Raw genomic sequence first — 250,685 nt, 5'->3', positions numbered from 1 at the left:
TTAATGACGTTACAAGCCACATGTACCATAGACAATAAGAGAGAGCATCAGAAACAAATGTCTTTATGCATGGTATTCAGTTATCTCTCACTTTCCTACCCACGTTAATAGACTGAATCAAAGCTGAATTACTGATGGTCTATTGATGCAAGAATAATAATGCTTCTTTAACACACTAGTGATTCATTAGGCAGGGGAGGATGGCTTTTATTTTGTGCAATGGTTGATTTTCAACAGATTCATATGACTTGTGTAATTCAACTCATAATTGTATTAATAGAGAATGAATGACTGCCAACATCATGTGCATCCACACTCCTCTCATCTACAATCCTCTGTTCTGTGACATACAGATTTCTACTGTCATCTTCTCAGATTGCAATAAATGTTTTTGTCTCCAACATAGAGTACTGTATATTAAAATATATTACTAATACTGCTGAATATAATTGAAGGCTGATTGTTTAATTACATGGCCCCTATCAGTGGCATGCAATCTATAAATCCTGATAAAAAAAAAAATCAGGACATTCTAAGACTAATAAAAAAAAAAAATCAAGTGAAGTCAGCTAAAACACAAGCCTCTTAGAACATAAGCATTAAGCAATTCAGCCGAGTTCATACTCTTAAGAGGTTAGATGTGACAAAAGGCAGATGTACTGCAAAAACAAATTTGTAGTCATAACAAGGCCCAATCAAGGGGTTTATGGCTCCCCATAAGCGCTGCGGCTCCAGGTAGTGATTAAGCGTGACTCTTCTGGCTCGGATGAGGGAGGAGGGCTGTCCGATCCGCCGGAGGGTATCGTTAATGAAAGCTGTAAAGGCTGCACCGCCCTGATGTGGCACACCTGAAGTCTGCAGCGTGCACAAGAGATTTAATGAGCGCCAAAAGAATACAATATTCTATGGAGAACAAAAAGGGGATCGATTTTTTTGTGTGTGTTTTCTATTTTTACTGTTCGTTAATATTTCAACTTCTTTTTCAACGTGTTTGAAAATGCTTCTTTGAATAATTATTGTATGAATGTTACGATCTTTTATATTTTTACATGTAATACGATGAAAGATTGGTGCAAATCCTGAACATAATAAAGCAAGTTGACTGAATGTACTCTTGGTTGTATTTGTTACAGACCTGTACAGGCTCATTAATCAAACCCCAGTACATTGTTATATGTGGCATCCTGTGAATATACTCAAGGAATGTAAATTTGCAGCCTGCATCTTGCCATATTAGGAAGCATACACAAAGGTTTATATTTCACTAAAGAACTGCAAATATGCAGGTTACATTCAACATTGGTTAGTTAATAAACATTGTTATGGAAAGGCTTTATAGTCACATTGTTGCATTATAATTATGCTATACATGTAATCTCAAAGTGTCAAAGAGTCAGCCCAGGACTCACTTACTGTGTAGGTTAAGGCTTGATTGATTAAGTCATCACTTAAGTGCAGAGAACAGCCTTGAAGCCAAGGTCTCACTACATGCATTTGGAAGGAATGTAAAGGAAAGCAGAGTAAGGGAAACTGAAATCTTTGGTGTCATGGATTCAGCATGCACTGAAATTGATGTTTAAAAATGTATAAGGAAATATTACTGAATATCACGTTCAGAGCATACTAAACTTGTGATGACCTGAAGTTCATTTGAATGCCTCCTGACTTTTTTGGTCTCCTTTACTGAATTTGAATGCCTCCCCCGCCACCCCCACACACACATACACACACTTTTATTTAATACTTAGGCCTACAGTACATGCAACAACCCATACAACTCGTAAATTTATTCACAGCTTGGAGATGGAACTGCATAGAAACCATATGACCTGCATAGCTGTGGATGCTGAGCTGAAACAGGACACCCCCGTGGGAATGGGTCATGGGCAGTCTGCTGTGCAGGCGACAGACGGGACCATGGGAGAAGCAGAGCAACTGTAGGGCCTTCATGCCAAATTCATTAATTGCATCATTTACTCTACAACGATCTGATACAGGTTGTGTAATGTACTTTGTGTAGCATAACCTGCTTACATGCTTAAAGTCCTGCTGTTTGTAATCTGCCTAAACCCTTGAAGTGAGACCTTTTTTGTGGAAAAGTAAAACATGGCCTTGAAATTTTATTAGCATGTTAGCCTGACACGCAACAGGTTAGCAAAATAACAACCTGTAAAACAGTTGCTGAGCGGGGCTCCCCCGGCTCTCATCTGGAAGCACTTGTGCTCACAAAAGAAGACGCACTGCTGTCACGGTGACGACAGCCAAGGATGTCCGTGCAAAGGAAGCCTTTCGCAGGAAAAAAAAGAAGATCTTCAGTGTCAGATAATCTTCCAAAACAAGCCTCCTGGAAGCGATTATGCATTAAAGGAAGACCCGCACAAGCAAGAGGAAGGGCTCCCATTCCAAAAGCGATTGGTCTTTCGTGTAAATTATCATTAACGGCCCAATATAATCCCGATGAGATCGGTAAAATTGCTTCCTCTTCGTACATCCCATTACATCCATCTGAGAAATGGCATGCCAGTTCTGAAAACAAGGAAATCCTGCTCTCTGCTTTTCATTTAAACAGCAAATGGCACATCTCGCAAAACATCTGTGAGACATACTGAAATGTGGACATGTCAGTTCATTTTTTTTTTTAAATGACAGGGAATGCCTGAAATGATACTAGAACTCTGGCTTCACTGCAATTTGCTCTTTGTGCGACAGCTTGCACTGAGGGAGATGGATAGTCCATTGAGATGGAGGTAGTAGGCCACCAAGGAACTCTCCCAGGCTCCACTAAACCAGCTGCAGCACAAACAGCACATGTACAATGGACACCCCAGTGAGCTCTGCCTGTGCTAGAACCTTGCTTTATTCTTGCTATATACCACAAATTGATCCCATATATAACATATACAATATACGTTTATACAGAATAGAAATAGTGGACAGTGATCTTTTTCTGATTACTACTGTATTAAACAGATGGAAATATATCTTGAGGGTTTTTTTCCAGTATTCCTTTAAACGGCAACATCAATCCAAACAAAGTCTTTCATGACAAATGAATGAATAAAATCATAAATTACTACAGTGCATAATGGAGTAAAAACAGAAGGTCGCCCAACTTATCAGCTTGGTAACGTGAATCTAAACATCACTTCATGTACTGTAAAAAAGCAGCATTTTTCAGATTATTACAGATGGATGGTGAAGCACTAGGGATTTTATTTGGCTCTGATCTCATGGCAGAAATACACTCAGGTACCAGTGTTACGTGCTTACTGTATAGCAGCATGATAATTCAAACATGACAGCAGTTTCATGGCCCTGACGTGCTACGCGGCAATATTAAGTCAAATGTATGGAAAAGAGTGGATGCATGTGTAACGCATTAAAGCTTTCCCATAATGGAAGCACAGGGAGGCAGGAACGCCCTTTATCACTGAGTAGGCTGTGATTATTCAAAATCGTTCCTGAGCAGATTCAATGAGGTTTTGGGCTTCAGAAAAAAAAAATACTGAGGGGTTGGTCAAAAGGCCTCGAGTTATAGTAAATCATTCTGGAACTGTTACACATGACACACACGGGCAGCATTTCCCAACTGTATGCGAAACACGCAAGTGGCTAATAGCTACAAAATGTGTTGAAAAAGGTATAACTCCCTCACGTCTCAAAGACTCTCCCGTCTGGATGTCAATGGCAAAGAGGGTTCTTTTCTTGGAGGACCTTCTGGTTGTGATGTCCCTGTCCAACTTTGTCCTAAGTTTACAACTGGAGTGAAATTTTAAAACAGCTCCTTACACTTATTATGCATTTCCTCAGTTCTCATGACAGCTTCACCACAAAAGGGGATCATTAAGCCTGAGTTCTCATTTATCTAATTAGATTGATTTTTATGCTCACCCTAAAAAGTCAAAACAAGCGTTTTTAGGTTGTCCCTCTATCCTTATACAGTCTCACCACAAAAAAATTGAATTTTTGTACTTTTTTGTATAGAATTGACACAAAATTATCATGTCTGTTCTTCATAACTTTATTGCAAAATCAGCAATTTGCAACATCAAAGGTCAAGTTCACAGAAACATCTGGTAGGTTCGTGTTGTTTCTGGTATCAGTAACCTCAACTGTCTGTGAATTGACTTCAGACAAATGTTGTGCTGTTCTCACTGAACTACTATTGATTCTCATGCCATACTGTGAAAGGTCAAGGCCACAAATTCCAACCAGAATCTCAGCTACCTGTACATGGATTGTGTACCTTGTCCATAAATATTCTCCTCATTCTTGCCCAGACAATTTTGGTGCTCAGATTAATGTTGAACTTACAGAAGCTCCAGAAACATTTCCAACTAAAAGGTTTTCTTTATTTCATCCCAGAATGACTGATTTATCCTGTCATTTTTGTTCACATTACCATTATTATTTAATGATATTAACTGAAACTCTTGTCAAAAAGAGACAAACTTGTGGAGAAGTAGCATGTGGCATAATGCATTTACTGTAGAGAATGTCACTGAGCCAGTGTACATCATGAGTGAAACATAAGCTATGAAATACTTCTACCTGACTGAAAGAGAACAGCAGTCCATAGAGAAAATGCTGGGTTTTCTATGTCAAAACTTGAAATCTATGACTACACTTAATTCAAATTATGATTTTCTGTTATATACAAGAGCCCTCGTTTCTGCTTAATATTCATGAAGACCCTGTTATTTGTTTGTTATGCGTCTGAATGCATTGTGATATTAGCTGGTGAAAGAGGTTTGGGTTGGTTTGGTGCCAAGCGATCCTACAGAAACCCCAACAGAAAATCCCCCAGACGCCGCTGTTTATCAAGGCTCTGACCACTGGAGTCACATAAAGCCCTGACGTGCCCTCTTTAGTGTCTGCACTTTACAAGATCAACACACATGCACGCACACACACAGGCACACTCACACGCACACATAACCCACACACACACACACACACAGGCAGGTAAACATGTACGCACATTCCCACACACATGCAAAACATACACAAACACGTATACACACCCACACACATGCACACTTATGCACACACACACATACAGATAGAAAAAACAACACTAGAAGCTCAGCTGGCATGGCTTTGTAGAGGCTTATAAAAGTTGTCCAACACAAATCTATGAACAACCAAACCAATTTAGTTGAGCAGTTCCTAAACAGTACAAAGCTGCCCAGGATTAGAATTTTGCTGGTTATTTTAAGATCCCTCTCATTTTTAATACCACTAAAGCACCCACATGCTTATTCAAGAAAGGCACTGTTTTTCAAATACATCAGCAGATATTTGATTTTAGTAACAGCAGCTAAGACAATGATCCCCAACAGCTGTCTGCATATTATCTAGGATCTATAAATTCCCAAGTCACTGGGAATGAAAGTGTGCTCATATTTTTTGACTAAGCCCAATTACAACCAACTTACTTTAGATCTGTTTTAAATTTAGCCACTTCTTGTGACACCGTTATCAGATAAAATGAAATTTCTGCCTATTTTGCAGTCAAGGGAAAAGGTAAAAAAAAAAGAAAGAAAGAAAGAAACAAGCATAATTCCAAGTAAAACAAATGTTTGTTTCCTTTTAGGAGACTCGTCAAATCATGTTTGCAAAACAGAGAGGCCCTATTCCCACCAGTGGGTCAAAACCTAATCCAGTAAAAATATCGTTATTTTGCATTGCTATATCATTTATTCTTTCATTTCTTTATTTGGAGTAGGCTATTTATTTGACAGGAACAATGTACATTTGTCAACATTTCAGCAGAAGGCTTCAGCAGTCTTGCACCATATTTAGCTGTAGAGCTAAAATTCCATCTGCAGCCCCTGGGCTGGCAGGAACAGCAGGACAAAGAAACCAAGCATATAGAGTTACAAAACTACAAAGGCGTAAAACGGAAAGAGCACACACAAACCGGGGTGTAAGATGGTCATGTGTGAGTGTGCGTAAGTACAGTGCGAAAGAACTAGGCTATATAAGAAAAGGGAAATAGCCACATGATCAGACAGACACCTTTTTCTTCCCTGTCACTCCTTCTCATTAGACCATCGCAGAGAAAACAAGAGCTTGTTAGACATGGAATCTAACCCAAGTCTCTGATACTTGACAAATAGTACTAAATGAAATGTAATCTGACTCTGTTTAGATGGTTTTGAAAGTTTTTTGGAAAATGACATAAATTATTCAGTCAAAATTTTCACAATGGAGGTCTCCATTACAGACATTTCTCACTGTATGTCCACAGTCAGGATCAACTATAAGGCTATATTCAATATTTAAAACAACAGTATTTTTCATGACAGCATAAAATTCCTCACTGTATGTAAGAATGTCAGTAAATCAACGGAGATTAAACAGGTTCTGTTCTTCCCTTTGTATCACAGTTGCTTACATGGGAGCTATTGGATTTTCACAGTCATGAGACAAACTAGATGAAAAAGGAAAATGCCAGTATTTTCTCTTCAAGTGGTCTCCATACAACTTAACCATTGTAAGCTTCTTTAGATGCAGTAAGAATTCAGGCCTCATCTTAAAAATGGCAGCACCATAAAAAGATCAGTGATGACGCCCACCCCTTTCTTTTCCTCCGAACTCACTATTGTATTGTTGTCAGGTTTGTGAGGTTAACTGCATTCTCCAGGAAGTGGTCAAAAACTCCTGGTAAAAGATTCCAGAGTTGCATTCCTCTTGATAACCCTGGTGACGAGTGGGTCAGAATGCAGGGGACACAAGGGGCCCTAATTGGCTTTTCACACTTCACTCTCATTGGTAAGCTGTTACAACCTGTCACCTTTTGTTGCATTAACACATACTTCTGTGTGGGTTCAGGAAGAGCATCTTCAAAGAACAGGTTTCATTAGTCCACAAGATGCTCTCCCAGGCACCACTGCACTTTAGAGAGAGTAACCAGCTCCACAGAATTAAGCCAGCTCATTTAGGGCTGCCATTTAAAACAAACCTCAGCACTGAGTCCTTCCACCTCAAGGTAAGCACATCTTCAATTTCCTTCAATACTACTGCTACTACTTTCCTTTACTGCCTCTCAGAGGGAATAGTTACCATGAGGTGTTCAAAGGTGGTCAATACATAACAAATTTAAGAAGAAAACACGGACCATTAAGATTTAATTTTTCATGAGAAAGCTCTCATTACCACTGTGCTCCCGTACAAAACACGTCCAAAATTTCCTTTCTGGACAAGCATTGACAATTTCTCAGGAGTGTAGGGATGTATCTCACACAGGACTTTAATCTAAGATGCTCAGTCATTTTATTTGTATTAATGCTTCAGAACATAAGCTGACCTTTCTGCCTTAAACCAGCTGAAATGCGTTTGAACATCAGAGAGCACAAAACAGGTTCCTTAAATCAAGGGCGGGATCGAGCTGTTGTAAACAGAAGCGGCCGTTGCGTTATTCTGTCTTTCTTCAGATGAAACCCATCGCGTAACCACAGAGGGCTTCGGACAAACAAATGGGGAGATTTTGTGAGAAACACACACGGCACATTTCACCACAGTGCCTTTGAAGCATCTTTCACGTGAATACTTTCCACTTTCACAACTAGTAAACATCGCTTTCCTCACCATGTTTGTTTCTTTTCATTTTTCATGATGCGTACGGTGTCCTGTTTCTTTGTTCCCGCTGAAAAAGATGGATATGTATTGCCCTACGAGGGACAGATAAACAGATCTGACGTGTGCTACAGTACGTTTATATATAGACTGATGTTCACAGGCTCCATCCCCAGTGTAGACCAATTATCATGGAATTCAGAAAGCAAAAGCTTAACCCAAACACTCAAAGAGCAACTAGATATGCAGTACCCAAAAATAGCCTGACCTTAAACATAATCCATTATTGAAATGAAAGAGCAGTCTCATTGGTAGTTGTCAGTGCAAGGGGGCCAGTTATTAAACAGCAAAGGATTGGACAGGACAATGTCTCCTTCCAGGAATGCATTTCAGCACATTGTGAATTTAGCTAAAACTGGGAGTAACACAACAGCATCATGAATTTTAAATTTTAAATTGTATGGGACAGAATTAAAGAACTGTTAGGACAAGTATGGAATATAAATCATTTAAATATCACATGTTCCATTTTTCATTCATTTTTTGGGGGGGGGGGGGGGGTTACTGTTTTTGTTATGTTTTCTTGTGAAATACCAGATAATCAGATGATGACTCTGGAAAACTGTACTGAGCATTAATCATGTACAGTCACCACACCCAAATAATACTTGGAACCACTGCTCATTGTTAAGGAATGAATGTTTTCACATGGATGTCACGACTAACGTTTTTACCCATAATTATTATTTACAAAGTTTTTTACTTTCAGCCAAATAGATTTTTTGAACATTTTAAAGTCTGTTCCACACCCTCACTCAGACATCTGGCTCCCCTTTTAAAAGTCAAGTTGAGCTTAGTCTTGGAGAAAAAACATGTTCTGGAATACAAGGGCAGCCCTAAAACCCCATATTTTCAATACTTTGCACCCCGAACTAGTATTTACTTGTTTACTTGCACGTCACATTGAAAGCACTCAGCTTTTATTAAAGGTGGCATGCTTAACAATGGTAGTCAATTAAACGAAAAGGAGAGGCTTTATTGTTTGAAACGTGGTTCGAAATGTGCAAATAATTCTGTTGTTCCCATGCCCTTGTCAATAATCAATTTGCCATAAAAGAGAAAGAATGAGGAGAATTAAAGAGGTCCACTCACGCAGGACCCGTCTGCTTCTGGGCCCAACTCTTCCTTAGCTACTGTAAACTTAAATCACTTCTTATTTGGTTCTCTTCACTAAGTGTTCTTTGATGTTCCTACAGCAGCTACAATTTAAACAATAAACTCAAACAACCTGCAGAACCATTGCCATCTGGTAGCAGAAAAAGGCATAAAAATGAAAAATCTCTTTTTTGCTGTTTCACTTGAAAGTTGAAAGGCGTCACACAGGGAGAGGCTAAACTGTGAGGCACTCATCACTGAAAGACAGGAAATGGACACGAGACAAACATTGGTTTCCTTAGGGACAGGGTTCATCTGCTCCAATATGTGTCACAGGATGACGGTGGAGAGATTAAGGGCCCTGCATTTACATGAGTTTCATCCTGTTTTCTGTGTACTGTAGTGCTTCAAAGCATTCAGTTTGTGTCTGTATTAGTCTGACAAACAGGCAAAAATTGGGTCATTTTTTTAATAACATTTATCTCTTCCTCATGGATCATCCATCGTTCACAAATATTAGCTCCAGTTAATATTTAGTTCCAACATTCCATGGCTAAGTCCAAAATCATCCACACACAGATCAGTCCTAGTTCACTGCATAGCGCAATAGTATTGTATATCATCACTTGGAAGCACCACTACTTGGACATCTACCATATCAGTCCTTTACAGAAGTAACAATTACATATCTGTAAATGATCTCCAGCTAACAACAAGCCAGCTAGTAAACCAGACAGCTATCATAGACAGCAAACAGTTATTAGTCTTTTACAAAGGTTTATAATATATTTCTGTAATATCATTTGCATTGACTTTATCTTTATTGTCTAGTTAAACTGTCCGTACTTTAACTCTTTCCCAATCTCCTCTGACATAACACACTGTGCTGTTCAATGACAGTGAATTGTAAAATGCATGCATTGAGGCCACATGAGTCCATATTAATATTTATGCCCCCTACTAGGTACTAGGACAGCCTGTAAGATGGCTAACAAACAGAGCAGGGGGGCTTCAATACAACTGTAATGGCCCCCCTACCTGAACTACCTGAAACTACCAGTTTAACCTAACATCGCATTTTATTTTTGATCTGACACAGTAGTATTTGTGGATTTCAGTAATTGCTGAACTTGTCTTAATGTGTAACAAGAAGATTTAATAAGTAAATTAGAATTAATTACTTAAATCAGAGCTCAAGGTTCAGAACAATGGAGTCATAGTCATTCACCTGAATGCCCCCTTAGGCCCAGGTCAAATCTAACTGCATTTCCTGCTTATTTTTGAAAAACAACTAAGAAAATATCACGGTTTCCCATTCTGAACATCAGTTTCATTAACTTATGTATCTGCCGTACTTCTAACAGCATGTAAATACTGAATAAGTATAGCCCATTTTTTCAAGATTAAGAACAAAACATTGTAGAGGTTAGAATGAATCTGGGCCTTTGTCTGCAGGTGGTGAATTGACACATGCACAGCACATGGCTACCTAGCAACCTTGCATTCAGTTTTAATTCAATGGATTTTCTCCATGTCAGGATATTAATATCTCTTCCCATGAGTTTTAAGTGCTCCTTTTGTGCCAGTTTTGTCATTTTCTCAGACAAATTCTCTTACAGACTCAAAATTAATGACTCAGCTGACATTATTGCACAAATATTTACTTAGAAGAAAATATCACAAAGTAAGTTATGGTAGTGGATACATGTTCGGACAAGCTTTTATATACAAGCTCAACAGCAGCATATTACTTTATTGGCTTTAATCATAGGAAAAGCGCACACTGCAGACAGGCAAGAACCTTTTGTACTTTATATGCATATGCTTTCCACTGCATATACAGAAGCACATAGGCTATGCTCTGATCTGCCCTCCTCAGATTCATTCCTTTAGTCAGACAGTTTCTGACAATGAAAATATCAATAACATAGCTATTTCACAGATAGCTGACAAATAGCTGCAGGGTGCCTTCTTGGAGCACAGAAGAAAAAGCTCCATAAATCACATATTTCCAGGTAACTACAAATGAAAATGAATGATAAGGAATTGTGATTATTTCAAAATATTTGCTTTCATTAACTCAATCAAATGCTACTTGAACTTTTTTCCCTTTAAGCTGAGGGGGGAAAGGAAGTGGGGATTTTATGTAGGTTTTCTGCAGTTATGAGTAACAACTTAATAGATCAATGTTTATGACCACTCATTTAAGAAATGAAAGGCAGGCCAGTTCAGTCCAGAAGTTTCTCTTCAAGCGGTGCACTGTGCATTCTCTTTCCCCGGGGGAACAGATCATTAGATACAACGTAAACTTTTGAAGTGTTGAGTGCAAGAAAAGGCCAGGTGTCTAAAACGGTAAATCCTGAGCTTAAATACAAACACAAAAAGTGAAAGACTGGCTGACCTCTCCACAAAGATTACCACTCTCAGCAGTAATGTCTTCTGTTTTGCTCCTTCTGCGGTCGTCCAGCGTATTTTATCTGAAATACCACGGCACACGCAGACTTTAATTGAAGTAATTCTTTGATCTTTTGTCTAAATGATAAACTGCTACCCATTAGTTGAATAAAATATGACTAACTAAATACTACAATTCCAGTATGTCTCTCTAATCTGTTCTGATGTTACTGCTAGTTTTTATCATGCTCAGAATTTTTTATTCCCCTCTTCTATGTTTGAAACATCTTTTAAGATATTGGACAAATGGTTTCACTTTAGACTTTTAGAGTTTTCAAGAGGGAAAGCAGAGAGGAAATTACTTCAGCTGAGTGTGATGGAAAGGGACTTTCTCTATTCGAGACTGGCACAAGTCTGTGAATTACATACTTTGTGCATACCACAGGAATATCAACAATTCCTCTAGTTTACAGCTCCCTCTGATGATCACTGGAAGCCTGACAAAAAGAAACAGCCTCTTTTTTTCCCACCCTGCGTCCAAGTGACAGCTGACTGGCTGGGACCTAATTGCTCTCAAGTGAGGTCAGCAGGAGGCATTTATCTAAGAACACTGAATAACAACAGGGTGAAGATGCACAGACAGATCCTGCCTGGGTTAGCACTTGATCCATGGGAACAATTGCAGGACCAGAAGAGCCTAACCTCAGCTATTGAGGAGCCCTGCATTCAGACACCTTTTCTAAAATCCAGCATTTCAGGGGAAAAGAATATCGGTGCTCACCACTGTCATCTTTTTCTTCAGCTGTAAGTTTATTTTTTCTCTCAGCTTTATTCAGAAAATGCTCTGTGTTCTCAGTCTGTTTTGCTGTACTGCATGATAGAGAGCTGCCAGATTGTACTGGTTATTTGAAATGTTCTGCCAGTGCGAACATGTGTGAATGAAGCTGCTACTGACAGAGAGTGAGGTCTGTATGTGTACAGAAGATAGACAGGAGCTACCTGGTATATAGCCTGTCTATATGATTGAATCAGAAAAAGCCTGGATAGACACAAACACGTAAGTGATTCTATATACATGACTATGAGGTGAGAATATGACAGGGGATAAAAAAGCTAAAGCAGACATTTCTTGCCTAAATTAACATCGCTGTTAAGTCCAGCTCTTCTTCATTCAGAAAAGTGTCTGGACACCAAAATGAGCAATTTAGTTAAAGCTGCAGGGATTGAAACTGTGGAAAAAAAGGGGTTGGCAGCTTTTGAAGACTGTTTGTTTTGTTGCACGAGCGTGATGGCCACTCTCGTGACAACAGTGTGATGCCGCAGTCTTGGTAAAAGCACCGGGGACCTGCTCTGTCTCCCGCAGCTTTCCCGCTCGCCGGACCGCCGTCCCACACAGCGAGGATGCGTCCATCACTGGACAGTCGTCTCCCACACCGCGTGCCGACAGCGTAGACGACAAGCGGGGATTAAAAACAGACTGCGCCTCCGAGCCCAGTCAAGGTTGAGTCACAGACAGTGCAACAACAAGTTTCACCATTTCGTCCCAGAAGACCTCCTCGAGCGAGAGAAAGGCCAGGTCACGGACCTAGCAGCAAAAGACTGCTCTTTTTTATTTTTTTTAAGTTGATTTTTTTTCAGCATGTTGCTCGTGAACACCCTTTGCATTGCATTATAATGCGCATATGGATGCTGAAATGGAACCTGCCAAATTTGCTCTCTGGACTGTACTTGCACATGATCTTTCTAGTGGGCAGTGTGTGTTTAGCTTGCAGTGATAGGACTCCAGAGCAACTGGCTGCAATTATGAACTGTTCCAAACATGAACGGCACACCAGAAATTATGACTATATGGAGGGAGGGGATGTACGAATCAGACAGCTTTTCAGCAGGACGCAGTGGTTTCTCACCATCGACGAGTACGGCAATATCAACGGGACGCAAGATCCAACAAACTGCTACAGTAAGTGCCCTTATTTTATTCAAATATTCATGAGGAGCTTGTGCAATTATACATTGGGCTTGATTTGTTCAATTTGGTTTTTCACAGTCTAATATAAATATACTGTATAAATACCATGTAGACAGTAGTGTTCATTGGAGGTATTAGAAAATGCTCATCTTCAGGTAAACCTGGAAAATCTAACACACAAATGTATAAAAAAAATGCAGTAACATTTAAAGTGATGTATCAATACTGTCCATTTCCCTTGATATGTAAACCTAGAAAATCAAATGATTTCAATCGATATCAAGGGAAAAGTCATTGATCAACTGATATCATGGAAAAACATCAGTCATTCAGCCTCTTGCATGTGTAGTTTTTATGCAGCTTTGTTGCTGTCATGTGTTGAATTGATGGGGCAGTTCAAAGAAAGTATGAGCCCTGACATCATTGGTTACTTTGCTGGCTTTTGAAGTAATCATGACTCCTTGGAATATAACAATAAAAGTAACACATGGGATTTCTTCCCACTGTGTTGTTATTGCACAATGTTCCCGTCAGTGCAATCAGACAGTTAATAAATGGGTCATGCGTTTCAGTTAAAAGAGCACAGACGTGCTAAATGACAGCAATAAAAGAAAACAGGTGTCCGGCTTGGCGAGGCAAACTTTCACATTCTAAACAAAGACCCTAATCAAGTAAACAAATATGCTGCCTATTAGAGGCTCCTATTAAATCACGTCTGAGTGTATTTGCTCAGGTCGGCGCAAGTCGTTCTGAAGAAAGCTTTGGTGACAGCTTCTCAGCGCATGAAACATTAAGATTAGTGGTGCCACTTTCCTAGATAGGAACCACGTTCGAAGACATAGTACAGTAGTAACTCCATTCAGTTGCTTATCCTTGGATTGATTTAGATTGATGTAAGTCTGTGGTGGTCTGGACTGTGTCTTGAACACCTAGTCAGTATAGCACCTGTTATTTCCATAGAGCTACATTCTTCTTGGCTGTGGGAAAGGGCAATCTTAAGGTTGAACTTTCTAACCATATCAAGATGTTGAACATTTGAATCACACATATATCTTCGTGTTGTTGGTTTTGGCAGTATATGTAAAAAATAAGGCAACAATACAAGCCTGTTTCAGTATGTCTGTGTCCCGGCCTACTCCGATGTTCTATTACATAGCAAATCAAGTAAATGAAAAAATTACAGTCAGTGAAATACTGTAGAGCACAGCATACAAAGCATGTTCAACCCATAGATTAAACTGAGCCACTCAATGGGGGTGGGGGGAGGGGGGCTTTCCTGTTTGTCCCTAATTTGTGGAACAAATCTGAGCAAGTTCCAGGCTACAACTTTGTTACTTACACAACAGTACAAATTGTGCCGTCATCCAAGATAAACAAAAACTGTTCTGTAAAAAATGAGGGAAAAAATGTAATACTAGTCCCTATGGAGCTAGCGTATTTGCCCTAAGCCTCTTAAATGGGACGTATAACACACATGTGTATGTTTACCCCACAGCCATAATAATACAAGGTAAAACATCAACCTAATCACTGGCCATTAACCTTTGAAAGGTCCCAGTGTATGTGCTTTTCAGTACTAACGTTGAACAGGTTAGTTATACCTGTGGGTTAAATTATAGGGAGGTAAAGTTATATCCATAGGTTAAAATGGTCTTAAAACGAGCTTTAAAACATGCAACAGACCCATGTCTTCTCCATAAATTACTTTCACATTTCCATTGACCTCACCACAGTGCCTTGGGATGGACTACGCTAAGTTTTCTAACCGGTATTACACAATTCAGCTCCATGCTAAGTGGAAACAGCACTGCAATCACAAAGCGAGGACTTAAAAACAAAGATAGACAAACCGCACAAAGGACTTAAAGACGGCCATCGTCCTCTTGTATCTCACTAAGTGTCTGCCCTGAAGAATGTTGGCGTGACAGAGAGCGTCTCTTGTGTAGACGGAAAAGAGGCTTGCGTAACAAATGGCGTGTGGCGTGGAGAAGTGGAGCAACTGATACACCCAAATGTGTCTGACAATTGCACGCACAACATACACGGAAATATAGAGGGGGCCTTTGAAGGGACCAGCGTGAAGTATAAATTCATCTAATAAATCTTCCATTCATATTTTGCTGGCTATGCGCACAAGCCCCAAATAGTCCACTGCACGCATAAACATTTGAAAACAAAGGGGACAAACAACATGAGGCAAATACTCAGCAGGGCCTGCTCATGCTGTCATAATGTCATCATTCCCCTTTATAAGTAAAAACTAATTCCTTAGCAATGTATTGTGCTTTCCCATCATATTGTTTCAAAATTGTTTTGCTTGCACCATAAAAAATGTTACAAAGGAAAAAAAGTGCATCATTCAGGGCACTGTGAGAACATAGGAACGCCTCTGTATGCCTCTATATTAAAACTGCTGATAGCGTGTGGCAGTGTTTGTGTGTGCATGCGAATGCGTGCGAGTGTGTGTGTGTGTGTGTCATTCATACGTGGGTATGTGCATGCGTGTGCGTGCATGCATGTGCGCGGGCGTGCGTGGGTGTCTTTGCATGCGTGTGGGCCCCGCATATGTGGGTGTGCATACATACTGTATGTGCATGCATGTGCGTGTGTGTGGTACCATAGCCATGCCTTTTGTCACCTGCTTTGTGGACTTCAGCAGCTGGAGATTCACCTTTAAACCTTAAGCCATATAGAACTGGCATGCCTAAAATCCAGCAACAGAACCAGAAGAATTAGTAAGCAGCGCTAACAGCAGAATATATTTACAGGGTAGGTGTCAGCCATACTGGTTGGAAGGTTGTCCAAATTACAATGTTAAAACAATTTGACAATTTTTGGCCATGTAATGCTTTCGCTAATGGATTGTATTTTAATCCGCAGTTAAAAAGTCAGACTTAATAAACATTTCAAACTACTAACACGTGCAACTTTATGAGCGGCACGGCTGCGGAGATTGCAGAGTAAATAACCAACACAAAAAGGACGTCTACAACAAACACAGCATAAGGTAAAGTCAACAGCATCTAACCAAAGCCAGGGGTGAATTCTAGACAGCCATTCATAATTTGGACTCATTCTGTCATTGCCCCCCTAAGTATCACATCTCCATATTTACACAAACAGTGCGTTTTCTGTCAAAGTTGATGTATTATCTGGAAAATATCCACACATGCCATGGATTTGATTACAGACTGTGTAGTCTTCAGTGCATAGGCTTAAACAGGGCTTTGCATGCAAACCTACACTCCGCAGTCAGCTCACTATTTGGCTATTACCAGTGTCCTGTAAACAACGTCTGGGGCCAATAGCTTTCTTCTGATTTTTATCAAAAAGCTGTTTCGTAACTAATCTATATGTTGCCTCTACATGTTATTTGTTTCCGAAAATAACCACAAATGCCACAAAATCATTTATGCTGAGAGGATCGGAGACAAAATATCTCGATGAAAATCACAATGGGTCTCACCCTCACCCAAGGAAATATTTAATGTCCTTGAGCATTACCCATGTTGAATTATACAATCAACTGACAAATATAAGGACAGCTTGTTCCCAACAGGAGTTAAAGAGCACATGAAATAGGCCGTTGAGAATCCATGCACAGTGCACAGACGTGGAACGTTATGTAATGCAATATTCTGTAAATGAAGAAAAATTAACAATTTGTTCCTGTTTGTTGCGCACCAAGCCGCTCGGAAACCCTTAAACGCCCCACAGCCTCAGTCACATGAAATAAAGAGGTTTTCACCGGGACGTGCAAAGTGGATTAGACTTCCGCGGGTGCTGCTCTCCCGTTCCTGGCCGACAAGTATCAGTTGCTCCTCAGAGGTCTTCAACGGACATCCTTAACAAGAGCCAAATCAAAGCAAGGTGGATTCCGACTCTATCCAAGGAGGACAGAATTAAGGATCACCCACAAATTAGTTTGCTTAGCCAGAGGCTGGGCCAAAACGCTGAGGTAAATTTGTTCAAGCTGGGGAAAGCCGTGCGGAGCTGCCCCCACAAAGCAGAGTGGAGTTAACATTTGTAACCCACATGTGCGCGCCAGTGTCTCCCTATATCCGCTAAACAGTTGCAGTCACTGTAACATGAAACAGTGATAAAGGAGATGTTGTGTGACACTGGTGAGAGGTGCACCTCAGAGGCATCCATCACTAGCTTTAGCAGCACGCAACCTTGTGAGAAATGCTAACAGGTAAAACTCATAGCCATCCTTCATGTCCTTTAAAGAGTGACTGAATAGCAGCAGGACGTTGGTGTGAAGCATACATATGGGTAAATCTAAAACCACAAGAAGGCTCCATTAACGTCATATTGTACATGATCGATTTTAGCATCATGTATTAGTTTAAACAACACATATAGTAGACATACTCATATATATATTTTAGATAAACTTAGTAATATTTTTTCATTATGTATCTATTGAATAAAATAAATAGACGCAGCTATGACACATGACAGATCCTAATTGCTGTTAAAAGTTAAAATGGGAATGAAACATGAAAGTTCTTATGAGATCAGGGAAACAATCTCCTGAGCTCAGGAGTGCAAAGGAACACATGTCTTTGATAGAGAGATGGAACTGAAACATCTCAATACACGAGTATATCAAATACCGCTGAGACTGTCCAGCGCAGAATCACTTAAAAAGAAACATGAACACATCACGAGAGCCAACAATTAAGCTGAAGTGTAGACATCAAAGACAGCTCCCTCGACCGCCTGTTTAAATGCATCTCTCACCATGCTTCATAAAGAGGTGGCTATTTGGAGGGTAAGGCCTGCGACTAAACAGAGGCAGAGCCAACAGCTTCAGGGGGAACGAGAGAAAAAAAAAGGGGGGGGGGGGCTGGACGGGGGCTGGCTTGTAAAATGCCACAGACATTAGTCTTCCGGAGAGGCCATTCCCCGAACGCTCGCAGACCTCTAGCATGCTAAACCAATTTAATCCCCAATACTCTGCAAGCACATGTGCCACTTACTCACAGAGCATGATGGGACAGAGCAGCAAGTCTCGCACTTCACCGCACACGCTGACCCAGGACTGCGACGAGGTTGTCCCATCGAGGCATCGTGCCTGGTAAAAGCGTCCTCACGTTACTTGCTTTTTGGGTCAATTAGTGGTGTTTCCAGCTCTACAGGAACTCAAGCGCTGTACCCTCTGTACAGCTAAATTATGCTGCTTTGTCATACTCCAAATTTAGTGTATTATGAATTACTGGTTTAATGCAACCGGGCTCAAATGTCTTTTAATCAGATTAATACTGGGATTAGGGTGACACTTGCACCACAGTGCCAATTCAAGGTCATGCATGTTTGTAGTGTGTGTCTGAGCTAACAAGGTGTTACCTTACTCTGATCTGAAGTTCCCAGTGCCTCAAGCCCACCCATCAGGCAAAAGGACTGAGTGCAGTTTTGCATTAAACTGACAGCCTTTCACACACCTGATCAGCACATTCTTTGTTCTTTCAATTAAAAGACTATTTTTTTCCTTTTTATAGAATGACCCAAGGTGGCCTTTAGCCTCACCAAAGGCTCTCTGAATTGTACTGACACATAACCAGCAGTATGTATTCATTTCTAAATTCTAGATCGAACATTTAGAATCATCAGAATGGTGACATCTACGTTGTATTTCATGTTACAGTATTTTAACAGCATTAACAAGGCTCCTTTTCATCTTTTGTAGTCAAAACAGAAACAAAGTTATGCCATATTGGCATACCATCCCACCAAAATACAGTTACCTCATAGTAGCATTCCAGGGTATCTCTCAGAAATACAGTTACCACATATTAGTGTTCCATCTCACAGAAAAAGTTACCTCATACTGGTATTCCAGAGTATCTCACAGTAATACACTTAGCCCATATCTGATTACCCAGGGCATCTCACAGAAATGATGACCTCATACAACAGTTGTATAACAAACCAGGGAATCACATTGATGCTTCAGCATTGATAGATTGTTCATTTCAGCCTGTCGTGTGTATTGTAATGAGGTTAATATCAGTTTAATTAATACATTCTAAAGGTAACCATTCCAGAGTTCTTTTTGAGAAAGAGGTTGTATCCAAAGAGGAATACATCATCTCAGTGAAGAATAATCAGTTATAGTTGTCAAGATGATTAACTGGTCAAAGCAAAGGAATATTCAATAGGGAGAACTTCCTTAGAAAATTTAGGGTAAATTGTACAGATTATAGTTCATTTACATCAATAAAAGGGACATGTTCCCTTCTTTGTGACAGGTTATAATGGCTTGTATAATAGATGCTTGTGATAATTTGTCTTGTTTTTTGTTGACAATAAAGGTTTCACCATGTATGTAATGCCATACAAATGTATAGTTTGGACACAATTTTAATATAATGGAACCTTCATTTACGTTAAACCATTTTTGAGGAAATCAAGTCTTTGATGTCGGAAAATAGGTGACGATCTTAGATAATCAAGCTGTCACTGTGTGACTAGAAGTGTATTGTTCGAAGAGAGTGTAAATTTTCTTTGAATTACAGGGCTGTAGCAATTTTATTAGTGTTGTAGTCTTTGCAACTTTTGTTTTGTGAGAATAATACATACCATCTGATATTGTTCATGTACAACAAGCCAGTAAATTAGAGAATGATTTGTTTGTCTTTTTCCTATAAAACAAAATTACCCTTTACGCTGGTAATGAAACATGTCTGTATTGCTAAATGCTTTGTTTAAGTTGATTCAGTTGCATGGTCATTGCACTGATCACAGAACAGCTTTACAGAAGTAAAGGAAATATAGGTATAAAGGTGTCACCTTTGTCAAAATGTCAATCATAAATGATTTCTGGATTGACGTGTTCCGCGCCATTTCTTAATTGACAGCATGTGAGCATGAAAAGAACAATCGTAGGGTTTTACTCGAAAATTCATAAACAGTTCATATGAAAGTAATTTCACTCAGACAGCTTGTGGTTTTGCCTAAAATGCTATATATGCGTGTGTGTGTGGGTGTGTGGGTGTGTGTGTGTGTGTGTGTGTGTGTGTGTGTGTGTGTGTGTGTGTGTGTGTGTGAGAGATGTAAGAACAGACGACGAGCATTACTTTTTAAACATGTGAGCCAAAACAGAACAGAAAAAGGCTGAATGCATGCTTCGAGTCTTCAGCACAGACCCACAAGATCTGATTCCTGAAGGCTATGCAGTGTCTCTTCCTCAGATGTGACAGCGGGGTAGAGACTGAGACAGACAGTTGGGCAGAGTGTGAGGTATGCCTTTCAGTTTCACAGGATTTCAGACTAATAGGATCAGAAAGACTAATAGAGCAATGATGCAACACAGTTCTCCGACACTAAATTCAGCTTGATTTTCTTTAGATGAGGAAGCTGGACTGAAATGACCCACATATTCATGATGATTCATGATGCCTCGCTCAGCATTTCATGACTTTCGCAAGTTGTGCTTGTATTTCTGAGCTCGTATCATGAATGTGCAATGAGTGGTCAGTGGGAATGCAGAGTGGTTCATTATCAGATGTTTACAGATTAGCCTGACACTGGAGTCTTACTTTATCACCGATGGTCACCAAAGGTTCTCTATGATAAGCGTGGCAATCTGAACTGGGAAGATGATTGGTTTTGATAAACAGAAATAAAATGTACCAGATTTTAAATACTTTTTCTTACTTTTTCTCAACTTTTCATACTCCAATATGTTTGTATAATTCAATAATACAGTTTAAATAAGCATTCCCTTTAGGGTTTTTTTTTTTATTAGAAAGGCCAAAATAAAACAGAGCACTGGAGTTTTGAGAAAGTTTTTTCTTTTAATCTCCAGTTTGAAATTCTATCTCCACCGCAAGTCAAAACATCACTGAATGACTGACTTCGGACTCAAAACTTTGGAGGAAGCCACAAAAAAATGCTCTGAAGCAAAATGAATTCATACAAGAGCCACCAAAGAGGGAAATAAAGAACATTTGCTTTGTAAGGAGGGGATGCCTGGTCTGGCCTCGAGAGCAGCAGGACATTTTTTTTTGAAAGATTGAAAAAGGAGATGAGTTCAGAGTGCCAAGCTTTTTATGACTACAAACATTTAAGGGAAGCTTGATGAATCACACAGTTGCACAACTTAATCTCTAACCGCTTCGCCAAAGAACATGACACTAAAGGAAACTTTATGGAAGTAACAGTCATAGCTCATCATTAACGTCCGTACTATTGTTATTATTACTGTAAATTAATAGCGTCGTGGTTCCCTGTCGCGAGGATGAATTCCCCGAAGGCTTCGCATCCTGGTCTGTCCAAACGATCGCGGTACACGGCACGTCAGGCTGAAAGTGTGCGTGTTTGGAAATAAATTGTCGGGCCGACCCGTGCGCCCGGCGCCTCTCCGTGTACGCACTTGAGGTCCGGCCCGAGATCCGGGACATAGCGTGCAAAGCAGATGGGAAGGGGGCAGCCTTTTCCTCCGCCCTCGGGGAGCGCTCCTTAATCTGCTCTCCATATGTGCAGTCGCATGAGCTGCGGTTTCGGCAGTGGCCACCCAAACCATTTAACAACTTTAGAACGAAACCAGAGGCACCGCAGAAAAGATTCACGGCAACAGCCCCATCCTGTTTGGGTTTTTTTTTTCCTTTTTCACCTCTAATGAAGATAGTTGCTAAGCAAGGGCCTGGTGTCTGATATTGTGATTTATTGCAGGTATTCTCGAAATCCGGACAGTCTCTGAAGGGGGTGTGCTGGCCATTAAAGGGGTGAAAAGCCAGTATTACATATCTATGAACAGGACTGGCGTTCTGCAAGGGAAGGTAAATACCACATAGCATGTGACAAACTTCAATTGTGAAATGACTGACACAGACACACCTACACACTGTAAAGCTATCACCCTGTGACTCCTTTCAAGGCCATACAGTGTAACGGCATCTCTGTCTTTCATTGCAGAAGACCTACAACGAAAACTGCAACTTCAAGGAGGTTTTCCTAGAAAACTACTTCAACGCTTACTCCTCCGCAAAATGGACTAAACAGAATGGCAAAGAAATGTTCATTGCGCTGTCACAGAAAGGCCGGCCACTGAGGGGCAGAAAGACCCGGAAGGAGAACATATCATCTCACTTCATACCCATGAAATGCAAAGAAGAAGAGAGGCGCATGGACTGAAGCCATGGGGGTTGCCCGAAACAGTGAATCGGGTACATGGCCACGCCTCTTCCAGTTCCTACAACAGGCACAGTTGATACACAGTTCAGTCACACTTAGTTCAAACACTGCCTGTTAACTGCTGACAAACAGGTACCCAATCTGATCATTCGTTATTAGCAATATTTTTGATGGCTAGTAAACAGGTACAAAGCGACCCAATGGCATGAACCATTATTAACGGCATGAAATTTGTTTAGAAACTATTATTGTAGGATCAGTTCTCAGAGTTGTTGTTTTGAATTAATGCTGTATTAAACTCACATAATAATGTCTTGTTAATTACCTCGTTATTACCTTAACAAAACGTTTGATACCTGTTTACTGCCTGCTTACCATCTGTTCATTTATTAATTTCAAAATAACACATACAGTGAATAATTAAAACTAAGTGAGGCCAATCAATCTACATTCAATCTGCCCTAACATGGAGAAAAACATTTATTCAGAAGTTGAGAGGAAGCTGTTTGTTCTATCATCACATTTAAAACTACAATGAGCTGGGTAACAGTCATAGCCAGAGAACAGTACTGGTATGGGGAAAAGTGCGTCAATGAATTTAGGAGATTTATAAATATTGTAAATAAACAAATGACAAGTCACACTATTTGGCATATCCACACTTACAAGGTGGAAATCAAATAGACTTTTCTTCAAACAAATCTAATAAAATGTCATTGTTAAAGTCTGATGTTTTTTTTTTTTGATAAGTTTTGAAAATATTCTTGTCATTTTTAGTCTTTTTTTATAAAATATTAACAACTGTAACATATGAATGAATGCAAATAATATTTCTATTCAAATACAGAGTGTGTGAGAGCAATATTTAAAATTTGTGATCATATTCCTTCTTGTACTATGGAGTTTTTCATACAGCAGATCACAATGAGCACCAGAGAGGGGGGTACAGTAAGGCATTGACAATCATTTCTTCTCAATGACACCATCCTCATCATCACTATGAGGATCACTATTATATATACATTATGTTTTTAACTGTAAAAACACCAAAACATACAACAATCCTCTTTTCAATCAAAAAGGTTTTTAACATAAAGACAGGCACTGAGTTGTATAAGGCAGTATGAAATGAGGAAAAAGTGGATAAATCACATTAGTGAAATTCATGCATTCAGCAAACATGTTAATGTACGTTTACATACCTTTTGAGAGAACACTAAGTAATATTCCACAAAATCTCAGAAAAAAAATTGATGCTGGGGGTACAGCAGTCAGTTTAGAGTAACTACTGAAACATTGAATTTATAAGCTATATTTACTGAGTCACAAATTTTGTTTCTCTTAAAATTATCCACATACATGAAACAAAATACTAAATAAGACCTAATGCTGTTCTTAAATGCACAGAACATTTGCCCTCTTGTCCATTTTAAATTAGTCATGACTGTGTTCAATACTTTATTTAATTTAGCAGACATTTAAACAACATGCCATGTTTAGAAATTTCCATGAAATAGTTTGAAGTTGCTGACATGATTTCCAAATTAAAATGGAGTGTTAACACGATTTGTCTTGCCTAAACCTTCTCCTTTAAACTTGTAAAAGTTTAAACTTTAAAACTTTTTTTTAACTTTAAACTTTACGTTAAGCACGTAAACTGTCCAGAATGGTTTCCCTGGATCTCTCTCTGTTGATTACATTCCACAGTAGTACCCATTATAGACTCACAAGAAGGTATCAACATTATATTCACAAGGGCACAGCCATGCAAACATTTTTTATAAACTGAACTACAAGAAAAGATTCTCATTCTCAGCAAAACTGTTAATTCTACATGCATGGAAAAAAATCTTGTATCAAGCTTTTCACCCTGTGAAACTCCTCAGCTGAGTTCAGTCTGTACATTACATAACCGCCTTTCCTTCCAATTGTGTTAAGACTCATTTGTTATTCATCATTGTTGTATGTTATTTATATTAATTTATATAAAATCCAAGTTGAGTTTTGTGTTTGGCATGTCCTTAATTTGGTGTTTTGCTATGGTTATCTGCTGTTGCTCTCCTGCAGGCACGCTCATGCTAAAAAAGAAAAACAGAGAAAGACTAGTAGTACATCATAATTGTGTCACTGTTCTGCATTATGTACTATCAACAACTCCATCAAATAGTCCTCTGTTATTTAACAAAATATTACTTAATATCTTGCTGTCACACAGCAAACTTAAAATTAAACATAAACCTTAATGTGATTTATTCTGCAGATGTCCAACATGTATGGCAATACTACTGAGTGGTACTGGGAAAAATCTGACATACCATGCTATATATAACCATGCTATACTGCATTCGAAGCTTTGATTACTGGTCCACGGTGACATCTTTTACAGCTTTTTTTTTTTTAATCATCTGCTTTGACATGTGAAAGCAGTCATCTTGAGGACAGGTGTGAAGTAGACGATTTACACTCTGAATCCAAGACCCATTTAGCCTCTCAGTTTTATTGCAGCTGTCAAGGAAACAGTCCAGGAGATTTAGGAACGGAGTAGGTGTTTAGGAAGCAAATTTCTACTCATTAGCATGTTCAAAAGAGTGATCTACAGCACAGTCCTGTTTCATCTGGCAACTCAAAGAATGAACAGCCTTCGACTCGCACCCAGGTGCTAGCAGGAACCTGAAAGCTGTCAAACCTGGTACTCCGAATATCCAACCAGCCAAGTTGCTCCTTGATTCAAGACTGCCTAGACATATAAAAACACTACAAACTAAACTAAATCACACAATAGTATAAAATGTGATCAACACTGAAAATTAAGCCATTAATACAGTCAACCTGTTTAAAAACTGAGAGATGGTCAGATGTTAGGAATGGCTCCATGTTCTCATATGTTAATATTTTAGTGACCCAGGGGAAAATAAATGTACAGATATTATTGAATCTGTACTGCTTACATCACAAGCATGTCCCAACCATCGCTGCAGTAGTTAACCCTGTGAGAACCCCTTGGCAAGGCAGTACTTGGCCACTGGGAAGTTATGTTAACAAGTAATATCTCCAACCACCTGTAAGTAAGACATCATTGTAATAGTATTTTCCAATTCGTTTCACACCATCAAGCAACACATGAATGACATGATCTCATTTTAATACTTACAGGCTACTAAATGACTCATGGAGATTTGGTCTGCATTTTAAAGATAACTTGTTTTGCCTGTCCCAAAACACCAGTGATGATTGAGTTTTTCAAATATGACAACATAATAGAGATGAAGAATCTGATCTGTCTAATTCTGATAAGGTGGGCCAATGATCAGATTCTGGGATAAAGTCCTGCAGTCAACTAACAAAAAAGTCAGTACTTTTGAAATTATACTACTTTGCTCTAAACTTTATATGATATTGGGGGAAATTTGACACCTGTCATGTTCAGACACGCCACAGCAGAAACACTGGCAGCCTGCCACACACAAGGAGAGAGGGATCCAATGAGGGCTTTACCTTTCGCTGGGGTTCACATCTGGTTCCGAGAAAAATGACAGATAAAGAGACTAAAATTGAGAGCGCAAACCTCTGAATCAGTCTGACCAAAACAACGTCTGAGCAAGGTGAAGGCTATTGCCAAGTCACGCAAAGTTAGTCTTAGCAGATAATTTGTAACATGTCCGAAGTGTAAACACATCGTTTTTTTTTTTTTTTACTCAAGGCTGAGCGCATAGCCTCTCTGCAGTCTGAGGAGATGCTGCAGCAAGTGGAACACCAACGGAAGCCAGAGCGCTTTGATGAATACCGAGATTGTTTTATTGCCTTACCACAATGCACTCAGTAGCGTTCCAGTCATACTGTCTGGCTTGCCAATTAAAACGGACCACTTCTTAGCCCTGTCTCAAATTGCCAGATGAAATGATTTTGAGCATCATACTACATACACTCTCAAGACAGACCCCTGTGTCACAGCTTTGAAGTGCAACCAACCAGACATGATATAAACAGGCAGCAGCAAAGTATCTACCCCAAATCTAAAAGTTTGCATCCAGTAAGTCGCAGTACTAACAAATGTACTATAAAATCAATGAGACTCATCCAGCAGTGAAATATCTCTCCATAGTCACTTTCATTTAAAGTGTTCTATCACAGACAGCCAAACTAAATGCGTTGTTTTTTCTCATCAAACTGCAGAAGACAAGGCAGGTTGGGCCCAGAGCCGGATACCCCCAGGGTAAACCTGGTAGCTGATGGATGGGACACGAGTGTTTGCGAGTCTGGAGATCATCATCTCCCCTAGAATAAGCGTGTCCTTTATCCCGACACAGTTATACAGACACAGAGTATGCCATCTTTTGACTGATTCAGAGTTCTCCGAAAAACTGTCTGCCTGACACACATCCTAACACGTTTTCATTTACTTAATTCATCCCATATTGGAAAGGGGATCCTCCGCAATCCAAACAATGGTGGTGTACTGGAAAGAAACGACGTCTAACAGCATGACAGAAATGCAGCCAAACACATTTTGATTTTGCATATGAAGTGCTGATGCATTGTTGTGTCTGCACAGCAGCAGTTGCGAGATGTAAACTTTTTCAATGAACTAGTAGGCCTATTCTGAAAGGAGCAGTGTGCAGGACTTCTTTAAATTACCTGCGGTCAAATCTGACAAGCCTTTACAACCACTTCTCCTGTGATGGAAATGCAGACATTTGATATCTCAAAAATGCACACATGGTATTAGATAAGCACAAAAAATTAGAAACATTTGTATGTGCATGTGCATATATTTAAAAATTGAGCTACTATTCAATTTTCAAAGTGACCATTATTACCACCACTGTTGTACCACAATGTAACCCTTTCCTCTCTGAAAACTACTCAATTAATGTCTCTTTACAATATAAATATTAGGAGTGTATGTATAATAAAATAAACAAACAATTACTAATATAGTTAGGTTGGTGAGAGGTTGACCACTTCCCTAGTGGTTACCCTGTTGTTTCAAAATTTCAAAGGGAGCGGAACATATTTGAAAACATAGTGCAGATTCTGAATATGATTAATAGAAAGCATATATACCATGTTAATTTGCCTGCAGCTTTGTCTTGTGTCCTGCAGAGAAAAAGAACCTCTGGTCCAAAACGTACTAAAAACACATGCATTCATGACAGGTCTTTGGATCCAAGTAACGTAAGTGTTGAGCTTGTAAAACTGAACAGCCCTAACAGTTCTTAAAAAAAGCAACAGGTATATTACTAGTTACTAGGTTCGTATTCATGCCAATTGTGGCTTTTAATAACAGCAGTGTGGTAAGTCAGGAACAGAGTATACAATATGTACCCCTTGTCCTGAGTGTAACTTATGAGATGACTGACAGTCCTTCCCCCTTGGAAACACTGTCTTGAGAACGCTGTGCAGTTCTTTCACATCAGTATGACGGTTTCTGCTCAGAGACGAGAAACAGTGGTCACTGCATATCTTCAACAGTTTGTCACCACTATCTCCAATGAATGGAAAAAAGGAATCCGGGCCAGCTGAGAAGGAGCTAGATAGAGCGAGAAATGCTGTGACCTCAAATGTTCGCTGCACGCTACGACAGCAGGCCCTTCTAACATCATCCTAGAAGGATGGCCTGCGAGGAAAAAGGAAGAAATAACCGCACACTGGAAAAAGCCCACACGCTTAACTCTTCAGTCATGTATCCGTATCTTTTCAACATGTGGACATCTTCATTATCTAACAACACTTAGAAGAGAGTGAGTATAAAGCTACAGACCATTACTATGACAGCTTTTATATGCACTTTGCTTAATGTGCTGTTGTATTTTGAGGAGGCTACATGTGCGAATGCATATACACAATTAAAGAATTAATTATGGACTGCATGAAGTGTGTGGCTGTTTTGTTGACTGTCTAAGCTCAGTCCTCAACAAACCATACTGAGTGCAAGACATCTTGAAAGACAAGCCAGGGTGACCGTCAGGAAAAAAGACAATTTAGGGACCAAACCAAATCAAACAATGTAAGCTAATGTTCCACATCTTCTGCATCTTGTAATGTCTGTGTGTGGCTGAGAATGACTGAGTTTACGGCAGCATTTAACCAATGGATTTTGTAGTCAAGTCACCACACAAGCTTCAAGCTGCAGACATGGCAGTACATCAAAAACAGGGATATTTGGTTCTGATGTTGCCATGGAGATTTGGAACCAGCCTCTCCATATGTATCTGACATATGTTATGCAACACATCAAACCAGATCCTGATCAGATGGGAATTTTCTTTTAGGGGCTGTTGACCCATGTTACAAGTGTGATTTCATCATGATGAAGCTTTTCTTTTTCTTGTGTTCCAAAGAGCTGCAACCAAATTCGTGACTCTAAGAGTCAAGATCTTGTACGATCAAAAAGCAGTGAACATGGGTAATACACCATGAGGAAAGGATCTATAATATCATTTCTAAGTTGTGTTTTGAGGGGTTATCAACTTCACGTACCTTTATTAAATGATTCCATTATAATGTGCATTGCCTTGTTATGATTACTGCATATTCACTACCTTGTGCTGCAGTGAAAGTAAAAAAATGCACCCCTAATCTTATTATCCTTGGAGAAATACAAACTGTGCAATGGTGGTTGGCTTTGCCCTTTCATGCACAAACAACGAATTACCACAACTGGGCCTGACTTGACAGCTTACTTTTTGTCCGGTTTATTATAACAACAAAAACTAAATTGGCAGCCCCAAAGATGAATAGGACGAGACGTCTTCCCAAGCCACTACATGAGCGCAATTGCCCAATACCAGACGTCGGGGAAATTACCAGAGCAACACATCTGGACTGTATCCTGACGGGTCACATCATTCTGCAGTGATCGCATGTTACTCCTGACCACACACGGCAGCCCCGTCCTGCAGGCATCCCACAGTACTCTCCTCTCTCCTCTCAAGGCTTTTCTCCCCCCCCCCCCCCGGCATTACTGACCTTGAACACTCCCCTCCTTGTTTCATTATAAAAACAGAACATTGAGAATAAACCTGAACAAATTTGAACCCTGCGCACGGCAGCTTTTGGCCATTACGACCGAGGGATCTCTCTTGTTACATCAGATTTACATTGCGCTTTCTCACGACACAGTGTGACCTGGATACACGGTTTAGCTTTGGTGATTTCTGAGTGAGAATGCCACAGTGCGTTTTCTGAATTCAATAAACACAATCCCTATCTTCAAGGTTTCCCATTAACCTTAGCATGTCACACATTCTGTATATAGTATACTAGAACCAACAGATGTGATATTATTTCTACTATATGCATTAAAGATGATAAACCTTTTCCAACATTTTTAACAGACCTGAAACATTTTTTTCCAATCCTGCTTTTTGGTATGGTTTGATCTTCCGTGACCGTTTTCTCCTTTTCTCTGAATGGTAAAACTAAAACTGGGAAGTGTGAACATTTTTACTACAGAATCTTTTAAAAATGTCAAGTATGGATGTGGAATTTAGAAAAAAGCATGCCTTAAAACACAAAAGCATGATATTCATTTGGAAGCCTGGCCTTTATCATTCTAATTGCCTTGTTTTTGCACAGAAAAAATCAGTACAACAATATCTTAGCTGACCATCCCCTAGCCTTTGGAGATGCAACACATCAGGTATCAACAACAAGGTAATCATGTGAATATTACAGATGCCATATTATTGTGATATAGCATCTATGCATGACACAGACAAAATCATTCTCTAAGGTCATCTATAAAATCAGTGTCATACTGTCACCTCATTAAGAGTGACCTTAATGGAGAGATATTCATGTTCATGTTCTTATTCAAAGCCATGTCCCACTAACATCCACAGAAAATGGTTGAATATACTTACTACTCAGTGAGAGAAATACAAAATAATATCCTGCAATGTTAGCAGTTTTGTAAGGGTGCTGTTGTTCCCATTAATACTAATATCCTGCTGTGAGCCAATGTGTTTATCTAATGAGACAAGGTGCCACAGATGTAGGCTAATTAATACCAGATTGCTTTACCACCTGGCATAAGGTGGGCTCCGTCTCAAAAGAACAACTGCGGAATTAAAATCACAAATGCACGATCTGACACCATTGCAAGATCCAGGAAATGCTTAGTAGAATGCATGGCAAACTGCTGAAGCTAGGCATCTACATCTGAAATGCATATGAGCCATTTCCACAAACTTCATCTCTGCAAAAAGCACGTCAGCAGATCCCATTGCAGCTTTCATCTGGATTTTTAGTGTTTGAGAAAATGTGAGGTTAAATATCCTGCAGCCCCCATAATTTCATATCTTTTCCCTTGAGTGTCTGCTGAGGTAAACCAGTCATTGACTCAGTGATGGTTTGACTAGAGTCATCTTTCAATATTTAGATGATATATATACCATTCTGCATTGAATAATGTTAATGTTAGCCATCAAACTTCAACAAACCCTTCCAGAATGTCAGACTAGTAAAATACAGATCTCACAGACACGGCACCTCTTCAAAATCATAAGCTTTTTTAATAAAAAGGGAAAACGCTTTGATCACAAGACCTTTGCAAGACCCTGCAGTTCATAAATAAAAAACAAACTGTTGCAAAGATTTGGGAGCCCTTTTCTAAGAAGTTGAGCAGATCTTTACCTAGTACTTCAGTGAATGTATAGGCCGAATACGTGCATGTCTTCATTCATGAGAATGACAGAACCTTCTGTAACGTACCTTTCATCCCCCTTGAAAATTTGTCAACATTGAGACAAGTCCTCTAAGTACATGATCCAATGATCAGATCCTATCTCCTTGATTGGCCTTTGTGAGCAACATCTCAGAACAACATAAGAAGGATTTTGACATGTCAGGAAGTCAGGCTCTGGAAAAAGAACATGCGTCTGTCAAGCCTGGTAAGAAACAGACGACATCAGGTTCTCACAAAATTTCTACATGATTTAAACAGCTGTTTGTGGAAAACCATCAAGTATAAGATTTTACCAATGAAATAATTCAACTTAATCTTAAACTACGTTCAGTGCAAACACTGTATTCATAAGGATAAGCTATGAGCAAAAGACATATGTCCTACACATGTATTGCATGTTTGGAACGCAGGATTGCATGCAACCTAAGGACACCTGCAGTACACGTGTGATACACATGCAAGTCTGAATGAATTCATGTTTCTGTATTAAAACAATATATGAATTTAAGTATCTTTGGCATCTTTGGCTTAACATAACACAACAGGTCCATTTTATATCACACTTTCCACGTTTGGCTTTCAAAAATATGACTCAATATTAATAAGTCTATTTTAGTACATAGCCAACATTGGAAAAATCCTGTATGAAAGTAGATGTTATTTTGAACGGTTAACTCAACAGGGCTTCAATAGCCAGCATTTCCTGAGTTTACTTTAATTAATAAGAGAAACAAATTCATCTGTGATGACAGAAGCCAGTACTGTATAAATATAAATCATTTCTATTTACTGCAAGAATGATTTATTTTTCTTCGTTAAACTGAAGCATGCTAACATTTAAATATCATTATTTGTGCTGTTACAGTGGTACAACAACAAACCGCCAGCAAGCATAAATACCTAACAAACAGCAGACATGTCATTTAATAGTCATCAATGTATCACAGTACATTCAGGTGGTGCTATGATACAGATTAAATTATTACTGAGATCCACGTGAGAATAAATTTGGGCAAGCAAGAAACACAAATGCTTTTGATTAAATACCTGGAATGTCATTTGAAGATTTGCAAACTACACCAACATTCAAATAACCTTTAAAGTTCAAAGCACGCAAGATCAGAGTGCTCTGATATATGTTCCAATGGAACAGAACTTTGACTGGCAGTGTAGGTGGCTGGGATATGAGTCAAAATAAGAAGGTCTGTTTGGGAGTGATGTACAGATGGAAGCCATAAAATGATTTTATACAAGACAGTTTGTATAAATATGATTCTTAATGACAGACTGTTATCATTTTAATCAGGTTTGTTAATACAACCAGTGCTTTGTTTATGTCTCCAGATTCCACCAAAGCATACTATGAAGCTTAATCATTACTTGATCAAACATGTATTTTTCAAGGGATGCATGCAATATAGTTACAATATAACTTGATTCTATATTATGCCAGTCCTGCAATAAAATGTTTTCAAAACTCACCACTTCCTGGTAATGTAAATTAAAGGTTGGTCACAGAGTAAGATACTACATATTCCTCATTTTCTCTGCAACAAAAAAAAAAAAAAAATGAAGAAAAGAAAAATATGGGCCATCAGCAGTTATAGGGTGTGTGAATTTGTACACATCTCGTTTTTATAAAACAGAGGATTGGCAAAAACACGTAACCAATATCGACTCAAAAGCAGACTTTTTCCTGATTTTGACAGTTGCAGTCGTGTACAGGTGGCACCCCTGTGGCATTAAATGCGGATGGGAAAATGTTTCGGTGGAGAAAGAACATGGGATGACCATAAAAATGCAGCATGCAATTTTTAATACTTTAAAAAAATAATAAAAAAAATACTTTATATAAATATTTCTGTGAACAATTGCTTTGATCTGCGCAATGCTATTAAAAGTAAAATATATAACTTGAGAAAAATTAAGCAGAACAATAATACCCAATACATACTTACATTTTCTTTATCATTTCATCAGGGGTATGAATAAATACGTGGTAGGGTAGCACTCCACTAACCTTTACAAACTTGATGTTTCAATTTGTTTGACAGTTTGCCTCCTTACTATTTCCGGTTGTGATTCAGATGCTAGCTATATGTCTGGTACTTTATCCTTTGCTATGTTACCTAACAAGCTACCTTGTTTGGCCACCTCCTTTAATTAAGTTAATTAGCCACATGTAACTCAAGATATTAAGGCTGTAACTAGCAAACAGTAGTTAAAGCTAGTGCCTATCTAGGGACTTGTGTCGACTGCTGTGCAATTAACAGAAAAAATTACCGTCAGCTAACTACCTGGAGGGGGGTGTCAAAATTTAATCGCTGTATCTCCCTGTAGGAGAAGAATCGCTATAGGAATAGCTACGCAATTGCTAGGCAACCGAGAAAGACTCTGGTCTTCCGGTTAACATAGGAACTTCTTCAGGACATTTCCGGGATCACTTACTGAGTTGTAGTGCAGCCAGTCCAGTCTGCTATTTTCAGCACACCGTTTCAAACGCAGAATATTGGCACTATTCTATTCATCCTGTGCTTTGACGTAGCTAAAATTAAAATATATTGTGCATAAAGCCACGTAGTCGGATTTTTGGTGATACCAATCACAATCCGAATTGCACGTGGGCGGCGATTGGTCGTGTCGTTTGACAGTATGCTCTTGACAGACTGCTAGCTTGCCACTACTACTGAAGGATTTCTCTGTCTGCTATGACTACGAATTCAGCCGGTTTATCGAAATGCCTAGAGAAAGCGGAGCTTATCGGCTCCCCCGACAGCCTCGAAACAGCCCCGTGTGATTCATCTTCGAAAAATGAGCACGGGAAGCAGCCCCTCCAGGGCTTGAAATTAGCATCACACAAAGTGCTGGAAAGAGCACAGTTGACGGGCAGATTGAAATGTTCAAAATGTAACGGTTCAAGGATGTTCTATTGTTACACGTGTTTCTCTTTAGTAGGTGTGAGCCAACAGGAAATCCCCACAATCAAGGTTAGTATGAAAACGTTTGATGCGTTACCGATGTGTATGCACACAGCCCTGGTTACACTTGTAAGGCAATAGATTGCATCAGCAGGGTCAACGCATTCCACTTTCCAGAAATAACCAGGGTTTCTTGAATGAAATACGTTTTCATGTTTTGATGAGATGGATCTTCTTGTCCCCATCAATCCTCATTTGCCAACCTAATGAGAGCCTGTATCTGATTTTGAAATAATACAGAACGATGGCGATTCAGTGTCTTATTGGATGGTGGGCAGTGGATTTTAATCACGATCGGCCCTTAGATCGTTAGATCCAGGTTGCAGGAATAACTCCTAAGATTATTCGTTGGCACATTTATTTCAACGTTTCGCACATCCTTACCTGTATCGATCATTCAGCAAAACCTCTGTAGAAGTATAACATTTCGTGATGATAAACGAATGATAATTCTGTACGATCATCTTTACTGGCCTTTAGTAGCCTTGTTGAACTGAGTGTTTATAGTTTAGTGTAGTTGTTTTACAATATAACGAAATATTGTAGCTACATCTGAGGAGTGTTTATTGTGTACGTGTGTGCATCTCCTTTTTGAGCAACATGGCGCTAAATGAATTCGACACGTTTCCAGCTACCCATTAAAGTAGACATCATCAAGCATCCCAATGAAACTGACGGCAAGAGCACGGCGGTGCACGCCAAACTCATCGCACCGCATGATGTCACCATATACACCTACCCTTGTATCCCAGAGTATGAGGGAGAAAGACACAGAGTAAGTGCAGTTTTATGTTAATATATTGCGATTGACATACAAATGCCCACGTTGAACAACCAGTGCAAGAGCAACACCAAGTGTGTTTCCATGAGTTACCTTGATGATTTCCGAACCCACGGTTATTTTCATTTCTCTTGTTTCCGTTTAGGTTGCTTTAGTGTTCCCAGGTCCAGGATCATTGACGGTGGAAGAAATGTCAAAACGATTGATTGAGATTGAGCAGAAGTCGTCTCTCTCTTCCCAAGAAGAGCCATGCCCAAAGAGGGCAAAGCATGACAAAGAGGCCAAGAACACAGGGAGTCCAGAAGGCCCACTAAGAGACTGCCCCCTCCAGAGAGTTGTCTTTATCGACAGCACCTGGAATCAGACTAATAAAATAATCACAGATGAACGGCTACAAGGTAGTGACGTCTACTTTTCATAAAAATGCCTAACTCTGCTTCTTGGTTGTGTTCCATTGATGATCTGTAGGGTGTTGGGGTCTATCTTTCTTTTTTCTAATTAAAGTAAGCCTCTGTGCTGTTGAACCTCTGTGGCTTAGATTGTATCAGTACTTATTGGAACTAGTACACGGAACATGAATTTACACTTGGCGGACGCTCTTGCCCTGAAGCAACTGACAATGCTAAGGTACATAAGTGCATATATTGAGACCACATGAACAGCAATGTTTGAATAAAACTACAGACAATATCTGAACATGTCACAGTTCTATAATAGCCAGTGCAATACTGAATACACAATAAGTGCTACACTAATCAAGTATTTCAAAATGTAGTGTCAAATTTTAAGAATACCCTACAGTAACTGTTTGTCATTTCTTCCCAGCCTTGGTCCAGGTTGAGCTGAAAACGAGGAAGACATGTTTCTGGCGTCATCAAAAGGGATCCCCTGATACCTACCTGGCGACGATTGAGGCCATCTACTACTTCCTGAAAGACTATCATGAGCAGTGCCTGGCACAGGAGTACCAGGGTGAATATGATAACCTGCTCTTCTTCTACTCGTACCTGCACCAACTCATTAACAAAGCCAAGCACAGTGCTGGGAAACTCTGAAAGAGTGAACTCTCTATGGCCTTCCAGTCTGCGCCAGATAGAAGAGATTGTCATCTTCATCCATCAAGACCCAGTGATTCTCATGAATGGCTCCAAGAGACCAGGAAATAATTATGACAAAGACTCAATAAAGCAAGGGTAGAGACAGTTGTGAACATGGACATGATTGTTATCCATAATGAAATCGTTTTATTCTCTGTGATAATCTAATTTTCAGATGGATTATTAAAGTGATTTCCCCTGTCAGGAGATTTGTACTTGTGTGGGAAATGCTATGGACAGAGTACAGAGTGTATCTTGACTCTGTTACAGAGGGTGACATCACCCCCTGGGGTCTTTTTGTGAGTGCTTGTTCAGTCTCGCACACTTGTGGACCTGTCTTTTTTACATGAAGGGCTATAACTGTACTGGAAGGTGTGTGTCATGTGTTCAGGCCCACCTTATGGTGAGTGTAGTATACTCCACCAGATATGCATTATTCTAGGCCATTCCTTGGACATGGGGTGTTTGAGCATTTTTTTCTTCTCTGAAAATATTCTGGTAAATTATACATCCTTAAAAAGTTAATTAGTCAAATGGTAGGTGTCAAGTCATATGTAGGTATTCATGCTGCATTTCTTGTCTGCTTCATGAGCTTCATAAATGAGATCTGAGTGTTCCTTGATGAATTTGTAACTGCGGTAGAAAGAAATCAATACAGTTCACTCATTTTAAATACTTTTATTTACAAATCAGATAAGTGCATGCAGTTGGACAAATTATGCCATTTCATTAGATTTTGAGGAGATGCTGCAGAGTAATTGGTAATTTTTACAAAACCTTACATTCTAATCCTTTCATTTGATTTTTCCCGGAATAAATTAATTTAATCTGTACCAGGCTACAAGGTGAAAAATGAATGTGTCTGCTTTAATTAAAACTGCATAACTGAACATGCAGTCATAAATCAACATTTGATCAGGACACATTGATTCATGAAGTTATAATTGATATTAAATCTAGTAATAGGCATCTCTAATTTTACCCTGTAAGGTGTCACATGTTTTCTTGGCATCACCTAGGAGCATGGCCGTGTTTGGCTTGTAGAAAATAGGGTTGTCCACAGCAGCATAGCCCACTCCTAGTGTGCGCTTCATCACAATAACCTTGGGAAAGAGCCAGTCAAATATCCTGATTAATACAGGCTTGATGATCAAAAAGAAAAAAATATACAGTGCAATACTGAGTAAAACATAAGAAATCAGACTGTTTTTGTTTGTGTTTTTAAATCAACACTCATCAATAAAAACTCAGAGAAATGTGTCACAACGTTCTCCCTACAATATAGACCATCATCCTAATGTCTAATTAATGAAGAGCATTTTCAAAATGTTCACTGAGTTCAATTACATGGTTTTATAATCACAATTATATAACCAGTCAAATTTTACTTGACCTGTTTTTTTTTAAAAAAGCAGATTGTACAAGTAACACAAAAATGAATGTGAACAGATGAAACCTGACTTATGGACACTGGAAACTAGATCCAGTATTAGATAATATGAAATCAAAGCAGCATAGATACAGAAATATCCCATTAAAATGAGAGAGAATTTAATGTGAAAAGTAATGAGATATTGGGGAACAGGGGATAATGGGCTTACCTGTTTGGATTTCCAGACTTCCAGAACTGGCATGCCAGCAATAATGGAATTGGGGTCCTCTTGTGCTGCGGAGTTTACAGTGTCGTTTGCACCAATAACCAGCGCCAAGTCTGTTTCTGTGGGGCAAAATTCACACAAGTACGGAAAGTTACAGAAATATGCATATTTAGAAGACTTTGCCCTAGATCAGGTACAACTTTCTGAATGTTGGAAAATTTGTTGTGATGTCTATGACCATTTTAAAATAATGTAACAATGGTAAAACACTGTCTATCTGATTTAATTGTACAGTATATTGTAGTCAATACTATAATTATCACAGGCAGCACCAATGCACCTCCAAATTAACCTCCATAAATATGCAAATTTAGCTTTATTAATCAACTGTAGTTTCCCTACAGTTTTAAAATTGTTTTAAATGGGAAAATGAGCTCAGTTTAACCTGGGAAGTCCTCGTTGATCTCGTCCATCTCCAGCACAATATCGTAAGGCACTCCAGCCTCAGCTAGAAGCACGTTCAGCTGCCCTGGCATACGGCCAGCCACGGGGTGGATGCCGAATCTTGGACCAAAAATACATGGGCTTAGGTTTAACTGTACCAGTGCCTTTATTCAACAAACACACAATATTGTCTTTACTAGACTGTACCATTGTATTGTTGGCCAACGCTGCACTTCTACTGCTACGGAGAAGCAGGGAGGCAGTAGCAGCCCTACCTGACGGCCTTGCCTTGCTCTCGCAGCATCTTCACCATGTCAGCAATGGGATACTGAGCCTTCGCGGCACACAGACCCCAGCCTGTAACACACAGAGCAGCACTCACACACCTGATTGACACTGTAGCATCACTGAATCACACTAGCAGGAGATTCGCGCAGTCCCCAGCCAGTACCATACAGAACCCTCCTCAAAAACCTCAAACAAACTGCAGCATCATTTAAACATACCGCAGGAGCTGCACAGACCCCAGCATGTAGTAACACACAGAACACCATTCACATGCATAATGCACATCAAAAACATCATTTAAACACACAACAGGAGCTGCACACAGACCGCAGCCAGCAGTAACACACATAAAACAGCTGACATGCATGACACACACTGTAACCCTACCACATGCCAGTCAAATACAGGAATACACACAGACCACTGCCAGTTATAACACACTTCATGCACCTGATGCACACAACATGTGCTGCATTTGTTTTTTAAGCACAGCACAGGACTCCTCTTTCCCTGTTACTCATAAGGTGCTCAGTCCACAAATTAGCAACCTTCTATGTACACAGAAATGTCTACATTGTCATTGTCACAATGATAAAACAATAGTATATAACACATAGTGTCAGCTATGACCACCAACACAGATACCCTCAAGTGTACTTTTTTGGACATTGATCAGTGGTCCCTGATCATCCTTTACTAGACCAAGCTTGAATTATATGCCAGCTTTCTGCACAATGTATACAGGGTATTCTAGAAAGAAAAAACTGCATATTCACAGAATACCCAGAAGTATTACTGACACTGTATAAATCAGGAACAAAGGAAGCTGCTTTAGAAGACTGGCTACCATTTCCCTTGTGCGTTGATGTGGAGGAATTCTGGTGTTGTGTAAGCGTGCGTGCGAGTCGCCACCTTTTCCCTCTGTCTAGGTGACCTCTGCTGTCAGATTTCTGAGGAGGGTAAAGGGGGTCATTATTCCCTGCTGCGGGGGCGATAGATTAAATGCTTACGGAGATTCCTCTGGGACAGTAAAACCTCCCAACTTCTGACCTGCAGGCAACCATATCCTTCTCCCTTCTGTTTCTCTATTAGTCTTTATAATTGGCTTCTTGCGGTCGGCTAAGTGCTTTCCGTGATAATGCAGACAAACTGTGGGATTGCCTTTGCGACGCCTCTCCCCTCCCCACCTCCCCCCACTCAATAATTGATTCAACACTTTTGAACCGGCTCTGCTGTTTTTCAGCGCTGCTACAAACAAGAGTAAGAAAAACAAACGTGAGGCCGTGTGTTCTGCGCTGTGTCCTCAGGCTTAGCGTGCGCCAGATGACTTTCCATGTCTCCCCTCCGCGCTGCCAGCGCTCTCTGACTCCTGCCTCTCGCTGGAGAGGGGACCGAGAGTCGGCCTTCCCGTGGTAGCGGCTGTCCGAGGCCCGGCGCTGCCGAGAAGGATGCACACTCCTAGTCAGCGTGGCGTCGTGTGTAAACAACTTCCTGTGTAAACACCCTATCTGGCAGTCTTTGCCATCCGCTATGCCCAGTCCTGTCACTGAAAACAGTGTCTCTGCCTAACCAGTATGTTTCACCTCTCTGGGGTGGGGGGAGGGAAGAGTTTTCATAGAAAAACACTGCCATCTAGTGGTAGAGAGTGTCATTGTTAGACAATCATATTAATTTGGATAATCAAACTGTCAAGTACAGCTGGAATAAAGATGCCAAGTGCTACAGATTTACTGCAACAGCAGGGTGTTCCGGGGGTCAGGCCACTGTGCCTCATTTAAGCCTTAATATGTAATGATTTTATAATTGTAAAATGACCCAGAAGGCACATGTGGTGTGTACTGGGTTACAAGCACTCGACTGAACATGAGGGCTTCAATTACATCAACTGCTGCTGCTGAATGGGCTGAGAGATTGAATAAGAGTATCTGCTAATAAAATTATAGTAGTTTCATTTTTTTTTTAAATAAAAATTTTACAAATTGGTTATCCTAGATCTTGTTTCTGCACTGTTAGGCCAGCTTGCTATCTGCCCACTATACCCAGAATCTCATTGTTATTATCACCAACAAGAATTCAACACCCTTGTACACAGTGTTTATAGTTTTCATAATGCTTGTGATAGAAAGAAAGCTTATTCAGGCATGTGTATAGTAAAATTTTACTGCCTTGGCTCTAGCTGAAGGATAAACTTAGCACGGTAATTTAGCTAGTTTTAAAGTAATACAGCTTGTTACACAAGACTACGTCATTCAATATCTACAGACAGACTATTCAATTTAAAGTGCAAATTACTGAAACATATATAGCGAGCAACCTGGGATGAGACAAACTGTCTCTGAATAGTATATATAGTTATATATATATATATAGTTAAACAGGATTAACCTTAACCTTAATAACCTGTCATATTTGCAAACAGTTTACTAGACACTGAATTTTGAATAGTTAAAAAAATGCATTACTAAGTGTCACATATGACAGGCTACACTGAAAGCTCTGAAATATGGTTCCACATGCGCGTATTGAGATTGGCCACTTCATGCTTTTTCCCCTGCAGCGAATGGAAGGAATGAATGAGTGGAATGAATGCAACTCTCCAAATACTCTCGCACGCAAGCCAGCTGCTATTTTTCACACTGCAGGTCACACAGTGTATCACAGGGAAGGGGATGCTCAGTGGAAGGTAGGCGCTTTTCCACTGAAGTCATGAGAGCAACGCACAGGTGCCTGATGAAGAGTAGTGTGCCTGAGAGCAGTGAGAAGAGGAGCCTGGCTGACCAGCCCACCCCTATCCCCAGAAGAGTGGAAACCGATTTATTCAGCTGCTAGTAGCTCCCAGTCATTGTCATGGTTGATGCGGACCACACTGAATTTGTAAATTACACAAAAATGTGTGTGATAACTGCATGATTTTGCTGGGGAGGAAAAAAAAAAATGGAGTGGAGGATTATCTTTCCTGTTATGGTCTCATGACCATCTTAGCAAGGTCAGAGAGTAATTTCCCAGTTTTTCTCCCAATTGGCCCGGGTTTTCCTTTTTTTTATTCCCTCCGGAAAATTCACTGCACAATATGTACAGCACTTTGGGACGATCTTGATTATAAAAACAAGCACTACAACAAATTAAAATTGGATTGCTTTGACTAATGTAGTGCAGTCTCTCTTACCAGGCGTGATGATAATGCTGTTGGCCTCTTTGATCATCTCAATGGACTGATCCACATTGACCTCAGTGTGGGTTCCCACAATCTCCATGGGCTTCCCACCTCCCGTGGATGTTGTCCCGTACCCGCCCAGAATCACATTGGGCAGAGACCGGTTCATGGCCTGGTGAAAGCAAAAAGCAGCTGTCACACTCTATTATTATTGCATGATTTATTTGCTTAGCAGACAGCCATATCCAGAGCATCTAACACAGCTTACATGTAATCCACTCATACAGCTGGATATTCAAAGATGATCAAAGGGTACTATAGCAGTGCCCTTTCTCTTCTAGACAATATGGGTGAGTATGGGACATGAGGACATGTTCCTGTGGGTGGAAAGTCCCTGTGGCTGCAGGGACGTTCTGAGCGGCGGGACTGACTCACCACACACATGATGTAGGAGAGGATGGCACCAGAGGAGCCAATCAGAGCCCCAACGATGGTCATGAGGTTGTTGTCCAGCAGGAAGCCCTCAGCGCACAGAGCCCAGCCGGAGTAGCTGTTGAGCACCGTGATGACCACAGGCATGTCGGCGCCCCCAATGGCGGCGGTCAGAGTCACGCCCTGCGGACCACACACAGCGTTCACTAGGGTGCCCCCCGGGGGGGGTAGGAGCTAATTCTGCATACCGGATACCAAGCAGTTGCCCGTCCAAACACATAGCACCCTTTCACTGCCTCCAAACAAAGATCACTGCTTGAAGAAGTGCATAAAGCCTGCATATGTCTGACAGTACAGTGCAGAGGACAGGTCTCAATGGCGAACAGAGGCAAAAACAGAAATACACTAGTATAGTGTTAGTTCCCTTTATGAGCCTAGTGTCTCACGCCCTGCTTCTCAACTCTTACCATGATTGTGGAGAGACCAGAGACACCCAAAAGGCAGCCCATGCCGGTGGCGTAGCTGCTGCTCAACATGAAGGGCACCATGCCGCCCACCGAGGCAGCCATGAGGCCAGCGTTCAGCATGTGCCTGCCGGGCAGGAGCAGGGGGGTGGAGTCCAGGATGCCTGGAAGCAGGGAGAAACTCTCAGAATGGTCCGCATCACAGCAGAGCAAAGAAATGCAGCCAGAGGTAACCACATGTGCATCACTATGGAGACAGCGCATTCAGCATGCTAAGGAGTTCCAGTCACTCTTTTAATGAGCTATGTAGTCACAGATATGCAATGCTACTGAACAGACAGTCAGCTCTATGCGCTTCATATTGTAAGTTCCATCTCTACCATCACTGAATCTTTATGTTAGGATTTGCTGGATCTCTTTGAACATATTTGAAGTGGCGTGGTCTAAAACAAAACACCCTCAGCTAGCACAGCAATACAGACAGCACTGGAACCTCCTGTTACTCACTGTAACCTCGGACACAAGAACATCCAGATAACAGAAGAAACACTGCAGTACAATGTCTGATTATGATGCAGGATATCTGGGATGCAGTTTTGATTCAAAACTTGATTGAACCATGGAAAGACAGGTCACTAACTCTTAGACACACTGAGCGTACATAAGTACAATAACTTCGCTTTTTGGACACCGTCTGACTCACTTGGACGGGTAGTCAGATACAAGAGATGGGAATATCCATCCACGGGATGGGGAAATGAGAGGACTCCCAAGGAGGCATGCGAGTGCCCCCCCAAGGACCACCTTAAAGTGATCGGGGCGAGCGTGTATTGATAGCAGACGATGGTTTTGGCAGAGAGCGCTGCCGTGAGGCCTGCAGCAAATTATCCGCCCGGCGTGGAGGGCCAGCGGAGGAGGGCTGCCATCTCACTGCGGTTTCACCCCTCACTGTCACACCCCCACAAGGCAATTGAAGAGGACACAACAATCCGCGGAAAAGGGTGTCTTCTCCCACCAAAACTAACAGAGCCGAATTTGTTAGTTAAACCCAGCATCGCGATTATAATAATCAGTGTCAACCGAATGCCTCTGAGACATTCCAGAGATTCCTCTCCTCAGACAGTTTGTTGTTCTTTTTGTTCTAGAGTGTCCCTGAATCTACAGGAATGCCCTGTTCAGTCCAGGCTCCTAATCTCATAATATGTGCCTCTCTCTTCTGGGATTCTGCAAAAACAGCCCTTTCTAGTTAACAAGCCATTCGATTTCCAATTGACTAATAAAGAGTACAGGATTTCCAGGCAAATCCCAGCCATTCCTTTTGTTTGGCAGACCATAGATGACTCTTAGAGAGTTCAGGCCTTGATTCACATGGGTCTTTTTATAGGAGGCAGGAGACGATAAGATCTGAAAAAAATGAAGATATATGGTAATCAACAGAAGAGGCCTGTGGGTAAAGGGGCAGAGATGTACCTTGCAGCTTGCCGTAGGCCACCAGGGAGCCACTGAAAGTGACACCTCCGATGTAGGTGCCCAGGTAGGCCACGGTCTTCACCACGTTGGCGGCGGGGTGCATGTCCAGGTGGGGGTGCTCGATCATGAACTCGGCGATACAGGTCAGCACGGCCGCCAGCCCCACCAGGCTGTGGAAGGCAGCCACCAGCTGCGGCAGATCTGTGATCTCAATCCGCTTGGCAATGGTCAAGCCTGACCAACACAGCAACAACGGCAGGGGAAAGCAATCAAACCAGATCACATCAAACCAAAAGAAACCTTTCCCCTGGTTAAGTCTGCGAAAAGAACAGGTACAGTAAATATCATCCAAAAATGGATGTATTTCAATATAGGTATTTCCATATACTGCCTGATCCAGAAACATATGACCAATATAATGTACCTAATAAAAAGAAATGCCTGCATTTAATTACCAGTGAATATGTTTGGGCCTTCACGTCAAAACCAACATAAAGAGCTCAAGGCACGCTATACAACGTGCAGTTAAAATTGATGCAAATCTAATAAAATCTAAGAAAATGCAATGTAAAGCCACAGGATTAACAATCTGAAGACATCTGTAAACACATGGTGATTTCTGCCAGCTGCCAGCATTCGAGAGGGAATTAAACCCTCATTCATCATATTAAAACCACATCCATTTAGACGCAATGATTAACGTTAAAATATATTTGAGCAAATCTGAAGTCGTTTTTTTTTTTTTTTCTAGGAATCCAATTGGCATAAACACTGCAGAATGAACATCAAAGGTCTGAATCCTTATTGGCTGCGTTTTGTTTAACAGCTGAGGGATTCTGCTTTTAAAAGGGACATTAAGGTGGGGACTGATTTAACTTTATTTACTCCAAAAGGGTCTCTTTACTGATGCTTTTAATTTAATATAACCCCTATGAACATGAGTGTTACATGCAAGTTTACAGTGTGTCTACAGAACATAAAATACCCTGTGTTTGCATAACCATAACTGAGGGCCAGATTAATTACAATCTTCTACCCCAACTAATAACAGGATGTATTCAGTGGGCCTGACTTTGGGAAGAACATCCCTTTGAAAAATGTCAACCACTATTACAGCAAAATTTACCAGAAGTGCATAATCAGTGGGTGGGCCACTCTTAAGGTTGGCTTTTCGTTACATAATCCTGTTTAAAGCTGCTCATTTAAGAATACATGTTCATCATCCCTTTAGGTTTAATGCTGTAGTTCTATTGAACTTCAACAACTTGTCACATCAAGGACACTTGGAAGCCCCACCCCCTGACAAAGACACACAGGCGCATTTCGCTGATTGGCTGTTAAACCCACCTATCGTGCCTCCGGTGGCCATGGCCAGGGACATCTGAGACAGCAGCTCGGGAGAGGGCTTGAGGGCACCCAGGGTGGCGGCGAGGCCCCCCGCCACCCCGATCATGCCGAGGGCATTGCCCAGCCTGGAGGTGCCCTGCGCAGAGAGCCCAGCCAGCGCGCCCACACAGCACAGGCCGGAGCCCAGGTACATCATCTGCAAACACACGACCAGGTGACCACCCGCACCGGCACTGCCAACCACTGTAAACTCAAATCACATCCACACTGCAGGGCCTTCAAACCACATTACTGCATTCTCACCCAACGCTACACTGGCTTCACTGGTCTCCCTGGCTTTAAGTTTTATTACTGGCTGTGTAAGTTTTATTAAACATCAATATTTCATATTATATTTATATTACATAATATTATATGGGAATATTTTAGTGTTCACCTGTATTACTATTTCTTTCTAGAAAAATCACCAAGCTAAGCAAAGGTAATTAAAACAAGATGTGAGCTAAAACCAGCCTTTTACTGCATGCAACCTGATAATCCAGCCTTAGGGCTATAGTTTTTATTACTATTGTTATGCATTTCTTTACCACGGCCATCATATTCCTTCACACTCATTTAACAGATGTTGTAAAACACCTTAAAACATTTGAACCAGACTGTATGTACATAATTGCTGTTACTTCTAAGACAAACAAAATACTGAGTTATTTCCCCACCTGTTCGATGCTGTATCCACTGGCAAGAGAGGCTCCGTAGCCCCCGACAAAGACAACTCCAGGTATGCCGTACAGGTAGTTATACTCTGGAGGGTCCGTGGGACGCTTAAACATGTCAAGCATCCTCTGTGTGATGAGGAAGCCACCTGCAGGGGCACAAACACATGCAGGTTAATCACAGATTCACACAGTAATAAGAAATTTATGTGGAGCAAATGGAATTGTTGAATTATTCAAAGTTCTCAGCAGATGACCTTATCCAGAGAGACTTGCATAGCTTATATGTCATTCACTGATACAGATGGATGTTTACTGAAGCAATTCGAGTTAAGCACCTTAAGCACTGGCCCGTCTAGGAATCAAATCTGCACCCCTTTCGTGTTACGAGCCCTGCTCCTTACCACTGAGCCGCACTGCTGCCTATCATGAAATTATATACTGAAATGTCAGACAGAATCTATATTACTTTGACTATGATAAATGGTGCGACACACTCTGTTTAATGAAATCATTTCATAGAGCATAGACCTGTGAGGACAGCAGGGCTCAGGGAACCATGCAGACAGGTTTTTCGAGGCTGTGGGAGAGATTACAACCTGCAATGTTGATGGATGACACAAAGGCGGCTAGGAGGGCCAGGGTTTGAGGAAGCGTGGCGGGGGTGAGACCACCCCCCATCAGCACCAAGCCTCCCACTGCAGTCAGACCTGCGGAGAGAAACACAAGGAAACATAACGATATACAGTATAACAGCCAAACTTCAAACACACAGTATGTGTCTCTCTCTCCCTCTCACACCTCACACAAGATATATATACTGGGTCAAACACCTAGATACATAGTACACAGAATCAAACACACATGGCATCTCTCTCTCTATCACTCTCACTCTCTTGCTCTAACACACACACACATATTTCAATACACACCAACACACACTCAGATACAATGTCTTGCATACACTCAAGATACATACACCCTTAGATTCACAATACCTTCAAGACACACACATGCAGTGTTCTTCCTTGCTGCAGACAGACAGAGGGAACATATCTGTAGGACCATAGACAGAAGGAGACCCTGACCTGAAATGGCGTTGGTGACAGACATGAGAGGAGAGTGCAGGGCTGGAGTGACTCCCCACACAGTGTGGTATCCCACAATCCCCGCGAGACCGAACGTGGTGACCATCTGGGTGAAGGCGGCGTTGGGGGAGGCGATGCCCAGGCCTAGGACCCCGGAGAGGCCTGAGGAGAGAAAGAGGGGATGATGGCATTCCTTCGGCTGGCCCTCGCAGTCAGTAATCATGACAGAGTGGGGAACTGTGCCAGGCTGCGTGGGGGTTCGTTCCCTTACTGTGACAAATCCATGGGTTGGGGCAAAAGGGGGGGCTCATTTAGTCCACGTCTGGCGGGTTGATTGCAAGTGGTTTGCATATCTAATGAATTCTTTTCAGATACAAATATTTAATACTTTTCAAACTCTGTGTGGTGATAGTAAGAGATTAAGCAAAAGCATGCCATGGGTGTTCTGTTTTGCACCATGTTGTCTCTGACCTGCTGTGTAGACACTGGCTGAGGTCATGGTTCGCCTGAAAGGGGAGATCAGCGCAAGTTTCTCTGCTTCCATCTCAGCGACTGTCTTCTGTTTGGCTGGGGTAGGGGGTGGGGTGGTCTTTGGGAGGGGAGCGGGGAAAAGGTTCTTCCCTTCCTATAAAGAAAACAGGAAACAAAAGAAAATTGCTTCCAATTTTGCAAACCATAAATCTGTATTATTTGATAGGTGCTGGACACAACAAATAGCAGCTTCCCGTAAAATTGTAGCAATCTTTCCTTCTTTGCCTTTTTATATTTTATGTCAAAGTAAAATATAAGACACAGTATAAGACTGTACATGTGAAACAATAAAAAGGAAACTAATTAACACTAATACCTAGCTATACCAATGAGTAGAAACAGCCAGCCTGAACAGACTGGAAAGTGTTAAGAAATAATTCACAAAATGTGCAAAAAATACACTGCTAAATGTCAGAGGGATTTCTTACACTTTGTTGAAGAATTAGTTGATCATTATTTGTCTCCTGCAAGGAATCTCTTCTGCCTCTCGACAAACATGACTAACAAAGTCAAAAATTAAAAATATGTATAACTAGAAACAAACCCACACATTCCTTTCACTCATGTGTGGAACCAGCACGCTGCCAGTAACTCCGCTGTGTTTGAACAATGTCAGACAAATTTGGCGGTTTGGTCTGACACTGTGGGTCCAATTCATCAGAACCAAAAGAAATCAGTTCAGGTTGTGGAAAGGGCAGCTATGAGAGGAATGTCCACATTACAAACAGAGTTTTGGGGACAAGCAATCAAATCCTACCCTGCACATAGCTGACAATATCACCCTCTGGTGGCATGAAGCAGAATACCAACCTGCATGACCATGGTGCCCCGAATGACATGGTCGACCGTCCCATAGTCGAACTCGTCTTTGGGCTCGAAGTAGAAGTACTCCTTGTCAGGGCTGATGGCTTTGAGCAGCTTGAGAACATTGTTAGAGTACAGAGTGCTGGCCTGGGTGGGCATCCTGCTCGGGAGATCGGTGTACCCGATATGTGTCACCCCCTGAGAAAAACAGGGTGACAGGAACAAAAACAGCACTGAGCAAAAGGTCCAAAACAGCGCAGTCCCTCACTACCACGACCACCATTTCACCTTGTCACTCAGCATGACAATTTCTGCTGTCATTGATACGTCTGTTCCCCTCTGCAGGGATACTCAACTCTAGCCCACGGAGGCCTGTTCAACAGGATTTCAGTCTTCATGACCCATTAGCTTTCTTAGAACAGCGCTGGGGGGCTGATCAAGTCCAATAAAGATGGTAATGAACTGAATGGGGTCACGTATTCCCTGAGTGGAATGAGAGTCAGCAGCATCATTGCTGCACTCCCAGGCAGTTTTGGCACGATCTGCTGCATCTTAAAATGAGACAGATGGCTAAATATCAACTGTCCTGTAACCCACGAAGCCACACAGCGCAGGACTGAATTCTCACCTTGTGAACATGCAGCTCGCCAGGTTTAGTTGTCTCAATATTGCCCCCTGCTTCAGCTGCCAGGTCCACTACCACAGAGCCATCTCTCATGGACTCCACCATTTCTGTCTTGATGAGGATGGGGGCCCTCTTGCCTGTGAGGGAAAGGAGAGGGGGCAGCATAAGAGACTTGTTCTCAGCACAGCAGGAGCAGGAATGGGAGTTGCACATGTGGGCTACTGACCTGGGATCAGGGCAGTGCTGATGAGGATGTCCACGTCCTTGCACTGCTTGGCGAACAGCGCCATCTCCGCCTCGATGAACTCCTTGGACATCTCCTTGGCGTAACCGCCGACCCCTTCCCCGGACTCCGCCACGTCCACCTCCAGTGGTTCCGCCCCAAAGGACTTGAACTGCTCGAGGGCTGCCGGCCTGTCAGGGGGGACACCACAGTGCGCCATCAGGGGACGGGTCATGACCCCGCAGCAGAGCATCAGTGAAAGGGTCTTGACCCTACAGGAGTAAAACGACAGCATTCAGGTACCTGGTGTCGAACCCTCTCACTATGGCGCCCATCGACTTCGCTGCCCCAGCAGCAGCAAGGCCTGCCACTCCACCGCCAATCACCAGGACCTGCAAACAATGCACCACAACACGTTCCATGTCACACCCACACAACTGTAGCAAGCAGTAAGATTCTATCTACAGTCAAAATGAGTTTCGTGAGTGAGTTTTAGTGTGTTGTCAAAAGCAGACTGGAGAACCCTGAGTCCCTCTCACACATTTCCTTCCACATTTGAGGTCTACACTCCAGCCATTTCAGCATGCAATCTCAATGTTGTCCTGTGTAGCTGCTGGTACGTGTGTTCACACAGCTGTCTGACGGAAGAGATGGTACTGACAGCGCCCCTCGCAGTTCAGCTGAGGACTAGGACCCAGGCTGCTGGGCGGACAGCATGCTGTATACCTTGGCTGGCGGAACCTTCCCCGCAGCTGTGATCTGGCCAGTGAAAAATCTTCCAAAGTGATTGGCTGCCAGCACAACAGCCTTGTACCTAAATGACAAGAACACAAATGGAGAGCATCTCATTTACAGGCTAAATCGTTTCCACGTGAAACCGCGCAAACAATTTCACAGAGGTCTTCCGATACCACAAGATGACAGGGTCCTGACATAATTGTCTTAATTTTCATTCCTCTCACTGATCATTGCTCAAATTTGAGAGGCATTAGAAATTAAGGAGAGGACTTATGGCCAATAAAAAATATCTTTATAAATCACCCCCCCCCCCATGAAAACAGCCAAAATCCTGTCACTTCTTATGCACCTATCCAACTCTTCACCAGGCATATGAAAATCATTAATGTTGTCAGATCATGTAACCAAGTAGTACTGTCTCTGGCATTTGTAAATAAAAAAGTTAAAAAAAGTTAGATTTACATGTGGTTCACATATTGCTTTCCATTTTTTCCAAAAAGTCGGTACATTTTCAACACAATTTCATATCTGACAAAGTATGTAGTCACAGAGGTGGGTATATCTAAACAGAGTGCATTATCAAGAGGAACTTCAATAGGCAAAACATGAATACAGAAGTTTCGCAAGGGGGCTATAGAACGTGAAGTCCATGCAAGAGAATCTTTCCAATATTCATGGGTTTAGCTGAATTTCTTTTCATATTTGAAGTATCAGACAATCCCATTCAGACCTTTTCTTTCTGTGTGGGCTTTTCATATATACTATAAACATTTTCCATCAACATTTTCCCAGATAGTGAAAATCTGAAGGCAAGATCACAGTCAGAAGGCAAAAGTAAGTGATATTTATCCAAAATGGCTACAGTAGTGTTTCAATCAAAAGCTCAGCATGCCTAAATGCTAAGCATCGCACCCTGCAATGTTGGCCATGGAGCTCAGAGCGTCGTATCCCTGGGCGATGGTGACTCTGGGGACCTGGTCCATGGCCAGGACTGTGCACTGCTGTTTGGACAGCTTCTCCATTAGCTCTGGATTCTGGGCCGGGTAAATGAAGCTCACAAGAGTGGATTTTGGCTTCAGCAGCTCAGCTTCATGCAAGCCCAGGGCCTCATTGAATGTCGGCGCTCGTACCTGCGAAACACAGGACAGAGGTCAACGCATTTCCGGGCACTTTTTGAAACTGAATCACGGCTAGTTTCTTCAGCAGATTTTCATGAAAGGGCTTTCACACTTTTGGCAGGTACTTGCCTTCAGGACTAGGTCCGAAGCAAAAGCGCTCTTTACGTCAGCTATCTTGGCACCCGCCTCCTTGTACTGGTCATCGGAGAACTTGGACTCCTCGCCAGCTCCGCTCTCCACCTGCACGCTGAAGCCCTGCTTGACCAGCGCCTGCACTCCGGCCGGTGAAACCGCCACCCTCCGCTCATTTTTATAGATCTCCTTGGGGATACCAACCACGATGTCTTTATAGGGGACACCTGGGACACAAGTGCGGAGACCATGCCAGTGTCAGCGTCACTCGCGGTGATGTGAAGGACAGGACAACAGGGACGGCGTCCCTCAGAAACATGCTCACTTTCAGTCGTATCAGAGCCTTCAGTAAAATGAAAACCAAGTTTGAATTAGAGAGGAACTGAACAGAGAAGAGAGCCTGTTTTTAAAAGTCTGTTTTCCTTCCACCTGCTAAGAGGAGCCTCCTGCTTAAGGCAATGAGGGAAAAAAAGGGTATAAAGCAGATGATTTGTACACTAACGCAAGCAGAACTTTACAGGCCTCAGCCAGCCAGGGCTGAAATGTTCCAGCTAGAGTCCAGTTTCACATATCTCTCCTTAATTGGTGTGGTGACTTCCAAGTACAGCAAGACATTATTAGCAGCTGCTTGGCAGTGTGCCAGTCCCCTATCCCTGCACGGGCCTGCACTGCATGGCTGTTTGGCTCAGACGCTCAGCGTGAGCGCTACGTCATTAACGCACAAAGTCAGTAAACCACAGGCAAATATTGGACACGAAGAGTACGGAGGCTCAGACGGGCCCTGTGACATTGGGAGACCGCTCAGGTGACCTAGCTCAATCAGCTGAAGCGTGGAAAATGCTTATCACCTTTATCTGACCTCTCCTGGGTTTCACCGCAGGTAAACACTGATTTAGTGCCATTCGGCTTTACGAGGAGGACAACACCACTGCTTCCCATTAGCATTACCCACGGCCAAAGTCATAACACCCCCCTTCCTTAAACTTCTTTAATGATTTCCAGCCATACACAGAGGTAGATGGTCGTGACCTCTTCATAGCAACGAGATGCAAATAAAAAAAAGTCTCAAATAAACCATGTGTCGGCTCAAGAGCAGGAATGAAGAACAATCACAGTTCAAAGCTGTTCAAAGGGAGGCAAAGAGTGAAGCAGCAGAAGGCACGTCACATACCTTTGGAAGCTTGTTGATTCCACAGAACGGGGAAAGTCCTAAAGCACCTTTTCCCAGGCACCTTTTGCCGTGCCCCTTGTTGGAGCAAGGACACGGAGCAGCTGGAGGCGCAGCGGAGGAGGAGAGACATGGCTAGCGAGAGAGCCCCGTCGCTCTAGTCCAGGTGTCCTGAGGGCAGAGTCGCGTCAAAGTGAACACCTCCCGTCAGATGCCAAAGCACATCGTCCCCCCCAACACACAAAGAACTACACCGTCTAACCCTGTACACTCAAGGCTGCTGGGCCCAGGGACAACAGTGTGACATTACAGCTCTGTGGGGCAAACCCCCAGCCTGAGCAGCGTCGCGAGATCTGGAGATGTGACGGTGGCACAGGACTCTGTGCCAAGAAACATTACACTGTTTCAGAATGGAATACTCAGATAAATCATACGCACAAATAAAAAAAAAGCGTGCTGAAAAAAATCAACAAGCGTAACAGAACTAATAAAGCAACACTTTTAGGACTAGATTAACCCTTTACTGTCACACTTATGTGACCAGCAATGATGTGGTAACTGTGCCTTAAATATAATATTGTGTTTTACTGCAACAGGTAGACTACTTATTCTGTTCTTGTTGTTTATTCATTACCTCAGTTAAGCATCCAATTAAAATGTTATTTAATGCACATTTTCTTTATTTTTCGTTACTAAAGACACACTTCTTAAAAGAGCAAGGGTAAAAAGACATTTAAAGAAACTTTAGCCTAGGGCATTGCTTCATGTCTTGTCTGCTCCGTCCACTTTGAAACTGGAAACGCTGAGCAGCCCCTTTAAATGTTCTGCACGAGTGCAAGCGCAACGAAGCAGCCACAGAGAGCGAGACAAACTTTCTTTATAATCTCACTAACCTGGGTCGCGCTCCTCCTCTGCTTCCGTAAAATATTCTCACGTAAACGAGACTAATTTCTCATAGTTTTATGGTCACAATGACCTTCAGCGAGTCGAGGCGGGTGCCACTTCGGAGTTTCGATATCACAGCTTTATCTGCTATAAATAGACGACCACGTGATTCTTTGGTCATATAATGCTTGGTAAAAAAGGCACATGATACAGTGTACTTGTGTCGGACGAAACAGTAAGCTTAATTAAATTCAGACAGAAACTAATTTCCAACCGTTTTTAATGGCAGGTAAATAAAAGAATGCAGGTAATATTAAAAATCTGAAAAAGGAACACATAAAGACCTATTCTTAAAAGTCCTTTGAATGTGCGATGATTGGGGTAATGCTGTAGCTCCGATGAATAGGCTTGTAGCTATAGAAACAAATCAAAACTTTGACCCACCTGCTTATGCACCTGAACAGTATACCATGACCTACACGCTGAACTTTATGAAGAGCTGTTAGGTTGTGCCGAAAGCTGAAACCGTAACCTGCTGACAAATTTATTTTAGTCTTTTTTTACTCTGCAGTTAGAGATAGGGCTCAGCGTCTCCTAACAAGACCTGTGCATGGCAACAATGAGCACAATCAACCTTTGCTAATTTGCAGCTTGAGCGCCTCTCCTTTTTGACCGATTCTACACTTTTTGTGCGTGTCCCGCTATTGCCATCTCGCGGTCAAAATAATTCATGCAAAACCTGCAGCTTGTTGGACATGCAAGAGCTGCATTTCTCTATCCTGATCCAACCCAGACCCGCTATGAAGGTTTTCCTTTCAAACGAGGTCAGTTAATTACTTTTGAGTTGTGTATTAAATACGGGTCTGGATAAGAATAAGAATAAGAATAAGAATAAGAATGAGAAATACTTTATTAATCCCCGAAGGAAATTTGAGTGTCACAACTGCACCGTCCGGCATACATCAAAAACAACAAAAGAATAAATTGAATAAAATAAATAGAGGTATAAAATACAACAAATAGAAAGATGTTTGTGCAATTATGCGTTGTGCAGTACTTCTGTAGTTGTCATATAATAAATAAATGAGAATAATGAGATGGAGAAGTTATCATCCTTGTGCTATGATTATATGCATAGTATATAATGAATTATGAAACAAGAATAAACAAGAGTAAGGTTATTGCTATTATACAGTCTGAAAGTGCAGTAGAAAAAGTTATTGTTGTACAATGTGCAACATTGATAACTGTATAGTGCAAATCCTGACCAGATGGCTAGAGAACAGTTATTGTCCCATGTGCAAAGATCATGTGTGTGGGGGGGGAACAGCACAGGGCATCAGGTGCCAGTCAATCCCATGTTGCAGCAGAGAGGGGAAGAGCTGTATAGTTTGGATATTACATCTCTTCATAATTATCTGTTATGAATCATTTCAAAGGAATGTTTATGTTGCTAAAAATAAACACAGAAGTAAGAATAAGTGAGAAATATCACAATGAGTGTAACTGATGCTCCTTATACTGTATTTAGTAATAGCATGGTCCTGAAAGCCAGTAGTGGATAAAACTGTAAAGCTCAATAAGTGAAAGAGACACCCAGGTATAGGGCACAATTAGGAATATATGCAGTGAAAAGAGGTAAGTCTGTGTCATGAGGTTTTGGCAGCAGTCGGTCATGGTCTTGATCAGAGGCTGACAACCTGGCCCGGAGTAGGAGTCTGAATTTATCAGTATCATTGTTAAAGGGCCACACAAGTCATGATTTGTTTTCAGCTCAATCATTTATTGCATGGAGAACTGTCAAATGTATCTATCATCCATTCATATACTGATGTGCGTGTGTAATCTGTTCCATGGTACATTTGACATGAGGAGGAGTTGATGGAATTTTGCCAAGCATACATTGCAACTCTGCTGGTTTTGTGCTTTGGCAATGTCTCCCAACAGACAGCTCACTACCTACACTGATCTGTTCATCAGGACCCAAAGGACACATAAAAAGTAATTCAGTTCCAATATGGTTTGAAGATAAATACTTATGCTTATGCAGTCTCTGTGTTTCTCCTGTATATTGTAAATAGTGATTTCCTTCTTCTGTGTCAGTAACCCCTAAAAACAGTGACATGATATAAGCTGGAGCCACTGCAGGCTTCCTCTGCATGTCACTGGTTTCACAGTAATGCTCAGGGTTAGGAAACTATTTTTGAAGGAACACATAAAAATATAAGGTTTACCAATGGGACAGACCAGTGTAGTAAGTATGCCATTTGTCAACGACAATGGTGAGACAATGGTGCTTTGGTTGAACTGGCATGGATACCCTGAATAGTCCTTACATGCCCTCACATTTGTCCACACCGTAATAGCACCATATGTACTTCACAGGGCTTGTACATCACAGATACCATTAATCTAATTCATAATGAATGTTTTTTTTTCTTCCTTCACATGCATCTCAGTGGCCACACAAGACGGCTGAGGGGACACAAAAGCGAATGAAGAAAGCTTTCATTTTTAAATGACTGAGCCAAACACACTTACATACATTTAGCCATTTTCTCATTTTATAAAAAGTGGCATTTCCTGTATAAATATAAAAACCCATGCAAATATGTACAATCAATGATCAATTTGCAAAATACAAAAGCAGGGCACATCCCTTTTCGCGTATGAAACAGAGCGATTGTGTTTTATACATTCCTTACTTATAACATTCCTGCATGAAATGTTAAATGCTGACGTTCACTATGGGAAATCTACAAGTGATGCACATATTTAGACATTTTTAAAGGCTCATCACGACTGTATAAAACAGATTTTCTATTTTCTATTTTCAAAAATGTCAGATTATGTGATGCTCAGAACACAAAGTGAAGAATCTGTACAGAGCAGTTCCTACTCTAAGGTCACCTTTGATGGTCATGCCCACTTGGACATTTGACTTTAAAGGCATCTTGAATGAAAATGCCAGCCTTGAAAGGTCTGTCTTGAAGAGCATACATTTACATTAGTACAAAGAAATAGAGTTTCCTTTAATTGAAGGAAAAAGTAAAAGGCACATTATTTTCCCGCCATTTAGAGTAAAATGAGTCACGAGGCAGTACGCCAACTAATGTACAACGCTTGCCTGTTTCTCAGGAGCACTCAGTGTTGCATCTCATTAAACTGACAGCAATGATGAAGATACTGTATGTGCAAGTATTACATTGGAGGAAAACTGGCATCTCTTACCAAAAAAATAAAACTGGCATGAAATGAAAACAGTATTGGTAACGCATTCCTACGTAATTAGTATACATTGGCAAAAGCTGAGGTAACTGAAAAATGTACCTTTGAACATTAAAATGTTTCTGAGAAGGCAACCTGCTACGATATAACTTGTGCTTGATTGTAGACCTCTCATGAACTGAGTATTTCAAGAGTAAATTGCACAATCCCCTGCTTGTAATGTAAAAAAACAACAGGAACAGAAACACAATTGTCTCAAGTAGCATAAGGGAGGCATCATCCTCACAAGTCCAAAGGTAGCACTAAATGTCTTCAAGTGTCCAATATCGACATTCACTTAAAGCTGCAGCAGTGAGTGGGATAAAAACTTTTTTTGGTGATCAGGAGAAGGTGAAAAATGATGGCATAAAGGACTCCATATACAACCGCAGAGGGCTATAATGTATGAACCAATCTCTCCTTTGAGGCCAAAAAAAATTAGCCATCCAAGCAGCCTCATGATAAACATTTCTGGTTGATTTCTGTTGTGAATCTGTGAATCTAACACTACTTGACCCTATTCTAAAGTCATTTACAGGTAATTAGAAAATGTCTCCAATCAGGAGTATTGGTACTATACTATAATATAGGTATGTCTAAAAGAAACTTACTTGGAGGAGCAATCCTAGTGTGAATTCTCTTGCTGCACGGCTGCTCTAATATCTGTTCTGTTCCCTCCGGTCCTGTATAACTGACTGACTGTCCTGATTGACTGTTACTGAAGTCTCTGTGGTGCAGTTTGGCAGCCCCGTCTGGTCCCTCAGTCTCTGTGCTGCTGTGATTGGGATGGCTCTGTTTCCTCACGCTGTGACGCTGCGTTTGTGTTTGGTCTGAGTCTCTTCCTTCTGTCTGTGTGCTTCCGTGTTTGGCTCTGGTCAGCTCTCTCTGCTGCTGCAGTGCTATGTTAGCATTATGTCTGTACCTCCACATGTTGTGCTGCTGTTTTTTTTTGGGAATGGGTCCACTCCCTCAGTCTCTGTGCTGCTATACGTGGGTCTAGTGTTCTTCCTCAGCCCCTGTGCTGCCGTGTTTTAGATGGGCCCGTTCCCTGTCAGTCTTAGTGCTGCCGTGTCAGGGATGGCTCCGTTTCCTCAGTGTCTCTGCTGTTGGCCTGGGGCTCAGTGACTGCGGTGCTGGTCATGTCAATCCTCTTCTTCAGCAGGTTTTCAATCCAGCTGGTGCTGTTCTGCATCCTTCCAGCGGGGGGGGCAGTGCCGAGGCCAGCGACCCTCATGTTCTTGCCCGAGGTGATGAGCTCGCCGTAGCCCTCCTGGTGAGCGAAGGCGTATGCCGAGCGGCGGGAGCTGGTCCTGCGCACGCGCTTCAGGTTCTGACCCGGGGGTCGCTGCCTCCTGCTGGCTCGCTGTAAGAGGCGCACCTGAGGGGGCAGGCATAACAGAGCCGTGAAACTTCTCACTCCAAATGCCAGAGCGCTCACTGGCACAAAATGGCGCCTGTGTATCACCCATGTGAGTGTATGTTTGAGGTAGAACTTAATAACCATAATAGTTACAGTATTAAAGAGCAGGACTCGTAACTGAAAGGTTGCCGGTTTGATTTCCAGATGGGCCACTGCTGCTGCTTGGGCAAGTTGCTTAACCCAGAATTGCCTTAGTAAATATCCAGGTGTACAAATGGATAAAACTATAACATATGTAAGTTGCTAAATGGCAATAATAATAACAATGTAATGTAATACTAAATAAGAATATGTATGAAACATTGTCTGTGGTATATTAATTACTAAATTGCATTCTCCTGTTACAGCTTCTCTATTTACTGTAAAAATCTTACTGTCACAATGTCACTCAGGCCTCTAATTGTCTGTCTAGACATCTCTCTTCCCCATATTAACTTAACAATCAATATACAAATCCCATGATATTGTACTTGTATTCAAATAAAAACAGGTTTAGAAGTGAATGAAGCAAATGCTGTCTTTTCACTGTCTCACTGACATAAATAATCTTGGTTTCTTTATGTGTTGGGACATTTATAGCACTGCCTGCATGTGTATCTGCTCACGTCGTTATCAGGTTTACACCTCTCTGGGTCGCAAATGTGCCAGATATCGTCTCATAGCTGCTTGTCTGAGCTTGTACTATTGTTTTCTTTCCTAGGCTGTATACTCTCTGTTGCCGTCACTGTAAATGTGCTGACATTGGGGTCTGATCAGAAAAGCCGCAGGGCGCATCTCTGCAATTAACATGTGCATCTCCCCTGCCAGCATGCAGATACATCGGGGCACGTTCCACACCTTGTCCGTCAGGCTTGGGTAGAGATCCGCCCTCAGGAATCGGACGGCGACCACCGGCACCACACACACCACTGTGGTGAGGAGAATGACCAGCCACACGCTCTTCTGAGTCAAGCAGTTCCGCGCAGTGCCTGCAATTCCATAAGATACCTGCTGTTCGGACAGAACTGGAACCCAACACCTAACAAATAGTCCATCTCTGTTTAAATACTTGCTAAAGGATTTCAGCCATGACCGTGTGAGTGTGATTCTGTGACCCACAGACTCTCCACAACAGGTGGGGATTACCAGACAATTGATACTTTTATGATTTGGGGTCAGGGAATGGCAAAACTGAAGAATCATTGATACGGACTTACCAATGAAAGGGAAATGGCTTGGGAATATGCTGAAAATGCCATCACTGTGCATAGCAAATAGTATGGCGAAGTAAACAGCAAGGCTGCCCCATATATAGAAGTGATTCACAGCCGTCCAGTAATGTGTGTCCAGCCCAATCTAGAAGAAAATCACAGACACATGTTTACAAGGTGTAATTACCCTCCCCACACATCTTTACTGCAGGTGAGACTTTAGTGAAGTACTTACTGTTGGCCACAAGGGGGCGAATGAGCAATAACATCCATATGGAATACAGGGACATACAGTAAAGCATCTTTGATTTTTACAGTATGGCCTTCTAAATATATTCCAATTTTTTTTTGAAAACACAAAATAGAAACAATGAAATATTTGTAAAGATACAAATATTTGTAATCTATATTTATAATAATAATAGTATAATAATACTTTTTGCTCCTCCACTGTATTTCTCTCTACCTGCTTTGCAATGACTCCTAATATGACTTAGCAATTATAATAATTCTTAATGTCTATGCAGTATTTTTGATATTTGGACTTATCTAATTAAGAAACACAATTCTAACATCCCATGAAAGCGTTTAGGCACACATGCACCACACAATTTTGTGGTCATAAAAGATACTGAAATACAAGCTCCTTAGTGATTCAATGATTTTTAAGGAAAAAAGACTGAAAAACACATGGCAGTTTTCCCTTTATATTGTCCATGGAGAGGGCTGCCTGTACATATCTTCATAATCCACACCAGCTTTATTCATATGTCATCTCACGGTACTGGCTTTAATGTGACTAAATTATGAAATTATAGCAGAGCTATAATTTTCATAAAAGGTAATGGCAGTTTAGTAAGTATACACATTGAAGAGCCTTGAACATGTTTCACAGGGGTGAAATTTGCATTTTGCTCCGGAAGAATGTCAGACTGATGGCAGTTCATGACATTTACCTTTTCCGAAGCATGAATGATGAATGGGCTCTTAATTAAGAACTCCTTGGAACGTGTTAAGTTTCTTTTTCAGACTCCATATAAGCCTTCAAAGCACGTACAGATAGCTTTCCTAGAACATGAACAATTTTTATATATACTACCTATTTAAATTAATATTTCTTAAAATTTTAACTAAAAGCCAGGTGAACTCAGTTTCACTTTGTTCTTGTCTATCTGCAGTCCACAGAAGCTCTGTGAAACTTTTGCCTTTTGCCTATCAGTGCAAAGTTAGCACTCTGCTAACCTGGAGCAAAATCCTAATTTCATGAAGAGAGAATTTATCTCCATCACTCAGCATCTGCTTGAGTGTTTGGTGTCACATGTTTTGTGTTTATGTGATCAGGGAGAGTTTTAATGAATGAGTATAACAACACAATTTGCCTGTATAATTTACATCAGAGGGAGGGGAGGTGGAGTGATTCTGGGATTTCTGTGAGGGTTAGAATCTAAAGCAGGTTATGGTACCATGAAAGAATATGAAACCAGCTCATGTTCTTCGTCTAATAAAACAAATTTTTAGTTTTTTTTTCATTATAGATGCCAGTATTACCAGAGTAAAAGTACAAACAGCACAAACACATTACATTTCACGTAAACAGTGAAATTACTCTTAAAACGCAGCAGCGTCAGTAAGCATTTGTTGCCACTCTGCCATGGACCGCCTGTCAAGGAGAGACAGCAAACCCATGCAGCGAGAATACAAATGCCACCATCACTATGGATACGAGGCCCGTTTCAGCGGTCAGAAGCGTGGCTGCGGAATGGGTTCGGAGTGTCAACAATGCGTCACTGCGCCGCCACAATAGCGGAGAGACATTGTTCCAGGAGAACGTGATTTATCTCCGCTCGGCCGGGCTGCTCGCCTCGCTCTCCCCGCTCCGCGGAGCCGGGCTCCGGCGCCCTTACCTGAACGCTCACCACGATCACTAAGGACGTTGCTATGGTGACGGCGAAGGACTGCTGGTCGGAGATATGGGACCCGTCGTCCCTCACGGCGTAGGAGAAGGCCCCGTAGGGGATGAAGAAGAGCACGAAGGAGCTGTACATTCCCTGCAGCGTGCACAGGAAGAACTGCCGCTTGTTGAACAGCAGGTTGAGCTGGCCGGGCTCGTAGAGCTTCGGGTGCTGGAGGCTGTTCTGCTCGTTGACGTCCTTTTCGGAAGAGGCAGAGGTCGGGAGAGGCAGGAGAGGCGGGCGTGAGCGGCATGAGCAATATCTCGGGACGCTGCACGCTTGGCTGACTTCGCCCTCACGGACGCCGTCAATCAAAACGACCTTGCGTTACTTGTGTCTACTGGAATTCGAGGAGCTCAGTAAAACTATTGATCTACGCCGGGTACAAAAGATCTGTCAAGCTAGGAACTGGTGCGAGCACAAAATACTCGCGGGTGGTCAATATCAACTCGAAATGAATCAATAGGAGCTCTTACCTTGTCAAACATGCCCATAGCGAGAACTGGCAGAGAGGTGTAGACTATATTAAAGAGGGTAATAAACCATTGGTCATACACCGTCTGTAAGCAGAAAATCACATATAAGGAGGATTATGATTATGATTATCAACTCACCAATAAGACAATCTACCTGATTGATCTATTCAATTCAATAATGCAAAGGACTAGGAGCATAGATACACTTTAACCACATGACACTGTAATTCCTCTATTCTGAAACTCTATAGCTACCTCCTGTACAACATGTTACGTAATGTCCTCATCTGGGGATGCAGAGTTCAACAAAACAGAATAGACAGTGTAAGCCAGTAGCCCTTCAGTGAGGCCATGGTGGTAGCTCACCTGCGCTGAGAAGCCACAGAAGAAGCCAAACCAGAAGTGCACCAGGGTGAAGGCAAAGTTCTTGTAGAAGAAGTAACACAGGAAATTGCACATGCGGAAGTAGGACCAGCGGCCGTGCACCAGCAGGAGTCGCTGCAGGTAGCGGAATTGGGCGAAGGAGTAGTCCGAGGCCAGCACCGCCTGCATGCCCTCCTGACCGCTGATGCCCACGCCGATGTGCGCGGCTGTGGGGGGAGAGGGGACACCACGCTGAAGAACCAAAAACCCCCAAAATGTGTATAACAAAGAAGGAAACAGACAGAATAGCGCACACACTTACCATATTGGCTTGACAACAATACTGTTGTCGTATGTGTTCATTACATAAAAGTTTAACGATCTCAGTGCCTACCTCTAAGCTCGCTTTGATACTAACAAGCCCAGCGCTTGCACCCAACAGAAATGTAATTTCAATGCGAGTAACTACAAAAGACGATTACAGTTCACATCACTGGTCACTGTTCATCCCACCGACGCCTGACAGAAAACCCCTGTGGCGATGCAGGAGAGTGTGCAACACTCTGCGAGGCTGCTCTCCATTTCCACAGTGAACAAAAGCACAAACCGCCAAAGGCGCGTAAACTTCAATGGCAATGGAGTCGACAGGGACACTCTCGCGCGTGCGCACCTGCAGAGCGCTGGGAGGGGAGGGCCCTTTGCTGACTTCTGGGGGGGGGGGGCGCACGTCAGACGGATATCGACTCTGATTCCGCAAGCTCCAGGAGGGCCATGGGAGAGAAAGAGACGACTGGGGGGCGGTGGCCGGCAGCTTACTTTTAATCATGCTGACGTCGTTGGCGCCATCCCCGACGGCCAGGGTCACGGCTCCCCGGTACTTCTTCACCAGCTCCACCACCTGGGCCTTCTGCAGAGGAGTGACCCGGCAACAGATGACCGTCTTGCACAGGCACGCCACGTCCAGCAGCATGCGCTCCAGGTCCGCCTCCAGGGCGTGGGCCTGCGGGGACCACACAGCCGTCAGTGCCCCCCACAAAGCCCCCTCCACCAATCAGCATCCTCACAGGCCTGCCTGTACCAAACAGCTGAACCTGGGGCTTAACCACCAATGAGAACTGCTGCGCTGGAGCGGAGTTTCGCTTCACCTGAAGTGAACTTCTGTGAGCTGCTGAGACTCACCTCACATCAATTACTGCTACAGTAGCTGGTGTAAGCTGTAATGCACCATTTTATCATCATTATTTTTTAGTGGGGTACATTACATCCTCAGCTCAACAATAATAGCAAGCGTACAAAAATGAAGTGCAAAAATAATGCTTAGACAATGAGCTATTGTAGTTGTAGCGGATGCAGTCAGGAGCAGCGCAGAGCCCAAAGGGGGTTAGCAGGGCTTTCGAGCCTCAAAAGATGGCCACCTGTGGCATTGAGATCAGACGCCGAAGCTTCAATCAGTAAGCAGACAGAGATCAGGAGGCGTTAGGGGGGATTGAAGGAATTCCAGGCATTCGCACGGTAGTCATTAGCGAGACTCAAACAGCTGTGCCTCCTGTCCTACAAGATCCCTGCTGTGCCATCAGATACCTGCGCCTGCTGCTGACGCCCCGCCCTGCTGTGCACGGACCGCGTGAGCAGTTTGGAAGAAAGCGCACCCCGCGGGCATCCGCTGCTGCGGCGGGGTGTCACGGGGGTACCTGTGCGAGCGCAAGGGGGAGCTGGCTCTCCAGCACGGCAGTGCGTTTTAATGACAAGCCTGGAGAGCAGGGGACTCCCCGGGCAACAGCCCTGCTTACTCTCTGTCTCCTCATTAGCCACAGGGTCAAGAGAGTTCAAATACACCCACACCTGCACACATACGCACACACATGTACACAAACGTATGCACACGTACGTGTGTGTGTGCTTGTGTGTGTGTGTGTGTGTGTTGTACAAAAAGTAACGAGCTAAGCCTTCAAATGTATGCCCTTTAACATCCATAAACCCCCATTCATTCACGTGTCTGTGTCTTGACTGCAGTTTTGGAAATACAGACTTTAGACTGACACACGGGACAAACTGAAATCAAGCTTCACACCCTTGTAAAAATAGGTGTTCGAGAGCCCTTACCAAACTGTGCCCGTTAATGATTAATGCATACTCTGCAGTGAAGGTTTCTTCAAACACGGAGTCCCTCCCGTTCATTTCCAGCTTTTCTGCGTCCATGCTGCCGCCGGCCGCCTCTCGGCACGGCCCCAGGATCTGCTCCCTCGCCGCTCTGGAGGAGACATAGGGGTCAGAGGTCAGCACACACGCTCGCCAATGTCATCATCTGCTTAGCCCTCACTTTCATTTTTATTAGCTCTGCCGTTGCTTGTTATGCGTGTTTTGCGGGCAATCGCTTAATACCCCCTTGGTCTTGGAGCAGCTGTGCAGTTGTTTTAAGGGCTGTGCCCCGGAGATCACGAAAATCCATTAACGAGAAATGACTGTCACAGCAAGTCTGACTTCTGCCCATGCGGGTGAATTTCAATTTTCATGAATAGTGAGCAGGACCAGCTCAACGTGGTAATGTGTTTCCTTTGAGATCCATCGGGGAGAGAAAAACACATTTACACCACTATCAGTGAAGGGACACGAAGAGGCAGAAAAAGGCTCTACGGGTTATTGTTTATGAAATTATACGAGGGGATAGTATGCAATTTAAAATTAGTTCCTTTAAATTGGAATATAAGTATAAGATTTCAGAATAAGTTTCAATGTATTTGCAGGCAAGGGATGAGATCTGAAAAATAAGTTTAAACAAATTAGCAGGGAAGGGAAGCATTACATTTAAAATAGACTTCACCCATTTAGTATGAAGGTGGAGCCGTAGGATTTCAGAGCCTTACCACAAAGTGGAGCTGCAAGTATGATTGAAATAGAATCAGAAACGCAAGCAACACAAATTCATGACACCTGACTGCTCCGGCATTGATAAGAACATGCTTTCAGTATTTAATAATAGCTCAGATATTCAGTTGATGGACAGATCTAACCTCGGGATGAAATAAAAATCCAGACCTAAACTGGAAGAAGGACCTCAGCAATGATAAGAAAGGGTTTACCTTTAAAGACCCCAGATGTGTTCCATTTTACTGAATTTTTTCTTCACACTTCATAGGAACCCATTCATGGCTTAGTATAAATGCCTGATTGAACAGTAAATCATGTCCTGAGTATTAAAAAATCATAGCATCACATGGCGTGACCACTGCTGATGTCAGCATCTGAAGCTACCGCACTTCCTCATCACCGAAGTTGTGGTTTGCACCCATGAAGCAACTCAGTATATTGTAATACACCTCCAGCTGTGAATAGTCAGTAAAGGTCTAGTTACTTGGATACCAAAATGCGACCACAGGTCATGTGACCACACCATCTGCCATCAGAGGGTGGAGGAGCTCACCTGAGCTCCTGCTGGACCTCTAGCACCGAATGCCCTGAGATGATAAAGACCTCGTTCATGTCGTCCCGCAGCATGTTACAGGAATATCCAATATTCACGGCCGTCTCTGTAACAAATGAGAAATTGGTTACAAAAAGGTTGCTGGTCCGATTCCGAAACCTGGATAAGAGCTTCTCCTAAGGTAATGTGCTGTAATGCGACCACTGTGTTTGGCTTATTTCTTCTCATACATCTGTAGTTACCCAGTTTGTCTCCTGTGAGGACCCAGATCTTAATGTTGGCCAGAGTTAAGCAGGCAATGGTCTCCGCCACTCCTTCCTGCAGCTTATCCTCTATGGCTGTGGCACCCAACAGCTTGGGAGAGAGCAGGAGAGAGTGTGCAAGTGGTAAAAAAAAAAGAGGCGAACAGTTTACAGCTCCATATCCCTTTTCAGATTCCGGTGCATCTTAAACCCTACCTGCATGTCCCGCTCGATCTCCTCATAAAGCACCGCGAGGCAGTCCTCACGGTTATCGAGTGTAGTGCTGGCGAAATGAAGCTTCTTCATCCATTCATCGAAGAAATCCTCGTCGAGATCTTTGTAGGCCAGAGCCAGCGTCCTCAGCCCTTCTCCAGCAAACTCCTGTGGTAGGGAGCGGAAAACATTCACCACAAATAGACAAATGGCCCTTAAACCGTGATCGGAATTCCATGCACAAAATAAACCGGCGCATTATCCTCTGTCTCCAACCTTGCTGGCCATCCATCACTCCAGATGCTATCTTAAGCCCTTGAGAAAATGTGCCATGGGTTTATATATTCCATGTATACAGGAAAAGAACGGGGACACTTGCAGAAAAGGCTTTTTTGTTGCTAACAGCAATAAATGGATTTTTTACAGCGGCATGAATGAAACAAGTTTTTTCCTCATGCTAGATGCTAGAGGCTCTAGAGAGAGAATGGGAAATGATGGATTAACTGTCAAAATAATAATCAACATGTTATGGCTGTCATTAGCTCAAGTTTCAAGATATGTACGTTGAGCTGTGGGCAGAGGGTAGAATAATTACCTTTTTGATGAGCAGAAATATCAAAATATAAAATGAATCCAAAGACGGCACAGTCAGCATGCTCAGATTTATCCTGACTCTGGTGTCAGTGGATATGAGTGTTAGATATTACTATTGTAAATCAATCATTCTCAAATATCTTCAATAAATGTGGCTGACAATTTTCTGTTAACATGAGAATGTAATCAAAACACAACAGTTAATTAAACCCTTCAGTATTCCTAAAAATCAAATGCAGAAATACGATATCTGACACTGCTATTGGTCTTAATCTAAATCAGACTGTTGTATCCAATATTTAGTGTCTTAACTTCCTCTTTCAGCAACATATAGGGTATCACATTTCCATTCAGTTGGATTCATCCTTCAGGGGTCAAACAGAAGAAATAAGAGAACTGCAGTAGTGACCTACATTGAGATGTTCTGAGGTAGTGTACATCAGCTCCTCATTGGATGGGTCCAGCCTGTCAAATATAATGGTGTCCGCCCCCTTCGAGTATAGCTTGAGCCGTCCCTCTGGGGTCCTCACTGTATGAAACAAGACACAAAATGTTTCCTCCCATTTTACGACTTGGGCTGTGAGGCTGGGGCGTTTATACATAAAAAGCAGGCCTGCTGAATTGATTTGCTTTCAATGGTCATTAATCAATCCAAGACTACAGGTGACAACTTAGCCAGGGTTTCGCTACAACTTTTGTTAAGTTTGAGAAAATACAGCACAGCACTGACCAATGACACTCATTCTCTTGCGCACGTTGTTGAAATCCAAGATGGCCAGGAGCTGGTAGGTGACGGGCTTCCCCATTTCATACACGGTTATGGTCTCTGGCGTCCTGGCTCTGAAGATGAACCCAAAGTTGCGCGCGGCCGTGACGAGAGCACCCTCGTCAGGTGATTGCGCCTGGTACACCAGCTCCCCTGTGACAAAAATGAGAGCAAAGGGCCTTCTACAATAATCTAATCGAGATCAGTTAGAGAAGGTCATAGAACAAACGTGCCAACACCTCTGCATTAAAGAACCTCAGACTCACAGTGTATCCAGTCGATAAGTATCACCTTTGTACACACCTACCCCAGTTACCATCGGAGGCAGCAATGTTTTGAGAATATGCTCACGGCCCTTTCATTTCTGTTGATCTGCATCATAAATCCTGACAAGTGTGACTATAAATTCTGCACTGCATAAATTACACAGTACTTAAAGAGGAAAGGCATTTGAGTTACTGTGGTGCCTCTGGAAAACCAGGGCCCATCAACAGCTCAAGGGCAGACTGCATATCCCGTGCTTCAGCTAACCGCAAATTTACCAGTCTGACAATCGCTCAATAAAGGCAGAGACGTGTATATGAAGGAAGTGAAATAACACAGACCATTACAGCAGGCAGCAGCAGACGGCCCCTCCAGGCTCCAGTATTCCCTTTTTTGTCTATGTCACTGAGAGGTTCCAGGAGCCGGCCGCAGCGGCGTCTCACCTTCATTCTTCTCCTCAGGCATGACGGTGTGGCAGAGTGCCAGCAGGCGGAAGAACTCATGCACCGGGGCCTCCTCCAGCTTTATGGCCTCCACCAGGCTGCTGTCGTGGAAGCGGAACTTCCTGTCCCTCAGCAGGTTGAAGGAGAAGTCCACGCAAGGGGTTTTCTGCACAAATGTCAAGAGATTTTTTTCTCGTTTTTTCTTGACCATTCAGGATAGCGCAGCTAATAGAGAGCGTTTTTTTTCTGCAGACCTCAGGAAGACATTTCCCACCTTTCACCAATCACAAAGCACAGCTCATAAAGAGAATCTGAGCGGTTTTTCTGCAGCCTGTGGGGAAAGGCTTCACCCTTCATGAATCAGGGGGGCACATTTAACAAAGAGTGGATTTGAGCCATTCATTCACTCTTCAGCAGTGTGCCTGCACATGCTAGTGTCCCCACCTTCTCAATGGCATTCTGGGGAATGCTACTCCAGTAGTAGTAGCAGTAGCATCTCAGACATCATGGTTTAAGAATTCAATGAATCATGACAGGATGTCTACATATTTCTTGAAGGCATATGCATAACGGATACATTTTGAGTGGACTGTATAAAACAAGCTGTAGGGAATTGCTGCTTCATCTGTAATCGCTCACGCTTAATTCTTACCTCTGTAATTTCCACTTTATGGCCGAACTCATCATAGACATCACCTTAGTGGATAGAAAAAAAACTCATTTAGACCTGTTTACAGCTTTAACTATGCAGGTCACACAAACACATTTTCACATTAAATTTTAATCTTTTTAAAAGATTACTCTATCAAGGCTTCAATTTCCTCTGTGGTTATCCTGAGCCTTTGATGAGAAGCCCTTAGCTACGTACCATAAGTCTTCCCATTGATGGAGCACTTGTTGAAGGTCATGATGTTCTGGGTGAGGGTTCCGGTCTTGTCGGAGAAGATGTACTCCACCTGGCCGAGCTCCTCGTTCAGTGTGGTGGTGCGGGCCTCGGCAGGCGTGTCCCTCCGGCTGTAGTACATCCTCCGGTCCCAGTTGATGAAGTAGCTGTGGCCCAGGCGGATCACCTCCACACTTCCGCCCCAACAGGACGTAACACAGCAGGACACACAGCAAAGAGATGAGCAGTCACAGCATTCTCTCAATTTACTGTTAATGCACATACAGTGCTCCCAGCTGGATAGTGATACAAATGACTAATATACTAGACATATGATGCATGTTCTGTGATGCATTTGGCTGAAGTGTCGTTCAAACAGTCTTCAATGGTTCAATGGTTGGAAGACCTGAAGGTAAAAGAGAACTTCCATTTCTGTAGACAAAAAGGGCCTACAAGTCTTTTGATTGTAGCTGTTCTCACCTGACATAGAGGGAGATGGGGACCACCGTGTTGAGGATGATGATGTAAGACCAGAAGGTGAGGAACCCAGAAAACACCGAGTCACTCAGGACCTCGTCCCACTGCAGGTACACCCGGAAGGTTTTTCCCACCCTCTCCTCCCAGATGGAGTTCCCCACAGCCAGGATGATACCCATGCATGTCAGAAATCCAAAGATCTGTTAGCAAAAAAACAGATAAAACAATATCACCAACACAATGCCCACACTGACCTCATGATTAAACAGAATACTTTTAAATAAATCATGAGCAGCAAGGCACTGCAAACAGTTAAGAGCTGAAAGTCCAAGGTAAACTACAGACTCATACATGACTCTGTAGTACATGGCTCTGGGTGGGAGCACAAACTGGGCTTTTTACTTTGAGCACAACTCCAATCACTTCTCCTCCCTGACTCATGAAAACTTACATTGTTCATTACTACCAGCTCGTTCACATGCTCCGCTGCTTCATGACCAGTAATTATGGAACACAGTGAGCTTTGAACAAAGCATCAACCTACCCATAAAACTAAAGTGTTCATGAGTCTGTCAATGCTGGTTCTTTTAAACTTCGTTCTCCCACAGTTCTGCATCAGCTTGGTTTGGAGTCCTGATGGAAGAAAGGAACACAGGGCAGAGAATGCGGATGAGAGCAACCACAAGAGGCATAAATCACAGTCAAGTGTTTTCACACTCTTCGGTAAAAGGTTACATACAAACGAATAGACAGACACTGTAACAGACTTTTATGTTTTAGATTCAAATGTGTTCTGTGCAGGCAGAAGAAAATAAAATGAGTACAGGTCACTGCTCTAATAGACCAAATTAAAAAAGCAAATATCTACACTGGCCTCCTTTGAGTATAGACGAACCTGTTGATGAGGAGGCAGGTTAATTGTACATAGGAAGTAATTTATTGTGCTCATTAAAAAACGCTCACTGTCACATGGTGACTAAAGTACCTGCGAATATGACCAGGCCGAAGCACCACTCTGTGTTTCTGAGCACGCATCCACGCAGAAGCATCTTCTCGTTGTCCAGAGGATACTTGTTATCTTTCCAGAAGAGAGTCCCCGTGAACCGGTCCAATTTGTTATTTGGAGGCTCGCAGACAACCTCCCCTGAGGGATGCAATTATGCCAAACAAGGCTTAAGAAAAACCCTCACCTGCAATGTGCTCCTCCCCTGACTAACTGTGACATTCAGGCTGGACAAACAGAACAGCACCATGGAAGCGTTTCAATATTTGCCTTCTGCTTGGAAACAGAACATACCGAGAGGCGTGCAGCACAGCCTCAGAGTGTCTTCTCCCTCCCTCCCAAAACAAATCAAGATGTCAGTACAGTGAAATGTCAGCAGAGAGCCAGAGCCACAAGGGCGCTTTAGCTCAGCTTGGAGGGAAGAGTGGCAAATGTCAACAGATTCAATCTCCGAATCCAGGCGGACAGGGGGTGCTTTCGCGAGACTGCCATTACAAACGGCCTCTTCATCACAGCTGCTGAGGGAGTTGTTTGCTTGCCACTAAAAAACAGCTCCCATGCCAGAGACAAGGCACTCTTCAGACACGCTGTGGAGCTGAGGATTGAAATTTCTACTTTTCAAATGAAATTGAACGGTCCTCTCGGGCAATACCCTGACAAAAGATGACAAAAGAATCGCTGCTTGATTCTCATTGTCAAGATCACATCACCATTCATAGTTGAGTCAGGGAAAGAAAATTGGACATTCTCTGGGTACTGGAATAGCTACAGGTTTCAAAATTACTATTGGGTATTGAATTCTGATGAGAAAACTAAAAAGGTAGTTACCGTCAAATTCAGCCAGCTTGGTAATATCTGCTCCCAGCTCTGAAGTCACTGTTAAAGCCTGACGCACCTTCAGATTCGTCTCCCTGTTCAGAGAGATCAAACAATAGCCCCCAGAGTGACATGCTTATGATTTAAAAAGATTAAGATTTAAAGATTTTAAGATTAAGATTTAAAAAGAACCACACATGGTTCTGTGAGAAAGCATAACCCAGGGAAAGTGTTTGGTTACGCCAAAGATGTATAAATCTGCCATGTAATGGCCTTGAGCTGGTGCGTGCTCCAACTAGTTTCCCAAAGGGTCATTTTCAAACATATTGACATTTCCAGACTAACACAGCTGAGGATCAATTTAGGCATACATGAGAAATAAAAACTGAAGGGTAAATATTGATCTTTTTTTTCAGAGAACATATTCAGGCCCCCTTTAAGTCATTACATTATAGCAACGTACATAGTTTACATATCAGCCATTTACAGAGCTGGATATTTACCGAAGGACTTCATGGTTAAGTAACTTCCTCAAGTATGCAACAGCGGTGCCACAATCCGGGAAGGCTGATTGCAGGTGCTTACACCAATGCACAGACATATATACCTACAAGTAGGCCTGTTTAGGTTTGCCTCTACAAATGGTGCACAAGTGTTTTTACTGTAATTCTCTTACCCGTCCAGCTCTGCTGTCTCAATGTAACACAGTCCATAGGGTTCACTGCTAGAGAGGAGCAGGAGATCGGCCTGCAGAGACCACAGAGCCAGTTCACACACAGACATAAGGCACGATTTCAACTTCCTTCAAGTCCGCACTAACATTTACGCCAGAGCTCTCTCAAATACCACAACACTTCCCCTAGATCTTAAGCAATCTTCAGTTTCCCCCATCTTTAAAATTGATGGAGGACATATTTATTTCAGGTTTTTGTGGCAGGAGGTGGCACTTTACGGTTCTCTACCCCCAAACTGCATTACTGTCTCTGTCCCTGGCAGTGCTCTTGAGTCTACCAATCCCATATCTTGTGTCTTTCGCTAAAAAGACACCACACTGCATACCAGTGCTGGAAGGCTATGAAAAGAAAATTTCCCACAGTACAGTAAATTATTTGTAAAGCTGTAAGCAGACAGCCACCTTTATCCTGGGCAAGCTTGTGCTCATTTTATTCAACTGGATTTATTTTATATAAGCAAATCAGATAAATACCTTGGAACCTTCCAATTACAAGTCCAGTCCTTTAACTACTACGCCCCACTGTCGCCACAAATTACACAGCTGGCGCTGATGGCATTTTCTGGAGGCTATCATCATCACACTGCGTAATGTTTTTGCTGGCTGTAAATGAGTGGAGGCTCTGCCCACGAGTGCCTCGGTACCTCAAGTTGAGTGTTACTTACAGCGACAAACTGATTGTTCTCCAGCTTAATGACATCTCCCACTCGCACGTTCATCCATTTCTCACTCTCCAGCCTAAGACAGGATACATTCAGATCAATCCTGCTGCCGCAATAGCGGCTGTAAATCAGGCTTACAAAACAGCCTGCAAAACACTTTCAAAACTCTCTCTTCTCAGAGAAATCAGTTCTTCACCCCACTACAGTCTACATTGTGTTCTGTTCTTTTTTTAAAAATACTGCACCATATACTAACTTCTGGGGCATCACACTTCAACAGGTAATTCACTAATTACTATATATAAAAAGACAGAACTATACCATATCCACTGCTGCCTAGCCTTTCATTAAATTTTTATATTAATTTAGCTTGGCTGTACATCCCTAGTGCCAGTCATGTTGGTCAATTCACCAGAACCAGTACAATCCATGAGATTTAAATTCTGAACACTCTGCTCTACTGGAATTCAAACTTTTACATCACATTTTATTTAGTCATTTGAAGGACGCCCTTATTCAGAGCAACTTACACACAAATAGTACATAAGTGTACATAAGGCTACAACAGAAACAACAGAAGATGTTTTTAAAAAAGGTGTCATCACATCACATCACACAGCACTAAAATTTTGCCACAGTCTGAGTAAGATGTCTCAATAAGCAGTAAGATATAAATCAGTGCTATAATACCCCTAAAGTGCTTAGCAAAAAAGCAATACAAGCTTGTCAGCAGTTGCAAAGAATACAACAAACAATACACTAAATCAAGAAGAAAGAGGAAATCTCAGCACACTTACTTTCCCCTGATGAGTACCTGAGACTGGCGAGTATTGACTTGCTGATCGCTTTTATGACGGAACTGGAACCCAAGACAGTTCATTCAGAATGGGGAATAAGCGAGCCATCAGAAGCAGATGGGTGGGTTTAAAAACAAGGCTGCATCACTGTTCAAGTGTTCATGGCTTCCAGGCCAAACTGGGATTACTACTGGCTCAACATCACTTGCACACAGAATCACAGAACTGAAAAAATCACTTTTCACCATTAACCTGTCCATTATTATATTTAGTTCAGTTTCTGTCAAAAACTGAATTAAGCCAGAATATTTTTATTCTATGCATTATTGTATAGGTATAGACCAGAAGTTAAATATCTAAATGTTTAAAAATGTTTCAATACATTGCATGACACTAAATGCATTTAGCAGATGCTCTTATCCATAACCACTTCCAGCACAAGCGAACAGAGGTGTATCCATTAAAGTTATGCGAGCAACAGTGACAGCCCAGGTTGACAACATTCTTACACAAGAAACTGCATGCATAACACCATTCAAGCATCACCACAAGTTAACTTGTGCTAATCTGAAACTAGACAGGGTAGAAAATACAATATATTCCTTGAAACCACTACTTAGTTCCACAATTTATATTATTACTGAAAACAAACTTTAAGTGCCCCTACCCCTCCTTCCCAAAACACATAAAAGATTAATTGCTGGTAGGTTTAGTTGTGTCTTGTTCTTTGAACCCAAACAGAAGAGCAGCTGAATTAACAACAGGAAAGAAATAAACTGTGCTGCATCAACATGTCTGGGTCAAGTACATTATTTCTGAGGTAATTACTGTGCCAACAGCACGACACAATGCACAGGGTGTGAAAAGTCATTTGGCTGACAGGAAACAGAGACAGGCCTCTCTGTGTGAGCGCACGCCTGCTGAACTCACATAGTCGTCTGTGGCATCCTTCACAGCAGTGACTGTGAGCACTAACACCAAGGGCACGATGGTGGTGAACCAGGACAGAGAGGAGATCTCAGGAATCAGCTGCAGCACAAAATCAAGCGGAGGGGAAAAAAAAGAGAAGTTAAACGGGAAAATTCAGGCATCTCAGACGCGCGGCTCCGAAAACCAAATTTATCATAGCGGATCCCGCTGTAGCGTGAGACTCGGTCTCAGTGCAGCTCCGGGAGAAATGGCACGTATTCAAGTAAACTGAAATAAACTCCTGGTACCTCTCGAGACTTGGCCTTGCGCTGCGAAAATGAGAGAAGCCAAACAAGCACAGAGCATTCCCTGTCACAGGCATTTCGGAAAAACCAGTTTAAATTTGCAGTGCCGCAGACTTACCTGTAATATGAGAAGAAATAAGAAGTATGCATTGGCGACGCGCTGGAACTGCTCGAATAAATTAATGGGCAGGAAGGTGAAGATGTTGTATTTTGAGGTTTTGATGTGATTGGCCTGAAACAAGCAAAGCAATAAGGCAGAGCAATATTTACATCAAAGTCTGTACCGTAAAATGTATGCAGTGTCAAAATAAAGAAAGCACAATGGGATGTAGGCACTATCAACAAGACACACCGTAATCTTCCCTGACCTTTAAATTGTCACAGCAATGGTCATTTCTTCAATTCCTTTATGACGAGGACAGGATGATTAAACCTGCACACATTCCCTGTGAAAGATGAATGTCTGTGCTTTCACATTATTTATGAATCATTTGATCTCTGAGGCGCTGTATACCCCGGTGCTATTTGTGGCTGCTATCGGAAAGAGGGAAAAAACTGGCCGCCAAAGTAATACAATGACCTAGAAAGGAAAGCCGAAATCAGGTGAGCATGTCTCAGAAAGGACAATTAAATGGAATCAGTGGCCTACTTCCTACTTGCGTCAATCTTTTTTGTAGTCAAACATCGGAATAAAAGGTGTGGAAAGGTTCAGAGGCAGGGCTGAGTGCTCTTGTCAGTCCTAATTTAAGTGTTTGCTAATTGATTCTCTGTCCTTGCCATGCTCACATCAACAAATAAGCTTCTCAAAGAGGAGTCAAGCAGACACATGTCAGAGGACACCAGAGCAACAGTCTAGACAAAGCTTGTCTTGTATTTTAACCGATCCTTCAGCGTGCTTTCTAAACACGATGGACAGAGTAACACCTTTTAAAGAGTAAAGATGTTCCTGTTTCCTGTTACTCCGTGAAAGCGTTATGTGGAGGCAACCAAATCAAGCCCAAGGCAGTCTGTGTAATATTATTAAAATAGCTTCATCGAGCTGGTACAATTATTGGAAAATAATTAAAACAAATCCTTGCCAACTTGCTGCTACTTGCACTTTCATCAGGGTACAATCTGATTTATACAACATATAGTCTGCAAGGTCAATTAGCCCAATGAAAGTCAAACAGAATCCAATGAAAGAATCCAGATCTTAGTTGCTAACATTACATAGAAGAATTAATGATGGGATTAAAGGCCATACCCATAACCAAGTATCATATTTCTAGATGATTTTCCTCAGGCTCTTCTGAACAATGAGGTGAACATTTTTGCCTCCTTTTGCTGATATAGTATTATTCATAAACTCTTAATTCTAATTTAATTCAAGACAACACTCAATGGGAAATTGTAATTATATTATTATGCTATTAGTCTCTCACAGCAAATGTACCATGTGGCATAATATTATGTGACTAATGTGGCTAATATTCATTTTCCTTTTGGATACAGATACATTTTCACTTGACCATTTAGTCATTCTGGCAGAAAGTCATTTTGGTAAAAGGCAAAGGTAAGCCAATTTTCACACCAACAATGGTGGCAAAATGCCAGTACTACAATGTTGCCATTTCTAAGCGGCACCTCATTCACACCACCAGCCAGTACTACAAATAGTAAAAATAACTGTCAGTGTCATTATATTTTTCGGTACGACATGTCCATTTTAATTCAGTTGTTTTGCTGCCTATCACAGTGCGCTTTTAACACAGTTAGTCCACTACAGTCACAGGCTTGAGTTTGCTACTGTGACCTTCACTACTGGGTCTGAAAAACATACACCAAGTCTAGGTCTAATTAAATATTTGTAATCACAATCTTACACCTAAATGAATGATGTAAAAACTGCAGCCATTTTGCAGATACTGGGTCTAGCAGGAAAGTGGTTAACAGTTGAATTACATAACCCTTTCAATAATGTGTTCACCGCAGAGCATAAAAACTATAAATTACTAAATTACTAAACATGCAGTTCAATTAAATAATTGTCAATATCAAATAGCATCCTTCAGCTCGGAGTTTAATTGCTCCTATTAGACCATTAGATGCCAGCTGTGTGTTTTGTTGTTGTCAGACAGCAGAGGCCAGTCAGGTAAATGTAGAGCAGAGATGGAGTTATATCACCATGACAACAACGCGACTGAAAAAAAAAAAAAAAACAGATTCACATTTATTGTTGTTTTCAAGGCAAATGATCTAAACACGCGCAACGCGACTTCCACCGAGGTGCATCCATTAACATCATATCAACATCATCTGGTAGATAAATTTTGTTTAAATTTTGTCTAATAAGTCATCATCTCAGTAATGTGCAAGTATCTAACATGCACACAGTGGGCCTAATGATCTATAAAGACTAGCCAAATAAAGATAATATCAGTCATTTTATAGCCATTGGTTTCAAACCAATTCTCATAAATCAGAAGAGAAAATAATACACATATGCTTTAATTTATTTGGTTAACTGTCAACACTGCCAGTATATGGTTACAATGACATCATTACGGTGTGAGTTTTCCATTCCAGGAATGTTGTAGTCTGCTCAGATATCGGATCACCTATCATTTGGTAATATTAAAATGCAACTGCGGCCCACAACCAGGCTGGGTTCTGCTCTGGTCTTAGTGCACATACAGTACACTGCATGGTGAGCAGCACCCTCTCTTTGCAGTCAGAGATTTGGTCCAAGGTGTACATGCTTAATGACAGCCTTATGTTCATCAGGTGGCACAACACTGTCCATATTTCAGCAAGAAAGTCTCAGTTTAGCCATGCCACATTTTGGTTTCAAAATACATCTGCAATACAAAATATGTTAAGGTAAAACAACGTTATTAGATGTGACTGGCTCTGGTAAAACCTTTATCCTGCTTGTCCTCTTTGAAAAGGAGTGCTAGCTAACTAAGGAGTTAAACATCTATTTTTATTGTCACAGCTGTATTTCTTAGAATTGTGCTGAGGAAAGTGCTCTGCCTAAGACATAATTCTTTTTTCAAGTGCCACCTGACATTAACTTTGACTGACTGATTGAATGAATGTTCACTCAAAACAGCAGTTCACAAGATGACAATTTTCAGAAAGCTGAGGCAGATTTAGACCAATGGAAAAAATTATTGCGAATGCTCTATTTCATCACACTTCTGGCTGAATAGGTTTAGCTATAAACAGTCAGATTTCCTTAGACTTCCTTTCCTTCAGATGAAAGCATCTAAAATAAACTACAGCGATAACTCATGACTTCACAGCATTATGCAACAAGCTAGCATCATAATATCCAATAGAGTCACCATTATTACATCAAACAGGAAGTGAGGTAGCGTATCGCTAATCATCTCTTGGAATGAAGCCTGACACAATGTAGTTTAACAATGGTGTGTATACTGTATTGTTTTATTTTGCACTTTAACAATGCAACTTGCTGTATTCTAACAACAAAAGGCTGTTTTTTCCTTTTATAATAGTCTCACTTCAGGACATGTGGATGCATTTTCATCTTGTAATTGTGCAAAGTTTTATTCACCTCGCAGGAAGATCTCTCAGCAAACATGCATCACTCTGCACTGTGTCTTTCACTAGCGCCAGTCATGTGTCATTGCGCCCATATGGGTAACGGCGTGGAAAAAAGCACGCAAACTTACGGCGTATGGAAACTTGTCATTGTAGTCACGGTCGTTAGCTTTCACATGCCGTTCCTCCTCTGAAAGCAAAAGGAAGTTGAATGACCAACTGAGTTTACTGGAAAGGTTTGGAGAAGAAAACGACTTCAAATGCAGAGGACAGAAGCAATTTCTTTGTGTCAGTTTCCTTCTAAACTCCTAAAAAACAACAACATAAAAAGGACAAAAGGTGAAAGAGCTGTGACACAGGTTAGTAGTGTGAATGTGCAACATTGACCCCATGCCACATTCGGCCACAACTTTGCCTGCAACAATGAGTACTTGAAGTTATTTTACAACTGGCCACATAATTCATAGGAGCATAAAATATCTAAAGAAAAAGACCTTATGATATCTTGTGAATAATCATATGGTTGCAAAGGACATTCGCCCACTGCAAGGTCAATCCTTCACCCTTCGTTCCAGGTACTACATATAATGTAATGGGCCTTGAATTACAACCATATGTGATACCTCAGTTTCATATCATTAATTTTGACCTCAGTCAAGTTACAGCGCGTCTGACAGAATTATACAGTCTAATGAGAAAATAACAACTGGCGTCAAAAAAGGTTTCCAGATTTAAAAAAAAATACACATTTCTATTGCTACTGCCTTTTAGTATGACTTCCATTACTAACCCACAGTATTAATTTGCATTCCATTCAGAACTGCAAGCTGAGAGTCAGGACACAACATGAACGAACTCATTGCAAAATATTTCACGTGATTAGGACAGAGATAGTGATGTAAGAAGTCATGCAGCCACAGAGTGTGGATGGTAATTTTCCCCAAAATGCTGCGTCCAACAAATTTTTCTGACACGTCAAAGATTTCCGCAAACACACATTGTGATATATGACGCAATTTGTGAGGTACTGTGAGTGTTACAGTGCCCATCTCTGGTAGGGTAGCAATAAAAGATTGGCTTTACTCTAGCAAAAAAATAAAAAAAAACAATTGGACAGACAGTGTTAAAGCAGCATTGCACTTTCACACATGCATTGCAGGAGAGATTTAGGGGAATACATTTCAATGTGATGACCTCCAGATGTTTTCTCAAAAAAACACCTTCTCTTTAAGTGGAACTGATCACTCATCAATTTCCATTCACAGAAAAAATCTAAAACTTAATAGCTTCTTCAATGAAATGCCTTCAGAATGTAAAAACAGTCAGACATGAACAGTAACACAGCTGTATGTATCCCCAACAATTAGACAAAAATAACCAGTTTGAACAAACTTCACTACATGCTGCATAATGCTAAAAATGGCAAATACATATGTTATCCATATATAAAGGCTCTCTAGAGAAGAGCCTTTGTCTATGTGTGTGTGTATGTATGTGTGTGCATCTAAATTTTGCTGTTGCTGACATATGAAATGATCAACAGAATCCGCACATCTGTATAAAGATGTCAGTGTCTAAACCATTCTCCCAGAGGGTTCAACCCCATAAACCGTAAGAGTGCGTCTTCCGTACCCTTCACACCACCTCCCACCCCACCCCATCACTGTCCTGCACCTCCTTCTCCCAGCTCTACCTTGTCCAGGATCCTTACTGCGCGGCGACCAGCGTCCCCTCCAAGGCACTAACATCCACAGCCATTTCTCAGCCATTTCCTTTGGCACGGTCATCCTTGTGCAAGCAAGGTTGGAGGTCAGCTAGCGCCAGCGAAAGCCGCAGCCCGGGACAATGCGGTCATGAACACGGCTTCCCGAGAGAGACGCTGGCGTCGGGAGGGGAACCTGCCCCTTCATCTCCAGCCTCTGCCTGCTGCAGTGTCCCTCTGCAGCCGGGGCTGCACGGGGGAACAGAGTCACAAACGCGCAGCCCGCTCCACTCTCTGAGGCTTCGCGGCGTCTGCCGTTTCCGCCGCCCTCAGGCTGCATATTCCAGCGAGGGGTGTCAGTGAGTCAGGGAGCTGCTCTGGCATGCGGACAGTGTCTCTACTTGCCCTGTGCAGGAAGAGCCGGCCCCTCTTCCAGCTCCCAACTGGCGTCTGACTTTGATTCACATGCACTGTCTGCAGTGTCTCATCAGCTACATGTAAGCAGGCTTGGTGTTCCTGAGCACTGCCAGGTCTCCCCGAGGCATAATTTCAACTAAATTATTTTCCAAATGCAAAACATTAAGCACATGAAGGCACACATGCACAAACATACACACACACAACTTCACTCACAAAGGCACACTGAAACATGGTGCGCATTCAAACTCTCAAACACAAACACGCACACGCAAACTCTAACAGACCATCTCTCACACGCACACACACACACACACACACACACACACACACACACACACACACACACACACACACACACACACAAAGCAGTTATCATGTGAAAAATATAACATAGGCCCACATCCAAAAAAGCAAGTACTTTTTCAAAAATTGCTTCACATGGGGTCAAGTCTTTCTATGCCCTGTGAGATAAAGAACTCCCACATTTCCACAGAATTACCATCCCTGTTCTTCAGGAGTCCTCTACACAACCTTGTAAAGTGAGTAGCTGCTGAAACAGCCAGGATTATCACTGTATGACCTTTAAATCTGACAAAACAAATGCATTCAAAGAGACTGTGACTGCTTTTATCTGCACGTATCAACACTGATTTAGTATTCCAAAATATTATTATTATACTTTTATATATTATGGTGAGCGGAGCTTGCCTTACTTTTTTCCCTTTCCCACATTTACAGTTACACATTTTTAACAAATTTCATTTCTGAGTAACAACAGTAAACTAAACATTAACTGAAAGCAAGCACCAATAAACTGCATTCACTACGCTGACAGGTGATTTTTTAATTGATGAAAGACCTCCATGGATCACACCAACATTGCTCGCCAAAATCATGTTGAGAACTATATTTGCTCATTTCTGAATTAAGCGTGCCCTTTCAATGAGCTGCTGACTTTTAACTCAAGCATTCATGCCAGAGTAAAACCTCCAGACTGTCGATGCGCTTCAGCTCCTGGTGGCTCGTTCATGTGATCACACTGTAATGGCTTCACCCAGAGTGGATGGGGCTGCCAGGTACAGCACTCACACCTTTGGAGAGCCACCTCCACAGAGTCACAAAGATCAACAGAATTAAACATTAACCAGCACCAAGCCCGCATTAGAATTGTAAATTGAGAACAAAAAAAAAAAACCCTGGGCGTTCTGTGTTAATCTGTCTGGGTGGGAAATGTTTCAATAGCGGCAATTCATGAATGATTAATCCTGCATTTACCGGGAAAAATGGAAATGGATGTGACCACCTGAACAGCGAAAATCCTTCCCGTCAGTGAAATGCCCTCGCCCAAACCCCCGAATGCTGTGTTAAGCAACAACATGTGTGCAGCGTTGCTGGGGCACGTTCATCAAAAGTAGGAGTTTGGGTAATGAGAGAGAGTGGTGAGAAGCATGGTTGGCAAGTTTTATGGTGCATTTGTGTTGAAACGGGGAGACGCAGGCATAATGTACGCTGCCTGCTGGGAAACTCAAACTCTGCTTTAGCGTTCTCCTCCTGCAGTTAGCCCCATGAGGTAAGTCTTTCACAGAGTTAATTGGATCATTTGTTAGACCTGCCTTATCCTTTTTACAAGATCATACCCCCACAGTGAAATACAGCGCACAGTTTCCCATGGCAAAAGCACATCGCAAAATAGCAATCGATACAGTTTCATAGTTCCATGACTGCTGTCCATAACATTACTTATCTGTCGATGACTTACGTAAAAGATGTAGTTATATACTGCATACAATAAATACGTACTACTTATACATTGAATGTTACTGAAATGCTAAAATACCTCATAAAGAAAAATGAGGGTGATAGTTTATCTATTTGAAAAAATTGGTAATTTCATTTTGACAAAATTGAAACGTGAGCTTTCAAGTTGGAACTGAAGAGGTAATTAAATTCTTAATTTTTTAATGTAAAATTGTGACAAAGGTCATGAAAACAGGATTTTATTGGGAAACATTCCCACACTTTGAATATACAGAAAAGATCATGCAACCTACCCAGGGCCTCAAAGTGACAGCTCCATGTGTCCTGAGGCAGGGCTTGATTCTTAATTCCCCTCATTATGGGCATCACATTGAGAATTCACCCTGTGCGAATATACGCATTAAGTGTCAACTCTTCCTAAATAATGAATGACAGTTAAGCTCACGGAGCAAAGCAACAGGAGAATGGCCCTCCATTCAGTACACATACCCCCCCCCCCCCCCCCCCCGCTATCAAGTGCTGTAAGATTAATAATTAAAGGATCCTCAGTGTTCGTTTCAAGAATCCTATATTTACGCATTTGGTTACTCTGTACAAACAGAAGTTACACTGAGCATAAATATGCTAACAAGTAAAACCTTATTCATGACAAATTAACAAAATAAGCAGCACCGGCAGTCCTTTGACCACAGTTTTCGGTTTTATATTTGACGGCACCGTCTGTGTCATTGTTCCCAAAGAGACGTCTGTGTGGCTCCCTGGCTGACTCACAACAGAGATGCACTGACAGCAGATCTGGCTTAACCCTGTCAAAACGGGCTCCGTTAACGCCAAACTAAGCAAAACAAACGGCGGCCAAGCCAGCAGGTGCTGCGGCGAAACAATAAATGTTTACTGTCACATCTCGGCAGTAATCAGGTACTTCCCCGCGCCGGCAGGCCCCGCTCGCAGCGGTGGGCACGCTTCCCGCTGCGAGCCGCACACTCAGCCACACGCCTCCCTCTCTGCCTCATCTCCCACCTGCCCGCCATCCCGGGGAGGTGATTAGCGCCTTTCAGGTGCTCGTGCTAAAGAGCACAAAGGCAAGTTGGCCTGTAACTAACCCCACAAGGAGGATCCAAACAGAGCACAATCAGGGCGCCCATTCAGGTGCTTCAATGCGCTTTTCCGCTGGGGAGCGGCGGAGACGGAGATCCGGGGGCAGCGTTACCTGCTGGTTTCACCTGCATCGCCCCTCCGCGGCATTTAAACAGGCGGGAGAGAGAGAGAGAGTCGGGGAAGTCCAGCTGCCTTGTGCCGTCGAGCGAAAAAGGAAAAAAAAAAAGTGGACCGTGAATGCATGCTGCCTCCATACCTGGAGGCTGGTAACAGAATGATCCATGGTGGGGAAAGGGTCACTCAAGTGTCACGCTCTATCATTGGACAGGACCCATTACTGTCCCTGCCCTGAAAAACAATCTCACACACACACACACACACACACACACACACACACACACACACACACACACACAAACCCTAGTTTTACGGAAGAAAGATCAGTAAATAAGGTGCACTCGGCTATTACGCATTTCATAGAGCTATCACACTGTGATAGAAAGCAGCCGGTCTATTCTGATCCTGTCTGTCAGACTTAGGCATTGGACTGTATTTTTAGCTTTATGTGATTTTTATTTTAGCAACTAAAGACAAGCATAAGACAACAGGACTTCTTACATCAGGTATCTAAGCAACAAGACATTTCTATAAAGTACTTTAAAAACAGCTATCAAATTTTGACACGGGGGAAGTAAACTGCATTTAGGGTGCCTGTCCTAGATTGCATTGCAGAAATATCGATTTCAACATTTTAACATTGTTAAAAGACGCCAGCTTCCAGGAAACCAGTCTGAGAGGAGAAAGGTATCAAAGATGGAACATGATACGATTATCCAGTGTTCACTACAGTCTATAAGACAGACTCGATAAACCGCCTGATATTCATTTGACCTTATCTTAATTGCTGATTTATTTGCTTGTTTTGTGAAGTTTTTTTGCTTTTGCCGTATGCATTCCCTGGGTATGTTCAATACATCCATTTAAGGCTCAGCCTGCATTCTGCAAGACAAAGGCAGCAATTTGTTATCTCTGAGGGGTGTCCTGCATGAGAGACTAAGCTACTTCCACTTAACTCCAGGCCAGTATTTAAAGACTCATACACTGTGTATGAGGGATCCTATAGGCCATCCCCTTTTAAGACTTAGAAAGGTCTAATAGAGAAGTAGACGAGAAAGAGCAACTTCACCTGCATGACTGACCCCAGCATTCATCATGCAGTTTTCATAAGCAAATTAATAGGTGTACAGTTACATCAGTATTGAGGGTGACTCTATACATCATTCTTCTGCACATGAGTTGCTGTTACCACATTTATGAGTTATCATAAATATTCCCAGGTCTTCATAATTTACTCTGTCTCCTCCCAGGGCCTACGTTACACCTCCGGAAAATACGTTATGGAGAGGCAAGTGGATCCGCTGTTCTTACCAATGCAAGTGTCCTTCACACAAATCGTCATAGCATCAGGGGACCTCCGGCGGTGCCCAAGGGCTTGCCTGCACAAAGAAAACAAAAGCATCATAAGGCAAAGAATTTCAGTGTTTTTCATTTTTTATTTGTTTCATTTGCCATCTGTTGAGCCCTACAACAAAAACAGAATTATTCTAAATTCAGAATGTACCAGTACTCATTTTATAAGAGAAGACATCAATGCATAAGCACCAGACAACAAATAAATGCAAATATGCAACACCTTTAATGTACATTCAGAATCATTTGTAGATCTTGTTACAGTGTTAACAGAAACACAGAACATGCTGTGGTAACTTGAAAAAGATTTACAATCTTTGTTATCTTGACTGTATGAACTTGACTGAGATTCTGATTAAGTCCAAAAAATACAGAATTAACTAACATGAGAGAAAGTATTTGTCTTGGAAACTATAGGTTCCCAAATTGTGGATCAGAACTAAGAACTAAGTTCTGAGGGGGGTTAAGTAAGATCAGGGCACACATGGAAAAAAAAACATTATATCCCCTCTACACACCTACGCACTGAACAAATCACTAAACAAATACAATTATACTGATACTCGTTCTTTAAATATAATATTGGGCCATAGATCAGGCCCCATTTCATGGGAGTATATCACAAAAGAGCATTCCCTCATTAAGTCAGTCCTAGTCTTGGGAAGTTCAGGAGCATTACACAAAGCCTTCCCACTCTATAGCTGTTAGAACCAAAGACAAACCCCTTTTCTAAACATGGAGTCTGACAGATCATGTTTGAACGAACACAATCTAACAAGTGGATGGTCTCCTTAACCTGTACTGATCTTCACCAAACATGGAAAACATCTTCAGTGATTTTTTACCAACGCAGTACTCCAGCATCTTACTCTAATTCAACACCATAACCCTAATCATGCAACACTATGAAGACAAGACAAAGTGCAACATTAGATTCATCCCATGCAATAAATACCTCATTTTACAACATATTCAACATAGATAAAAACATAAAAAAAGATTGTTATTGTTCGAAGAGGGAGTAAGTGCAGCTGTGGTCACCAGAAAAATGACACTATCAACCACCGGGCTATGTCGTCTAATGGTTCTTAAGCGATGTGCTGAGCTCAGAGCTGAACACTGTTAATGTCTGCCTGCAGTCTACAGAAGGCCTTACAGTTCCCTTCCAAAGCTCTTTAATTAAAACCCAGAGGGCCCAGGAGCATGGCTCCTCCAGCAGGGAATTGTGCCGGCCCCGCTGATGTCAGCATCTAGTAAACAGCCCCACAAAATTAGAGTGCTCTCAGTTATTTTTTTTTTCCCCTCCCAAAGACTTACAGTCAGAACAGGGCCCAAGTGTATTGCACCAATTGCCACTCCCCTTACATTATCACACAATAACTCCGGCTCTCTGTATTTGCCTTCATTGGTGGCTTGTTTCTGAATGGAAAATAAAAAAAAAACAACCTTCGAGGGCATTTTCAAAGAATAACGTCCTAGTAAAGTAAACACGCGCACACCTGTTGTCAGTTTCCAGCATTATGGCAGATGTACAGCCTGTGGTGTACATGTATGGAAAGAGGGTGAGGTGGCACCATGGCACCAAGCCTTTAGCTTGTGACCATCACAGAGGCATCAAACCTCTGGGGGAAAGCTGTCACCTCCACCCGCATCCTGGATGCGAGTCCCAACCGCAAAGTTCAAAACAACAGCTGAACCACCATCGGAGCCTATAAACCTAATTCATATTTCACTTACACTCTTAAAGACTCTAAGTGAAAGTCTTTCAAGACCATGTCACATCCATTGGTTGTCAGATACCAAGGGTAATACCATGCATGCTGATACATATTTCAGTGAAATTTGTAACAGTGAAAACAGTCAACAATTGGGGGAAAGAGAGAATATACTCTTACATTATTTGTTTGTGCTGGAAATCTTTCTTCTGAAATACATATATGAACTAGTGGTGCAGCATTCAAATTTGTAAATGAAAAATTGTGAGTATTCTCCTCTTCTCAAATGTTTATCTTTAGCATAACAGACATGCTACGCCCTCCATTGAATTTACCCTTGTGCTTTGCAGATGCATAATATATTTCCACCCTTTGTTCTGATGCTTCATGGCTTGCCATGCATTGTTTCTGAGTGATAAAAGAAGGCTGTTCTTCCACAAAGAACACATACACCTATGAAACAAATGCACTTGCCAATGCACCATCAAATTGCACAGTAACCGCAGCGCATGGCTGGAGGTTCCTATTCCCAGGACACAGGGGGCATTAAATACTCCATATTGATAAGGAGGTGTGCATTATGTATGCCACATCATTTATCTCTGACATGTTTATAGTCTTCTGAGTGCCTATACTTTGCGCATGATGCAGACTCAGACCTTAAAATGATGATGCAAACGGACAAAAAATAAATTATGTAATACAAGCCCCCTTCGAGTAAAGAACGCTCAGAAGTTTTACACTGCCATTGCTGACAAATAATGTAGTACTCTGTGGCTTTCAAAATGAAAAAAAAAACACTGTTCAAAAGTACAAAATACAAATAATACGTCACATAATTACACACTGTGTACACTGCAGTACATCAACATAATCACTTTGTGATAAGGGAACAATACTGAACTAATGACATTACTCTTTATTTCTGAATACTCTATGTTAGCGTTATTGTTCTGTTATTGTTATTATTAATAGCAGTACACGTATCATTATTATTATTATTATTATTATTATTATTATATTAAGAGCATGTTTTCCTTCATTACCAGGATTTTAGTTGAGTAACGTTAATTGAGCAAGCTTTGCGACCAGGTTTAAGTTGACTGGCTGTGGCAGGTAACTTGTAACGAATGGAAATAACAGTCTCAGTAAGAAGAATACCTTATCATGGCAAAGCGACCAACATCTAACAAGAGCAGGTCTCTCAGCTTCACTTTTTATAAAAGGAGTGATGTGGAAAGACTTCCTTTACACCAGGTAAGAAAGTTCCCAAGATATTTTTTTTTACTCAAACATCTTAACTATCAAACGAGCTCCTTCTTGCTGTGCTGGCACGTTAACTCCGATATCATTAAAATCAGTCTAAATAATCATAAAGCATAACATATAATGACATTCAAGACAATTTGCTTCCACTTAAAAAATGTTATTTCTTTCATGGATGTCATTCCATTTGCTAAAGCCGTGACAGTCCCTTCAGTATAGCATCTAAAATATGAATACAATGTCACTCTCCACAAACTTGGCTTCATTGGTTCATGTATAGGCTACATCAGTACAATCGATGCCAGCTGAGAAACATATTAGATAGCCTACATCACGGAAATTAGTGGTGAAAACTTACAAGTGTAACTGTAGTTTGCAAATATCGTAACTGCATCAAAATAGAAATACAATATGTAGAATAAACATCAATATATGACACACTGTAGCGTAATACAATTGGTGCAAAATAACAGACGTTTGAAAATATTGCGCGTAAAATAGTTTTTATTCCATATACATGGTGTTATTGACGGTTGGTCGGGGCACACCATGATCGCTCTGATCGCATTGAAAATATGGACTAATGCTCAAGAAATAAATTTGATGTAGGCTGTTGACAACCGTTCAGACACAACCGTTCACATTTTCAGCATTACGGAGCAATTCGGAGTTGCATATTCTCGACGTGATAATGCAGAGAAATGCCTAACATAGAACGCATCGACCAGTGTGACTACAGACAGACCAACAATGATAACCTACGATTAACGAAACCGAAAATGCGATTTACTTACCGAAAACATTGCCCATTAAAGAGGGAATTCCATTTTATTGCGCGGGGTGGAACTAAGCGCTAGCACACAATGGGGCGCAGCGGTGGCAGGTTGTAGCATGAATCTTCCTTTTATCTCTCGCTAACTCGCTCCATTCAAACCCACTGTCGCAATCAGCTGAGTTTTGAACTGTCGATATCCTCCTAGGTGCAAGCTCAAGATAGCACCTTAAGATCTAAACATTGATTGACTTGATTGTAGGCCTGCTCTGCCATGTGGTCTGCGATTGCAAATGTCAATGATTGCAAATTTCTGATACATTTTTCATGTTTTTGTTGTTTCTCAGGGTAAATATAGTATTGCCTTTTGTCGTGATAAAATTAACAATACATGTAAACAAATTGAACACATCCGATTATCTTCTGGGATAAATGTACTGTTTGTTTCAAAATTTCCGTCCCACTTGCAGCAAACAGGGCACTTGGAATATCGTCTTGCAGCAGTAGGCTATAATTGAGTCTGCTTCTTTATTTTCTTTATTACCTCACCTACACATTAGCGTCCCAAAGCCCCAGCTCTGGAAAAGTTAAAGTAGACTAAATTCACCTTTATTTACTTGAACTGCAGTTTTTCCACACACCAAGTAAATATCAGATACAGCCAGCTGGCCATGGCTAACTAAACAACATTGAAGCTAACAGTGTTTTCAGCTGGCAGTTAGATACAACACTGGCTACTGTAAAAATGTGAGTTAATTTTATATACCAGTCCTCCAGCCTGTGTTGATGGGCGAAAGTATTCAAAATTCTGGATATAGCCTTAAGGTGGAAAAAGACTCAAAGCCCCTTAATGTCAGAGAACACCAGATCCAGCCCTTCCCAACGGTGGACTGTTTACTGACATCCCACTGAAATTCACTTTCAAATGCATGTAGCCAGGAAATCATCCACGGTTTCCATGGCAACCATTGCCAGTAGTGTGGTCTCATTTGATGAACCTTGAAACATGACAAAGAGCAAGTCTTATTTAGCTGAGTTTATCTGATATATCAGCATACTGTTTTCTGTTTACGTAAATCACTCGATTTAATATGGAAAAAAGCAGGCTTATCATACAGTGGTTTACTGGGATACTGCTATGAGAGACCATCTTCTGAATAATGTCAAGTCTGTGAGGATTACATTCTGTAACAGAAATACTTACTCATATAGCTGCAAGCAGTAATTTGACATGAGAAACAATGACCAAAAGCATTCCACCCCAATAAAATCACATTTTAAGGGGCCTGCATGGTGTGCATCTAATTTGGGTAGAATTTTATGAAAATGTAATTACAATATGGCAGAATTAGAACATCATAATCAGAAAAATGTGGCATAAAAATAATAATAGTATGGCTCCCAACCATAGGCTCTTGCTCCTCTGAAAACCAACATAATTCACCTTCTGCAACAGAATAAAATTTGATGAAAAGGAAATGAACAGCTCCAGTATGAAACTGTAGATTGGTTGTCGTATTTATAGGCCTGTGCAAATAGTTAAAGTACAACATAGGGAATCATAACAGCACAGGGGAAATAATGAAACCTTAGATGACTCTCACAAGAATTCTGAGATTTCCCTGGTTGTCATAGAAACAAAGCTTTTGTATAGCTATTCCCCCAAAGGTATTGAAATGTTGACATTAGGCCTACAAACACTATATTATGTAATATTATAGCTAATTTCCAAACGTTTGAGTTTTGTGTCGTAGTCATCAATAATATTGTCTGCAATTGTATAGGTTCATATTAATCGTGTTCCTTTTTATTGCTATTCGCGATTAATAGTATTGATTATTATTAATTACATGTTATCAAAATGTTGTTAAAAAGTTAAGAAATGTTTCAAAGTTAACACCGTGTAGCGTAATACCACGATAAAGAGTATTTTCCGTACAGCTGTAGATGAGATGGAAATCAGCTGCCTTTCACAGTTGAGAGGGTTCCACCTTGAGGGCAACCCCTGTTAGCACACCGCATCCTTAGGCCTATTTTTTAAACCGCAGGGGTGCTTGTAGCAAATGAACGATGTAACATAAATAATTATCAGAAAATGTTCCGGCCGTGCCAATGCATCATTGGCACAGTTCCGTAATTGTTACTTATTCATATGACAAATGATCTTACCCAGAGTCACAAGGAGTAGGCTACCATGAGGGCAAGATACAATTTTATTATGGAGTAAAGTTTGGGAAATGGCCTTTTTGTGTGTTTGTGCTGGAGGTCTGCCGGTGGGGACGGACGGGGGTAGGGGAATGGTGCATAATGTTAAGTGGGAAACTCCATATTTCATATATGTATAGGACCGTTTAATATGTAGCCTATACTCTGTTGTACAAACTACCGTTTATACGGGATCGAATGCCTTCAAAATTGGCATACAGTGGCGCTTTGGCATATAGGTCTAATTATAGCTAACGTTGCATGTCGGTCCCTGTTCTCTTGCACTGAACACTAACGCTCACAAAACACAGCTGTGTAATGGCTATGCCCATTAAATTAAATAAACAGCGTCGTTAGACTCTGTCCTTCAGTGTATGTGACATTTATCTTCACAGAATAACCCTTTATAAATTAACTGTGCTGTAAAATGACGAATGGCGAGAAATGTATCACAAAGAACACACGATGTCGCCAGCGGGTCGCGGATCTGGGATGATCAATTATGAAATTTTGAAATTATGTGTAACAGCTAGCAGTAGGTACTTTGACAGCAAGGGAATAAAAGACAGTTTACATTTTGCAGCTCCATTAATGCATAATCATATTGTAGCGTTCTATAACTAAATTTTACTTTTGTGCACCAAGTTAACTAACAAGCAAGCTCAACTGTTGGATAACAAACTTCATGGTCGCTTACTGTAAACGTTGCTTGTTAGCTAACAGCCAATGACAGTAAACACACCATTTCGGAACTGTTACTAGTCTACATATGTACACATAGAATATGACACAACAGACAACAATCTCGCCAGAAGTTAGTTAACTAGTCTTTTTTAAAATGTCAATGTCGAATTGCACAGTTTTTCTTAATCGCGTAAAAGAAAACTGCTGGCCAACTATAACAAGCTCGTGGTTTAGGAAATCCAAACAATATGATGTCCTACACAGATGTCTGTTACTAACACCGGATTCTGTCAAAAGTAAAACGTATGTCGAGGAACTAGGTTTGGGTAATTTCTTTAAAAAGCTTGAAACAGATGTGTGCGCTGCTCTTCTATTAAACGAGGAGCAAGCTTACAGTTGGCCAACATTATCTGCACAAAAAACACATGGCGCTCTGGTTTGTTTTGAGCCTATGGCTTATTGCATGTGCTGTGAGAAACAGAGGACCGGACGGAGCTGAAAGCTGAAATATTTGAATATTTGGTTACATCAATTAAATCTTTATGCTTTATCAAATGATTACTCGTGAATATAGAATGTCAGAATAATCAAAGATATTTTGCCGGCTTTCTGACTGGACAACGATGCCAGCTAGCCTAGCTTGCTAGCAAGCTTTATCAGTATGCTCTGTTGCTCAGTTTGCCCAGAAACCTTGGGTTGTTGAAAAAGTGCGATTAGCAAGTCAGATTGCTAAGTAGAAACCACAGATAGCTAGGAGTTAGCTAATTCGAAGCCGTAACAACTCGCTAGCTAGGTAATCGTCACATTGTAAATCCATAGAATCCGTTCAGCTAGTCAGCTGGATAGGTGCGCATGGATTGGCGTGAATTTACGTTACTTAATCACTGCAAATGTACTACAAACCTGAATAACAATGCTTTGCTAACGAGCTGCCTGTATAGAAAGTCTGTCTAGCTAAATTTGTTGTACATTATTTGCAGTTATGAAAAGCGTCTTTCGTAGCCAATTGCAACGATTTTAGCATGGGCTTAAACTTCGACCTAAGATCTCTGAACTCCATATGAACGTATTGAACAAACTTATTGATTACTGTACTCATTGGAGACAGCTTTTTATTGTCTCATCCATTTTAGTATTTTGTAGAGTCTGAATTCGAAGAGAGAATGCACCTGAAAGTCTTGCCATCGGACCTGGCTGACGTGGGAACACAGCGATGCAGACTGGGGCCAGGTTTAATGTCATCTCTGAATCTGAGGATTGGGTCCCCGGTTCTTATCACTGTCTCTGGAGGGGACTGTCTGTGTACAGCATGGCCAAGAAGTGACCTGGCAGAAGGCTTCCTACAGTTTGACACGAAATGCGCCACGACAGGCATGAAAACAAACACCTTCAAAGACCTGTCTGTCAGCCCAGGTCATATCAAGGCAGTACACTGTCCAAAACTCAAAAGTGTGAGAGTAAATGTAGTTGTTCAAAGTATGGACTTTAAGAAGCATTCATCTGCCAGTTTTATTCATGACCTTGTAAAGGATATGCTTCGAGGTGTGTATGTGTCAGAGCAACACATAGTCGATGTTAGCCATTTGAAAAATCAAGTGGAACTTATTGTAGTGCAGCATCTAGACTCAGGCAGCAGTGTAGCCGGTCTCATAACTGCCAAAACCAGCGTGGACATTGGAGAGATCCAAACACTTCACAACTACAGAAGTCAACTTCAAAAACCCTCCAGCATTTCGTTGGGAGGAATGGAGGATATCTACGCATCACTGAAGGAGATCCTTCATTTGCCACTCCTCTACCCAGGCACGCTGCATAAGTTGGGCCTCTCTTGTCCTAAAGGTGTGCTCCTTATCGGCCCCCCTGGGGTTGGCAAGACCATGCTGGTAAGAAGCGTGGTGAGAGAAGTTGGTGCCTCTTTGGTGACTGTTAATGGGCCAGTGATTCTGGGCTCGAGGCCTGGAGAGAGTGAGGAGAACCTGAGGAAGATGTTCCAGCAGGCAAGAGAGGCCTCCCAAGAGGGGCCCTGTGTCCTGTTCATCGACGAAATCGATTCCCTGTGCCCAAAACGTGCGGGCTCAACCAGCGCCCCTCAGAACAGGGTGGTGGCACAGCTTTTGACGCTGATGGATGGCATCGGCAGCGAAGGACGTTTCGTCATCGTCGGGGCCACCAACCAGCCAGACGTGCTGGATCCTGCCTTGAGAAGGCCAGGCAGATTTGACAGAGAGGTGAAATTGATCATTTTAACCTGACTACGTCAGTACCGTCGCTCTGTGCTGCTGTAACAGCATGAAATGCTAATTCCATGGCTTTGCTTTTCTTAAAATTATTTCTAGGTCATCATTGGAGTTCCTACACTTCGCCAGAGGAAATCCATCTTAGACTTGCTGAGCTCTAAGATGTCTCTCTGTGCCAGTGTGGATTTAGTTGCTTTAGCAGAAATGACCACGGGATACGTGGGAGCTGACCTGAGCGCCCTCTGCCGAGAAGCGGCTTTGCAAGCTATCCTGCACAGCTCCCAGGTAGCGTACACACTAAGGTAACAGACAAACCGAAGACAGCTGATACTGTCAGAATGGCCGCTGAATGGCAGAGTGGGCTGTCCTTACTGCAGTATAGCATGCTACCTGATTCCAACCTCCAAGAGACTGAGCTGTTGACCTGTGGTTTTGTTGAGGGTGTTGTCTGTTTGTTTTGAAGGATTCTCAGGATCACACAGTTGATATGAAGCATTTTCTTGAGGCTCTTAAGAAGGTTCAGCCCTCCTGCCTTAGAAGCAGTATTGGCCTGACTGATTTCAAACCAATTACCTGGGACCAAATAGGCGGTCTGGAAGATGTCAAACAAAAGCTCAAACAGGTATGGTAATAAGTTTAGTTATATCAACCCCTCAGGTGGTCAAAAAAAAAAAAAAAGATTAAAGACTGGACTGTAATGTTGAGCAAATAGACTCTCATTCAGGTGTACCTCTGTGTTGTAAAAGAGCATTGAGTGGCCCATGAAGTTCCCAGAAGCCTTTGTCAGGCTCGGTCTGCCCCGCCCACGCGGAGTCTTGCTCTATGGCCCCCCTGGTTGCGCCAAGACCACACTGGTGAAAGCGGCCGCCTGCTCCTCTCACTGTGCCTTCCTGTCAGTCAACGGAGCAGACCTCTTCTCGCCGTTCGTTGGGGACTCCGAAAAGGCACTGGCTCAGGTAAGCTGCTTTTTTTTTCTTTTCAAGCTTCTGCCGCTGTCAGAACTACAAGATCTCCCCCTCTCAAATTTGAACACCTTAAATGATGTGAATGGTGTGACAGTAGATTCACGTGGTCAAATGCTATTTGCATTTTGATTGGTTAGTTACTATATAACTCTCTGATTGTAAGGACGTGGTGCTTTGCTGTGATAATCCGAACAGTCAAGCAGAGAGTGGTTTGGTTACTTTCTCTGCAGCTGTTCCGTCAGGCTCGAGCCTGCGCCCCCTCCATCCTCTTCCTGGATGAGATCGACTCGATCCTGGGCTCCCGCTCAGACAGCAGGGCTCCCCACAGCGTACAGGCGCGGGTGCTGTCAGTGCTGCTGAACGAGCTGGACGGCGTTGGGCTGAAGACCCTGGAGAGGAGGGGGGCGGAGAGGGCAAGCCGTGAGTCTGAGGGATCCCATGAGTCCCACCAGGAGCAACAGGTGAGTGAACTCAATGTGCATAGTTGTGATCATGTGATACCCAGGGGCATTCAGAGGGCTATATGGTGTAGCAGCTAAGGAGCTAAGTTTATACTGCAAAAGTTGCAGGTTCAGTTCCAAATAGAACACTACTGTTGCATGTGTCCTGAATTGCTGGTTATATATCTAGCTGTATACATGGATGTCAGTTTAAAATGTGAACGACATGTTTCCCTAGGCGTCTCCTTAGCATGTAATTAACGATTTGATAATAACTTGAATGCCTTTGCCGAATGCTGAGATCCCAGTCCTACTTCCAACCATTGCGTTTCAGATGGAGTACCAGGAGGTATGCAACAAGGATGTGATGATTGTAGCCGCAACAAACAGACCCGATGCTTTAGACAGTGCTCTGCTAAGGCCCGGCAGATTGGACAAGATCATATATGTGCCACCACCTGACACAGAGGTACATATTCAGCAGGTCTGTAGGAAACCAAGTGCTTCACGCACATATGCCAGCAAATCCAGTTGCCGTTGCCAGCACTGTGGTTGTTTTTATTGTCCGTTTTGTGTTGAGGTTCCATAGTAAGCACGCATATTGGAGGTGCGTGAAGTTCATTTTAAATGGGAGTGACAGCAAAGAGAGGGGGTAGACATTCTGGTATGGATTACATTCCCTCTGATCTGGGTTTTCTCCACAGGCCCGGCTGGCTATTTTGAAGATCTGTACCAAGCAGATGCCTTTGGAGTCTGATGTTTCTCTGGAAGAGCTGGCGCAGCAAACACATCTGTTTTCTGGGGCTGACTTGGAAAATCTCTGCAAAGAGGTAAAAAAAAATCAATATTTTCCACTCAGCCCAGGGAGTCAAATTAAAATGTCCTGCTTTCTCAGGAACAATCATTCAACTGGTAATTACAAAGTATGGTTAGAATAGTAGTTTTTACGTTAATTGCATTTAGTAAGTGGTAACTGTCATACAGTCCCTGTTTTTGGCGTTAGCATTGTCACCTGCATTGTAATCATTACTTCTCTCTCACAATCAATATTGTTATTGCGATACATGTTGATGACATATGCATAAGGTGTCATTTGTGTCCTTGTCACTCTTTTTGTTAAAATTGCAAGTTCACGGTTACCTCACATGTAACCACGCCATCAGTCAGTGAGATGGTTTTGCCTATTTCTGAGCTCCAGTCCAACTGACATTGCCAGAAATTCCTTCAAAGCCTTGCTCCCAGTTACTTGTTCCCAACACCAACTTTTTAACCATCTTGTCTTTCTGGAACTAAGGCAGGTAAAGAGCTTCACAGCTGTGGTCATACTGTCCCTCTGGCCAATTTAGAAAACTAATTTTTCAGAACTTAAAGAAAGTTTGAATGAAGAGCTTCTGTTTTATCTCTGTTTCCATTTTTAGTAGTTAGAAATTTGTCTTGATGGCTTCCCTCTGTTGTTTTGTTGTTTAGGCTGCTCTCCTGACACTGCAGGAGGAAAGCATGGACGCCTCCAGCATAAAGCACAAGTACTTTTTGAAGTCACTGCAAAATATGAAACCTTCCCTTAAGGTCCAGCAAATAGAAAGTTATCAACATTTATTAACAAGCTGAAACCTGTCCATGACCTTCCTTCTGAGCCTCCAGGTGTTGTTTTTTCATCATGAAAGTATTTATTTTGATTAGAAGTATTGGATTATTCAACATGGTTGTATTGTTAGAAATAAATATATTTAAAAGATTTTTTTAAATAGATGTAACCTGTTTTAATGAAACTAAAATATGCTTTCTTAATGTGAAGATGGCTCGGTTTCATCAAAGACTAAAAGGAAGGACATTGAAAGGCTGGTCCTCTCTGTTCCTCTGTATGCACATTATTAGTGCAGGTAGGCATTATGTGCAGTCCAGTGTTTTGGTGATTTTTGGTGTTTTTCTTTCAGTAGCATGAGACCCAGGAAAATGACTAACTGCAGAAGTAATATAAATATATAGGTAATCATCATTTGACAATAGTGAATGTATTGCATACTGGTTGTGCTTATGTAAATATGGATAATCACATCAGGCTGTGGGAGATGTAAGGCCGCTGGAAGTTTGCTCAGAAACTGACATTTGGGACAAATGTCACTTCAACACAATGTAACACCTGACGTGTTTGATTTTGTAGGCTTATGTTTTAGGCTTTGATGGCGGTATGCGTGTACATCAAGTTTCACATTTAAGAATACAGGTGCACGAGACACAGCACTGTATCAATTTTTTTCTCACTGTGTTGTACATTTAGAGCTGTAGGGCTTTAGATTGTATTACCGTTTGACAGCCAAAATCCATCCAGACACTGGGCCTACTCTCATTGTGTCGTAGTTTGTTATGTTTGTGACAATAAGTATAATTCACTTCCTGAGTATAATGCTTGCCCTACCAACAGAATTCCACAGGCAACTGAAAAAGGTTCCTTTTCTCATATTTCAAGGCAAACATCACTTTCTCATTTTGATTACTCACACTACAAGAGGGGTGGTTTCTCAGGTGAACATAGGGGGAATATTGATCAGGTTTGTTCAGGTCCCTCCTGAGTGGTGTCACATTACATGTTATTCGCACTACATAGCTATTGTCCTCTGATTTCAAGTGTATCCGTGACATGCTGCCCCAAACTGTTGTAGTCAGAGATATGTACTGAACATATATGCGCTGAACCAAACATAACCCAGGTCTAATGCTGGATGCACTTTGAAACCGTACATGCAGTCTGTTTACCGCATATGTCTTACGACCATTGTGTATGTTGGGTCTGTATCCAGGTGAGAGTTAACACTGAAGGACACCAAGCCAGTTGAAACAAAGTAACTGTAATGCATAGTGTGCAGGGCGGCAGTGCAGCATAGTGGTTAAGGAGCAGGACTCGTAACCGAAAGGTTGCCGGTTCGATCCCCGCTGGGACACTGCTGCTGTACCCTTGGGCAAGGTACTTAACCCACAGTTGCCTCAGTAAATATCCAGCTGTGTAAATGGATAACATTGTAAAGAACTGTGACCTATGTAAGTTGCTTTGGATAAAAGCGTCTGCCAAATGAATAAATGTAAATGTAAAATAGTGTGAACAAGATGAAGTATCCTTAGATATGAGTCTTGTTACAACTAGTAAATACTGGATTTATCTAAAATGGCTGCCAAATCCAGTATGTTCTGAATGTTTTAGTTAAAATGAAGTCTCTGACTTGAGTATTAAAAAGCAGTCAGATTTGTTTTGCCATTTGTTTTGATAGGCTTGAAGATGTTGTAGCTGGAGTTGCTAGTCAGAACAGTTCAATTCCCTTTCAAGAGAAAGTAAATTATTACTGCTACATGAATATTTCAATCTCCAATACAAGCAAATCAACGCAGCTAGTGAGCCGCAGTGAGCTCGATTTTATCTCTGTGGGTGGTATCCTCGATACTGCACCATGTAATGTCTCAGTACTGTACAGGTTGAATAAAGTAGTCAGTTTGGGTGTTCAAGGACAGTTTATTTCAGAATGTTACATTAGTCACATCATTCACATTTTCAGTGACAATGAATATTCCAGTCATGAAACAGCCATATTTAGATTAGTATGAGGGCATGGAAGCCCAGTAAAGCCGTCATTATTGTGTCCCTATCAAATAACCTCTGTGGAAGAGTGTTTCACACACACGCTTTGTTACCAAATGAAGGGTACAGTAATACTACAAAACAGATTTCGCAATGACAAAAAAAGTCATTCAAGTTGGAGGAATGTGCAAATCAATGTGAATTTTTTCCAAGTCCTGTCTAGCTTACCCAGACAATTAAGCACTTCTCTGCAATTAAAAAACAAAACAGAAACACTATATGTCTGATGTTTACGGAAATACTGATCCAATTTTGATTAGTCACACTAACACCTCGTCTTTTACTTGACCTTCTGAAAAAATGCAACCTTTTGAGACCAGCCTTACAAATTCACATTGCTCAAATGAAATGCTTGAAAAATAATACTTCTGCACTCTGTCCTGCCTCTAAGAGGGAGAACACAATACTGCCACAGGTTCGTAGCTTGTAGCCATCCCTCTAGGATCAAATGAGTGACAGTGTTGCATTTTTTAAATCATTATTATTGGACCCATAGTATTAAGGGTCCAATTAATTTTAAATGTTTTTTTTTTTTTTTTTTTTACGGTGTGCATAATCAGTAATGTTCACATGTTTCTACAGGGCTAGTGTGTGTATGACACGTAGAGCCAATCATAGTGTTATATGTACACACAAAGTATCAGAACAGTGATAATGTCAGTGCAGAAGGGCATGAACACTTTTTTCCTTTTTATCTTTGTGTTAGTCTAGTTTGGTAAGCCACTGCAGAAGAAGAACATCCACACTTTAACCTGACAGAGAGAAAGGGGGAATTACAATGTGCCAGTTGTTACATATGATTACATTTTTTATTATTATTATTAACTGTTATACTGTCAGGATAAAAATAAAACACAGTGCCTTTAAAAAAAAAAAAAAAAAAAGACTAAGCCCTGACAGCTGAGGTTCTGAGCCCTTTCTGACCCATGGAAGCAAGGGCAGAAGATCAGTCCACAGCCTCCTTCCCCATGAAGGCCAATTATGACATGAGAACTATGGAGCTTGGAGTTCCAAAACACTCTGACCCCCTCTACAGAACAGATATGGTAGGCAATATGCTCAAAGAGTGGCAAAACGCCCACTGCCATATGGGTCCAAGGCAAAATAAAAACACAAAGATCAAAGTACATAGATAAGAAAATGAGTAAAACTGTACCATTCGCAGTCTTACCTGACTTACTAGCCCTGCAATAAATGATAAGCGAAAAGGAAATTATAATGCAAAAACAGATTAAAGTTCACATTTCCTATAAGCTTTCAGGATGTGAAGATGTTTATGAAAATATGTCCATGGAAATAAATGCTTATTTTTCTTCAATAAAAGCTTTGCGTATGCAGGGTTTGAGTCCCTCGGAGGGATCTCCAAATCATTTTTTTAACATGCATTCACCGATGCAAACAAGTTCCATGTCCTTTGGTCATCCTCCGAGTAGGATTTCTGTGACGTTTGCATGTAGTGTTCCTCCAGCTTGGCAGCAGCATGTTAAGGGAACGGCTCGCTTTGCGTAACCTTCGTTACCAGCTATCGTTTGTGAGGGGAGGAGGAGTGGGCCGCGTGTGAGGAGAGGGCTCGCGTTCAGGCGCTGGCGAGGGTGCAGTTTGTGCATGTGTTGGGGGACCTCTGTCTGTAGCACTGTAGCTGCACGGTGCACTTGTACAGCCCGTAGGTGTTCTGCAGCAGGTGCCGGGCCTTCGCCTGAACATCCTCCCATTTGCTGGCGCTGGACGGCACTGCACGCCGAAAACGGGAACAGAGTTTAGCAGCAGAACTGGATGTTCAACACGCCAAACAGTAGCTCCTCTCATCAGGAGTGCCACAGTGTCTGTCAGCGACTGAATATGGAAATTGCCTCTGAGCTTTTGTTTGCTCGACTTGTGCAGTATAGTCATGAGTGAATATCACTGCTGGTGTGTACTAAATGTTTTATGGTCAGACCAAACATTCCAAAGAATTTGACTAGCTGTCACACCTCTCGTTAATCTGTCAAACTAAAATAAATTTATGAGAGGTTCCCGGCGTCATGCAGAACCATATTTTCTATCGTTTCTATGGTTTGTTACCTCTGTTGGCCTTCCTGTTTTATCTCCGACTCAAAAGTGAAAACACCAACACCCAAGTGAAAAAGAGGCCCACTCACAGAGCTGAAGATGCACCAGCGCTGCAGTCTTGTCTGTTGTCAAAGCCCACACGTTCAGGTCGTCCACAGAGTGCACGTCCTCCAGTTTCAACAGGTCCTCTTTGATACGCTTCACATCCAAGTGTCTTGGAACCCCTAATGTTGGGGAAAATGATACGCCACTTTCATCAAAGAGCACCTGCAGCTGTTCTCTGGAAAAATTCATCAGTGGTTTGCCTTTCAGTTATCATTCATCATTTATAACAGTCTGGTACTTTAGGTTTCTTTAAGTCTTACAAATGGAAAGTTTTTTTAAACTGGAGTTTCAAATCTAAATTCTAAATGAACAGAAATGATTCATCCATTAAAGTGTCTTCACCAGTCTTTTGCTGTGACAGTATTATTTGCCTTGCTGCCATTGGGTAATTCCATGACACCTTTGGGTATTTCCCAATCGGATGGCAGTTTTGCTCAGTTCTGCTCACAGTGATTGCACGCACAAGCAGTTGCAGGCACCATTGGTCAAGCATATCATTTATGTCACCATCAGAGGATTCATTCAATGAACGTCAAGGTAGGCTGCAATGTCAACTGTACCGTCACATACGTGTGTTAAACTTCCTCTAATTACAGGAAATGCGTAGCCTTTTTGTGCCATCAACTTATTGCAATTAGCGCTACAAACTGTAGAAGCAAGCGAAAAAAAAAAAACCCTAAACACGCCACAATCAAGCTAAACACAGGCGGGAAATTTCCTAATGTTCCAAGACCAGTATCATGAAAGCACAGTTTAAACTCGTTCACACTACCCTAGTAACAGCATTTGTTCAGTTAACATTATTTTCACTTAATCACACTAGTGTGATTTATAGATGACAGACACAACTAATCAAATAATGTTCATGCATTCTCCACTAAAGCAAATTATGAGCTCAGTTCTGAAAAAAAAATCACTAAGAATCATTAATGCAACGGGTGCCTGATCAAGAGATATTTGTGTGGGGTTGGAGCCCAGCACAGATGATTTGCATGTATCAGCAGGTTTTGAATTTCATATTTTTAATTTTTTACATTACAAATAAATTAAGGAAATGGAGAAAAGAAGAACATACCTGTGGCAAATCAACTCTGAATGGTTCTAATGGTCCTTTTTTAAAGACACATTTCATTTTAAAGACACATTTCATAAGTGTTCCCTATAGAGCCTTTTCTCCATGAGGCTGCCATTATTACAAAGGCAACATACAGTATATAATATATCTGTGTACACCAATAACACTGCAGACAATGTACAAACTAAAATTACTATACCTATGCAGAGGTATATCAATGTAGGGTCATTTCAAAGGTGTAAAAAACTTCAATAATAGTCATCATTCCATACCTTTTATTAACACAAGACACTCAAAAATGGCTCTTTCTTTCTTGTCTTTTGTATGTTCCCCTCTTCCTCTCCTCTAACATCACTGTGGCTATTGTCCCTTGTTCCTAGAATGCCTCTGTCCCACAGCAATGGGGCAAATGCACCCTTACGGGTAACGTAGCTACATTCTGATCATTCTGATCAACAACACACAGCCACACCTTCCTCACACCTACAATTAAATTAACACTGTCCCATGGACCACCTGCTACTTCAGTTTAAGCAGGATCTTTGTGGCGTCACAAATACCACAGCTGAACTCGCACTACCTCTAGCTCTAACTTGTACTTGACCATTAAGCACCTCATTAGTCTTGCTTTGGTCTGTCCAACTGAACACTTCCGTGGGTTTTATTTTGTCATGGCCAAACCAAAACTTTCAGTTTTTTAATACCTAGCCCTTCAAGTCATTTAATGGTATACGGGCAAGTCTTGTGTGTCCTGTTCTTTCTCAGTGTCTTTTTGCACAAAGAAAAATACCAGAGAGGCAAAATGATACCTTCCGAACCATAAAGCCACAGGCAAAATTCTTACCTTCAAGGACAATGATTCCTGTGTCCCTTACAATTCTCACTGTTGTGAAAAGTACCAGGATGGAGAAGACATACGTGCATATGGGGTCAGCAATTTTGTATTCGGGCTGTGAAAGCAAAGATTTAAATGCAATTACTTCACAACTCAATTTAGCCGGTGTAAAAATGTTCTGTGTTATCAGGAATGTGCAGATCTTTACGATATTCCAATGATGCTGTTTGGAATTCTCAGTTCTGATTGTAGCCTAACTAGAGAGCAGGTATACTAAGATTTGGAGATACACTATATGGACAAAAGTATTCGGATGCCTGACCATTACATTTTAATGACATTGTATTCAAATACATATACTTTAATATGGAGTTGGTCCTCCTTTTGCAGCTATAACAGCTTCCACTCTTCTTGGAAGGCTTTCCACAAGATTTTGGAGTGTTTCTGGGGGAATTTGTGCTCATTCATTCTGTAGAGCATTTATGAGGTCAGGCACGGATGTTGGACGAGAACGCCTGGCTCGCAATCTCCGTTTCAGTTCATCCCAAAGATGCTCGATGGGGTTGAGGTCAGGGCTCTGTGCGGGCCAGTCAAGTTCTTCCACCCCGAACTCATCAAACCATGTCTTCATAGTCCTTGCTTTGTGCACTGGGGCACAGTCATGTTGGAATAGAAAAGGGCCTTCCCCAAACTGTTGCCACAAAGTTGGAAGCATAGCATTGTCCAAAATGTCTTGGTATGCTGAAACATTAAGATTGCCCTTTACTGGAGATAAGGGGCCTAGCCCAAACCCTGAAAAACATGTGTGGCCAAATACTTTTGTCTATATAGTGTATTTCTTATCTATGGCTGAAACCTGACCTCCTACATTCCTATAAGGAATGCTTCATTTTGTAAGCTCAAACTAAAATACTCTAAATATGCAAAAAATAAACAATTTACAATTACAATGTAAAATACACCATTCTCGTGTGTTTATCACAGTAATCACATTCCACACATGAGAAGAAAATAAACCTGTTATGAACAGAAAAGAATGACATGAAAAGCATAACAAAAACATGAAAATGAAGCAGTAATGCTGCGATATGCAATTCAAAAAAATATGTGAATTAAAGACATAATGGTAAATCACCCATGTTACTTTATAGCACTACTCATCAATGACTTTTAGGTAAGCTTTCGATTCAGTAAGTTTCTTAAAGTGGCCTTTTGTCAACCCTTCTGTCGACTAGAAGATCAGGATTCCCTGAAATGTTCTGCAGATCACAGATTAAGCAGAGGTGGACTGCACAGTGCAGCTGGTATACCTTGAAGCGGACGATGTAAGCCGCTATGAGCACGCCGATGCTCTGCACCAGATCCCCCAGGGCATGGATGAACGCGGCCCGGACCGCCAGGCTCCCGTGGGGCCTCTGGTGGCCGTGGGCCGGCTGTTGAGGGCCGTGCGAGTGGGAGTGAGAGTGGGAGTGGGAATGCAGGTGCCCTGACTGGTTAAGCAGGAAGCCCATTCTGTTAAAACAAAGAGCACAGCCCTTTTAATCCTGTAATCTCCATGCCAATTTTAATGGTTCTAGAGGAGGCCTGACAACAGGTCAACACTGAGCGAACATGAGCGAATTTAAAACAGTGAGACACTGCAGGCGTTAAAAATACTGCATGACTAACATGCATCTTTCATCTTGCGCAACTGCCAAAGGTCGCATGGTCAAACATTAGACACAGTATGCATTTGGACATCTCCAGTACTAAAGGAAAGCTGCCCATCTGATTACTTGTTAATGGAAATAAAAATGGAGAATACAAAGTATAAGAACTTCAGACCTTACAGTTATCAAACTTGACCAGCCTAGACCAATCTGTGATCACGCAACATAAAATGATATTTGCGCATTCAGGACACAGTGTGTGCGTGTCGATGGGGCTGGACTCACATTAGGTTCACGGCAACGCCCACCGCAGCGGTTATAAGCATGACATCTCCATTAATGTCAAAGTCCTGGTGGATGGTTCTTTGAACAGCCTCATTCAAGAGCACTCCAGTCAGAATGTAAATCAGCAGTACACTGATGGCTGCCGAGACCACCTCTGCAAATGAACACAGTAGAAGGATGAGGAGGGGGGGACACAAGCACATGACCAAAGATACTGCCAACCATCACATTACTGGGCCAAAAGTTTGCTAGCACTTCTTTGTTGTCTTAACATGAAAAAACAGCTTTAGTCAGCTTGTCTGGATCCATGCAACACTGCTATAGTTCCACTTCCAACATAGATTTGGATAAAAATACTATGAACTGTCAAAAAACAGATGGACTTCAAAGAAGGGTTTCTTTTTTTTATCTCCTGAATTACATCATGGGTCTTTGTATTTTAAAACCAGAAAGTAAATTCGTGTGTGAATAGCTGGAATGTTACACGAAAAGGGAAGCTCCATCAGAAATCCCCTTAAACCGTTTGCTGAAGAGCAATCATTGTTTACACGAGAACCTTCCTGAAAAATCAAACAACGTCAAAAAGGAAAATAAAATGGGAGAAATACCTACCAAGACGGTGTAATCCGAAAGTGAATCTTTTTGTGGGCGGTTTTGCAGACAGCCACAGCGCAAGCAAGGATACAACAATACCGACGAGATCCGTTAGCATGTGAAGCGCATCAGTCATAATCGCTAGGCTATTAGCGACATAACCACCTTGAGGCGAATTGTTGAAATTAGTTAATATAATACATATTCAAAAAACATACATGTTCTATAATCACACCAACAGTACAAGACATCTGACTATCAAACACATTTCCAATTTATTTAAACACTGCTGCTAAGGGGTGTCAAGTACCCAGTTGCTCCCTACAGATACTGCACCAGGTCATTCCGGTGCAAGATCGCAGAGTGACCAGCTCAGCTCTGGTTTTAGTGCCTTGGGTGAGTATTACCATTGTGGAAATTTCGTCAAGATTGTACAGAGACTCAGTTTTTTCATTCATTTCACTGGAAAAAAATCCAAAATGTAACACTAGTTTCACAGCTAACTGTTAATGTAACAAAGTGCTTCAATAATCAATTATATAAAGGACAACTGAGCCTTGGTTCCAGAGAGCCTCTGTGCCACAGCTTTTAAAGGTCAGTGGATTCCAAACAAATTTTCATGTTTCACTGAAAATAGGTTTCTAGAAACATGTTCACATCATAGCATAACACTGATCTCCTTCAGAACCTGTTCATGGTTTTCATTATCTGTAATACCCCATATTATTATTATGTGGCCCATAGGTCAGGTGCTCTCATATCTCTCGCACATCTGCTCTTCAGCTAATTTAACGTGCCTTGTGACTTGCTACAAAGTGACCTCTTCATTGTACAAGAAGGCAGTTAGCTTCAGTAGGTCACATTAGTGAACAACGGCGCGCACAGATATAAAAATGTCTTACCTACAAGTTCAGCAATCATAAAAACAAAATACAAAGCTGCAGCACAGCCGAGCTTTTTCATAACTCGACGTTGTTTCGTGTGTTCTTTTCTCTTTGTGCAATCCTCACAGTTGTCCAAATTGACCCCTGGGCTGCCCAGACTGGAAGACGAGCCCAAAAGCGAGTCGTCGTCATCTACAAGTGTGTTTACCGGTGCTCCATTAGCTTGAGCACCCGCCGAATAATCATCCATTTCTCCAGACACGACAACTTTTAATTTGTTGAATTTCGGGATGTCCTCCTCCATCAGTTCGTCGGAGAAATCGAAGCGTGCCGTGTCACTCAGATTCCAGTCAGCAGGCTCCTTCTTGAAGACAGACTTCATTCTCGTCAGAAAATTAGGACCCGACATGGTTAACTAGCTCTTAATACACTCACGATTAACTAGCTAGTTAAGTGATATTATCGATTCCAAGTGATTAGCTTGACTGAGTCCTGTGATGACAGGGTTGACATTAAAAACGTGCATAAAACATTACTTTGTCTTTCGCTTCAGAAGTCCTCTCTGCTGATACCATCTAAAAAAAGCAGAATCCATAATATTAAATTTCGACAGTGCATGACATTTCGATTAACTTCATTAGCTGTAGTCTGGCTGATAGCTGATGTACTGCCTGAAACCAACAGCTCACTAACCAAGCTGTGTTCGTAAACAAGACTACTAGATCGCCAGTCAGTGTGTTCGTGTTTTTTTTTTTTTTGGTGGGTATCTTGCTAGATAACTAGAAATTACAGTTCGCATAATAATTATGAAATTCCTCAACGCCACAGTGAACTACAGGTAACTTGAGTACGCAAGCTTGCTCACATTCCACACAAGGTATCTTCTTGTCTGCCTAACTTAGAGCTAGGCAGTAAGCAATGGTATAATTTTATAGCAGACATACGACCTCGCACGTTGCTTCCCAGCTATAGCTATCAAACTACTAACCAAATAGTTCTGCGACCATTGTGCACTCTCAGTTAGGTAACCTAGTTTGTGGTCACTTTACGCCGACCCAGGTACGCTATTAGGTAGGTAACGGTATCTTGCCATCCACTAGTTACGTCTCAAACATTGTGTGAATTGGCCGTTAGCTAGCCCAAACATTCAACTAGAAAGGTAGCCGAGTCTGCTAAATGACATCGCTAGTAAAGTCAATGCTGTTACCTAGCCAACATTAAACATAATAAATTAGTAAGGAGATCCGGTTCACGATGACAATTGAATTTTCAAGGAAAATTGTTGCTCACCGCGTTGATCTGCCAGAGTCAAGTTCTTTTTCTCGCAACCAAACGCATCTCGCAGGGAGTGAAATCAGACACAGTGACGTCTTGTTATTGCTGTAGCGATTGTGGATAACGTTAGTTAATGACAACGAAAACCAGCAGGCCGTATCGGAGCAGCGTAACTTAATCTCATACGAAGTGCTCTCCGATGAAACAAATCACAAAGACAGGAGTACGGCTATACCATTATTACTTCTATCTTAATTAGGCAGGCATGCGCATTTGGCAGCAAGCTACCCAGGGGGCAAAATTCAGAGAGAGAGCGCCACACAACTGATCCAGAATCAGCTATCCCAACCTTTGGCCACGGTATTTCCGCTCTGTGCAAGCACATAAATATAATCCAGAGTCAGCTACATCACACCGCTGCATCTTCAAAACAGGAAACCAACGAGCAGACAAGTTTGGTTGTACGCACATAGTCACATGAGTGGAATTAAAGTCACATGAGCATGTCATCAACGTGTTGTTCTTCCTGGATAGCTAAGGACTGTGAGTGGATGGTATGTGAACCTAGCTGGTTTCAGTTTGATATTTGCTCATATTTTCACATACGCATGTTGTAGATAGCTCTCTAGCTAAATCTGTAGGAGATTTAGTTTGTGCTGGAATACATGCCATTTTTATGAGCAGCTATAGCAACAGTATGTAGCTCGCTACCGTTAGACTAGCTGTGATTTTAATATTTACTGGGTTTTAAGATCAAGCTGACACCTAAACGAGCTAAGCTTCATTTAATAGTACCTGAAGCGAGAACTGTTGTTACCCGTGCGCAATTATTTAGCTACCGGTGGTAAAATATTGCGAATTGCTTCCATTTCTCTGCAGGAGCTTTCAATGATACTTTGTATGAATTAAGAGAGTAGTCTCCAATGGAGCAAGAGAGCAGAGAAGAGGAACAGGCCTCAACCTCGCAAAATAACCCTCCACAGATCGGCAGCCACAGAGGTACGTTGCCGTGAGTTTTTAAATTATTATCAATGAGTGAAGCATGACTGAACCCGCAATGATACAATTCGCTCTATGCGTGAATATTCAGACAAAAGTCATCAGTTTGTGATAAGCAAAATAACGCTTATGTTTGTCCCCTCTCTCTCTGTCTGATCCATTATCTGCAGAATTAATTGCTCCGGAGGACCTAGTCTTTGTGGATAAGCAGGCTGTTGAGAAGTTAAGTGATGGACTGATCTCTCATTACTTACCCGACCTACAGAACTCGAAGCGGGCCCTTCAGGAATTGACGTGAGCATCTTGCCTTTCTCATTAATACGTTTTTAAAAATATTATTCATTCGCTGTTTATGTACTTTATTGATGTTGACTTTTTGTGTTCTTTGGTTTGTAACTCTTGCCAGACAAAATCAGGGTATACTGCTTGATACACTGGAGCAAGAAATAACTAAATTCAGAGAGTGCAATTCACTGCTTGATATAAATTCACTGGTAAGTGTATCTGAATGTCTTTTTTTATACCTCTAAACCATAATGCATTCTACAAGAGGTTTTTTTTTCTAATCACTGTTTTTATTTAAGTTTACAGAGGCCAAGGTGTATCATACTAAACTGGTAAACATACGGAAAGAAATGATAATGCTTCATGAAAAAACAACAAAACTGAAGGTCTGTGATTTTTTTATTTTTTATTCATAAAAAATGGTGTGCCTCATCAGTGATTATACTTTGTACTTTCATTGATACATGTAATGCTGCATTTCAATTTTTGTTGGACTGAGAGATATAAAATGCACTTGTATGGATTTTAAACTCGGCTGAGAAAAGAAAAAAATGTTTTCTCATGGTTCACAGAAAAGGGCTTTAAAACTTCAACAGCAAAGACAAAAAGAAGCCCTGGAAAAAGAGCAGCAACGAGAGAAGGAGCTTGAAAGAGAGAGGCAGCTTATCGCAAAACCAGCCAAAAGGACATAGGCCCACCCTGTGGCAGCTGTGGTAACACTGTCATCCATATTGGTGGTACACATCCCAACAGACTGCCAAGGAACTGCCTGTAGTGTCAAAACTGGTGATGTGATTACACTTAGCAACGTGGGAAGAAGAGCACCACCATTGTCCTAACTTGAGAGTGTTCTTATATACAAGCCTAAAACCAGTGTTTTGGTGACTGACTGGGTGGGGTGTTAAAATGTATGGAAATTTCCTTCATGATGTCTTACTTTTCTTTCATTGTGAACATCTGAAGTGAGATGTCACTGCACCCTAATGAAACTGTAGCCTTAGAAGTCCTTTTCATTTTTCATTAACAAAAAGTATAAAAGTTCTGTTTACGAAACCAAGGTAAGTGCCATAGATGTGATATTTTAGCATTTTCTACAGTGCCAGATATGAAGCACATTGTAATATCAGTTATTTGTTGATGGTATTTCTTTTCACTCACATGTTCCTTTAACTTCTTTTAAAATATTGACCTCAATGATCTGTGGTTGAAGCTTAGAACAGCCAAGTCCTTGAATGAATCTCTAATTACCACCAGAACCAGTGGTATTTTAACACCTGTGGTTTTATTTCAACCCATGTTATAGCAAAAGATCACTGGCACTTCAGCACAAGATACTTTTCAATGGAAAGTATTTGAAGAAACTGAGAAACTGTTTAAAATTATTCCAGGGTTACCCTTTGTTGTACAAATGTTACGATTTATGTCCAGAATGTACTAATTGTATGATCTGTTATCGAGAATTTTAGTGGGTCCCATATTTTATGATTGAATAGATTGATCACTGGTGTTATTTGAGCACCTGTGTAAACCAAGTCTAATTTGTTTGGAATAGTGTTTCCATGTTAATAACATATTCCCAAAAATGTAACGGTGGATATTGCTATTTAGAGAGAATGAAAATGGAATAAAGATTTCTCAAATCAAGATCAGTGATACTGTGTCCAAATTGTTGAAAGTGTAAATTTATTTTTTTATGAAATTGTATGTTTATCCACTGAAGACATCCTTTATAAAAGCAAGGTGTGAAGGATTGCTCCCTGAAAAATCAGATGGTGATACATACTATTTTTGGCATGTTTTATTAGATCTTGAAATACATTTTAAAGTAAAATGCATTTTCTAAAGTTGTTTTATGCAAGAAGTTCACAATTATTTGCAAATGAACCAAAATGAGAACAGAATTGAAAACCAAGTGCAAAACCAAGTCAATGGTACAGAAAGCTGGTGGTATAGAGATTATACATGTTACTGTATCTTAGCAAACGTCTTTGGCTTTATTTTTCAATAGAACAACATTAAGTGCCCTCAGTGTGAATTACTGGAAGGACTAAAGTTCCATTCTCGATGAGCAAGTGCTTGTAAGTAACCCCTGAACCTACAATTTTTTCATTTAATTCTAGTCTCTATGCGTCTCTTACAGGTCGTTACAATGGAAGATTTCCTTGGATAAATGGCCCTGTTTGCTACACCAGCATGCACAAACAAAAACAATGCTATGAATGCTGAAAACTTCGTTTTCTGTGTTCTATGAGGCAGTAGAAAATTAAATGCAGTCTTTAGTCGTCATCAGTTTCTTATCAGTTATTTACGACTCATGTTGCATTACTAGATGCTTAATAGAAGTTGACTTTATGTTTTACTATATTGTAAACATTTATTTTATTATCGAACGTATTTTATGACGTCTGTGCTCGTCCACGTCAATAAAATTACAAGCGCTTTTGTACCCGTTCCACAAGTGTTAGGAGTAAATGGTTCGATTCGTTAACAGGAGGACGGAACAGGGATGAATAATGTCAACCGTCATGCCAGTTTGGACGTGATCCTCTAACCGTGCTTGAAGACTCTCCAACTCCTCTCCGTAAACAGAATTTTGGGTGTTGTTTAGCTCCGTAGTTAAACGCAAGACACCCGTCTCCGTTGAACTCGGTGGACTGTTTTCCCACATCTTTTTGGAATAGACCCAGTAGCGACATCTGATGGAGGAAAATTGCCGCTACAAATCACAAGGCATACAAGTCCCAATAGAGTCTGTCACGTTCGTGGAAGCAAAACGTTTCCATGTTACGTTCACTTCTGATATATCACAGTTTGTGTGGTTCTCGCAATACAACTGTGCATAGTATCAAATTTCTGCATAGGCAGGGTTCATAATGAGAACACTGAGCTTTTGGATATGAAATGTACTGGGAGTCAAATTTCAATAGATGGCAGCAGAGATCTACAGAAGATTCTTTGACATTTTCACATCCAAAATAATTATCTGTGACATTCGACTTTATTATTATTTATTTATTTATTTATTTTTGTTCTTCTCGTCTTCCCAAACACCATTAAACTTGACTTCATTCATGTATTGATATAACGTTTGAAAAGGACGAAGGAATCGACTAAACATAACCTGTACGTGGTAAGGTAAATACGTAATAATGGAGAAAACATACCATCTGCTCCGAACACCAATGCATTACATGGTGCTGTTGCTGGTCTCTGCTTTTTTATGTCAAATACAGATGCTTTGATAGAGATAGTCTATGACTATTATTAATGATGCTAAAGTGCAATATCCTGTTGTTATCTAATATTTTTAAACAATTTAAATGGGAGAAAGAGTTCTTTGATATTTTTGTTTTGGTCCCTTTGGTTTTTTAACAAACACAGAAATAATTTTTGTTTGTGTGCTCAAAGGCCCTTCAGAGAAAATAAGTGGCACTTACTTACTTGGCACTTAGTGCTTATTTCTATACTTACAAGAACTTAGAACTTTTCATCTTTCTTACTTACAAGAACGCCTAGTGGACAAGGCGTTGAAATTGTTACAGAAGTTCAAGGAGGGCAATGTTGTTTTCACTTCCCCAGCTTCCCAGTATGCCAGAAGGTCATACCCTTCTTGGGTGTGTGTGGATATGGATTTTGCACATAACCAGAATATCTCTGCTAGCATATACTTTCTTCCTTGTAAGGATTTTAAAAGTCTTATTTCCTTAACAAAGAATCCTACGTGCACTGTAATGTCAAAAGTGTGCAACTGAAAGTGTTAAGGTGTGCTGTACGCATTAGGCATAACAATTATGTAAAGATTTAAAACGAGACTGTTGACAACATGTAGGTCAAATTCCTTTCCTACCCAAAACACCATGTGTCTGCCCTACCTCCTGTTGCAGCTGTTCATAAACTCTCTATTTTGGTCCTTACTACAGACAGGAAAGGGAGCCAAAGCCAACATCGTTTACAACACCTCCCTGCCTGTATTGTTTGGGGCTGCAAAATACGCAGACTCCCTGTGGAAGGCAACGACGAGGCGGGATCTGAACGTGCGCCTCAGACACAACCTCGCTGAGGTCAGAATGGACGAGCGGGAGACCGTGTTTAAGAAGCTAGACAGCCCTGGGGAAATGGTGGTTTTCGAGGTCGGTGCACTTTCCTCCCCCCGCTCCCCGGCTTTCGTTTAAACTTGCCTCTTGATTTAGAATTTTGGCTGTCATGGAAAACACACCCCACGTTAAAACCGCAACCGACTCCACAGATATTTAGCTGCAAGTGCTGGAGGAGCGGGTAGCCTTCCTGTCTAAGTAAACAGTGAATCACCGTGGTGAAGCGGAGGAGGACTGCGGCTCCCTCTGGAACAGAAGGGGATCTTTAGAAACTAACCAGTACCCCATCCCATCAAAACAGGATATGGTCTCTGTCCCCAAATTACTAATTGCTGCATTTTTTCAGAATTTTCTTTCACTTAAACTTTGCCATCTGTTTGCCATAGTAATATTCCATGCAGTCTGTTCGCCCTGAAACACTGAAAAAATAAAAAGTGGAAATTTTTTTTTAGGGGTTTTCACTACAGTGGAACCAAATTAGGTCACAGTCTATTTTCGCTGTTAGAGAACTGTTATATAACTACTCAAAAACCCTCAGATACATAGAACTTGGTGAGCAAAAGGAAGTTATTGTGGAGTTGTAACAGAATATAGATAGCTGTCACAAAATACTCTCCTAATGATACAGTCAAGCAACGAGTGTCCCTAAGAAGAATGAAGATGCAAGTGACACAAATGACCTCATAACCTTGAATGGGTGGCTGACATATACTTTGAATAAACAGGACATTACCAAGCATGTTAGGACTGTGTGTTCCATTCTTCCAGCCAGTGTAATTACAGTAATGGTATATCTTACATAATGTTGCATAACACGGAAGAGATACGACAGTAAACCACAGCAGGTGAAAGTGTTTACCGTGAACAGTGAGCGCTATGTTAACTCCTGGCCTCACAATGCGTTGCGTTGATTGTGTTTCTATATATAGACTGATAAATGCACTTAAAAATCATAAAATCCAAGCTGTGGTTTAAGAGGGCTCCTTCCAGGCTCTGGTAACACTGTAAATATGGAAATAAACACAACAAAAGAGGAACATGAAAGCTGGTTTGAAGCAGTGAGTACTTGTGGTCAAAGAAAAAAAAAACTGATCCCTTGATTAAACCAGTGCCCAGCCCATGTTATTGCGTTATATAATGGAAAGCGGAGGAAAAAGTATCTTGTTGACGCTGAAAGAAAAAGTGCATAGATTTAGGTTTTTTCCGTAAACAGATGTTTTGTCTTCAGATCAACATTTACCTCAGTAGCCATAGAAGTGCTAGCGGTTTCGGTGAATGACTGGCTATCCAGTCCAGCTGACTTCATGTGTCTCAAGTGGAGGATCTCCAACTCCCCAGCCCTAAACTATATGGGAGAGAAAATGCCCTATGTCCTATGAGGATTTATTGTGTTGTTTATTCTAGTTGACTGAACCACAAGAGTTCTGAACAAGTTGTAGGCTGTTTAGCCTACTTTCAGGGCTGAAGGGGGGTGGGGAGGTGGAAGAACACAAGCATAACATTAACAGTTTCACTCCTATAAGTCCTTTTTGTGCTGGTTGGTGGTGCTATTGTCAATGGGCACATGGCAAACCCACAGTGTGTCTTGTTTCATTGAAGGAATTGAGCTGCGAGTGTCACTATTAGTGCTTTCTCGCATTTTGTGAAGATTACTCCGAAGGAGTAGCAATCATGCATTGGACAAGAAGCTTGGCAACTTTAGGTGTCATATCCTACTTGTTGTGAAAGGCACCACTATTATGTTGGGTAATTTTTGCTTTACAACGAAATGCTCCTGACGGAAGGCTTTCAAGGTGGACTATCTGAGCGTGAATGAAGATATTCCCCAAAAGAAAAAGCACCTCAGTGTGTTTGGTATCTTGGACTGTACTAATCTGCCTACAGTAAGGAGTGCTTCTGCAGTAGCTGAGTTAAGGGAGATATGGTATGGTAAGAATGGTAAGAAGCAGCTCGCTCAACTGCAGGGCAAACATGGACATGTTTTTTGGGAGGTGTGAGAAAAGTTACATAACTACTTATCATGGAAATTCTTGTGTGGTATTATTTCATATTGTATGTGCACTGGCTGTGGAGTTTGTAGGATGATTTATCAACACTATGTCTGAGTTGCCAAACTTAAAATTTTCCACCACAGACATGTATGTAGACACATGACTATTTTATCTCAGAGGTTGTAAATATAAGACAAGGTGTCGACAGATCATTTCTTCAGCGAAGGCTTACATTAGGACGTGACAGCGTTACTATTGCCTTTATTCCAAAATGATGGTCTGCCTTGATTCCATTTGCACAACATGATTAGGTGTAATTAGGTCCTTTGTTTTGTAATTCACTTTGGATAGAAGCATCTATCTGAATAACTAAATGTAAAATTTGTAGAAATTTCTTATAAATGTACATCAGGATGTCTTGTTTTGAGGATGGTGTGTGAGTTTCTGTGTGTGATAAAACAAAGCAAAGCACAGCAATAAACTTTCTCCAAGTTTATCATGCATCTGTTTCACCATTAATGCACACTGAAGTCCTCTCAGCAATTTCATTGAGTATATTATCTGAGTCTGACCTACAACTGAGACTGCCTGGCAAATAACTTCACTGTTTGAGTTTAGTCTCCCTCAACACCTGTGATGTATCTGTCCACTTCAAGTTCAAATACAATCAAAAGACAGTTTCCAATGTGATGCTAAAATTATTCTGAAATTGAACATCAGACTCCAAAACAGGAATATATTTCTAGTGATTTAGTCAATCCTGTGATTTCCTTGGAGTTCAATCATCATCACCTACCACAAATAATGACCCCTAATCACCAGCCTTTGGGTGACAAGCCTTACTCCTTATGTCTATGCTACTCTGCTGCCCATAACCATAAATCAAAATTCACCTGGCAAACCTGGTGAGTAGACTTGTTTCAAACATTGACTTCACTTAAAAAGCTGTAGGACTGTATTTTGTGAGTTTTTTCACAAATGAAACATAAAGTGGAAATGAGGTTGGCATGAAAAACATTAATGTAGAACACTGGCCAATTCGCTATTTAAAAAATAATGCTGTCATGTCCTTTAAAAAAAAAACTGCATGATGACCACAGTACAGAGATGGGGCATCCTCGGTTCCATATGGCTGAAGTCCCGCTAGTCAAAGAGCCACCTTTCAATTGTAAAATGGTTTTCACCTGGCACACTAAGAGAACTGTTGTGCCAAACACTTACCTGTTTCAAACACTGACTTCAATTAAAACGAAGTCCTGAGGTAGCATGAACTATAGTCTTCAAACCCTCCAAGACTGAGGTCACCCATGTCATAAAATGTATAAGACAGAGTATAAAGTGATATATGTTGATAAAGTGCATCAATGAAATTGACAGAGAGCATTACAGTTTTTCTACATGGCAGTGACATGAATGTAAGCTCAGAATTTAAGTAATCAAGCAGGGAGAAATGCCAGGGAGTGAATGCATTTTCAGTTAAATTGATTTCCTTCCTTATCCAATGATGTGTATAGGATTTTAAAATTCTCCAGGCAAAGCTAGCATTTTATTGCATCACCTGAGCAAAGACATTAAATGTGTTGAACTTGAGGAATGCATGTGATAGTTTCATAATGAGGTGTGGCCATGTGTAATCTTTTTAAAAAATGAGCCCATTTTCAAACAAAATGTATAATGATCTTATTGAATGATTTGAAATTAAGCTGCTGCTTAGTGCTTTATACATTGAAAAAGAATTTCCACAAAGTCAAGCATCAAGTAAATGGGTATGGATAATCAGTTTCCTGCCACAGTTTACAGCAGTTTAGTGTTTAATAGTACTATTAATTTAAATATACTATTCAATTATTTTGTGCCATACAAGGGCTGATTACCAACATGTTTCAAGTGAATTTAATCAATTGACTGATACCACTAAAAACAAAACACTCACACAACTCAAAGTACCACTCCAGCAAAGTTTGAAATTCTACTTATTGCCAGTTCTAACTGTTGTGAGTCACAAGGTGGTGCATTGAGATTATGCGCAGTATCACAAGGTGCCGCCTGTTGCCTGGGAGGTCGATAAGCTCAGGGCCTCCTCAGAGTACATGCCGAACTGTACAGTGTCAGGGTTTCAAAGAGACAGTGACACAAAGGCAAATCATTAAACAGTTTTGCAGACCATGGATGTAGTCTGCCAGCCATGGCATGGCAGCCATGTTTTAATATGAAGCAGTTTTTATACCACCTTCAATGTGTGCTTTTAAAGCAAGGATCACTTCAGTTCTTAAACCTTTACAGAAGCTTCAGTTAATTGTCAGGGATTAGATAACCAACCACTGACCTCCAAATGTGGAATTTTTCCATGTCAAAGATGCATGCACTTTAATGACTTTTATAAAACAACATCCATACTCTATTGTATACCGACACAAACAAAAAGCAGTCAGACCCACATGTCACAGGAGGTTCATTTTTATTGATAAGGCATCTAGCTGAAACCATCCTCTTAATTTTCCATTCTGCTCAATCTAGTGTCAGTTGGTGTCAAAGCAATAAATAATGAGGGTATAAAATTAAGCTAGCATAATAATGCCATTGGATAAATAAGTTACATTTAAACTCTTAGCTGACTATGTCTGACAAATTGAGCTGCCACATCAGCACATAGTAAAAGTAAAGTTGCTTTTCCTCCTGTGTATAAAATGCATGGTCCTCCTCAGCAGATCATCTGATCTGAAAACAAACACAAAAATGAGAGATTAGTGAAATATGCCTTTAGGTTTTATGCATCCAAGTAAATAAGACAAAGCCATCACTCCATTACTGGTGTGCTGGATTCATGTCAACAAGACTCCAGAAGTGCAGCTTTTGAGAAAGGTCGCTCTCTATAACCAAAATTGCATCTATAATCAAATCATTATCTATAACCAAAAGCTGCAAGGTTAAAGAGTAGCTACAGGAATGTAACATTACTGATCCAGACTTCATTAAGTGATTCCACTGTTAGGGTAGCTGATCAAATTCCATGGCAACATGATAAATGGTGCCATAAAACAGAAGACACAGATCTTTCAACATGAACTGTTTGCTGATAGGACATTCATTCTAGATCCAATACATTTGACATGTGAACCCTGTTTTCCATGTGGTTTATAGATGCATAGTTGAAAACAATCCACCAACTACACATTAGACCCACGTACATAATCTCATTGACCTTTTGAAACTTTGTATTCAGACATGTCAGAAGACCCATTTGCAGACACTGGTTTCATGGAAGCTTGGATTCATCATACAGAGTGATATTATGGCCATTTCACTGCAGTGTCAAATGGGTATTAATTTTTCCACTTCATATTTTACCCTCATACAATACTGTGCAATAACAAACAACCTCTTGCTTGTGCCATGATATCACATATGAATCAATAACTATCGGTTTGGACTTCTTACATTTAGAAAATTTAAATCTGAGAAATGCTGCTGCTAATCTCTAAGTGTATTTGAGTAACCCAAAAATGAATTCATGCACAGCTGACAAAGTCTTGATTAAAACGCCTTTAACTCCAAAATCGATGCAGTGGTAGACAATGTCACTGTCACAATCACCTTTGTTTACTGAAGCTGCTTCTGGATGATGTTCTGAACCTCTCCATAGACAGCATTATACAGTTGCTCCTTTGACTTGGTTCCATCTAGCTGCACTGTAAAAGGGAGATGGAAGTTATTAACCAAATTGTTAGAAGTCCAGAATGACAATGCACACTCCCTACAGGCACAGACAAGATGCTTACCAACATCAACCCCGCTCTCCTCCATGATCTTCTTGTGTTTCATGTACATCGGCCACACGTGGCCATCAAACAGGCCAGGCGGGTCTGGCACGGCATAGTTCCTTGAGCTGCAAGAGAGAATAGGGCTGCCTAAGATTTCAGGATTCAGGAACATCAGGATGTCTTAATATAATTTGATTGCCTTCAAACATGGGTGGCATCACCAATGCATTACACATTACCACAAAAGTAGGCTACGTGTACAGGACCTACTGAATCAAGACAAAATGTCATCTTACCACCTCCTCTTTTTGCATTCTTCGTATGGGATGGAAATAAAGTAGCGTTGGTCCAGTATGTCGATCAAAGGCCTGCAACAAAAAAAAATGCAAATATTGAGCAGTTAGTGATAAAGAGCAAAATAATTCAGATTTGTACCTGAGAATGCATGAAAGAAATAGCTTGTCTGCCAGCTGACAGGAGTTCTCTATAAAGAGCATGGACAGTTACCTGTAGGTGTAAAGCAGGAAGCCCTCCACAATAAGGATATGAATGCCCTCATCCTTCTGCTCAGGCTCCTGGGCCAGCTCCGTATCCAGGGTGTTGTTGATGCCATGGGATCTCTCAAACTTAACTGGATTCTCAATCCAAGCATAGATGGTACTCATCATAGCGTCCATGTCCAAAGCAGTAATCACTAAAGACCAGAAAAGGGGGAAAATTGAACAGCAAGGATGAGGATTTGAAATGAGCAGTGTTCCATCAGGTGTCTCAGTAAAAAAACAAGACATGCAGAACGCATTATGTAAGGTACCCAAGTCACATACGCACAGACAACCCTTTTAAAAAGATCCCAGCTTACCATCGTACTGCTTAAAGCCATCTTCACCAACTTCAATCTGATCTTGGGGCTGAAACATACACGGATGAGATACTCTTGTACAGTCCACAAGGCATGTGCCGTTAGGAGCTAGCTAAGGTTTTAACTCAGCTGACAGTGGACAGGGTGTCTAAACACAATGGTGTGTGGCGTAGAATAGGTACGTAAACCTACATTTCGGTATCCACCACCAATTCTATTCGCTCGTTTTATACGCTGCCAATATTCAAAGACAACTCACCTTGAAGAAGTCATCTTGATGAACGACACAGCAGTTCGGCAAATTCCTGATCAGTTTGTTGGTAAGGGTAGTTTTACCCCCGTTTGTCACCCTAGAGCCATTTAGAAAGAAAAAAAAAACGTCAGATATCTGTAGGAAAATGCTCCAGACTACTTTTCAAGACAGCTGTGCTGTAGCCTGAACGCCAACACAAGAAATAGCTAGCTACCGTTGATTAAAAAAAATGTCCACACGTGGCCAGGACAGCTCTCCCGTCGTTGGCTAGATTCCCATTGTATGGGAAGGCAAATTTGAGGAAATTCAACTTTCCATATGTAAATAACTACCAGTTTTATTTGCATCTTGCTAGCAATGCATCAACTTGTTAAGCTTCACCGCGAATGGAATCTCAGTTGTTCGTGGTTACATAACGGACCCCATTCGACTTGCCACCTGACCAAGGAGAGTGGCGATTCTTTTTGGTAACAATACTTGGCCATTCAATGACTTACCCGCCAATTCCGATAATGTACTTCATCTTTACACAAGGACTGCGAAGAAGCTCTTGAGAACGTAGACAAACCCGGATCGGCCGGCTCACTTCGAGAGCGCAATGATCGTACGGAAGAAAGCTTAAAAAGAGAAGGTTGCAAGAAATGTCAACTACTTGATTCTTCCATGGCGCAGACTGTGGTGAAAGGTGGACGATATCACGATGCTGCCTGTCTTCCACCGAAAGAGACTCGCACACTCGGTCGCACTTCTCCTCATGACTCCTGCTTACTCCCTCATTGGGTATTTAAACAGTGGCCTCCAGCGGAAACGAAATACTTCTATCCAATAGGAGTACGGAAAGAGAGTCCAACCTTCTTTTCCTCCTCCAGGTACTCCACCCATGTGCTGTACGCCTCACGTTTACTTTTTCAGATTCCCCCGCCTATGCAATACGGCACATTTTCCAGTGTTGGTATACATAGTTTCAACCCCTTGTCAAACGCTGTGGGAAAAATATTACTTTTAATATTTAAACATTAACATTAGTATTATTATTAGCGAGGAACGCTCGTTGAAATAAAAAATGGTGTTATAAATAGAATATAGAGGCTACATTTCTATAGAATATATAGGCTACATTTGGACAATATCTTTTTAAAATTTCTTTATAGGCTACCTTATGAAATAGCCAATTACAGGTAATATTTACACAGAGGCTATTAAGCTTAGTTGACAGTAAATCGTGGCGCCCATCCAGTTCATAATACAGAGCAGACAGATATAGAGCGTCGTTAGGCTGTAAAAAGTATATTATGTCGATCCCGTATGCTGTGTCTGTCTGCATTTATCTTGTCATTTCCTCTTTTTGTTTTGTTTGTTAGCATTTACTCCAAATCCTTGACACAGTTTTGTGGGGTTAAACCAGAATGATAGTCATAGCCTATGTTTATATGGCCCCCAAATCCCACAGTTATGAAGACTTAGGAACCCAGAAAGGCAATTATATAGCAAGTGCTTGTAAACCGCTGGCTATAACCTGAAACACTCTGGTTAACTTCCAAAGGAAGTAATTGCAACAGAACATCAGATGGTTAGCGACAAATTTGTGTTTCTGAGGCATTACAGTCTCGGCAAGAGAATCATGGCACAAACTGTGCAGACGCTAAAAATCAGATGTTACTTCCACTCCCGTGTACAGCCAGATGATGGAAATGTACGCGAATGAAACCATGCCTAATAATTCTTAGAACATTATTGCTATGCGACTCATATGACAGTCAGGAAAATTTCACGTTTAACCCGCATCGGCCCTGCGTCACGATCCATATATACAAGCACAATCAGCTCTTGGTTCCCTTATCTCGTAGCCTGACTTTTGTGCATAGGTTGTACCGCATGGGACCCGAGATGGTTCATTGTCTCCGCCTTTAGTGTTGTTCAAGTAGTGTATGAAATTTCAACAGACTTTTGAAATATTACGTGGCCACTGATCTCATGCCACAAGTATTCGTGCCACATTACACATAACGGGCTTTGCATCTCGGTAAAAGTGATCTGCTTCAGCACGTAGCATGGTCCATTTGATGCCACATCATCTGCGTAGCAACACCGCCCTGCGCAGTGATTCAGCTAAAAAAAAATCCAAAGGCTTTTTAATCCATTGTTGAATGCAATCGTTTTGCTTGTTTCAAATCAAGTAATACTGAATTATTCCTGTGAACAAGAAGAGGTCAGCTCCGTAGAGCAAAGTTTGGACAAGATGCTCCTATGTGGAATATTTAAGGGATGAATTAAATTCTCTTATTATTTGGTGGTACTTCTGGAACAGATACTATGAACTGTAACTTGACGAGCCCAGCAGCCTTCATTACAAATGCCGTATAGGCACAACCTGCAAGATGTGTGAAACTGAATCAGCTATAACTATGAGGTGATGTTTGTTCTTGTAAGTGTGATAGATATAACATTAAATCGCAAGATATTTTGGGGTCTGAAGACAAGAGAAGAAATAACCATCCCTTGCTCCATTTTGCAATTCGGTTGAGCCTTTCAGACCTCTTTCAAAACGTGTGTTACATTCTACCAAGTTATTGTGTGGAACTCTGGTTTTCATATAATTGTAATGTTTGAGGGGAAGTGTTGAAGGAATTTGACTTCAACCAGACCAGAGGGATGCAGGTTCAACTTCCAGGTGGGAAAGTACCGTTATACCCTGATCAAAGGTACCTGAGCTGGATCAGTAAATAAATATTTTTCTCTACAAATTGTTTATTAGCTATGTAAAATGTAAGTTATTAGAGTTGGTTTAGATTAGATTATTTACTGTAAAAACAAATAATGCAATGGCAACATTGACCACAATGTTTAACATTACGCAGATCTTCTCAGCATAAAATGATTAGGAACAGAAATCATTCTGCTTCATGACATATAGTTGTTGAGCTGTAATGTCTTACATTGATTTCTGAATAAGGCAAGAGCGTGGTGTGCTATGAAAAAATCGTGAAACAGGACTACATTTGATATGTGGTTCGCATTTAAAGTTAACCCATATTTTAAATATCATATAAATATCATATCACGTTATTTATTTATCATAGAATAAGCATACGATGGAATGCATTCACGCAGTCTCAAGTTTGTCATTTCACTTACTTTAGTTTACCCACACGTAGAAATGTGGAGTTGCTTAAATACTGTCACCTAGTGGGCAATACTGAGACCGGAATATAAATGTAGCAATCAGGGAAATGCGTGTGCATGTTGAGCATGACTGCCGAGTCATCAAACTTAATAATTTTGGTATCGAGGGGTCTCTTAATAATAATGGACTTATGTAAAGACTTACATGAACAAATAATCTATTTCCAATCTATACAGTCAAGACATGCTAGATGGCTAGTTGGTGTTACTAGTTGGTGTTGTAATTATGTAACACCATTTACAAGCGAATGCATAAGTAAATTGCGTTTGTATGAATGTTTTGTAATACGTTTCAAATACGTTATAGAAATCAAAAATCTGGATGAATAGGCTATATATTTCAACTCCATACACGGGACAGTCACATTTTATTATAAACTGCCACCCATTTTCTCAAGATAATACAAATTTTGGGTAGTTTGCACGCAGTGACGCGAACTCGGATGGCAGCACTATCGGAATTTCTTAGAAACTACCGTGTTTTTGCTACATCAAATCCCATCTGTCACTGCGGCTCGAGTGGGAGGAGCAGTAATTGACTGTACATAACTTCGGGGAAGTTGGCAGGTAAGTAGCTCGCCGACTAGCGAGATAACATAGCCTACAGTTTAATTTAATAGTTCCTCTTAAAACATGCTTGAAAAGTACACAAAACACAACGTAATATTGGGACACAGTTAGTCGAAAATAAAAAAGTCAATGAAAAGAGTCCAACACAACTCTAACTTCTATTTGACAGAGGGCTAGTTAGCGCCCGCTACAGAAACAGGTAGCGAACTCGCTCGCAACGTTGCAGTTGTGTCTTCCTGTTCAGTCTTGTTTCAGATATTCGTCTTTTAAATTCTAACAGCTCGGTATACACACCGATTTGAAACTTGAACAATCCCGAAGTAAGCAAGAGGCAGCTATTCCGCTGCTAATTAGATACAGCCACCCTGGCAATTCTACGCTGAGGTTGGAGGTGATATATGATCGGCGGCGGCGGGTAGCATTTATCTCCTGAAGTGTCACTTTAGACGAGTATCTCTTGTATTGGTGGTTGCATTTCTACCGGCTGTTTGCTTGGAAATGGCATGTACGTGGGCTGGAAATAATGACACGTTATGCGGCATAAAGGGGAAAAAAACATACTGATTAGGGAACCTGACGCGCAAGTGAATGAATTCTTTGTTGCAGTACTTTTAAAATATCACTTAACATAATAGGGAATTGTCGTCATAGCAATACGTAGTAAAAATATAGTAAAATTAGGTCACTTTATGAAACTAAAACGCGAGATCAGAGGACAAAAATGTCTGCTGCGAACGATTAATTCTGGCGTGAAAAAGTAGCGACAGCTGGTCACACCCTTTCAGCGAATGAGCCAAGATTCAGCAATAGGTTTCATGCATACAGTAACGCTGTTTGTGTCGTTATCTTGTAATATATTTTTTGTTTCTTTAATTACAAGTCATCTGACTGCTAAACTCCGCGGTGTGTTGTGGCAGTGAACTTCCTCAATTTGGGACCATGAATCTAGATAGCCTTGTAAACGCAGAAAGAATAATGCCATATTGCAGACAAATAACAGCTAGAAATGACAGTGAAATTATATTTTTAAAATATATTATTTTAAATGTCAAGAATTAGAACATAAAAAGACGATTTAAAATCTTTTTTGATCAGAGTTATCAATGTCTTTAAACAACAGAACACTCAACTGTCAAAACATACCCTCCATACTTATTGAGATTGGTCATTATGTAGAATATCCATTGGAAAGTTAAACCAAGAAAAGGTCTTATTTTCGTTCTTGAAACAATTTGATATGTTTTTACTGATACCTCCAACAGAAAGCTCTAGTGTGCAAGTGTGTTGCACAAGCTGAAGTCTATGGCCTAGATTTCCTGTTCTCGGGGCCTCTTTCTCTTGAAATGACAGACTGGGCTTCTTTTCAAACCACAGCCGCATGCCGCATAGAGTGGTGGCTGTCTGTCTGTGAAGAGTCTGAAATATTTAGGTGTAAATGTTTTTTTGTAATTCTGATGGCAAATCTATGCAGTAGAGCTGAATTACCATATCTGGCTAAATGCTTATGTAATCATTGTATTTTAACATGAAATCTAAAGGACACATTGGCTTGGGACACAATTCAGTTTTGCTCATTGTAACTTCTTGTAGGAACACAATTTCTTTTCAGACACATTTTGCATTTGCAGAGCAGGTCATTTATATTCTGATGATCATTTTATTAGTCTTCACTCAAATATAGTACCAGTGTTCCTTGTAGGTTGTTTTCCTGGACTGGCTGTTCACATTTGTTGCCACTCAGTGGTTAAATGCATAGTCAACAGTCAACTTGCAGCAAAATCGTATGTCAGGATTTTCTCAGTCTGTTTGGGGGGGGGGGGAGGCTAATGATACTCATCTGTACTCCCTTTTCCAATAAACAAAGTAAGTTTAACAACCTTTAGCAGCTGACATTAGGTATAATATCGGTTATTTTTTAGTCTGTTTTATATGCATAACATACTCCACATTGTTGACTATATGCATGCAGCTGTCACCTTACAGTAGATGTTTCCTACGCATAATCATCTCAATGAGTTTTACTCTTTCAATTTCATTTCTGTTTCTCAGTGAACCTGCAGTGTGTGACAGGTGAAAATACTGTGTCGGCCATTTTGATGCAGATTGAGTGCCTGAATTTGGCTAACAGTGTGTCTTTTGTTCATTCTGATTGTACTTAATGTCTCCTTTACTGAGGACAATCAAGAATCAACTTTTTTAGTAACAAGCCACAGTGATGGCCTTCTGAAAGAGAGGAATAATAGTGTAATAAATATTCTTCCATTTTTAATTGAATGTATGCTGGATGTGAAATTTGAGTTTTGAGAGAATTTCATAATACGGCTACAACTGTTGGTAAATGAGTGATCTTGGCAAAGAATTTGTCAGCTATGTGTTCTTTTGTGTAGTATTTCATTATTGGGGAAATTGCTCATTCCCAGAACTCAAAATGACTGCACAGTGTATTTATGTCAGGTGGAAATGTGTCCATGTTGAGTTTTTCTGAACAGCTATTGAGGGGAGCAGTGGATAGAGCTTCAGAATGTATAGAGAATAGTAGGTTTGATTTCTGAGCAGGGCACTGCTGTTGTACCCTAGAGGAAGGCATGTAACCTCAGTTGCTCCATTGGAATGTGATATGCATACATAAACATTCCATAATAAATGTGCTACAGAATAAAATTGAAAGTAAAAGAACTGTAGCCCAAACAATGTGTTCTGCTAAGCAAGTAACATTATGCAGATGTATTGATCTTGTGCTAACTTTTTCAGTCGTATCATTGTGTATTATTTTCAGATGAGTATGAGTGAATCGGAGCAACCACTTTTTTCACCGCGTCTACGTATTTGTTTCATATTCCAGGTTGTCGGGAGGCAGCTTGTCAGTGGTAGCCCAGCTACACAGCGTTTTGGCTGCCTGTTGGCACAGAGCCATTTGTGAGACAGGAGGACACCAATTTATTTTGTCCCTTGTCTGTAATAAGCCCCCAATATATGTTTGTGCTGTCGCCGTTGAGCCCAACAGGAAGACAAGTGCGGAAGTCTGTTTCGCTGCACGTTCAGCATGACTGAATTCTGGGTTTGCTTCAGCTGCTGCATTGCAGAACAACCACAACCTGTGAGTACACGTACAGATCTCGCTGAAACTGTGACAAGTGCTTATGTAATGCAGGCCATCTGTGTCAAGTCTGTACAGTGTTTCACTGTGTTGATTTGCATCTCGTTTGACAGTACAAAAAAAAATCAGGGAATAAGATGGTAGATACAGATTTATGTAACAATCCGATCCCGCTCAATTGCAGAAGAGGCGACGGCGAATAGACCGCTCTATGATTGGGGAGCCGACAAACTTCGTCCACACCACGCATGTGGGGTCGGGGGATATGAGCACGGGATTCTCAGCAGTAAGTATAAGATGCCCGTTCATATTTAAACAATCAGCATCTAATCCATTCATTTACTATGGAGTAACAAATTTGGTTTTGTAAATAGATATTTGCAGTGGTAAATAAATGTGTAATGGTGCTTTACCATTGCCTTTAACTTCATTATTGTGTATAAGAATGTCTGGTAATAATGGTGCTTAATTTATACTTATTTGTTACGTTGATGTCTTAAATCAGATTTCACATACGGCTACACTCTCAATTGATTACTTTTCACTTTTAATAATGAGGCATATTACCTGCCCTAGAAAAAAAGATGTTAAGGAATGTTTTTCTCTTGTAGGTGGAATCTATTCAGGCCAACATGAAATCTAAAGGTGGCTACGGGCATGGGGTATCTGACAATGTTCAGGAATGACTGGAAGAAAAGCTTGATTTTTGTAAGTATTCACTTTAATTGATACATTGTAATATTTTTAACAGAATATTGGTAAATATTAATGAAGCGTGAACTTGCTTAACATTATGTTTAAAGGAAATTGCAATATATCATGGCATGTATAGCTTATCTGTGAACTATTTTATTAAAGAATAGGCATGTATTTCTTTATTATAATAAGGGCTGCTCTGGTCAGATTGGGCCCATCCCTTCCTTTTTCATATCTATAAAGCTTATTATAAAAGTAGTTTTGGTGATGGGGGAGTGCCTGGTAAGGCTCCCATCTCTATAAGGACAGATCATTCCTGCACTTTTTCTATTCCTTAACTAGCCAAACTATCTAGGTAGCTACTTGCAAGTTGTGTTTAGAGCTGCATTGTCCTGTGTCGGTGGGTGTTTTTTTTTTTTTTTTTGTCCTCCAACCTGTTATTGAACCCACAGATTAATGTCTTAGGGCTGATCGTGGGAGACAGGTGGCTGTTGGGACCTGGTATGCCAGGCATTGGGGACAATGTGGCACCAGCACCTCAGCAGCTCTGCTGCTCTGGGCCTGACTGTTGAGCGCTGCTGGTGGATTGATTTTGGTCTTGAGTTGTCTGCCATAGACATTGGTCAGGGTAATAAAGCTACCTCAGCCTTGTCCATGTAAACATGTAGATTCAAAGGCCTGGTGTGACGTGCAGGGTGAGCACCCTGAGACATGCAGGCTATAGTCTGTTGTTCTATTCCTGCAATCACTTATGGACAGTGGCCATGCTTATGACACTATGAAACTTCTTGCTTCTGTATGACATGAGGGAGCAGCCAGACATCCTGTAGAATAGAGACTTCTTAAGAGCTTCTGAGAGCTTTGTGCCACTGCAGCCAGCCAAAACTGCCATAGGGACTTAAATATGGTGCTTGTTGTGCTTTCAGGGCTGTCTATAACAGCCCAGGCCTGAAACCAGGCGGGTAGAGAGTCGTGTTTGCTGTCAGTTAGTCTCTGTGTGTGTGCTTGGGGCAGGGGCTGTAGTTTGGGTACTGAGGGTGCGAGTGTCAGCCTTAGGCCCAGTCCTGCCTTTTATCAAAAGGTGCTGACACCCTGGGACATGAACCAAGAGCGTAGACTAACTGCATTCTGTCAGCCATTGTCTCCTGGGCGCAAGGTGTAGCAGCATCGTCTGGCCTGAATGCATGTTTAGTGTAAGCACATCTGATGAGTTATCTGTCTGCTTTGGAGAATGGGCCTGAAGAATGGCTTTGTCCAAAGGCTACAGGCCATTAAAACAACTTATAGTATTGCTCCTAGACCTTTTCCATCTGATGTTAGGGTTGGTTCCACCCAAAGTGTGGCAACATACCGGGCCACGTCAGAGGCATTCCACCTGACAACTGTACAGACTCAGGTCACAAGTCCATTTGTCCTTGCATTGAACAAACATGTCATTGGACATCAGGAACCCTAGTCTGATTAAAAAAGTAGCCCTTATAGCACCGTAGAGCAGAGTTTATGGATGTAGCCATGGATTTGTTACCTAATGTTTGCTGCGTTCATCTTGCTGTAATTCATGTCACTTCAGAATTCCAAGAGCCAGCATGGGAATAAATCCTTACAATGAGAAGATGGCCTTACTAGATTTGATATTACTGATTGCTGATATGAACTCAGAAGACATTATCCTAAAGTCTTCACATCAGGGCGTATCAGAGCAGCCCTCAGCCAGTGGAACCATCTTTATTACATCATAGTATTTTAAATGGGCTGCGTTTCTTGTATAAGCTACAACAACATATGTATCATGTCAGAAATTATTTTGAAATTTGTTTTATTTTTTTGAAATGACTGAAGGGAATAGTTGTCACAGTCTTTAATGACTAATGTATTTTCTCAGTCAGAAATGAATTCTGAGTACCATCTGTCCCTGAGTACCTCCTATCCCCCATGTGCTAGAATGAATGAATACACATTTTGTTATTCTTATTTTCCCCAGAGCCTATGAAGCTGTTGAAGACCTGTGGATATCACACTCCAGATGTTGGAAAGCATCTTTTTCACCACTTCATTCTGAAAAGCAAAGGAAATTGTTGAGATGTACAAAATACAATCACAGTTATTAAGATTTAAATAATTATGTAGTTATGAATGCGTATAGACGGTGTGTATGCTGTTGTTACACTGGAAGAAAGATAAAATATATTTTTAATGTGAGTAATTCTTAATGAGGTTGACATTCCAGACCTAATGTTACTTGCTGCACAGATGTTGTGTTTGGAAGTGTCTTATTTATTTTGCTTGATCATTGATGAGAGACTATCATATGGTGGCTGGGCCACCCTTAAGATTTTGAGGCACATTTTTAGTGGAACCTAAAGTTTACTTGCTTTTTAATGTACATTTATAAAGTAGATGAAAGTAGTAATATTGATTTATGTAGACAGATTCTGTAGAACAAACTTTCTTCATTCATAGGTTAAAGGGTCAAGGTTGTTTTACTCCATTTAGACTTACATTCAGGCCTCGTTTGTGAAAACTTTGTAATGTTTTGAATAATGTAGCCTACTGAACACAATGAAGTCTACTGAAGAACCAATGACTGCATTTCTGTATCTTTCTCAGGAATAAATGAATTATATTTTTCATGCACAATAAAACATAATTAAAAAAACGTATCTCATCTACATTCAAAGTTAGTTTTTCATACCAGCTTGATTTCAGATTTGGAAAAGGATGTCGAACAGCAAGTACTCTGAGTGTAAGCCCTTGTGCTGTCTTTGAAAACACCTGTGATTTTTTTTCCTAACCAAAACTTGATTTATATTTAATGATATCTATAAACCAACACGCTCACTACTCAGTATGTTAAAAATGAGGTCTAAGTTTGTTTGATGTAATCCCAACAGTTTGCTGATTCCGTAACGTTATAAAGCAGTGTTCACAGAAGAATATCATGCTTATTAAACTTTAATACCGAATTTAACGATACGCCAACATTACTTTTAAAAAGTATTGAGCGACCCTCAACATTTATCGTGCTTTAACTTTGGATATCTGTTGACTGAAGTGAAACCGCATATTCACGTGTGGCACCATCTCAATTCCTTTTTCATACGGGAAAAAAGCTGCATGTGATTTGAAGCCTCCAATGTCTTGTCAAGGTATAAGTTAACGTAATGGATCTGCTGAACGGAACAGGAAGTATAAAACTTTTTTCGCTTTAATAACAATGAAGCGATGACGCGAACTGGAATAAATAGAAACTAGCTATATAGCTAGTTAGCTAGCTAAGTCACTTGGCTAGGTAGGATAAGCATTTCTAGATAGCTGACGGTAACTGATGTTCGTGGACAGCGTTTAACCAGGACGTATACGAAACGGCTGCTGTCCCGGATTTACCGTTGCCATCATGGCACGAACACTCGTGTTTATTTTATGTTTCGTTTACATCTTTTCACTGGTAAGTTAGCTGGCTAGCTAGCCAGCTGTCCAACAAGAAGGGTCTGTTTCAAGTTAATTTATTACAAAAGTTCCCCATGGAACAATGCCAGCAATAGTGATCTGTGTATGACAAGTATTTTTGTTTAAGCACACCATGGTTACCACTAATACTGTAACAAGCAAGCTGTTTTAATTCTCATCCGTGTATCGGGAAATTCTGTTAGCAGGCTAGTTCTTTACATTGACGGCGTTATATGACAGCATCAAACCAGTCAGCTGGTACAGCACGGCTTTTGAAATCCGTGTTTATGGTCGATTATTGAAATCGGTACAACATTGTTTGCCTTTCAAGACTAACAATACCTGCATAAAATATCTGAAACTTTAAAAATAGAATACAATTATTCCAGCTGGAAGAAGGAATATGGACTTTTACATTTACAATATTCGTCTTTAATGTTATTTTAAAAATATTACCATAGCTGTTTTAATTTTTATATTTTACCCAAGTATACATTTTTAAGAATGCAGCTGAAGGTTTTATGTCGTATACTGCCTCGACTCAGACCACGAAGACATGTTTGATCGATCGAAACTATTTTCGCTTCCAGGTGAATTCCCAAGAAGCAGTTTTACACGTGTCAGATGGATCATCAAGTAAAGAGTACTGCCTTGTTTACAATTCTTCCTGGACTAATCTTTCAACCTCTCTCAGCAATGCTGTAAGTTGACACCAATATAAATTTAACTGATAGCTAATATTACCAGTGTATTGAATATTGAAAATATTATTGCTGTTACTGTGCCACACTATTTGTGTACACTAATTGATGACATTACAGATCCTAATGACAGTTGAATCATACCAATTAAATACAATTGTCAATGTCACTACCAGTCAGGGAAAACATACCCCTAATTTCTTGTGACTAATAACTTTTACTAAAAGTGAAATTTTCTAGAACCTCACTTTTGTTAAGGAAAGCTTTTCCTGAGTTGTTGTTCGTGTATGAATGTATGCATCTGAAGTAAAGCATAGTGTCCAGGAAAATACCAGCTTGTGTTGCATTGGGAAGATAAAAACTGAATCAAATCTCTTTACAGTATGTAATTTAATATTCTTACTGCCGCTTTTATTGATTGAATTTTTTTCATCGTGCTGTGTTAAAGTTGATGGATGTGTGCAAGTACACCGCATTGTGTTTTCTCCCAGACTTTTAGGAGGTAGGGATCGATTTAAAACTCTAATAGCTGTGATTGTTGGTTTGGAACCCATAGAAGGCCGTGAGAGGGTGTCTTGCCGAGCTGTTTGTGTGTGGTGTCTTTGCAGGTGGAGTACCAGTTGGTGAACATGACGTCGACCTTCCTCTGCAGTGCATCCGGTGTAGGGCCGACAGCACTGATAGGAAAAGCTGTGGTGGTGATGAATGGGGACTGTGATTTCAGCCAGAAAGCATTGATTGCCCAAGACCTCGGTGCCACAGTGATCCTCATTGCCAGCAAAACAACCATGGTAGAAGTTTAGATTTGTACTGTAATGCGTTTACTGTAGCTTTGGTGTTTATATAGGAAATTGTGTTCTTGAAGTGCTGCACTGCTGTCTGGCTGATGTCTCTGGACCAAGTTCTTGAGAGCCATACATTACATATTACATAGAATGTAGTGTATACAATGCTGTCTTATACAGTATTTGGCATACTATTTAGCATTGCATTATTAAGTGAATACACATTGTCATAGCAGTTTTTTTCATTAGCACTTGAAGCAAATGGACTTTTCTTAAGAGACAGGAGATTGAAGGTACCTGTATATACAAGGATTATATGCACCTTGAGTCTTGTGCATAGCTGTTGCACATAATCCTCATTAATGCTTTTAATATCCCAAATAGCCATGTCAACAATAGACACAACTATCACCATCATTTTTCAAGTCCAAAGAAAATAACTGAAGCTGAAAAGTTTGTGATAAGGAAGCAGTGGGATTGCAGCTATTTCTTGGGCTTTTTAGTTAACCCCATCAGCAAATGAGACCAACTATGGAAAAGTCAAGATTCCGCTGGCGCTCGTGAGATACAGGGACATACTGGACGCACAACAGGTGAAGTGTGTTCAAGGCTGACATACTGTTATAAATGGGCAGTTTAAAATTATCCAGTTTCTGCATCTTCAATTTAGTGGTTACGGTTTGTGACATTAATTCTTACTGTCCTCACAGACGTTTCCGGATGGTATGTCAGTGAGGCTGTACGCTCCCCCAGTGCCTGTGTTAGACATCAGCATCCTCATTATGTTGTTTCTCAGTGTCTTCACCGTTGCCATGGGTGCCTACTGGAGCGGGGTCTCTGAAAGGTGAAATAACCATGAGTTAAAATGTACATCAGTGGAAGCTTGATAACATAACTTTGGCTTGATGAAGGAGGCAGATATATTCTTGTTGATCATAGAGCCGACAAGGATACTTTGCTTGTAAATTTGTTACTGCAAGGAAGCAGTCTTTTGAAAAGGCAAGGCCTCTCCCTGACTTACTCTCTGACTGACTGGCTCACTGAGCAGCTCTCACAGTAATGGCGTCTTACCACTAGAGGTCGCAGCTGGTGAACAGTGTCTTTTCAGTTCCCATTGTGGGAAATGTAAATGAAATGCTGAGAAGGGGACATGTTCTGTCTTTCTCCAGGGACAGGTTGAGCGCTGGTCCTGCCGTGGTGGATAGCGGAGAGAAAGAGTCCAGCAGTGACTTGTCTCTTTACTCCCCGCTCAAAGTCGTTATCTTCGTGGCGCTGATGAGCGCAATGCTGGTGCTGATGTATTTCTTCTACAAGTGGCTGGGTGAGTATTCCCGTAGTTCTGTTGATCAGTCGGCAGTGGAGTTTGGTCATCGGTACATGTCAGTGTGCTGTGACCTCTTTTTGTTTTCAGTGTACGTCATCATTGTCGTGTTCTGTCTCGCCTCCGCGACGGCCCTACACAGCTGCCTGGAAGCAGTCATGGAGAGCATTGGCCTTGCAGCCTGCAAGTATGTGCAACCCTCGCATACACTCCACTGGCATTAAGTCAACATAATTGGCACTCCAATTATGTTGACTTAATAACGATCTACATTTGATTTAGTCAATTGCTAATTGATTAATGGGCTGAACAATTAGTCGCCAAATAATTCACTTCCCCAGATCATCAGTGTAAAAGAGAATTGGTTCTCAGTTGGTGCAACCTGGTAAAATGAAGGTTAGATAAATATGTGTGTTTCCCAAAAAGTACAATCTGTTCATCGTTACTAATTGGTCAGTGTCTGAAGATATTTTTTTTTTCTTCGATTCTGTTTAAAACTCTGCTAAAACTACAGATCTGAATCGGACAAGGGGGCATTTACATTCTTTCCCCATGTGCAGTTCCCTCGCTGATTCACTTTGCGGGCGAGGTGACCTTTCCGTGGCTGTCTTTGGACCCGTGTTTAGTGCAGACGTGTTGTTTTTTTCCAGCTTCTCCTGCCTGGGCAGAGCGTGCTCCGTGAGGTCACTGCTGCTGGCTGCCGTCTCTGTCTCTGTGGCTGTGGTCTGGGGGGTGTACAGGAATGAGGACAGGTACTGTGCCTGACAAACAAACGCAGTCCTGTTTCTCCCGCGCCGAGTGGGAGGGCTGTGGGCGTGTCAGCAGGAAATGAACCTCAGAAATTTTGTCTGGATGAGGTTTTATTTTTTTGGAAATTTGTACAGGTTTGAGAAAATATTATTATGTTTTGTAGGAGTGTTGATGTTAGCATTTTGTTTCTCGCTGTCTAAATGGTTGCTTACCAGTTCCTTGACTACTGTATTTGTTTTGAGTCCGTAGTCAGTAGGAGCAGCCATACAATGTCTATGGTTTTGCATTATCGTGGTGAATTAAGCATGCTTTGCTACACACAATGGGGTGAAAATATTCCGTTTTGCAATCCTCTTTTCATCTGAATTTAATTTCATTTTAGATGGATCTGGATTTTGCAGGATTTGCTGGGTATTGCATTCTGTTTGAACTTCATGAAGACCATAACTGTGTCCAATTTCAAGGTAAAACCTCACTGTCATGTGACCTCTGCCTCTTCCTTTACTTTCTGTGAACGAAATTTAAACAGGTTTTCCGTGTAACCTTTCATACACATTTTCACTCATTTCAGCAGCTGGCAAGTTCACATTGCTTTGTAAGAAATAAGAAACAAACGCTTGCCTAATTTTACAAATTATTTATCATAAATAAGTGTGTAATTCGAAGGACAAACTGTAGCGCAGCTGAATTCTATCTGGAGGCTATCTGTCAGCCTTGACCTTTGACCCCTTATGTGTCTCTCTGTCTGTCCCGCCTGTAGGTGTGCGTCATCCTGCTGAGCCTGCTGGTCCTCTATGACGTGTTCTTCGTCTTCATCACGCCTTTCTTTACTCCAGTGAGTCATGCTCGTTAGTGCGTCAGACATGAGGGTATTCATATTCTGTTTCAGCGCTTTAGCATTGAAGAGCACGTCCTTGTCTCTGCTGAGGCTGGCCTGGATTAAAGAATGAATCTGTGCCCTGCTCTCCCTTTTTTTTTAATCCCTGTGGGAATTTGGGGGCAAAGTGCTTTAGATGGCTGTTGGATGTTTGTTTTTCATTAATGTTGTGTCATCCGCTGCAGGACGGAGAGAGCATCATGGTTCAAGTTGCACTCGGCCCGGAGTCCTCGGGGGAGAAGGTAACCGCTCAGCACAGAGTTCACGCGTAAAAGTTGCCCTCTTCTTTGTGACGTGTGAGAAATGCAGTGACTTCACTAACAATGCTGACCTGTCTGTCAGGGATTTGCTGTGTTGGTATTGGATTTTTACTGAAAATCGTCTGACTTGGGTTTGATCCTAGAACGGAGGCAACATGGTGGAGGTGCCGGCTGAGCCCACAGCTCCCTATGAGAAAGTAAGGCCTGCATTTGAGCTCTCTTCTCAGGTGGTAGGAGTGGAGGCCGAGCCTCCCTTATGAAACTGGATGCTTTAATATTCATACTCACACCTCATGTGTCTGTTCGCCCCCCTCCATAGGCTCTCGAGCTGTCATGTGACCGTGCAGAGGGGGTACTGCTGGGGCTGTGGTATTTCCACCGTGGTAGTCATGTGATCAGCTCTTATACTATGGTTGTGAGAAAATGGTGACCTTCACCATCCTTGAGTCGTGATCAAAATGCCAAAGCATTGCATGGTCCTGAATGTAATCCGTGCCAGGAAAATGGATGTCAGTGGATTCTTTTCATAATATACAAGATTAGCTATGGTATATTTGTGATACTTATGTACAATAAGACTCTTAAACTCTCAAAGATTATTGAATGAAGGGAGATAATAGAAAATGAGGTGTTAGATGAAGTATATTGGTGATGTATTAAACTGACATGTCATAGATGAATACAGTGAGAAATACTGGGAGACTGAAAAAATGACAACAAAAATTATAACAACAATTCAAACAAATGCCAGATAATGTGTATTTTTAGTCATTTACATTTCCAAAATACAATTGGGACATAGGGTGCTAGATTCAGGTTCCTTAATCATTTAGTTCAATCCAATCCAATTTACCATGCACAAACCATAGTTTGCATTGTGTATTTCTCCTAGGTAGATCTAATATGAGATGGTGCAATACAGATGTAATATACAGCAGAAAGCCTTCCTTTGAAGTGATACATCAAAAATTCCAAACCAGACGTGATGATAGCAAAGAAAATCTCTCCTCACAGTACCAGGGGAAACCAGACCAGAGTTTAGGCTACTGTGCAAGATTTGTGTCTACACTGACAATATGCAACCCAAATTACTACCTTCACATAGCCAGCTGCAGGGATGCAAATCATGCAAATCATGCAAAAGCTCACAAGCTGAATTTTTTAATTGAAGTTTTCCATTCATTTGGTGCCTTAATTACGTGTGTTTTTTTCTCACACCATTAACAAGAAGTATTGTTTGCCTAAAGTCATACTGTTTTTTTTTCTGTTAAATTTCTGTTTATTTCTTTTCTGCGCAGCTGTTTTTTGAATTTCTGGCTTGAAAATGTGTTTCGGTCTCCTCCTGTTTTGACTGCCCTCTCTCAAGCGGAGCCGCATGTCTGTGTGATATTTTGCAGCTGCCTGTGGTTATGCGAGTGCCGAGGTTTTCGGCCTGGGCTCAGAACCTGTGTGGGATGCAGTTCTCCATTCTTGGATACGGGGACATAATTGTGCCAGGTGACTCCGCCTCCCAGACCCGAGGCCTTGGAGGCCCAGGGCATCGCTGCGCTGGAAATCTGACCTCTGCTTTTTTCTCTCTGTCTCTTTTTGTCGCTCCTCTCCACGTTCTGTGTGTCCTGTGTTTCGTTGGCTCTGGAGTAACATGTGTGCTGTTGTTGACGACACAGGCTTGCTGGTGGCCTACTGCCACAGGTTTGATGTGTGGACCAACAGCCCCAGGAAGATCTACTTTGTGACCTGCACCATAGGTACAGCACAACCGAAAAGCTGTTTTACCTACGGTCACTCTGTACAGGGATGGGTCATGCCAGGCCATCAGGGTTGGAGCCCAGCAAATTTTATTTGCATTTCAGTTACCTCATTTACTCCTAGATTACAAGGTTATTAGAATTTCCTGTTCAGATAGTGCCACGTATCAGTTTCAGTGTATTCCTACTCTGTGTTGCTCCAGGACTGGAATAGGCCGTCTTTGGTGTCAGAGATGGTAGATGAGGCTTTTACCGCAACAAAGCGGTCCTGGTCACGGTCAGATAAAGATGGATCACTTCTGCTCCCTTTCCGCTCTTGTCTCTGCAGCCTATTTCTTTGGTATGGTTGTGACATTTGTGGTCATGATCTGGTCCAAGATGGGACAGCCCGCTCTGCTCTACCTGGTGCCTTTCACCCTCCTCAGCAGTGCCATGGTCGCGTGGCGGAGAAAGGAGATGAGACAGTTCTGGAATGGGAGCACTTATGAAGTGAGTACGTCCACCAATGCTGGGCTCACATGTTCGATTTCAGCGCCTGGTTGTCTGAAGGTTCTTAAACTCGTATTTGAAATCTTGTGTAAGCATGCTGTTTAATATCCGGCCTTTACTCACAGCATGGCAGACAGCGGCTGATTAGCATCCAGTCTGGGTCTTCCAGTCAGTGCCAGACATCACTGGGCTTCCAGAAATGATACAGAATAGTTATTTATTCACTCAATGGACCCAAACATAATATGTTTGAATTAGAGTGGCAAGTAGAATTGTAAGTGTCCAAGTGTTTGGATACAGGTGATTATCTCTGCTTTATTGCATAAACTGTTTCCCCTTTAACATAAATTGAATTTTGAAGCATGATTGTAGTGTAGCTTCGTATCTGTTTAGCATTGATTTTTTTTTTTTTCCTGTTGGCAGATTTGTTTTTGAATGTAAAAGGTTACTGCTGGTCCCCAACCAGCAGGTGTCAGTTTAGTCAAAGGAGTCGGGAAGGAGGGAAAGTGTGTGTTTTTTTTTTTTTTTTTTTTTTTTTTTTTTTTTTTTATTGAAGCTTCTCTGCTTCAAAAGGGGATTGCATGTGGAGGAACATGTACAGTTAGTCAAGGTATATGTTGTAGTTGATTTTGGCCACACAAAAGTACTGATTTGTCAATTAATATTAATACATGAGGCTTTAAAGTAAAGTCTGGCCAAGGGGAAATGGTATCTGTGAATTAGTGATAGTAACCATTCAGAGTTGGTATTAGTAATTTGATTTTAAACTGTCATTCAAGCCCTTTATATATGTGAAACAAGATTATTATGCCTTTAATTCTAACTTGTCTTCATATATGTGTGTCCTTGTTAAAATGAAACAAGACCAGATGCTTCTCCCGTGATCTGTGATGTTCTGTAGTTACGCATGTTGAAATCTTGCAGTTTTCTCACAGTGATCATGATTTAACTTCATTTACATCAGGTGTTGGACTCGTCAACAGGACCTTTATTACAAGGTGTGCTACTGCTTTTGATCCGGAAGGGGCTCCGTTTCTCACTGCCATTCCATCCTGTGCCATACTTGTGTATTTGTCACATTGTGTTTCCTAGAGCCGCCTCATTCCTCATTGTAATTCTTTCCTGGCTGACACGCAAACCTTTCAGCATCTTTCGGACAACGCTGTGGCTGTCTTCCCTAAATCTGAGCAAAATAAAATTTAAAAAATGTACTTTTTTATTCAAAACTAATTAGGTCTTTGTCAGTCTAGCTTCAAACTCAGTAGGCCTATAAATCCCTCTAGATGTCACTATAGCCCCTCAAATGTCTTTTTTTTCCCCCACAACTACATCTCAGGTTCTTGATCATCCCAAAAATATCTATTTTCACATTTGAGGGGGAAAAAAACCGAACTGATGGACTGGATGAACTAAAACAGCCAAACGCACAATGAAAGATGCTTCAGTCAGGGGAAAACACACAATTAACTTCTATTATTGCTGCAGTCCATTCATTTGCCTGACGTCGCTGCATTTTCTTAAAACCTTTGTTAATTCTTCATCTTTTTGTTTCCAACTGACGTGACACTTTGATTCCTGACAATTTTACCTTGCCTTATTGATGTCACCGTCTGTATGACAACAGATCAGAATGTACTACTGCAGTACTACTGACTTTGTTCTGTGGCATGTTAATGTTGTTACAAATATGCTTTCCCGGAAAATGGACCTTGTGTAGCACTAACACCGTGACGTCACTTCCCCACAAGCCATTTCACTGTCTTGCATGAAGTCCAGTAAAATAACAGTGCATTTGTTTTCCTTTTTTGTTATGTCTCATAGACCCAAATCCAACCACTTGGCAATCTGATCTCAGTGTGCAGCATATCTGTCTCTGTATTTCCAGCATCCATCCCAACGCCTCTTGAGATGTGCAAGTGTTTATGTGGCCTGCGCAGAGTGTCAGTGTTTTGACTGCGAGGCTTGTCTTGGCATTTTCTTGCAGTTTGTCAGATCTCCTTGGAGAATGCGGCAGTCGTATCCGATAGAGATATTCATACAGCGAAGTTTGACATGGCTCTTGTGGGCCTTTTTTTCCACTGAAAATGTTCAAAACCTGGTAGCATAAATAAGAGCAGGTCTGTGACTGGGCTCGGTAATGTAGTCTCTGAAGGTTAAAGAGGCACACGTGGATGGAAACAAATCATTTTAAGATGAAAATGCGGTAAATGTCCACTTGCAAGTAAACTGCCCATAAACATCAAGCTGATCCTGACAGACTCTGTTTCACATTCTGCTTAGACCACATACATGTCCTGTATTTTTTAAATCTGGCACAGATACATTGGTGCTCATTACATGTACTTTTTCATGCACTCCATGAATGATTATCCCTTTTCCCTCTCCTTCTCTCATAGATGGAGCACCAGGATATGACAGTGGAGGAGGAAAATGCTGACTTTCATAAGTAATCTAGGGTGGAGCTGTGTTGTTGGTTTTTTTTTTTTTTGTTATTTTTTTTACATTTTGAATTTTCCTTCCGCCTTGACATGAGTGAAAATTATGCTGTGCCTGACACTGTAATGTGTTAATGATGGTCAATGAGTCGACACGTTTAATTACAAGGGATTTGAAATGGTGGTTTTGGGATTAAGACAAATCATTTGGTTCTCAGAGAACAGGGTCAAAATATTATTTAGTGTAGAAAATGGCAGTGGAGTAAATTGTATACTGCCCAGTGGTTTGTCTGATTGTGGAAAGGCTGGATTACGCATCATAAGGAGTGGTGGAGTGGGGTCCGGTTCTGCTCAGCTGCTTGAATCCAGTACAGTGATGCAGTGTCCTGTCCATTTTTATTGCAGTGGATGACTGTTGAGAGCACTTTTAAAGCATGTCTTCAGGGCAAATAGCAGAACAGATAGTATGTAACCATCGACTGTTGCATCACTGTGTTGCGTGCAGTTTGTTAAAAAAATCTCACTTTGCTTAATTCTGATTAAACAAACACTTTTGTCAACTGGTTGGTTGGTTTTGACATTCTCTTCAGCCAATTTTTTTTTTTTCTTCGAAGAATGAAATCTGGTCCTACTCACAGCTCATTCAAAATGGTATGTACTTTACTGTTTGAGTGTCTGTTTTTATGTAAATGATTTTAATTTGGGGAGCAAAGAAAATATGAATAACAACAAAGAAACAACCACACATCATTAGCATAGCTGGTGAATGGCTTTGCTGCGTAGGAGGAGCACAGCAGGCCAGATCAGCACTTACACCTCCTGCCCCACATGTCCACTGAAGCTGGTGGGGAGAAGTGGCTTCCCCTAAAAGGATGCAAGCTTCTGGCTGCTGTGCCGCTTTAACCCAAGCGTCTCATCACGTGTGTCACTCTTCATCTCCCAAAGATTGTCCTGCCGCGTGGTCACTATCCTCCGTCAGGATTTCTGCTCTGAGGCCTGACGAAGGTTTCCTGCTTAGTTTTGCATTACAAGCTACCAGTGCTTCATCCATAGTTACCAGCTATTTATTAGACTTGTCTGTTTTATTGGGAAGCTGGTTGACAGGCTTAAGAGGACTTGAGCTGGGGCTTCTCAGCACCCACTGCCGCTGCCACAGGCCCCTGTGCCTCCTCCATCTTGGAGTGTCCGGCTACACCCCAGGAAAAACAAAGGTAAGCAATAGTCCGGTGCTATTGCTTACCTTTTTCTTTACTATTTTGTGTCAGTGGAGACAGTATACCTCCTCCCTATGAAGACTTGGTTCAGATTAAAATCATATTCCTTTTGAATTGATTCCTGAACGCAGTATCCTTTTTTGGTCCAGTCCAGCGTGCCTCCTTAGATTTAACAGTGCTGTTCAGATGTACTGTATGTTTGGGCTGAAGTAAAATCACCATCACAGAGCATAACAGCAGTACACAGTGTTTCTATGCCTCAGCAGGCTCATGGGTCTCATTTTAATGGTGATCTGGAAGCTTCCGTCACCACACACTCAGAGCAGTCAGACACACAATGTGCTTTGTTTAAATAATCTGCGAAGTAGGTCATCTTTTACTCTCACTGATAATCCTATTACTGGTCAGTGAAGTGAAGTGCTGCCTTCTTACCTCTGGTGCCACTGCCATAGGTGTTCCTAAAGCAAAAGTCACCAGAGTTCAAATATGATTGCAACTAGCTGTATATTTATGCATTATGTACTTGGCAAACATTATACTGCAGTAACTGCAGTATATTGACTTGATAGACTCTTGATCAAATTCAAGTCAGATTTTCGACTGGAGGCTACATTTTGTGTCACCCTACAATGTGTTTGTGAATGAAAAAACAGCATGATTGTTCCATATTGAGGTGATTAAAAATGACAATAAAACTGATGTCTGAGTCATTGAAATATAAGTAACTTCATAAAGGGAACCTAGTCTTGAACACACACACATACACACAAAGCTGTTGGCAACATAATTTACAAATAAACTCGACAAAGAAAATACTGAAGTTAACTCATCACTGCAGCGTGATGCTTATAGCCATGTGAAATGTCAGTGCATTCTTATTCGTAGAATATTTTGATGGCCATACGCACATTATGGGCGTTACCTTAAAATCTTAGCTAATCTTAATGTTTAATTCTATGCACACTATTCTTTGAGTACTAGGTGCTTGTTTGAGTATTGTCAGGCTTGTGCTGAATCGTATAAAAGGGCGGTTCGCTGATGCCGATGGCTGCCTCACGTTGCAGTAACCTACAATCAGCACATAAATTACGGTCCTTACGTAACTAGCTAACATAAGAATTGCTCATAGTAGAATTGTAATTAGCAACGTCATCGACCATCTGCCTTTGCATGGCAGCGGGGGGGAACTATTGTATGAAATATGTAACAAATTCTGACTATCGTAAATAAAAAAAAAACAGGAGGCAGTCTATAAATTAGCTAGACAGAAAAATGTCACAGCTGCAAAAATTACGCAACATTATAAGTAATGTATAAAACTAAGCAAGGACCCACATCAATTTGGAACATATGCGAACTGGCAAGTGTTCATATTCATATTTATCTAAATTATAATTGTTTGTGAGGTTTCCATTTCGTGGTGTTGAAGTTCGAGGTAGGCACCTGATTTATAGCCGACACAGGTTGCTACAGCCTCACAGTGTACCTTTCTGTCTTTGACATTAACAAACTCCCTGACCGGTAATATGACCCACCTAACCACCCCCCCTCCCAGCTCTCCCGGCTGCCTCGCTCCGCCCGGCAGCACGTGACTACCTGCGGGCTGACTCAGCTGACTCGTCACGCAGCGTCAGTCCGGAGTCGCACAATTATGAAAAAGCTACCTTCCGCTGGAGCTGGAGCGGAGGCAGATTTCTCCAACGTCAACCGAGCTTTCCTTCCAAGGCTAACCGATAACACCGCTGATAGATGGCTAAAAGCCACGGAGCAGCTCTTCCTGAGTCTGAACGGTGAAGAGAATGGTACGCGATCCCCCGCGGGACGGGGTTTCTGGGTTTTTTTCGTAGGGATCTGGACCAAGAGATGTGTGGGGCTTAGCTGAGCCCCCGGGGGGTGAGATGAGTGTGCTGCCGGAGTGAGGCAAGTCGATGCGTGCTGTCAAGGCAATGAACGGGCGAGAGTGGTTGTATCATGTGGACTGGGGTGGAATGTTGTTGCCGTCGACTGGGTTTTTTCACCCATTTGTCGTAATATTTTTGAAGAAGCATTTGCACACTAAATATTCTCTGTCTGTACGTGCATAGGATGGATTGTGTTAAGTAACAGAAGTGCAATTTAAAAGGCTGTAGAAAGGGTTAACTGTTAGGTGGTTTGACAGGACTGTTCAGCCAACTCGTGCGTGGTCTCGCGCAATGTCGTGCATGTAGCTAGCTCGCTAGCTGGCTAGCTATCCAGCCAGTGGCATGTAGCTATATAACTAGCGATCTAGCTAGTCCATGCCGTGCTGTGGACTGAGAGATATTTGCAGTTTTCATGTAAACCGTCTGGCCGTTTTAATGTGCAGTTTTTGAACAGGTACTCTAGCTAGCCAGCTTGTATCGCCAGTTAGCTATTTAGCCTTCATTTGGTGCAGTGGAAACAGCATGTATTTTCCCATTTAGCTAGACAGCTAATGGCTAGGTAGTCTCAGTCGTGACCTTCTGTCGGAGTGGTCTGTCTTAGACTGCAATTAGCTTGCCAACTACTGTCATTGTGTGGTCTGTGGATAGGTTACCAGCACTTGAGCATTTAGATTGAAGTTCTTTGAATTTATTGGTCGTTAGCTACTAGGCAAGTTGGCTAGCTTCCTTGCCACCCTCTGTGCTATTTCAGGTGTCGCGGGTTTCGATTTTCAGATAGAATTGGTTGTAGGTTGCCAGTTAGCGAGCTGGTTAAAATGAAACAAAATATTTTGCTACTCAGCGAAAGAAATAAACATCCAACGATCTGAAAACAATGTATCTAGCTGGATATCATTTTTGTTACTAGCAGGCATTAGTCATACGCCAGTACATCTCGCCGTCACACTTGTCGCTAGCCAGCATTATGTGCTAGTGATCCTTGCCAGCGTAACTGCTTGTATGAAATATTATATACATGGGAACTGCAGTGTTTGCATGCATCATGTAAAATAAACATAATGCATAGATTATATGAACTGTGGTATGAGGCAATGAGACGGTGAGATGACCCGCACAAGTGTGATTCTAATGTCATGTGGCTAGCTAGGTCACTAGCTAGCTCATTAATTTACGGTGTCTAAAAGAATAGTGACTGCTGGGCTAGCTAACACTCAATGGCACCTCTGGGGTGCAGAGGTAATTGGCTTCAAATGCTGCCTGCCTTCTTGAGGCTACGATAGTTAAACCCCTCATAATTACAACTAAAAATTACTTTAGCTAGCTGCCTAACGTTAGGCAGCTCTGAATAACTTGCTGTTAAAATAGAGGGCCTTCCATTGTGGGATACAAGTGCTGGTCCGATCCACCTTAGTCCGGTTCATAATCGGAAAAATGAAGGCATACTGTCCCCCGCAGTCTTACAGATACTACCAGAAACATCTGGCAACACAAAACTACTACCAGAAAATTGCTACCTCAAAGTACCACGCATTCCCACAAACCATTACCTCAAACTGCTACCCCAAACTACCACACCGCCACAAAATACTACAGACTACCCCAAATCCTCTGCTGGTAAAACTGGTGAAGATTTATGACTAGAGAAGCTGTATTGCATTTTTTTTGTGTTGCAAAGTATAAGAAATTGGTCACATCAGGTTATTTTATAAGGGAATATCCATTGTGAAATGTTAAAAAATGTACCTGGATGAACCTGTTTATAGTTTTATGAGTCTTTTTATGATTAAAGTACTGTTTGCTGTCAGTGATAAGACAACAGTGAGAAACTTTGTTAATACTGTTGTCTTATGTAATTGTCATTTTATATGTGTAGTCTCATTGTGAAATATATATATTATACAGCTGTAATTGATAGAAACCATTGCGCAATCATTACATGCATGCAGGGAACAGTGTGTTCCCATGTGAGGCATCAAATATTATATGAACAGGTGACTGATTATAAAATAGGCCTTTGTTTATGTTAATAATCTTCCTAAAGCCTAGACACCTGTAACATCTCACACTCACCTTTAATGATATATGTCTGAATAGTCCTCTAACCTCTATGTGCAAAAAAGATTAGAGGAATCAATGTAGTCTTGCAGAAAGCAGAATGTCCTCAAGTTTGAATGTGAAATTTTCAAAAAGGTGGCTTCCACCACTTTTCCCTTTTAACTTCAGAGACAGCTGAATCCATAGTGGTGTGTAGATGTTGCAAAGTCTTATTTTCTTCATGCGATATGATTGAGACAGAGATTTTTTTAGTACTCATGCATCACACAGGGGTGAAGGAACAAGGTGTGAAAGATGCAGTGTGGATTATGGAGTCTTTCATCAGTCTTTGTTGTTCTCGTGTCTAGTTAACATGAAGCTTAGACTCTCTTGTTCTCATCTCTCTAGGTATGTCACCACCAAAGTGCGTATGGAATGTGGGATTCATGTCTGGTGGTTTGGGGTAATCAAGGGCACGTTTTGAGGTAGCATGTAGTAGTTTGTGGTAGTGTGTGACAATTATTAGGACCAGCCCCTGGTTGAGAACCATGCAGAGTTGGTCACTTGCCGGGCCACATCCAGAATGGTTTGGTGTTGGCTCACCAGTTTGGTGCAGTGAAATGCATAACCCTTGCTAGCATGTTAGTTAGCATGTTTTGAGTTGATAAAATGACTATATATCAGACAAAGAATGATCCTGTTTGGCTTTAATTTTACAAGTTAAAAAAGCACTAGCTGTTTAGTAAGCTAATATTATTTTGCATCAACAAATATCCAGTAACCAGTTTGCTATGGAAGTGTAGCTCTGTCAAATTGTTGGTCACAATAGGAGCTGTCTAAGTCTTACAGATAATGTTCTAAGATAGTGTATTTTGTTTGGCTAACTGCATAAACATCTGATGAACTTTTACTCCAATTACCATGTTTAGGACAAGATTTTCTAATTTGCAGTAATAAGAACAGAACGTGACTGTGCTTTATTGAGTCTGTGGTGTATCACTCACCATTTCCTCACTCCAGAAGTTGTCTCTCCAAGGTGCCAATGAATATGAAAGCAGTTCAGACCAAAGAGTTTGGCTACTGGATTAGCTCCAAACCTGTGTTCAGAAGCTTTTGGTCAGAGTGTAAAAATGGTTAAAATCCAAGCTTAACTAGTGGCTTTGAATTTGAATGAACGTATCACGGTGCAATCCAGCGCGGATTAGAATGTTTTAGATTACTTGGTTGAAAGGGTTTCTGGAAATACAATATCCTCTTTAGATGTACAAATGCCATTTGCGCCTGCTTTGTTTAAAAAATATCTTAAAATAACAGGGGATTTGACAGGTAACTCGAGGCTTCTTTAGGTACTCGGAAATTTCATATGTTCCTTAGCGGCATTTCATAATTTCACAGAGGATTTGTACTCTCTTGGCTGTGAATTTATTGCATATTATCCATATGAAGTAAATACATTTTACAGCAGCTGCAGGAATTGCCCTCCTTCAAAAAAAAAAATATATATATATATCACCGTGTTGTGTTCTCAGTACCACTGTTTACTGCTGTGGGTATCTAGCTGCAATTACAGTACTTAGACCCAACAGTGGTTCCTCCTTGAAGTGCTCAGATTCTGTAGCAGATCTTATCAGTTGCCAAAGGGTTCATGTTGCATGTCCTGCAGGGAACTTTCCCATGAATGGCTCCACATAACCGATTGCGGTGGATTTGTCTGCTGAGTGAGAGCTCTGTAACCAGGTCTCCTTTGAGTAAGGCCTATTCAGTAGGTTGTAAAGCTCTCTGAAAAAATGAGTTCTGGACAAAGAAATGTTGATGTGTGTTTCATTTATATGTGTGTATTATGTCTCCTGTGAGATTTGAACTAGTTAAATTTGTATCTGCATTACAATACACAGCTGGTTTGTAGTGTGAAATATCTTTGTAGCAATACTAGGTGCTGTAATATTTAGCCTAGAAAAAAAATGTACTGTAGACTTGTATGTGCATTGCTGTCACTTTGAACCCTGTCCTATTAAGGTTCTTGGTGACAACTTGAGACTTGCTGTGTCATCGGTTTTAAGCAGAATTGTTCACAACAATTCAGAACCATCGCTGACCTGTGCCACACTGTCTCATACAAAATAAGGCTACAGAGTTCTGAAAGCACATGTAATGGCCTTTCATGCTGTAGTGCAAAACCCTTCAAAGTGCCTTGCAACGCTATAATGTAATTGGTGATTTATTGGCCTAACTCAGTGTTGACAAAATCTGGTTAAAGCAACCAACTGTGTCACTAAAAAAACTTGGTCAGTGACATATTTTGGGCAATACATCCAGCTCTAGCAATGTTTTATGAATAATGTACTTTAGTTATTAATTATCCTACCTCTCATCTGATTGAAATAATATCTTTAAAGTTGCTGCTTTGTGTAGTGGGAAGTTAAATTTAGCAATAGCTGCCTATAGCTGTATCTGCCCACTGAGCAATGGCTACCCATAGCCATACATTTGAGGGTGGCTGTTGACTGTTGATCTGTGTATCTTTTTCACAGCATCATTCCTGAAGGCAAAAAAAAAAAAAAACTGCTAGTGTACTGTGTATGTGTTGATCGCACAGAGACCTTTCAAGGTTTAAAATGTATCATTTGAACATTTCCATAAAATATGACATCATAAAAACTTTTGATGTTTCAACAGACACGTCCCATTTTAGGTAAAAAATTTAGCACCCAATTGATCTACCTAGGCCGAGTTACCAAAAAAAGACCAAAGCAGTTTCAAACAGTAGTGGTCTGGACCTTTTTGCAAGTAGGTGTGTTATGCATATTTGTCCAGTCCTCCACACCCTGTGAGTGAAATGTTCTCTCCAACTCCACTTGTAACCTATGGGGCTTGAAGTGATGTCCCGCAACGCACTCCCCCTTCCTGCATCCGTTTCTGGTTTATTTGAAAACAACCCTTTTTTTTTGGTACTTTCCATCTACACCGTGCTATAAAAATCATACGGGTGTTTTTGTCCCTGAACCACCTTTGTGCTGAAAGTAAAACAGGGAAATTTGTTTGTTTGTAATTTATCTGGAGCATTTCTTCCATGAAAATTTGATTTGGTCTTATTAAAAAGGATAACAGCTGTAGCTCGAGGAAGACAGTTATGTTATGACCGTCTATTGAATACTGCAATGAAATGAAGAGAGTAGAAATGACTAATTTAAGTAATATCTACAGTTTTTAAAGTAGATAGTGATAAAAAAAATTACCCGTGATTGTTTTTTTTTTTTTCATTTTTTGTTGTTTTTGTTTTGTTTTGTTTTGTTTTGTTTTATTTTGCTTAATCGGGTCTGAATTATTTTCAACCTGTTAATTTGTTAACCAAATGTGTTTCAACTCCTCAACGGTATAAAGCATTGGAAAGGACAGTAGAGGGGTCATTCGGAACTCGGACACTTCTGAAAGTGTGCTGTACATGTAATCTCTGAAGCAAAAATTGTACTCTTAGGCTAATCATAGTTGAGAAATGAGTCACAGTGGCCCCATTTCAGGTCTAAATGCAGCAAATTGCTTGGTTTACAGTATGTATTTCACCTGTTCATCATATTTATTTATTTTTTTCTCAACATAGTTATTTAAATATTAGTGCAATTTGAAAGTTGAATTTACAGTTTCTATATAATTGTTTGTTTTATATTTAAATACAGCTAGCCAGTGTAGGGGCTGCCAAGCTAATAAAGCAAGCTGTCAGTTTGCAGTGTTTCCACTTTTGCACTATCGAATGTCCTGAATAGATTTCTGTATTGTCATATCATATTTATAGACCTATTTATATTATTCATGCTGTGAATAACATATTTTACTTTTTTCTTTCTCTTATAGTCAGATTAGAGGAAAATTAGAAAAAGGACAAAAATGACAGCAGAGTGGAGAGACAGGTGAGGTTGGCAGGTGAGCTTCAGACAAAACTCAGGTTGGCCGTTGCTGGTGTCTGTCTTTCAGCAACGTGGGATATACACCTGAATTGTAATCAATGAATGAACTAAGTGTAACCCCGAAAGCTGTATAAGAGCATCTTGTTACAGGTGATTTGCATTGAGTCACCCCAAAACAATTAACTCCATAAATATGTTTTCAATCAAAAGGGAAATCAAGGAAATAATAATAATCATCATCATAAAGGAGTTTACCTCTTCATCTCCCCAGGGGTACTATTTCCTCCCGCTAATGTGTCCTATTTACATCAAAGGGATGAAATGTCACAAAGGGGAACAAATGGGAAATTATGCGGAAGTGATTTTTTTTTTTTTAATGCTGCTGCGCAAAAAGCTCTTGCGGTGAGTGGTTAAAAAGCACTTGTTAAGAATTAATCAGGGTTGTTTCGTGTCTGGGCACCGGTAAATGTGTTCCAGAACGTCCGCTGCTGGCCGTCATGGCAGCTGCTGTTTACCGGCTACAGTGATCTCTAAGACCCATCACATGTTTCAGCTTGTCACAGCTGCTGGTGTGTTACAGTGCGCTGAGGGAAAAATCAGAATTCAGGTTCACAGCTGTCAGAAAGAGATGTTAAAATGAATATGTAAGAATTTTAAAAATGCTTGCATAACATTTATGTCATTAAAAAAACTGGTCCAAGAGACAAATCTGAACGGCTGGAGTGCAGTGTTTGTGCACCGTGAGACGTATTTTCTACGCATATTTTAGTGCGGTTCTGCTTTTGTACTAGCAGTTTCATTACTTCAGAGTTGTTTGAGGTAAGGAACTTGAGGTCAGTGAACCAGCAACCTTGAGCCAGGCTTTTAGCGAATCCAGGCAGTGACCTCCTATAGTAATATAATATTACCTTTCCAGCTCCTGACAGGTTGTGGCTGGCCCACTTCCAGTTATATATTGATGTGTGGAGGTGCCATATCGTAAACCCTTTGGAATTCATGGACTTGGTCCTATGGGAAGTATTTCATGCTAGAATGATGTGTGAAAATGCTCTGTGGATGGTCAGGAAACGTCCAGTTCGGTTTGTTCTTATTTTAGTGAATGGCGCACTTCAGTCCTTCCGCTCCGGGGGGTTTCCGTTGTCACTGAGGCTGAGAGAGCAACGCATTGCCCAGGGCTGAGCGCTCATTCTCACCCAGCTGCCTGCATCAGTGATGTCTGTGTGTATGTGGCGCGTGTAGGCGCACTGATGTAGCAGGAATTGTGACATTGTGAATGCATCACTGCGTTTTTGTCGTGCGTCTCACGGTAGGGATTTTTTTTTTTTTTTTTTTTTTTGATCAGATGATACTGAATGAAAGCCCTCACTTCGGCTCAGAATCAATATAATTGTAATGTACATTGTCTTTAAGTTGCACCAGTGGAGTTCAACGGAATCCTGGGGCCAGTTTTGTCTGAATTGATTTGTTTGTTTTGTTTTGTTTTCTTTGTGGTGTTAATGTTAGTTCATCAACCAGCAAACTCATGATGATTTGTAATGAACCAGTAAAAGTACTTTATTCAAAGTTAAGAACTAGACATCATATTTAGATTGGTTAGTATTCATGATTAAGACTTTATACGTCTTAACGACTACGTTAAGAGTGGTTTCACTTTATAGGATTATCGTATACAGGCAGAACCTGTTTTATTGTTATACTTTGGTTTGTATTTGAAATCAAGCTAATTATTTGGCTGTGAAATCATTCACTAGTTTGTTAATGAAAATGTAATCAGTCAAATTCAGCTTATTGAGTATCTTTGTCTTCATAAACATACATTTCTGGTGCTCTACATACAGTTGTGCGAGTCAGTGCAGGGTAAATTTGTATGAGCGCAGATAATGAAGTCATTGAAGGACACTTCAAGTTCGAAGCAGGTTAAGATTGCAGTGTGAAAGAACGTGCCATGCTGAACGTGACATGAAAATGGGCAGCACTTATAAGGTTGAACCGTGTTCTCGGGGTAAGAAAGCTGGTGGTAGATCACATTGTGGTCCCGTGACTCATCACATGGCTCCAAGTTAAGTGGGTTCAGAATTAAGCTAAAATAACACTGAATTAAACAGAAAAGAAAACCCTGGTGCAGATCGGGTTCCTGGTACCAAGCTGTTGTCTTTAAATCACGGAAAATTATGGGTAAGGGATGGAAACTTCTAGGAAAGTGTGAATTTCCACTGAGCACCAAGACCAAGGAGTACACAGGTACTATAACAACATTTCATTCTCCATGTGATGTGTAAGTGATAAAACCATATCGGACTAAAGTTTCACCATCTGTTGCGAAGTCTTCTGCATTCTGAAAGAACCACCATTGAAATATTTTCTGTACTTCATGGACATCCAATGACAGAATTCAGTCCCCTCACTTTGTGGATTTGCCTTTAATTTGAACAGCCAGAGAAACTACAACTTTTGTATGTTACGGGCACAACACATATACATTTAAGCATGGACAAAAGGTATTTTTATAAATAACAAGAAAAACCACTGTTCCTTAATTTTTTTTTATCCATCTTGAAAGCCAAGCCTACAGGCAAGAGGGTTGAATTCCATAGATAGTCATAAAAATTACCAAGCTGTGCTGAACCAATGAAAATTCTTGTTTGGCTGCATTAAAAATAATATTTGAGGTTTTATTTATCACCTGATCTTTGCAATCCTACCCTCAGTTAACTCCAAAACTTACATCGCCGACCAATAATGCATTTTCCCTGACATATTGATCAGGAGTCAGAAATGGATACAGCACTCCTCTAGTTCTGCCATTTCGCTCCTTCAATCTTTGCCCATTTGGGGGATTTAAAAAGGGGGGCTTGGCAATGCACCAGCTGTAAGAAGGACCACCTACTTCAGTGAAACACGTCTGAAATACTACCATTCCTGTTTATCACACTGGTGAAAAAAAGAAGTGTGTGAATTGGCCTGCCAGATCTTATCTGAGCTGTAATAACATAAGGTGGGAAGAAAAAGTGAGCAAGGTTAATTATTTCTGCAGGGCTTCACAGTCTAGCGGCATGTGGTATTGCGTAGAGCCATGGTGGGAAAGTGGTTTAAGCAGGCCTGCTGAAGTCTGGACAGCAGCATAATTGAGTCGTTTCAGTGTGTGTTAAAAGCATGCATGAATGCCTACTCCCAGGGCTGATTAGGCAAGATGAACTGATCAACAAGTGGTGCAGGAGTAGGAAGTGTGTTTTCATTGCAGCACAGAGTGAAATTCAGCCCTTTGTCGTTGCACAAGTTAGCACATGCACAGCGTGAGGTTAGGGCATTGCTTTGCTTTGCATCCTGAGATTTCATCAGAATACATTCGAGGCACAGGTTTATCATGCAAAATACAGTGGCAGCTTTACTCACAGCGCAGTATGGGATGCCCACACCATGATAATAAGGCTTAAGGTGTTTTCCTATTGGATGTTGGCTTGCTGCTGTTTGAATGGTAGGATTCTGGTGCGCAGACAACATGTAGATCTTTAACTACAGTGACTATTTACACATTTTGATGAAGATGTGGGTGATACAACAGTCTGCAATGCTGTCAATTTATTCCAATAAATTATTAATTATGTGTTTGTAATACCATTGTTCTGTAAGTGCTGTTGTTCCTGTGGCTGCATTACTTAGGACTTTTCCTGTGGATAAGAGAATTTGCCAAGCGACGAAATGGAAATGTGAATGTGTCAATTATTCAAAAACACTTCTCATCGTTTCCCCACATTTTTCTGTAGCTGTGGTGTACTGCCAGGAGAAGATGCATTTCTTGGTCCCACAAGTCTTCACGTTGCTATTCTGACAGGAAGTGTGTAGCTGTGAGCAGTTCAGCAGCATCAGGACCATGCTGAACATGTGGGGATGCTGTACGTGCACATGGTGTACAGTACAGTGCAGGCAGAGCTTCACACAAAATATCTGTCTTAACACTTCCATGTGCACAAGATGAGACACCATAAACTCTTGCAGCATCAAAAAGGATAATTAACTGTAACTGTTTTGTCAGGGCTCGGTTAGAGCTTGTTTGACAAATATGCTCTTGTATTAAGGAGAAACTGCAGGGACAGTGATATAACACCAAAAGGAAAATGCTGTTTTTTGGCAGAGGCTTGCAGGCTTGACATTTTTGTTGCCTGACATTTGCAGGTGCCATGGTTACGTGCCAGCCAGGGAGTACTGTCTCGGTCTTAACTCTTGCTTAGCAGACCTGCTTGAATGAAGCGGCTTTAGAAAAGAGTGTATTGTATTTCGACCTCATCTTTTGCTATGTAAAGCTTAAAATGAGTCAGTATGCGGCATAGTGGTTAATTAATTGTCCACAGTTCTGTCCCGAATAAACACATGATGAGCTGTATTAGGGTCTCCCAACAGTAGGCTTCAGGTGGGCTTTGGATTCAAAACGTTTTTCCAGACGTTATCCAAAGACCTCTCAAATGATGGTGCTAGACTTTGCAGAGAGTTTGGTGTGATGATTGTAATGAGACTGCATACCACAGGTGTGGTATCTATGGTATATATCACTGGCCTTGCCACGCAGCCTCTTTCAGCTATTGTTTTGCCCTTCTCTGCTGCTCTGTTCATGGTCTCTTAGAAACATTTGTCAAGCCCAAATTGCTGACTACTCAGCAACTACTTACAAATTCGCCAGCATACGAATACAGTGGAAAAGCTGAAGCATTTTTGGGGCGATTTGCTCATCTTTTCACCGAATAAGGGTTTTTGGAAATACAATTTAGAGCAAAGTATAGACTAAGCAACTTAGGGCATCGTGCACAGAGCTGAATGATATAGATCAAGGCGAAATCTCTTGGATGGTGTAGGAGATGCCTGAAGAACTCTTGTTATGTTCCTGTACTCTGCCTTGTTACATAGCGATGAAGAAGATGAGCTTGAGGTAATGTTGTGACAGGGTGTATTGAACTGTGTTTACTCACTCTAGAATGGTTTGCCTTTCATTTAACAAAAAAGTAAGTTGAAGTTAGTTCAGTTTTCATCAATGGACATGTTTTAATGTTTTTACTCAATCTTTTTTTTTTTTAGTAAACAGGGTGAGATGTGTATTCATGTGGAAGTCATTAATGATATACCCTTTTGCTCTGTAGTATCATTTGATACTGTGAGGTTGATGGAATTCAGGTACTTTTAGCTCTGTGGAATGCAGGTTTATGTCCAAATCTTTTCTAAGGAGCCCTATAAAATTTATCAGAAGAACAAATGGGCTTTAGGGCTTGAACATTAATTAAAAGTTCTTCAGAGTCAAAACTTTTTTTTTTGCTTGTTTATAGTATCTTGCTTCTGCAATTTGTGACTGATCGAATCTGTGCCTGTGAACTGCTTCTATTAGCCTAGCTGTGCAAATACAAAGGATTTGCTCTGATTACAGATATTTGTTTATTAAGCTGCTTGCTGATCCTTTAGGATTTTTAAATAAATCCAGGATTAGTAGGTCACTTGGACCCCCTCGTCATTTCAGTTAATTTAGGATTCATCAGACTAGAGTGGGTACTCTGCCTCAGTACAGACAAAATGTGCTAGCTGTAGATCAAGGACTGGAGGGGCCTTGTTTTATTCACTTGTTAAATATATTTCAGGACACTCTCTTTAGACCAAGTTCTATCCTGTAGAGATACTCTGTGAGTAATGATCTTCTCTTTTTTTTTAACAGTCCCAGAAATCCTGGATAGAAAGCACTTTCACCAAGAGGGAATGTGTGTACATACTTCCAGTTTCGAAAGATCCCCACAGGTATGTGTTTTTGCCCTTGTCTGTCTTGCAGTCAGAGACCAGTAATGACTGTAAAGTTGTTCTGTTGCACAGCTTGAATGTGAAATTCATGATTTATGTAATGTTATGGTCTGCTCAAGTGTAAGGTACAGTAAGTCAATATTAGTGTTCTGAAATGCTGTTTTCAGGCCTACTTGAAGGAAAAGTCAAACCCCTACATAAAATCTGAAAAACTGGAGTGCACCGAAAGCATGTGGCTAATGAATGCCATGGTCTCTGTGCTGAAATGTAATGTTTAAAAGGGTTGACACAGTTCAGAATTAGTTTTCCACTTCAGCGAGCTTTAAAATGATGCTTTTTTTACTGGAATTCCTACTGCTGGATACTCTGGAGTGTGTGATTGCCTATACACTCATGCTCAAGATTTTTTTTTATCCATCCTTATCCCAGCAAAACCAGCGAGTGTATCCACACATAAACTGTTTTTGAAATACTATACACAAGAAAAAAGGTGTGGAATGGTTTGTGCATTGTGTGGGCCAAGCTGCATATCACTGGTAGACAGCAGAAGAGCACCCTTGCTCCATTTTCACCAGATTACATGTGTAGCGAGACAATACGTTTGGAGAAATAACGCATCTCTGTGCAATTCAGAATAAGAGGTATAATGTTTGCAGCTTAATGAACCCAACAGCAGCGAAGCAGCACTATAATATGCATGAGCTATTCTTAGTGATCCACTTATATAATTTAGTCGTGACTGTTAATGCTGCATTGCAGACAGTGCTTGCTGAAGCAGACTCTGCTCCATTCTGTCCTGCCATGTTTAATAAGTGTTTCACGTGCCATCTTCACATTAATAAAAAACCTCCCCCTCTCTCTGACGAGAGGGGCATCATTTGCTGTGCGGGCTTCCGTTGTTAGCGGCCATGATGGCTGTCACCTTTGGTTATTCTTCAAAAGCTGCTATTTCTGTATGTTTTTTTTTTTTTTTCTTCTTTTTTTTTTTAAATTTACTGTCTTACATGCTTACTCAGCTTCTGAACTCCATGTAATTTCACTTTTTTTTCAGCAGAAAAGGTTAAGCCTACTTTGCGTATCAGATATGTTCTCATTGCATGACCACATGACAAGGGAGTGTTGCAGAACAACATAATTAAATGATACAGCTATCCAGTGACTTAAACACAGGGTGCTTAATTATGTGTGATTGTGGTCTTCCTTAATTTAAGGTTGGAGATACCAATGAAGAAGCCTTAAGGCCTGTTTACCCAGCGCCAGCTTGAAAATGACACTGATAAATAGTAGGCTAGAATTCTAGTTCTTAAACACTAATGTTTGAAAATCTTGCAGAATTTGGTAATTATTTGTCCCAAGTGTTTGTGATGCAAATAGCCTAAAACGGTGTCACTTCTGCTCTGGTCAGATATGGCCATAGTGTCAGTGGACCTTGTTTGTTATGAGCAAATTGGTTTGCAAGGTGGTCTGTTAGGTGTTAACTGGCCTTAACGTTGGCATACACTTTGTGTGATGAAGTTACTTTGTGTATGAATGTGAAGATAGTTTTGTTATACATAATGCAAGTGAAAAACCATGCTGGAAAAGCTGTTTTAGCATCCCTGTTAAAAGAAGATCTCTCTGGGGGGGGGGGGGGGGTTTGCTAACCCTTATTGCCTCTAATTGTTGAAAAAATCCCCCAGATATTTTATTTTTAGTTTTCAGAATGGGAATATGTTGAGTATTTTTGTTGGCAGAAGGGAATTATCGTACAATCCTTCACAGCTATACATTCAGATTTCTGTGGAGACATTCACATTCATTGGAATCCTACCATGTTGTCTTTAATTATATGGTTTGTAAGTAAAAATGAGCTTGTCACAAACACTTCATATTGTGAAAACAGAATCTAAATTTAAGGTGCATGTAGTTAACAAGTCAACAGAAACTAAAGTAGAAAGTGTGTGGGTAAGTAAACTTCTAGCCAGCTTTGTTGAGCTCCTAATTCTACCACAGAAGTACTGTACTGTTTTCATTTATAGTTCCACATAACAAGGGATTGTAATTTCTCTTTGCAGATGCCTTCCAGGATGTCAAATTTGCCAGCAGCTGGTGCGGTAAGTTTTTATTTTTTTTTCCCCGGATCACCCAGGAGGAAAACTTTTTTCTCCAGCCTCCCGTAGGGATACAAGACATTTTACAGACCATAATAGTGCTCCCATTACTCTCACTATGATACATTTTCCCCTTTTCTATACTGGAAAGCAGGGTGAAAGAAAGCAAACATTTTTGCATAGAGTGCTAAGACTGTGAATTCAGTGTCCCTGTCCCTTTTTCAACATTGAAGTGGCCAGTAGAATGAGGTCAGCGTCACCGCTGGATCATTTAGGGTGTCAGCAACATTTTCCCGATGTGGTTTGCAACACTTGAAGAACCTGGTGCACAGAACTTGTACACCACCCCTCCACAGGAAGTAATCCGTTTTCCAGGCTTTGTGTATCAGGATGCATTACACTCTGGAGTGTTACCTTGAGGGCATGAGATTTTCTGCTCGGGGTCGCAGCATTCTTGGCGAGCACGTTTTTAAAAGGGGTGTGAGAAAATCCTCCTCTTCCGAATTGGTTTGGAACCAACAGGGACGTGCAAGCTAGACCTGAGACACGTTGACCGGCCGCTTGGGAGTGGCGGCCAGAGGAGCCGAGGCAGAAGGTCGGCTTCGGCCCTCTCCCCCTGCAGCTCTCAGAGCTAAACCCCCCCCCCCCCCCCCCCCCCCCGCCTGCTCCGAGCGGCAGCCCTGACTCACCGCCTGTTTGTGTTGGCAGGTGCTGCTGCGGGCGGCTGGTCCGGCAGCACGCTGGCTTCACCGCCAGCCTGGCCATGAAGTACTCGGATGTGAAGTTGGGTGAGAATGAGATGCCCGAGCTGGAGGAGTGGTCGGTGGAAAAGCACACGGAGGAGAACCCCACGGATGCGTACGGTATCATCAACTTTCAGGGAGGATCCCATTCCTACAGAGCCAAGGTGTGCGGAACGCTGCGAAAAACCCACCCTTCCTCTGGCACTGCTGCTGTGCTGGACACATGTGACGTGGGAGTGTTGAGTGTTGGGTGTCTCAGTACTGAACCATGTACGGCCTTGAATAACTGCAAAGGTGTTTTCTTTGCAGAATCTTCCCAGCATTTAAAGCTTCTTCAGACTCAGTTCTCATTGTTTCTTCTTTAGTGTAATTGTACTAAAATGTATGAAAACGCATCACATTGTAGTTGTCCATAAAAGCAATTAAAACAGCCCAATATCTAGGTGTCAGACATCTTTAAAAAAACCTAAAATTAGTTCCTTTCTGTCCATCCACACACATTTTAGTATCATGACAGAAGTTTCCATTTAGCAAAACTTAAGCCAGCTAACATTTCTTGATGCATTGTGGCAGTGTGATACTGATACTTTACTATTTGTCAGAAAGAACTTTGTCACACATGCTTTGTTGTAGTTAATTTCAGCTATTAAAAATCAAGCTCTCAGACCTCTTCACTTTGACAGAATTTACACTTTGTTCATGCTGGCCAGTCAGAATGTGAATGGAGAGTGTTTTTTTTAGGTTTAAAACTGGCAATGTTAGAACGAATCAAGTGAATGGATTGTATGGAATTTTTTACCACTTTTAATCATTAATAGTCCTTGACCTAGACCAACATAAGCTTAACATGAAGGCTATAAAAACAACACTAAGCATCATAAAGAATAACCCATTCAGCCTTTTTAGCTGTATTTGACTGAATAAAAGGCAACCACATTTTGGCACATTTAGTGTGTGAATAAAGTGATTCATTTGTAAATATAGAGACACACATGGCATTTCAGTTAGATAGACAATTTGGATTTTTTTCTTTTTTTTTTTTTTAATAAAGTCAACAATGATGGTGACTGTTACGGTGATGGTGAGTTGTGCTGTAATCTCACCGGCCTTCTCCCTATCCTTTACGGCAGTATGTGCGACTGTCCTACGACTCCAAACCCGAAATGATTCTTCGCCTTATGCTCAAAGAGTGGCAGATGGAGCTTCCAAAGATCGTCATCTCTGTCCACGGTGGGATCCAGAACTTCGACCTTCACCCCCGCATCAAGCAGGTGGTGGGGAAGGGGCTGATAAAGGCCGCGCTGACCACCGGCGCCTGGATCCTGACCGGAGGGGTCAACACAGGCAAGAATGAGCACTAAAGAGGGCCACAAAGCAGCCCCATTTTTACTGCTGAAACGCTGAACTATAGGAGACTCTCATTGTACAGAGCTGTCTGTGTCTGGCACTCTCAGCAGAGGTCTGCTCTTTGTGCCCTGTAATACAGAATCTCTGGGTGCAGGGGCTCAATGATAGTTGTTTTGAGAGCTTACTCAGTGGGTCAATTAACCCAGCTGGTGTTTATGTCTAATTACTGATTATTATGGCTTATACTCGTTGTCCAGACAGTGGAGCAGCCAAAACCCTGTTGACTTTCGTGATATCATCAGGGGCAGCATTTCATAAATCCTATTTGGAAATGACTGCTTTTATTGCTACTCATCACTCAATAACTTTGCCTATATTATGTCATAAAGAAAGAAAAAGATGGCTGATATTTTCACCATGAATTATTAATGACTCTTAAAATATCCTTCTGGCTGATAGGAATGGTGCAGAATTGTTCTGAGTGTCTAAATCCCCCCATGGCATTTGTAAGAGTTTAAGGATGGTAATGTAAATCCATTTACATTATATATTTAATTTATTTGTGCTTTTTTTTTCCAGGTGTAGCAAAACATGTCGGTGATGCTCTCAAAGAGCACTCTTCCAGATCCTCCCGGAAAATTTGCACTATTGGAATAGCTCCATGGGGAGTTATCGAAAACAGGAACGACCTCATCGGAAGAGATGTGAGAGATGCTTTCCTAATGAGTGACTTGATGCTGACAGGCCTGTCTGCTCTCTAAGAAAGTTTCAAAATTCATTACCGACTGGTTATCTGTTTTTGAAGTAAAATTCTGGCAGCATTGTAATATTTGTTCCCTCATTTTTTTGCTTAAAACCATTGATCTTCAGTGTCTGCACAAACATTTCTGTTGTAGTCAGTTCACATTTGTTCTTTGCTCTAAGTTGGTGTTGATATGTAAATTCAGAGAGACAGATTTCCCATTTCAGGACAATGAAAGCTTTTCTAATATCTTAAAGTAGAGTAAATACATTTCATGGAGATACACAGCATAAAAAGTGCTGAAAGTGGATTTTCAGTATGGCTCATGAATAAATATCTTTCTTTAAATATCTTTTCTTTGAGAACTGACATAAAGCGTAGCCACATCAGACAGATTTTTATTTGACAGAGAATCTGTCTTTATTAATAATCAGCTTATTATAGTGTTTTCCTCCGTCTGTGTAAGGATTTGTATTTCAGACCCATTTGAAATTGCGCGCATGGATGTGATTGTGCTGGCATTATGAAATTGGGACTTGTTTTTTGTGACTGACAGTGAGCGTGTGTCTGCTCGCAGGTGGTTGCCCCCTACCAGACGCTGCTGAACCCTCTGAGCAAGCTGAACGTGCTGAACAACCTGCATTCGCACTTCATCCTGGTGGATGATGGGACGGTGGGGAAGTACGGGGCCGAGGTCAAGCTGCGGCGGGAGCTGGAGAAGCACATTAACCTGCAGAGGATTCACGCCAGTAAGCCGCCGCTCATAGCCAATCACTGCAGCCTCCCATCAGCCCCTTGGTGTCTTAGCCCTGCCTATATGTTGTTTGGAGATGGCTTGTGTATGGGTCCAGTCCAGTTTTAGTGGTAGTTTCACATTTCCCATGCCACATGGTCTTTGAAAGCACTTGAATCTGGAAAGTCATGTAAAAACTCACTGAACCTCCAGCTCCCAGGGTCCTTTGAAAGTCATGAAAAATTTTGTCTCAAAGAAAACAATGTAAATCCTTACATTTTCTTTTAAAGCAAGTGGAATACATATTTTTGCTGACTCGTTAGTTTGACATCATTTACTGTGGAGTCTAGCTTTTTGGCTTGTACAGTAAGCCCACTGCCAAGAGTCGTTGGTAGCTGCTGTTCTCTGCCAAGCGTCTGCAAGTGTGCATCACTGCAGAAATAAAACACTCTGAGAGGAATGCATCTCTGAAAATATTTCCCCAAGCTGTCTTGCAAGTTTCCCAAACTTTTGATCAATTGGTCTGTTGCAACAATAAGAAAAAAGGAAGTTCTAAAATGTACATTTAAATTAATTCACCTAAAGTTTGCAGATATAGATACTGTAGAAATATAAATCTGATTTTGGTGGGAACCCTGAGTCTCACTAGATTGTTGTGAAACTTGATAGCGCTGCCAATGACCTTGTTTAACAGGCCAGCTCTCAGTTATATCACTTTATTGGAATTTCCAGCTGTATGTATCTTTAGTGTCATGGCCGCTAAACTTCTCGGTTCTCTCTCCGCTTCCATTTCGTTACGACCTTCTCTCTCAGACTCGCTAGGTCGCAAGGTTCAGGCTCAGTATTCTCAAGTGCACCGTGCATTACAGTGTCTCACTCGCGCAGTCACTGTGGTTTTATAAATTACCCGCTACAGAAAGCAGATTATAGTGCACGTGTGATTGTCATGAAGACCTAAAGCACAAGGTAATTTGAGCGCTTAAAAAGTGTTGACCTCATGCAGAATGAGAGGTTCGCAACATGCAAATAATAATTTTCATTAAGGGCTGAAAAGCGCGGCGGTTACGTCATGGCAGTCGACAAAGCGAAGAAGCCGCAACGTGTGTTTTTGAGTCGGGTGCGGCCGGTCGTAATGCAGGCCCGCGTCTGTCTGTCTGTCCCCCCCCAGGAATCGGGCAGGGGGTGCCGGTGGTGGCGCTGATCTTGGAGGGCGGGCCCAACGTGATTCTCACCGTGCTGGAGTACCTGCAGGAGAGCCCGCCCGTGCCCGTGGTGGTGTGCGAGGGCACCGGCCGCGCCGCCGACATCCTGGCATACGTCCACAAGCAGACCGAGGAAGGAGGGTGAGACGGGTTCCGCGCTGTTCTGCTTAAAACTGTCAATGACGTTTAAAAATGGCCGACGCCGGCGTCAACTCCGCCGGCCTTTTCACTCTGCTGCGCCTCTGGTGGTGGAGTCGGCGAGATTCAATTCAAAAAAGAGCCTCTGCTCTTTCTCAGGAAAATTAAGTATGTGCTATATAATCATGTTTTCATTTGCTTTGTAAGAAGAGAATTTATATTAATTCACATTTATGTGGCTTGTTTTTGGTGTCATCCAGGGGTCTACCTGATGGTGTTGAAGCAGACATCATTGCCACTATTAAAAAAACCTTCAACTTCAGCCACAGCGATGCCATACACCTATTTCAGACACTAATGGAATGCATGAAGAGCAAAGAACTGGTATGCAATTTATAAGAAATAACAACGAATGCAAGCTGCTTCAGCTCAGCCAATGGGTTATTTTAAATTCAACAGAGAATTCAGTTAATTCTGCAAATGAAAGTTCAACAGTGTCTACAGAACATTTGGACAGCAAATATTGGATCGTCCTTTACAGTGCTGATACAATATATAAACATTGGTTTTATTGTCTGACGTGTCATATTCAGTGTTACGGGTGGGGATTGTCAGTTAAAGTGTGAAGAAAATTTGCAAGATTGCAGTTGCCGCAAAGCAAATTTTCATGCTGCTTCCCTTAATGCACTGTGGCCTTCACCGGCCTACCTTTACAGTACCAGAGACCTTAAATATTTGCTTGTTTTCTTTCCTTTTCTGAATGTGACAGATCACTGTCTTTCACATTGGGTCAGAGGATCATCAAGACATTGATGTTGCAATACTGAGAGCGCTGCTAAAAGGTAAATCAAAATCTGACTGCTCACATCCATTCCAGATCTCGCCCCCTTTTCGGAGTGAAATGCAGAAGCCTCGTCTGAGGTTCAGGCTCTGCTTTTTGGGCTTTGGGGTGCAACATGAGAGGGGGCGTCTTTGTTTCATGGATGGTGATTGGAGGCTGTCCCCGCATCATGCTGTGGTTGGGCAGGCAAAAACACAACCTGGAATAGGCAGGCAAGGGGGGTGGGGTTTAGGGAGGGGGAGTCTGTGGAGTTCTGGAACCGTGTTGTATTTTTATGTATTCATTTTTATATATGTATAAAGGATATAGGCAGTGTTTTTGGGAAACTCTTTCCTTTGTGCCAAGTGGATATCCTCAGTGGAATAGCCGCACTCTGCCCAGCCCCGTCACATGTTCTTCCTGTGGGGATTCAGCTATGTGGCAGGAGGGCATCTGGCCAAGCTCAGAGTACAGGGCCCAGTTCTTGACTATGATAAACAGAAATGAATGGAGCCAGATTGCGGCTGTGAGGGGCGGGGGCTGGGGAGAACATTTCCTCGCAGGCATTGCCCCAGATGTTACAGAGGGATTATTTACTAGCGCTGCTGGAATGACTGAAGGCCTGGGCTGGAATCTTATCTCACACGATGCTGCACTGTGTCCCCCTTTATTTTCCTGCAGTTCTCTTTGTACAGCAGGGCTTTGAAAGGAAAGCCCGATAGGTATCCCACCTGTGTTAAGCAAACATCACCTTGTTCTAGTTTTTGTAAAAGTGGTCATGTTTGGGTGTTGTTTTTCTTTCCCCCCTCAGTGTTGAAATGTGGCAATGAGAATGGTGAGGAATGTCTTGCTGGTTTCCCTAGTCTAAGTCATCTCTCTCGCTCTCTTCTCTTTGTCCCTTTGATGAATATGTGGAGAGCAGGTCAGACTCTGAAATCCAAAGACTTTCCTATTCAAGAGCTATTTGTCTTTTTTTTTTTCTCTCAGACAGGTCAAATATGTGTTTTGCAAACCACCATTCAGCATCCCTCTTGTATAACCAGTAAGGCATCCTTTGCCCAGCCCAAAGACCATAAAGAGAAAGTTTCACCTAATGTTTTATCTTAGTTTATGTAGAAACCTTCAATGCTGATTAAAAATATAAATGTGTTTTGTAATGAGAATATTTAGAAGTAATTATTGCTGCCAGAAGTAAGATGTCATGTTGCCCTTGTTTTTGTGTAGACTGGTGCTCTCCCATGTTAAATTGGCAGTGATGTTATTCACGCATTGCTCAGACATTTTCGCACAGACATGTTCTCTCCAGACTTGACACGCATACCATATAAAGCAAAAGCGTATGCTACCAGCAGGCTCATCTTTTAAATCTGAATAAAAGAAACAAGTTCTGACATGTTACGGGGTCCCCGCACACAGCCAATTTGCATGAGGGGGAACAATAGATTGATGTGTGTGTTAACCATTTGCTGTATGTTGCTTCCTGTTGTCTTTGTTTTACAGAAATTTGTAGCAAAACGGTCCTTTGTGCTTAACCCTTAATATCTTTGAATTCACTGTCCGGGGGTTTGAGAGTTGGCAGCAGTGATTATTTACCCTTAAATTCCCTGTGTGGCTATCCCTCCAGGCACTGATGCATCAGCGTTTGACCAGCTCGTCCTCACCCTGGCCTGGGACCGGGTCGATATTGCCAAGAACCACGTGTTTGTTTATGGTCAGCAGTTGCTGGTACGTAATCAGGAGGGAACGCTATTACTGTCATTGCAATATTGGCAGAAATCCTGAAGCTTTAGTTACACACATGAGTATTGGGGGGGTTATGTCTGGGTTTACTTCTGAGCACAGTTTATTGACTTAACCTGACTGGGTACACAAATGGGTTAAACATTACCCCCTATGCTCTAAACAACCCTACAAACAATAAAACTGAAATTCCTAGAAATATTGAACGAGACAGTACCACTGAAGCTAGCCAGATGGCTTTAGGAGGTCTGTCTCAGAGCTTTGACTGTAATATGCGCGGCTTTTGTACTGAGCTGTCAGTTTGAAGAAGAGAAAAATCACAAGCCACCGGGAGAGATGCAAAAGAACAGCATCCAGTGTTGTCATTTTGCTTTCCTCAAAATGAGTGAATGTGGCATGTGTGGGCATGCTCACGTTATCTGTCTGTCTGGGCTGTAGGTGGGGTCCCTGGAGCAGGCCATGTTGGACGCTTTGGTGATGGACCGGGTGGAGTTTGTGAAGCTCCTCATTGAGAACGGCGTCAGCATGCACAGGTTCCTCACCATCACGCGCTTGGAGGAGCTCTATAACACGGTACTGTCCTGAAGCCGCGGACGAGGCCTTCATTTGGCAGCAGGACGCCTCAAACCATCAATCTTTATTTTGTTGAAGTCTGCAGTTTTGTGGCCTTTCCTCTGAGCAGTTTTTTTCCCCCTCTCTTTTCCTTCTAGAAACAATCCCCAACAAATCCAACTCTCTTTCACCTTGTAAGAGATGTTAAGCAGGTAAAGCCATTTTTTTCCCAAATCATCTTTAGATTTGGTATGTAACTTATCTGTAATGTAGTGCTTTTATAGATCTTGCACCCTGAATTTTATTGTCTTCTGTAGGGTAACCTTCCCCCAAATTACAAAATCACGCTGATTGATGTGGGCCTTGTCATTGAGTATCTCATGGGCGGGACATACAGATGCAACTACACCAGGAAACGCTTCAGAATCATTTACAACAATCTCCATGGGAACAATCGGGTAAAGAATTCCAGTATTTTCTGCAACAGTCAGAATACCCATTGAGAATCACTGTAGATAAAGATATTGGAATGTAAATGTATATTTAATCAAGTTCTTAAATGAATTGGAGAGATTGGTTAATGAAACAACAGACGATCTAAATAGTTTGAAACTATCATAAAATAATATTCATCTTGTAAAATTCCATCAGCGATCTGGACGCCATTCATCAAGCAGTGGATCCCACCTGCGCAAAAACCATGAGTCTTTCAGTATCCATGCAGACAAGAAGGAGAAGACCAGGCACAACCACTTCATCAAGACTGCTCAGCCATACAAACCAAAGGTGTGCCGTGAAACTCGCTGTGAACAGAAAAACTAAAGCAGTTTTAGTATTTATGGAAAATATTTCAGGTTACAGATGTATTTTTTTTACATTAAAGTGTTATATTTAAAATAAAACTCCATTAATGACAGAAAGTGATACTAAACTGGGCAAGCAAAAGTAAAAGTAAAGAAATATTGTTTTTGTCTATTATCAAAAAGCCAACCAGTTTGCCTGATGAATAAAACTTGTAAATAAATGGTCCTTCTCCCTCTGTCAGTTCTCACGAAAGGCAGTGATTATGTAATTATATCTGGCATCCTAACCACCATATAATGTGACTGCAGATGGCCATCCTGTTAGGAAAGATAACGGAGTCACGCAGGACAAAACGCAAATACGTTTGTCTAGAAGTCAAGTCTCTCAGACACATTCAACGTTGAACACCGTTTCAAATCGAGCAGGAATGGTGAAGCCTACGGTGTAGCATGCTAGTGACATTAGCTGTTGGAGCTAGTGGAGTGGCGAAAACAGCTCCAGCTATAATGCACCTTTACTGAACTATGATAAACGTGTTTTTTCAATAAATGCATATTTGATGTTTCTGGCGTATTTAATTTTAGTAGTTAATAATGTTTACCTTATTACTTCCTTTGTCTGAAACCTGAAATCAGAAGTCTGTATCTGATTTATTTATGTCTGTGGGAATGACATTCCTAAGGAAATGACCTCACGGAAGTGTGTTAAAGTGGATATACCCAGACTTTAGCTTCATTAGAAGAATACATATTTTTCTGTCACCTCGTCTCACTTTTCCGGCCCATCTCCTTTATCAGCCTGAGTCTACAGTGGAACAGTCCAAGAAGAAGAGCAAGGAGGAGATAGTGGACATCGACGACCCAGAGACCAGGCGATTCCCCTACCCCTTCAACGAGCTGCTGGTGTGGGCGGTGCTGATGAAGAGGCAGAAGATGTCGCTCTTCTTCTGGCAGCATGGGGAGGAGTCCATGGCCAAGGCCTTGGTAGCCTGCAAGCTGTGCCGCTCCATGGGCTACGAGGCCAAGAAGAGCGACGTGGTGGACGACACATCCGAGGAGCTGAAGGAGTACTCAAAGTAAGCCCCATTCCCAAGAAACTCCCTTACAGACATATATTTAACTCAAAACATCTAGTTTTCAAACACCAACCCTAGTTAGACTTTTTGGCTGTCTGGTTCTCAATATCCTGTTTCGATTCCAGCGAGTTCGGCACGTTGGCGGTGGACCTGCTGGAGCAGTCGTTCAGGCAGGACGAAACGATGGCCATGAAGCTGCTGACCTACGAGCTGAAGAACTGGAGCAACTCGACGTGCCTTAAGCTGGCAGTGTCGTCCCGGCTGCGGCCGTTCGTGGCCCACACCTGCACACAGATGCTGCTCTCTGACATGTGGATGGGGCGGCTCAACATGAGGAAGAACTCCTGGTACAAGGTGCTGATCCTGCCATCCCGCCGCCTCGGGCTGCTTGCTTATTCCGCTGCTTGCACTTTTCTAAATTCTGCTTTAGCAGACAGCTGCGTCCTGTCACAACAAGCATGCCACACAAGTGGATGTAGAAATGAGGATTCCACGGAATGGATAGAATATTAGCATTCACCCCCCCCCACTACCCCCACCCTTTTAATACCATTAATCTCTCCACTGTGCTGGGTGTTGATGTTTTTTCGGTAGTGATGATAGATGGGATGTTGGCGATGATAGATTGAAATCATGTGTTAACGTGCAGTCCGGTGCATTTCTCTCCAGATGTCATTCGTACTGTTTATTGTGCGATTGTGTCTCTGTGATGTGTGATGTACGTTTTTGTTTCTCTCTCTCTCTCAGGTCATTTTGAGTATTCTGGTCCCGCCAGCGATCTTGATGCTGGAGTACAAGACGAAAGCGGAGATGTCCCACATTCCCCAGTCACAGGATGCCCATCAGATGACCATGGAGGACAGCGAGCACAACTTCCAGAACCCCGCCGATGACATCCAAATGGTCAGCCACGTGACACGCCCCCACCTCCCCACGGTGCTCGTAAAGCAACGGGAAGTTCCTGTAAATTACGGAACAGTTATTTAAACATTACCCTATTATCTCAAGGGCAGGTCAGGATATTCAAACCAAAGGGGATCCTGAGATTGTTGCAGATTAAGACCGATGATATAAATTCACAGAATTTCGTCCAGTTTAGTAACCTAATATTCACTGCTGTCATTCAGAGAATTTAGGAATATTTTGTCAGTATTTTAGCTCGGTGTCACTCCACTTCCATTTACAAGCTAGTCAGTATATCTTGACACCTGTTATGGCAATACAATAATGACACTTATCTTTGTCTAAATCAGATACTGATACCTGAAAAGGAGACTGACTAGCTGGCAACCTAAGTGTCTACTAGCATTTTACCTGGCTAGTTTCTTAGCTACATCTTGTTCCCCTGCTACTCCCCTGAGTACCTTGTCTGTACACTCCTTTTCATGTGAGTGTGAAGAGTTCTGAGCACCTGCTGCTCAGTCTTGGCACGTCAGTGTGACCAAATACAGAATGATTTAATACAAGTTAAAAATATTTTTTTTTTCTTTTGTTTTAGGATGTTTTCAAGGAAGTGAGATTAAACGACAACATCGAAGCGAAAAGTGAAACGGAGGTCCACGTTCGGCCGAGAAGGCTGCCAATCACCACCAAGTTCTACGCCTTCTATCACGCTCCCATTGTCAAGTTCTGGTTCAATACGGTACGTTGGTGTCGGCGACCCTCTCCACCCGGTGCTGACGTGGAAAGCGGTGGGGGGGGGAAGGAGGGGGGGGGCAGGCGGGCAGTAGTGGAACGAGGGCACTGTGGTCACAGCTGGGTCGCGGTTTTCCAGTGGTGTGGCTGGCCGCAGGCGGCTTTCCAGGTGGCCTGCCGTTTTATGTGCGTTTCTCAGCAGGTTGGGGAAGGGGAAGAGCTGATAGAATCGGGGAACGCGCCACCGTGCAGTCTCAGAGGGCACAGCGTGCCACTAAAAGCTGACGTATTACTCCCCTCCGGGCCCGCGGCTCTGAGCCCCTCTGACCTCCGCCACACTCCATTACACAGGCAAAGTGATAAAATGCTCAAAGTGACAAATTACCGTCTGAATTTCCCCTTCTTAACGGTCAAGCTCCGGCGTGCTCAAAGTATTGGAACCGCTTGACGGACTTGGCCTTACGCTTTGAAGGTGTAGTAACTTTGAGGGGGGGCTGAGCTGTTAAAATCAATTTTCCCAGCATGCTGTGGCTGTCAGCCATGGGAAAAAGGATCCAGCATGGTGAGCAGGAAGATGAGATGAAGGGTGAGGGTACTGCCTTTTATCACATCTTCAGACTGATGCTGCATTGTGTTTTGCACTGAGAAAATGGTAAGCATTTAACCAAGCCATAAAAATAACAGTGAGATTTGTCCCCCGGGGAAAAATCTCCTGGCAGAGAAAATAATGATTTACTCAGCAACACAAACAGAAATGCCCCTGACTTCCCACAAAAAAAAAAAACTGGCCGTGGGGCTCCACTGTTCATAAGTGGTTACTTCACTGCACGCCAGAGAGTCAAGGATTTTAATCCCAGTGGTGCTCTGGTGTTGTGCCTTTGAGCAAGGTTCTAAATATCCCAAGTTTAAAAAAAAAAAAAAAAGGATGCGAGCAGGTAAGAAGTAGAAATGTGAGTCCCCAGGGGTAAATCAATTACGCAATGATGTAATTGTTGTAGTACATCTCATAAGGCCTCTAGCACATATGTTGGTAAGGGTTTACCTGCTGTGCAGCATATTTCTGGAGGAGAACTCCAGGAAGCGGGTGTAAATAAGCAGCTTTGTTTGCCGAATGATGTAGGTCAGCAAGCAGAGCTTGGTCTCACACTGGCGTGTTTGGCTTGTGCCTGTGCAGATGGCGTACCTGGCCTTCCTCATGCTCTACTCGTACGTCGTCCTGGTGAAGATGCCCAGCGAGCCCTCTCCACAGGAGTGGGGCGTCATCCTCTACATTTTTACCTCGGCCATCGAGAAGATCCGTGAGGTAGGGAAGAAGTTCACAAATGTCCCTTAAAACCTGCTCTCTCTGCTCCGGTTAAACCGTCAGCGCCAGGCTTGTGTGCAGTCTGTGATTCACAGGACGGGTCAAAGTATGGATTTAATCCGTCTATATATTTTTATTTATTTGCTTGTTTTATTGGCTTTGTCTGTTGTACGCAGTGAGTTCATGGTTTGTGTCTGTGTGGGCGTCTCTGTGTGCCTGTAAGAGGATTTCCTTTCCATGCCATGCGCTAATTTTTACCTTTTGTTCTTTTTTTGTAGATGTTTATGTCTGAAGCTGGAAAGATTGGGCAGAAGATCAAAGTCTGGTTCAGCGACTATTTCAATATTTCAGACACCCTTGCAATCGTCATGTTCTTTGTCGGGTTCGGACTGAGATATGGAAAGGAAGATGTCTTTGTTGCTGGAAGAATTGTGTATTGCTTGAACATTATATTTTGGTACGTGCGGCTCTTAGATATTCTGGCGGTTAACCAGCAGGCTGGACCCTACGTCATGATGATCAGTAAAATGGTAAGTGGATTACATTTTGAGTGAGTTATTTTCCAAATTATTCTTTTGAAAATGGCAATCATGTCATAATTTACCAATGGCCTGTCTGTGCAGCTGTGAAATGAGTACTGCATGTACTTACTCATAACTCATTATTTTCAAAATAAAAAATATAAAGCATGAAAATGTAGTTTGTAAATAGCTAGTTACTTACATCAGGAAATGATTATATGGCAGTAAATTGAATGTGCACTTTTAAATTTCATCTTCAAAATCTCTAGCTCTAAATCTTCAAAATTTCAACTTGACATATTTTTGCGTGTTCATATTGTCTATTATAAGGTGTTGCTAGTTAAATTTTTTGAATGTATCATTCACAACGTGTAATGTGTAATGTACAGTTTCTCTCTGTTTCTGAGGTACATGTTATTAATGTTTGCAGTGAGGCAATCCAATGTCTCTTTTTTCCACTCATTTTTGTGAGTGCTGATCTCCTGATGACAGATAATTAAAAAAAAAAAATGTATTTCTTAACAGTCCACTCAAAGTTGGATTGTGTCATCCCTTTCCTTGTGAACGCTGCGGGGACTGAACGGGAGGCTGTAGTACTGTGCAACACCGCACATGTTGAGTAAAACCTCGTCTGTGGTTGTGATTGTAGGTGGCCAACATGTTTTACATAGTTGTGATAATGATCGTGGTGCTCCTGAGTTACGGCGTTCCCAGGCAAGCTATCCTGTACCCAAACGAGGAGCCATCATGGAAACTTGCTAAAGACGTTGTGTTCCAGCCCTACTGGATGATGTATGGTGAAGTGTATGCATATGAAATTGACGGTAAATATATTTTCAGTGTTAAGAGAACATTTTCTTACATGTTTTCACTGTGGCCTGTAAGCTATTTTCATCACTCCCCGGAAGTCAGACCTCCTCCTACTCACTAGTAAGACGATGATTCTTGTCAAAGTGTATTCCACTCCTCACGGGCTGGTGAGGGTCTAACATTTATGCAATATCTCCAGGTAGATTTTTAAAATTTTTGCGGGGCGTACAGTGCCGCAGAGTACTGCTTTGTTTGCCTTATAGTAATTGCACAATCATTTGACATAAATTAAATTTTCTTTTGAGTTTGTGTTTGATAACTTGTCTTTTGTGTCTCGATTTTTTTTTTCCTCCTCAGTGTGTGCGAATAACACTGAAGAGCATCTGCACGATCTCTGTCGGCCTGGAGTGTGGCTGACACCCCTCCTGCAAGCGGTCTACCTCTTCGTTCAGTACATTCTCATGGTCAACCTCCTCATCGCTTTCTTCAAGTACGCTCAAACTCTGTGCCCTTACTACACATTTGATCAGGTTATCTTTAGTGTCTTGGGAGACTAAGGTTTAAAAGAAAAACTAAAGTAGATGTTGATGTTTGTTTGACAAGCTCTTACGCATTTCCAAATGTAATGGCATATGATGGTGCCTACTTTGCTGTTGCAGATAATTGTGCGTGTGCCTGTTTGTGTTTGTGTGTTTCGGCATTGATTTTAATTTGTCCTCCCACAGCAATGTGTACATACAGGTGAAATCCATGTCCAACCTGGTGTGGAAGTACCAGCGATATCACTTCATTATGGCCTACCACGACAAGCCAGTCCTCCCCCCTCCGCTCATCCTGCTCAGCCACCTGGTCTCCCTGTTCTCCTGCATCTGCAGGAAGAGAAAGAAGGGAAGCGGGACGTACGGACCAAGTACGGGCAGCCAGCTCCTCCGGTTCACCTCTCCGCTGCACTTTGTGTGTGTCTGGGCTTTTTCCAAACAATTAACATGTATCCCCCCCCCCCCCCCCTTTTCATTCCAGAACTCTTCCTGACAGAGGAAGACCAAAAGAAGCTCCATGACTTTGAGGAGCAGTGTGTGGAGACATACTTCCATGAAAAGGACGACCAGTTCCACTCTAGGAGCGAGGAGAGGATCCGGGTGACCTCTGAAAGGTGCACAGCCCTTCACATTAAACAGAGCCCAACACAGTTCAGTTCCCTCCTCTCTGACCAGGGAAAAGACATTACAATACACTACAAAAGGAAAGGAAATTATCAAAAGAAAACGATTGTTGAAGATTAATTATTATTATTATTAGTGTGTATAAGATTGATAATGTAGATGATGTGTAAAATCTAAGGTGCATAAAATGTATTGCTTTTGAAAAATGATCTTGCATTCTTAGCTCAAGAATCTTTTTTAGGATTTACTTTGCAGCTCAGAATTTGATTATAGTTCAGATGATACGGCTCACTTGAATCTCGACTTCACCTGATGAAGGAATGCATCAACAGCATTAATGAGGAAGCTTTTGTCCCTCCCCGCCCGCCTCCCCCACATCCTGCTCAGGGTCGAGACCATGTGCATACAGCTGAAGGAGGTGGGCAACAGGGTGAACTTCATAAAGCGCTCCCTTCATACCCTCGACTCTCAGATCGGGCACCTGCAGGACCTGTCGGCGCTGACAGTGGACACGCTGAAAGCCCTGACGGCCCAGCGGGCGTCCGAGGCCAGTAAGGTCCACAATGAGATTACGCGCGAGCTCAGCATCTCCAAGAACCTGGGGCCCGGCGCCAACCTGGTGGACATCGGCTCCCAGTCCAAGTCCTCTGTGCTTGTCAAGCACAGCATCGGGGCGTACTTCGGGTCCTCTTTCCCGCAGGGCGGAGGCAACATCGCAGACTCCTTGTTCGGCAGCGGGGTCCAGGACGCGGTCAGCCGGAGGTTCGCGCCGGACCTCGCCCTGAGCCCCGAGAGGAGAGCCGCGAACATTCCAGAGGCTGGTTCCTCAGGTAGTGCCTTACCCCCAAGTGCCATATCCCCCGCCGACGTCCGGCTGAGGGGCCACTCCTTCGCGGAGAGACAGCTGTCCCGTCCAGAAGACTCCAAGTTCGCCGAGTCGCCAAGCAGCCTACCGAACGTTCCCTCCCCGGGCGCAAAGTTTTTCGTCAGCACCCCTTCCCAGCCCAGCGGCTCCAGCCCCCGCCAGCCCTCCCCCAGAGGGACCCAGGACGTCCTGCCCGAAAGCTCCACTGTAGAATTCGGGGCGTTCGTGGGTAAGTACGAGGACGCGCAGTGCATTTACCCCACCGTTGTGGTGGTGTCGCCCGAGCGCTCCGCCCCCCCGCGCCTGGTGTTCTCGCCCGCTCCCTCCGAGGACGGGTATGTCAATCAAGCGTTTTGCGATGACGAAGTCAGCGCTGAGGTCAGCACTGAGAGCGGCGGAGCTCTCTGGCCGGACCCCGACCCGGAGAGCGGGCCGCAAAGAAACGACCCCCTCCAGGGGCACGATTCGGCTGTGGCGGTCGGACCCGGGGACACCCGCAGCTTCCAGAGCAGAGAGGGACAGGCTGAGGATGCCGCCCAGGGAGGGCCCTCGCACCCTGGGCAGAGCTCTAGAGGAGCCAGGCCCCGAGGTTTGAGCTCGAGCCTACAGAACAGGGTGTCTGGGTGCAGGTGACCTCTATTCAGCGGTGAACAGATCGTAGCTCGAAATCAATCTCCCCCCCCACACACACAAACTCCCTTCCCCTGCCCGTCACCGGCTGTTTGATTGTGCACACAACCTGATGATACTTGGTGTGGTGGTTCTCTGTTAGTGTAGTTGTCACTTTGACTCATATTACAATGGACAAAATTAGCAGACATCTATCCAGGGTAACTGAAATTGCATTTGACTACATGACCGCAATTATCAACTGACAAATGTTCATATAAAAACACACACAGTTAAACCTGCCAAAATAAATTTACTTCATAACTGTCCAAAGTATACAGCAATCACTAAGTAAAACACGGTATAATCATAATTAAATTTAACTTAAATCTCCTTTATCCGTCTTCGTTCTTTCTACTGTAGCTCTCTTAAAAAGGTTTTTTTATGTTGAAAGCAGTAGACTATATTGTGTTGTATTTTTGAATTGCTAAGCAACGCGTACTGAATATTATCGACTCTACATTGTAATAATGTGGTCTAAATCCTGCTCTTTCTCATATCACATGTAATTATTTTCTTTTTATTAACTTTAAGTGGAAATTTGAAGGACCATAGCCACATTGTCTGTTCATACTGTCCCTAAAGCAAAGCCAGTTTTGTTTTTCAAAGCATGATCTCACTATTCTTCTACAGCCACTTAAGCCTGTACTTTAAAATGTAAAAAATGCGGTCCCCTCAACAATGAACTCTAGAGTTGTGTGGATTAGCAACAGTATCTCTCACTAACTGGCCCTCACTTGTTGTTGTTTTTCATTAAAAATAACTGGTGAAAAGGTGTAATAAGGTATTGTGATTAACTGCAAGAGCTTTGCAGCTATGTGTGTTCTGGGTGGTGGATTTCACGTGTAAAAGGTGGAAGCATTGGCATTCCTGTCTCATGACTGTATAGAACACCTGATCTGGGATCTGACAAGTGATTACCAGACACTGTTTTGCCTAATGTGTGTCTTAATGTTTGAATACAATGGTGCGCCGCTGTCTTTTGCAATGTGTCTATTCCCATGTACTGACTCACTTTTCTTCACACTGAAGGTCACAAAGACGACTCTGAGCTCCAGCGATCCTTCCCAAAAGATGTCATTGCTGGAGGGCTTAGTCCAACTAGGAAGGACAAAGAAACGGTCAGCCTCACTCATTGCACTAAAATTTACTGTATTTTTAAGGATGTAATTGAAATGACCAGGACTGTTAGGAGTAATTGCGGTGTGGATACATTACATGCATTTAGCAGACGCTCTTATCCACAGCGACTTCCAGCACAATACAACACAAGTGTATGCATTCGTGATAAATGAGCAACCATGTCAGACCAGGCTAGTAACATTCCCAGACCAGTGAGTGTGAGCATAACACCATTCAAGCCCTACCACAAGTTAACTTGTGCAACCTGACTAGACACCTGAATGCAGGTGTTACAGGGAAGGCCTGATTGTATGCACCACATAAAGTATAGCTGGCCTTTCTGCTCTTCTTGTGTGTTAAACAAAGCTACATGTAAGCTATACCGTAAAGAAACCTCTCAAAGGGCTATACAGAACAGCCCAGAAAATCACAATGCATTGGCAGCACAAAGAGCAGACAGAACTGTGGGTAAATTGCTTTTTTATGTTGTCTCTGTTCTTTTTTTTTTTTGTCCCCAAGGCTCACCCTGAAGGTCATTTGAGGACAGTCAATTCATACGCTGGCTTCACTGAGTTCGACAGGAACCCGGCCACGCTCCATCCTGAAACAAGTGAGTCTAGTTTACCTCAGTGACCTTCTTTCAGAGCTGCAAGAGACCGCCGTGCAGAAATGTCTGGGAAAAGTGCATCTTTAATTAAGTTCAAAAATTTTTTGGGGGGGTTTTTTGTTTTTTTTTTTGTATTTTTGCTTTATCATGATGGTTTTGATTTGGTGTCATCTATCATTTGTGCCTCTCCTGCGTGGATGAAGCACTAAGCAAACGAGAGCGGAGTCTGGTTTCGGCCGAAGACATCCGCTTCCACGAGGACCTGCGGGCTGCACAGATGCTGGTGAGTCTGCGCACACGGCTACAGCTGCCCTGCGCCATCTGCGGGAGGCGCATCATCAGACCCCAGTGACACAGGGCCCATGCCCTCGACAAACACTCCGCACCAGTTCCCATCATGCACCACGTAATTAGTCTGCTCTGTTTGGAATTAACTACCCAGTTAAACTGAAATTGACTGTTGTTTTTTTTTCCTAATGCACAGGAAAGGGTACAGGGCAAGTTGTCACAAGCCAGCAGTCTGTAAGTATTCCAAAGACGACATCAAAGACAGACCTTGTGTTAATGATTCACCGGGGTCAGGTGAAGCCAGTTTGGGGTTTTATTGTTAGACAATTGCCTTGTGTGGAGTCGGAGCGAGAGGCCTGATAAAGTCTTTTCTGCTGCTGGAGCTCTCTGTGTACGCAAGCAGTTCCTGTCACCTGGCCCCCGACCAGGGTTCACATTCCCCTCTCAGGATCGGGCTGCTTTCTTTCTTCCTTTTTTCCCCCCCTCCCTTTCTTTTCTCAAATCAAAGAATTTACACAAGGCAGCCGGGGACCCTTGCCAAGCCTATATTAGGGTTTCCATGGTGACGGAAAACAATCGGCCATTCAGAGCAAAGCCATCAAAGCATTTGGCTTGATGTGCGGCCTCTTGATATTTTCAAATCAGAGGGATCTTTGATTTGCAGCTTTCTCCTCTCTAGGAAAATGTGAATTTTTGCCTCTTGCCACTGCTTCAGGGTCATAAAGGCATTTGAGATGCAAGGCAAGCTGTGACTTTGAAAGGCCTTTGAGGCCTAATTTGTGAATTAACAGTCACGAGCTGTGCTCCACTGTCTGCCCTGCTGTAAAATAGCCATAGCAAATAGACTCTGACAAGACTGATTTTCTGTAATGTGCATTTGATTTGTTCTTAAAATTAGCTTAATTGCTTTTCACAATTCTTTTTTTATTCTTTGGTAGGTAAATGCAATGAAGTGTGTTTATTTGCATAAATGTTTAAAGGTGGTTTAATTGTAAACGTTCTCTTCTGTCTGCAGAAACCCAGGAGAAGATGCCTTAAACGGTAGGATGTTTCATCGCTGTTGAAACTGTATTTGGATGATGCTTCAGCTGAGTGCGTATGAGCTGGGAGCGGGTGTTGCGGTTGTCTGTTTGACAGAGAAATCAAGGGGAGTGCGTTCCTCTTACATAATGAGCCCTGGAGACAGCTCTGCTCTCACTGTTTCCTGGTGATGGGCCTGTCCCCTGTGAGCTGTTGAACACAACAACAAGCCTGTCACATTTCACTTGAAAGGCTCGCCTATCTACCTTTTAGTCTCATTTGTTTTCTTAAATCGTAGACTGCACTTAAGTGCTGTATTTCTGAGTTCCTGCTGACACACTGTTTTAAGGGCGCATTTATTTAAAATGCACTGCAAATCTTTGGGGTTTTTTGTCAAATCTCAGATGTGCTGTAATGCGTCATGTTGTTGGCGTTCGGGCGTTTCTCATGCCTACTGTCCACTGGAATCAAAATTATTCCCCACTTCTTTCCTGTTGGCTCAGGGTTTTGTTTTTTTTAGATTTTCCCTTAGGGAGGTGTTCTCCGTGCAGTGCTTAAACAACTGTTAAAATGCTGATTGGTTGATTGAGAGAGCCTGTCGTCAGCGTCAGTATTATGCTGTGTTTAGCCTGTGATTCTGTCCTCATCAGGACCTGAGGGTCAGGTGGCTGTGACCAACCCTGCCTCTAGCCATGGTGAAAACAAGTCCAGGGTAGATGCTGTGTCTCAGTCAGTCTTAGCTGCAAGAGCGATGATCAGCCAATCGGGACACACCAAGCTTATTCTGAGTGGTGTAATTTACTCACTGTTTGTTGATCCACCCTTAACAGCTGCAGCATGCCTGTACACGTCCAGACACGCACACCTGGGGGCCAGGAAAGACTGTGAGTCAACCTGTCTTCTGTTTTCTCCATGTGTCCTGAGGCAGTGTAATTCTCTGTGTTTAAAGCTGGACCGACTGTGGCAAGGTGTCCTGAGGCAAAGTGCGCCCCCCTGTGGGTACACGCAGTCATGATCTTAGTTGGTGTGGCACATTGCTCTGAACAGGTCAGGAAAAGAGGACCCAGCCCAAGGAATAATGTTACTTTTTGTTGCCCTGCAGCCATTGGTTCACCGTTCAAGCCTATGGATATAAGCTATCAATATTCAGGTGAGTTAAGTACTGCTCAGTTCGTGCAGGAGCAACATAGCATTTGAGACTCGTTTGTTCTTGTTAACTTTTCCTAGAAATATTATTTGTAAGGAAAAAAAAATCTGCTGTTGCTATGAAAGAATTTAAACAGGTTCACTCTTGTTATCCTTTCTTGGAAGTGTTTAAAAAAAACCCTCTTCTGTTCCTCTGTGCACTAGCTGTGGAGCGTAATAATCTCATGCGGTTGTCCCAGAGCATTCCATTCACCCCAGTGCCCCCGAGAGGTAAGACGCTCCACCCACCCTCCCCCTCTCTGTTCCCGGCTCGGATTGCTCGTGTGTCCCCACCCACCCTTTGCTCTCTGGCTCCCCCTGCAGGAGAGCCGGTCACCGTGTACCGCCTGGAGGAGAGCTCCCCCAACACCATCAACAACAGCATGTCCTCCTGGTCCCAGCGGGGGCTGTGCGCCAAGATCGAGTTCCTCAGCAAGGAGGAGATGGGCGGGGGCCTGCGCCGGGCCCTCAAGGTCCTCTGCACCTGGTCCGAGTACGACATCCTCAAGCCGGGACACCTGTACATCGTCAAGTCCTTCCTGCCAGAGGTGGTCAACACCTGGCAGAGCATCTACAAAGAAGACACTGTGCTGCATCTCTGTCTCAGGGTAAGGAGCGCGACGGCCCCGGACTGCCTGACATCACAGGAGTGTGGGTCACAGAGGGGGGGGAGTGTGTGTGTGTGTGTGTGTGTGTGTGTGTGTGTGTGTGTGTGTGTGTGTGTGTGTGTGTGTGTGTGTGTGTCCAGACCTGTGTGGCTGAGCATGATACTGAGTTATTCTTATAATTAATAATTATAATTATAATTTCCTTCTTATTTTTCCCCATTTCCCAACAGTTTAGGTACTGTACACAGGAATAATAATCAATGGATTTGCCATGTGTTTCCTTTTAGAGGGGGGGAAATTGGTTTCCATAATTCCATAAATACCATCTAATTCCTCCCTTCCTTCCCTTTCCTATATTTATTCACGGAATGTCCTTTCCAGTTTGTGTTTTTTTTTTTTTCCACATGTAGTGATGCGTAATTGTCCATATTGGTATCATCCTGGGCAATCTACTGTCTAAAATCAAAGCATCCACTTTATCTGGAACGGAACCACGAGAGATTTGTGCAGTTGTGCAGTTGATACTGATCACCCAAACAGTGTAGGCAGTGGCAGGCGGCCACAGTGCCTGCCCTACACACCGCATACAGTGGCCATGCGGCCTTATCAGGGTGCAGTGAGGAGGCCAGTCTGGGACGCATAAGTGGACTGCCACAGGGAGGGAAGGCAAGCAAGTAACATACAAACACCATTCAGCGACAAGCAGGCCGTGAGAGAAAGCATACTCAGTGCATTTAGTTACCAGACATTTTTATCCAGAGCAGCTTAGACAGTTTTTTTAAATGGATATTATCCATTTATACAGCTGGGTCTTTACTGAGGCCAGTACCGTGGCCAAGGGACAAGAGCAGGCCCCCACCTGGGAATTGAATCATTGGGTTACAAGCCCTGCTCCCTTCCACTGTGTCATACTTGTTGCCCAAAAATACAGTGCATCACATCAAAGCTCAGTCTCATATTGGAGTTTGATTTCCTTGTGTCAGACATGTGACTTGCACAGCATTAGTAATGTTGTGTAACCCTGTGAATGTTTTCCCCCCCACAGGAAATTCAGCAGCAAAGGGCTGCTCAGAAGCTGACTTTTGCCTTCAACCAGATGAGGCCGAAGACAATTCCTTATTCGCCCAGGTAACGTGTGGTGCAACCTGCTGTTCCTTTCGCTTCTTCAGCATGTATTACCTAACATCGCCCATCTGAAAAAACATCTTTTTTAAATGGACTTTTTTTTCTGTTTGAAGGTTTCTTGAGGTGTTTCTGCTCTACTGCCACTCGGCTGGTCAGTGGTTCGCCATTGAGGAGTGCATCACCGGAGAGTTCAGGAAGTTCAACAACAACAACGGAGATGAAATTGTACCCACAAACCTCCTCGAGGAAACCATGCTGGCCTTCAGCCACTGGTCATACGAGTACACAAGAGGAGAGCTTCTGGTGCTGGACTTGCAAGGTATTTTGGCAGTTCAAAATAAAGACACATTTCTAAATGTGGGCAGCAGTGTAGCATAATGGTTAAGGAGCAGGACTCGTAACCGAAAGGTTGCCAGTTCAATCCCCGCTGGGACACTGCTGCTGTACCCTTGGGCAAGGTACATAACCCACAATTGCCTCAGTAAATATCCAGCTGTATAAATAGATAACATTGTAAAGAACTGTAACCTATGTAAGTCGCTTTGGATAAAAGCGTCTGCCAAATGAATAAATGTAAATGTAAATGCTTTACATTGACTTCAGGACCATATGACACTACTGAATCCCTGCTCTTTTGTCTGTAGGCGTTGGTGAGATTCTGACGGATCCGTCTGTGATAAAAAGTGGTGAAAAGGGGTGAGTACTCCTGCCTCAGAGTGTACAAGTGATATTTCTGTTTCAGTCTCCAGAGGGACTGCTGGCTGCACAGGCTCTCCTCATATTCTGCTTGCTGGACAGTTTGCCTCTGTGAACAGGCCTGTTCTTGTGTTTTATTCCACTATGAATGAAATAGAAATGCGTCTGACAACTCGGCCCGACTACTGCCAACTAACTGGCTGTTTCTTTTTGCAGATCGTATGACATGATTTTTGGGCCAGCTAACCTGGGAGACGATGCAATAAGAAACTTCCGCGCTAAACACCACTGTAATTCCTGCTGCCGGAAGCTCAAACTTCCTGGTATGAGCTTTTGTTTTGTTTTTCCCCTTGGTTTCACAGATACACCAGGTCTTACTGGGTGGAATTCAGGAGGGCAGTGCTTTTGGCGTTTGATGTGCGATTCATTATGCAATGTGACTGACAAATGTAGAACTTTCCATGTTATCATTTGGGATTTCCTTTGTAACAGATGAAGACATAGCTGGAAGCTTTATTGCATACAGTCCTGTTGCGTGCTGCGTACAAGAAAGCAAGAAGCAAGCGGGTGCAATTATGAAGCACCAGTTTAGAGCATCTAAACATACAGTCCCCAATTTTTGTTTTGTGTCTAAGTAATTTCCAAAGTTTTGTCGCTGTCAGTGGCCCTGTTCAGTAAAACATTTTCTCATGTGCCCCTTTTTTTTCAGATCTGAAGCGGAATGATTACACACCCGACAAAGTTACACTACCCCAAGATGACCCCCCCGAGGGTTCAGTTCAGCCAGGAGGCAGTACCAAAGAACAGAGGCATTCTATGCGCTTGATGCTGTGAGCCCAGTGGCGAGGGTGCGAGCAGGGCGGGGGGAGCAGGAGCAGGAGGAAGCGCATCCATTGCCACTGGAAGATCATCTCAGTTCCCGTCGCGGCTAACTCATGTGGATATTTCGTCTGTGCGTGTGTTTTTTTTTCACTTATCATTCGTTTGTGTTGTCATGCACTGCATGATCAAGTAGAAAACATAGGACACTGAGCTCAGTCCCCTGGACTCCATAACAGGCAAAGGAAGTTACAGTAAACTGTTTTTATGGAATGCAGTCCTGAAATGAGCAGGTGCAATCATGAAGAACCACAGTGATTTTAACACCTTTTTTCTTTTTTTCCCTTTTTTTTACAAGTTTATATGTTCATATTAGTATACACAGTGGCTATCAACTTGTACAATCACTGTATAGAGGGGTATAGTATTTATTATGAATTATGAAAGTTGCCTTGTATAAAATAAGCAATTTTAAGTGCATTGTCTACACGTTTTTGTTGTGACAGGTTTGTAAGGGAAAACCTGTTCAGATTCAAACTGCAAGAATTTATCTAGGGCAGAATGTAATCCAGATTCTTTTTTATATAAATGTAAAAAACCATGTAGAAATATCTGTATTATGGCATTTGTGGTACATACTTTATTAATAAATACATATGGATTGAAAATCTTGTAAAATATGGGCAGATTGCAATGCAACTTTTACAGTAAAATATATGTAATTTTAATGTGTTGAACTCTTTATCTGAAACCGTGTCCACCAAAAATTAATAGAAGACTTTTTAATGTTACAAAGGTACTATTGTCTTTTTTTGTCATTCAAGTATTGTATGAGAAAATTTTAATCTAGTGTATCTTATAGATACAGTTATCTGGCACGAGCTAAATAGATTAAAATTAGAATTATTTTATGCAGGGGGAATTGTGAAACATATTAAGGGTATAATACTGTATACATTTTGTACTGTATATCATTTAATCTAATAAAATATAAAATGCTCATGGCCTGCTCTACTATTTCTTTTCTGGGAGGTAGCAGAAGGCATTTGCGTTCTCCCTTTCTCATAAAGTTAACCGTTGCATAAAGGCACCGAGGGAGAAACTGGCTAAGTGCTCTGTGCTCTATACGGCGGCATTATTATTTAGAGAGGATGGCTGACCCCTTGGCGGCTGACGTCAGCACTGTCTCAGTCCAGCAGCGGGGGGCAGGGGAGCTCTCTGATACCACACTGATACTGCACCGGAGGGAGAGGGTCTCCATTATCTCCAGCCTGCACGCTTCCAGCAGATCTGTGTGCATTCATGGCTAGGTATCATATTTGTTGTTTCCACTATGCCATTTTATACATGTGATTTTTGTATATTAAATACATATATAGAAATGTACATGTAGCTGAAGAGCGTATTTGAATGATCCTTTGTGGATCTGTGAGTAAATGAACTGAGGGGGGAAGAAGCTGTACCTATGCCAATGGTTTCATTACAGACAAGAAAAGTGATTCATTTTATTTGGCCGCCCCCGGGTGCTGGAGCAGGGGCGGGAGCTCAGGCTGGCATTTGGAAAGGCTCCTAGTGCGGCCAGGGTACTCCACTTCCTCTCGCTGTGGTATTTGCGCAGAGGAGGCCTGTGCATTCCGCCAGAGCCAAACCGCTGCCACAGGCGCTGCACAAGAATGCGATCTGTGCTCCGCAGAGGAGCTTCACCATCGCCGGGGTCGAGGGCACGCCGTCCCACTAGACTGGCTAATAACTAGTCTCGCTGCGGACGTGAGGTCACACCCCCAAAATCCACGAGAATTCCTCGCTGTGTTTTACATATAAATACCATTCAAATGATAATCCAAAAGTAAGTTGCACATTTTGATGTAAATCATCGTACGTGCTTATTTCTTCTGAAGGTGTCCTTTGATCAATTCCATCTGAATGCCATTTATATTATTCCTTTATCATAGTTTGCTTGGAGATATGTCTCATATTGTAAGTGAGTTTAAACCAGTTTATTCAGTTTCAGCTGGAACTTTCCGAGGTTCTTAGATGGTGCCTCCAGTCACATTCTACCTGGTGGACTGTGGCTCCACTAGAAAACTGTTGGCAAGTGGGAACACCTGAAACTACATGAAACCGCTTTATTCTTTTCCAGCACTGCTTGGCACCACTTGGCACCGCTTTGTTGCTCTGGCAGCACTGGTTTGGAAATACAGCAAAGTCAAATGTAAGTCCCCAGAGTGCAAAGAAGCATGGCGCAAATTAAAAAAAAAAAGAAGAATTATCTAAATGAGTGATAAAAGATGTGCGTTTGAGATGTGCTCTTATCTCTTATCTCGGCTGCTCATCGAGGCGAGCCTTAATTGTAAATGAGCCAAACTCAGCACCCATTTTAAGAGAGGAGTCGTGTCAGTGGCAGCACAAAAAGAATCTTGGTAAGCATTTCCAAGTTTTATTACATTTGATCACTGTGGCTCGAAGTGATGGTAGCGGTACAATGAACCTGCGGCGATATCACTCTGATATCACTCCGTATCTGCGTGCTGTAAAAACGTCACGCAGGCGCTCACCTCGAGTGGGAAATTTGTATCGCGGCATTCCAGGAAAAGATGATGCGTTCTGCTGACTTTTTACTGCATGGAAACAGCAGCTACTCATTAACACACCACATGTCCTGAAGTCCTCCCTTTGTCCCAATGCAAGCTCTGAGTGAGATCACTATCACTGACACGCATTTCCTCTCTAGGTTGAAGGCAAAAAGGTTGAACCAGGGGGTTTTCAATGACCACTACGTGTCATGTCAAATGTTTGAGTTGTATTTGCCGCACAATTAATTTTCTTTACAGATATTGACTGGGCATTTGAAATACCTGACATTAATTTGTCTAGTGCTGCATCAGTAAGGGACAGGGACACACAATTCCAATCATAAAGCAAGAGGGCAGTGAAGATGCCAACCCTTAAAATGGCTTAAACTTTGACATTAAGGCAATGGCTACTCAAACAAGGGTATGAACCATACCTTAATACTAGAGCAGACAAGCTGAGGCACATTAACCCCACAGATCTGTTTGTGATCACAACCAGCAAAGATTTTGATTCAGTGTTCAACCACAGAAAATGTACTAACCACTGGGATTTTGGGATCTGGTGAAGACTGTGATATCATCATATGTTGACAAGGTGCAATATTCCAGTTGGTGGATGCAGCTGTATTAGATAGCAATGTGGGTATCATCAAATATTGCTTTCTTAGTCTCATTCATAGAAATAAGTGGTGTGCGCATGATCACAACAGTCTTTTCAGCACTGAATTTTAATAAATGCCTCCTCAGTGTGTGTAATCCTCATATTTTCTATTTGGGTCCGGAAATTCAGAGGGATAAAATCCAAAGAGCTTTATTTAATCAAGGCCACAATGCACTGCCTGGCTCTGGCTCTAGGGGGGAAGCCTTCTCTGGCACAGGTGTGCATGCGCGGGTAACTGAGGATGTGTAAGAATGGCCAGGATGTGACGCTCAAAGTGCAGAGATTCCTCTCACTCCTGGCCTCTCGTGTCCGTATGAATGAAAAAGAGGAGAAGCACTGGGAATCTTTGTAGTGTTGACTACCGATTTTAGGACATTTTATCAGTCTGTAAATTAAAGGTGTTGAAAGAATTCAGGATTTCATTTGCCTCTTATATCAGGGTCTCTTGCATCATGTTCTCTATTCCAGCTTTGACTCATTTTACAGCCGATTATATGTGGACCTTATAAGACTGAGAGTGACCTCCAGTGGCAGAGAATGGAACGATCTCAAATCTGGGAGGGCTCTTTTTTTGGTTTGTCTCAATATATTCTAATTGACTGTGCTTTTTATTTTAAATGAAACAGAATTAGCCCTTGCACTGGAATGTGGTGTGAGTTAGTGAAGGAGCATAATTGCAAAGCCATAACATCAGAGCTAGGTTTGAGACACCTTGCAAAGAGACCTTTTCATTCTCTTGGCTCAGAAACTGGGGGTTGGGTGGAGATGTATTGTGTCACTACTGAATGGAAATATGTCTTTGTCCCACCTAAATGTGGGTGCTGGGTGGCCAATGAAGCATACAGTACTGTCTGGGACATGGTCTAAACAGCTCATTGGAGCTCATGAAACAACATGGCCTCACTTATACCAAGATAAGTGTATCAAAACTAATATCAAGTAATTATATCAGACCATCAGACACTGAACCCTTCTCCACAGCCCAGAGGTTCAGCAGTTTTGGCACATTTGTAATATTTAACATTTGTTAAGTCTGACTGTATGCATGCCTTTCAAATGCTTACAGAATAGTTGTGAACAAATATTATTTTATTTATGAGTGCTTCCCTGCATAAAAGTAGAAACCTATTGCTTTGCTTTTAAATGGTTACTCACTTGAAAATGCCCCCATAATGTTTTTCTAGTCATATGACAGTATGTATAAATTTTCTTAATGGCTTGTTATATGTGCTCCCCCAGTCAAAGCATATCAAAAGAATTACAAATTCAGTGAAAACAGCAGCTTATTTCAAACAGCAGAATGTGTATCCCCAATGTACATGTAAGAGCTTGACCAGGTTGTGAACTATATGGTGCCACTGTTTATTAATTAAATGGTGACACTGTTGGTAGGTTGCTAAGACACAGTTGTTAAGAAGCTCCCTCACACACACACACACACACACACACACAAACCCACACCCTCCTCCCACCTGCTGAAGCTAACCTAAGGGAGCTGGGGAAACTGTGAACATTACGCCAGTATTGCACATGACTTGACACAAACGCTGTAGGTCTGCGTATGTCTCTGCCAGCGAAAGGACATGCTGGCAGTACTGATTTTTCAGCAGGATACTATCAGTTGACCATGCTACGCCATTTTTTGTGTGCCGGGAGAGGACCTGACAGTTTGCAGGTCATTGTTTCAGTGCGATTGTTGAGAAGAAGGTGTGTCCGGAGAGACACCTCTTTTTTTGCTGCACTTCAAAGGGACAACCACGCTTTCCTAACTTGTGAGAGGTTAGAGAGGTTATTTTATCCGGTCATGGGGCCCTGAAAAGATTAAGGCTGTTCGGGAGCAGCTGGTGTCACCTGTGCTGGGGAGAGCATCTCTCTCTGTACTAAGCTGCCACTCTCCGAAAATGACATGGCCGTGGACACGTGGGCAGTGGATGTCACCGAGTGCCAGTGGGCTCCGGAGGAGTGTCCCCCAGGTCAGCCGGTCAGCGTGACCTCGGAGCGGGACAGCCTCTGCGCGCCAGGCCTCTTCTGGTCCAGGAGAGTGAAGTCGTTCTCCAAAATTAGAGCTGGCCTGACCGGCCCACGCCGCGGGCAGTCGGCCAGAGAGCTCTTTGTGGAGCTGCTGGACAAAGGAGCGATCGAGGAGCTGTGCAAGCGGGTGAACGCCCATGCCACAGAGGCCGTCCCTTCTGCCGGCCCCAATGGAGAGAAGCCGAGGGCGGTCCAGGGCTCGGACTTCCTGGCCTGGATAGCTGTGGCCCTGCAGGGTGGACTCTCCGCGGGAGACGGGGGAGGGGCCGTCTCTGGCATGATCGCAACAACGGAGAAATGGCGGGGAAAATTTGAGAGGAGCCTGTCCAGGAAGGCGCTGTTGAATCTGAATGGACTGGAAGAGAATGGGGAGGAGCACTGGGACAGCTTTTACGCCCTCCAGGGACACATCTCCAGGCGTTTCCGGGCGTTGTACACGCCGAGGCAGCGACTGTGTGTGAAAAAGTACGCCCTGTTGTACAGAGGCCACCCGGGCAGGTGCTGTTTGAAAATAGCTCTCCTCACTGAGGTGGAGACCGGTTACGTGTGCAGTTTTTTCCTGTATTCCCCAGAGGTGCTTCAGCAAAGCTCCAAGGCCCCCGTCACAGAGCAGGTACTTCACCGGCTTCTGAGGCCCTACTACAACAAGGGCTACCAGGTACAGCTGGACACCTCCGCCCACATGGAGGGGAGGCTGAGGCAGATCTTCTCCGGCCTGGGCTTGCACCTTCAGTTTGTAAACCTGTCGGCACCGGAGGATAATGCGGTTCGGCCGTACTCTACCCCTCCCTCTCCCTCTCAGCGGCAGAGGGATTGTGGGACTGAGGAGGACCCCGCGGCTCTGCTGAAGGCTCACCTCCGAGGCTGGGTGGGCCCCGTCGTCCTCCCGAGGCCGCCGGACTCCTGGGAGCGCCAGTCGGAGCCAGTGTTCCTACAGGGTTTCTGGCTGCTGGTGCACCTGGGCTGCATCAACACCTTCGTGCTGCACTCTCTGCATTCGCAGGGGCCCGGCGGCCACACTAGCCTGCGCGACTTCACTAACGCGCTGGCCGCGCAGCTGGCCGCAGAGTACCTGCCGGCTAATCCGCTAATGCCGGGGTCACTCCCAGGTCTGCCCGATGACCCAAAAACAGCTGCTCAAAGGTTTGTTTTTTTAAAAAAAAAATTTGCTAAATCTCTAAATCTTTAAAGAGCTCCCTCTTAAACGCTTATCTGTCATGCCATGTGAGTATGATGTCTCTCACATAGATTTTTTTTTTATATTTCTCATCTGATCTCACCCTCAGCATGTAATATAAAGAGACCTAGAGCTTTCCCCCCCCACATTAAATTTTTACACTTTTTAAAAATTATTTTTTTCGCAGGCGGCGCATCTCATTGTTTTTTTAATGTTTCTGTCCTGCAGTGTAGAACACAAGTCATCAGATGCTGGTATCACCCGAGAGGGGGAGGGGGACACCAGCGGTGGGGGCAGCATGGGAAGGCGCCCAGGTCTGTGTGGCCTGATGAATTCTGGGAACTCCTGCTACATGAACGCCGTCCTTCAGTGCCTCCTCAACACGCCGCCCCTGGTCGAGCATTTCCTGGACCGGCAGAACAAGAGTGAGATATCCAAGTGAGATGCCTGTTCACCTGCATGCCGTCCCATTTGTTTTGTCCTTTGTTTTATTGCCAGTGCACAGGAACAGTGTAGCCGTAAGCCTGAGCCTCTACAACCTTAACTCATGGTTATTACGCTCCAGTCTGTTCCCAAACCATCCTCTGCCCCCAGACTCAAAGGTGCGCCGGCTGCCGGCCCGTTCCTGAGGCTGGTGGAGGAGGTGTGGTCTGGTCGACGGGATGTTTGGAACCCGTCGGAGATGAGGGCCGTGCTGTGCACCCTCCACCCGCAGTTCGACACCAGCCTTCAGCAGGATGCCCAGGAGCTGCTGCTCTTCCTCCTCAATGCGCTCCACGATGACCTCACCAAGGTACGCAGAGATGCCGCCATTCTGTACTGCACTCTAAGGCATGCCCTGATACTATCCAACAGATTCTGTGTGTCACCAGTGGATTATGTACAGTTAATGGTTGAATTCCAGGTGGGTTTCACTGCATTATTAGTGAAACCTGGCACTGGCCATTAGTAACGGAGAACGAGGCGTCATCAAGGCCGAAATGGGTGGAGCCACCAGGCACTATCAGGTACTCGGTGATTTGGTATTCAGCCAAAGTGCTTTGCTATGGCGGGTAAAGTCCTTCAATGAGTTCAGATAAGGCAGTGATTAACTGCACATGGGTTAACCCGTTACAGGGTTCAAGAAACCACCTCTTCCATGACTACTGGTCATGGTCTAAACACATTTAAAGTGACTTGTGTCCACGATGGACTACCCTTCTCTCTCTCTGTGCTGCAGCATTGCTGCAAACTGGAGTGCATTCTATAGCATGTCCAGAGTAAAATCTCACACCACACTGTCAGTTGTTATATGTGAAATTTTCAAATCAACATAGAATTACTGAGGTAATTCATGGTACATACATGGTAAATACATGGTAGGACTTTTACTTTGTGAAGCCGGGGTGTCCACCTCTGGGTATAAGTTCCAGATAGGCTTCACTGCTTCCTAAAACTACTGTGTACTGTAGCCACAGTTTAGACTTATTGGAACTCAGCAGAGGGGGTCTGTGCTCAGAGCTGCCTTCTGGTTTATTCTCAGTTTCCCTCTCTCCACACTGCAGAAAGAGGACCGGAGGATAAGGCGGGTGCCCCTCGCCCCACGAGAGGACCGCAAGTCCCCCAGCCTGCCGGGCGGGGGGGCCTCCGTCGTCACCCGGCTGTTCGAGGGCCAGCTCAGTTACGTCACGCTCTGCATGCACTGCAGCCACCGGATCGAGCGCGCCCAGGCCTTCACCACCCTGTCCCTGCCCGTCCCCACCCACGTCATCAAGTGCTCCCTCCAGGTGACGACACTCGGCGGCCAGCCAGAAGTCCGGGATCGATACCCCATCCGCGCGGTGACAAGCGATTAGCATCGGTTACAGCGGCAGTGTGGGTTACAAACACACAGACACCCTCAACAATGAAGTATCCGGTGTCGTGCACCAGGCCCAGATTCAGTGACTGCTTTCCCTTTCACTTTCTTTTAATGGCTTCACTTGCAACTGGTTCAGAAAATTGTTTATGGCATCAAAAAACAACAACAATCAAAATCTATATTACGAGAAGATGAGAATTTATTTGAGAAGCTGTCTCAGTGTTTTTTCCCCAGCTGGGAAACTCCTGGCCTACTACTCCAGATGAGGGAAAACCTCCCAACTGTCATAATAGCATGTCATATGGGCCCTAATATGTATCTCAATTTACTTTCAAAACAGTCAGTCATGCCACTGATTATGCACTTTCAACAAACGTTGCCAAGAGGAAGCAGTGAAATGTGGAAACCAGCAAATGGTCCCATAACGTAAGGTTTTCATCAAATCAATCAAAAAAAGGAAGCACTCGAAATAGCTATTTTGTGTAGTATTTCCATGCACTTCAAAAACTTGGTCACCGTTTAGGCTTAATTCATTAAGTACATAACCACAGATTTACAATGGCATACGTGTTTAGCCAGTGCAGCAGTAGGCGTGTCTCAGGCATTCGAATGTGTTTGCAGGATTGCCTGGATCTCTTCTTCCAGCAGAGCACTCTGACGCACAGTGACCGCATGCTGTGTCCGGAGTGTGGGCTCAGGCAGGACGCTACTGTACTCACCACTCTGGTCAAGGCCCCCGAGGTCCTGGTGCTGCACCTCAAGCGGTGAGAACACGTCAATTCACGCTACACTGTCTCTTTCTCTATACTGTGATACGTCAGTCTGTCTGTCTGTACACCATCCTCTATCAGAGCTCTGTCTGTCTCTGCACCATCATACATCACAGCTCTGTCTCTGTACCATCCTATATCAGACCTGTCTGACTTGATACCATGTACATCACAGCAGTTTGTCTGTTTCTACACTATGCTAGAATCAAATGATAGCTTGTCTGTCCGTCTTCATGCTGTAATGTCACATGGTTTCACAACTCTTAAAAGGGTCATTCTTTAGGCTGGTCTGCGGTCTGAGAAACATGCCAACCAATTGGGAAGAAATAGGCCAAGAAACAGGGAATTTCCAGATTGCCTGAAAATTTCGCTTTTCTTTTTTTGCTCCTTTGCAGCAAAAACAATTCAGTGAAGACATTCAGACAGACCTTGGGGGGGTTTGTTTCTTTGCTTATGAGGGGGGTTCTGCATTTATCAGGCTATAAAGAAACATTTAAGGATGCACCTTGATAGAAAAAATGTTAATAATTGCAGTTTTGATTGCCGAGGGAAACACAAAAGGAAGCTGAAGACCAACGTGGTCTTCCCTCTGGAGGGCCTGGACCTGAGCCCATTTTTACCCAGCCCCTCACCTCCGTGCGCCCAGTACTCACTGCACGGCGTGGTGGTGAGTAACCGTACGTCCAAACCGCCACACTCGGCCTCCCGCGTCTGCTTAAAGAAATAACAGCCTTGGCTCTGATGCGTGTGTGTGTGTGTGTGTGTGTCTGTGTGTCTGCCTCCATGCCCCGCAGGACCACACGGGCAACCTGGACATGGGCCACTACACGGCGTGCTGCCGGAACCCGCGCACCCGCGGCTGGCACAGGTTCGACGACGCGGCGGTCAGCGAGGTCTGGGACGGTCATGTGCAGTCCCCCGGCGCCTACATCCTGCTGTACGGCCGCGAGAAGCTGCGCCAGCCTGGTATCCTCCCGGAGTGACTCAGCCGTCCCGTCCCCTTCCGTCCCGGGGCATGCGGGCACCGCCAAGAACAAAAACACCGCGGGGTCACGACCTGGCCGAAAACGTCAGCCGATCTTCGAGTGAGTTGAGGCATTTCTGCACAGGCCAGTATGTATATATGTCACAGTATATATACTCAGTGTATATACCACCTGTATGAAACTGTCTAAAATAAACAGGATCTGCCTATATATGTGTCATAAACTAATAATAGTACTGTGGTACTTCCACATTTGTGTGGAAAGCACAGCTGGAGAGAGTGAACTTTTCCTGTGTGGGTGCAGTATGATGTAAAAGGAGATCATTCTGTACCCCACTTCCCCTCCCTCGCCTTCCTGACCGGTGATCTCAGGGGCACAGACAGGAAGGTGGAGGGGGGTGGGGCATGACGGATTCACCTTTCATTTCAAAGAGGATAATCAACATATCGGTCCTTTCACATTTCTGCATACTCAGCCAGCCCAGCAAGGGCAGGCTGAGACACTCATCTAACACTGATCATATGTCAGAGGCTCCGTGTGCAAACGAGACAGTGTGGCTTCATGAACACCAAAATGGGTGGAGTTACTATGCACTATCAATGATTTGCTGCTTTGAACCAATGACAGCGCTTTGCTAAGCTGAGAGATGTTTCACTTCTTCACAGGAGTGACTGACAGAACAATGTAACTCAACCTATTATGGGTTTCATGTAGCCTCATTTCCTCATCACCTCCTCTACAACACTGTAACCTGCAGCGTGATCCTACTGACAGGAGCAAGCACTCCACCTAGTGGTCATGAGATGAAAACAAAGTTGCATTAGACTCATTACTTTTATTTTTTGCATGTAACTGGTTGATACATTTTTCAATTTTTAAATATTTTACGTGTAATGTTAGGATATGAGAAGGGAAACAAAAAACTTCACAGCATTTAAAGAAGCAGATTCAACACACACAAAAATATATAAAACATGACTGACATCATGAGAATTACTTAAGACATGAATGATTCATAGTATGTCACCTCATGCTTCTGTGATTTCTGCCCCAGATGGATTCTTATCAATAATTTGTGCTTCCTCACTGTTGGAACAGGTCTTACTCTGGTGGAATCTGGCCCAAAGGCACCTTGCTGACATGTGTAGATGTTTGTGTGACAATTCCACCCTTCCCCCCATGTGCCTTCCTGTAGTGCACATCCTTTTATGAATCCGGCACATACAGCTACTATATAGGAACCAGACTTCATAATATTACCTTAAAACAATCAGCTAAAAATGTTTTCATATAATGAAAGAATTAAACAGGCGTTGTCCAGGATCTGCATTCTGGGCCTCTTTCATAGTGAAGCAACATGCTGCCCTTTACTGTCCAAGGAGATAGTAAGTTATTCAAGCAGTCATTCAGATAACCAGTCAGCCAGTCATCCAGTCAGTCAGTACCATTTCTAGAGTGGTGCCCTTAAGTTGCAGCCATTATTAAATATTCTTGCCTGACTTTTGTTTCTTCAATTTTTTTTCTTACTATAAGGATTATATTCATACAGAAAAAAATTAAAGGGGAAAAACAGGAGCCATATATGGAAAAAAAATCTCACAAGACCAAAAATACCTTATATTTTCTTATTTTAAGCTAATATTATAGAACAGCGTTTATTTTGCAGTGTACCTAATAGTGTATATGAAGAATTATTTGATAAATGTGCAATCTCCTTTCCTGCATGTTGGGGAGGCAGGGGAGTAAGACATTACATCTAGTAATCACTAACTTGAAGCAATCTGGAACATTTAGGCTCAGAAAACAAGATGTCGTCCAACTATGAAAAATGGACTATGAGCTTGAGCATCACCAACCATCAGACTGGCAGAACTTCAAAAGTGGTCCCCAAAGTTCTCTCTTAAACAAATACTGCAGAAAAACAGAAAAAAATGATAATGTGGTGTCCGCAAGACCGCATATTCACAATTTACCCATCTCCCTCACAGGCCAAGCCTCTCCACTTCTCAAACAAACCAAAATTCCTTCTCACCAGTATGAACACAGCTTTAATGTGCTTGATCTATGTCCTGAATGTACATATAGATTCCCGTTGCTTGATTCTAATATATTCACAGTACAAGAAAGCTTTAAGGTCAGTAATGTGAAAAGGCCATCACACTGAAAACCAAGAGAAAAGAACAGCCAGAATGCTTTGAGGGTTTCCAGAGCTGCAGTAAAACTGAGACATTGTTAAAGACTGGTGATATAATTAGTCTCTGCGGGCATCCTACGCTCCTAAACCGGTCCTACACCAGTCATGGTGACAAAATAAAGTACGCACAACCTTGCTACCGTCAAAAATAATGACAGAGGAAGTGTTAAACTTCTATATAATCTTTTAGGAAGTGAGGTGCTGTCATGTGACACGGTTTCCTCAGCGGCCTCGTTCCTTGGAAGTGGGCGGAACGTGCGCTCCAGCCCCGAACGTTCTTTAACTAAGCCCTCAGTGCAAAACCGGCTTAAACCGGTTTGCCTCCGTCGGCAGCAGCATTGCAGACATGCAGTATGGATTTGCGTCGCAGCCATTCTCCCCCGGCGCTTTTCACAGAGATGAGTAGAAGAAGATGTAGGCGGCCGAGGACTTGACCGAGGAAGTGGAGATGTCCATCACCTCGTGGTCGTCGAACTTGTACCAGCGCTGCTTTATGGTGTTCTTGCAGTAGGCAGTGTAGTGCCCTCCATCCAGACCTCCGTAGTGATTCTGTTTGGAGGTACGTTAAGGAGCGGTTACCACTGCTTATTCCTGCATGTGCGCATTTTACACATTCTGAGGATGTTCAGCATTCGCTGCAGCTTCTGTATTAGTGTATACTTACAGACACTCCAAAGAGGTTATATCGCTTCAAGTTGTGCTTCGGCCCAATCACATACTGACTCAGGTCCAGGTTTTCCAGAGGGAAGTCAACCGATGTCTGAAGCTTCTGCTTCCACCTTCCCTCGTAGGAGAATCTGGACAGCCACCAAAAAACGTAATCAAATCAATTCTGAGACCCTAAAATCACCCGACAGCCACACCATGCAGGCCCACAGTCCTGTCACTGTGACAGAAAAGGCAGCACTCAGTCACTCGTACCGTTTTAGATGCACCAGCAGAATCGGGGGGACCTTCCAGATCTCCAGCTTCTTGGTAGAATCTCTGTGGGTCTTGCAGTGCCTGCAGAACACTTTGTTGTTGTCCGTCAGCCTCTCCTCTTTGGAGAACATCTTCAGGCAGTCCTGTGGGGAGAGAGCTGACCCTCGTGAGACTGAGCCGCCATGTTTTACATTATATTGCATTCATTTAGCAGAAACTCTTATCCAGAGTGACTTCCAGAACAAAAGAACAGAGTCCCATTGGAGTGTCAGAGCAGGCTAACAACATTCCCTGACCAGTGAATGTGAATATAATTTGTGGTAGGGATTGCATAGTGTAAACTTGTGCTAACCTGACTAGACAGCCTAGAAGGGAAGCCAAGTACACACACTACCATACATCACAGTCAGTACATCACAGAATCCAAAACACATTGTGATACTACATGTTTACTTGCTGTTTATTTATGCAAGTAGCAGGTGTTAGGGGGTTGGAACCTACATGCAATCTGAAGAGGTGGGTCTTCAGTCTGCATCGAAAGATGGCCAGCGAGTTCGCTGTCCTGACCCCCATGGGGGGTTCATTCCCCCACTGGGGGACTAGTACAGACAGGCACTGTGTCTGAGAGGAGTGACCCCATCAGTTGTCTCACGGTTGCAGAGCATAGTGATCTGGGCAGCACATACGGTTGAAGACCGATTGTAGGTATGAGGGGGCTGTCCCATTCACTGTCCTGGATGCCAGCACCAAAGTTTTAAACTTGATTCAAGCAACAACAGGAAGCCAGTGAAGTGAGGCAAGGAGGGGTGTGACTTAACCACATTTAGGGCGGTTGTCGTCAAGTCCTGCAGCTGCGTTCTGAATTAGTTGCAGGGGCAAAGGTTTTAACCATTTAAAGCGAGCTACACGAGGCCTATCCCCCGCTGCCATGCTGCTCACCTGCAGGGAGCACTTGGTGGAGGAGGCCAGGGACAGGGACAGGTACATGAAGGTCTCGAAGGTGCGGGACTTCATGCGGCACGTCAGGCACTGCACCGTGGATTTGAACTGGCCCTGGAACAGCGCCACGATGACGGACTCGTTCAGCAGCTTGTGCTTGTTCCAGGCCATCTCGGCCGCTTTGAAGTCATCCAGGTGGTCGTTCTCCTCCTCTTTGTACCTCTTGCGGTTGTCGGCCTGGCAGGGGGGACAAGGAAGGGGACAGTTGAGCGGCGGGAAATTCAGTCAGGCGTTAGCACTTCTAGCGTCTCTGCGCTGTCCTCGACTCAACTGCTTGGCAAAGCAAGATCTAAGTTACAACTCAAGCCGCTACATCAAGCACACAAAAACCGATCATTGAACATACGCAACTAGTCTCCTCCTTTCTCATTGAAATTTCTGCATCAAACCATTAAAAATTCTATTAGAGGGACAAAAGCTTCCACACAGTTCTTCGAAATTAATGCAAAAAGAATAATTCCAAGGCATAATTTGGCAATGAACCAAACTATGTGATCAATGTACCAAATGATGTGAGCAAATGCACATCAGTCTTCATTTGTATACACACAGGATTTTGTATCAAACTGAAAAATTAACCAGGCTTGACCTTGTCCCATTCTGATTCTGACAAAAAAAAAATGTCCACAAACGCTAGCCTATGTGAAAAACCGCCACAGTGTGAATACCACCGCAGCTGTCTCTCCCACAGGGCTGGGAAAATGTGGATATTTTCATTAGAATGAGAAGTGACCGATCGCCCCCCCGAGGGGAATGCAGCGGTCTGGCCTGATGAATAAAGGTTAGATTTCAGATGGCAGGGTGGGTGGTGGTGGTGGTGGCGGTTTCTATGAGATGGAAGGCAGACGGCATCACAGACACCAGACCAGCCAGGTCGGTCCACAGTGACAAACACGTCGAGCGCATTTCATTCAGCGGGGTGATGGATGGCCGGCCTCCGTCTGCCTCCACACCACGCGGACCGCATCTCAAGCAGGCTCTAATTATAGCTCTGGTTTCTGCGATGATGAATGTTCTGGGTTTCGCATGCAAGAGAGGTCTGCGATGTTGTTTTCTGACTGGACAGACGCACACCGCACTCAGCACACAAAAACTCCGGAGAGGGGGGGGGGAAGCATGTGGCGAATTTACTTACTCTCTAATTGTGGCGTCAAAATGAAAATCAAAAAAAAGAAGGGAGAAATTCATAATAAAAGGAGTCAATAAGCACATGAGTACAATAACACCTGCAATACCCAATATCCTGGATTACATCTCAGAATGACCATACTTCATGTAATGTATTAGCAAAGGTACTGCCCAATGCCTGCTAAAAAACATGGAAATAAAACTCATCTGAAATGGTCAAAACTAACATGGTAAATCATTTTTTGGTGGTATGTTTTTTTTAAATGACTACTGAACACACTGATCAATGAGGATAAAACATATAAGATAAAAGCATTGTACAAACAAACACGCTGTGTCCAATCACAGAGGTTCCCTGTTGAGTCCACCAATAAGGGGGCTCCATATGCACACTGCTAGACAGGCCCTCGGTCTTACTTTGTTGAGGTCTTCGTGGAGCCCGTCCATGAGGAAGAGCAGCAGCTCCTGGGAGTCCTGCTGCTCGTAGCCGGAGAACTGCTCGTTGATCTTGCCAATGGTGATCTTGAAGTCCCGAGGGCTGATGCACTTGTACTGCCCTGACCACAGCGCCTTCATGATCACGCCGAACTCCTCTGCCACCTCGCCCTTGTGCCCCAGGATGTTGGCCCTGTCACCACACCGGGGAAACGAACACATTCGAACCTCAGCTCATCTCACTTTCCGAAACAATGAGGAAACAAGAGGGTTTCTGAAAGCAAGACTGCATGGAGCCACTATGTGCTGTCGGTCCTTTACATTTTACTTTTGTGCTTCTTAGCAAAACATTAGTTATTGGAGAATAAGTCCATATGAATCCCCAAATGGTTGGAGCTATTCCATGCTGTCAATGACCTACTGCTGTAAACCAATCATACTGCTCTACTCGGAAGTGCAGATACTTGTGATTGGTTGAGACAACCACTGACAGCTAATAATAGCTCCACCCACCTTAGGGTTCAAACAGCCTCATCACTACAAGACAATACATTCCAACAGGAGAGGCTCTGATCACAGATCTCAGCATGGGAGCTGCCCCTCACCGGTTGATGTCCTCCTGGTAGTAGTTCTTGTTGAAGTACTCGGCCAGGGCGGGCGTGTTGCACAGGCACTGCAGAATGGAGTTCATGTAGCAGGTGTTCCCCAGGTTGCGGAGGCCCGTGAGAGACGCCCCCAGGCCCCCGAACACGGGGTTCAGGTTGCGGATCTTGGCTGCGGACGGCCTGGTGATCTCAGCTTTAGTGTAGGCTGTGACACTGGCCGGCCTGGGGGAAAAACAACGGAACATTAGGGCTGGTGCTGTCTGGAAGCAAAACATTACCTCACTTGTTATGGATTATATTATGAATACAAGGTCTTTCACTGTCCTAGCCTTGAACTATCCTTGTCATTTCTCCAGACTAGGACCTTATGACACGTTGAGGCAACAGAAGTTGTAGCTGTTGTGCCATGTATGACAAATATCACACTTATGACTGAGGCCTGACATACTCCTGAGGCCCACGCTGTACACCGCGTTGGCTGAAATGTATGCAGTGAGGGTCGAGGGTCGCGGCACGCACTTGGTGTCCCTGTTGATGGTGGGCGTGGCCGTAAGCTTCCTCTGGCCCTCCTCCCGCAGGTCCTGCGTGATGTCGGGCGAGGAGTAGGAGCGCTTCAGCTTGGAGTGCTCGCGGTCCGCCTCCGCCACGCTCGCTGCCTTCGGCTTGGCGGGAGGGGGCGTTGCCGGGGGCGTCTGGGACACGCTCACTTCCGGCGGGTACAGGTGCACCCGGTTGGTCGGCGAGTGGTAGTAACGGTACGTTCCCGTCACTGTGTCCAGGAACTGCAAAGGAAAACAAAGAGTCAGTCAGAGGCGCTTGAAGTGAATCCTACAAATAGACACCTTTGATGTATAAAAAGTAGAATTAATGCCATATCTGTATCTCTGGTATAGGTACAAGTGTTTGATAGTTCCCGAATCCCTGTCAGTACCTTCATCCACCCATCTGGCAGTCCCGGCACAGTCCTTCCCATCTCCTCACTCCTTGCCCTTGTCAATGGGTCACGCTGGAACATCAGAGCACACAGTTTATATAGCTGACTTATATTGTTTGAATGTGTGTCTAAATACGAGTGGTGCCACATATGTAGTGATATACATTTGGCTACACCAGCCATCCAAATAAAAGGGATATGACTAAGTTCACTGTCACAAAGGAAAAAACAACTGTGTATTTCAGCATACCAGCAAACCTTTCTTTGTGACAACCTATTTAGAATTCTACATACAAAAGAATGTTAACTGAAATTCTGGCAGTTTCTCATTTCAACTTCCATACCTGTAAGCCTTGCATTCCCACTGACCTCATCATCATCAACATCATCATCACCGCAATCATTTTCCTGCGTAACTACATGCAACACCAAACCGCAGCGGTTTGCTGGAAAATGCCACGACTGAAGCGAAAGGCATGCCATGCTCAACACTGATTCACATAGTGTTGATATACCTTCATTCTCTCAAAGTCATCTGCTGTTCTATTTTTTAAAATCCTGGCCTTTTGGTTCCCGCTCTTTAGGTCACTACTATGCTTCTGAGGAGCCTGAGTTGAGACAGAAGAGAGCCTTAAACACGGGTTTTTCTGACAGGGTAATGCCTGGATGAGTTTGCGGCATATGTGTAGATAGATGGGGATGCAGAAGTGACACGATAAAACTGCTGGATTTGGGTTCTTTAGTATGGCACCTACATGGTGAAGGAGTACTGGGTGACACCATTCAGAGTTGCAGGAAGCGGGCATGCGTTTCGGCAGCCGGACAAACCTTGATGTCATTGACGACGCTGTTAGGCGCGGGTGCGTTCTTGGCCTGTGCGCCGGCAGTCGGAGCCCCCTGCTCGCTCTTCTCTTTCTCCTCCGCCGCTTTTCTCTCCTGCTCCTCCTTCTCCGCCTCCTGACGCTTCCTCTCCCTCTCCCTCTCCCGCTCCCTCTCCTTCTCCCTCTCTGCCTCTTCCTCCTCCTCCTTCCTCTTCCTCTCACTCTCCTCCTTCCTCTGCCTCTCCTCCTCGGCACGCTGCTCCTGCCTCTCCCTCTCCTTCCTCTCCTCCTCCTCCTGGGCCTGCCGCTCCCTCTCCTTCCTCCTCAGCTCCTGCTCCCGCTTGGCCCGCTCCATCAGGTTGCCCGCCTCGGCGTGGATCTGGCTCCGCTCCTCCTCCGTCAGCGAGCCCTTGGGGGCGAAGTGGGGCTTGACGGAGCGGTCGGGCACCAGCGGCCCGTTCTGGACCGGCGGCTGGTCCTTGGCCAGGGCGCCGTTGCTCGGCTTCGCCCCCTCGGGCGTTTTGACAGAGGGCTTTTTGGTGCGATCGATCTGGGATAGAAAAGCACAGAGGGTGAATAGACATACTGTGCACATGGAAGGACCTTCATCCAATTGACTTCATTTGAGATTACATAAAAAGGAAAGGGCAGCAGTGTAGCATAGTGGTTAAGGAGCAGGACTCGGCAAGGTACTTTACCCACACTTATCTCAGTAAATATCCAGGGTTAAATGGATAAACTGGATAAGAGCATCTGCTAAATACCAATAATGTAAAAGAATTGAGGACTTTGAGATCATCTAAAATGGATCTCCATAACTAAATGAGCAGACAAATTAAACAGCCATCCGTTCACCTGGCACTAGTCTGTATGCAAGCAAGCCCAGACCCTCACCTGCGGAATGGCCTTGACTGTGACTCCGGGCTGGCTGGCAGGGCCCTTGCTCAGTTTATCCGAGGGGACTGGATAGGAGGCGGGCGGGGCTGAAGGAGCGTCTGGCACCTTCTCGGGGACCTCTGGCTCCAGCTGGGTAGCCCGCTGCTCCGACTGGTTCCCATTCACCTCTGCGGGGGGCTCCGGCTCAGGCTCTGGTTTCGGCTCCGGTTCCAGTGGTGCAGGAGGTTTAGGCTCCTCCAGTGACGGGTAGCTGAAGTTCACTGTTCTCAACGCACATTATTGGTATGTCAGTCAAAACTTTCTCACTAACCCCAGTCTGAGAAAACCACACTCGTTTACAGTGTGCTTCAACTTGCCACTATTCTATTCTACTATACACTGCTCAGCCCTCAGGTACCGTAGCAACATCCTTAGCACAATGTAATAACAACTCGGACAATGTTTACACAGCTCAAGATTTTGATTCCAAATGAAAAACCACATGTTTGTACAGACTGAAAAACAGTGTACTTTGCTCTCTTACATTGAGGGATGGTGTCAACGGTGTCTTGCCTCGGCGGTTTCACTTTGGAATTGGTCGTGTACATGGGGTAGAATAGCAGCCAGTTCTCATAACCGCCCTCCAACACCAATGGCTCACTGCGGAGGATGGTCTTGCTGTCCCACTGGGAGAACGCAGACGCTTTTCTCACTGACACGTCACACATCTGCCCTATATACGACTATGCATGAGTCACGACTACCTATGAGATATTTCTGTGATAACCAGAGCGGCAGACTCGTCACGGCTGTTCACCTTATACAGGGCGTCCTTCAGGCTCTGAAGGGTGGTGCCGAGCTTGAGGTCCGTCACAGAGCTGAACCAGTCCAGCAGGACGATGTAATCGACGAACCCCCGGCGCTGCCACTGGTCCTTCGACTCCGCCGGAAGCTTGGCCTCAATCTGATTGACCGTTATTCTGAAGAAGAAAAAGACAAATGGCCGCTAACGCAAATCCAACATCGTCATAGCAGCACAGTGTGCACAGCAACTTTTATTGTATGTTTGGAAATGGAACTTTCTCAAAACTATTAAAAAATTCTTAAGGTTCACATGTGATGTGAGTATTGTAGTTTTATTTTTAAAGTCCTGTTTCCAGAACTATTGCACCACTTCAACTGAGTGAGTAAGGCAAAAAACAGAGGTTACAGACTGTTTTTTTTACATGTACTCATCTATTCATGGTGGTAGCTCGGTTAAAGCTAAGCAAACTCAATAAGTAATTATTTCAATGACTATTCACTATGTAATACATGATAATACAACCCCTTACAAACATTCCTAATTTTTCTAATACAAATCATCTGCCTGCTTATGAGCTAATCCCCCTCACCCCACCCCACCCCCAGCACCCGAATCCCCTACCCCGGGCTGATGGCCTCCTCTGGGACGCTGATGCAGTTCTGCATGGGCACGTGCATCTGGGACTCCTCGAAATCCTTCCTGCTCCTGGCGTCCATGATAAGGACACTCATGCTCTCGTCTCTCATCATCTTAAAGAGCTTTTCGGCAGTGACCCCCCCGGGAGGGCCGGCGGCTGCGCAGGAGGGTGGGAGGGAGAGACGCGGGGTGAGTAACGTCTCCGGCGGGGGTGTCGCACACGGGGGCGCGAGTCTGACAGCGGCGCCCCGCGGTGCCGCCCCAGAGTGCTGATTACCGCGATCTCTCACAGCCCGAGCGAGCTATTTACTCCATTTATAAGCATCTTACTCATTCGGCTCATTTACATTTCTCTACTTCCTTCCTGAATTGAGCTGGCTTACCTTTGGGAACCTCAGTCTTCACATCCTGCTCCCCTTTTATCTGTGGTAGAGAGTGTGTATGAGTGTCAGAATCACAGCATTATTTTCACAGCTGACAAAGGAAATTAACCATTACATTCACCACAGAGCAAACATTAACTCCCTGCCCATGACCGTGGGCAGACAGGTAACTGGTAACTTGACAACTTTGATAATAAGTGATGTTGACTGCTAGTACAAAACAATAGCTTACTATGTCCCCACATAAGGTAAGCAACAACTGTTATTTTACAGCCCCATATAGCTTCAGCGTATCACTTGGCTTTTAAGCTGTGTATTTTCATTTGCTGCTCCGTGTGATTTGCTGAATATATTTAGCTTTCAGTGGTCGCATCCCTTACAGTTTCTGCTAACCAACAAAACATACAGGTGTGTTTCTCAGCCTTAGAGATCGGGTGTCTAACCACAAATCCTCAGTAATCTAAATACTTCCTTTACCCATAACCCATCTGTGTAAGGAAAACGTGTAGTACTACCAAACAATGTGGCCTAAATGGACACAAGCTTCTATACATGACCATCAACATTTTATTTGGCAAGCAGGTTATTTGGCAACCATTCAAGAGCAGCCTGCAGAGTCAGAGATTTTTTTTGCCTTGAAAGCTTGCCTGTTCAGGCCCTGAAGGCCACGTTCCGGCCTAAATGCATCTGCGTGACCCAACAAGCTTTTCGGTTGAGAGAAGTGTGTACATTTCGGATAATCCCTCTAATTTCTAAAAGTTTAAATCTCCGTGGACAACACAATACCTTGTTCTCTTTCTTAGCTCCTGCTACCTCTCTGAAGGAACTTCTCCCCAGGTCCTTCTCTGACTTCTCCTCCCTCTTCTTCTTTTCTTCAAGCCTTTCCCTCTCTTCCAGCTTTTTGCGTACTTCTGCTTCCTCGTACCTGTCCGGAGGAAAGATTTGGGGGGGAGGAAAAAAAAAAAATAATCACAGTCTTGACAACTTGCTTAAGTATACCGAGGATTAACAGAAAGCACTAGATTTTGAACGCTGGGTGCTTATGTACTTAAAGTGCTTTGACAGACATAATCTGAAATGTTTTTTGTGGCTTTCATTTTGTAACGCACTTCAGTCAGCATCCCTTGGCAAAGCTAAAGCTTTGCTTCAGAGCAAAAAGAACAGTACATAAAACAGACCTGAGCTTCAGGCTTTCAGACAGTTTTTCGGCTTCCTCTATGGCTTTTTTGAAGCTGGCTGGCCCAAGCATAGACAGAAAAAAGTCCTTTGAAGAGAAAGAATTCATAGTTAATTGGAAAGCTCATCTGCAAATTCAAAAATGTTAAATACTGTAAAGATTTACACATGAGAATATAGCAGAAGTGATCTGTTTATGTGTGCATCAAGATTAGTGTCTTGGTAGCCATAACAATACAATACATGTTATATTGTTTATTTTTTCAGTACCCATGAGAGTGAATCACAATTTCTTACTTTTACTCAAGTAATTCACACATGACAAACTCCCATGGAGATGTGCTCTGCAACATCTTCCCTGAAATTAAGGTTAACAAAGGCCTACTCACCTCTGTTGCACTGACTTGACTGAGTCAGATTCAGGGAGATTCAGATCCTTCAGAAATCTATTGTACACCTTGTTATTCTCTATATACTGGGGGAAGGCAACCCTGGTTCTACAATGCAAGAGATGTTTCATTTTTCCACCCCAGCTGTTAACCACTCAATTTGATTATGGTACATTAATGCATGTAAAGCATGTCTGAATTGTGAATGTCAGGTACCCTGGTCACATCGTCACATGGCCATTATTTCTGTCAAGTAATGAATCCAATTATGTGATTAAGAATTGGAAAGGAACAAACAACATTAACATCTCTCACACTACAGGACCAGGACTGCATACTGGTGCTCTGTAAACTAGATTGACACAAGTGCGTATTTAAGTAATGGAAGGTTGTGTACCTGGTGTTGCTTGAAATCATGCCTCTTTTTGATGAGGTCATAGACAGTAAGGTATTTCATGTACAGGACATAGGCTTTTTCTTCATCGCGGTCAAGGCGACACTCCTCTGCAGCTTTAAAGATTTTACAGGCACTCTGCACATAGCTAAGGACAAACACAAGTGTGCAAAAGAAGGTTATGATCAATCAGTAACGTCCACTTCTAATTTGCCATTTACGTTCACAGCAACACAATTACTGCTGTTGTTAATCATCACTGCGTGAAAGATGAGCAATAGACCTATATGACACTGACAATGAAGTTTTACTTTACCAATTATGACTTTGGACTTTTTTTGAGCAGTTTTGAAATTAAATACAAGCAACGTAGTTTCGTCCTTATTTCTACAAAGGGGGGAATGTAAAAAAACGTACCTTCTAGTACTTATTTTATCGGGCTTAATTTCGGCCTTCTTGTTGAGATCACCCAACGATGTGGAGAGATAAAGATCCTTTACTCCAGCTGTAACCGCGGGCATCGTTGTAGCTATTTTGGCTCAAATGTCCGCGAGAACACAAGTGTTTCTACATGCTCGACATCAAACGAAGCGCTTATTTATCTGTAAAATAACAAAAACAATCCGAGTTGCTTTATTATGCAATTATCAGATAAAAATATACCAAGACACCACAATGTCCCCTCATTCCTTAGCCTGGCTTTGGTGCAGTTTGGTGGTACAAACTTGTGAGCTGACTTGTTCAACAAACCCTTGTTGCTTTTGAAGGTAAGTTAGTTACGGGTAATTATTACTCGCTAGCACTCAGAGGTACATTTAGTTGACAGCATCATCCATATCTTTATATGCGAGTCAGAGTAGACTGTCAGGTTATAAATTCAAATCAAATGCTGGAATGAAATCAACATTTCCATTTAAATGTCAAGAGAGATCGGCGTCATTTCATCATGTATCTGACGTTAGCTGGGCAGGATTAACAGTGTTAGCTACACAGCTAGCTAACAAACCAGCGAAATTATATAATTATTCCGCTGGAAAATCCTCCATTATACTAGTGGGCCAGAAAATCTCGCTAACTAACTGCAAAAAGATCAAACCAGCTAGCTAGCTAGCAATAAATATTGATCCAGGAAGTAGCTAGCTGGTCTAGCTAGCTAGTTGCATTTAAATGCGCTAGCAAGCAGCTCACAAAACATTGCTGCTTGCGAATCACAATTTCACATGATACAAACTAATCCTGTATAAAATACGCTGAAGACCAAGAATAGGTGATGGTGCCACGATCTGTCTCACCACCGCGAAGTTATCCAGTTGTTTTGGTTTGTCGGACAGCTGATTCCGGAACAGACGCCTCTAAATTCAACCAAGGGGACACTAGACGGACAACTCACACGTTGTCATGTGACTTCTCATATCACCCACCCCTCCCGACCGTCAACAGAGTTAAAACGCTTTCAGATTCACTCGCGATACTGCATATGGTTTCAGTGTGATTTTCTGCGCTTACCTTCACCTCGAATTAACTTATTTTAAAACACAGCACAATGCTTACATTTATTATTTACCACCTTTGTTTTTTGTTATAGATACTATGATCAGTCAAACTCGTCTGTCCATAACTTAGTTTGCCATTAGTATGAATCCTGTTAAATATGTTCCTTTGGCCATTTAAATAGAAATATAGTACCTCGAATGGTCAAAAATGCTTCTGTGACAGTACACTACCAAAACCTGACTTACTGATCCCGATAAAGCACGCTGATGAAGGAAAAAAATATGCACATATTTGCAATTAATAGTACACGCAAACAAGACAGGACGCCTCTGGTTTTGATTTGAATGTGACGTCATGTACCCTTTGACTTCTTCACAACCCGCGTGACGACGTACGAGTTGTCCGTCTAGTGTCTCGCATTGAACCACTTAGGGGCGCCAGAGGTTCAAAGTGTAATCGCTTTATAAGCTAATTTGTAACTGGTGGTTCTGCCGCAGAATCGGTTAAAACACCGGTTTCACGTCTGTGATTATGTTACCCTCAGCCTATACTGTATTTTTAGTGAAAGCAATTAAGTGCCAATTGTTATGCAGCTTGGGAGCAGTAATTATTAGCAACATATTGGGTGTCACAACCCAAAAATGTTTATTTCTCCAAAATAATGGAGTTAGTTGGCAAAATCCAAAGCACTGGATTTAATATTATGTCTACGTCTGACAGGCATAACCTGCAACTTCTGTTTCTTCGATCCCGTTATCTCCCCCTGCACGCCTGCGCACCACAGCGCATGTACAATAGCAACGGTATGAATGTATCAATCCGCATCCCCATGTGTTGTAAAGATGTCCTGTCACACCACCACTTTGTAACACATTCATTAATGTATTTAAGGTTAAGCGAACATGATACGGACGTGATACGACAAAGAAAACTGATTACGGTGCTGTCGTTATGTTACCATGTTTGGCTAGCAGGTCATTTTCACTCCTATGAAAATGGTTAAACTGGATGTACTGTGCACATCCGCGCAAAATACGGGGACTTTTCTTTGAGTAAAATTTGGGCGCCGAAGAGACACCATTAGTAGAAAACACCCCCGAATCCACAACATCATCCATCGGTCCGTAATACATCAATTTCGCTCACTAAAGTGACAAGGTAAGACGCAGAAACGCCCGATATCGCTATATCGGGCATTAACGAATCTTTTCCAGGTCAGTGTCGGGGTATTTTGTCTGGCCCCACCGGATGTGGAAGTTGATCTCTTTGCTGGTAAAAAATAATTCCACTTCCCCCGGAACCCCGATCATCCTACCGATTTCCTGTTTATTGCGTTAACTTGCCAGATTTCCGGAGTTACTGTTGTTTTATGTTTTGGGGGAAAATTCAATTATAGATGTGGCGTGGAGTGTTGTGTAGCACAGATAGTAAAGGGGGCTCATGTTGTTGTTGTTGTCATAGAGCAGAAAATGGTGGCCTAGTGGTAGGCGAGCGGCGTGCGTAACTGGTTAGCTAGCGTGCTGTATGCGCTCGGCCTGTGGTTTGCTAGCTAGCTCGTATTCATGTATTGCAGGGCAGTATCGTCCGATGGGATGTCAGCTAGCTCGCCGCCTGGAGCAGTTAAAATACAACATATTTGCAAGCAATAATTTTTATCTTTCCCTGTCTACTAGTACAGGCCACCTAGCTCACTAGTGTACCTGTTTAACCATCTTTTTTCCTCCGATAGTGTAGAGCTGTCTAGCGGCTCTGCTAACTGTAATGTAATGTTAGCTGATAACGCTAAACAGTTAGAGGCCACATTAACATTTTATATTGTACTCACAGTTAACGATCTTGTTTATTCGCTGTGACCATGTGATTATATTTAGCTCGACGGCCATATAAGCTGACATACTCATTAAATTCCTTAATTTGGATTGCATGGGTAGTTCTGTACATACTGACCCTGTCGGTTAATGCCTGGGCAGAATAGTGGTTTCCTTGGTTTCTCTGGATGCAAGGTGTTAGACATATGGGAAGACTTTCTGCTTGTCAATGGGCATCTGTTAACAGCAGGCGCCGAGCAGATGAGCTAAGATGAGCCTTATTGTATGTGGCTGCAGTAGTCACCAGTAACTACTGACAGCCAGTTCAGAGGCCACAAACAAAAGTCCTTATGGCCTACTCTGAATTGGTACTCCTGACATGCACACTGTGTGATTGTGGGATTAGTATATGTTTGCGTTGTACTGCTGAATCTTATGTCCGATAGTTAATATTTTACTATGGCTTCTGCTGCACAGCCAGTCGCCGAAAAGAACAATAAAGAAATCGAGTACTGCAATTAATAATCCACGTTTTGCTGCATGTGTAACTCAGCCGGTTAAACAGCTTAATAAAATTCAGCTTAACGGTATTCCAAACACCACTCCTTTGTTAAATCTCTGTCTAATGAAGTAGCCCTTCAACAGGTGCTGTAAAACATTTGATGAATTGGTCTTTTTACTATCCGACAGTCACCATGGCTTACAGTCATCACACTGTGGTTGAAGTGCATCTTTTACAACTTTTAAACACCTGTTAGAACTGAAGAAAAAATGCCTCTTTGGTGCATACTCTTTAGGCTGCACAGAGAGTACTGACGGTTGCTTTTGGAGTTTGAGGATGATCATAGTCTGGCATTAATTTCACATTTGTCTCATCGGTGCATTTCAGTTTCATAAATTGTGCCAAAAGACCCATCATGGTTGGTTAGGGTCTTCTGTATTTCAGAACTATGTTAAAAGAAGTTATGTGTTTTCACAGATCCCTCTCATCACCAATTGTAAATTTATGTTACAAACAAATAAATATTATGAAAGCTGTAATGGGCCACATGATGTGGAGATCATTTAGAATTCTTAGTGAAACACTTAAATTACATTTGAGCCATGGGGCCACGTGTGCCCAAAATGAAGCAGACCTGATTCTTGCAGTGACAGGCCAATCAGTTTGCAGCATTTATGCATGTTATGTAAACAAGGCCTCATCTGAGAAATATTTGTGCTATTATATGTTAACAATTATATATGCTGTGACATTTCATAAGCATACACGACAAATTCAAACTTTTAATTTCATGCCAGCGTTTCTACAAAATACGGCTCCTACAGGCCATCAGACTAACTTTTTTGTTATTGAATTCCAAACAGATTTGGGAGAGACAACCCTTATACAGTTAACCAAACCTAGACAAATTGGTTCTGTCCATGACTATAAAAATCCCACTCACTACCTCTTTTCTGTATCTGCTGTTCACAGCATCCCTTCTCCACCCCATCTCCCCCCTTTCTTTTCCCTGATTATGATGTCCACACAGGGGGGTCAACAACCTGTTGCGAGAGCAGTCAACAAGTGCGTTTCCTTGGGAAGACCCCCCGCCTAATAAAAGTACTGCTGTAACCACACCATTCACAATTATTTGTATTGAAATTAATATCTACTGAATTATTAATAAAATTTGTGTAGCTCTTAATCTTCTCATGAGCTGCTATGCAAATTGACACAATGTGAGTTATGTTTGTATGGCTCCACATAATGCAAAGAAATATTGATGCAACCCCCCAAAAAAAAAAACCCAGGGACTACTGGATTTGCAGCTGGTTTTCTGAAGAAGATATCAAAACCATGTTTGAATATGGTTAAACTTGGCATATTTACAATATAGGTGTATGGGATATACTATCAAATTAAATTAGGGATTAATTAGCAAAGTAGATGCCACATTGGATTTCCCCCATCAGTAAAAACAACTTTGAAAATAGGGAACAACGTACTTGTGTCATGAGTCATGGCTAAGAGCATATTTTTGTTAATTTATGTTTTACAAATAGGTAATTGCCATTTTGACCATTTTGTGCATGACCTCTGTATATTCAGCATTATACAGATAATGGCGGTTTTTAATGTCAGGGCATCCATTCTCAGACCTACCAGATATTCCCACACAAGTAATGGGATATTCAGCAGGGTAACGTGATATTACCAAGGCTTGAATGATCTCAGTTCCTCTAAAAGGTCTAAATGGTTTTAGCTACAGCTGTTTTCTTCACCAATCATATCCTTGAATGAAACTCCATGGTTCTGTGATCTTTATTATTATAGGACCAATGCCCTGTCATTGTCAGGCCTCTTACATTTCTATGGTTATGTGTGGTAACATCTTGGTTGGTTGTGGTTGACATCTTGTAACATATCAATAAAAGCTCACTCCTTTGCCCTTAATTACTGTGAATTCCACTTTAACTGCCTTAAGTAGATTTTTTTGTTATTCCAAAGCAGATCAGAGCTGAATAGAAACATATTCTAATATATTCTTGTAATATTGTTTTGAAAATTATATTTTGCAGGCTAATCCCTTGCCAATCCCTATTTAATCCCTATAAACACAGTGTGCAGCGTGTCCGCTTTCCAACATCGTGTGCCCCTTCAAAAAACTGATGTGAGAGTGTTTTACCTGCATCGGAGTAGAGTGACAATAATCTGGAGGGAAAGTGTAAACTCTGCCTCTCAACACTAGATGTCACTGGTGGATCTGGGCAAAAAGCTGCTGGAGGCAGCGCGATCGGGACAGGACGACGAGGTGCGGATCCTGATGGCCAACGGAGCGCCGTTCACCACAGACTGGGTGGGTAAACTCGCGACTCCGGGGGTTCCCAGCAGCCAGTGAATGAATCCATTCTGAGTCTTCTGAGACAGAAGCCCCACATTAAACACATCCGTTGTTTCCGGGGGCGGCTCAAGTTGTGTTGCATGGCGTGCGTGATGTTGTGTGCCGAGCGGTCTGTGACGCTCGAGCGGTCTGTGACGCTCGGGAACTCACTGTTGAGACGCCTGGCCTTGTTCTGCAGCTTGGAACGTCCCCCCTGCACCTCTCGGCCCAGTACGGGCATTACTCCACCACGGAGGTCCTGCTGAGAGCAGGCGTAAGTCGGGACGCCAGGACCAAAGTGGACAGGACCCCTCTACATATGGCAGCCTCAGAGGGCCACGCCCGCATCGTTGAGGTGCTGTTGAAGGTGAGGCGAGCCAAAAAGCTGTGGGTGATCCCTTTAGACGCTGCTGCTGATACAAAATATGAGATTCCTATTGGGAAATATGAGGTGACACTGTTTGTATTATTGTTCTACATGGGAGCCTTTCCATTCAAAACATTCGAAACATAAGGCACTTTGTCCATGATGATTAATTTCTGATCTGTGTGCATTCTGGATCTCATTGGTGTTGCTGCATTTTTACTGCAGCTGTAGGGTACATTGAAGACAGCCACAGTATGGTCACGTTTGAAATTTGAATCCCCTTCTTTCTGTACAGATTCCTGGGCACTACCTATTACACCGAATAGAGCAACAAATAAGAATGCAATGATATGTCTTTGCTCTTTTAAAAGTACAGTTTTTCAGGGTGGGACAATTGCTTAAACAATGCACAAAGTATTTAAGATGCAACAATCACTTATATTACTGTAGAAATATGTATCCTGTCCTTTATACTCTCATATCTGTGTCACATGTATGATTAAACATCAGGACCATAATGTTGCAACAATACACATTATTTGTCTTCCATTACTGAGCAGTAGCTAAGTGGAATGTCAGTTTCAAGGCGATAGTACAGTTTGGGCCCCCTCAAATTTCGTGTTATGGGGATCTTTGAAGTCAGTACAGACTGCCACGTCTTCCCCTGTTTTTAGCATGGAGCTGATGTCAATGCGAAAGACATGCTGAAAATGACGGCTCTCCACTGGGCTACGGAACATGGCCATCGGGAAGTCGTTGAGCTCCTCATCAAGTACGGCGCTGATGTTCACGTCCAGAGCAAATTTTGCAAAAACGCCTTGGACATTGCGATTGACAATGCCAACGAAGAGCTTGCTGAGATCCTTCAGGTATATCATTTTACGTGGCGAGGCCTTTTCCCTGAGCTGAAGTTTGGCTTTTAAGTTCAAGTGTTTAAGTTATGTCTTTTTTAAGTCTAAGTCACTGTTGCTCATGCAACATGGATGGATGGATGGATGGATACACTTCTGTGCTGGAAATCGCTATGGATAAGATGTGTGTAACTGCATGCAATGTAATGTGAAAGACTGTTTTCTGTGACACATACAATGTATGTATGTGTGTATGTGTGTATGTGTGTGTGTGTGTGTGTGTGTGTGTGTGTGTGTGTGTGTGTTTCCCCTTCAGGTGTCCATGCAAAACCAAATAAACACAAACCCGGAGAGTCCAGACACAGTGACGATACACACAGCAACGCCGCAGTTTATCATCGGGCCTGGAGGCGTGGTGAACTTAGCAGGCCTGGTTTCCGGAAATTCCTCCAAATCAGCAGGTACCTCAGGGTTTCATATCAAAGCCGTAGCTCGCACTGCATGGGTGTGCACTCACAATTGCTACAGAGACGGGGCAGGGTTTTAAATGAATGAATGCTCTTATTGTTACTGACAAATTATTTTTACGGCGTTTACTTTTGATGTATTTGAATTTACTATCATTATGTTATAAATGTGTAAAGCGATGATGACCAGAGACAGGTGGTAATTGAATTTCTTTTTAAAAGCACATGAATTGTGTAGTTTCTAAATAACGTCAGTGGAAAAAGCTTACCAAACGAATTGGTAAGCATTGGCATGTGTTTGTGGTAACACTACTCTTACGTACTCTAAGATCCTGAGCTTGCACCTGCAAGGTTCCAAGATCCTTTCCGAGTTCCTTCTGTGTATGTTTCACATGTTATGTGAGGTCATAGGACACTGGACGTGCTTACTAATGTATGTCAAATCTCTTCTTAGATGAGGCGGGTCTGTCAGCATTACAGTTTGGCAACTCCTCAACATCAGTTTTAGCTACATTAGCCGCTATAGCAGAAGCATCTGCCCCTTTAACCAATTCATCTGAGACACCAGGTACTACATGTTAAGTTGTTAAGAGCATCATTTAGATTCTTTATGGTAATAGAGCATTTAATATCCAGCCGTAGCTTGAATTTGCAGCTGCTGCGAAACCACCAAACAAAATTGATAAAGGTGAACTGCTCACACTCTGTTGACAGTATTTTGGAGCAGAGTGTGCAGTAGGACTCTAGGCTATAGCGCAGCTAAAACCTTAAAGAGATGCATGACCATTTTTACAATGCATGTGAACCTTTGGTTGGAGGAGTGAAACGATGTATGTTGTTTTCAGTTACAACCTAAGAGTTGGCATTGCTGCACAATAGTGAAAGTGTAAATCAAAATGGGGATTAAAGCATTTCATGTAAGGTAAGGAAGCAGGGAGACGCAGGGTGCCCTGGGAAGGAGGGAGTGATTGATGTGCTGTGATGTCACGCCTGAACCATTGTGCCATTGCCTTGCTTGGTCTGCTCCATGTCCCTCCATGCTCCCGTGTCCACTGTGATCTGAAGACAGGCTCTGTTGTACAGCAGCCACAGCATGACAGAATACTTACATTGTTTTCACCTTACAGGCACAACTGTTCACTCTTGAACTTTGAAGGATGATTAACAGATGCTCCAAAATAATGTTCCAAAAATGTCGAGGGCTAAATTCTGCGGTCCTTGACCAATTTTGCAGTCCTTTGCAATGATGGAATTCGGAAACAAACACCTTTAATCGGATGAAAGTGGCTTTGTTTCCACAATCCTTGTGGACAAAATTACTGGCCGCCTGAATGCCTTACCAAAATAATGCATGTCTAATATTACACTGCTGTTATAGCAAACAGAGCTCCCTCCTGAAGGGTTTCAGTGCCTCAGGTTACACTGCTGCCTTGCACTCCAAAGCAGAACAGAGAATGGAAGAACGGTTACACTCATGACACATGGCATTTATGCAGACTCACAGAAGTAATAGCTGGTAACAGGAACTGAGACAGAGAAAGAGAGAATGAGCCCAAGCAATACAGCTTTATTGCTTTTATTTACTTTTTTTGTGTTGCGATTGATCGACTGCATTAACATAAAGTGTAACAGTACAATAAAGCACAAGTTATACATGTATTACTGTGTCTCTCTACATGTCTGCTCAGTTACACGCAGAGAGGTGCATTGTGGTATAGAATGTGTGGTAGTGTGACAACCTTCTTGTTCTTCTTTGTTTCCTCAGTTGTAGCCACAGAAGAGGTGGTAACAGCAGACTCAGTGGATGGTGCCATTCAGCAGGTAGTCAGCTCAGGGGGTCAGCAGGTCATCACTATAGTTACAGATGGCATCCAGTTGGGCAACCTACAAACTGCCGGCGGCATCGGCCAGCCCATCATTGTCACCATGCCAGACGGCCAGCAAGGCAAGTCAAGCATTACAGTTATCACAAGCAACCTTTCTCTAGGTTTGGCAAACATACCAGAGGATTACGCCCTCGCTTAAAGGCTCTGAGGCAGGGAATTGTCATGAATAATTTTTATCATAGGTTTTACATTGCACTGTTGATGCCTTTTACAGGTCTTCCAACTAAAAAGTTTCCATTCACACTGATTCTTAGCAACAAACCAATGAACTTGTATCCACAGATCCAACACTCATTTGATTATTTCTAACGTTTTTTTAATGTTTTTTTTACTTATGTTTTATTATTCCCTCTTTACTGAATTGAACCATCCAGATAACTTATCTTTAATTCATCTGAACTGCACTGATGTGTTTAATACAATGCAATGTGTCTAATTCAGGCTGAATGTGTCCAGTTTTAACAGTGCCCGCCACAGATATTGCAGAGGAAACTGTGATCAGTGAAGAGCCAATGGTGAAGAGGCAACGCATAGAGATTATAGAAAATCATGTAGACAGCGCAGAAATTGAGGTAAGTCAAACATGAATATGTGGTATTGGAACCCTTGTAAAATCTCAGCTTCTTAGTGATCAGTTTAAAGGCCCTGAAGTGTCTGGCCATGATATGCACGTTTCACTTGTGCTTGATTGGTGTGACTGAAATCTTCAGTGTTGATAAAGGAAGTGGGAAAAGGGACCTGTGCAGGAAAATTCAGTGTTGCCCTAAATGCTGAGTGGTTTCAAAACCCTGTTGGATCCACACCTTGTTATGACCTTTACTTTTTTTGTATTGACGGGAAAGTTTGGCTTCGGGAACCTCATAATGTGTGGAGCTAGCATGTGCTATCAGTTTTTGGCCTATATGAGCCAATCAAAAGGCTCGCTCTCTACAATAATATGATTGGTTCAATTTGCCAGCACATGGTGGATCCACTCATTTTGCCTCAAAACTGACGCCTCAGTCTCACATCACTGGTCATGTGTGTTTATTGCTGGCAAATCAATGACGTGAAATTTGTGCACAGAACTGACACGAGTACTGGCGTGTGTCAAAGCCAGACAGATCTGGAAGAGGCTGTGAGACAGTGAGGCTGATTGTAATCCATGGTCTTGTCATTTTAGGTACAGTGTGATCACTCCAGGTGATCTAGTGGAGAGAGTGGTTGATTGAGAGAAGAGAGAATGGAGATAATTAAAGACAAGCATGCCTGTGGGAAGTGCCTGGCAGACTGTGTGAAAATGAATATTTTCTTACTTTTGTATCAGTATCCAAATGAAGTCTATGCAAAAATGCCAGAAAGCTTCCCTACATGTTAAATAGCTGAAAAAAAGCACTGTGATGTTTTTTTTTTTTTTTTTTTGCAATGATCAATTCTGAAATGTCTGTAAATAAAATACATCCATCTCAATATTCTCATTTTCCGGTGTTTTCCCCTTCTTTCCAATTTAACTGTTTCCTTTGTCTGAAAAGAGTAACTGAATCTGATTGACTTTTTGACTTTTGAATAGATTCCATCTCCTTTGCGTTTCAAACTGAGGGCTGTCAGTCTGCATCTAGTTTCAAGATTTAAATATGGATCACTGTCAGCTGCAGCAAGTAAAATCACTTTTTTCTCCATATGCCTGAATGCACACTTAATGGACGCAAAATGATTTTATAAGATTTGAGAATGATCTGGGATCTCTTTAGAAAAAATACATTATACCCACCTTTTTATAAAATACAATAACATTTTATTGAAACAATTCTATTTCAACTGACAAAACCTTTATTGTGATGCATTAGCCAGAAACTGTAATGCGTTCATAAGCAGCTTAACTCGGAATGTAAGGAACACAATATAAAATCATAATGAAGTTTGTATAAACAGGATATTTATCATTAATATTAGAGGGGAAAGGACAAGGGGCAACCAAAGCTCATATTTTGGCGTATACAGTGAGTTTTAAAAATGTTTGCATCGAAAACCTGTAAATGTAAATATGTCGTGCTGTACAGGGCTGCACCCGAGGACAGAGCCTGTCTTAGTGTGTGGTTCAGACCTCTGTTCACACTAATGTGCAGTATTGTGTGTAGTCTGAGCCGTGCTTGGTTGTGTAGGAGACCTTTTGTGAAAAAGTGTACATTGGCTAATTGTGTTAACATCCATCATGGGTTACCACAGAGGGTTATCACAAAGTGACTGATTGCAAAATGGTTTGAGTAAATACAGCATATGACGAAGGGCTCAAAGAAAAACCGCGCATGCACTTGCAGAAATGAGTGTGCCACCCTCTACTGAATTGTAGAAAGCCTGATTCCGTTTGCTATTGGAAACATATCCCTCTCCAAAACAACACCCATTGATGTAACTGATGACAGAAATATGCACATTACAATATAATATTAGTTACAGTTATTGTTTAAGATTGTGAGCAATTACATTTATAAAATGTCTTTTGCAGGAGAAGGAGACCCTACAGAAACAGTTAGAGGAGGCCAACCGGGAAGCCCAGAAATACAGACAGCAGCTGCTAAAGAAGGAGCAGGAGGCAGAGGCTTACAGACAGAAACTGGAGGCCATCACCCGTCACCAGAGCAGCAAAAAAACCGCGTGAGCCCTCTGTCCTAAAGAACTCAAGAGGGATTCTCCTGGATGAATGTCCTCCAAAATATGTCAGAGAGAGAGAGACCCCTGCTGTAGCAGCTCACCAGCATGCTTGATATCTGCAGTCGGGCATCGTGGTCTCTCTGGGAAAAGTAGAACGGACTGGAGAAGATTGGCTTTTTATCACGAAAGCTTAAAGAAAACTCTCGCCCGAAGAGACGGACATGCTTCCGTCCAGTTTGTAAACACTTCTTACGGATGCTCCTCTGTACATAGTTGCAGGCTAATTGAAGGCCTCCGCTTCCTTTTACATTTTACAGTATGTTGTTTTTGACACACGGTACAACACAAAGCCTGGCTTTAGCGCTGCACTTCCACTTCAGTGAAGCTGAAATTTTCTTGCATTTAACTTTTTTTTTTACATGAGAAAAAAGCAAGACATCGTCTTTAAATTGTGGCATTTAAAAAACAAAACAAAAAAAAAAACATTTTTACATGTACTGATTATGAAAGGGAATTATGTAGCTAGTAGAAAGGAGGGAAGATGCAGCTAGTAGTTTATGATGTACTCTAAACACTACCTAAAGAGGCTGTGATTCTTTTTTATTTGTCTTTATCTGATGAAGATATCTGGCCCTTTTATCATGAGCAGTGTGAATAACAGCCGATTCCTCCAAGCGAATGCAAAGTCTCTCATGGCAATTATTGCCGTAGTAACTCTTTTGCCCTCTGTGGGAGGGTTTCACCTACTAAGAAAACCCCATGACTATTAGGTTTATGAGAGGATGTAAACGAAGATTTCTTTCTGTGCTGTCAGGTTCGCTCTCTTTTCTCCCTGTCTGTCCCGCGTTACTGTCTTGTCTTTTCATACAGTTCGAGTGTATTTTGAAGGATGAATATAGACATGTATGTATTTTATTCATGTATTCATGTATTGACTCCAAAAAAGGGCACATTTATTACAATTAACACACTTTAATCCAGTTCCCTATCCAAGAGGGTGTTTTTATATGTGTATATATTTAGTTATTCTGATGCAGTTAAACAGCATAAATAAGTGTAGTTCAGTTATTTTACCATGAGTTCTAACTATCACCTCTGTACTGCATGAAAAAAAAATCTGATGGCTGAAATTTTTTCCCTCATGTATTTTGGTTTAATATGAACATGTAACCACTGTAGTAGTAATCCTAGGAATGTTTTCTTTGTACATAGGTCTGCTTTTTTTCACTGCATGTGATTGGTGGTATTTTAATCACCAGCTCTTGTGAAAACAGTCATTTTTTACTCTTCAAATCAATGTTTTTTAATGCCATCTACAGTCAAAACAGGCATTCATTTATAATCAGTTCAAAAATGAAAATGATTATTTCCATTTGGAAAAACTTTAAAAAGGAAGGTCGACACTGTAAATGTATGTTCTATCTTCTATTTTAAGATTTCAATGTCAAACACTACACGCATTTATGTAATAATATCTAAACTGATGAAAATGGTTTATAACACCAGCACCTTGGGTAATCTTTTTGAACCGGAATGTATTTGTGCTTATGTTGACACTCGTACAGCATCTCTTAAAATGACCGTGTCAGATTGGTCATTTATAGAGAACGCGGACAGTGAAGCAATGATCAGTGAAGATTCACAATATGCAGTCTGAACAGGCACACCGATGGCCATTCTTTGTATTTTACAAGGGTGAGTGTTGCTTTCTGTTTTCGTACTTTGTACTGACTTTTTAGCGAGTGACATTGGACTTTGTTTCTCATTGTTTCTTTTTTTCCAGCTCAGGCTGCCTGCATAAATATGGATATAAATTCAGTATTGCCGGTGAGCAATCATTCTTATACAATACCTCACTGTCTTGTTTGTCGTGTACTATAATTTCCCCTCTTCAAGCTCACCCATATGTGCAAGTCAAATTAGGTATGAAAATAGCTGAGAGCTTGAAAATACTGACTGCCTGATTAATATACAGATCAAAAACAGGTATAGAAACTGAAAAAAAGATTGTGAATGTAAGGTTATTCTTAGGGGCACGCTTGGATATTCGAAAAGAAAAACATAAAAGATTGCTATGCTATAATTATAAGCAAGGATTCGGGAATAGCTGAGTCATTTGAGCCCTGGGATGATTCTATTTTTCCTGCCGGGGGCAATGAAGTGTTTTGTATGACATCATCTCTCTCTGGCCATGGAGCTTGATGCTTACAGTGCTCATCTTCTGGGTGGCTATCACAGTACCTCACAGTAGGACATTTCTGGACTGGATTTTTCAGTGCTATATACAGCAGGCCTGATCCCACTGGTGAAAATTTACTGAGGCATCCATGGAGATTAAGTAGACCCTGCTTGGGGAAACACTACAGACTGCTGTTGAAGAAGACTGAAAGAAAGACTATCTGTGCTAATTACAAGAGCACTACAGCAGCTGACATCAGCATGTGCACTTCACCACAGTTCCACTCTCAGCGAGTGCTCTACCCAGGTAGGCTTCAGTCGGTCCCATTCAGCAATGAATTCATTTTCACAGAGTATCGTTTATCCAAACACAATGAAATGTTCAGAAAGAGACCCGTGTGAGAGTGTCCACGTCACACAGTGAAACCTCAGGTCACTACAAGCACAAAAGCATGATTCTCCTCCCTGCTGTTTATGAGCTGGCCCTGCTGCCCTCCGTCTTGGGCCAGTGTGGTTCTTTGCCAGCGCTGAGTTTGCCAGATCCTTTGTGTTCCAGTCCCTGCTGGCACCTTCCCCAGTGCCTAGAGCATTTCTCATTTGGGCCAGAGAAAATGGTAGTAGAACAGTGAAGTGGACTACAGTCTCTGCATTGTAAGGTAAATAATACATACAAGCCATATCTTTCATGTAGCTGGTTTCCTGGTTAATAATCAAACAATTGGTCACAACAAAAGATTTGGTACAAGCTTGAAAAAATCTTGTTTTTTCCTCAGTCCACCACAGACATAAACACTCAGAGCTTTCCACTTAATAAATTCATCAACCAACCTAATATTTTTTGTTGGTTGCATAAATTAGCCATTTGTTAAAAAGTCGAATTCATTTTCTTTTGTTCAGTGTGAGTGGATTCACCTGGGGGCACACATGCCGTGAAAGCTCTGCAGCCGCACAGTAACAGAAGTAACTATAGCACAAAAGTACCAAGTAGGTGCCTCTGCTGGCAAAGACGACTACACAGCGCGCAGCCGTATGAACATGTCTGAGGCAAAGTTGAAAAGGCACTGCTCTATCGACTGCACTGAGCAGGTCAATGACAGCTGAGTGACCTTTATTGCTTAAATGAAGTTATAAAGTTGAATGACTCTGCATGGACCCAGGTGACAGGGAATCAGTGAAGCAGACATGGAGGGAGAGTTTTACAGGCTGCTTTCAAGGGGCAATGCTCTAGAGAAAGCAAACACAGACAGAAAATGCTCTGCTGAAAGAGCTTCAGAGGGCGCTGACAAAATGGGCCAGTGTCCACCTCATTCCAGCATTCCAGCTCTTGGTCACCCAAAGGCTACCTCCCCCCCGCCATCTCAGATTCTCAGACTCTCTCTCATCCTTGCAAATCATTATTTACATAAAGTAACACATCTGACTTATGACTCATTGAGTTTATATGGTATAGACACCTTCTCTGAAACAAGTAATTCTTGCCTGATTCATGAATACTTAAAAAGTCATATCTGCAGGTATTCATTGATCTTAATTTTCACATTACCACTCTGCTGAGCAAGTTGCAGAGCAATTTGTTCAAATCGAAGTATTTCTATGTTTCTATACACTTTAGGTCCAGTTTTCCATTTCATTACGAATACATTTGTATTTGAAATTCACATGCACTGCTTTAATATCCTATGATGATGCCCAGCATTTATGTAAACATTTTTAAGATTCTGTACATTTTAAAATTAGACAGAAATGCTAAAAAAATTTAACAAGCTGCTTGACTGTACAAACATTCAGTCCGCGAAATAAGTATTTCATAATCTGATACTGCCGCCACTGATTGCATCATAGAGATCCTGTTTCATTGGAATGTAGCCCTTGCTCTCATCCAGGAAATATAAGGGATCCTGCACCACTGCTGGGTTGAAGCCCTCCTCCGCCAGCTTCACTTTCATCTGCTTGTATGTCCCAGTGACGACCAGAGAATCCTACACATGAAAAACGCAAGGAAGCATGAAAATGATGTTACCCATCATTTCACTCACCCACATCAACATCAGAGAGGTGACCGAAAAGAAAGAGAAAAGTACTGCCATACTTTTATGCAAGTATATGCCGTTCAGCATTTTGTAGTCATACCTGAATTCGAATAAAGCGGGGTCTTGCATAGCTGGGTAGGTAGGTCTGGAGGTGCTGGTACGTGCCAACCCCATCAAACTGATGGCAGTCTTTCAACTTGAGCGAGGCCATTCCTATCCTTCCCTCATGTCCTGTCAGAGATAAAGACACTGCTAACAAAAAAATCTGACAAAGCAGATTGTCACTAATGAAACACTGTCCAGTTATTTTCCATGTTTCTTAGTTCCTTGCAGTGATAATGTTACAGATAATTTATTTTCTTACTTGGGGTTGAAATCTATAGGTTTTTAAAATGGCTTGCTCATTACCTGGCACCTTGACTCCATAGACATTCGCCTCTTCAATGCAATCCACCATGATCAAAATATCCGCAACTTCAGTGGTGGCAACATTCTCCCCCTTCCACCTAATACAAAAAAGACCACATAATCACTTAGCGTTTATCATTTCCCTGCATATCCAGGGTCTCCACGTATACTTGTTGAGAGTATGTTGATCTAATTTAGTACCACTGCATGCAAGATCCTATTGGCCACATGCACATCTAATTCAGCGAAGCTCAATCAAGTAAAAGAAAACCAAATGTTGTTCACCCTATCTGAAACACCTCCAGAGACTGACAGCTTGTTGGAAAAGTGGGTTTGTTAGTAAGTTAAACTAGGTTACAGTACAGGTCAAAATAGGGATCATAATAAATGATCAGGGACATCATGTTTGTGCAATGTCCAGATACTGTACACACTTCCTGCAATGCATCAGCTGCTGACCTGAACGTGTCTCCAATGCGATCCTGAAAGTAGACAAATCCCTCCTGGTCGATCTTCAGCAGGTCGCCGCTGTTGAAATAGAGGTCACCTTTCTCAAACACATCTCTCAGCTTCTTCTTCTCTGTCTGCTGGCTGTTTCTGGCATATCCAGTGAAAGGAGCAATTTTGGTGATCTTTGCCACTAAAAGGCCAGTCTCTCCTGCAGGTGAAAAACAAAACAAACACGCAAACACACACACACACACAAAAATGATGTTAAGTTCTGCAGCTAGTATGTCACCCAGTTTCCATTATATTTTTGTTGTTCCCTGGATGAACCAACAGCTAAGCCCCTGACACCCAAATATTTGCTGTTGGCCTGGTTACAAGAAAGGATTAGCTTACTGTATTGTTTCTGTCAGTGCTAAAGTTGAGGGGAAAAGGCAATGTTAAAGTAGCCTTGGTTTATGTTCAGTGATGTCAGTGATGTCCTGTCCTACAACATTTTCTTGTTATTATCACATGTTCCTTCCAGTATCTACTGCATCATATAACTATGCAGTACCGCTACATTGTTTGTGAAAGGTATGAAAGGACATTGTTCATGAAAGAAAAGCTTGGAAACTTAGATGTCCTACTTATATGTCTGTGATAGTATGTGTTGCTCTTTCAGTTCAACTGACTGTCATGCTACAGGCCCAAAGACTGGCCCAGAATGCCCTGTGAGCATTCTCAGCCAGGTCCGGCTGGGTACAGTCCTATCAATGGAACTGGGCACAAGGACCACCAAGACTGCGCTCCACGGCAGCTCTGACAGCTCTCCCTGCAATTTTGAGGTATTCAGTACTGCACCTTTCGGAACTTCCACACAGAATCCTCTCGAGTCCCTCACCGGCTCCTCTCTTTCTGTGTCGTACTTAATCAAGGCGTAAGGGGAGAATTTCTGCAGTAAAAAAAAACACCACATTAATGCAACATACTATTCATTTTGAGTAGGTAGAACAGCATGTATTGTAACCATTAAAAATGTTTTGTCATGTACAGCCAGCCGTTCTCAACAGTCATGGACATAGGACAAAGCTGTGATATATGCAGTCCAATACATGCATTACCTTATGGATGAAAACCTCCCTCCCGATTGCACCAACTTTTCCAATGTAGTTAACGAAGCCAACATTGCCCTCTGTGGCACCATAACATTCACAGATCCGTATGTCTCCATATCGCTGGAGAAACTCTGACCACGTGTCGGCTCGTATGCCGTTGCCAAGGGCTACACGGACCTTGTGATCCCTGTCATTGTCTTTCTGAAAAGAGCAAATAATCATGTTTTACCAATATAACTTACAGCCTCCACACTTCAAGAAAAAACATTACTCCAACACCTGTATAAACTAATATTGAATTTTAAATGGGTGCTTGACATATAATGCAGTAAATTCTGAGTAAAATTAGTAAAACTGAATTCATGACTTTGTCCCAAAAACACATGGTTTTAAAATATAAGGGCCACTACTAATTTACACAATAAATAATCTCAAATGTCACAGTGTATTACCTTGGTCCCACCTATTATGTTAATGGTCATAGCCTCATAAATTAACAAACTGGGAAATAATTCATTTTTGGATTCAGGAATTACCTTTGGTCTGTTGCAGAGATAGCGCATTATTTCCCCAATATACTGTATCACTGTAATATTGTATTTTCTGCAGTCCTCCCAGAACTGAGAGGCGGAAAATTTGCGCCTCAAAGCAACTGTTATCCCTGAAAGAAAGATACAAAAAGGTGGTGGAGATGCAGCAAAACACGGGATTTGGCAATGCCTCAGCATCCATCTTCTTAATTACGGGAAATATCTATATCTCTGTGACCAGCTTATACAATTTAATTTTGTAAATATTAGTAGCTCAAGGTAACAAAATCACTGTAATATCAGCGATCTTCACAATTACTGTGCAGCAGTATTTGAAATTTTGCAGGTTATACATTTTGTCAAAACAGAGCGGGCTGGTTTGTGGTACAGGGACCCTTGGATTTTTTTTTTATTTACATCGCCTTAAAATTCTGTCCTCTGTCTTTTATTGTGTTGTCACCTGAATAGTGACTTGATTGTGCAATTTCACTTGATTGTATAGTAACTTGAGTTTGACAGCAATCAATGCCTCTATTGTGTCTGAAGTGCATAGTAAAACGTTTTGGTGTCCTTATAAAACGTTGGTCCCTTTGAATAAAAAAACAACTAGTTAAAATTAAACAGCTTGAACTTTGATTGGTAATACAAACAATGAACAAAGATAAAATCAAGAATCAAAGCCAAAATAACTGTTCGCCAATACCCTCCTAGTATGTCCAAGAGTAACTTTAACGTTTGTAAAGATTACCCAGGGTCACATTTCTAAGAATGACATGCATGAAGAAAAAAGGCACAACAGCAGTGACATTAAGAATATAAAGATGATATCTCCTTTATGACAATGACAAAACTAAAAGCTTGCAATACCACGGCTACCCAACGTGATTATATAACAAGCCACAGCACACCTGCAACTCAATTATAAGTAACCTAATGTTATAACAACAATACTGCTACAGAATTACACACTACTGTAAAATGCTGTGTCTTTTTATTACTATTAAATGTAATTCGCCCCATTCCATTTGTTTGGACAAAACTCGCAGTGAATCTTAATTACCCCTTTCGATTGCGCCGGTGAGTCCCATAAGGAATCCTGCACTATGGTACAGAGGAAGGTATATGTAAATCACATCGTTCGAGGTCACCCCAGCCAAAGTCTGAAGACATGATGCCAGCCACACCCTTTCATGGTTTATCACCGCAGCCTTAGGAAGACCTCGGGGAAAATAAAAACCGCACGTAAGTCCAAAAAGAGCAGAGACGGTGTACTTCACATGGGTCAACAAAGGTTAATATAGATCATAAGTGTTTGGTCAGAACAGCAACAGTGTCGTTTATAAAGAGATGCTTTCATTTTATTAAATTACCTGTAGTTCCAGAGGTGTAGATATACAACGCAGCACTTTTCATCGTCACATTAGACCTTAGGTCAGGCGACAGAGGTTCGTCGGACGCCTCTTCGATCTTGTCTACGAGGCTTTCGATGCCAAGCGTGTCACAGTCTTTACTGAGGATGTAGACAGAGACGTTCTGCTCTCTCAGCGTCGGCAGCACCTCTTCAATGGCATCTTTCAACTCTGATGAAAAGGGTTTCGCGTTACAATGAATGCTGTACTCCCACACTATAACACGTAAATGTTTTTTTCCCCGTTACAGGTAAAATGTGCATTGTTTCTTTACTAAAAAGGCGCTCATATAAACGAAATCAACAAGAGAGACAATGTGTTCTCCAACAACATACACTATATACACGTCACCGGATGCATACACCCAAATATACACCTTGTTTTATGTACCTGCAGCTGCGATTAGCACGTTTGCTCCACAGCACGAAAAACAGTGCAGCAGAGACTTCGATCTGATGTTGTAATTTAGCAGCGAGGCTGTGCAGCCCAGTTTAGCCAGAGCGAGCCAGACCCAGACAAAAAACGGCTCATTCCCAAGGAAGACCGCAACAGTGTCCCCTTCTTTCACCCGTGCGTGTTTAGACAAAGTTCTTGCAACTTTGTTACTGCGTTTGTCGGCGTCCAAGTAGGAGTAAGATTCGTTCTCAAAAAGGATAAATGGTTTGTTCGGATGTTTCTTCACATCATCCAAAAAGCAGTCCAAAACAGTGTAGTAAGGCTTTCTCGTCTTGTATTTTGATATCCGCATTCCGATCCCAATGGACTTCAGACTGTACTGTAAATCTTGTAATAAGTAAGGAAAGCGAATATACAGAAAGAATGGCAAAATAGCCAATCCGGCCAAAATGCTATAAAACACGGACATTTTGAGCATGTGTCGTTCACACCACCAAGTGAACCGAAAGATCAAAGTAGTGCATTCCGCCAACTCAAATGGAGTAAGAGGATTCAAACTCCCCTACTTCTTCATGGAGGCGGAGTTCTCATCTCACTGCCTATTGGAAGACTAGATGTAGCCTATATGCTAAAAGACATGTGACCAGCAAGTCTGTTTTGAGACGTGCTGTGCTGCAATTGCCATTTTCCGAGATTCAGATTTCTTTTGATACTTTTGATCAATTAAGCTATGGTGGTCTATGCAGGGAAACTCTCCCCAGTGTACTTATAATACAGAACATATCCCTTTGCTGTCCTGATTTACAAAGACAAGCTCTCAAAACAAACATTTATAATTTTTTACCATAGCTAAATCCCTTGTAAACAAGGTCTATTTTCTTACAGTGTTCATTTAAAACTGGCATCAGTGTTCTCTGATCACAGTAGCAATAGTTCCAATATGGGAATCCTAGATCAATGTAGCTGGTAATTCATAATCATGAGTTCATAATTAGACTTGGGCACATTTTAGTATATTGGCTTCATCACTCTGGAAGCAATGGAATTTTACATAAAGGTACATACGGACACCAGAATATGTTACTGTAATAAATAATATATTTATTTATAGCTAGATTTTTAAAATGCATTACCCAAAGAGAAATTCTGTAGCCTAAATTCTTGGGAAAGACAATTACACTCTGAAATGATCCCAAGATTTCTTACCTTGAACTTTAGACCCTTACCTGTTTGCTTCATGTATTCAGTCAACCTTTGTTAGGAAGTCTAAAGACTGTGAGAGAGGTAGCATGGAATGTGTTCACAGCACCAATAGTTTGAAATACACGGTCTGAGAATTCTCATTGAGACCACATACTTAGTGTACATCGAGGTCTGAACACAGGAAATCACCCTAAAAAGTAAAAGATTAGTCAGCTAATACGGTGCCATTTATGAGTGAATCAGTATGGTCCCCATTGATCTGAATTTGCTGGAAAACTAGTTGTAATACTCAGCAGTGTGATATGCTGTTAAGGAACAGGGCTTGCATTCCACATGTTGCAGGTTCTGTTCCCTGGTACAGCATTTCTGTTTTACCCTTGGGCAAGGCACTTAACCTGAATTGCCTTTGTAAATACCCAGCTGTATAAATGGATAACATACAAGCTGTGAAATATGGAAGTCGCTCTGGAAGACAGTTGTAAAATAAACAGTACATAGCTAGCTAGCAATTATACTGCTAGTTCACAGTAGTAAATACAAAATAACTAGCTGTTAGGCAGTCTCAGAATAGTCTGTTTCCATGATTACTGCGTAGGTAGGAAAATAACGAGCTCCAGAGTCCTTCAAACCAGCTCCCGTATCTCTTATCTCCTACAAAATCAAATGATGGGTTTAGGCAAAGGCATTCCTTTGTTTCAGGTCATTTGTTGATGAACACAAATCTCCCCTCAGTCTGCACCCATCAGATAAAAATGGCTGAAAGGACAATCCAGCTTTAAAACTGTATTAGAATGTAAATTCCTGTTCAGTACCAAGATAGCAAGCGGGATCAGAAGAATTTTCATTGTGTGTTAAACAATTCATGTAAGCCTTTAAATAAATGATGCATATTTTGCAATTTTTATTGGTGCATTTGATGCGTACTGGTAAAAAATAAACTCACAAAGTTACAGACAAAGCTAATATTTTTTTCAGAATGTGCTACACCACTGTTCAGACAGGCAAAATATTTCACCAGTATTGGGCAAAGGCCAAAGTCCTTGGCACTAGTGTTTCTCAACTGTGTCAGTTGATGTAAAGCTGATAACTGTCAGATGAAACAAACCCAGATCAGTAGTATTGATGAGTTTTACATTAACTTACAGTTGGGAGAAAAACCGGCAAAAGGAATGCACCCCCAGGACAAACACAGCACAGCCATGAATCAGTATTTATGGGATCTTAGAGCTTTATTTGTTTTTAGACTTTTTCAGCTGCTAAATTAAAAGGATAGATTCTTCTACAAAACAGGAATGCAAGGAAAATTATAAATACATAATAGTTGAGAAATTGCCTGCTAATGTTAAAATATGATTTTAAGAGTACTACTTAAACCATTGGTTTCATGTTTGAAGTATGCAAAACAGACTGCAATAGGCAGATTCTAAAAGCATCTGATGTGTCACCCAGTGCTTCAGTATTCTGATCAATAAATCAGCTTATTTAAATACAAAAACATGACCAAAATGAAATTGTCTAAGTGTAGCATTCACTATATGATTCTTCTGATGAAAGGAAAACTGAATTTTTCCTTATTCTCTTTTTGATATAGTCTGTAAAATATGTTTCATGGGAATTCATTCTGCTTGTATGCGAATAAAGATAAAGAAAAAAAAAATTACAGGCATTTATTGCCATTGTTACCCGTGGTGCTCATTGACCCGTGCATATTAGGCTTTCAGAGAGTATTTATTGACATATGAATTCATAGCTTTTTGCTCCCTGAAACAATAGAATCGTAGACCTCCTGTGTCATTGGTATGCAGTTCTGTTGTTTGTCATCCAGAAAATACAGAGGATCCTGAATTTCAGATGGATTGAAGCCCTCCGCCCTTAGGTTTACTTTGATTTGCTTGAAGGTTCCAGTTTTCAGTAAAGAATTCTTAAATAACAATAAAAAGATGAAAAGAAGCTGAACTGAATGCTTGAGATGGACATTTAAAGAAGTATAGAACACTACTACACTGTTAAGGTAGCTGGGGCAGAATCAATCAATATTGGCTCCTCAGATATATACCTGTAGGTGTTATAGCTGGACAGATAATCCTTTAGTGAACTTATTATTTTTTTTGCTATTATTCTTTCAATAATCAATTTTGAGTTGTCTCCTCTTCAACTTATTAAAATAAAATGAATGATCTTAATTAATTATATTACTTAGATATTAATTATCAGTTGAAATCAGACACACTTTTAACAGCTGGCACACAGTGAAGCTGTGATGCCTCTGATCACTAGAGACACTCCTTTTAAATGTCCCCACTCATTCAAGTCCTGTAGTTCTGTCTGTCAAAGTAACATAGAACTTTTAAACTGAAAAAGTCATGAAAGTAAATCTGTAACCTTTGAATCCCTACTCATTCACAATGTAGTTCAAGTCAGATGTTAATAACATCACAGCAAGTCCATCAACTCCAGTTTTACCTGAATCCTTATGAAACATGGCCAGGCATAAGATGGCAGGTAGCTGGCAACATGGCTGTATGTGCCGGAGCAGTCAAACTCTTTGCCTTCTTTCAGTCTTACAGCAGCCATTCCTATCCTCCCTTCATGACCTTGGAAGAAAATATCAGAGTAGCATTAGAACAACAACCATGAGGTTCAGTTTTATATTCTGTAAAAATAGTGATATTGTCCTTTACCAGTAAGGACATTGCGATGGTGATGATATTAGCAGAAAAAAAAATCAGGCAAAGGATTTCTTTTACCTGGCACGTGAACACCATACACATTTGCTTCCTCAATAAAGTCCATCATTGTGAGGATGTCTGACACTTCAGTTGTGGCGACATTCTCCCCTTTCCACCTGTGGGAGAGAACAGAGCACAGATATTCAGAGCTGGTGATATTTGACTGTGAGCTGAAGTCCATGGGATGATGTATGTGATTTTCTATTAACGAATGCCATCTGCAAAGTTGAATTGTGGCTAATCAACATGTCTTTTTGGATCACTCTAGAAAACATTGTGGTTTTAACACTAGTGAACGCAGCTGAATCAGATAAAAACTTAAAGGTTGTGAGAAGTGATGCTTTGTCTGAGACAGGTACCGAAAAGTGTCTCCAACACGGTCTTGGAAGTAGATGAAATTTTCCTGATCAATCCTCAGCAGGTCTCCGCTGTTGAAGTACAGGTCTCCTTTCTGAAAGACATTCCTCAGTAGCTTCTTCTCTGATTGCTGAGGATTGTTCACATATCCAGTAAAAGGGGCAAACTTGGAGATCTTTGATATAAACAGCCCTGTTTCACCTGAGAGAAAATAAACCATGTCATATTACTCAGGGTATTTTTTGAACATTATTAGCAATTACACCCTTCAGTTTTATAAAGTGTATTTGTAAAGTATAAAATGTTAGATTTAAATATAAAGATGAACTCACCCTTAGGAACTTCAATACACAGACCTCTGGAGTCCCTTATTGGTTCATCTCTTTCTACATCGTATTTAATCAGTGCATAGGGGAAAACTCTCTAAAGCACAGCATTTAAACCAGGTTAGTGAAGAGCAATAAAGGCAAGCCATTTTCATTATACGGTGTTTCATGAGCGGTGTGCAGTCTCACCCTGTGATAGAAATTAACTCGTCCAACTGCTCCAATCTTCCCTACATAGTTCATAAAACTCATGTTTCCCTCTGTAGCCGCATACAGCTCTTTAATGCCAATGTTACCGAATCGATTCACAAACTCCCTCCAGACATTGGCTCTGATGCCATTGCCGATCGCTAGTCTTACTTTGTGGTTTCGGTCATTCTCTGTCTGTGCAGAAAATAAAAAACAAAGCAAAAACACACCATCAATTTGAGGAAGGCGGAAAAAATCAACTTACACGTTATTACATTGCATTTTTAAATTTTTAGAGTGGGGATGTCTGACTCTCAAAGAGCCTCGGTCATCATCGGTCAGACTCTCAAAGAGCAACACTTAATTTTTCTTGGTCTTATCTGGTGAATTTGGGTCTGTTCAAATCCTACATATTATACAGAGGAAATATTATTTTGAATAGTACAGAATGCATTCAACTGATCCACTGACTGTACATCTCTATATACATAAGTCTAACACCTCCAGTCTTGAGCAAACTAGTGTAAATCTGTATACTTATATTCTTTAAAATACACACACACACACACACAAAAGCACACACAAACACAGAAAGCCTTCTTAACAAATTGCGCTCATGCAATGCTTCAAGATTACACTATCAGTTACCCGATTACAGTGTAGTTACCACTCAAAATGATACAAAACCTTTGGACTGTTGCAGAGATAGCGCATTAGCTCCCCAATGTACAGAATCACTGTAACGTTGTGTTTCCTGCAGTCCTCCCAGAACTGAGAGACTGAAAATTTCCGCCTCAAAATGACTGTTATACCTGAAAATGAAGAACCATTAGTCATTATTTTGAAGTCATGTTATTATAACAATTTGGAATTCCAAAATATGTCATTAGACTGCTGCTCATCTCTGCGACCACCACTAATATCTGAGAGCACAAACACTTGCTCTCCACCCAAACACATGATGCCAGCAGTAGCTTCCACAGTCCACAAATTGTCAGAAAATGTCAATTCCTGTGCAGCTTTAAATCGGCAGACCCGCAGGGGCCCTGGGATGCAACAAGACAGACCATCGCTGGCCACTGTCGGGGAAGTGAGAATTTAATAAAAATTAAATGGTCTGAACCAGAAACTAAATAACTTGCTTAGCCTATTTAAATCACCTATACTGGCAAGGTGCCCGCCAAATACGGTTAAGTCGAAAACATTTTATTCTAGCATTTCTGCTTTTTCCAAAGGTAAACAGAATTTGAGTCGCTGCGTCTGAAAATTTCGAAAAGCCCATAGAGATACTGAATGCGTCAGTTGCTTTGCTTGGAACAAGCGCAGGAATAGACCCACTCTGTATTGTTTTAATTTCGTCTTCTTCTTTTAATTTCCGGCAGATTAGGCACGGGAAATTATTTAAATTTAAATACCAACCAACACGTTCGTTACCGGAGAAAACAGAACTTTTTTTGTCAACGACGCACAGCAACGCACAACTAACGGTATCGGCAGGCTCAATTGAACTCGGAGCCAGGAGAGCAGTTAACAATGGAGGAAGGAGCTTAACTAACTGGTGGAACACGGCCTGAGGCGTGAAACGAGCGTCCTGTTCAGCGTTACTGCATTGCAAAAAGCAGACTATTATTTCAAGCTGTGTAGCTATGTCTGTGAATCAGCCAACGTTTGTCTTTGAAACTTGCTGCTTAAATTGCCTTAACACTGAAAACACTGAATTGCCTGGGTCACTTAACGGGTGTCCTGTTCAGCCTACGCAGAGGACGTCAGTTGAGTAGGCAGTCCTTCAATGTGGCACAGGACACATTCGTGTACACACTGCTAAAAGAATGTGGCCATATGCGGCCCAGACCCAGATGTGGTCTGAGCGATTGAATCTCATGCGTCCTCAATGCGTCTTGGGTGCATTCACACCTGTACTTAGAGCTGTCCACTTGTGATCGGATCACCCAAGACGCATGTTAATGCCAGGTGTGAACAGGGCCTTAGTTCAGATGCTGTTTGTGAAATACTGGCTCCTGGGGAATAAACCTCGCCTCTGCAAGACTGGTCTCATCTCACTCATCTGACTGTCCGTTCCACAAAGTAGAACCTAACACCACCAACATCATCACACAACTATGGGACAACTCTTGCCCCAGCTATGTCATATATATAATTTGATATATATGTGACATTCATTTCAACATAATACATGTTATGACGTGATGAATTCTGCCATATATATTGTGCAATGTGTCATGAATGTTTAAATCACCTGTTATGTCATGCTTGAGTAGACTTTATGTGTGCTTCACGTTATTGCACTTAATGTAACCAGACTAACTGTTGGCAGCAATTTTATGGTAACAGGGAGTCACATGGTCTGTAAACATAAGGGTTTAGTTCATCAAAAGAATAAAATACACCTGTATTTGACTGAGAGAATTAACCTTGCACTTTTAACTGAAAACTGAATAATTCCAGATGAGCCAGAGTCCTGCTTTTATAGCACCAGCAAAAGTTTCCTAAAATCTGCATTATGTGCTCGTTAACTATAATCATATGTTAATAATTTTAAGAAGTTCAAAAAGTGAACATGGTTAGACCACATTATGAAGTCCATGGCAATCTTGTATCACCACTTTAGTCATCAAATCACTTTCATATTAATTAGAATAGTAACTAAAAGTTATGATCTCAAAACACTGTATCTTGTAATAAATAAAACTATTTTAAGAAATGACTGACATTTTAGTCATTACTGACATTAATTTACACTCAGATTGAACTGTATAAAATAGGAATGGAAACTTAAGTTTAATATTTGCTGAGATTTGTTAAAAAATGCTTTGACATCTCACCCTTGTCAATTGCACCAGTTAGCCCTATCATCAGTGCAGAAGAGTGATACAGGGGAAGATAGATGTAGATCACATCTGTAGAGGTGGCTCCTCCAAACGTTAGCAGGAAAGTTGCTCCCCAAACCTTCTGCTGAGGCACCATAGCAGCTTTGGGAAGCCCTGGGTGAGAGTATACTCAGGTTAAATCCTCCAGCATTTTTCTGTCATTTCAGAGAACAAGCAAGGGCTGATACAGACAAGTCTCTCCTGCTCACAGTACTACTTCAAGCTTAATAAAGCAGCATTGTGATGTTTCTGTTTCATAACACCACCTGCAGTGGTATCAGCACTCCCAGAGACCGTCCCTGAAGTAACACCAGAGTGAATTTTTAAAAGTCCTTTTGGAATTGAATATTCTGTATTACCTGTTGTGCCAGATGTGTAGATGTAGAATGCTGGGCTTCCCATTGTGACATTTGACCTAAGGTGTGGCGACAGTGCTTCGTCGGACGCCTCTTCGATCTTGTCAGCGAGGCTTTCCATGCCCAGCGTGTCACAGTCTTTAGTGAGGATGTAGACAGAGATATTCTGCTCTCTCAGCATTGGCAGCATTTCTTCAACTGCCTCTTTGAACTCTGAGGCAGAAGATTAGTGTGGAATATTTAGTATTTGGTTATCTCCAAGGGATAGCTGTATATGTGAAGAGCTCCTACTGATTGGTATAAATCATAACAAACTGTTATTTCAAAAACAAAGTAATGGACCTTTTACTAATCTCAGTGTCCAGAAGTATGCTTTGCCTTCAAAATTATTCCTCTATTTATTTATTTTTTTTATCTCTGTTCAGGTCAACTTCAACTTAACTTTTTACATTTGTTTACATATTATGTTCTTTGTGAAACTCTGACAATAACTGTCTTATATCTTGTCTTACACTATTTAATGTTCACTTTCATTACAGAGTATAAGCTGTGCATGTATAAAGCAGATATTGTGACATTTTGCAGCCATATTGGGTGTATATTAACTTAACTTTATACTCTACTGAGTGACTATACATGGGCTCTATGCCCAACCTATGACAATAGGGTAATAATGTTTCTATTTACCTGAAGCAGCTATGAGAACTTTCGCACCACAGCAGGAGAAGCAATGCAGTAAGGATTTTGACCTGATATTGTAATTCAGCAGCGCAACAGCACAGCCTAACTTGAAAAGTCCGAGCCAGACCCATACAAAACAAGGTTCATTTCCTATCAAAAGGGCAGCGGTGTCCCCCTCTCTCAGACATCCCTGGGTCTTCAGCGCTCTTGCAACTTTATTGCTCTGTCTGTCCGCATCTAGAAAAGAGTATCCTTTATTCTCAAAAACAATGAACGGTTTGTCTGGTTGAGTCTTCACTCTGTCGAGAAAACAGTCCAGGATAGTATAGTTTTTCTCTGTGATTTTCAGCCTCTTTGACCTTATGCTGAAAACTGTCCAGATGTAGCGGCAATCGTGCAGAAAATAAGGATGCTGGACATGCAGAAAAATTAGCAGAACAGCTAATCCTGCAAGAATTGTGAACAGCGTCTCCATGTTGGAAAACTGGAATTCACCACACCCTTGAAAGACTTGTTATGTAGTATTGCCAGAGCACGTAATGAGCTGCTGCCTGCTCCCACAGTGCAAGGCCACTGAATACAAGTTTCTCTCTTCTGCAACCTTTGTACAGCTGAACAGACAGCGTAACTTCATGGCTGATGAACTAAAACAGCAGGTTCACGGTGTTATTTAATAGTACACCATACTCCTGATAGTAACAGGTTCTCGTGCTTCCCTCTAGCACAACCCAGGGCTTTCAGCCAAATCAGGTTCCAAGCGCTCACATTTAAATATGTAGTAATACTGTCAGGTGTATATCGCTGAACTTGCTATATAACTGAAATGGATTTTTAACAATTAGTCTTGTTTCTCCTGGATAAATCTGAGATTTTGCAGAGCTTGTCTGACCTTGGCAAATTAAATACGTAGAATAACATTTCATTTTTTTGTCAATTTGATATGGACACTTTTTCTTCAGAATTTAAGGTCACAACAGTCACGCTCATGGTTTGAAAGAAAATTGTTCAGGGTTTTGCACAGCATATTATGTGTTGAAATGTTTTTGGACATGTCACAACCCTGAGAATGATGTGCTAATTTACATTACCCACCAATGTGACATTTATTTCATCACATGACTGTTAAACTGTATCACCAATATTCATTGGTGGAGTAAACTCTCACCGTTGTTTTAACATTCGTTCTGATATGTTGACTAAATGGCTTTTTACATTCATTAGGCTTAAGGCGCTCCACAAAAACACTTAGGTGCAGCGCCTAAGCCTTTCTATGGTAGGGAAAACCCTGAAAGCATACACTGCGTGTGGCGAGTTTTGTGCATATTACCCTGGCGGTCAGGGAGGAGATTTTTTGCATCTGTTTATGTATCTTTGTTAAATGCTTGTTGTTTAAGAAAACCTGTGTGGAGGTAAAATTATATGAAATGACATTGTAAGAGGATGACTGAAAAATTAACTGGTATTATGACTAGCAGAAGGGTGACCTAAGAATAAATTGATATTTTGAATAGCAGAAGTGTAAGCAGGTGAGTTTAGAATGATCTGATGTTGTAAGAGGATGAGCTTAGACCGAACTGTACAAAATGCAAACATCAGTAGAGGATGCTGGGCCATGGTGTATGTGTTGTATGCTAATTAGTATATAAGAAGAAGTATGAAAAGCTGAAACTGCAAGCTGCCTCCCCTGCACGGGATGACATCTACTTAACTGCCATACAAGACTTGATAAGGTCATCTCTCTGCAGAAACTAATAAGAGGAAGCTGAGCGAGGCGCACCAGTGTCAATGTAAGCAACTGGTCTATATATTCTGTCTGACCTCTGTGCAGGACAGAGTTGACAGGTTCTATGCTTGTGTATGTGTTGACTCTCCTTTGGAGTACAGGAATAAAGCTTTACTTTCCTGAACCAACCCAAAGCCTCCACACGAGTTAATCTTCAACAACCTAATATGCAGACAGCAAAGGTGAAAACATGACAAATGTTCATGAGGAGGTGAATAAATGTGCCAAATGAAGTGACTCCACTGTGCATAACCTGCTTGTTAGAAGAACACTAACACTTATAATAAGGTGTATACTGCATACTGTGTACTGTAGGTATTTGGCCCCCTAATAATAATGATAAAAATAAAGAACAGAATGGGTTAAAGAGACTATTAGAATGGTAACAATTAAATGTTTTTTTGTTTTGTTTTGTGTTACTTTCCACTGTATTGATTACGTATAGTTTGCACATATTTCATATAACATCTAATTTACTTTAATGCTTACAACTATCCTCATTCTCTTTGTAACGTAGTAATAAGGGTTTGTCAGAATAATTATTTATTTTTGTGATTGGCAATATGAAAAACTGAACATTAAAAGCTTTGTTTTGTATGGTTAATAAAAAAAAAAAACCATGTCCCTGAAGGAAATTAAATTAAATTAAATCACTGTAAAAATGGACAAGTCTAGAAATGGTTTCTACAAACTGGATTCTACAGTCCACAACCTGATTTCATTACAAATATGTAATTTCATCTAAGAATATCTCTATATTCACACTAAGGGAATCATACTTTAAACATTAATATTTGAAAAGGATCATTGTTTCATAGCTTCATTTTTTGTGACACAATTGAATTGTATGTTTCTTGCAACATTGGCACGTATCTTCTTTCTTTTTAACTGAAAATATAAACAGCATTGTGGATCACAGCCGGGTTGAAGCCCTCTTCTACTAACTTTCTTTTCATCTGTTTGAATGTTGCTGTTACCTCTAATGAATTCTGAAATGGGGATGAATCAGGTTATTAGAGAAAAAAGGGGTCATTGGGGCAACATCAGAGTTATTTTAGTTCTGTACTTGAAATTATAACTGCTATGATCTTATTGTCCACTGGGTGGCCTCCTTATCATGCACCAAAAAATCATTTTGTCTGCAACATTACCCTGTATTCATGTGTTCATAAAATTCTAATTACAATAAAAACTTAGTATATAATTATAATATAATAATCATGTTACATATTTATCAAAAAGATTCACAATTAAAGGTTTATCTGAATCCTTATGAAACATGGCCAGGCATTTACATTTACATTTATTCATTTAGCAGACGCTTTTATCCAAAGCGACATACAAAAGTGCATATAGTAGGCAAACAGGCACAGGCACAAGGGCAAGATGTGTTAAGGTCATACAATGCAGACAGTGCTGAAGCTGAGCACAAGGTCAGTGTAGCAAGACAGAGCTAATCTGATCTAGGGGTGCATATATCAAATACAATCATTGGGACAATAAAGTACCGCTATGCTACCTAGGCAAAAACATGCTACGAATACAAGGTAAGGGATTGAGCTACAAGTACATGTCAAGAATCTTAGATCTACAGGGTCAAAATGGCAAGGGTGTCAGTCCAGGTAGAGTCTGAAGAGGTGTGTCCTCAGACCACGTCTGAAGGGTTTGATTGAAGGGGTTGTTCTTGGGGGGTGGGGAGTTCATTCCACCATTGGGGGGCGATGACGGAAAAATGATGTTGTGAATGATTGTGAGGAGCGTGGGCCTTTCGTTCTGATGGTGGGAGGAGCAAGGCATCCGAATGTAGCAGAGCGAAGTTGTCGAGCGGGTGCGTAACTTTGGATGAGGTCCTGGAGGTAGGTCGGGGCAGTCTTTTTTGCAACAGAAAAGGTGAGAGTGAAGGTTTTAAAGTGGATCCTGCCTGGGATCGGAAGCCAGTGGAGCGATCTCAGCAAGGGGGTGACGCGGGAGAACTTTGGGAGGTTGTAGATCAGCCTAGCAGCTGCATTTTGGATGAGCTGCAGTGGCTGAATGGTGCAGGCTGGGAGGCCTGCAAGGAGGGAGTTGCAGTAGTCCAAGCGGGAGAGCACAGTGGCCTGGACGAGCAGCTGGGTGGAGTAGGTGGTCAAAAAAGGGCGAATCCTCCTGATGTTGAAGAGGAGGAATCGACAGGAGCATGTTGTCTGTGAGATGTAGTCAGTGAAGTCCAGCCTGTTGTTGAGGGTGACACCCAGACTTTTCACAGAAGTGGAGGAAGTTACTGTGGTGCCGTAGACCATCTGGAGATGTCGGCCAGACAGGCAGTGATCTTTTCATTGACCTGGGGGGTGGAGGGAGGAAAAGAGAAGATTAGTTGAGTGTAATCAGCATAGCAGTGATAGGAGAAACCATGTGAGTTAATGACTGAACCAAGCGAGTTGGTGTAGATGGAGAAGAGGAGGGGTCCCAGTACAGAGCCCTGGGGACACCTGTAGTGAGGGGAGTGGGTGTGGAGGTGGAGCCTTTCCCGTAGACCCAGGAAGATCCACCGGTCAGGTAGGACCTGAACCAAGAAAGGGCGGTCCCAGAGATGCCAATCTCCGAGAGCTTGGCGATGAGCAGCTGATGGTTGACTGTATCAAACGCAGTGGAGAGGTCGAGGAGTATTAGGACCGAGGACAGGACGGAGGCTCTAGCTGTGTGGAGGGCCTCTGTCACCGCCAGGAGTGCCGCTTCAGTCGAGTGCCCAGGTCTGAACCCGGACTGGTGGGGATCGAGGAGGTTGTGCTGGAGGAGAAAGGGAGACAGTTGGTTAAGAACAGCATGCTCCAGGAATTTGGATACAAATGGCAGGAGGGATACTGGACGGTAATTGTTAGGCATAAGATGGCAGGTAGCTGGCAACATGGCTATATGTGCTGGTGCAGTCAAACTCTTTGCCTTCTTTCAGTGTTACAGTAGCCATTCCTATCCTCCCTTCATGACCTTGGAAGAAAATATCAGAGTAGTATTAAAACAAGAACTATGAGGTTCAGCTTGATATTCTGCAACAATAGTGATATTGTCCTTTATCAGTAAGGACATTGCGATGGTGATGACGTTAGCAGCTGAAAATTAGTCAAAAAAAGGACTTATTTTACCTGGCACATTGTTACGACCCCATCTAGGGTGAGGTGCAACATAAAATAAAATGTGTGGACACCCGCTTTCTTGTCTCCAGTCCAGAACACTTTTTTTATTAAGGCAAAAACAAAATACAATCTCTTCCCTGACTCCCTAACTATTCGAAAACAGGAGAAAAAGAAAAAAAAAATCAACAACAGAAAACGGCACCCACCCCCTACTACCCCTGGCTAAACCACGAAATGGTAACACAACGTATTTACATTATTTTACAAATATACACAAAAACAGAGAGCGCACGCACACAAACGCGCATCCACGAGTAGACTCTATGTGAGGGGAAGCCATCTCTCCATCCTGAGGTTTCCTCCTTTTAAATCTTCCCGCTCGTTCCTCACCCAATCACAGTGGGGCGCCAATCTGCAGGGAAAAAAAAAAGAAAACGGGGGGCGGAACAGCACGGGAGCAGGAGCAGACACACAAACAGTAGCCTAGTCTACGTCCCAGGACGTAACACACATGAACACCATACACATTTGCTTCCTCAATAAAGTCCATCATTGTGAGGGTGTCTGACACTTCAGTTGTGGCGACATTCTCCCCTTTCCACCTGTGGGTGATAACAGAGCACAGATATTCAGAGCTGGTGATATTTGACTGTGAGCTGGAGTCCATGGGATGATGTATGTGATTGTCTATTAACGAATGCTGTCTGTTGAATTGTGGCTAATCAACATTTTTTTTTGGATCACTCTAGAAAACATTGTGGTTTTAACACTAGTGAACGCAGCTGAATGAGATAAAAACTTAAAGGTTGTGAGAGTGTTGATGCTATGTCTGAGACAGGTACCGAAAAGTGTCTCCAACATGGTCCTGGACGTAGATGACATTTTCCTGATCGATCCTCAGCAGGTCTCCGCTGTTGAAGTACAGGTCTCCTTTCTGAAAGACATTCCTCAGTAGCTTCTTCTCTGATTGCTGATCTTTGATATAAACAGCCCTGTTCCACCTGAGAAAAAAATAAACCATGTCATATTACTCAGGGTAGTTTTGAACATTATTAGCAATTACACCCTTCAGTTTTATATAAAGTGTAGATGGGACTGAACCTAAAATGTTAGATTTAAATATAAAGATGAACTCACCATTAGGAACTTCAATACACAGACCCCTGGAGTCCCTTATTGGTTCATCTCTTTCTACATCGTATTTAATCAGTGCATAGGGGAAAACTCTCTAAAGGACAGCATTTAAACCAGGTTAGTGAAGAGCAATAAAGGCAAGCCATTTTCATTATACAATGTTTCATGAGCGGTGTGCAGTCTCACCCTGTGATAGAAATTGACTCGTCCAACTGCTCCGATCTTCCCTACATAGTTCATGAAACTCATGTTTCCCTCTGTAGCCGCATACAGCTCTTTAATGCCAATGTTACCGAATCGATTCACAAACTCCCTCCAGACATTGGCTCTGATGCCATTGCCGATCGCTAGTCTTACTTTGTGGTTTCGGTCATTCTCTGTCTGTGCAGAAAAAAAACAAAGCAAAAACACACCAACAATTTGAGGAAGGTGGAAAAAATCAACTTATAAAAATGCAATATAAGATAGTATATTTTTAGAGTGGTAATAGAGTTTGAGTGTCAGACTCTCAAAGAGCAACACAATTTTCTTTGGTCTTATCTGGTGAATTTGGGTCGGTTCAAATCCTACATATTATTCATATATATTTATCTTTTAAAAAATACAAAATGCAATTCATTTGACCATACATCTCTATATACATAATTTTGACACCTCCAATCCTGAGCAAACTAGTGTAATTCTGTATACTTATATTCTTTAAAATTCACATACACACACATACACACAGAAAGCCTTCATAACAAATTGCGCTCATGCAATGCTTCAAGATTACACTATCAGTTACCCGATTACAGTGTAGTTACCACTCAAAATGATACAAAACCTTTGGACTGTTGCAGAGATAGTGCATTAGCTCCCCAATGTACAGAATCACTGTGACGTTGTGTTTCCTGCAGTCCTCCCAGAACTGAGAGACTGAAAATTTCCGCCTCAAAAGGACTGTTATACCTGAAAATGAAGAACCATTAGTCATTATTTTGAAGTCATATTATTATAACAATTTGGAATTCCAAAATATGTCATTAGACTGCTGCTCATCTCTGCGACCACCACTAATAATCTGAGAGCACAAACACTTGCTCTCCACTCAAACACATGATGTCAGTAGTAGCTTCCACAGTCCACAAACTGTGTCGGAAGATGACAATTCCTGTGCAGCTGTGTATCGGCAGACTGTGAGTGCCTGACTGACCAGCAGGGGCACTGGTGTGCAACAAGACAGACCATCGCTGGCCGCCCTACCCTCCCCTAAACATGGTGGAACGACAGCCAACTGGTTCCGCTGTAATGGGCTCCCAGCCATCGGAAGCTGGTGACTCGGCTGGGCCTGAGCTCAGGCTATAGAATTTTGGGGAATGATGACCGCTACAGTGTAGATGCTATGCTGCACAGACCCTCCAAACCCATGTCACCACATGCAAAATTCTATAACTGAATGTTATGTCCACATTTTATGTGGAAGCAGCTGGTCTGTAAACATAAGGATTTAGTACATCAGAAGAATAAAATATACCTGTATTTGACTGAGAGAATTAACTGTAGTTTTAACTGAAAACTGAATAATTCCAGACTAGCCAGCATGTTTCCCAAAATCTGCATGTATTGGTTAACTACAATCATATCCTAATATTTTTCAGAAGTTCAAAAACTGAATTTCATATTGTTAGCCCATATAATAAAATCCACAGCAATCTTGCATCTCCACTGATGTAGCTCACATCTGTAGAGGTGACTCCTCCAAACGCTAGCAGGAAAGTGTTCCCCAAACCTTCTGCTGAGGCACCATAGCAGCTTTGGAAAGCCCTGAGTGAGAGTATGCTCATGTTAAATCCTCCAGCATTTTTCTGTCATTTCAGAGAACAAGCAAAGCCTGATACAGACAGACAGTGCTCCTGCTCACAGTACTGCTTCAAGCTTAATCAAGCAGCATTGTGATGTTTCTGTTTCATAACACCACCTGCAGTGGTATCAGCACCCCCAGAGACCATCCCTGAAGTAACACCAGAGTGAATTTTTAAAAGTCCTTTTGGAATTGAATATGCTGCATTATCTGTTATGCCAGATGTGTAGATGTAGAATGCTGGGCTTCCCATTGTGACATTTGACCTAAGGTGTGGCGACAGTGCTTCGTCGGACGCCTCTTCGATCTTGTCAGCGAGGTTTTCCATGCCCAGCGTGTCGCAGTCTTTAGTGAGGATGTAGAAAGAGATATTGTGCTCTCTCAGCATTGCCAGCACCTGTTCAACTGCCTCTTTGAACTCTGAGGCAGAAGATTAGTGTGGAATATTGAGTACTTGGTTATGTTCAAATGTGTATGTGAAGAACTGATTGGCATAAATCACAAGTTCTTATTTCAAAAGAAACATCAGTATTTCATGACAACAATGAAAGCAAAGACCTTTCATTAGACTCAGTGGTCAGATATATAATTTGCGTTCAAAATTATTCTTCTATTTATTTATTTATTTATCTCTGTTCAGGTCAACTTGAATTTAATTTTTTACATTTGTTTACACATTATGTTCTTTGTGAAACTCTTACAATAGCCGTCTTATATATTGTCTTATACCATTGAATGTTCACTTTAATTACATCTGAGCTTAATCTATGCATATATAACACAGACATTGTGACATTTTGTAGCCATATTGGATGTATATTAACTTTATACTCTACTGAGTAACTATACATTGGCTCTATGCCCAACCTATGACAATAGTGTAATAATGTTTCTATTTACCTGAAGAAACTATGAGAACTTTCACACCACAGCAGGAGAAGCAATGCAGTAAGGATTTTGACCTGATATTGCAATTCAGACTTATAGAATGGAAAAAATTAAATGTTTGTTTTGCCACTTTCCACTGTAAATATTAATTCAGGGCTTATGGTTTACACGTTTCTGAATCTCCGTACAGAATGAAACAATAAAACAGATTACGAAGGCATAAGCCTGTTTGTTTGTCACTGTGCATCTCTGCCAGTGAAGGCCTGTTCTCTCAAGGCCTCCAAAAGACATAAAGTCACATACGCTCTCACGGCCATCATGTGTCTGAGCTGGGCCTTTCCCCTTAGGACTTACATCTGTTCCAAACCTGACAGAAAGCTGCAGGATAGTGTATAAAGTGTATTAATGTTTGTTACTGAAATTACGTTACAAAGTTGCTTCACCATGATTTGAAACCAATCAACCAACCGTGGCTGGAAAAACACGTAGCGCTTAAACTACTCGTATACATTAATTTAAAATGCTTTTTAAAATGAATTTTTAAAATGAGGTAACAGGGTAGGCATATTAAGCACCTAGCAATAACGAGTGTTGGTGCATACTTTTACTATATTTTTCTTTTCTTTGAATTTTCATGTTTAATGAGACATTCAGGTTAAAGTGTGTAAATGTGTACACATACAGTGTGAGTACACAAAAATTATTTTCAGGGTGAACCAGCGGCTACACATTGAGGATGAGGAAACCAAATGAACGGCTGGGTCAAATGTGAGGGACACAGATGACAACATGGCAGTTGCTCCGTGGCTAAGTGCAGAGTGACAGTATAATTAGTGCAATTGTGTGTAAAACGGCACTGTGATTAGTGCAACAGTGAAGAAGCTGTGTTTCAATGAATTTCAGTAATGCCACTGGAAACAGTCCAGTTTAACAAGGTCAAAATGGGCCTCTAGTTTTGATTCCCACGGTGGATAAAATACAGAGTGATACAATATTAGACTCAGCAGATTTTGTCATTTGGAAAAATTCTTGTACTCCCAAGAGGTGGTGAAACAAAGTGGGACTTTAGTAAAATAATACATCAACCATCCCACTCCCCAACACACACACACACACACACACACACACACACACACACACACACACACAGAGGAACACTTTTGAAAATGAAATTTTTACAACTTCCATATTACAAAAATCCTTTATTTTTGTTATTTTTTTTGCACAAACTTCTGACATTAATAAATGTATGAGAATGTTTATTAAGTTGTTCCCTTTGTACAACTGTAATTTAGGGTTAGGGTTTAGGGCTAGAAATAAACAGGCTCTACTCTTTTTCAGAAAAAAGTACAGAAAAGTGTTCTTCTTCACATGGCAAAATACTTACATATGCTCAGAGCAAATCAATTATTTTCATGAAAATAAGATAGTTACAAGAATGCACATGTGAAAGTTGATATATTGTATATGAATGTTTCTTTTTTGCTAACTTACAGGGTGCCTTATTTCAAGTGAGAACTAAACAGTCATCTTTAAACATGTGTTCCACATAGTCCATATTTTTATAATAAATATTGACTGTACCAAACACAAAGCACCTAGACCAACCAAATAAAATACATTATGTACTGCACATTCAAGAACAGATTGACACATTTCGAGCACCACTCACTGCACTGTAGGTGGGAACAACCTGTATGTAATTTAAGTTCAAACTCTTATACTACTTCAAAATAAGAGTCCTGTTCTTACTTTCTTAACGACACCTCTATAGTTTGTAGCTAACTGTAACAAAATTTTAGGAAATGTCATTAATTTACTTTAATACTTCAAATTGCTTCATTTTGTTTGTAACAAATTATTAAAATTATTGCCATAATATTTATTATTTATCTCAATCTTTGTGATTGTAATTTAAAAACTGAACATTAAAAGTTTTGTTCTGTATGGCAAATAATAAAAAACTCCATGTCCCTGAAAGAAACTACATTCTGGTAATTCATTGTAAAAACGGACACATCTAAAAATAAACAATCATTCTACAAACTGATTTCATTACAAGCATGTAATTCCATATAAAATATCTCTGTATTCACACTAAGAGATTCATGCTTTAAACAATAATATTTGAAAATGATCATTGTTTCATAGCTTCATTTTTTGTGACACAATTGAATTGTATGTTTCTTGCAACATTGGCACATATCTCCTTTCTTTTTCACTGAGAATATAAACAGCATCCTGGATCACAGCCGGGTTAAAGCCCTCTTCTACTAATTTTCTTTTCATCTGTTTGAATGTTGCTGTTACCTCTAATGAATTCTGAAATGGGAATGAATCAGGTTATTAGAGAAAAGGGGTCACTGGGCCAACATCAAAGTTATTATGGTTCTTTACTTGAAATTATAACTGCTATGATCTTATTGTCCACTGGGTGGCCTCCTTATCATGCACCAAAAAATCATTTTGGCTGCAACATCATCCTGTATTCATGTGTTCATAAAATTCTATTTAAAATACACTCAGTATATAATTAATCATGTTACATATTTATCAAAAAGATTCACAATTAAAGGTTTACCTGAATCCTTATGAAACGTGGCCAGGCATAAGATGGCAGGTAGCTGGCAACATGGCTGTATGTGCTGGCGCAGTCAAACTCTTTGCCTTCTTTCAGTGTTACAGCAGCCATTCCTATCCTCCCTTCATGACCTTGGAAGAAAATATCAGAGTAGCATTAGAACAACAACCATGAGGTTCAGTTTTATATTCTGCAAAAATAGTGATATTGTCCTTTACCAGTAAGGACATTGCGATGGTGATTTCGTTAGCAGCTAAAAATGAGTCAAAAAAAGGATTTCTTTTACCTGGCACATGAACACCATAAACATTTGCTTCCTCAATAAAGTCCATCATTGTGAGGATGTCTGACACTTCAGTTGTGGCGACATTCTCCCCTTTCCACCTGTGGGTGAGAACAGAGCACAGATATTCAGAGCTGGTGATATTTGACTGTGAGCTGAAGTCCATGGGATGATGCACGCGATTATCTGTTAAAAAATATCATCTGCAAAGTTGAACTGTGGTTAATCAACATTTCTTTTTGGATCACTCTAGAAAACCTTGTGCTCTTAACATAACTGAATGCAGCTGAATCAGGTAAAACAGTTAAAGCTTGTGAGAAGTGATGCTTTGTCTGAGACAGGTACCTGAAAGTGTCTCCAACACGGTCCTGGAAGTAGATGAAATTTTCCTGATCGATCCTCAACAGGTCTCCACTGTTGAAGTACAGGTCTCCTTTCTGAAAGACATCCCTAAGTATCTTCTTCTCCGTTTGCTGTGCATTTCTTGCATATCCGATGAAAGGAGCAACTTTTGTTATCCTGGCTACCAAAAGTCCTGTTTCTCCTTGAAAAGTGAATGCATTTCAGTCATGTGCTTCGTTACATTTACCCATCATATCATTTTTTCAAGCCATAAATATTGATTTACTCACCTTTAGGTACCTCAATACAGAGCCCCCTAGAGTCTCTGACTGGCTCATCTCTCTCTGTGTCATATTTAATCAGCGCATAGTGGAAGACTTTCTAAAGGACACAGTTAAGAACCTGATTACAAGTCAAAAGTCTTCACTGAAATAATGTGTCTAATCTACATTTTACATGAATATGAGTGTGTCTGGCATTCAGCCTTACCCTGTGTAAAAAGTTGACCCTTCCGACTGCTCCAATCTTCCCCGTATAGTTCACAAAGCCAATATTTCCTTCTGTGGAGGCGTAGAATTCTCTGATTTCAATATTGCCGAATCGAGTCAAAAACTCTTTCCATATATCTGCTCTGAGACCATTGCCAATGGCAAGCCTCACTTTGTGGTCCTTATCATTCTCTCTCTATTTGGGGAAAAAATGTATAGAGGTTTCAGGCAACTGCAAGGCCTTCAAGCTGAGCAGCTGGTGAATGGTGCAAGGATGTATCAAGATGCAATGTTACAGAAAGGTACCAGCCATAAGTCAAGTTTGTAAAAGCTGATAAAATTTATGCAAAAACTAAATTTACAATAGAATTCTGGCATAGCCAAGGATCCTGAGCTGTAACCAGCAGTTTACACACATGTACGTGCCAATGTGTGTGTCGAATGTGGGATTAATGAGTGTTTGTTCTCAAAAGTTACTGACATGAGAAAAAAGCATATTAGCTGTCCATAGTGGGTATAGCTTAGGGTCTATGGCTATGCAGCAAGCACTAATCAGAGAAAGAGGAAAAAGAGGCTTTAAGCCTGTGCATAAGTCCATACAATTGCACAGCAACTGCAGCAGGAATCAAACATAACATGGTAAATCTGTGACACCAATCGCATTTGCACCGGGGATATGACGTTTGAAATTTATAAATGAAACCCTACGAAAGTGTGACCTGCAAGACACTCCAGCATTCCACAACATTTGGATATATGGTTTCACGCTCACTGTAGATGGTATTTCCAAGTAAAGGCCACTGGCTATTCCGAGAGGAGAACAGATCTGGGCCACTAAACTCAACTTTCTTTGGCCAAGGGTCACTCACATGACCATCAGAGATATGATGCCTCGTGATACACGTAGATACAGTTTCAATTGCCAAAGAAAGAGTGTTTACATTGCTCAAGCCCTGCCCCACAGACTCCAAAAATATTACAGTCATAAAATTTGGAGTAAGAAATCTGTTTCACATATTGCCATGTATGAGGTGGTACAGTATGTAGATATGCAAGACATATTTTCCTTTTTTCTTGCATTTGCTTGAAAAACCTAGTTACTCTGTTAAATGTATTCAAATAAAGCCAATTTCAAATGATTCAACTATAACGTTAATGACAGTCAGGAAATTTCAGTTACTTCAAATGCAAACGGAAGCATTGCAGTTTTCATTCAAGGTAAAACATTTTTTTCAACTGGTGACGTGTGACACTAATACTGAGGTCATTCGGGGGAAAAAAAAGGCATCAGGAAGCTTAATGATTACTTCTATTTTTGGAAACCAGCTGTTTCACCTGGACAGATTTGGAAGTCATCTTGGATGACACAATGTGCGCAGGCGCACCGAAAAGGAGCAATGACAGCTGTCCAGTCACCTGGCAGCGCCACTTGGGCTGTCAATTCATGCAAATGAGTCTGGGCTAACTGAGGCCAGAGAGAGACAGTAAGTGCATGAACTTCAGGCAAAGCAGCTGCCAGGAGCCCTGCTAAAAGCATTTGGCATTTTTAGACAGGGTGCCCAGTGCTCGAATGTCAATGCAACCGTATCAACCCACACTGTTGCTTTATTAATCAGCCACGATGAACCGATCGCTATCAATAGATGGAATTTACTTGTGCGGTTTATGTGGACGTCTGCACGCATTTCACAGGACGCCCTGCACTCTCCTTGCACAGCATATCATAAGCAGAATGAAATGGCACGTCGCCATTTCACAGGCAAGGTTTCACCCACACCCTTTCCCAGGACAGAAAACCCTGTGGTAAAACGGGAGAGCCACCTTTGGGGTGTTGCAGAGATAGCGCATCACTTCTCCTATGTACTGGATTACAGTCACGCTGTGCTTCCTGCAGTCATCCCAGAACTGAGAGGCTGAGAATTTACGTCGCAGAATGATAGTTGAGCCTGGTGAAAGATAATAACATGCATTAAAGACATACAAGGCAATAATATTTTATCTACTTACACTGCATATGTCCCCTTAATAAACTTTCCAATTTTGGCCAACAGCGCTTAGACATACTGTATTTGTATGATTTATGAAATAAGGTCTGGTGCCCTGTTTTCAACAGAGACGGTATCACTGAAAGATTTTCTGCTTTGATTTTCATCAACTTTGAAAGCCGTTGAGCTGCATTAACATGCAACGTCAGGAGGGGATTTTATGAGCAACGCCCATCCAGGCCATTTGAGATTCGGGACGAACTTTGCCCTACTTAGAGAAATCTCTAACGAGAGGCCACTTGGTTTTGTTTTTGTTTGTGTGCATTTTTTTCCCCTCACCATGGCGGGCGCTGCCGCGAAGCTTTTCTTGTTAAAAAAAGGTCTCGGCTCACAAAGAGCCCTTTCATTTGCACTCTGGGAGGAAAGCTAATACTGCTGAAGCTTTGGAGGTGAGAGTGCGCTGACACATAACACCAGCAGGAAGTGAGACGAGTGCTGACCTTCTATGGCCTAATCTCTCCTCAGAAGAAATGCATTTAAGCACATAATCACGATCAGAAGGTCTCGGGGACACAATGCAACCTGATCGAGCTCCTTGCAGAAAAGTGGACCCTGGACCCCACGTTCATATAACAGCTTGTGGGTAAAAGCTCATGGAATGATAAAACAGGAGAATGAGGGTCAAAGAAAGGAACACAGTGTTAACAGCAAAGCTACAGCTGTTACAATATAGTAGTCCTCCCCCACTCTAAACATCATCCAAAATTGAGCGTGCACTTTCTAGGGTTGGCCGTACACTACTCTACACACTCTTGTTGGTGGACAAAAAGGTGGGGTGAGAAGCCAAGGGAACTGCACCTGTTTCAATGGACCCAATGAAGCCTATGAGGAAGCCAGCTGTGTGGTACAGGGGCAGGTTGAGGTAAATGACATCTCCTGGAGAGACTCCATTGGACGCTAGAACCGCCATGGCAGCCAGGAGGCGGTCCTGATTGACCACGGCAGCTTTGGGCATGCCTTCACCGAAGCCATGCATGGGAACAAAGAGCAGTCTCTTAGTACAAAACGCATTTCACTGTTTTCATGCAACCAGATGCTGCATACAGCGCAACAGACACACCACTCAGGGGTAATTTCCCCACTGGACCCCTAGCGTACCTGTTGTCCCAGAAGTGTAGATATACAATGCAGGGCTCTGGAAGGTTCTGCCTGACCTCAGTGCTGGTGATATGGGCTCATCAGAGGCCTCCTCTGTCTTATCATCCAGGCTGTCCATGCCAGGAGTGTTGCACATTCTTGTCATGATGAACACAGTCACTCCCCGCTCTCTGAGAGAGGGTAGAACGTCCCCAACTGCATCCTTCAGCTCTGGGTGAGGTACAAACCAGAAAGAGCCGAGGTGCAGTGAGAAACACAGGTGCCTATACTGTCATTGAAGGCACTGTGATTTTCCTGTCAAATTCAGCATGATGTCTCATTACAAATATGTAGCACAGGCAAGGTAATGAGGCAGTCGTTTCTCCTGAATATTCAAAAAATGCATTCCATTTCCAAATGAATGGGAACATCATGCACAGACACGTCAATGTAGATTAGTGTGTTGGCTTGAACTGACGCTGTTGAGCCGGGAGAGCAAAGTGCACCGGCATTTCGAAAAAAAAAAAAATCAGTATTGATTACTTGGAGCCAGGCAAGATGAAACAGCTCAAAATATGCGATTCTAAGGGTTAGAGAAAGAAAGCATTACACCACGAGGCTTGAACAAACATGTCTTTTTCTGAGATAAAATTCAAGAATGCGCTTATTCTGAACAATCCACAGTGTCTGATGTGAGGATGGGACGGATATAATCCTGTCTCTTTTGATCTTGTGTTAAACATTAACTTATAAACCTTTCCTTTTATTGCGTATGTATCACCCAGTAAATAAATAAACGCAATTACTCACCTGCAGCTGCAATTAAAACCTTTGCGCCAGAACAACTAAAGCAGTGCAGAAGTGATTTGGATCTTACGTTGTGATTCAGGAGAGCTGCGGGGCAGCCCAATTTTGCCAACGCAAGCCAGGTAAAAATGAACGCAGCTTCGTTCCCCATGTACAGCGCCACCGCGTCCCCTTCTTTTAAATTCGCGTGCGTGCGTAAAGCCCTGGCGACTTTGTTGCTCTGTTGGTCCGTATCCCGATAAGTAAACACTTTGTTTTCAAACACAATGAACGGTCTATCGGGATGTGTCGTTGTCTGCTCCAAAAATCTATCCAAAACAAAGAACAAGGGCTTTCTTCTTCGACGCTTCGCAAATGTAACCAGGATGCTTATCAAATCCACAAGATAGAGGCAATCTTTCCAAAAGTAGGGAAAAAACAGTTTCAAAACTAGTGGCAAAATAACCACAGTGGCAAAAAGTGCAGATAAAATGTACATGTTGATTTAACAAAATGACGCTCCAAATTGATGATATATATCTACAGTGACAAAGATTTAGATCAGATAAAAGCAAACACGGAAAATGCAGTGATTCTGCGAAAATGTCGCTACAACTGCTCAAAGTTTCCCAATAACCTGCAACGCGCCTCTGTTTGACTCCAAAATTCGTCACGTGAAGGTGACGCACTCTTGCCCATTTTTCAGCCTATTTACTTTCCTAAAGATTCAGTTCTCCCAAAACACCGCAAACTAAATGCTCTAAATTATGCGGTCATACATGTACTATAAGTCCCATCGATCCATCATTTGTCAATGGTGAATGGTGACGTTTCCTTTTGTTTCTTTCTGAACGAATCCGTGCTTATGACAAAACACTGTGGAATTATTGTCCTAGATCAAAATTGTCAATATACTTTAGAAGCCAGGGACTATTTCATTTTAATACACCAAAATGTTTTAAATTGTCATCTTAATTCATTACTTGAGTTGATGGCATAGAATGTAATGATGCTTAGGTTGATCACAATGCCCTATTAATTATTACTATGGAAAAAGCAGATCATTCCGGACAACTGTTGGAAGGATATTATTTAAGCAGTCTGTGCTTGGACCCACATTTGCCGCGTTAAAGAATGATGCAGGCAGTCTATTTTTACATTCCAAGAAACTGTCTGGCTGACAAGGCAATAAAATTAAGACCAATCATATGGTCAGTCTCGCCACTGGAGATATTTTGTCTGACAATAATCTGGATCAGCCAATATGACTGTAGTCAAAAGGAAATTGGC

The 250,685-nt window shown here is 42.0% G+C and overlaps 15 protein-coding genes and 1 pseudogene across 18 annotated transcripts; 7 read left to right on the top strand and 9 right to left on the bottom strand.

Moving 5' to 3' along the window:
* Positions 1-12,660: 12,660 nt before the first annotated feature.
* fgf7 (fibroblast growth factor 7) lies at positions 12,661-22,456 on the top strand. The gene is made up of 3 exons (XM_036544520.1): positions 12,661-13,090; positions 21,779-21,885; positions 22,022-22,456. Exons 1-3 carry the CDS (start codon positions 12,805-12,807, stop codon positions 22,238-22,240), a joined length of 612 nt encoding a protein of 203 aa, XP_036400413.1. The 5' UTR covers positions 12,661-12,804; the 3' UTR covers positions 22,241-22,456.
* A 10,939-nt stretch (positions 22,457-33,395) lies between these two features.
* dtwd1 (DTW domain containing 1) lies at positions 33,396-35,906 on the top strand. Its single transcript, XM_036544260.1, has 4 exons — positions 33,396-33,916; positions 34,539-34,682; positions 34,834-35,086; positions 35,514-35,906. The coding sequence occupies exons 1-4, from the start codon at positions 33,638-33,640 to the stop codon at positions 35,741-35,743; spliced, it is 906 nt and encodes a 301-aa protein (XP_036400153.1). The 5' UTR covers positions 33,396-33,637; the 3' UTR covers positions 35,744-35,906.
* Positions 35,907-36,448: 542 nt separating this feature from the next.
* On the bottom strand, positions 36,449-53,137 carry LOC118788136 (NAD(P) transhydrogenase, mitochondrial-like). Its single transcript, XM_036544019.1, has 22 exons — positions 53,016-53,137; positions 52,126-52,293; positions 50,952-51,181; positions 50,617-50,834; positions 49,693-49,780; positions 49,270-49,358; positions 48,970-49,157; positions 48,747-48,880; positions 48,125-48,316; positions 47,255-47,408; positions 46,784-46,945; positions 46,295-46,405; positions 45,699-45,844; positions 44,983-45,178; positions 43,636-43,869; positions 42,169-42,329; positions 41,705-41,884; positions 41,282-41,441; positions 38,103-38,184; positions 37,829-37,947; positions 37,387-37,502; positions 36,449-36,888 (listed from the first exon to the last, which is right to left on the bottom strand). The coding sequence occupies exons 2-22, from the start codon at positions 52,253-52,255 to the stop codon at positions 36,742-36,744; spliced, it is 3,237 nt and encodes a 1,078-aa protein (XP_036399912.1). The 5' UTR covers positions 52,256-52,293; positions 53,016-53,137; the 3' UTR covers positions 36,449-36,741.
* A 3,783-nt stretch (positions 53,138-56,920) lies between these two features.
* atp8b4 (ATPase phospholipid transporting 8B4) lies at positions 56,921-79,597 on the bottom strand. The gene is made up of 27 exons (XM_036543138.1): positions 79,446-79,597; positions 77,884-77,942; positions 74,322-74,435; positions 73,920-74,018; positions 72,990-73,051; positions 72,196-72,268; positions 71,474-71,544; positions 70,810-70,892; positions 69,964-70,122; positions 69,523-69,611; positions 68,982-69,178; positions 68,487-68,695; positions 68,271-68,314; positions 67,619-67,784; positions 66,876-67,064; positions 66,559-66,674; positions 65,555-65,719; positions 65,339-65,450; positions 65,097-65,202; positions 63,779-63,926; positions 62,492-62,675; positions 61,679-61,902; positions 61,313-61,396; positions 60,789-61,034; positions 58,891-59,029; positions 58,532-58,662; positions 56,921-57,652 (listed from the first exon to the last, which is right to left on the bottom strand). The coding sequence occupies exons 1-27, from the start codon at positions 79,537-79,539 to the stop codon at positions 57,332-57,334; spliced, it is 3,684 nt and encodes a 1,227-aa protein (XP_036399031.1). The 5' UTR covers positions 79,540-79,597; the 3' UTR covers positions 56,921-57,331.
* An 11,687-nt stretch (positions 79,598-91,284) lies between these two features.
* On the top strand, positions 91,285-96,112 carry spata5l1 (spermatogenesis associated 5-like 1). Its single transcript, XM_036544153.1, has 8 exons — positions 91,285-93,070; positions 93,179-93,364; positions 93,543-93,701; positions 93,826-94,035; positions 94,275-94,505; positions 94,819-94,953; positions 95,189-95,314; positions 95,952-96,112. The coding sequence occupies exons 1-8, from the start codon at positions 92,006-92,008 to the stop codon at positions 96,090-96,092; spliced, it is 2,253 nt and encodes a 750-aa protein (XP_036400046.1). The 5' UTR covers positions 91,285-92,005; the 3' UTR covers positions 96,093-96,112.
* Positions 96,113-97,973: 1,861 nt separating this feature from the next.
* Positions 97,974-107,159, bottom strand: slc30a4 (solute carrier family 30 member 4). Its single transcript, XM_036544040.1, has 8 exons — positions 106,879-107,159; positions 105,607-106,163; positions 104,723-104,869; positions 104,111-104,264; positions 103,487-103,688; positions 102,186-102,291; positions 100,251-100,385; positions 97,974-99,843 (listed from the first exon to the last, which is right to left on the bottom strand). The coding sequence occupies exons 2-8, from the start codon at positions 105,995-105,997 to the stop codon at positions 99,689-99,691; spliced, it is 1,290 nt and encodes a 429-aa protein (XP_036399933.1). The 5' UTR covers positions 105,998-106,163; positions 106,879-107,159; the 3' UTR covers positions 97,974-99,688.
* Positions 107,160-107,355: 196 nt separating this feature from the next.
* bloc1s6 (biogenesis of lysosomal organelles complex-1, subunit 6, pallidin) lies at positions 107,356-109,640 on the top strand. The gene is made up of 6 exons (XM_036544046.1): positions 107,356-107,417; positions 107,743-107,862; positions 108,033-108,156; positions 108,269-108,356; positions 108,447-108,533; positions 108,720-109,640. Exons 2-6 carry the CDS (start codon positions 107,787-107,789, stop codon positions 108,837-108,839), a joined length of 495 nt encoding a protein of 164 aa, XP_036399939.1. The 5' UTR covers positions 107,356-107,417; positions 107,743-107,786; the 3' UTR covers positions 108,840-109,640.
* A 7,040-nt stretch (positions 109,641-116,680) lies between these two features.
* mibp2 (muscle-specific beta 1 integrin binding protein 2) lies at positions 116,681-119,851 on the bottom strand. The gene is made up of 8 exons (XM_036543689.1): positions 119,603-119,851; positions 119,112-119,202; positions 118,853-118,901; positions 118,501-118,687; positions 118,290-118,361; positions 118,012-118,118; positions 117,827-117,921; positions 116,681-116,950 (listed from the first exon to the last, which is right to left on the bottom strand). The coding sequence occupies exons 1-7, from the start codon at positions 119,626-119,628 to the stop codon at positions 117,833-117,835; spliced, it is 621 nt and encodes a 206-aa protein (XP_036399582.1). The 5' UTR covers positions 119,629-119,851; the 3' UTR covers positions 116,681-116,950; positions 117,827-117,832.
* A 10,015-nt stretch (positions 119,852-129,866) lies between these two features.
* LOC118788070 (signal peptide peptidase-like 2A) lies at positions 129,867-139,530 on the top strand. 2 transcript variants are annotated; one of them, XM_036543925.1, is made up of 17 exons: positions 129,867-130,096; positions 130,689-130,799; positions 131,408-131,590; positions 132,088-132,177; positions 132,295-132,428; positions 132,754-132,905; positions 132,996-133,092; positions 133,556-133,657; positions 134,038-134,119; positions 134,416-134,490; positions 134,718-134,774; positions 134,936-134,989; positions 136,190-136,289; positions 136,460-136,540; positions 136,869-137,029; positions 137,994-138,027; positions 139,426-139,530. In XM_036543925.1, exons 1-17 carry the CDS (start codon positions 130,046-130,048, stop codon positions 139,464-139,466), a joined length of 1,605 nt encoding a protein of 534 aa, XP_036399818.1. In that variant the 5' UTR covers positions 129,867-130,045; the 3' UTR covers positions 139,467-139,530. The 2 variants fall into 2 exon arrangements, with proteins under 2 accessions (XP_036399818.1, XP_036399819.1); XM_036543926.1 differs by lacking the exon at positions 134,936-134,989.
* A 2,796-nt stretch (positions 139,531-142,326) lies between these two features.
* On the top strand, positions 142,327-181,446 carry LOC118787645 (transient receptor potential cation channel subfamily M member 7-like). The gene is made up of 40 exons (XM_036543177.1): positions 142,327-142,480; positions 154,208-154,287; positions 156,342-156,380; positions 157,086-157,284; positions 158,251-158,464; positions 159,047-159,171; positions 159,787-159,958; positions 161,111-161,285; positions 161,543-161,666; positions 162,052-162,124; positions 163,727-163,827; positions 164,281-164,415; positions 164,553-164,606; positions 164,712-164,852; positions 165,046-165,180; positions 165,996-166,273; positions 166,399-166,627; positions 167,021-167,176; positions 167,772-167,915; positions 169,083-169,211; positions 169,490-169,741; positions 170,382-170,556; positions 170,900-171,032; positions 171,268-171,452; positions 171,563-171,695; positions 172,093-172,799; positions 174,272-174,360; positions 174,881-174,971; positions 175,172-175,251; positions 175,453-175,490; positions 176,272-176,297; positions 177,107-177,160; positions 177,379-177,426; positions 177,627-177,692; positions 177,786-178,069; positions 179,115-179,197; positions 179,308-179,513; positions 179,839-179,890; positions 180,107-180,213; positions 180,600-181,446. Exons 1-40 carry the CDS (start codon positions 142,478-142,480, stop codon positions 180,722-180,724), a joined length of 5,640 nt encoding a protein of 1,879 aa, XP_036399070.1. The 5' UTR covers positions 142,327-142,477; the 3' UTR covers positions 180,725-181,446.
* Positions 181,447-192,726: 11,280 nt separating this feature from the next.
* On the bottom strand, positions 192,727-204,812 carry usp8 (ubiquitin specific peptidase 8). Of its 2 annotated transcripts, XM_036543896.1 has the most exons (20): positions 204,736-204,812; positions 203,861-204,045; positions 203,447-203,591; positions 202,663-202,748; positions 202,271-202,409; positions 201,485-201,524; positions 201,087-201,258; positions 200,478-200,640; positions 200,205-200,346; positions 199,679-199,941; positions 198,792-199,334; positions 197,961-198,035; positions 197,549-197,811; positions 197,030-197,251; positions 196,407-196,617; positions 195,997-195,999; positions 194,802-195,038; positions 193,863-194,005; positions 193,606-193,738; positions 192,727-193,490 (listed from the first exon to the last, which is right to left on the bottom strand). In XM_036543896.1, exons 2-20 carry the CDS (start codon positions 203,962-203,964, stop codon positions 193,332-193,334), a joined length of 3,243 nt encoding a protein of 1,080 aa, XP_036399789.1. In that variant the 5' UTR covers positions 203,965-204,045; positions 204,736-204,812; the 3' UTR covers positions 192,727-193,331. The 2 variants fall into 2 exon arrangements, with proteins under 2 accessions (XP_036399789.1, XP_036399790.1); XM_036543897.1 differs by lacking the exon at positions 195,997-195,999.
* Positions 204,813-205,995: 1,183 nt separating this feature from the next.
* Positions 205,996-216,840, top strand: LOC118787913 (GA-binding protein subunit beta-1). Of its 2 annotated transcripts, XM_036543675.1 has the most exons (9): positions 205,996-206,095; positions 209,478-209,585; positions 209,809-209,976; positions 210,651-210,845; positions 211,144-211,288; positions 211,749-211,862; positions 213,060-213,239; positions 213,637-213,752; positions 215,666-216,840. In XM_036543675.1, exons 2-9 carry the CDS (start codon positions 209,478-209,480, stop codon positions 215,816-215,818), a joined length of 1,179 nt encoding a protein of 392 aa, XP_036399568.1. In that variant the 5' UTR covers positions 205,996-206,095; the 3' UTR covers positions 215,819-216,840. The 2 variants fall into 2 exon arrangements, with proteins under 2 accessions (XP_036399568.1, XP_036399569.1); XM_036543676.1 differs by lacking the exon at positions 211,749-211,862.
* Positions 216,841-218,316: 1,476 nt separating this feature from the next.
* Positions 218,317-224,829, bottom strand: LOC118788284 (very long-chain acyl-CoA synthetase-like). Its single transcript, XM_036544240.1, has 10 exons — positions 224,301-224,829; positions 223,872-224,081; positions 223,562-223,720; positions 222,508-222,632; positions 221,978-222,172; positions 221,718-221,808; positions 220,887-221,085; positions 220,428-220,525; positions 220,120-220,250; positions 218,317-219,968 (listed from the first exon to the last, which is right to left on the bottom strand). Exons 1-10 carry the CDS (start codon positions 224,782-224,784, stop codon positions 219,795-219,797), a joined length of 1,866 nt encoding a protein of 621 aa, XP_036400133.1. The 5' UTR covers positions 224,785-224,829; the 3' UTR covers positions 218,317-219,794.
* A 2,229-nt stretch (positions 224,830-227,058) lies between these two features.
* On the bottom strand, positions 227,059-233,598 carry LOC118787685 (very long-chain acyl-CoA synthetase-like). The gene is made up of 10 exons (XM_036543290.1): positions 233,042-233,598; positions 232,358-232,567; positions 231,954-232,112; positions 229,798-229,922; positions 229,111-229,305; positions 228,928-229,018; positions 228,598-228,796; positions 228,257-228,354; positions 227,973-228,103; positions 227,059-227,430 (listed from the first exon to the last, which is right to left on the bottom strand). Exons 1-10 carry the CDS (start codon positions 233,508-233,510, stop codon positions 227,254-227,256), a joined length of 1,854 nt encoding a protein of 617 aa, XP_036399183.1. The 5' UTR covers positions 233,511-233,598; the 3' UTR covers positions 227,059-227,253.
* A 2,104-nt stretch (positions 233,599-235,702) lies between these two features.
* Positions 235,703-242,110, bottom strand: LOC118788360 (annotated as a pseudogene).
* Positions 242,111-243,919: 1,809 nt separating this feature from the next.
* LOC118787686 (very long-chain acyl-CoA synthetase-like) lies at positions 243,920-249,933 on the bottom strand. The gene is made up of 10 exons (XM_036543291.1): positions 249,420-249,933; positions 248,631-248,840; positions 248,331-248,489; positions 247,309-247,433; positions 245,489-245,683; positions 245,290-245,380; positions 245,003-245,201; positions 244,661-244,758; positions 244,375-244,505; positions 243,920-244,115 (listed from the first exon to the last, which is right to left on the bottom strand). The coding sequence occupies exons 1-10, from the start codon at positions 249,892-249,894 to the stop codon at positions 243,939-243,941; spliced, it is 1,860 nt and encodes a 619-aa protein (XP_036399184.1). The 5' UTR covers positions 249,895-249,933; the 3' UTR covers positions 243,920-243,938.
* Positions 249,934-250,685: the final 752 nt, after the last annotated feature.

Source organism: Megalops cyprinoides, chromosome 13 (assembly GCF_013368585.1).
Source record: "Megalops cyprinoides isolate fMegCyp1 chromosome 13, fMegCyp1.pri, whole genome shotgun sequence".
Lineage (NCBI taxonomy): Eukaryota > Metazoa > Chordata > Actinopteri > Elopiformes > Megalopidae > Megalops > Megalops cyprinoides.
Note: the sequence above shows the minus strand (reverse complement) of the source record. Positions and strands in the feature narration are given on the sequence as shown.

Excerpts from the sequence above, each read along its gene's own strand:
- LOC118788284 (XM_036544240.1), bottom strand. The coding sequence starts at position 224,784 with ATGCTCAAAATGTCCGTGTTTTATAGCATTTTGGCCGGATTGGCTATT. Across the intron at positions 222,633-223,561 it reads CACCGGCGCAATCGAAAGGG|GGATAACAGTTGCTTTGAGG; the intron begins GTAATTAAGATT and ends TCTTTCTTTCAG. Across the intron at positions 220,251-220,427 it reads CTATGGAGTCAAGGTGCCAG|GACATGAGGGAAGGATAGGA; the intron begins GTAATGAGCAAG and ends TATCTCTGACAG.
- atp8b4 (XM_036543138.1), bottom strand. The coding sequence starts at position 79,539 with ATGACCGTGCCAAAGGAAATGGCTGAGAAATGGCTGTGGATGTTAGTG. Across the intron at positions 68,696-68,981 it reads CCCATCTCCCTCTATGTCAG|TGTGGAGGTGATCCGCCTGG; the intron begins GTGAGAACAGCT and ends TTGGGGCGGAAG. Across the intron at positions 65,203-65,338 it reads CCTCACAGGAGACAAACTGG|AGACGGCCGTGAATATTGGA; the intron begins GTAACTACAGAT and ends CATTTGTTACAG.
- LOC118787913 (XM_036543675.1), top strand. The coding sequence starts at position 209,478 with ATGTCACTGGTGGATCTGGGCAAAAAGCTGCTGGAGGCAGCGCGATCG. Across the intron at positions 209,977-210,650 it reads TCGTTGAGGTGCTGTTGAAG|CATGGAGCTGATGTCAATGC; the intron begins GTGAGGCGAGCC and ends CCCTGTTTTTAG. Across the intron at positions 211,863-213,059 it reads CAATTCATCTGAGACACCAG|TTGTAGCCACAGAAGAGGTG; the intron begins GTACTACATGTT and ends TTGTTTCCTCAG.
- slc30a4 (XM_036544040.1), bottom strand. The coding sequence starts at position 105,997 with ATGTCGGGTCCTAATTTTCTGACGAGAATGAAGTCTGTCTTCAAGAAG. Across the intron at positions 104,870-105,606 it reads TATGATTGCTGAACTTGTAG|GTGGTTATGTCGCTAATAGC; the intron begins GTAAGACATTTT and ends ATTCGCCTCAAG. Across the intron at positions 103,689-104,110 it reads GGCGTTGCCGTGAACCTAAT|AATGGGCTTCCTGCTTAACC; the intron begins GTGAGTCCAGCC and ends TTGTTTTAACAG.
- LOC118787685 (XM_036543290.1), bottom strand. The coding sequence starts at position 233,510 with ATGGAGACGCTGTTCACAATTCTTGCAGGATTAGCTGTTCTGCTAATT. Across the intron at positions 229,019-229,110 it reads GAGTTAATTTCTATCACAGG|AGAGTTTTCCCCTATGCACT; the intron begins GTGAGACTGCAC and ends GCTGTGCTTTAG. Across the intron at positions 228,355-228,597 it reads CGTGTTGGAGACACTTTTCG|GTGGAAAGGGGAGAATGTCG; the intron begins GTACCTGTCTCA and ends TCTCTCCCACAG.
- LOC118787686 (XM_036543291.1), bottom strand. The coding sequence starts at position 249,894 with ATGTACATTTTATCTGCACTTTTTGCCACTGTGGTTATTTTGCCACTA. Across the intron at positions 248,490-248,630 it reads CTACACTTCTGGGACAACAG|GCATGCCCAAAGCTGCCGTG; the intron begins GTACGCTAGGGG and ends GCTTCGGTGAAG. Across the intron at positions 244,506-244,660 it reads TTATGGTGTTCATGTGCCAG|GTCATGAAGGGAGGATAGGA; the intron begins GTAAAAGAAATC and ends TTTTCTTCCAAG.
- spata5l1 (XM_036544153.1), top strand. The coding sequence starts at position 92,006 with ATGCACCTGAAAGTCTTGCCATCGGACCTGGCTGACGTGGGAACACAG. Across the intron at positions 93,071-93,178 it reads CAGGCAGATTTGACAGAGAG|GTCATCATTGGAGTTCCTAC; the intron begins GTGAAATTGATC and ends AATTATTTCTAG. Across the intron at positions 93,365-93,542 it reads CTATCCTGCACAGCTCCCAG|GATTCTCAGGATCACACAGT; the intron begins GTAGCGTACACA and ends TTTGTTTTGAAG.
- LOC118788070 (XM_036543925.1), top strand. The coding sequence starts at position 130,046 with ATGGCACGAACACTCGTGTTTATTTTATGTTTCGTTTACATCTTTTCA. Across the intron at positions 131,591-132,087 it reads TTGCCAGCAAAACAACCATG|TTAACCCCATCAGCAAATGA; the intron begins GTAGAAGTTTAG and ends TGGGCTTTTTAG. Across the intron at positions 132,429-132,753 it reads TGGAGCGGGGTCTCTGAAAG|GGACAGGTTGAGCGCTGGTC; the intron begins GTGAAATAACCA and ends GTCTTTCTCCAG.
- mibp2 (XM_036543689.1), bottom strand. The coding sequence starts at position 119,628 with ATGAAGTACATTATCGGAATTGGCGG. Across the intron at positions 119,203-119,602 it reads TACATTATCGGAATTGGCGG|GGTGACAAACGGGGGTAAAA; the intron begins GTAAGTCATTGA and ends AAATGGCTCTAG. Across the intron at positions 118,902-119,111 it reads ATCAAGATGACTTCTTCAAG|CCCCAAGATCAGATTGAAGT; the intron begins GTGAGTTGTCTT and ends TGTATGTTTCAG.
- LOC118787645 (XM_036543177.1), top strand. Across the intron at positions 154,288-156,341 it reads GTTTCGAAAGATCCCCACAG|ATGCCTTCCAGGATGTCAAA; the intron begins GTATGTGTTTTT and ends TTCTCTTTGCAG. Across the intron at positions 175,491-176,271 it reads TTGTCACAAGCCAGCAGTCT|AAACCCAGGAGAAGATGCCT; the intron begins GTAAGTATTCCA and ends TTCTGTCTGCAG.
- dtwd1 (XM_036544260.1), top strand. The coding sequence starts at position 33,638 with ATGACTACGAATTCAGCCGGTTTATCGAAATGCCTAGAGAAAGCGGAG. Across the intron at positions 34,683-34,833 it reads ATGAGGGAGAAAGACACAGA|GTTGCTTTAGTGTTCCCAGG; the intron begins GTAAGTGCAGTT and ends GTTTCCGTTTAG. Across the intron at positions 35,087-35,513 it reads CACAGATGAACGGCTACAAG|CCTTGGTCCAGGTTGAGCTG; the intron begins GTAGTGACGTCT and ends ATTTCTTCCCAG.
- bloc1s6 (XM_036544046.1), top strand. The coding sequence starts at position 107,787 with ATGGAGCAAGAGAGCAGAGAAGAGGAACAGGCCTCAACCTCGCAAAAT. Across the intron at positions 107,863-108,032 it reads ACAGATCGGCAGCCACAGAG|AATTAATTGCTCCGGAGGAC; the intron begins GTACGTTGCCGT and ends CATTATCTGCAG. Across the intron at positions 108,534-108,719 it reads AAAAAACAACAAAACTGAAG|AAAAGGGCTTTAAAACTTCA; the intron begins GTCTGTGATTTT and ends CATGGTTCACAG.
- usp8 (XM_036543896.1), bottom strand. The coding sequence starts at position 203,964 with ATGCCCGCGGTTACAGCTGGAGTAAAGGATCTTTATCTCTCCACATCG. Across the intron at positions 197,252-197,548 it reads ACCATCAACAGGGACACCAA|GCCGGCCAGTGTCACAGCCT; the intron begins GTGCGTGCCGCG and ends TTTTTCCCCCAG. Across the intron at positions 196,618-197,029 it reads TACCAGGAGGACATCAACCG|GGCCAACATCCTGGGGCACA; the intron begins GTGAGGGGCAGC and ends GTGTGGTGACAG.
- LOC118788136 (XM_036544019.1), bottom strand. The coding sequence starts at position 52,255 with ATGTCTCTCCTCCTCCGCTGCGCCTCCAGCTGCTCCGTGTCCTTGCTC. Across the intron at positions 51,182-52,125 it reads GAATCAACAAGCTTCCAAAG|GTGTCCCCTATAAAGACATC; the intron begins GTATGTGACGTG and ends CTTGTGTCCCAG. Across the intron at positions 37,503-37,828 it reads GATCAACGAGGACTTCCCAG|AAACAGACTTGGCGCTGGTT; the intron begins GTTAAACTGAGC and ends TTTGCCCCACAG.
- fgf7 (XM_036544520.1), top strand. The coding sequence starts at position 12,805 with ATGCGCATATGGATGCTGAAATGGAACCTGCCAAATTTGCTCTCTGGA. Across the intron at positions 13,091-21,778 it reads AGATCCAACAAACTGCTACA|GTATTCTCGAAATCCGGACA; the intron begins GTAAGTGCCCTT and ends GATTTATTGCAG. Across the intron at positions 21,886-22,021 it reads CTGGCGTTCTGCAAGGGAAG|AAGACCTACAACGAAAACTG; the intron begins GTAAATACCACA and ends CTTTCATTGCAG.